At 41.8% G+C, this 285,773-nt stretch overlaps 10 protein-coding genes, 31 non-coding genes and 3 pseudogenes across 48 annotated transcripts; 35 read left to right on the top strand and 9 right to left on the bottom strand.

The window, feature by feature from the left end:
* The first annotated feature begins 266 nt into the window (after positions 1 to 266).
* On the top strand, positions 267 to 2,284 carry LOC146701521 (E3 SUMO-protein ligase ZBED1-like; annotated as a pseudogene).
* Positions 2,285 to 17,267: 14,983 nt separating this feature from the next.
* Positions 17,268 to 25,116, bottom strand: LOC146701520 (uncharacterized). Of its 2 annotated transcripts, none has more exons than XM_085467853.1 (4): positions 24,732 to 25,116; positions 22,158 to 22,263; positions 19,890 to 20,486; positions 17,268 to 19,033 (listed from the first exon to the last, which is right to left on the bottom strand). In XM_085467853.1, exons 2-4 carry the CDS (start codon positions 22,173 to 22,175, stop codon positions 18,455 to 18,457), a joined length of 1,194 nt encoding a protein of 397 aa, XP_085323979.1. In that variant the 5' UTR covers positions 22,176 to 22,263; positions 24,732 to 25,116; the 3' UTR covers positions 17,268 to 18,454. The 2 variants fall into 2 exon arrangements, with proteins under 2 accessions (XP_085323979.1, XP_085323978.1); XM_085467852.1 differs by lacking the exon at positions 24,732 to 25,116 and adding an exon at positions 24,110 to 24,158.
* A 1,581-nt stretch (positions 25,117 to 26,697) lies between these two features.
* On the bottom strand, positions 26,698 to 36,502 carry LOC146701519 (uncharacterized). Its single transcript, XM_085467855.1, has 4 exons — positions 35,493 to 36,502; positions 33,925 to 34,030; positions 31,649 to 32,245; positions 26,698 to 30,792 (listed from the first exon to the last, which is right to left on the bottom strand). The coding sequence occupies exons 2-4, from the start codon at positions 33,940 to 33,942 to the stop codon at positions 30,214 to 30,216; spliced, it is 1,194 nt and encodes a 397-aa protein (XP_085323981.1). The 5' UTR covers positions 33,943 to 34,030; positions 35,493 to 36,502; the 3' UTR covers positions 26,698 to 30,213.
* Positions 36,503 to 42,799: 6,297 nt separating this feature from the next.
* LOC146701518 (uncharacterized) lies at positions 42,800 to 71,414 on the bottom strand. Its single transcript, XM_085468878.1, has 5 exons — positions 71,396 to 71,414; positions 70,637 to 71,289; positions 57,816 to 58,412; positions 46,081 to 46,677; positions 42,800 to 44,612 (listed from the first exon to the last, which is right to left on the bottom strand). The coding sequence occupies exons 1-5, from the start codon at positions 71,412 to 71,414 to the stop codon at positions 43,941 to 43,943; spliced, it is 2,538 nt and encodes an 845-aa protein (XP_085325004.1). The 3' UTR covers positions 42,800 to 43,940.
* An 11,672-nt stretch (positions 71,415 to 83,086) lies between these two features.
* LOC146701517 (uncharacterized) lies at positions 83,087 to 106,112 on the top strand. Of its 2 annotated transcripts, XM_085467859.1 has the most exons (5): positions 83,087 to 83,366; positions 86,363 to 86,468; positions 89,489 to 90,085; positions 90,407 to 90,677; positions 103,863 to 106,112. In XM_085467859.1, exons 2-5 carry the CDS (start codon positions 86,451 to 86,453, stop codon positions 103,943 to 103,945), a joined length of 969 nt encoding a protein of 322 aa, XP_085323985.1. In that variant the 5' UTR covers positions 83,087 to 83,366; positions 86,363 to 86,450; the 3' UTR covers positions 103,946 to 106,112. The 2 variants fall into 2 exon arrangements, with proteins under 2 accessions (XP_085323985.1, XP_085323984.1); XM_085467858.1 differs by lacking the exon at positions 103,863 to 106,112 and having other exon boundaries at positions 90,407 to 91,858.
* On the bottom strand, positions 101,865 to 123,123 carry LOC146701516 (uncharacterized). Its single transcript, XM_085467845.1, has 6 exons — positions 122,867 to 123,123; positions 120,045 to 120,150; positions 110,720 to 111,313; positions 108,487 to 109,080; positions 106,241 to 106,834; positions 101,865 to 104,690 (listed from the first exon to the last, which is right to left on the bottom strand). Exons 2-6 carry the CDS (start codon positions 120,060 to 120,062, stop codon positions 104,169 to 104,171), a joined length of 2,322 nt encoding a protein of 773 aa, XP_085323971.1. The 5' UTR covers positions 120,063 to 120,150; positions 122,867 to 123,123; the 3' UTR covers positions 101,865 to 104,168.
* Positions 123,124 to 128,536: 5,413 nt separating this feature from the next.
* LOC146701515 (uncharacterized) lies at positions 128,537 to 136,277 on the bottom strand (annotated as a pseudogene). The gene is made up of 3 exons (XR_014922307.1): positions 136,262 to 136,277; positions 129,474 to 130,126; positions 128,537 to 129,157 (listed from the first exon to the last, which is right to left on the bottom strand). The product of XR_014922307.1 is annotated as an uncharacterized LOC146701515 (transcript).
* A 9,133-nt stretch (positions 136,278 to 145,410) lies between these two features.
* On the bottom strand, positions 145,411 to 160,238 carry LOC146701514 (uncharacterized). Of its 2 annotated transcripts, XM_085467865.1 has the most exons (5): positions 159,957 to 160,238; positions 157,336 to 157,441; positions 150,255 to 150,935; positions 146,772 to 147,126; positions 145,411 to 146,611 (listed from the first exon to the last, which is right to left on the bottom strand). In XM_085467865.1, exons 2-5 carry the CDS (start codon positions 157,351 to 157,353, stop codon positions 146,604 to 146,606), a joined length of 1,062 nt encoding a protein of 353 aa, XP_085323991.1. In that variant the 5' UTR covers positions 157,354 to 157,441; positions 159,957 to 160,238; the 3' UTR covers positions 145,411 to 146,603. The 2 variants fall into 2 exon arrangements, with proteins under 2 accessions (XP_085323991.1, XP_085323990.1); XM_085467864.1 differs by having other exon boundaries at positions 145,411 to 147,126.
* Positions 160,239 to 163,103: 2,865 nt separating this feature from the next.
* On the bottom strand, positions 163,104 to 171,244 carry LOC146701513 (CD276 antigen-like). Its single transcript, XM_085467863.1, has 6 exons — positions 171,187 to 171,244; positions 165,919 to 166,233; positions 165,578 to 165,844; positions 164,941 to 165,237; positions 163,796 to 163,896; positions 163,104 to 163,232 (listed from the first exon to the last, which is right to left on the bottom strand). The coding sequence occupies exons 1-6, from the start codon at positions 171,242 to 171,244 to the stop codon at positions 163,104 to 163,106; spliced, it is 1,167 nt and encodes a 388-aa protein (XP_085323989.1).
* Positions 171,245 to 176,359: 5,115 nt separating this feature from the next.
* On the top strand, positions 176,360 to 176,431 carry trnag-ucc (transfer RNA glycine (anticodon UCC)). Its single transcript has one exon. It is a non-coding gene; the product is annotated as a tRNA-Gly (tRNA).
* A 575-nt stretch (positions 176,432 to 177,006) lies between these two features.
* On the top strand, positions 177,007 to 177,088 carry trnas-aga (transfer RNA serine (anticodon AGA)). Its single transcript has one exon. It is a non-coding gene; the product is annotated as a tRNA-Ser (tRNA).
* Positions 177,089 to 178,255: 1,167 nt separating this feature from the next.
* trnag-ucc (transfer RNA glycine (anticodon UCC)) lies at positions 178,256 to 178,327 on the top strand. The gene has a single exon. It is a non-coding gene; the product is annotated as a tRNA-Gly (tRNA).
* A 575-nt stretch (positions 178,328 to 178,902) lies between these two features.
* On the top strand, positions 178,903 to 178,984 carry trnas-aga (transfer RNA serine (anticodon AGA)). Its single transcript has one exon. It is a non-coding gene; the product is annotated as a tRNA-Ser (tRNA).
* Positions 178,985 to 180,344: 1,360 nt separating this feature from the next.
* Positions 180,345 to 180,416, top strand: trnag-ucc (transfer RNA glycine (anticodon UCC)). Its single transcript has one exon. It is a non-coding gene; the product is annotated as a tRNA-Gly (tRNA).
* A 575-nt stretch (positions 180,417 to 180,991) lies between these two features.
* trnas-aga (transfer RNA serine (anticodon AGA)) lies at positions 180,992 to 181,073 on the top strand. The gene has a single exon. It is a non-coding gene; the product is annotated as a tRNA-Ser (tRNA).
* A 9,010-nt stretch (positions 181,074 to 190,083) lies between these two features.
* On the top strand, positions 190,084 to 190,165 carry trnas-aga (transfer RNA serine (anticodon AGA)). The gene has a single exon. It is a non-coding gene; the product is annotated as a tRNA-Ser (tRNA).
* A 1,360-nt stretch (positions 190,166 to 191,525) lies between these two features.
* On the top strand, positions 191,526 to 191,597 carry trnag-ucc (transfer RNA glycine (anticodon UCC)). The gene has a single exon. It is a non-coding gene; the product is annotated as a tRNA-Gly (tRNA).
* A 575-nt stretch (positions 191,598 to 192,172) lies between these two features.
* Positions 192,173 to 192,254, top strand: trnas-aga (transfer RNA serine (anticodon AGA)). The gene has a single exon. It is a non-coding gene; the product is annotated as a tRNA-Ser (tRNA).
* A 1,360-nt stretch (positions 192,255 to 193,614) lies between these two features.
* On the top strand, positions 193,615 to 193,686 carry trnag-ucc (transfer RNA glycine (anticodon UCC)). The gene has a single exon. It is a non-coding gene; the product is annotated as a tRNA-Gly (tRNA).
* A 575-nt stretch (positions 193,687 to 194,261) lies between these two features.
* trnas-aga (transfer RNA serine (anticodon AGA)) lies at positions 194,262 to 194,343 on the top strand. The gene has a single exon. It is a non-coding gene; the product is annotated as a tRNA-Ser (tRNA).
* A 1,360-nt stretch (positions 194,344 to 195,703) lies between these two features.
* Positions 195,704 to 195,775, top strand: trnag-ucc (transfer RNA glycine (anticodon UCC)). The gene has a single exon. It is a non-coding gene; the product is annotated as a tRNA-Gly (tRNA).
* Positions 195,776 to 196,350: 575 nt separating this feature from the next.
* trnas-aga (transfer RNA serine (anticodon AGA)) lies at positions 196,351 to 196,432 on the top strand. The gene has a single exon. It is a non-coding gene; the product is annotated as a tRNA-Ser (tRNA).
* A 1,360-nt stretch (positions 196,433 to 197,792) lies between these two features.
* On the top strand, positions 197,793 to 197,864 carry trnag-ucc (transfer RNA glycine (anticodon UCC)). Its single transcript has one exon. It is a non-coding gene; the product is annotated as a tRNA-Gly (tRNA).
* A 575-nt stretch (positions 197,865 to 198,439) lies between these two features.
* trnas-aga (transfer RNA serine (anticodon AGA)) lies at positions 198,440 to 198,521 on the top strand. Its single transcript has one exon. It is a non-coding gene; the product is annotated as a tRNA-Ser (tRNA).
* A 1,360-nt stretch (positions 198,522 to 199,881) lies between these two features.
* trnag-ucc (transfer RNA glycine (anticodon UCC)) lies at positions 199,882 to 199,953 on the top strand. The gene has a single exon. It is a non-coding gene; the product is annotated as a tRNA-Gly (tRNA).
* Positions 199,954 to 200,528: 575 nt separating this feature from the next.
* trnas-aga (transfer RNA serine (anticodon AGA)) lies at positions 200,529 to 200,610 on the top strand. The gene has a single exon. It is a non-coding gene; the product is annotated as a tRNA-Ser (tRNA).
* Positions 200,611 to 201,970: 1,360 nt separating this feature from the next.
* On the top strand, positions 201,971 to 202,042 carry trnag-ucc (transfer RNA glycine (anticodon UCC)). The gene has a single exon. It is a non-coding gene; the product is annotated as a tRNA-Gly (tRNA).
* A 575-nt stretch (positions 202,043 to 202,617) lies between these two features.
* On the top strand, positions 202,618 to 202,699 carry trnas-aga (transfer RNA serine (anticodon AGA)). The gene has a single exon. It is a non-coding gene; the product is annotated as a tRNA-Ser (tRNA).
* A 1,360-nt stretch (positions 202,700 to 204,059) lies between these two features.
* On the top strand, positions 204,060 to 204,131 carry trnag-ucc (transfer RNA glycine (anticodon UCC)). Its single transcript has one exon. It is a non-coding gene; the product is annotated as a tRNA-Gly (tRNA).
* Positions 204,132 to 204,706: 575 nt separating this feature from the next.
* On the top strand, positions 204,707 to 204,788 carry trnas-aga (transfer RNA serine (anticodon AGA)). The gene has a single exon. It is a non-coding gene; the product is annotated as a tRNA-Ser (tRNA).
* A 2,007-nt stretch (positions 204,789 to 206,795) lies between these two features.
* Positions 206,796 to 206,877, top strand: trnas-aga (transfer RNA serine (anticodon AGA)). The gene has a single exon. It is a non-coding gene; the product is annotated as a tRNA-Ser (tRNA).
* Positions 206,878 to 208,044: 1,167 nt separating this feature from the next.
* On the top strand, positions 208,045 to 208,116 carry trnag-ucc (transfer RNA glycine (anticodon UCC)). The gene has a single exon. It is a non-coding gene; the product is annotated as a tRNA-Gly (tRNA).
* Positions 208,117 to 208,691: 575 nt separating this feature from the next.
* On the top strand, positions 208,692 to 208,773 carry trnas-aga (transfer RNA serine (anticodon AGA)). Its single transcript has one exon. It is a non-coding gene; the product is annotated as a tRNA-Ser (tRNA).
* Positions 208,774 to 210,133: 1,360 nt separating this feature from the next.
* trnag-ucc (transfer RNA glycine (anticodon UCC)) lies at positions 210,134 to 210,205 on the top strand. Its single transcript has one exon. It is a non-coding gene; the product is annotated as a tRNA-Gly (tRNA).
* Positions 210,206 to 210,780: 575 nt separating this feature from the next.
* Positions 210,781 to 210,862, top strand: trnas-aga (transfer RNA serine (anticodon AGA)). Its single transcript has one exon. It is a non-coding gene; the product is annotated as a tRNA-Ser (tRNA).
* Positions 210,863 to 212,222: 1,360 nt separating this feature from the next.
* On the top strand, positions 212,223 to 212,294 carry trnag-ucc (transfer RNA glycine (anticodon UCC)). Its single transcript has one exon. It is a non-coding gene; the product is annotated as a tRNA-Gly (tRNA).
* A 575-nt stretch (positions 212,295 to 212,869) lies between these two features.
* trnas-aga (transfer RNA serine (anticodon AGA)) lies at positions 212,870 to 212,951 on the top strand. Its single transcript has one exon. It is a non-coding gene; the product is annotated as a tRNA-Ser (tRNA).
* A 1,360-nt stretch (positions 212,952 to 214,311) lies between these two features.
* On the top strand, positions 214,312 to 214,383 carry trnag-ucc (transfer RNA glycine (anticodon UCC)). The gene has a single exon. It is a non-coding gene; the product is annotated as a tRNA-Gly (tRNA).
* Positions 214,384 to 214,958: 575 nt separating this feature from the next.
* Positions 214,959 to 215,040, top strand: trnas-aga (transfer RNA serine (anticodon AGA)). Its single transcript has one exon. It is a non-coding gene; the product is annotated as a tRNA-Ser (tRNA).
* A 1,360-nt stretch (positions 215,041 to 216,400) lies between these two features.
* trnag-ucc (transfer RNA glycine (anticodon UCC)) lies at positions 216,401 to 216,472 on the top strand. Its single transcript has one exon. It is a non-coding gene; the product is annotated as a tRNA-Gly (tRNA).
* Positions 216,473 to 221,550: 5,078 nt separating this feature from the next.
* Positions 221,551 to 227,318, top strand: LOC146701481 (uncharacterized). 3 transcript variants are annotated; one of them, XM_085467848.1, is made up of 16 exons: positions 221,552 to 221,666; positions 222,097 to 222,175; positions 222,375 to 222,492; positions 222,594 to 222,662; positions 222,815 to 223,417; positions 223,636 to 223,868; positions 223,966 to 224,144; positions 224,240 to 224,333; positions 224,748 to 225,104; positions 225,200 to 225,317; positions 225,392 to 225,483; positions 225,585 to 225,699; positions 226,070 to 226,171; positions 226,373 to 226,540; positions 226,666 to 226,821; positions 227,056 to 227,318. In XM_085467848.1, the coding sequence occupies exons 5-16, from the start codon at positions 223,309 to 223,311 to the stop codon at positions 227,268 to 227,270; spliced, it is 1,938 nt and encodes a 645-aa protein (XP_085323974.1). In that variant the 5' UTR covers positions 221,552 to 221,666; positions 222,097 to 222,175; positions 222,375 to 222,492; positions 222,594 to 222,662; positions 222,815 to 223,308; the 3' UTR covers positions 227,271 to 227,318. The 3 variants fall into 3 exon arrangements, with proteins under 3 accessions (XP_085323973.1, XP_085323974.1, XP_085323972.1); XM_085467847.1 differs by having other exon boundaries at positions 221,551 to 222,175; XM_085467846.1 differs by lacking the exons at positions 221,552 to 221,666; positions 222,097 to 222,175 and having other exon boundaries at positions 222,316 to 222,492.
* Positions 227,319 to 229,988: 2,670 nt separating this feature from the next.
* On the bottom strand, positions 229,989 to 234,051 carry LOC146701480 (uncharacterized). Its single transcript, XM_085467799.1, has 6 exons — positions 233,990 to 234,051; positions 233,374 to 233,539; positions 231,616 to 232,407; positions 231,412 to 231,479; positions 230,858 to 230,901; positions 229,989 to 230,130 (listed from the first exon to the last, which is right to left on the bottom strand). Exons 2-6 carry the CDS (start codon positions 233,408 to 233,410, stop codon positions 230,079 to 230,081), a joined length of 993 nt encoding a protein of 330 aa, XP_085323925.1. The 5' UTR covers positions 233,411 to 233,539; positions 233,990 to 234,051; the 3' UTR covers positions 229,989 to 230,078.
* An 18,840-nt stretch (positions 234,052 to 252,891) lies between these two features.
* Positions 252,892 to 256,998, bottom strand: LOC146701479 (sialoadhesin-like; annotated as a pseudogene). The gene is made up of 6 exons (XR_014922185.1): positions 256,956 to 256,998; positions 255,812 to 256,180; positions 255,271 to 255,576; positions 254,914 to 255,195; positions 253,067 to 253,136; positions 252,892 to 252,970 (listed from the first exon to the last, which is right to left on the bottom strand). The product of XR_014922185.1 is annotated as a sialoadhesin-like (transcript).
* Positions 256,999 to 269,610: 12,612 nt separating this feature from the next.
* LOC146701478 (cell adhesion molecule 3-like) lies at positions 269,611 to 272,643 on the top strand. Its single transcript, XM_085467804.1, has 5 exons — positions 269,611 to 269,818; positions 270,940 to 271,245; positions 271,834 to 272,103; positions 272,181 to 272,262; positions 272,370 to 272,643. Exons 1-5 carry the CDS (start codon positions 269,668 to 269,670, stop codon positions 272,449 to 272,451), a joined length of 891 nt encoding a protein of 296 aa, XP_085323930.1. The 5' UTR covers positions 269,611 to 269,667; the 3' UTR covers positions 272,452 to 272,643.
* Positions 272,644 to 285,773: the final 13,130 nt, after the last annotated feature.

Raw genomic sequence — 285,773 nt, 5'->3', positions numbered from 1 at the left:
ATACAACGAAATATCGCGATATTTCGCGCAATGATACTGAATTGATATTTAAAATCAGTGTTATCGATTTTTTTAATTGAAAAATGACATGCATTTACTGTTTATTTCTTTTGTATGTTGGAATTCAAACTCCGGCCACTGGTTTGCAGTTTTCACCGCCTTTACTATAACGTAAAAACGAGGTCTCGCGATAACTGTAGAAGCGTCTAGTTTGCCAAAAGAACGAAGTAGAACAGTCAGTGGACGTGTGTGATGCTAGCTAACTGATGACTGAAGAGGAGAGGATACAGCCGTCCCCCGCAGCTTTCAAAGCTGATGTGTGGACTTATTTTGGCTTTAGGACAAAAGAAGGCAGTAAAGACTATGACAAGAGCTATGCAGTCTGTAAAATCTGCACCGCCAGAGTCAAATATTCTGGTAACACAACAAATTTACGAACACACGTGTCTAGACACCATAGCGACGTAGCGTCAAATGCTAATTTTAAAACGAAACGAGGTGATCCCTCTCAACGGACAATTGAAGAAGTTAATTTTTCGAAACTACCAGCAACTTCAACTCGTGCAACAAAAATAACGCAGTCAGTACTTGTTTTTATTTGCAAAGACATGCGCCCTCTGAGTGTTGTGGAGAATAAATGATTTCGTAATATGATTAAAACGCTGGAGCCCCGTTACGCTGTTCCTTCTCGACAACACATCACGGACATCGCTCTGCCAAAGTTGTACCAAGAAGTCAAAGCGACAGTGCTGGACTCTCTCAGCTCGGCTGAGACAGTTGCTCTGACATGTGATGCTTGGACTTCGAGAGCCACTGAATCGTACGTAACTGTTACAGCACATCACATAACGGACCAGTGGAACCTTCAGTCTCATGTACTACAAACCCGAGCCATGCATGACAGTCACACAGGTGAGCACATTGCAGCGTTACTAACTGACGCTGTGGCTGAATGGGGATTGAACGCAAAGGACCTTGTTGTTGTTACCGATAATGCACCAAACATGGCTCTCGCGGCTAGACTTGCAGGCATGACGCACATACAATGTTTTGCACACAGTCTGAATCTCGCCTCACAGAAAGCACTGAAAATACAATCCGTGGTGCGACTTCTCGGGAGGATCCGACATGTATCAGCCTTTTTCAGGCGCAGCACCACAGCCAGCAACCAGTTGAAGCAGAAACAGTGCCTCCTTCAGCTACCAGCTCACAGATTGATCACGGACATAATTACAAGATGGAACAGCTCCTATGATATGATAGAACGATTTTTAGAACAGCAACCAGCCATCTGTGCAGCTCTGCTTTCTGCAGAAGTTAGTAGGAGTGAAAAAGAAATTTTCACATTAAGTGAATCTGACATCACATGTGCAGAAGAAGTTGTCAGGGCACTCAAGCCTATGAAGGACGCCACCCTGGTGATGTCAGAGGAGAGTATGCCAACCCTGTCCATCATTGCTCCTCTTCATTCCAAGCTTGTGATGGGTGCACAAGAAAGTGTTGATGATACACCGACAGTAAGGAACATTAAGACTGCCAGAACAGAAGATCTGGGAAAGAGATATGTAAATGAGAGGGAGACACTATGGATGGCATCAACTGTTGATCCTCGGTTTAAGGACCTGCCCTTCCTGTCTGAAGCAGAGACCAGTGAGACCTATTCCAGACTTTTGGACACTGTGGTGACTGTGATAAAGAAGGAAGAAAATGTAAGTAAATAAATTAATTTATTTGGAAAAACTCAACTGAAGTTATAAGCAAGTGAATAAAGTAAAAAGCAAAAGAAAAAAGCATATTGATGACATTTGTCATCAAATATTAGTGAAAAACAGGGTGAATCTTGGATTTGAATTTTGACTTTCTGACATTAATACTATTTGAATTTAATGTTTTTCAGCAGCAAAAGAATGAGGAGACTGACAAACAAGTGGAGGAAGAGAATGCCACAGAGGAGGCTCATCACCCACATATCAAAGACAACTTTGACTCCATCCCTTGGCCACCCCTAAAGAGACAGAGGACCTCATGTGCACTGGTGGACTTGCTCGGAGCTACGTTTGCCTCTACTACTGACAATACTGCACCAAAATCAGAACATGATGTTGCTGCAGCTGAGATCAAGAGGTATAGAGATGAGACCCCTTTGCCTCTCACAGGAAATCCTCTCAGTTGGTGGAAGGACCATGAACAGGAATACCCTCAGCTATCCAAAGTAGCAAGGAGTTTCCTATGCATTCCTGGAACAAGTGTCTCTGCAGAGAGAGTTTTCTCCTCTGCAGGTTAAGGTCACATAAAAAGTGCTTTGTTTTGATGCTCCATAGAGCAGTTTTTGGATAAGTATTTTACAATCATAGTACTTAGAAAGACTTCAGTGTTACATGTTTACTTTTTTCATGTTAAAAAATACTTGATATTTCAGTACAGTAGTTTTTGTTTGTTTATTTGACATGACTTCTAATAAGGCAGATGTTAATTTCTCCATTCATTTTGAACTTAGAGTGTTTTTGTTTCAGATGTTTCATGTCAAGCATTAAACAGTTTGGACTGTTTACTGTGAGTTTTCCTAATTAAATTTAGTCCTACTAAACACAAATATCGTCTGGCTTTTAGTATTGCAATATATCGTATCGTCTACCCTGTATTATGATACATATTGTATCGCCAGATTCTTGCCAATACACACCCCTAGTGCACGGTGACTGTGGTGCTCATGTCAGAGTTAGATTACATCAAGTGTAGCAAAGATTCATTTAAACTGAAGCTCATGATGCTGACACAATGTATAATCACACTTGCACAGTCCAATCACTTTATAACCAGTTATAGTAGTTTCTCATAGGTAATACAGCAACAAGCTTCATGAATATTCATGTGTGTAACCAATAAAAACAACCTGCAGGGGGAAAGCAAGTTGAAGTGGGTTGGAGACAACTGCTTCCCCCTCGCGAGTGAAAACTTGAGCTCTGTGTGACCTCGTTCCTGAGTGAGTTTCTGTTTATCCAGCAGTATCAGGGCTAAAACTCTGACAAATGTCCATTTGATTATTAATAATGTTGATGAATAAACCTTCCTTATTTTAACATGTGCTGTGGTCTCTAAAAAACAACATAATATGCAACACAGTGATATAACAGGTTGGGAGGATGAGAGTTTTAGACGTGACTGATTATTTGGTGAAACTGTGATATTTTCCTCACCTCCTGTGTTGAGCTCATTGTTTCCTCTGTAGTGACTCAGCTGAGTCCAGATGGCTGAAAATGTTCCTCTGCTGCTCCGTCAGACTCTTCTCCTCCTGCTGATCAGCTGGGACACAAAACAGATCTTTGTTAGGCTCCACACTGCACTGAAGAGTCAAAGTGTCTCATATGTTCATCTGACAACAAAATGTACAAATTTCACTCTGATTGCTTGTAGAAATCTTGTGAGACGTGTTGTGCTGCAAAGTGAGGAAACTCTCTCACTCACTTATACTTCAGGAGGAACTTTGTGACATTGGCTCTAATATTCTAAGCAGCCCTTTACTATGACAGGGCCAGAAAGTCCTATTTGAAGGTTTGGGAGAAGGACCATGTTAAAGGTGGATTGGGGTTTATACACTTTGTTATGATACAGGTAAGGCTGTAAGAGCCTGAGAAGGTGTCCTGAATGAACCTCTAAAACCAGTTTTCAGCTAACGACTCTGCTTCAGTCTGGAAAACAGCAACTACAAGTTTAAAGACTCCATCAACAATTCACACCCAGCAACAGCCTGAACAGCTCCTCCTGTGGTTTCCACAAACAGGGACAGACCTGTTACTCCCCCACCCCACACTTTCAACTCCTTCAGCCCCCCAGTCCCACCACCTCCACCATTCCCCAAACTTTGATTCTGTTCATCTGGACGTAGCTTTTTGTGGGAGAAACATTTCGTCACTCATCCAAGTGACTTCTTCACTCTCAGCTGACCGCAGCTCTCCTCAATTTTCAACAGTGCATTTGCATAATGACTGAAACGAGCACCACTGAAGGAACAATGGGCTGGGAGGTCAGTTATTGAGCATTAATATGCAAATTCTCATGATCATTGATCAACAACCACTGATCAAAGCTCATTGATCAAATGCTGTGATTGCAGCGACTCCCCAACTCTCTGAATGGTACTCATGGCCATTGATCAGCGGTCTTTGATTATTGAGCTTTGATCAGTGGTTTCAGTGCTTTGCTTCCTGCTTTGACTGCAGCTGTGTTTGACACAGGAAGACATTTTTACATTCTTCACAATTATACTTTATTCTTTTTGGGGGAAGTGTAGCTTTAAACCTTCACATGATTCAAGTCAACCCAACAAATCAATCTGAACGATCACAGGTGGGAAAAACTTCTGTAGATAAAATAAAACCCAACATTCAATCCACAACATGATTAAAAACATGATTCTCCCAAATCACCAAGAGCTGCACATTAACCACCACAATATATTTTTATTCTCTGTGCTTTCAAATATGAACACTGTTTACTTTCATCTCTGTTTCATTAGTTTTTGTTAACATCTTCCTGTTCCAGAGGGTGATGGGAGTCAAAGAGGAGGTACTGGTCCGTAGTACATCGAAGTTTACCGGAAGCGCACACATACGGACCAGTACCTCCTCTTTGACTCCCATCACCCTCTGGAACACAAACTTGGAGTAATTAGGACCCTACACCACCGGGCAGAACAGGTTCCCTCTAAGCCTGAAGGTAGAGCTGGGCGATATAAGATTTTTTCATATCACAATATGTTTTTTTCATTTCAGGCGATAACGATATCTATCACGATATAAGCCAAATAACTATATTTGTAAGATTTAAATGTGCCGTTGCTCACAAGTAAAATGTGAAATAATCAGCAGCTTGTTTTTATTTAAAAATTTATTTCCCATAATAAGTTCAACAGGGTAGATGTACTTAAGGAACATGAGACTTTTTCAGATAAATAAAGGCAAATATTGAAAACTACACAAAAGGCAGCCGCTAAAGCGTTTAAGTTTCAAAATAGAACAAACGAAACAGACGACTAAATGGTCAATTCCACTTAGAAACAAAATATTAATTCTAAAAATAAATCTTAGTTTGTTTTACAGAAGAACAGACAAAACTGACTAACTTTTGTCAATATCAAATAAACTGAGAACTAAAAGGAAATTCTCAATCTCTCCTTGTTGTATAGCTGAGCTTTTCAAACAGTTTTAACAGTTACTTTAGTCTGACAAAAGCCGAATGACGAATTAGCGCTTCCAGTCAGAGACTGAGGCTACGTCCACACGTACACGGGTATTTTTGAAAACGGAGATTTTCCGTTTCCGTTTTAAAAAATAATCCCGTCCACACATAAAGGGAGAAATGAAGGAAAACGCTGCTATGAACATGCCAAAGCAGCAGGTAGCGCTAGATTCCTAACCGTGCAGAAATGTTGGCCAATCAGAAGTCTAGAAGCCTCGGTGGGAAAAAGTAAACAAAGCTGGGGCATAGAAGCAGAACCGAGTCGTATGTGTGGAGGGACAGTAACTGTGTGTATATGTAAGCATTTAAACACTGCAGAGAGTAGAATTAACAGTATTGTAGAAATTCATTTCACCGAAGTGAAAGTGGCCGGAGTTTTTAAAAATCTTCGTTTTCAGTGACCAAAAACGCCGTTTACGTGTGGACGAAAGGTGCAAACGCATGCTGAGCTAATGATTAGTTGGTGTTTTTCTCCAAACACTCTCTCACTCTTCTCTCAACTAGGGCTGGGACAACGCGTCGACGTAATCGATTACGTCGACGCAAAAAATACGTCGATGTAAAAAAATCTGCGTCGATGCGTCGTCACTTTCAAAAAAAGACATGGCGGCAGCGAGTAGCGGAATCATGAACGAGGCAGTTGCAGTCAACTTAAATCACTCCACCCGAACACGCAGTTCTACAGTAGGGGATATTTTAACAGAAAAGGAAGTGATTCAGTCGTTTGCCGGCTTTGTGAGGTGGAAATGGCCTATCATAAAAGCACGACGGCTATGCACCAGCACCTCAAATGACTGCATCAATGAAGCGAATGAATGGATGGATGGATGGATGGATGGATAGTTTTTACCCGTTACTTCATCCAGACCCCCCCACATAGACGTACACTCACTCATAGACACAGAGATAAACACTCAATCTCCGTAAATGCAAAACTCATTTAAGCTCCTTAGCAGTAACATATAGCAGCTGCTGTTTAGTTGTTATTGTTTTTTTGTTTGTGGCCCATGCTGGCAAAATGAGTCGGAATGCACGCAGGCTGATTATCAGAATCGGCGAAAGACAAAAATGTGAGACAGCGAATTGGCCGCAGGAGAAATGTTAACAAGGATAATACACCACCTGCTAAACGTAGCCGTCGTGGACACTATTACAACATTGTTAAAGTGCTTGCAAAAGCAAAATGACAATGAACTCTTGATTTGTCAAATTTAATGTGTTTCATCCTATTTGAACGCTGTTTTTATACATAATGCTTCTCCAGCTTGATCTTATAGGTCAAAGTTATGCCATCTAATGACTAGAAAGCAGTGCACCAGTAAAGGTGCCATCAGCTATGGCTGTTTAAACGTTATCTTTTCCAGCCATCATGATTACTGCATATCATATGTTCAACATTGGGGATTATTATTAACCTCTTACTGTTATGCTATGAAAGAACATGGCATAACAGTATGTGTGTGTATATCTATCTCTCTCTCTCTCTCTCTCTCTCTCTCTCTCTCTCTCTCAACCAGATCCATATCAAATTATTTTGATATTATGCTTTCCATATAATTATTTTGTAATTATTTGAATTCATCTGTGCGCTGTGTGTGATTTATGATTTCAGGAATAAACAGAAAAGTCTGGAGGACTACTGTCAGAGAAGAAGTACGCCATGCAACCCGCAGGAGGTGGCTGTACTTACTGAGAGCGTCTTATCTATAATTTTAAAAGACAAGAGACCACTTGCTGTGGGTGAGGGATTCAAAGAAATGCTGACCACTTTCCAACCAGGTTACACTCTGCCGTCTAAGCGTCATTTTACAAGCATGATGGAGAGAAAGTATGAAACTTCAGTGGAGAAACTAAGGAAAGAACTAAAAAAAAGGCCACATCCAAAATCTCCCTTACCACTGATGCTTGGACACAGAGTCCTACTTAGGGGTAACTTGTCATTTCATTATTTGTTCAAAGACGCCATTACTGCTGTTTGTATATTATAAATTTTTTGCTATGATTTCCTTTGTTATATTTGTTTTGCAAAACATTTACTTTTTTGTTAAAAACAGAGGATTGTAGTACAATGTTATTGTGGATTTTGTTTTGTGAATGAAGAGCACTTTTTGGCAGAAAGCAAAGTGAATGTTACATTTTGTTTGTTTAAAGACACCAGTGTTGCTATTTATTTGAAATGTTTTGTTAACTTTTCCGTAATTTTATATATGTTTGCACATTTAATTTCTTGTTAAATGCTATCTCTATTGTATTGATTGTACGACCTCTACAACTTTATTTTGCAAATTTTTTTTATTAAAACGTCTTCAAATGAATTAATTTGTGTTTTTCATTTATATACATAAATTAGTAAATGTGAAATTGCTATACAAGTCAAATAATGGGGGAAAAATCGTTAATCGAATCGAAATCGAATCGGATTGAAAAACGAATCGTTAGATTAATCGATGCATCGAAAAATTAATCGCTAGATTCATCGATTAGGAAAATAATCGTTTTGCCCAGCCCTACTCTCAACGTGTTCACAATAAACTGTGAACAGACACCGAGGAGAGCAGCAGAAGACCTCATTCAGGAGCTAAACTCAACATGAACTGAACTCACAGTAAAGTTAGCTCGGTGCTTACCTTTAGATGAGCCCACAAACCGAGAGAAACTCCGCGATGAAGCTGCAACTCTTTCCAAACACAGGAAACAGATCAGGGAGCAGAGACCCACGTGGTTCACGCTGATCTCAGCTACGATCCAGGAGACAAGGGTGGGCAGATCGATGCAGATATCGATCCAAACGTTGGTTTAGTTTGTTTTATCATCCAAATTCAACCTTTTACTTGCTTTAGATTAAAAAATAGCTCCGTCATCTCGGCAGGCGCTTCGTCTTCTTTGCATTGTTGATTGGCGGTTGTTAAAACAACAAAATTGTCCTTTACTGCCACCAACTGGTGTGGAGTGTGAACTGGCACGTCGACCCTCAAACTGGAATAAGGCCCGATAACCTTACAATAAGATCCAGTTTCAGTTTTGTGTTTATGTTTTGGATCAGTCGCCCTCTCACAGTGTAATATAGTTTCCTTTTTCTTTTCTTTTTTTTTTTTGCTGTCCCGTTTGGCTCTTTTGCCATCAGAATTATTGTCTAAAGGCAAAGAAAGATGCCCAACGGATTTACTTTACCAAATTGACCATCCCAGCCTTGCCATAATGGTCCATTTGATTCACCTTTTATTGTTTATTTTATTTTCACTTGCTGAATACGGGACGGACTTGACTGGGGGAAAGAAGGGGAGAAAGAAAGAGAAACAGCTGAGAAGAGGGACAGGGGAGAAGGGCAAAAAACAAAAACCAACACAATGGGCAGAAAAAAAAGAAAAAGAAAATGCATATATCGATCATCTGGATCACCTGTTGAGAAAGAAAAAAGAAAACAAGCAGAAGAGAACAAGAGTAATAGAATAAACAACATCACAATGATATATGGGAATATGACAGTAAATACTAAATATTAAACATTATTGTGCAGCACATAAGATCAACAGAACACAGTGTGCTTTGAGGTAGGAGCCAAAAAGGGTGTAGTTTGTGGGTGTGATCACCCGTGTGTACACCTGTGAGCATGGACGCGCTTGTTTTTTTAAAAGGTTCCTTCATGTAATGATCTGCTAGAGGGTGTGGGGGGGCCACAGCCCCGTCCTCCAGGGTATGAAGCAGGTATGGAGGAGATCAAAACTCCAGACATCCAGAGGCCCCCAGAACACAAGAGACCAAGGAAGACCAACAGAGGGGCAGCCGCGCCACTGTCCCAGAAAGAGCTGAGGAGAGTCCCAGATGAGGGCTCACTCAGCAGCCGCGGAGCAGAAGCCAGGGGGAGTTGCAGTGACGCGCCCGTGAGCTCCGCTGGCAGCCAGCTGTGCCTGAGTGACCGAGCCCCAGGTCGAGAGGCCGGGGGCACCCCACCTCCGAGGTGGCCCGAGCGAGCCCCAGGATCCAGGCCCCGATAAGCGGCCGCCAAGAAGTGAGCCGGTGTGTACCTGGAAGCCCATCCCCAGACACAACGAACCACCAACGCACCGATGTCTGAGGGAGTCCGCCACTGGCAGTGTAATATAGTTTCCTCTTCTCTTTGATCGCCCAGAGATGTGGTGCAGAATATGCCATGAAAATCATTTGTTTGAAGCCAGCTCACCACCTGCAACCAGAATACGTGCTTCTTTTGCAGTTCAGGCTACTTCTGACATTTCTGTGGAGGAACACCAAAGTAACTGCTGAACCCTCCGGGGTCCAAGTATAATTTGCCATTTTTGACTACTTTTGATTTTACCTCTACAATATTATTATTATTATTATTATTATTATTATTATAAAAACAGTTTATCTCGCCTTGTTTGGTATAATCTTTTCAGCACAACCTCAAATATCTGAAATTTGAGTTATTTTTTACATTTCGGCATACTATATTAGCACAAGTTATCTAAGTTCAAGCAAAAATTCAAACTCAGAGTAGAAAAAAGTTACATTTTTTCCTGTGAAACCCATAAAAATGTTTGAAGAATCATTTTCATAACTTGAAATGCAAATACAAAATTGTACATTTCTAAAAATTCTGCACGTTTTGCAAACAACAGTTATCTGGTACTATTCGCTTAAAAATGCAGCCAATGCCTCAGGTGTTTTTATATAACAATTTAAATGTATTTAAAGAACAAATAGGTGTTCTGCATCAAATAAGAAGGCACACAAATTATTTGTGCCAGTCCAAAAAAATAGTTTGTGTTCAGTATAAGACAGAAGAGAACACCACAGGCCTAAACCCTGCAGGTCTGACAGCAGGAGGTGGATCAGTCCAGTTTTTCATGTGGGAACAGCGTTTACACTGGAATCTGCCTCTGATGGCTTTGATGGAGCAAAGACGCTTGAAGAGCGTCTCTCAGCATGGGCCCGAAAAAAGTTCTGTCAGCTGAGGAAGGCGACGATATTAAGAAGCTGCTGGAGTTTATGACAGAGGAGATTTCTACTGTCAAACTGCAGCAGAAAGCCATCCTGGACCTGGTCGAGGAAGTTAAGGCTCTCCGCGTACAGAACGCAGAGAAGGATCGGCGGCTGGCGTACCCGGAGAACAGAGTGGTGGATTTGGAGCAGTACACCCAGATGAACAATGTCATCATTATGGGGCTTCACATCAAACCCTGGTCAAACGCCTGGGGGGGTCGCAGCTGACAATATAGGAGGGCCAGGAGAGAAAGATGTCAACTCCACGGAGCTTCAAGTGGTTACCTGTCTACGGTCCAAATGTGTGGAAGTGAATTATAACAACATTGAGGCTTGCCACCCTCTACCCCGAAAAAATGACGGTGACAAACCAGCCATCATTGTGAGATTTGCTAACAGAAAACACAAAACAGCACTGTTAAAACAAGGAAAGAAACTGAAAGGAGCCGATGTCTTCATGAATGAACATCTGATAAAAAGAAATGCGGACATTGCCAGGAAAGCACGTTACTTGAAGAAACAGGGAAAAATTCAGAGTACATGGACCACCAACTGTAGGAGCCATATGAGTGGTTCCCGTCTGAAGTGGGTTGGTTTAAATGGACTCACTATATTGGTGTATGGGTGTTGGGCGTGTCTCATGGGTGTGGTAGCCAATAATTGTGGTTGCACTCACCTGTTCACAGCACCTGATGTGATGAGCAGAAGGTAGGGTGAGCACGAGGCAAAACTTTCTGTTGACCGCAACATAGCGCAACATATCGCAACTTGAGCACAATTTGAATGATTTGATATATTTGACTGTAACTTGATGGTGTTTGTATAGCCATGCACTAATTGCTGCCATAGACCAGTTTGTAATTTTGACATAGTAGCTAGTGCATTTATTCGTAAGTTGCAGTTATTTGCTTGTGCAGTCTGTGCGTTTGTTTGATAGTTTTTCCCATGTGCTGATTTGTGGTTTGGACAGTTGCATGTGGAAATAAAGAAGCAAATGATACAGAAGTGTTTTGTGCATTAATTGTTGCGCGTCATCAGGGTCCTCGTGTTTAGTCTGCCGCGGCCATTGGTTGGAAGAGCCGCAACACCAACTGTAAAGTATTCAACTCAATGGAACACCGGAACAAGCCAAAGTGTTGGTCAACAGAAATATGGAGGAGCTGGACAAATACTGAGGTTCAACTTACACTGGAGGTATGAATACACATGTGACGTGACACACAACACAACACATGGCACAGTCTAAAAGAGCTTCATCTGCATCTGGCAACAATATCAATATAACTCATTGGAATTCTCTTTATGATAATCTGGAACTGAGAACATTTCGATACACAGACCATAATGTTCTAGACTTAGAAAAGGATATAGACCCGGAAAATAATTTCTTCTATAACATCAGCAATAACTGCTGCTACTTCACTGATGAACCGTTTAAACACACCATCAACATGGAAAATAAATGATCAATAATCCATTTTAATAGCAGAAGTCTGTGTGCCAACTTCAACAATATAAAGGAATATCTAAATGAGTTGACAAATCCATTTGGAATTATTGCCATTTCTGAAACATGGACCAATGCTGAGAAAGGACTGGACTTTGAACTGGTGGGATTTGATGTGAATTTTGTAAATAGAAGGAACAAAAGTGGAGGGGGAGTAGCTGTGCATGTGGATAAAAACCTAAATTACAAGGTGATGGAAAGTATGACAACTGCGATTGATAATTTATTAGATGGTATAACAATTGAAATTTATAAGGAAAGAGAGAAAAATCTAGAAAAAACTAGCTGTATATATAGAACACCTTTCTCTATTTAATGACTTCATAGAAGAAATATTCTCTAAAACAAATCAAAAATTTATGTTTATCTGTGGTGATTTTAATATTGACCTGTTGAATAAAAAAACAAACAAACATAAAATGACCAACGAATTTCTAAACACTATGTACAGTTTGAGTTTACATCCTAAAACAACCAGGCCTAGCAGAATTAAACCACATTGTGCCCCCTTACTTGACAATATTTTTTACTAACAATATGGAAAACAACGTTTTGAGCGGATTATTAATTAATTACATCAGTGATCAAAAATCTCACGGTTCAGATTGGATCATGGTTTTAAGTCACGGATGGGATCAATTTTCGGATCAGCAAAAGTAGAAAAAAAAGAAAAATTCAAGTATTTTTGCCTATTAAAAAACATTCAACTGAAGACTCATTCCACGCACTTATATAAAAACAAATTAAGGTGCAATATGGACATTATGGACCATGCTGGGCATCCTCTGTACACGGCCATAAACAACCATAGGAGTCTGTTCAGTGAGAGGTTGGTTCTCCCAAAGTCAAGGACCAGCAGACTTAAAAAGTCCTTTGTCCCACACGCCATCAAACTGTTTAACTCCTCGCTGGAGGGGAAACGGGGACAGAGGAGGGGGGAACAAGTAAGCTGTAGTGCCTTTTCACTGTGCAATAGTTTTTGTTAATAACCAACAGTGTAATAGACTCACAATATTTGAAATGTGCCGTTCCCTTGTATTCTTATTCCTATTTATTCTATTTATCCATTTTGTATTCTCTGTATTTATATATGTGGTATATTTCTGCTCACATTCTGCAACTTCTGTCGGTGCTGTGTTACAGGAAACTGAATTTCCCGGCAGAACCCACCCGAGGGATAAATAAAGTTTCATCTAATCTAATGTAATCTATAGGGCAGTACAGGCCATTGCCCTGGAGGTCCACCCATTTGTAGTTGGGAAGTAGCGTGGCTCAAGCATGTTCATCATAGTTTAAATCCCTTGTTTTGCACAACAGAATACGGCCTCCTGTCTTTTGTAATAGCTTTAGCCCGGTTGGATTGGGCAGCAAAGGGCTGCTTAAATGCCGCAACCTCCTCTGCTCCGGCACTTGGACTGCTAGCGCTGACCATAACTATCCGGTTGTTCAGTCTGACGTCACTAGCCGTGTCTGGGTCTAAACTCCGCTGCAGGTCCATATATCAAACGATCACATGGCATTACTGAGAGTTGAAAAACTGTCTAAAGTCTTTCATCTTTAATAAAATGATCAGCGTTCTGCTCTACCAGGTGTAACAATTGAGTTTAACATCCAGGCATCCATGAAAACGGAATTTATGACATTTAACGGAGTTAGAAGTTAGAAGCTAGCGAGCTAACTCCCTGCTATCTAAATACAATATAGCATGTCCTGACTGCGGGGTTTTGGAAACAAATTAAAACGTACAGCTCTGTTATCACTTCCAGCATAAATGAAGACAGAAAACTAACCAGCAGTGACGTTTGTAGGGTTACTGAAGTTGGGCTAGCGGGTATATAATGATGTGCTACATGACCGCTAGCGACACAGCTATGTTAGCATAATGTAAACAAGCTAACTTTTTTTCCCACTCGATAAAAGTTAACGTGAGTGTTCTCGGTGGTCAGGAACAAATGTAATCGCATGGCAGGATGCTGTAAAAGGACCAAACTTCAGCCAGGAGAACAACTGAGATAATCCATCCACAATGTGAGGTCATTCATATACTGCTGCATGGGCTGGGCTGTAGTTACATCCTAAGGTTTTAAAAACTGAGCTTAAATAAATGATTAGCGGTAATAAAAGCCGAGGGAGGTCAACAGGGATCACTGACTGTTTTAGGAGCTTTTTGAGATCAAATAGAAGAAAATACATAACATTAGACATGTTAACAACACAAAAGCCATATTAAACGCAGACTACTTTAGGCCCAGAAGTAGGATTCGTCACGTCATCACTGAACAACTGGATTGCTTGACAGACTGACCACGTGCACCATACACATACCTTTTTTCTTTTTCGAATCTTCAGATCACGTGCGTACCGAATCGTGGCGTGGGATTGGATTTCACATCAACCGTGATCCGTTGCACCTCTACTAACCTGTAAATTTAGTCTTTTCAAGAAAGCAATTTTTTCTTTTTTACACCATAAAAGCCTTATTTTTGTTGATTTCCTACTGCTAAGCAGAACACACATGAACTTTAAGGCCTGGATAAATTTGAAACTTTGTTGTCTACAATGGAAAATGGCTAAAAAATAAAAACAGGTATTCAGATCCTAATTTTATAAATTCTCTACTCAGCTTTGCTGCCTCCAATATCACTGAAATGCTGCTTGTTTCTTCACATTTTCCCAACATGCTTGCATTTAAATCGGTCCCGTCTTCTCTCTGTGTACCTGGCCTGTACCACCGCACTTGCTGTCTTTGGAGCGTCTGCCCCCCTTCCTCCTTTCTCATAATGACATGATCCCAGTTTGTCTTGTTAAAGTGAATTGTTAAATGTTGTCATTTTTATGCTTGCCATCTCTACATTGTTTCAACTCTGTGATAAAAGGAATTCCTTTGTCCCCCTCCCCAGCCTCTCAAGGTGCGGGGGGGGGGGGGGGCTGTAGTGTTTTATCACAGGCACATCCTTGTGAAGGTTTGTTTGATGTTTGGTAAGCTTCCTGCCCTTTGTATGGCTTCACTGTGTTGTGTATGGTGAACCAGTAAAGGAATTGAACCATATATTGGGTGTGGGGGAAGATTATGACTAAGGATGTTGTTAGAAAGTTGGAAGACACGCACGCACACACACACACACACGCATACAGATGTTTACACATTGTTGCAAAATCTCCCAATTCTTTTAATCTTTGGGCTGAAGGAAGGACAGTACTCGGTGTATTTATGCTCAATCAACAATCATTTATTTCCATACAATTCAACACTCATGAGCATTAGAACCATCATGATGGGGAGACATGCATGAAGAGGGTCACAGCAAATCTCAAAATAGTGACGGGTTACACAGCCTCTTATAGCTCCTAGCGGCCCCGACATACAGTGGGGCAAAAAAGTATTTAGTCAGCCACCGATTGTGCAAGTTCCCCCACCTAAAATGATGACAGAGGTCAGTAATTTGCACCAGAGGTACACTTCAACTGTGAGAGACAGAATGTGAAAAAAAAATCCATGAATCCACATGGTAGGATTTGTAAAGAATTTATTCGTAAATCAGGGTGGAAAATAAGTATTTGGTCAATAACAAAAATACAACTCAATACTTTGTAACATAACCTTTGTTGGCAATAACAGAGGTCAAACGTTTACTATAGGTCTTTACCAGGTTTGCACACACAGTAGCTGGTATTTTGGCCCATTCCTCCATGCAGATCTTCTCGAGAGCAGTGATGTTTTGGGGCTGTCGCTGGACTTTCAACTCCCGCCACAGATTTTCTATGGGGTTGAGGTCTGGAGACTGGCTAGGCCACTCCAGGACTTTCAAATGCTTCTTACGGAGCCACTCCTTTGTTGCCCGGGCGGTGTGTTTTGGATCATTGTCATGTTGGAAGACCCAGCCTCGTTTCATCTTCAAAGTTCTCACTGATGGAAGGAGGTTTTGGCTCAAAATCTCACGATACATGGCCCCATTCATTCTGTCCTTAACACGGATCAGTCGTCCTGTCCCCTTGGCAGAAAAACAGCCCCATAGCATGATGTTTCCACCCCCATGCTTCACAGTAGGTATGGTGTTCTTGGGATGCAACTCAGTATTCTTCTTCCTCCAAACACGACGAGTTGAGTTTATACCAAAAAGTTCTACTTTGGTTTCATCTGACCACATGACATTCTCCCAATCCTCTGCTGTATCATCCATGTGCTCTCTGGCAAACTTCAGACGGGCCTGGACATGCACTGGCTTCAGCAGCGGAACACGTCTGGCACTGCGGGATTTGATTCCCTGCCGTTGTAGTGTGTTACTGATGGTGACCTTTGTTACTTTGGTCCCAGCTCTCTGCAGGTCATTCACCAGGTCCCCCCGTGTGGTTCTGGGATCTTTGCTCACCGTTCTCATGATCATTTTGACCCCACGGGATGAGATCTTGCGTGGAGCCCCAGATCGAGGGAGATTATCAGTGGTCTTGTATGTCTTCCATTTTCTGATGATTGCTCCCACAGTTGATTTTTTCACACCAAGCTGCTTGCCTATTGTAGATTCACTCTTCCCAGTCTGGTGCAGGTCTACAATACTTTTCCTGGTGTCCTTCGAAAGCTCTTTGGTCTTGGCCATGGCGGAGTTTGGAGTCTGACTGTTTGAGGCTGTGGACAGGTGTCTTTTATACAGATGATGAGTTCAAACAGGTGCCATTCATACAGGTAACGAGTGGGGGACAGAAAAGCTTCTTACAGAAGACGTTACAGGTCTGTGAGAGCCAGAGATTTTCCTTGTTTGAGATGACCAAATACTTATTTTCCACCCTAATTTACGAATAAATTCTTTACAAATCCTATCATGTGGATTCATGGATTTTTTTTCACATTCTGTCTCTCACAGTTGAAGTGTACCTCTGGTGCAAATTACTGACCTCTGTCATCATTTTAAGTGGGGGAACTTGCACAATCGGTGGCTGACTAAATACTTTTTTGCCCCACTGTAGTCGTAAAAGCCTAAACATTCACATTCTTTCTCTCTTACGGCGCCTAAATTATGACCTCGGCTCCCTGTCTTTCTGCTCTCTGTAAGGTGGGGGTATGGAATGTGGTCTGTCTCTTCTGCCCTAGACACAAAGTCTCCTTCTTACAACCTTCTTTTTATGATTCAACAATAAAGCATGTCAAGAAAACAGTGCAAGACAGTCACAGCAGATCAAGGATACAGAGTGATGCACACTTATCTGATGAACTACAAAAATGATTATGTTCTTTTAACCCAAAAGTATAATGAGGACTAAACTACATACACAGCACACCATCTAAACTAAAGGATAATATATGTCCTACAGCTGTTATCATAATTCAACTACTTTGATTACATATATAAGGTAACATATGATAACAGAATAATATCACAACATACACACACATAGTGCCTTGTCTTAGAACCATGTGGGAGGTGCTTTGCTGTGATGTGTATTGTGTGAACTGTTTTCCAACAGTCACATATTTTCCCGGACCGGCATTTAAGGTGTTGAAGATAAATACAACAGAATAAAATGATATGACCAAGACAAAAACTGCGGTATTTTGTAAATGTAATAATAATAAACCTGTATTCACTAACTTTATTAGAAGGCTCCTCCTGAAATGCGCCAACAACACAGAGTAACATCCTCCTCTCTGCCCCTTAATGCTCTCTGGTCACTATGGTAACATGTAAATATTTGAAATTTATTCATAACACACGGGAGAAGTCCCAGGGAAACAGAGTTAATGATAAAAACCCTGAAAACCATACATTTCATCTTCGAGCCTCAACTCTCGCGAATTGGTACGAAACAAAAGACCTCCATGAAGACCACCTGGTATTATGAAGCATACCCAGTTTTACAAAGGGGATCCCATTTTCTTCACTTTTCTTCACCATTTTAGCATTTTTTTTTTGCTCCACTTTTTTTTGCAAATAAAACTGCATCAGCTTGACCACACAGCGATTAAAGTCTCACAGTTAGGAACCTTGCGATCAACTGATTTTAAGCAATTCTTCAGTGTGCGTGCTGTGCACAGAATGTGCACAAGAGAGTCTTCAACTGTAGCAAGTTGCCGGTGTTTTGGCACAACGCCACTGAAGATACCCACGTTGACAGCAGCCTCGTTTGTGCACGCAGCGACCAATGTTGTTGTCCAGTCATCCAAGCCTGTGTCCTCAAGAAGTCTCACAAGTCCATCCCTACGCGGTGCGGTCAGCACCCAGTTCAATCAGTCCAAGAAAGTCAGGGTTAAACTCTCCTTTGCTGGACACAGACACAATGTAAATGATTTCCTGCTCGACTTTTGTGATGTCCACAGATCCATCGGAAAGCATCCCCAAAGTCACTTATTCGAAAAAAGTATTTTCTTCGGCTCTGGCTCTGGTTGGTGTTTCTTAGGTGGTGGCGAAACACCAAAGAAGCTGCAGCAACACGTGTCAGGTTGAATGAGATGGTCAAGTACGCAAAGGCGCTTGGTAACATAAATGTCACTACGCATTCGTAATTTTTGACACACATACGCACCTGAGTAGCAGCTAGGTGCATCCCTGTCTATAACACAGTTTAACATGTTTATCTACTCATCAGCTGTTTAATTTTTCTCAGTACACAAGACGAACATGTTCATTCACAGCTGCCTCATCACATTTTTACATCTGAACTCTGTGGAGCCTGATCTCAAGGGTTTTAAGTCTGACCCTGAAACCAGTAGAGGATCTTTCTGTCTCTGCAGATTCACTGTGATGGGAGTGATTTCAGCCCTGAGTGATCACGCTGATGTTTGCACAGAGCCCATAATGAAGTGAATGTTTTGGCACATTGGTAACAGTGAAACAGTTTATTAGTAACGTGGGATCGTTTGTGTGTGGAGTATGAACTGAGATTCCTGAAGCTCTTGTCACACTGGTCACAGCTGTAGTTTCCTTCCATGTGTGTATGTTCATGATTGTTACGACTACTTGAATGTGAGAAGCTTTTGTCACAGTGTCTGCACTTGTATGGTTTCTCTCCTGTGTGGACTCGTTTGTGTGTTTTAAGGTTGACTGCAGTGGTGAAGGATGACCCACACTGATCACAGAGGTGCTTTTTAACCCCACTGTGAATCAGTTCATGACATTTTAAGTGATGTGATGTGGTGAAGCTTCTCCCACATTCTTTGCAGTATTTCAGTTTGTCTCCAGTGTGTTTACGTTGATGTCTTTTTAGGGTGTATTGATCACTGAAAGTTATTCCACAAAGGTCACAGACAAACTCTTTCCCACCACCACAGTAATGACAGGGTTGAGAACTGGATCCATCTGTGTCGCTCTGCTTCTAAACAAAGACACAAACACAGTGTAAGTCAGTCCTTCAACATTTTTATCCTGAACGTCGCCTGAAATAAAGAGCATCTCTGCAGACGTCCAATTACATTTTACTGTTTCAACACACTCAGTTTACTGGGCTGCAATAACTACAATACTACCACCATAATACTACAGTAATACTTATTTCATGTTACAGTAACATCTGAGTTACACTAAAGTACTACTTTGCTAATATTTGCAGGGTACCAACACAGTGCTAAACTACTAACTGCAGTAATACTCATTTAATACTGCATTAATAACACTGTAACTGTGCAGTTATAACACTCAGCTGCCTGGGACACAAGAAAAACACTACTACCCCCATGACACTGCAATTATAACATTAAATTAGTATTTTAACACTAATGTCTAAAAGTACTAAAGTTAAAAACAAGCAATGATACTACTGCTACAATACTACAATACCATTACGTAACGATACAACTTTGTTAACCATAAGAGAAGATTACAGAATGTTTTGGTTTTGTGCTTATTTTCATTTGTGTTTTATTTTATTACATGTGCTCCTAACAGAGGAATCAGGCTCTGTAAACAAAAGGCCTTTTATGCTGAAATAATAACAATATCATTATATACCAGGAAACTGCCTGAACATTAAATAACACCATCATATTAATTTTCAGGACTTTTAGTTTTTCATGATCGTGTAAACAAAAATCATAACTGACATGAAAATCTGAATAATCACTCAGAGCTGCTTTTCCATGCAGTAGAATTGCTAACATGCTAACACAGTTTAATGAGCAGAGTTGTTCCAAACAGTCAGGCTAAAATGACAAGATAACAATATAAATACATACCTCACAGTAACTGCACTTGTAGAGTCTCTTTCTGGTGTGGATCAGTTGGTGTTGCCTCAGGTAACATGGAGCTTTAAAAGTCTTCTCACACAGGTCACATTTATAAGGTCGTCCCTCAGTGTGGGTAAACATGTGTTGTTGTAACTGCCTGTTGGTTATAAACTGTCTGCCACACTGTTCACAACAGTACACAACATGTCTGGTGTGAATGCGTATGTGTGTATTTCGGGTCTCTATGTGGCTGAAAGTTTTTCCACAAAAGTCACAGCTGTATGCCTTAATTCCAGAGTGGATAACTAGATGCCTCTGTAAGTGGCCACTCTGAGTAAAAGCTGTGCCACACTGATCACAGCTGTACGCTTTAACTCCACTGTGGCTGAGTTGGTGTCTTTTTAGGGAACCCTTCCAGGAAAAAGACTTTCCACACAAGTCACAGCTGAACAGTCTCTCTCCAGTGTGGATGACCTGATGCTGTTTCAGGTGACACTTGGAAATAAAACCTATCCCACACTCGTCACAGGTGTGTTTTTTCTCTCTCTTTCTTCTGTGAGGTTTGTCGGCCTCCTGAGAGCGCTGACTTCTCGCTCCATGTTGGTCCTGCAGTGACAGAGATACAAACAGAGGCAGTGAGTGAAATGCAGTCGTGGAACAAACGCAACCTTCAAACTCCCTCCATTAACACTAGTTTTAAACCTGAAGGTGGAGTGTGGCACCAAACACCTTAAAGGTCTCTTATCCCCACCTACTGGTAGTTCTAACACATTACATCCAACCTGGTGTTAAAAATAATTCATGACTGTTCAAACACTAAAATCATGCCCATCCCTCCTGCTGTACACAGTTATTAATGCTAGCATGCTAACACACTCAGAAAAGTATAAATGTTTACCAAGTCTATACTTTTATGTTTCCTATTATATATTTCTATCATTTTGTCATTTTTCAATATTAATAATTACAATGTAACATTTAAAAGTTGATTCAGTGAAGGAAAATATTTTACTTTTGCTCCCTACATTAGAAAAAGAAAATTGTATTTTGTACTCCTTACATTTACAAAACAGATGTGTTACTTTTAAGGCATCTGAGGGGTTTATTTCATCACTGCAGGCATCAAACATCAAACCAACTTGAGAAACGGGAAAAGTAAGACATGAAAGACAATCCTGATCGTGTACTAATCACCAGGGTATGAAACATAAAAAGAGATGAAAGAGGCAAAACTGTGAGTCATAGTCAGGAGTTAAAGTGAGACGTTGTTCTTCTTTCTTTTTTGCACAGCACCTGAACAAACAGGTAATTTCAAATGCAGCGTTTCTATCAACAAACATCAGCAAACACACAAACTGTTTGTGTGCGGTTTGTCTCACAGTGTGTTGCTGGCTAAAGGTCCAGCTGCTGTACGTCACAGGGAGAGAAAAGAAAGAGAGCTAACTTCACTCAGAGATGGAGAAAGATAAGACACACAGGACAGGAGAGGAAGAAGAGAGGTTAGATTTAAAGGGAAGGACTGCTCAGTGGGATTTGATCAACTGGAGATTAAAGCTTACATGTAAGTCCTCATGTGTTGAAATCAGATATTGGGTCTGTACATGTGACATTATGTTTTTTCAGATAGTGAAAGATGCTGCAAAACAATCTGAGGCAGATTAACTGTGTTATTTAAAGACTGCATGAAGATCGTCTGCAGGTTAGTGCAGGATAAACAGGTTCGTTTGCTGAACTGTGATGGATTTAAAGTAAAGAACAGTGTGTGACTGGTGCACAGTGACTGTGGTGCTCATGTCACAGTTAGATTACATCAAGTGTAGCAGAGATTCATTTAAACTGAAGCTCATGATGCTGACAGAATGTATAATCACACTTGCACAGTCCAATCACTTTGTAACCAGTTATAGTAGTTTCTCATAGGTAATACTACAACAAGCTTTATGAATATTCATGTGTGTAACCAATAAAACAACCTGCAGGGGGAAAGCAAGTTGAAGTGGGTTGGAGACAATTGCTTCCCCCTCGCGAGTGAAAACTTGAGCTCTGTGTGACCTCGTTCCTGAGTGAGTTTCTGTTTATCCAGCAGTATCAGGGGTAAAACTCTGACAAATGTCCATTTGATTATTAATAATGTTGATGAATAAACCTTCCTTATTTTAACATGTGCTGTGGTCTCTAAAAAACAACATAATATGCAACACAGTGATATAACAGGTTGGGAGGATGAGAGTTTTAGACGTGACTGATTATTTGGTGAAACTGTGATATTTTCCTCACCTCCTGTGTTGAGCTCATTGTTTCCTCTGTAGTGACTCAGCTGAGTCCAGATGGCTGAAAATGTTCCTCTGCTGCTCCGTCAGACTCTTCTCCTCCTGCTGATCAGCTGGGACACAAAACAGATCTTTGTTAGGCTCCACACTGCACTGAAGAGTCAAAGTGTCTCATATGTTCATCTGACAACACAAAGTACAAATTTCACTCTGATTGCTTGTAGAAATCTTGTGAGACGTGTTGTGCTGCAAAGTGAGGAAACTCTCTCACTCACTTATACTTCAGGAGGAACTTTGTGACATTGGCTCTAATATTCTAAGCAGCCCTTTACTATGACAGGGCCAGAAAGTCCTATTTGAAGGTTTGGGAGAAGGACCATGTTAAAGGTGGATTGGGGTTTATACACTTTGTTATGATACAGGTAAGGCTGTAAGAGCCTGAGAAGGTGTCCTGAATGAACCTCTAAAACCAGTTTTCAGCTAACGACTCTGCTTCAGTCTGGAAAACAGCAACTACAAGTTTAAAGACTCCATCAACAATTCACACCCAGCAACAGCCTGAACAGCTCCTCCTGTGGTTTCCACAAACAGGGACAGACCTGTTACTCCCCCACCCCACACTTTCAACTCCTTCAGCCCCCCAGTTCCACCCCCCCACCCCCACCATTCATAATAACAGAGGCCCACACCTGATCACCACTTCACAAGTCTCTCCAGCCCCCATGGTGCCGCTCTCCAAACTCCACCATTCTCCAAAGTTTGATTCTGTTCATCTGGACGTAGCTTTTTGTGGGAGAAACGTTTCATCACTCATCCAAGTGCAGCCGACTGCAGGTTTCCCCAATCTTCAACAGTGCATTTGCATAATGACTGAAACGAGCACCACTGAAGGAACAATGGGCTGGGAGGTCAGTTATTGAGCATTAATATGCAAATTCTCATGATCATTGATCAACAACCACTGATCCCTTGCAGCGGGAATGGTACTCATTGCCATTGATCAGCAGTCTTTGATTAATGAGCTTTGATCAGTGGTTTCAGTGCTTTCCTTCCTGCTTTGACTGCAGCTGTGTTTGACACAGGAACGATTATACTTTATTCTTTTTGGGGGAAGTGCAGCTTTAAACCTTCACATGATTCAAGTCAACCCAACAAATCAATCTGGACGATCACAGGTGGGAAAAACTTCTGTAGATAAAATAAAACCCAACATTCACATGATTAAAAACACGACTTCACCAAATGACCAGGAGCTGCACATTAACCACCACAATATATTTTTATTCTCTGTGCTTTCAAATATGAACACTGTTTACTTTCATCTCTGTTTCATTAGTTTTTGTTAACATCTTCCTGTTCCAGAGGGTGATGGGAGTCAAAGAGGAGGTACTGGTCCGTAGTACATCGAAGTTTACCGGAAGCGCACACATACGGACCAGTACCTCCTCTTTGACTCCCATCACCCTCTGGAACACAAACTTGGAGTAATTAGGACCCTACACCACCGGGCAGAACAGGTTCCCTCTAAGCCTGAAGGTAGAGCTGGGCGATATAAGATTTTTTCATATCACGATATGTTTTTTTCATTTCAGGCGATAACGATATCTATCACGATATAAGCCAAATAACTATATTTGTAAGATTTAAATGTGCCGTTGCTCACAAGTAAAATGTGAAATAATCAGCAGCTTGTTTTTATTTAAATATTTATTTCCCATAATAAGTTCAACAGGGTAGATGTACTTAACACTGCCAGGCTTCTACCTTTCAACCTTTAAAAGCCGGAGAGCAGCCAAATGGCTGGTAGGCTTTTAGCTAAGCTTTAGCTTCAGCCAAGTGGAAGCTAAATTGGCTAGTCATTCATATGTATATTAGGTTGTTACCTGGGAATTCTGGAGGGAGGGGAGTGGGGGTGTGTGACTGAGGGGGTGGGGGAGCTGCTAAAAGCTGTGAACTTACTTCCTTTTGTGTTTCATCTTGAAGCATTCTCAATCATCCAGGGAAATAACTAATAACTAATAACAACAAATCTCCAAAAGTCACCAACTTGGAGTGTTTCAGTTTGCCATCTTAGGGAGAAATCAACACACAAGGGTGTATGTCCTTTGTTGCTGAGATTTATTGATGAAAACAGTACAAAAAAACCAACCATTTGCACACATATTTACAAATAATAATAAAAAGTGAGTGAATACATTTCAACATTTTCAGCAATGTCTTCAAGTAACTTAAAGGAGTCCAGACGCTTTTCTTTGCAAGCTCCTTTGACTGTGACCCTGATACTGCAGCAGATCGCTCTCATCCATTTCCTGTTATCACTTCAAATAGAAATGAGGCTGTAGAGGTTTGGTGCAGGCAGAAAAACAGCTGCAGGGACAATGAAAAGACTTTTCTGCTCCAACTTCTCCCAGCATGCTGAGCTAATGATTAGTTGGTGTTTTTCTCCAAACACTCTCTCACGCTTCTCTCAACGTGTTCACAATAAACTGTGAACAGACACCGAGGAGAGCAGCAGAAGACCTCATTCAGGAGCTAAACTCAACATGAATTGAACTCACAGTAAAGTTAGCTCGGTGCTTACCTTTAGATGAGCCCACAAACCGAGAGAAACTCCGCGATGAAGCTGCAACTCTTTCCAAACACAGGAAACAGATCAGGGAGCAGAGACCCACGTGGTTCACGCTGATCTCAGCTACGATCCAGGAGACAAGGGTGGGCAGATCGATGCAGATATCGATCCAAACGTTGGTTTAGTTTGTTTTATCATCCAAATTCAACCTTTTACTCGCTTTAGATTAAAAAATAGCTCCGTCATCCCGGAAGGCGCTTCGTCTTCTTTACATTGTTTATTGGCGGTTGTCAAACAACAAAATGGTGCTTTACTGCCACCAACTGGTGTGGAGTGTGAACTGGCACGTCGACCCTCAAACTGGAATAAGGCCCGATAACCTTACAATAAGATCCAGTTTCAGTTTTGTGTTTATGTTTTGGATCAGTCGCCCTCTCACAGTGTAATATAGTTTCCTTTTTCTTTTCTTTTTTTTTTCCTGTCCCGTTTGGCTCTTTTGCCATCAGAATTATTGTCTAAAGGCAAAGAAAGATGCCCAACGGATTTACTTTACCAAATTGACCATCCCAGCCTTGCCATAATGGTCCATTTGATTCACCTTTTATTGTTTATTTTATTTTCACTTACTGAATACGGGACAGACTTGACTGGGAGAAAGAAAGAGAAACAGCTGAGAAGAGGGACAGGGGAGAAGGGCAAAAAACAAAAACCAACAGAATGAGCAGAGAAAGAAAAAAAATGCATATATCAATCATCTGGATCACCTGTTGAGAAAGAAAAAAGAAAACAAGCAGAAGAGAACAAGAGTAATAGAATAAACAACATCACAATGATATATGGGAATATGACAGTAAATACTAAATATTAAACATTATTGTGCAGCACATAAGATCAACAGAACACAGTGTGCTTTGAGGTAGAAGCCAAAAAGGGTGTAGTTTGTGGGTGTGATCACCCGTGTGTACACCTGTGAGCATGGACGTGCTTGTTTTTTTAAAAGGTTCCTTCATGTAATGATCTGCTAGAGGGTGTGGGGGGGCCACAGCCCCGTCCTCCAGGGCATGAAGCAGGTATGGAGGAGATCAAAACTCCAGACATCCAGAGGCCCCCAGAACACAAGAGACCAAGGAAGACCAACAGAGGGGCAGCTGCGCCACTGTCCCAGAAAGAGCTGAGGAGAGTCCCAGATGAGGGCTCACTCAGCAGCCACGGAGCAGAAGCCAGGGGGAGTTGCAGTGACGCGCCCGTGAGCTCCGCCGGCAGCCAGCTGTGCCTGAGTGACCGAGCCCCACCTCCGAAGTGGCCCAAGCGAGCCCCAGGATCCAGGCCCCGATAAGCGGCCGCCAAGGAGTGAGCCGGTGTGTACCTGGACGCCCATCCCCAGACACAAAGAACCACCAACGCACTGATGTCTGAGGGAGTCCGCCACTGGCAGTGTAATGTAGTTTCCTCTTCTCTTTGATCGCCCAAAGACGTGGTGCAGAATATGCCATGAAAATCATTTGTTTGAAGCCAGCTCACCTCCTGCAACCAGAATACATGCTTCTTTTGCAGTTCAGACTACTTCTGACATTTCTGTGGAGGAACACCAAAGTAACTGCTAAACCCTCCTGGGTCCAAGTATAATTTGCCATTTTTGACTACTTTTGATTTTACCTCTACAATATTATTATTAATATTATTATTATTATTATTATTATTATTATTATTATTATTATTATTATTATAAAAACAGTTTATCTTGCCTTGTTTGGTATAATCTTTTCAGCACAACCTCAAATATCTGAAATTTGAGTTATTTTTTACATTTCGGCATACTATATTAGCACAAGTTATCTAAGTTCAAGCAAAAATTCAAACTCAGAGTAGAAAAAAGTTAAAAAAAATTTTTACTGTGAAACCCATAAAAATGTTTGAAGAATCATTTTCATAACTTGAAATGCAAATACAAAATTGTACATTTCTAAAAATTCTGCACATGTTTTGGAAACAACAGTTATCTGGTACTATTCGCTTAAAAATGCAGCCAATCCCTCAGGTGTTTTTATATAACAATTTAAATGTATTTACAGAACAAATAGGTGTTCTGCATCAAATAAGAAGGCACACAAATTATTTGTGCCAGTCCAAAAAAATAGTTTGTGTTCAGTATAAGACAGAAGAGAACACCACAGGCCTAAACCCTGCAGGTCTGACAGCAGGAGGTGGATCAGTCCAGTTTTTCATGTGGGAACAGCGTTTACACTGGAATCTGCCTCTGATGGCTTTGATGGAGCAAAGATGCTTGAAGAGCGTCTCTCAGCATGGGCCCGAAAAAAGTTCTGTCAGCTGAGGAAGGCGACGATATTAAGAAGCTGCTGGAGTTTATGACAGAGGAGATTTCTGCTGTCAAACTGCAGCAGAAAGCCATCCTGGACCTGGTCAAGGTGGTTGTAACTGTCCCTGAGACAGTTAAAATAAAGTTGATTATTTTATGTTTCTGTGATAGATTCATGCTTAATTTAGTTCATTTATTTATAAGATAAGATGATAAAAGTTTAACATTAATTAAAAAACATGTCTAAAAAATGTGATTACAAAATATGGGGTTGTTAAATATGTAAAGTGCTGTAAAGTTTGTATGAGGTAAAGTTTGTAATTGTCACATGACCAGAGTTTGGTTGAGAGCACAACCATGGCATTGTGGAGCTAGCATGGATACATGGCTACCGATGCATCTACAGCCTCAGCGTTAATGAAAACACAAAACAGCACTGTTAAAACAAGGAAAGAAACTGAAAGGAGCCGATGTCTTCATGAATGAACATCTGATAAAAAGAAATGCGGACATTGCCAGGAAAGCACGTTACTTGAAGAAACAGGGAAAAATTCAGAGTACATGGACCAGCAACTGTAAAGTATTCATTAAACTCAATGGAACACCGGAACAAGCCAAAGTGTTGGTCAACAGAAATATGGAGGAGCTGGACAAATACTGAGGTTCAACTTACACTGGAGGTATGAATACACATGTGACGTGACACACAACACAACACATGGCACAGTCTAAAAGAGCTTCATCTGCATCTGGCAACAATATCAATATAACTCATTGGAATTCTCTTTATGATAATCTGGAACTGAGAACATTTCGATACACAGACCATAATGTTCTAGACTTAGAAAAGGATATAGACCCGGAAAATAATTTCTTCTATAACATCAGCAATAACTGCTGCTACTTCACTGATGAACCGTTTAAACACACCATCAACATGGAAAATAAATGATCAATAATCCATTTTAATAGCAGAAGTCTGTGTGCCAACTTCAACAATATAAAGGAATATCTAAATGAGTTGACAAATCCATTTGGAATTATTGCCATTTCTGAAACATGGACCAATGCTGAGAAAGGACTGGACTTTGAACTGGTGGGATTTGATGTGAATTTTGTAAATAGAAGGAACAAAAGTGGAGGGGGAGTAGCTGTGCATGTGGATAAAAACCTAAATTACAAGGTGATGGAAAGTATGACAACTGCGATTGATAATTTATTAGATGGTATAACAATTGAAATTTATAAGGAAAGAGAGAAAAATCTAGAAAAAACTAGCTGTATATATAGAACACCTTTCTCTATTTAATGACTTCATAGAAGAAATATTCTCTAAAACAAATCAAAAATTTATGTTTATCTGTGGTGATTTTAATATTGACCTGTTGAATAAAAAAACAAACAAACATAAAATGACCAACGAATTTCTAAACACTATGTACAGTTTGAGTTTACATCCTAAAACAACCAGGCCTAGCAGAATTAAACCACATTGTGCCCCCTTACTTGACAATATTTTTTACTAACAATATGGAAAACAACGTTTTGAGCGGATTATTAATTAATTACATCAGTGATCAAAAATCTCACGGTTCAGATTGGATCATGGTTTTAAGTCACGGATGGGATCAATTTTCGGATCAGCAAAAGTAGAAAAAAAAAGAGAAATTCAAGTATTTTTGCCTATTAAAAAACATTCAACTGAAGACTCATTCCACGCACTTATATAAAAACAAATTAAGGTGCAATATGGACATTATGGACCATGCTGGGCATCCTCTGTACACGGCCATAAACAACCATAGGAGTCTGTTCAGTGAGAGGTTGGTTCTCCCAAAGTCAAGGACCAGCAGACTTAAAAAGTCCTTTGTCCCACACGCCATCAAACTGTTTAACTCCTCGCTGGAGGGGAAACGGGGACAGAGGAGGGGGGAACAAGTAAGCTGTAGTGCCTTTTCACTGTGCAATAATTTTTGTTAATAACCAACAGTGTAATAGACTCACAATATTTGAAATGTGCCGTTCCCTTGGACTGGTTCTTATATAGCGCTTTTGTACTCTTCTGAGCACTCAAAGCGCTTTACACAACTTGTGCATTCACACCCATTTGCACAAGCACATTGTTCTAGGTGCTTTCTAAGTAACATTCACACACATTCATACTCCGATGAATGCATCGGAGAGCAATTTGGGGTTAGTATCTTGCCCAAGGATATTTGGCATGCAGCCAGGGAAGCCAGGAATCGAACCACCAACCTTCCGATCAGTAGATGACCTGCTCTACCGCCTGAGCTACAGCCACCCCTTGTTTTCTTATTCCTATTTATTCTATTTATCCATTTTGTATTCTCTGTATTTATATATGTGGTATATTTCTGCTCACATTCTGCAACTTCTGTCGGTGCTGTGTTACAGGAAACTGAATTTCCCGGCGGAACCCACCCGAGGGATAAATAAAGTTTCATTTAATCTAATGTAATCTATAGGGCAGTACGGGCCGTTGCCCTGGAGGTCCACCCATTTGTAGTTGGGAATTAGCGTGGCTCAAGCATGTTCATCATAGTTTAAACCCCTTGTTTTGCACAACGGAATACGGCCTCTTGTCTTTTGTAATAGCTTTAGCCCGGTTGGATTGGGCAGCAAAGGGCTGCTTAAATGCCGCAACCTCCTCTGCTCCGGCACTTGGACTGCTACCGCTGACCATAACTATCCGGTTGTTCAGTCTGACGTCACTAGCCGTGTCTGGGTCTAAACGCTGCTGCAGGTCCATATATCAAACGATCACTATGGCATTACTGAGAGTTGAAAAACTGTCTAAAATCTTTCATCTTTAATAAAATGATGAAATGATGAAATGAAAACGGAATTTATGACATTTAACGGAGTTAGAAGTTAGCAGGGAGTTAGCTAAGGCGCTTGGTAACATAAATGTCACTACGCATTCGTAATTTTTGACACACATACGCACCTGAGTAGCAGCTAGGTGCATCCTGTCTATAACACAGTTTAACATGTTTATCTACTCATCAGCTGTTTAATTTTTCTCAGTATACAAGACGAACATGTTCATTCACAGCTGCCTCATCACATTTTTACATCTGAACTCTGTGGAGCCTGATCTCAAGGGTTTTAAGTCTGACCCTGAAACCAGTAGAGGATCTTTCTGTCTCTGCAGATTCACTGTGATGGGAGTGATTTCAGCCCTGAGTGATCACACTGATGTTTGCACAGAGCCCATAATGAAGTGAATGTTTTGGCACATTGGTAACAGTGAAACAGTTTATTAGTAACGTGGGATCGTTTGTGTTTGGAGTATGAACTGAGATTCCTGAAGCTCTTGTCACACTGGTCACAGCTGTAGTTTCCTTCCATGTGTGTATGTTCATGATTGTTACGACTACCTGAATGTGAGAAGCTTTTGTCACAGTGTCTGCACTTGTATGGTTTCTCTCCTGTGTGGACTCGTTTGTGTGTTTTAAGGTTGACTGCAGTGGTGAAGGATGACCCACACTGATCACAGAGGTGCTTTTTAACCCCACTGTGAATCAGTTCATGACATTTTAAGTGATGTGATGTGGTGAAGCTTCTCCCACATTCTTTGCAGTATTTCAGTTTGTCTCCAGTGTGTTTACGTTGATGTCTTTTTAGGGTGTATTGATCACTGAAAGTTATTCCACAAAGGTCACAGACAAACTCTTTCCCACCACCACAGTAATGACAGGGTTGAGAACTGGATCCATCTGTGTGGCTCTGCTTCTAAACAAAGACACAAAGACAGTGTAAGTCAGTCCTTCAACACTTTTATCCTGAACGTCGCCTGAAATAAAGAGCATCTCTGCAGACGTCCAATTACATTTTACTGTTTCAACACACTCAGTTTACTGGGCTGCAATAACTACAATACTACCATCATAATACTACAGTAATACTTATTTCATGTTACAGTAACATCTGAGTTACACTAAAGTACTACTATGCTAATATTTGCAGGGTACCAACACAGTGCTAAACTACTAACTGCAGTAATACTCATTTAATACTGCATTAATAACACTGTAACTGTGCAGTTATAACACTCAGCTCAATGGGACACAAGACAAACACTACTACCCCCATGACACTGCAATTATAATATTAAATTAGTATTTTAACACTAATGTCTAAAAGTACTAAAGTTAAAAACAAGCAATGATACTACTGCTACAATATTACAATACCATTACGTAACGATACAACTTTGTTAACCATAAGAGAAGATTACAGAATGTTTTGGTTTTGTGCTTATTTTCATTTGTGTTTTATTTTATTACATGTGCTCCTAACAGAGGAATCAGGCTCTGTAAACAAAAGGCCTTTTATGCTGAAATAATAACAATATCATTATATACCAGGAAACTGCCTGAACATTAAATAACACCATCATATTAATTTTCAGCACTTTTAGTTTTTCATGATCGTGTAAACAAAAATCACAACTGAAATGAAAATCTGAATAATCACTCAGAGCTGCTTTTCCATGCAGTAGAATTGCTAACATGCTAACACAGTTTAATGAGCAGAGTTGTTCCAAACAGTCAGGCTAAAATGACAAGATAACAATATAAATACATACCTCACAGTAACTGCACTTGTAGAGTCTCTTTCTGGTGTGGATCAGTTGGTGTTGCCTTAGGTGATGTGGAGCTTTAAAAGTCTTCTCACACAGGTCACATTTATAAGGTCGTCCCTCAGTGTGGGTAAACATGTGTTGTTGTAACTGCCTGTTGGTTATAAACTGTCTGCCACACTGTTCACAGCAGTACACAACATGTCTGGTGTGAATGCGTATGTGTGTATTTCGGGTCTCTATGTGGCTGAAAGTTTTTCCACAAAAGTCACAGCTGTATGCCTTAATTCCAGAGTGGGTAACTAGATGCCTCTGTAAGCTCCTACTGTGAGTAAAAGCTCTGCCACACTGATCACAGCTGTACGCTTTAACTCCACTGTGGCTGAGTTGGTGTGATTTTAGGGCACTCTTCCAGGAAAAAGACTTTCCACACAAGTCACAGCTGAACGCTTTAACTCCAGTGTGGATGACCTGATGACGTTTTAGTGACTCCTTCACAGTAAAACCCATCCCACACTCATCACAGGTGTGTTTTTTCTCTCTCTTTCTTCTGTGAGGTTTGTCGGCCTCCTGAGAGCGCTGACTTCTCGCTCCATGTTGGTCCTGCAGTGACAGAGATACAAACAGAGGCAGTGAGTGAAATGCAGTCGTGGAACAAACTCAACCTTCAAACTCCCTCCATTAACACTAGTTTTAAACCTGAAGGTGGAGTGTGGCACCAAACACCTTAAAGGTCTCTTATCCCCACCTGCTGGTAGTTCTACCACATTACATCCAACTTGGTGTTAAAAATAATTCATGACTGTTCAAACACTAAAATCATGCCCATCCCTCCTGCTGTACACAGTTATTAATGCTAGCATGCTAACACACTCAGAAAAGTATAAATGTTTACCAAGTCTATACTTTTTTATGTTTCCTGTTTCCTATTATATATTTCTATCATTTTGTCATTTTTCAATATTAATAATTACAATGTAACATTTAAAAGTTGATTCAGTGAAGGAAAATATTTTACTTTTGCTCCCTACATTAGAAAAAGAAAATTGTATTTTGTACTCCTTACATTTGCAAAACATGTGTTACTTTTAAGGCATCTGAGGGGTTTATTTCATCACTGCAGGCATCAAACATCAAACCAACTTGAGAAACGGGAAAAGTAAGACATGAAAGACAATCCTGATCGTGTACTAATCACCAGGGTATGAAACATAAAAAGAGATGAAAGAGGCAAAACTGTGAGTCATAGTCAGGAGTTAAAGTGAGACGTTGTTCTTCTTTCTTTTTTGCACAGCACCTGAACAAACAGGTAATTTCAAATGCAGCGTTTCTATCAACAAACATCAGCAAACACACAAACTGTTTGTGTGCGGTTTGTCTCACAGTGTGTTGCTGGCTAAAGGTCCAGCTGCTGTACGTCACAGGGAGAGAAAAGAAAGAGAGCTAACTTCACTCAGAGATGGAGAAAGATAAGACACACAGGACAGGAGAGGAAGAAGAGAGGTTAGATTTAAAGGGAAGGACTGCTCAGTGGGATTTGATCAACTGGAGATTAAAGCTTACATGTAAGTCCTCATGTGTTGAAATCAGATATTGGGTCTGTACATGTGACATTGTGTTTTTTCAGATAGTGAAAGATGCTGCAAAACAATCTGAGGCAGATTAACTGTGTTATTTAAAGACTGCATGAAGATCGTCTGCAGGTTAGTGCAGGATAAACAGGTTCGTTTGCTGAACTGTGATGGATTTAAAGTAAAGAACAGTGTGTGACTGGTGCACAGTGACTGTGGTGCTCATGTCACAGTTAGATTACATCAAGTGTAGCAGAGATTCATTTAAACTGAAGCTCATGATGCTGACACAATGTATAATCACACTTGCACAGTCCAATCACTTTATAACCAGTTATAGTAGTTTCTCATAGGTAATACTACAACAAGCTTTATGAATATTCATGTGTGTAACCAATAAAAACAACCTGCAGGGGGAAAGCAAGTTGAAGTGGGTTGGAGACAATTGCTTCCCCCTCGCGAGTGAAAACTTGAGCTCTGTGTGACCTCGTTCCTGAGTGAGTTTCTGTTTATCCAGCAGTATCAGGGGTAAAACTCTGACAAATGTCCATTTGATTATTAATAATGTTGATGAATAAACCTTCCTTATTTTAACATGTGCTGTGGTCTCTAAAAAACAACATAATATGCAACACAGTGATATAACAGGTTGGGAGGATGAGAGTTTTAGACGTGACTGATTATTTGGTGAAACTGTGATATTTTCCTCACCTCCTGTGTTGAGCTCATTGTTTCCTCTGTAGTGACTCAGCTGAGTCCAGATGGCTGAAAATGTTCCTCTGCTGCTCCGTCAGACTCTTCTCCTCCTGCTGATCAGCTGGGACACAAAACAGATCTTTGTTAGGCTCCACACTGCACTGAAGAGTCAAAGTGTCTCATATGTGCATCTGACAACACAAAGTACAAATTTCACTCTGATTGCTTGTAGAAATCTTGTGAGACGTGTTGTGCTGCAAAGTGAGGAAACTCTCTCACTCACTTATACTTCAGGAGGAACTTTGTGACATTGGCTCTAATATTCTAAGCAGCCCTTTACTATGACAGGGCCAGAAAGTCCTATTTGAAGGTTTGGGAGAAGGACCATGTTAAAGGTGGATTGGGGTTTATACACTTTGTTATGATACAGGTAAGGCTGTAAGAGCCTGAGAAGGTGTCCTGAATGAACCTCTAAAACCAGTTTTCAGCTAACGACTCTGCTTCAGTCTGGAAAACAGCAACTACAAGTTTAAAGACTCCATCAACAATTCACACCCAGCAACAGCCTGAACAGCTCCTCCTGTGGTTTCCACAAACAGGGACAGACCTGTTACTCCCCCACCCCACACTTTCCACACCTTCAGCCCCCCAGTCCCACCACCTCCACCATTCCCCAAACTTTGATTCTGTTCATCTTGACATAGCTTTTGCAGTAGGAAAAACGTTTCGGCCCTCATCTACGTGACTTCTTCAGTCTCAGCCGACTGCAGCTCTCCCCAATCTTCAACAGTGCATTTGCATAATGACTGAAACGAGCACCACTGAAGGAACAATGGGCTGGGAGGTCAGTTATTGAGCATTAATATGCAAATTCTCATGATCATTGATCAACAACCACTGATCAAATGCTGTGATTGCAGCGACTCCCCAACTCTCTGAATGGTACTCATGGCCATTGATCAGCGGTCTTTGATTAATGAGCTTTGATCAGTGGTTTCAGTGCTTTCCTTCCTGCTTTGACTGCAGCTGTGTTTGACACAGGAAGACATTTTTACATTCTTCACACTCTCCTGCACATTAACCACCACAATATATTTTATTCTCTGTGCTTTCAAATATGAACACTGTTTACTTTCATCTCTGTTTCATTAGTTTTTGTTAACATCTTCCTGTGCATCACTTTACAGCAGCCACACTCATTAAAATGAGACTTTGTAGGAGTTCACTTCCTCTCATGTGTTCATCCACAGCAGCTGGACAATAAAGTTTATTGTGACCCTGATACTGCAGCAGATCGCTCTCATCCATTTCCTGTTATCACTTCAAATAGAAACGAGGCTGTAGAGGTTTGGTGCAGGCAGAAAAACAGCTGCAGGGACAATGAAAAGACTTTTCTGCTCCAACTTCTCCCAGCATGCTGAGCTAATGATTAGTTGGTGTTTTTCTCCAAACACTCTCTCGCTCTTCCCTCAACGTGTTCACAATAAACTGTGAACAGACACCGAGGAGAGCAGCAGAAGACCTCATTCAGGAGCTAAACTCAACATGAACTGAACTCACAGTAAAGTTAGCTCGGTGCTTACCTTTAGATGAGCCCACAAACCGAGAGAAACTCCGCGATGAAGCTGCAACTCTTTCCAAACACAGGAAACAGATCAGGGAGCAGAGACCCACGTGGTTCACGCTGATCTCAGCTACGATCCAGGAGACAAGGGTGGGCAGATCGATGCAGATATCGATCCAAGCGTTGGTTTAGTTTGTTTTAGCATCCAAATTCACTATTTTCTTCGCTTTGGATGAAAAAATAGCTCCGTCTGTCATCCCGGAAGGCGCTTCGTCTTCTTTACATCGTTTATTGGCGGTTGTCAAACAACAAAATGGTGCTTTACCGCCACCAACTGGTGTGGAGTGTGAACTGGCACGTCGACCCTCAAATGCACACAAACAATTTACTCCCTTTTAAAAACTGGAATAAGGCCTGATAACTTTCACCTCTTGTTGAATATTGAAATATCTTTTGAATTGGTTAAATGTCAGAATAAAAAGAGGGAGCTGTCTATGTTAATCACTTTCATCAAATTTAGGAGTACATATACACTAAGTTTATTGTTAATTAATAAGAAAACTCCAGACGATTCCATTCTGAGTAAATTGGTGGCACAGCTGTGGATGCATATAAGGCAAAACACAGAGCCTGTTTCTTTGCCATGGGAAAATCAAGAGACGTCAACCAAAACACCAGGAAAAGAACTGTGGAGTTCCATAAGTGTGGCTCAATTTTGAATACAATTTGGTGCCATTTACAATTAAGAAATACAGATTAAATAAAGTTAACAAATGTTTTTTTATATTTATCAATCTAAAAAAATAAACATTTAGTCTGATTTGATGTTACAATTAAAAAAGTGTTTGTGTTTTGATCTGAAGAGTGTGTAAATATCTGATTTCAACTGTATATTTGATGATTGTCAGCACAAAGAGGGAGAGAGAGGAACAGAGAGGGAGATGGAGAATGAGGACAGAACAGAGATGAACAAGAGCAGGTGAGATACACATGTTAGTCAAATGGTTGTTTACCAAAAGTATCACCGTATCACAGGTACTCATGTATCTCGTACCTAGTGTTTCTTTTTAGGTTTGCTATTTTTAAAATTCTACATTTATTAAGTTATGCAGGCTTTTTTGCACAACAAGGCTAAATAATTATATACATTTTTCTCAATCTGAATATTGTACTTTGGTAGAATTTAAAAAATAAGTGTAGTGCAGGTCTATGATGATTTTTAGTGCTACTATCATCTAGTTCTGATTCTGGTTCTGTCTTGGTTACTGTTGTAGTCCTGTTTTAAATCCGGATCAGTTCTGGGTCTGGTTGAATTGGGGTTTAGTCCTTGTGTCTTGATGCAGCCCCGACTTTGTTTTAAAAAACTAGTTTAAGGTGTCCTGCATATGTGATATATTTTTCCCTATATGAAGTCATTCTTTTTGGAACAAAACTCAAAACAGAGCCTATTAATCTTTCAGTCATTTCTACCCCCCCCCCCCCCCCCCCAAAAAGAAAAAAAAAATCCCACATGCATACTACCCTTTAGGGCTAAGCCCTGGGTGTTTCAAATGTCTGGCTCCACCTCTGATGGGTAGATAAGGCCTTGTGAAGCGTTTCAGCACATTCCCCAAACTGTATCGATACTGTGTCGACACAGTGTTGCTGTTTTGCTCCATACTGACACCTGCTGGGTCTTAAATATCATTGCAGGCAACTGACTTGAGACTCACAAAAGACGCTGATTCAATGACGTAGTCATACGTGTATACACTGTAGGTATTGTACTTTCCATGCAATCATTTTATATCTTTTAGATTTCACATATTGTAGACATATTTAAAATATAGTGTGAAAGACATTAATTAAATTTTTTTTTAAAAAGTAGGGTTAGTATTAGTAGTATAAAAGTATTGTGAATGTAATATTACCCATTTTAATGTAATTGACTCAGAGTTTATTCTAAACTTTTATTCAGAAAAATAATTTTATCCAATGTTTTTGCATTCAGTCTATTGCGTTTAGTTGAGACCATTTCCCCAGCTTTGGAAAACACACGCTCACACTCCAATATCAACGAAATGTAACCAGATGCTGTTAATTGTTTCTTCACTTTTTCCCGACATGCTTGCATTTAAATCGGGCTCCTCTTCTCTCCGTGTACTTGGCCTGTAACACTGCACTTGCGTTCTTTGGAGCGTCTGCCCCCCCCTTCTTTCTTTCTCATAATGATATGATCCCAGTTTGTCTTTGCCTTTGTATGGCCGTACGGTGTTTCTATCAAAATAAAGTCTATGGGCATGGATTCTCAGCATGGCTGAAGATGCGGCTCCCATTTACCGATGTGCCATTAATAACTGACGTATGAATTTATCTTGCAGGTCGGATGTAATTGCATCGTGGGCCAGATATGGTCTGCGGGCCATAAGTTTGACATCCCTGGTGTAACAACCTGCTCTGTACAATGAGTCTAGTTTTCCTCGATCATCTTGTAGACTTGCTGTTCTTTACTTTGATAACTGAATAAATTATTCCTTCCTGCTCATGTGAATTCCTCCCCATCCATATAAAACAGTAAACTGATTTAAGGATGTTATAGAAAGTCAACAAGCTGTAGAAGTTGTGCTTTATAATAAATACACAGTATGTGACTGTTTTCAAGAGTCTTTTAACACAAACACTGACTTTCAAGGAATCACTGAGGCCAGTTTTCCTTTGAGGAAAAAAAAATCCATCTGACGCCACACTTGTTGGTATTGCCTGCATCAGTATTTTCTCTCTTCATTATAAGCTATTTGAGTTTGCATCACTGCAGTATTAGATAAAAACCTCAACAAGCAGACGACCCCCTATGAGCAAACACTTTGTGATGGTGGGAAGGAAAAGCAGAGAAAAGAGTCTGTTTCCCAAATCCAAACTGTAAGCTAGTTCGACAGGAGAGAGGCCTGATATCTGAAGGCTCTGCTCTCCTCCAAAAGTACAACTGCAGTCTGAGAGCGACGTGCTCTGTTGGGATCATACGGTACTACAGTATAAGGTCTTTAAGAAATGATGGGGCCTGATTATTCAGGACTTTATATTCAATTCTAGATTTAACATGGAGCCAGTGTGTTATGTTTCGGCTGTGTGCTGGCAGGAGAAGGACCCAGACTGACCAAAGCCAGAGCAAATGTCCAAAACCAAAAAAAAAAAAAAACCAAAAACATGGAGCTCATGAAATAGTGCAAAACAAAAGTCTACGAAAAGCACTGATGCTCAGGAAACAGTCCAAAAGCACCACTCAGGAGGACGACCCGGAGGACGGCCGCACACGAGACTATCCAGTTCAGGGGGGCCGAAGGCTCAACAGTCCATGACTGAACAGCTCAGGGGGCTGACCACGGAGCCAGCGGTGGCAACGAATCAGGTCAGGAGGCCGGCCACGGAGCCACCGGCCAAGAAGTCCAGTCAGCGGCCTGGAAGGTGGCCACTGAAGCCAAACCAGGCAGGGACGAAGTTTAGCAGGACTAGGCCAGGCAGGACCAGGCGAGGAAGCTACTGGTGGTGGTAGCGCTGCAGGTGAAGGCGTGGAAGCCGCAGGTGGTGGAGCAGCTGACAAGGAAGGTTGCTGGTGGGGCTCTCAGCCGGTCTGGAAACCAAAGCAGGGACCAGCTGGACCTCAACCTCCCTCACCCGAGGGACTGGTACAGGTGCAGGAGAAAGCTGGGCCCGAGCTGCCCTGAGTGCAGGGGCAGGAGGCAGAGAGTGGAGCTCAGGAACATTTTCACTGACAGTTTCTGTGTAAATGGGCTGGTGAGTAGCACACTCCAGGGATAAAGCCATACTAACAGTCTCATGAGATGCTGCCTGAACAGTGTTAATGGGATGGACACAAAAGCATGGTGAGCTGGGTCGAGGTTAAATGGTTCTGAAACACAAAACTCAACTTGATTCAATAGTTTCGCGGCACTGAGTCCAAGCTTCCTAGCCAGTTTTAATATGGCAGATGGCACTCTGTTGCTAGTCACATTTTCCATCTGAGGCACAGAAAAAATACAGTGAGGTACTGGTGGAGCAACACTGGGAGTCTCAGACACAGGAGCAGGATTATCGAGGTTCAGAGGAGTCAGTTGAAAAACCAAAGTGTTCATAGAAGGAGCGTGACTAACCATAGATGAAATGGTAGTTGGTCTGGTACCAGAATGTGAAGAATGTGGCAAACAGTCATTTTCACTCACAAAAGTTGTCTGCTCAGCTGCCGTGGAGCGACAGCGGTGTGAATGCTGCTTTCTCCTGGAAGAGGGAGGAGACGAGCCGTCCCATGAATCCTCCAGCGGACTCGGCTGAAAATCCTCCGGCTCTTCACAGAAGCGGCTGCTCATACAAGATCTACAGCAACACAGAAATATCCATACCTCCAGTAGTGCAAACTGTGTTGATGAACCCAACAGTAACAAAATAAGTTCTGAACTGAAATCGGACTACCTCTTAAAAAAACAAAAAAACCTATCACATGAAATGCAAATGGCTTGGGATGTGGCACAAATACCTAAAACTTTACACCACTGTATCTGAGGATTTATATGGTCGTTATAAGACACTATGCCCCTAATGCTGAAGGACTGGTTTATCTTCAGAAGGCTGGAAGATAAACACTCGCAGGAACACAGTGAGATGGACCGTCTGATACCGCAACAGGGCGGATAGTAAACTAATGTCGATAGCAAACAAAAAGCTTTATTTTTTTATTTTTCAAGTCTCCAACTGTAGCAAGTTGCCGGAGTTTTGGCACAACGCATTGGACATACCCACGTTGACAGCAGCCTCGTTTGTGCACGCAGCGACCAACTTTGTTGTCCAGTCATCCAAGCCTGTGTCCTCAAGAAGTCTCACAAGTCCATCCCTGTGCGGTGCGGTCAGCACCCAGTTCAATCAGTCCAAGAGAGTCAGAGGTAAACTCTCCATTGCTGGACACAGACACAATGTAAATGATGTCCACAGATCCATCGGAAAGCATCCCCCAAAATTCGGCAGACTGCAATTTGGCTCCTAACTCCCCGCTGATGGTGTGATGCTCTGCACGATCTGTGCCCCCTTCATGTGAATGATATGCATGTCTGACATTTACTCCTAGCCACCACAATAATAATATCCTCAGACTTCTATCAAAAGTAACTCAGTTACTTCAAGTTACTCGTTACTTTCAGAGTAACTAGTTACTAGGGAAAGTAACTTTGGTTTTACTCAGAATTCTCTTGTTAATGTGTTGCTTCCGTAACTGGATACCCAGCAAGAGTGCCAGTCTTCTAGCTTGCTTACTTGCCACAAGTGCATTGTGCCACCTACCAATACAGGGAGTGCAGAATTATTAGGCAATTTTTGAGGAATAATTTTATTATTGAACAACAACCATGTTCTCAATGAACCCAAAAAACTCATTAATATCAAAGCTGAATGTTTTTGGAAGTAGTTTTTAGTTTGTTTTTAGTTTTAGCTATTTTAGGGGGATATCTGTGTGTGCAGGTGACTATTACTGTGCATAATTATTAGGCAACTTAACAAAAATCAAATATATACCTATTTCAATTATTTATTTTTACCAGTGAAACCAATATAACACCTCCACATTCACAAATATACATTTCTGACATTCAAAAACAAAACAAAAACAAATCAGCGACCAATATAGCCACCTTTCTTTGCAAGGACACTCAAAAGCCTGCCATCCATGGATTCTGTCAGTGTTTTGAGCTGTTCACCATCAACATTGCGTGCAGCAGCAACCACAGCCTCCCAGACACTGTTCAGAGAGGTGTACTGTTTTCCCTCCTTGTAAATCTCACATTTGATGATGGACCACAGGTTCTCAATGGGGTTCAGATCAGGTGAACAAGGAGGCCATGTCATTAATTTTACTTCTTTTATACCCTTTCTTGCCAGCCACGCTGTGGAGTACTTGGACGCGTGTGATGGAGCATTGTCCTGCATGAAAATCATGTTTTTCTTGAAGGATGCAGACTTCTTCCTGTACCACTGCTTGAAGAAGGTGTCTTCCAGAAACTGGCAGTAGGACTGGGAGTTGAGCTTGACTCCATCCTCAACCCGAAAAGGCCTCACAAGCTCATCTTTGATGATACCAGCCCAAACCAGTACTCCACTTCCACCTTGCTGGCGTCTGAGTCGGACTGGAGCTCTCTGCCCTTTACCAATCCAGCCACGCGCCCATCCATCTGGCCCATCAAGACTCACTCTCATTTCATCCGTCCATAAAACCTTAGAAAAACCAGTCATGAGATATTTCTTGGCCCAGTCTTGACGTTTCAGCTTGTGTGTCTTGTTCAGTGGTGGTCGTCTTTCAGCCTTTCTTACCTTGGCCATGTCTCTGAGTATTGCACACCTTGTGCTTTTGGGCACTCCAGTGATGTTGCAGCTCCGAAATATGGCCAAACTGGTGGTAAGTGGCATCTTGGCAGCTGCACGCTTGACTTTTCTCAGTTCATGGGCAGTTATTTTGCGCCTTGGTTTTTCCACACGCTTCTTGCGACCCTGTTGACTATTTTGAATGAAACGTTTGATTGTTCGATGATCACGCTTCAGAAGCTTTGCAATTTTGAGACTGCTGCATCCCTCTGCAAGATATCTCACTATTTTTGACTTTTCTGAGCCTGTCAAGTCCTTCTTTTGACCCATTTTGCCAAAGGAAAGGACGTTGCCTAATAATTATGCACATCTGATATAGGGTGTTGATGTCATTAGACCACATCCCTTCTCATTAAAGAGATGCACATCACCTAATATGCTTAATTGGTAGTAGGCTTTCGAGCCTATACAGCTTGGAGTAAGACAACATGCATGAAGAGGATGATGTGGGCAAAATACTCATTTGCCTAATAATTCTGCACTCCCTGTAGAAAGGAAAAAATAATGTGCACATTTCCACGAGAGAAATCCCACGCCTGATTCTATCCTAGCCATTCTATCCTCGCTTTTTACATCCAACACAAAAACTGCAGTCGTGGTGCTTTCGATTGTACTCAGAACTCGGAAATTCTGCCTTCTGAATAGGAAGATGTAGGTAACAACAGACTGCAGATGAGCTGCATACAGGGCTGGACTGGGACAAAAAAATCGTCCCGGGCATTTTGACTAGAGACCGGCCCACCATTATAGGAAAAACCATAAAGCCTTTGAATGAAAATAAACACTGTTGTGACAGTGATGTACACTGTTCTGATGGTATATATGTATCAATCTATCAATTGTTTGTTGTAAGACTCAGATAATTATCTTTTTAAAAGTGAGACATTTTAAATGAGAATAAGAAAGTATTTCCTTGTGCCCCCCTCTCCCTTTTAATGGACCCCTGGCAACACTTTGCTAGACCCGCCCCTGCACAGTTACCAGCTGTCAGCTACTTAGAAAAGGATCCTGGTGTTATTTGTCTCTCAGAAACAGTTCATAACTTCCCTTCAACTCATTTATGTCACCTAAAAGGCAAACCTGTTTCTCCATCACCTGTTCAGCTCTGATTCAGTAAGGACATCTCCTTGTTTCATCTTCATGTTTCCCTCTCACCACATAACCAAACCGATATCATGACCAGCAGATTTACAGCTGTGGCTCCAGCAAACATCAGCTGATACTAGAAATTAATATTAAATAAATTCTAACAACAGCTGATCAAGCTTAAACGTGCTGCTGTTGTTTGGCGCGACATCCGCTGGTTTCCTCTTTCTGGCGCAAAGTGGGCGATAAACAAACAAGAGAGAAAAGCCGATCAGCTGATCATCACTTTCACGATTGAAGCAGAAACAGGAGAGAAGAAGAGGCAGCTGTGCAGCAAACACACAGTAACTCCAGCTTTGTGTCTTTTTCATTGTAGCTGAAGTCCGGGACAAACTGTGTTTCTTTTCACCTAAATACGAAACGCGTAATATTTTCTCTGAATACGAGACGATTCCGTTTTTTACGGGACGGTTGGCAACTCTAATAATTAACCTTATGAACAAAATAAAGTTCAACATCAGTAACATAGCACCCACCCAGCTGTATAGAAACTCCGTCATGCTAGCTAGCACGCAGTACGAAAAAGTCAGCATAACGAAAATAAACTCCAACTAAACTTGGTTCATATCTGACCCAGATGGACTGCAGGTCATAACTTCTTACCTGAAGTTCAGTTCACCTGACACTCTCGGACCAGCGGCCGCTTCGGGTCTCTCCTCTTGCCTCCCTTTTCCTTCATCCACCTGCTGGCTTCCACCACTTGCTAATGTTATTGAATCTGTAGAAGCTCCGCGATAGCCACCACACGAAGTAACGAATAACGACCCTATCTAAATCCCAGTAACGAGTAACGCGTTCCTGGTTTTGGCATAATAACTAGTTACTGTGCTCGTTACCACAATAATAACGTAGTTACTGTAACGCGTTACTTAATAACGCGTTAGTCCCAACACTGCTCATCACCTGTTTAATTTTTCTCAGTACACAAGAGGAACATGTTCATTCACAGCTGAACTCTGTGGAGCCTGATCTCAAGGGTTTTATGTCTGACCCTGAAACCGGAAGAGGATCTTTCTGTCTCTTTAGATTCACTGTGATCCAGTGATGGGAGTGATTTCAGCCCCGAGTGATCACGCTGATGTTTGCACAGAGCAGACAATGAGGTGAATGTTTTGGCACATTGGTAACAGTGAAACAGTTTATTAGTAACGTGGGATCGTTTGTGTTTGGAGTATGAACTGAGATTCCTGAAGCTCTTGTCACACTGGTCACAGCTGTAGTTTCCTTCCATGTGTGTACGTTCATGATTGTTACGATTACCTGATTGTAAAAAGCTTTTGTCACAGTGTCTGCACTTGTATGGTTTCTCTCCTGTGTGGACTCGTTCATGTCTTTTAAGGTTGATTGCAGTGGTGAAGGATGACCCACATTGTTCACAGAGGTTCTTTGTAACCTCACTGTGAATGAGTTCATGTTCTTTTAATCTACCTGATGTGGTGAAGCTTCTCCCACATTCTTTGCAATATTTCAGTTTGTCTCCAGTGTGTTTACGTTGATGTACTTTTAGGGTATGTTTTCGACTGAAAGTTATTCCACAAAGATCACAACGAAACTCTTCCCCACCACCACAGTGATGACAGGGTTGAGAACTGGATCCATCTGTGTCGCTCTGCTTCTAAACAAAGACACAAAGACAGTGTAAGTCAGTCCTTCAACACTTTTATCCTGAACATCGCCTGAAATAAAGAGCATCTCTGCAGACGTCCAATTACATTTGACTGTTTCAGTTAACACACTCAGTTGACTGGGCTGCAATAACTACAATACTACCACCATAATACTACAGTAATACTTATTTCATGTTACAGTAACATCTGAGTTACACTAAAGTACTACTATGCTAATATTTGCAGGGTACCAACACAGTGCTAAACTACTAATGTAACACTGCAGTAATACTCATTTAATACTGCATTAATAACACTGTAACTGTGCAGTTATAACACTCAGCTGACTGGGACACAAGACAAACACTGCTACCCCCATGACACTGCAATTATAATATTAAATAAGTATTTTAACACTAATGTCTAAAAGCACTAAAGCTATAAATAAGCAATGATACTACTGCTACAATAATACAATACCATTACGTAATGATACAACTTTGTTAACCATAAGAGAAGATTACTGAATGTTTGGTTTTGTGCTTATTTTCATTTGTGTTTTATTTTATTCCATGTACACCTGACAGAGGAACGAGCCGCTGTAAAGAAAGAAGAAAGAAAAGAAAGAAAAGAAAGAAAGAAAGTGTACTTTATTTAGTCCCCGTGGGGAAAATCCCTCTCTGCATTTAACCCATTCACTCAGTGAAGCAGTGGGCAGCCATTGGGCGCCCGGGGAGCAGTGTGTAGGGACGGTACCTTGCTCAGGGGTACCTCAGGGTAGCTGTTCAGGGGAATCGAACCCCCGACCTTCCGATCATGGGGCCACCACTCTACCTACTGAGCTATCCCTGCCCAAAATGCCCAAAAGGCCATTTATGCTGAAATAATAACAATATCATGATATACCAGGAAACTGCCTGAACATTAAATAACACCATCATATCAATTTTCACCACTTTTAGTTTTTCATGATCGTGTAAACAAAAACCATAACTGAAATGAAAATCTGAATCACTCAGAGCTGCTTTTCCATCCATCCATCCATCCATCCATTCACTACCGCTTTTCCTTTTCAGGGTCGCGGGGGGCGCTGGAGCCAATCCCAGCTGTCGTAGGGCGAAAGGCAGGGTACACCCTGGACAGGTCGCCAGTCTGTCACAGGGCCAACACACAAGGACAGACAACCATTCATTCACACCTAGTGACAATTTGGATTTTCCAATTAACCTATCCCCACAAACTGTATGTCTTTGGACGGTGGGAGGAAGCCGGAGTACCCGGAGGGAACCCACGCAAACACGGGGAGAACATGCAAACTCCACACAGAAAGACTGATGGTGGAATTGAACTTAGGACCTTCTTGCTGTGCGGCAACAGTGCTAACCACCGTGCCACCGTGCCGCTAACGCAGTTTAATGAGCAGAGTTGTTCCAAACAGTCAGGCTAAAATGACAAGATAACAATATAAATACATACCTCACAGTAACTGCACTTGTAGAGTCTCTTTCTGGTGTGGATCTGTTGGTGTCGTCTCAGGTAACGTGGAGATTTAAAAGTCTTCTCACACAGGTCACATTTATAAGGTCTCTCCTCAGTGTGGGTAAACATGTGTTGTTGTAAATCTGTGCCTGTTATAAACTGTTTATCACACTGATCACAGCAGTACACAACATGTCTGGTGTGAATGCGTAGGTGTGTATTCCGGCTGTCTATGTGGCGAAAAGTTTTTCCACAAATGTCACAGCTGTATGCCTTAATTCCAGAGTGGGTAACTAGATGCTTCTGTAGTTGGCTACTTTGAGTAAAAGCTCTGCCACACTGATCACAGCTGTACGCTTTAACTCCACTGTGGATGAGTTGGTGTTTTTTTAGAACATCCTTCCAAGAAAAAGTCTTTCCACACAACTCACAGCTGAACGGTCTCTCTCCAGTGTGGATGACCTGATGACGTTTTAGTGAACCCTTCACAGCAAAACCCATCCCACACTCGTCACAAGTGTATGTTTTCTCTCCCTTTCTTCTTTGAGGTTTGTCGGCCTCCTGAGAGCGCTGACTTCTCGCTCCATGTTGGTCCTGCAGTGACAGAGATACAAACAGAGGCAGTGAGTGAAATGCAGTCGTGGAACAAACTGAACCTGAACAATCATTATAATTTCCTTTATTTCCTTTATATTTGAAAATATAAAGGATATAATAAAGGCTTATCGTATTATTTTATTATATTATTTTACTGTATTATTTTTATGGATTGGATTTATATAGCGCTTTTTGAGGCACCCAAAGTTCTTTACAATGCCCTATTCCTTCACTCTCACATTCACACACTGGTGGAGGCAAGCCACAAGGCAAGCTTTTATTCATCAAAATAGATAGAAAAGACCAATGAGACCATCAAATAATTGAAATGCAGTCGTGGAACAAACTGAGCCGACTGTCTTCAGCACATCTCTGAGAAATGGTGTAGGTAACATATCCAAGGGGCACGTAGTTGGTTTCATGTGCATTATTATATCAGTGAGATGGGATAATGAAACCGGTTTAAATTCTGAAAAAAGGAATGAACATGTATGTGGTTCAGAGGGGTCTTGGGATGGGAGCGGGATATGTGCTCAGATATCATTAATTTTTTCAGTAAAGAATTTTTGAAAATCCTCAGACGTGTGTGGGGCAGTCTCAGATATGATTGATGTGGTGGGATGCAAGACAGAGTTGATTGTATTGAATAGAACTTTAGGATTACCAGACTTCTTGTTAATGATCATGGAGAAATAATTTGCTCTTTCTACCTTGATGGTGCGCTGATAGTTATTTAAGCAATCTCTAAACACTTGATAAGAAACGTGGAGCTTATCTTTCTTCCATTTTTGTTCTGCTTTCCTGCATTCCTGCCTGACGGCACGAGTGACCTTATTTAGCCAAGGCTGAGTTTAAAATTTTTGCAGTCTACTTTTTAAAGGAGCAATTGAGTCCATTATGTTGGTACAAGCACAATTAAAACATGCAAGAAGCTCATCAGGATTATTGCTATGAGGAGAACTTTCATCAAAGGTGGCTAAAGGAGATGCAGCGAAGGCAGCTGAGAATTGGGGAGCAGTTTCAGGTGTTATAGGGAGTATAAGAGAGGGGGCCTGGGTTTGTTTGGGGGATGAGTGAGGAATTGGAATATTAAACAAAATGAAATTATGGTCAGACGGACACACATCAATCACTTCAACGCCAATCACTGAGAGCCCAGATGACAAGATGAGGTCAAGAGTGTGGCCCTGCTTGTGTGTAGGGCCGTTGACAGACTGGGTCAGGTTAAATGAGTCCAAGAGTTGTAAAAACTCCCTAACCAGAGGTTTAGAGGGGCAACACATATGGATATTGAAGTCGCCAAGGATTAGAAGCCTATCAGTGGTTGGATAGAAAATCCGAAAATTCCTTAATGAAGTCTTTGTTAAGGTGAGGAGGCCTATAAGCTAGAGCACAGAGTACAGGAGAGGACAGATCCAGCAGTTGCATTTCAAAACTGGTGTAGACACTTCTGGGTAGCATTCTACATTTAAAGTGATCTCTGAAAACTGTTGCCAGGCTGCCTCCACGACCAGCAGGTCCTAGGTGTGTTGAGGAAGTTACAGTTTTCAGGAGTCAGTTCCACAAAAGCAGCTAGATCATCAGTAGGTAGCCAAGTTCGAGTAATAAAGAGAAAGTCCAAGCCATGAGAAACAACCAAGTCACGGTATATGAAAGTCTTGTTCACCACGGACCTTGCATTGACTAATGCCAATTTAAGTGGTGAAGAATCTGAGAATGAATGTGTGACAGCACCAGATGGTACAAATTCCAGATGCTGAATCGTATGGTTAAAAGGGGAATCATAGTTTCTCCATTTGTTCACACAGCCAAGTTAAAACCACGTTAGCCAGCATGCCACAGCCACGAATTACAGCCCAGTGCCAGAAAAGTGTCTTCATAGTTTTATTTTTGAAATACACCAATTTTTATATACTGCAGGAAAAAATAAATAAATATTATAATGCAAATTGCAAAAATTAAAACAAACTATTTCCAGCAGTGCAATATGAGTCCGAAGCATCCCAGAAACGACACAGAAAGTCATGAAGTCAAATATAACTTTTAAAAACAGCAGTATAGGCTCACAAGGCCCTGATGGTAAAAGGCTACATTTCCGCAAAACGACATCACTTCCGGTTTCAGGCAGGACATGGAGGACATGCGATAGTTCGCGCTGATGGAGTATGAAGTGTTACGAACAGCTGATCGGATCGGCAAAGCGTGTTTCTGGAATATTATGTCTTTGTTGCTGCAAGTGCTTTCTATGCAGGTTTTGCAAAGCTTTATGTGGAAGGAAACTGGGAGTTAGGACAAGCTGATGGCATAAGATGTAAGTACAACTCCTCCGGTTTTCAAAAAGTATTGCGCTAGCTTACGTGGTTGCAGTGCTACCGGGATTTAAAAACAGTTACACAAAACGGAGCGTGCCCGCTCTGACCGGCTTTAAAGGGTTAATAAACTGGAAATGTAAAGCTTACATGTAAGTCCTCATGTGTTGAAATCAGATATTGGGTCTGTACATGTGACATTATGTTTTTTCGTAAACTGAAAGATGCTGCAAAACAATCTGACGCAGAATATTTAGTGAAGTGATTGTATATATAATAATATGCAACACAGTCATATAACAGGTTGGGAGGATGAGAGTTTTAGACGTGACTGATTATTTGGTGAAACTGTGATATTTTCCTCACCTCCTGTGTTGAGCTCATTGTTTCCTCTGTAGTGACTCAGCTGAGTCCAGATGGCTGAAAATGTTCCTCTGCTGCTCCGTCAGACTCTTCTCCTCCTGCTGATCAGCTGGGACACAAAACAGATCTTTGTTAGGCTCCACACTGCACTGAAGAGTCAAAGTGTCTCATATGTTCATCTGACAACACAAAGTACAAATTTCACTCTGATTGCTTGTAGAAATCTTGTGAGACGTGTTGTGCTGCAAAGTGAGGAAACTCTCTCACTCACTTATACTTCAGGAGGAACTTTGTGACATTGGCTCTAATATTCTAAGCAGCCCTTTACTATGACAGGGCCAGAAAGTCCTATTTGAAGGTTTGGGAGAAGGACCATGTTAAAGGTGGATTGGGGTTTATACACTTTGTTATGATACAGGTAAGGCTGTAAGAGCCTGAGAAGGTGTCCTGAATAAACCTCTAAAACCAGTTTTCAGCTAACGACTCTGCTTCAGTCTGGAAAACAGCAACTACAAGTTTAAAGACTCCATCAACAATTCACACCCAGCAACAGCCTGAACAGCTCCTCCTGTGGTTTCCACAAACAGGGACAGACCTGTTACTCCCCCACCCCACAGTTTCAACTCCTTCAGCCCCCCAGTCCCACCACCTCCACCATTCCCCAACGACCACTGATCAAAGCTCATTGATCAAATGCTGTGATTGCAGCGACTCCCCAACTCTCTCTGAATGGTACTCATTGCCATTGATCAGCGGCCTTTGATTAATGAGCTTTGATCAGTGGTTTCAGTGCTTTCCTTCCTGCTTTGACTGCAGCTGTGTTTGACACAGGAAGACATTATTACATTTGTCACGATTATACTTTATTCTTTTTGGGGGAAGTGCAGCTTTAAACCTTCATATGATTCAAGTCAACCCAACAAATCAATCTGAACGATCACAGGTGGGAAAAACTTCTGTAGATAAAAAAAAAAAAAAAAAAAAATTCAATCCACAACGTGATTAAAAACATGATTTCTCCAAATCACCAGGAGCTGCACATTAACCACCACAATATATTTTATTCTCTGTGCTTTCAAATATGAACACTGTTTACTTTCATCTCTGTTTCATTAGTTTTTGTTAACATCTTCCTGTGCATCACTTTACAGCAGCCACACTCATTAAAACGAGACTTTGTAGGAGTTCACTTCCTCTCATGTGTTCATCCACAGCAGCTGGACAATAACGTTTATTGTGACCCTGATACTGCAGCAGATCGCTCTCATCCATTTCCTGTTATCACTTCAAATAGAAATGAGGCTGTAGAGGTTTGGTGCAGGCAGAAAAACAGCTGCAGGGACAATGAAAAGACTTTTCTGCTCCAACTTCTCCCAGCATGCTGAGCTAATGATTAGTTGGTGTTTTTCTCCAAACACTCTCTCACTCTTCTCTCAACGTGTTCACAATAAACTGTGAACAGACACCGAGGAGAGCAGCAGAAGACCTCATTCAGGAGCTAAACTCAACATGAACTGAACTCACAGTAAAGTTAGCTCGGTGCTTACCTTTAGATGAGCCCACAAACCGAGAGAAACTCCGCGATGAAGCTGGAACTCTTTCCAAACACAGGAAACAGATCAGGGAGCAGAGACCCACGTGGTTCACGCTGATCTCAGCTACGATCCAGGAGACAAGAGTGGGCAGATCGATGCAGATATCGATCCAAACGGTGGTACTACTTTATTCTCTTTGAATGAAAAAGCAGCTCTCTGTGCAAACACCTCTTCTCGTGGAGCGTCCTTACTTTGTCCCGCTTGTCACTACCCGATCCGTACCGGAAACCCGATCGGTACCCCGCATGCGCAAGTCTTACGTCACTTCCTCTCTTTGCCAACATTCAATATATTTGAATGATCGGATGACACTACATTATTCCTAAAAGATGAAAATCAAATCTCTATTGCTATTGAAACAATCTCCACATTTTCCAAAGTTTCTGGATTGTACTTGAATATTCCTAAATGTGAACTTATGGCGATAAAAGAATGTTCGAAAACAGCTTTGTGTAACATTCCAACAAAACAAGAAGTTTGTTATTTAAGATAAGATAAGATAAGATAAGATAAGATAAGATAACCTTTATTAGTCCCACACGTGGGAAATTTGTTTTGTCACAGCAGGAAGTGGACAGTGCAAAAGTTATGAGGCAAAAATTAGAATACAATAAGAATAAATACAGTACACAGCTGTACAGAATAGAATAAAATACTATATACAGTAGAATAAAATAAAATAAATATACAATAAGATAAAAATAGAATACAAATACAAATACTATATACAACTGAGTAAAAATACAACGATGACAGAAAGGATTATTTAGGTATCATAATAACCAAAAATCAGGAAAGTAGAATCACTCAAAATTTTTATCCTATTCTAGAGAAACTCAAACACAGATTTAATCAGTGGCTCTTAAGAGATTTGTCGTTAAAAGGCAGAATATTAATAACTAAAGCAGAAGGCATCTCTCGTCTTACATACGCTGCATTGGCATTGCACCTTGATAAAAAAACTTATAAAAGAGGTTGATAAGTTACTTTTCAACTTTATCTGGAAAAATAGGACACACTACATTAGAAAAACAGTTCTTATGAACTCCTATGTCAATGGAGGACTTAATGTGTTAGATTTTAACACTTTAAATAGCACATTCAAAATAAATTGGTTGAAGAATCTAATTACTAATCCTACTTCCATTTGGAATACTATACCTGTGTTCATGTTTTCTAAGTTAGGTGGCACTGAATTTTTCCTTACTTGTAATTTTGATATTGATAAAATCCCTTTAAAAATCTCTGCTTTTCATCGTCAAGCTTTTTTAGCATGGACTCTTATTTACAAGCATAACTTTAGTCCACACAGTCATTATATCTGGAATAACAAGGATGTTTTATTTAAAAGAAAATCTCTCTTCTTAGATAGTTGGTTTAGGAATAACATTATTTTAGTCAACCAATTATTTGATTCAAATGGTACGATTTTCTCCTATGAAGAATTTTGTTTACATTTCAATTTAGCTATAAATTGTCACGATTATACCAAAGTATTTGGCTCAATACCATCAGGGGTTTGTATGCTGTTTAAGAATCAACCTAATATCACTTCATTCCACAGGCCGTTGGCATCTCCCATACAAACTTTTGTTGGCAAGATTTGCTTTTCTAAGCAATCTAAAAACAGCAATAAATCGATTAGAGCTTTATTTCAGAGTACCATAACCACGCTACCATGTGTCATTTTTTTCTTGAACCAGCTGTCAGATGGTATTATGTGGAACGAAGTTTGGAAACTCCCTAATCAGTTTTTAATTACCAACAAAATTAAAGATATTTCTTATAAATTAATACACAGAATTTATCCTTCTAAAGATTATCTTCAAAGCAAATTCAAATTAGACATTGATACAAGCTGTAGCTTTTGTAAAACTTCCAAGGAATCTACTATACATCTTTTTTGGTTTTGTAACCTTGTACAAGATTTTTAGCAGAGTTTATGTGTTTTTATTTCAGAAAATATATTTAAAGGATTTGTACTGTTTTGGAAATATGTTTTGTTTGGTCTACACAAAAACCAAAGACAATTACACTTTGATAACAGATATATGATTAACTTGTTACTTTTAATGGCTAAATTTCATATTCACAAGTCCAAATGTTTAGGAAGACATCCCTCTTTTTATGTATTCTCCTTTGAACTTGTACAGAATCTTAACTCAATTAAGAACTCCACTAACCCAAAAGCTATAAAAACTATTGGTGTTTGTGAAAAAAGCAAGATCTTTCAATCACTTTATTCTTTGGCTTGATCAGTTACTTTCCCCCTAGCATATTTATATTGTTGTTTCTGAATACTGTTCGTGTATTTGTTTATCTATGCATACAATTCTTTTGTAAGTACAACACCATTATTGTAGTACTGTTTAATTCCGTTTTGTATTGTACTGATGTTTAAATAAAGGTTTGAGAAAAAAATATATATATATATAAAAAAAAAAAAAAAAACACCCAGCACGCCCCTGCGGGCGGTTTATCCTTCAAGCTCGGGTCCTCTACCAGAGGCCTGGGAGCTTGAGGGTCCTGCGCAGTATCTTAGCTGTTCCCAGGACTGCGCTCTTCTGGACAGAGATCTCCGATGTTATTCCCGGGATCTGCTGGAGCCACTCGCCTAGCTTGGGAGTCACCGCACCTAGTGTTCCGATTACCACGGGGACCACCGTTACCTTCACCCTCCACATCCTCTCGAGCTCTTCTCTGAGCCCTTGGTATTTCTCCAGCTTCTCGTGTTCCTTCTTCCTGATATTGCTGTCATTCAGAACCGCTACATCGATCACTATGGCCGTCTTCTTCTGTTTGTCTACCACCACTATGTCCGGTTGGTTAGCCACCACCATTTTGTCCGTCTGTATCTGGAAGTCCCACAGGATCTTAGCTCGGTCATTCTCCACCACCCTTGGGGGCATCTCCCATTTTGACCTCGGGACTTCCAGGTTATACTCGGCACAGATGTTCCTGTACACTATGCCGGCCACTTGGTTATGGCGTTCCATGTATGCCTTGCCTGCTAGCATCTTGCACCCTGCTGTTATGTGCTGGATTGTCTCTGGGGCATCTTTACACAGCCTGCACCTGAGGTCTTGCCTGGTGTGATAGACCCCAGCCTCTATGGATCTTGTGCTCAGAGCTTGTTTTTGTGCTGCCATGATTAGTGCCTCTGTGCTGTCTTTCAGTCCAGCCACTGGTAGGATTTCTGGATATCAGCCACCTCCTCTATCTGCCGGTGGTACATACCGTGCAGGGGCCTGTCTTTATGTCAGTGGCTTCTATCTCCTCCTTTGGCCAGCCTATTACCCCAGCAGGGTACCTGATCACGGGCAGGGCGTACGTGTTGATGGCCCGGATCTTGTTCTTACCGTTCAGCTCTGAACGGTAAGATGAGATATATAGATCTAGATAGATATAGATATATAGATCTATATAGATATCTATATATATCTATATAGATATCTATAGATCTATATAGATATCTATATCAAGCTGTTGAGAAATGCTAGGAGCTAACTGGGCGCTAACCGTATCATTCAAATATATCTATATCTATAGATATATATAGATATATATATAGATATATATAGATATAGATATATATAGATATATTTGAATGATACGGTTAGCACCCAGTTAGCTCCTAGCATTTCTCAACAGCTTTTTCATTGCTCAAAATAAGCGTCACACTCACAGGAGGCCGGTAAACCAGTTGAAACGGTGTGCAATTTATCAAGACTCAACCCCAGGTAGGCCAATTATGGATCTTCGGATCAACATTATGTCAGCAGCTGTTCTCAACTGTGAACTACGTTAAAAACAAACACCGTTCACGCCTCACAGATGACAGCTTACAGTCCTGTGTAAAGATGAAAGGGACTTGGTACAGCCCCGATTTGCAGATGCTGTGCGCAGAGGTTCAGGAGCAGAACCTCTCCGCTCAGGTGCGTCCGCCTGAGCGTTTATACCGCTGTCTGCTTTGGTCGCAAAGCCATCATGGATGTCTGTGGAGATCTGGCTTTTTTTAGATTCAGTTAAAATCAAGGCACTCGAAAAGATCCTCTGGAAAAGAGTAATATTCTTGAAACAGAGTTTAACACACAGAATTATAAGGACAGTAAGAAATTACACACAGAATATAGCGAGACAGTTAGCAGAAAGCAAAGTGAAGCGAACCCCATGGTGAAGAGCCTTTAAGCACAAACATAACAAATTTGCAAAGGGATAACAAACAGTCGTTATAATTAATCACACATTGAAATATCAGACAAATCAACAATACAGCTCTTCCAATTAGCTGCTCGTTAATATTATGCTGAACACAGTCCAAAAGATTCAACAAGTCACATCAGTCTCTACTGTCTGTCTACTGTTTACTATAATAGCCAAGAAGCTAAAAAAGGTAAACAGCAGTTTTCTCAATTCCTACTGAGTGTTATCGTTTCAGGACAATACCAGGTAAGCAGATGTGTCGTTTACTTTTGTGGGATTTTACACAACCCAGGAAAAATAATTAATACATAATAGGCTTGGAGTGAAGATATGAATCATAATCAAGCAGCCCGCCCCCTCCCCTTTCGACAGGTTGTGTGTGAGACTTCAGCACAGCATCAAGCAGGCGCACCGAGGGCCCTGACACACGTTAACGCTGTCATCAAGATTGACACAATTGACACAATTGCAATTTTTAACCCATCTGGAGCGCAGAATGCACGAACTTTGGACAAACTGTCCGAAATACATTGACAGAGACATTTCAGGGATTTCTGATTTCTGCGCTCCAGAACGGATTAACTGTGTAAAATTTTTAATCACGTAATCGTGATGTCAGCATTGACATTAAGTTTAACCCTCAAACCTCAAGAGAATCTTTCCTTCTCTTCAGATTCACTGTGATCCAGTGATGGGAGTGATTTCAGCCCTGAGTGATCACGCTGATGTTTGCACAGAGCAGACAATGAGGTGAATGTTTGGGCACATTGGTAACAGTGAAACAGTTTATTAGTAACGTGGGATCGTTTGTGTTCGGAGTATGAACTGAAATTCCTGAAGCTCTTGTCACACTGGTCACAGCTGTAGTTTCCTTCCATGTGTGCCCATTCATGAAAAATACGATTACCTGATTGTGAGAAGCTTTTGTCACAGTGTCTGCACTTGTATGGTTTCTCTCCTGTGTGGACTTGTTTGTGTGTTTTAAGCTGACCTGCAGTAATGAAGGATGACCCACACTGATCACAGAGGTGCTTTTTAACCCCACTGTGAATGAGTTCATGGCGTTTTAATCTACTTGATGTGGTGAAACTTTTCCCACATTCTTTACAGTATTTCAGTTTGTCTCCAGTGTGTCTACGTCGATGTACTTTTAAGGTGTATTGGTGACTGAAAGCTTTCCCACAAAGGTCACAACGAAAGTCTTTCCCACCACCACAGTGAGGACAGGGTTGAGAACTGGATCCATCTGTGTCGCTCTGCTTCTAAACAAAGACACAAAGACAGTGTAAGTCAGTCCTTCAACATTTTTATCATGAACGTCGCCTGAAATAAAGAGCATCTCTGCAGACGTCCAATTAAATTTTACTGTTTCAGTTAACACACTCAGTTTACTGGGCTGCAATAACTGAGAAGGCAGACCTCCATCTGTGGGGAAAGAGCGAGACACCTGCCTGTCCCCTGTGCTTTGGAAGAGGGACCCTAGAACACCTCCTTAGCAGCTGCCCAAGGGCCCTGGCCGATGGTCGGTATCGTTGGCGGCACGACCAGGTGCTCAGAGTAGTTGCTGAAAAGATTGCCTCAGCAATCAGCACCAGCAAGCATCATCATGCTCCGAGGAAGGCAATCTCTTTTATTAAGGCTGGTGCGCCCACATTTGACAACTGGCCTCCTCAACACAGCCTCTGATTGGCAGCTACAGGCTGACCTGGGTAAACAACTAAAGTTCCCTCAGAACATTGCAAAAACATCACTCCGGCCAGACATGATAATTATTTCTGAGGCCTCAAAACAGCTGATCATGCTGGAACTCACAGTGCCCTGGGAAGAGCGGATTGAGGAGGCCAATGAAAGGAAACGAGGAAAGTACCAGGAACTAGTGCAGGAGTGCAGGGGAAGGGGCTGGAAGACTTTCTATGAGCCCATAGAAGTGGGTTGTAGGGGCTTTGAGATGAGATGAGATGAGATGACCTTTATTAGTCCCACACGTGGGAAATTTGTTTTGTCACAGCAGGAAGTGGACAGTGCAAAAGTTATGAGGCAAAAATTAGAATACAATAAGAATAAATACAGTACACAGCTGTACAGAATAGAATAAAATAATATACTATATACAGTAGAATAAAATAGAATAAAAATATACAATAAGATAAAAATAGAATACGAATGCTATATACAACTGAGTAAAAATACAACGATGCCAGAAAGGATTATTGCACTTAGTGTTATTGCACATATAGGCCGGCTGGGCGTGGCTGGGGCAGCCAAGAAGAGGGCCATCCAGGCTGTGAGTGAAGCGGCAGAGAAAGCCACAAGGTGGCTGTGGATCAAGAGGGCTGATCCGTGGGTAGCTACTGGTACGCAAGTCGGGGCCTGATCACCCCCGGCTGGGTCGCCTGGGCGAGGGTGTATGACCCGAAACACCTGATGACCTTAGGATACATCACTGAAGATGAGTACCAGTGCATCCAGGAGATGTGTCTTTATAGCAATATTACCACCATAATACTACAGTAATATTAAAATCATAACTGACATGAAAATCTGAATAATCACTCAGAGCTGCTTTTCCATGCAGTAGAATTGCTAACATGCTAACACAGTTTAATGAGCAGAGTTGTTCCAAACAGTCAGGCTAAAATGACAAGATAACAATACAAATACATACCTCACAGTAACTGCACTTGTAGAGTCTCTTTCTGGTGTGGATCTGTTGGTGTAGGCTCAGGTTAAGTGGAGATTTAAAAGTCTTCTCACACAGGTCACATTTATAAGGTCTCTCCTCAGTGTGGGTAAACATGTGTTGTTGTAACTTCGCATGTGTTGTAAACTGTTTGCCACACTGATCACAGCAGTACACATCTTGTCTGGTGTGAATGCTTAGGTGTCTATTTCGATTCCCTATATGGCTGAAAGTTTTTCCACAGATGTCACAGCTGTATGCCTTAATTCCAGAGTGGGTAACTAGATGCCTCTGTAAGCTGCTACTGTGAGAAAAAGCTCTGCCACACTGATCACAGTTGTACGCTTTAACTCCACTGTGGATGAGTTGGTGTTTTTTTAGAACATCCTTCCAGGAAAAAGTCTTTCCACACAAGTCACAGCTGAACGGTCTCTCTCCAGTGTGGATGACCTGATGATGTTTTAGATTACCCTTCTCAGTAAAATCCTTCCCACACTCGTCACAGCTGTATGTTTTCTCTCCCTTTCTTGGTTGAGGTTTGTCGGCCTCCTGAGAGCGCTGACTTCTCACTCCATGTTGGTCCTGCAGTGACAGAGATACAGAGGCAGTGAGTGAAATGCAGTCGTGGAACAAACTCAACCTTGAAATTCCCAACATAGTATGGAGCCCTGCAAGGGACATGAGAGGAAAAAAAATAAAGATGAACTTTTGCGAGATTTTGCAAAAGCCTTCAAATGCAACCTGTGAAGGATGCAGTCTATTTTGCAAGATCTTGGAAAACGTTTGTTCATCTCAATATTTTTCTCCCATGTCCCTCGCGGGGCTCCGTAACATTAACACTAGTTTTAGACCTGAAGGTGGAGTGTGGCACCAAACACCTTAAAGGTCTCTTATCCCCACCTGCTGGTAGTTCTAACACATTACATCCAACCTGCTGTTAAAATAATTAATGACTGTTTAAACACTAAAATCATGCCCATCCCTGCTGCTTGTACACAAATATTAATGCCTCCATACTAACACACACAGAATAGTAATACACGTTTACCAAGTGAATACTTTTATACTTCCCATTTCCTATCATATATTTTTATGTTTTTTCTAATTTATTCAACCTTGTGTGCAATTTTTCTCTTTTTTTTCTTCTTTTCTTTTTTTCCCTTCTTTTTTCTCTTATTAGAATACAGAAAATGTTCAAGTAATTAGACGCAAATTCCACTAAAGGACGGATGGCAGTTGCTGTGACATTCTTGGAAAGGAAGAAAACTAAACCAGACAGAAGATAAAGTAAAAAAGCTAAAAAATGAAAAAGAGCCCCCAGAAGACATCAGCGCAGCTCAAAGGGGTCACAGCCCAATGGATCAGTGGTTGTATTTATTACAACAATCTCAAATGAGTTGCGTTAGAAACTCTACATTGGTAAATCATTCATTTAGAACAGTCATCGACAAACTGTTTGTGAATCAAGCCATTCTATGTAGGCAGCTACTGAAATAAGGATAAAAACAGGTCAGCGCCGTGAATGCTGCAGTGTTTTGTAACATAACTGTGTAGGCTGCTGACTCCCATTCTAAGACTCAATCTCTGTCTCTCCATTCACAAGAGAAACAGACAAGACAGACTGACAGTGGGAGGGAGATATGATTAAAGTGGAAATGAGACAAAAAAAGATCTGAGAGAGACTGAAGAGGACCGAGGACAACATAAAGGTCACCCACTCACAAAGGAGAGCAAGATGAAGAACATGCCCAGAATAGCAGCAGATAGGTCAGATGAAGAGAGAATCAAATAAAGTCATTAAACAATTCTTAAACGGGAATCACACGAAAGCAACCCAAATAACAACAACAAAAAAAGTCTGTTTTTCTCTTACAGGTCACCGCTGCAACTAATATGGCGTCCACCTACAAATCACGAGCAGCTAAGCAGCAGCTTTTTTTTTTTAGGGCTCCCTCTGGACACATATATCTTTAGTTGTTTGTCATCTGCCATTCAAAACACAAAAGACAAAACCAAGCTGCACAAGATCGTGAGTGCTGGTTACACAGAGGCTGATGAATATGGAAAATGAAGCATAATAGAAGCGGCTTCAAAGAGCAATATACTCCTCTGAGCAGTGAATGGTCAAGCAAGCATGTTGTTATTCAATCTGTCACAATGTTAGAGGGCTACAAAAAGGGAAGGACAGATGAGGTGATGTACACAACACAGAACTAATGGTGTTAAAAAACAAAACACTATTGGTTTAAAAAGTTGCTATTTCAATTTTAATAAAATCTTAATGTGTGTGTGTGAACACACACTTGGTAGCAATGAGGAGGGAAACTGCATTTTATAACCTGTGGAAAAAACCACAGGCTCTGGGTGGTGCAGTAATTATCACCACTCTCTCTGTGTCTGTGTATGTTCTCTCCGGGTACTACTCCTCCTTCCCATAGTCCAAAGACATGGGTGGAGATGGTTAATTAATGATTTTATTTTATTTTTTTGGCCTGTCCCGTTTGGCTCTTTTGCCATCAGAATTATTGTCTAAAGGCAAAGAAAGATGCCCAACGGATTTACTTTACCAAACTGACCATCCCAGCCTTGCCGTAATGGTCCATTTGATTCACCTTTTATTGTTTATTTTATTTTCACTTGCTGAATACGGGACAGACTTGACTGGGGGAAAGAAGGGGAGAAAGAAAGAGGGAAAGAGAAACAGCTGAGAAGAGGGACGGGGGAGAAGGGCAAAAGACAAAAACCAACAGAACGGGCAGAGAAAAAAATGCATATATCGATCACCTGGATCACCTGCTGAGAAAGAAAAAAGAAAGCAAGCAGAAGAGAACAAGAGTAATAGAATAAACAACATCACAATGATATATGGGAATATGACAGTAAATACTAAATATTAAACATTATTGTGCAGCACATAAGATCAACAGAACACAGTGTGCTTTGAGGTAGAAGCCAAAAAGGGTGTAGTTTGTGGGTGTGATCACCCGTGTGTACACCTGTGAGCATGGACGCGCTTGTTTTTTTAAAAGGTTCCTTCATGTAATAATCTGCTAGAGGGTGTGGGGGGGCCACAGCCCCATCCACCAGGGCATGAAGCAGGTATGGAGGAGATCAAAACTCCAGACATCCAGAGGCCCCCAGAACACAATAGACCAAGGAAGACCAACAGAGGGGCAGCTGCGCCACTGTCCCAGAAAGAGCTGAGGAGAGTCCCAGATGAGGGCTCACTCAGCAGCCGCGGAGCAGAAGCCAGGGGGAGTTGCAGTGACGCGCCCGTGAGCTCCGCCGGCAGCCAGCCGTGCCTGAGTGACCGAGCCCCAGGCCGAGAGGCCGGGGGCACCCCACCTCCGAAGTGGCCCGAGCGAGCCCCAGGCTCCAGGCCCCGATAAGCGTCTGCCAAGGAGTGAGCCGGTGTGTACCCGGACGCCCATCCCCAGACACAAAGAACCACCAACGCACCGATGTCTGAGGGAGTCCGCCACTGGCAGGGGAAGTGGTGGTGGGGGGAGATAGCCCTCCATACCTTGGAGGGCCTGAGATGTCCCCAGAGAGGTGGCGCCTGATACCCAACCTGACATATAGACATAGACATACAGGCACACACATATACAAACATCCATTTCCACCCATATGCAATTACCCAGCACTCAACCAACGTGCAATTTTTCTCAGTGTGTTGCTAGCTGCTGTTGTAGGTTCGGCTGCTGTACATCACAGAGAGAGAAAAGAAAGAGACCTAACGTCACTCAGAGATGGAGAAAGATAAGACACACAGGACAGGAGAGGAAGAAGAGAGGTTAGATTTAAAGGGAAGGACTGCTCAGTGGGATTTGATCAACTGGAGATTAAAGCTTACATGTAAGTCCTCATGTGTTGAAATCAGATATTGGGTCTGTACATGTGACATTATGTTTTTTTCATAAACTGAAAGATGCTGCAAAACAATCTGAGGCAGATTATTTAGTGAAGTGATTGTATATATAATAATATACGACACAGTCATATAACAGGTTGGGAGGATGAGAGTTTTAGACGTGACTGATTATTTGGTGAAACTGTGATATTTTCCTCACCTTCTGTGTTGAGCTCATTGTTTCCTCTGTAGTGACTCAGCTGAGTCCAGATGGCTGAAAATGTTCCTCTGCTGCTCCGTCAGACTCTTCTCCTCCTGCTGATCAGCTGGGACACAAAACAGATCTTTGTTAGGCTCCACACTGCACTGAAGAGTCAAAGTGTCTCATATGTCTCAAACTGTTCAGACTACTTCCATCAGGAAGGAGGTTCTGCAGCATCCGGTCCCGTACCAGCAGACTGAGAGACAGCTTTTTCCATCAGGCCATCAGACTGCTGAACACTTCATAGACACCTCAGCTTCACTACTGGAACTTCAACATTATGCACTCCATACTGTACAGTAACGCCACTGTTTTGCACATGTTTCACTCTGTATATTTTATTTTATATATTTTATTTATTGTTTACTCTATTTAATTTGTAAAATATGTGTACACACACACACACACACACACACACACACACACACACACACACACACACACACACACACACACACACACACACACACACGTAGAAAAATATTTAGTATACACATCCAGAAATACATATACTATTATATATTGTACATATATTTATTAGTTTCAGATGTAGCCATTCTTGTATTTTGCTTGTTTACATTATTGTATTTTGCACAACTCTGTTGCTTGTGAAGCTCGCACACAAGAATTTCACTCACATGTGCTGTACCAATGTACCTGCACATGTGATGTGACAATAAAAGTGATTTGATTTGATGTTCATCTGACAACACAAAGTACAAATTTCACTCTGATTGCTTGTAGAAATCTTGTGAGACGTGTTGTGCTGCAAAGTGAGGAAACTCTCTCACTCACTTATACTTCAGGAGGAACTTTGTGACATTGGCTCTAATATTCTAAGCAGCCCTTTACTATGACAGGGCCAGAAAGTCCTATTTGAAGGTTTGGGAGAAGGACCATGTTAAAGGTGGATTGGGGTTTATACACTTTGTTATGATACAGGTAAGGCTGTAAGAGCCTGAGAAGGTGTCCTGAATAAACCTCTAAAACCAGTTTTCAGCTAACGACTCTGCTTCAGTCTGGAAAACAGCAACTACAAGTTTAAAGACTCCATCAACAATTCACACCCAGCAACAGCCTGAACAGCTCCTCCTGTGGTTTCCACAAACAGGGACAGACCTGTTACTCCCCCACCCCACACTTTCAACTCCTTCAGCCCCCCAGTCCCACCACCTCCACCATTCCCCGACAACCAATGATTAAAGCCCATTGATCAAATGCTGTGATTGCAGCGACTCCCCAACTCTCTGAATGGTACTCATGGCCATTGATCAGCGGTCTTTGATTAATGAGCTTTGATCAGTGGTTTCAGTGCTTTCCTTCCTGCTTTGTCTGCAGCTGCGTTTGACACAGGAAGACATTTTTACATTCTTCACGATTATATTTTATTCTTTTTGGGGGAAGTGCAGCTTTAAACCTTCACATGATTCAAGTCAACCCAACAAATCAATCTGAACAATCACAGGTGGGAAAAACTTCTGTAGATAAAATAAAAACCAACATTCAATCCACAACATGATTAAAAACATGATTAATTTTTTTTTTCTACCAAATCACCAGGAGCTGCACATTAACCACCACAATATATTTTATTCTCTGTGCTTCAAATATGAACACTGTTTGCAGTGGTAATGATTAGTTGGTGTTTTTCTCCAAACACTCTCTCGCTCTTCTCTCAACGTGTTCACAATAAACTGTGAACAGACACCGAGGAGAGCAGCAGAAGACCTCATTCAGGAGCTAAACTCAACATGAACTGAACTCACAGTAAAGTTAGCTCGGTGCTTACCTTTAGATGAGCCCACAAACCGAGAGAAACTCCGCGATGAAGCTGGAACTCTTTCCAAACACAGGAAACAGATCAGGGAGCAGAGACCCACGTGGTTCACGCTGATCTCAGCTACGATCCAGGAGACAAGGGTGGGCAGATCGATGCAGATATCGATCCAAACGTTGGTACTACTGTAGTCTCTTTGAATTAAAAAGCAGCTCTCCTGTGTACCTCTGTCACTACCCAATCCGTACCGGAAACCGAATCGGTACCCCGCATGCGCGAAAGGTGTCTACTTCCGGTCAAAGCGTTTTACGATAGTTACGGGTCAGAGTATCTGTTAAGAATAATAAGTATCTCTTAAAATGTTTCCAATAATGAAACATTTCAATACAATGTAGACAAAAACGAAAAATTTAAAGATAGTTACGGATCAGGACTCCCCGATCCCTACCGCTCATGCGCAAGGGTTTTCTTCTTCCTCTGTTTGTTTATTGGCAGTTTACTCCCCAGTGTACGAGGACACTGCCACCTGCTGACCGAGCGAATAAACCCTATTGTTAACTGAATTAGCGTCATTACAAACGTGTGTTAAACTTGATTTAGTGATAGTCGAGTGTGTTTATGCTTGTCTGTGTGGAGAGGATTGTTGGAATAGTGATGATGATGTCCACTATCACTGTCAGTTGTCAGGAAACACTTCATCTGGCTGATGAATCTTCACGTGACATATTAAAAAGTCTGTATTATTAACTCTGTAATTAGGCGCCATTCTTCTTATTTTACGGCGCTGTTGTTCAATCGGGGAACGCTCTCTGTTGAGGAGAAAAGCATGAATTTGTTTGTATACGGATTATTTATTTTGTTTAAATGTCCCGATAGTCGAAAAGGAGGCAGAACTGTTGAGAAATGCTATGAGCTAACTGGGTGATAACCGTATCATTGAAATATATAGACGAGACGACGAGGCTCCAGTTACAGCAGTGCAAGTAAACAAACAATAAATATAAGAAGAGTAAGAAAATAAATATACACTTTAGGACAAGGGGTAAAAGGATCAATAACAATTTAAAATTTATATTTTGATGATTTAAAGTCTCACACACAACCCGTCAAAAGGGGAGGGAGACCTGCTGCTTCCAAATAGAGCACATTTCATTCATAATGTTGTCAATCCAAGCCCATCATGTATTCATGATTTGAATCGTGGGTTGTACAAAATCCCAGAAAAAAAACTATGAACTAAGGTGTAGGTCTATTAGGTTATGTTGTGGTGATTCTCGGGTTGAGGGATGGGTGTTCATACTGGAGTGCAAAATTAAATGCTAATGGAAGATGGACAAGAAAAGTTCAAAGCCATCAGGTGCTCAGTTTAGAAAAAGAGAAAAGAAGAGGAGGAGTAACGAGCAAAAGATACAGGTAAGCAAATGTGTCATTGGATAATGGCAGGTCATGTATCCTGAAATAATCAGAATACTTTATTAATCCCTAAGTAAATTATGTGGGTTACAGTTGCTCCAAGAAGAAATAAAAAAAAAAAAAGTAACAGTAACAGACTAAACTCCAAACAATACATTATGTTACAGATTTGACAAATTTAAGAAATAGCACTAATATACTCGCCCAGGGCAACAAACAGACTACGACCGCCCCTGCATATTAGTATATTCTGAAGTAATTTGTTTCCCCAAATACCTCAGACCATTCACGGACCATCGAAATTGTTTAAATATACTATGAGGGCAGTGTCCTGACATAGGCATTGCATATATCCCAATTAACATGATATCCTGAAAGCGATGTAAAACTTTCTATACATTGTAATAGGGATGGAATAGACTTCCCAGGCTGCGTCATAAGTAACAACATATCATCTGCATTTTGTAGATATTTATGTTGATTTTACCCATCGAAATCCCAAATATGTTTACGTTATTTCTTCGTTTTTGTGCAAAAGGCTCTATAGCAATTACAAACAGCCTGGGGCAAAGGGGACAGAAGAGATTAGATATAAATCCGTTTGTCAATACGTGTGCTGAAGGCGAATCATATAATGTTTTTATCCACCTAATAAAATTGTCACTAAAACCAAATTTTTCTTATGTCTTAAACAGATCTTCCCACTCGACACAATCAAAGGCTTTAGAAGCATCCAGCGATAAGGCTACGTAATTTGGTAAATTGACCAGCCGCCTAATATTATCTGAACCATACCGGTTCAGAACAAAACCAGATTGCGCTGCATGTATCTTTGTATGCAAAGGTATGGGACGGTAACCGCTTGGGTCTAGAGGATCTTTCACAGTTTTAGGGATAAAGGTTATAAGTCCAGAGTGCATTAACTGAGGTAATGAACCCACTTTAAACGCCTCATTATAAACATCGAACAGCATGGGGACTCAACATATCCTCCAATGCTCTATAGAAATCCAACGGTAACCCGTCTAATCCTGGAGCCTTATTAAGTGACATGCTGTTAATTGCGTGGGTAATCTCCTACTGTAATTGGAGCCTCTGTAATCTGCTGATCAGTAATAGAAAGCAGTGGCAGATTTAGATCAGTAAAGAATGCTTCAAATTCCTGTTCATCTAAACTACCTTGTGTAGAGTAAAGATTGTTGTAAAAGGCCCTGAATCCATCATTTATCTGTCTGGTAGAAGTTGAAATAATCCGTTTCGATTGTCATGTACCTGGGATGTGGTTCATACTGCCTTTTTAAGACCATATGCTAATAAATGGCTCGGCTTTTCTCCCATTTCCCAATATGCTTTATTTATACGAAATAAAGAATATTTTGTCTTTTTGTTATACAGGCCATTCAACTTATATTTAACATTATCAATTTTATTCAACTCCGTCTTTTGTATGAGAATGTACTACCGTTAACTCTGCCTCCGGGTCTTTAATTAAGGCCACATTTAAATGCCACCTGCAGCTTCGAGGTGTCTCCAAAATATTTCAAAGAAATAGGAAAAATTGGCACATGTTCTGAGATTACTATATTACCAATACTTGAATTTACAGAATTATTCGCTAAGGCTTCCGATATAAGAAAGTAGTCAATTCCAGTATAAACGTTATGAGGAGGAGAGTAGAAAGAATACTCACATTTCCTTCCTTTCTTTTTTTTTTTGCCCCGTCTCTGTCCTGCCAGGCCCTCATTGGCCTTTCACGGCCAAAAAGGGAGCCCTGATTAATTGCAGTACCCTGTGATCTGTCAGGGCATGTGTCCAATTAGGGATGAGGAGGAGGGAGAGGAGTCTCTCTGGGACAATTCAACAAAAAGTACAGTAAAAGCATCCAATAAAACCATAAGAACAAAACACTGTACATTATTAAAAGATGATGAAAAATGATAAAACACAGCAACCCATGCAAGAATGATTAAAACATAAAGTTACACCCATCTATTCCATCCTGTGACCTGACACTACTTCATGAAAGAAAAAATCTAAAATAAAGATAAAACACTTACAGTATTAAATACAAAAACAACTATTGTTCCTTTATTCACACGCCTGATTCAGAATTATTTTCACACCAGATATCTTTCCTGACTGAACCTAAAAGCAGTATTAAAAAGAAAACTGCATCACAGATGATTTAGAAAGACTGCTTTAGAGGTTAGTCACAGCTGAAGCTTCCTGCGATCAAATGGCTGCTGGCAAAGATGCATGTTGTGCTGCGGTTCGTGTTTCTGTGGAGCTGAAATGCATCAAGTGCCTTAGAAGCACAGAGATACTTGTTTAAATGTTTAATGCAAGTAAACCCACAATGTCTTATAATAGCACTGACATGACAGGATACTGTGTCTATCCTTTCTACTTCAACATTTAGTAACTAAAACTATTTTGTAATTAAAACCTTACCCACCAGGGGGCAGCGTTGTACCAGAAAGTTTTACTTTGGTTGCCAACCCTGCAATAATAAGAAAAGCAGCACATGTTCTGTACTGATTATATAAGCATTATATGCTCTCGAACACACCTTTAAGGTTAACTCTACCATGAGTGCCATGAGGAATTTGAGGGCCCATAGAAAAAAAATATCACTTTGGATTATGTAAAACTTTCTGTACACTTTGCATCCAGATAAAATCAGGGCACTCAAAAAGAACCTTTGAACAAAGGTTTAGAATTCTTGGAACTGAGTTTAATACACAGAATCATATGAACAGCAAGAAAATACATACAGAGTATAGCGAGACATTTACATGGCAGCAAGCAAAGCAAACCCTGTGGTGAAATGCATTTAAGCACAAACAGCAGAGAACCACAACACGACCGACACAAAAAATAGCAACCCGGGGAATATCAACCTCCTCCTGCCGTTGGGTACCCTTTCATCCTTTGTTCTCTCAAGGTCGATATGAAGTTTTTACCTCATAAGTAAAGTTTCAAATTCAAAAATGTCCTATAAACCCAATTATCAATGTGATATGCTCATCAATATTTTCCATCAGTTGTTAATCATGCTTGTACTTTGCTTCTTTTAATCTTACACTTATGTTCCATAGCTGTCTTTTTTCCACTAACTTTATGGCACTATTTCATAACTTTCTGAGTGCCAGTCCGAGAATCCATTATTTTTTAATTCTGTCCCTTTGTCAGTTTTATGGCCAAAGTGAGTCTGCAAAACGGCATTTGACAGTTAATCATTTTGACCATTTTTTAAGTGTGTGTGCCAGAAGTAGACTACTATCTATGATAAGAAAATGGTTTTCTCGCTTTCTGGCAGCTGAGGCAAGAAAAACAATCCCAGATGCATCCCCTGCAGGCCAGGTTTCTTTACCAAATAGGCTTTGGAAACACTGGACACAACATGAGGCAATAAAGATGAGCAGAGAGAAAGAGAAAGTTGAATTAGTTCCATGTTTGCACTTATCATTGTTGGCCATAGCACAATCAAAGGTTACTCATTGATCCCAATTATCTCATGTTATTGATCAACATGTGTTCATACAACAAGTCGTGCAAACACCATTAATATAATTGTAGATAATATTTGACCTAAATATGTTGGTCTTGTGGTTTTAAACATGTAGGTTAGATGCTTTTCACAGTGATTCCATTATATAAACACTTCAGAGTGTGTGTGTGTGTGTGTGTGTGTGTGTGTGTGTGTGTGTGTGTTGTATACGAGTAAATATGATTGCGTAGTATATCTGTGAGTATGTCCAGTCCAGTATATACATGTTACCAAAAAAACCAAAAACTAAAAGTTCATACCATTTCTTCCCGCTGTAAATAACACTGTTTTATTCAGGAAAAACCCAAACGTTTGCATTTTTTTTTTTAAATCATCACTCTGTTTTTACGTGGCCTATCATTTTAAAAACTGGTATAAAGTTTGAGTCCACACTTTCAACCTAAGTTGAAATAGAGACTCTGGGTCGCTGCACCTTTGTTGTTGCATCTTAAACTGGGCATGTGATTTTGACACGCCGACACGTCCGTCGACCCCTGGGGGTTAAAATGTAACTACTGGAACATTTTCATTCACAGTTGCCTCATCAGATTTTTACAGGAGATTTCACCTGAACTCTGTGGAGCCTGATCTCAAGAGTTTAAAGTCTGACACTGAAACCAGAAGAGGATCTTTCTGTCTCTTCAGATTCACAGTGATGGGAGTGATTTCAGCCCTGAGTGATCACGCTGATGTTTGCACAGAGCAGATAATGAAGTGAATGTTTGGGCACATTGGTAACAGTGAAACAGTTTTTTAGTAACGTGGGATCGTTTGTGTTCGGAGTATGAACTGAGATTACTGAAGCTTTTGTCACACTGGTCACAGCTGTAGTTTCCTTCCATGTGTGTACATTCATGCTTGTTACGATGACCTGATCGTGAGAAGCTTTTGTCACAGTGTCTGCACTTGTATGGTTTCTCTCCTGTGTGGACTCGTTTGTGTGTTTTAAGCTGACTTGAAGTAGTGAAGGATGACCCACACTGATCACAGAGGTGCTTTTTCACCCCACTGTGAATCAGTTCATGGTTTTTTAAGTCACCTGATGTGGTGAAGCTTCTCCCACATTCTTTGCAGTTTTTCAGTTTGTCTCCAGTGTGTTTACGTTGATGTTTTTTTAGGGAGACTTGCCAATTGAAAGTTTTTCCACAAAGGTCACAACGAAAGTCTTTCCCACCACCACAGTAATGACAGGGTTGAGAACTGGATCCATCTGTGTCGCTCTGCTTCTGAACAAAGACACAAACACAGTGTAAGTCAGTCCTTCAACACTTTCATCCTGAACGTCGCCTGAAATAAAGCATCTCTGCAGACGTCCAATTACATTTTACTGTTTCAGTTAACACACTCAGTTTACTGGGCTGCAATAACTACAATACTACCACCATAATACTACAGTAATACTTATTTCATGTTACAATAACATCTGACTTACTACCATAAAAATATTTGAAGGGTACCAACACAGTACTAAATTACTAATGTAACACTCCAACAATACTAATTTAATACTGCATTAATAACACTGTAACTGTGCAGTTAAAACACTCAGCTGACCAAGACAAGAAAAACACTACTACCCCCATGACACTGCAATTATAATACTAAATGAGTATTTTAACACTAATGTCTGAAAGTACTAAAGTTATGAGGAAGCAATGACACTAATGCTAAAATACTACAATACCATTACGTAACAATACAACTTTATAAACCATTTATGCAGAAATAATATCACTGCCTGAACATTAAATAACAGAATCATATCAGTGTTCAGCACATTTCGTTTTTCACAATAGTGTAAACAAAAATCATAACTGAAGTGAAAATCTGAATAATCACTCAGAGCTGCTTTTCCATGCAGTAGAATTGCTAACATGCTAACACAGTTTAATGAGCAGAGTTGTTCCAAACAGTCAGGCTAAAATGACAAGATAACAATATAAATACATACCTCACAGTAACTGCACTTGTAGAGTTTCTTTCTGTTGTGGATCTGTTGGTGTAGTTTCAGGTAATGTGGAGTTTTAAAAGTCTTTTCACACAGGTCACATTTACAAGGTCTCTCCTCAGTGTGGGTAAACATATGGCGTTGTAAGTGTATGTCTTTAGCAAAGTGTTTGCCACACTGACCACAGCAGTACACATCTTCTCTGGTGTGAATGCGTAGATGTGCATTTCGGCTTCCACTCTGGCTGAAAGTTTTTCCACAGATGTCACAGCTGTATGCCTTAATTCCAGAGTGGGTAACTAGGTGCCTCTGTAAGCCGTTACTGCGATTAAAAGCTCTGCCACACTGATCACAGCTGTACGCTTTAACTCCACTGTGGATGAGTTGGTGTGTTTTTAGGGAACCCACGGAGGAAAAAGACTTTCCACACAACTCACAGCTGAACGGTCTCTCTCCAGTGTGGATGACCTGATGACGTTTTAGGAATGCCTTAAAAGTAAAACCCATCCCACACTCGTCACAGGTGTGTTTTTTCTCTCTCTTTCTTCTGTGAGGTTTGTCGGCCTCCTGAGAGCGCTGACTTCTCGCTCCATGTTGGTCCTGCAGTGACAGAGATACAAACAGAGGCAGTGAGTGAAATGCAGTCGTGGAACAAACTCAACCTTCAAACTCCCTCCATTAACACTAGTTTTAAACCTGAAGGTGGAGTGTGGCACCAAACACCTTAAAGGTCTCTTATCCCCACCTGCTGGTAGTTCTAACACATTACATCCAAACTCATGTTAAAAATGACTGTTCAAAAACTCTAAGGCTATGTTCACACTGCAAGTCTTAATGCTCAATTCCGATGTTTTGATCAAATCAAAATTTTTTTGTCTGGTTGTTTACACTACAAATAAAATGTGACAGCAAACGTGCTCTAGTGTGAATGGTACACGGCCCTCAAATGGGCCGACATGCGCAAAAGAAGACGTCACACACAACATGCTCCGTTTAGACCCAGACCAGTATTGTTTGACTGATGGCCCTTAATGTAAAGACTTGTTTTGGACTTTACGTTTCCCAATTTTGCTTTAAGTCATAAAGTTATTTTGTTATTTACATATGGCCTATTAATTATCCTTATTGAAGCCCCTCTCTAAAACAGCAAAGGATAGTTGCAGATTTCTGTCAGAAGCTGCAGATTACACAGTACAAACAAAATGTTCACATTGTCTTCCCAGCAGTTTCATTAACATCTACACTGAATGGCCAGTAAGCGTTCGCGATGTCTTCTCGGGCGCTTCTCTGGCGTTGAGAATCGGCGTCTGTCTTGTGTCAGTGACGTAAAAGATGGATTTAATGCGACATGACCGTTCAAACAGCAGTCGCTTTCTACAACATCAGATATGTATCGGATTCAGTACCACATACGAAAGTGACCCAGATTGGACTTAAAAATATAGGATTTGTGTCATTCACACTGTCATAGCATGATCGGATATGGGTCGCATAGGGCCAAAAAAAGTCAGATTTGATGCGCTTTCGCCTGCAGTGTGAACGTAGCTTAAAACCATGTCCATCTCTCCTGCTTGTACACAAATATTAATGCCAGCATACTAACACACTCAGAATAGTAATAAATGTTTAGCAGCTCTATACTTTTTTATATTTCCTCTTTCCTATAATAAATATGTATAATTTTCTAATTTATTCCATTATAATAGAGAGTTTGCAGCTGTGAGATTCCGACTGTGCTTCCCTTGCAAAAGTTAAAACCGATCGATCTCCGTTTGTCTCCCTTTGTTCACGGAATAAGTCTCTGAGTCAGCAAGGGCTGCTAGCGAAAACCTAACAATTGTGAGCTGTGACTCCTTTCCCCACGCTGCCAAAACTGCAAAACACTTAGCTGTGTCTCTAATAAAAACTCTGTAACTTTGCTCTGCTTCACTTCAGCAGCATCAGGTAAAGTTCATATGGTTTTCTTTCGTTTTTGATGTACTGCAGAATATTTTTATAAAATCCCAGGCGAGGAAAATCACCTTCAGGTTTCTCTGTGTTTTATCGTCAGTTACTTTGACACAAAGGCATCTGTTGTGATGCTTACACCTTTGATAAAGTCTCACAACTGTCAGCTTTGTTTTTATAGATATAAAAAATGGAAATGTACTGATGCATGATCTGAATTATAATATTTCCGACTGTCTGAGGCAAAATTTTTGCAAACAACAAGTTATTCGCACCCATTTACTTTTTACCCTTTTTTAAAAATAACAATTTCAAACTATTTACAGAACAATCATGCCACACAAATTATTTGTGCCACTCCAAAAATAATTTCTGTCCACTATAAAGGAAACATCACAGCCTGATGCCTGCAGGTCTGACAGCAGCAGGTGTGTCACTCCTGTTTCTACCTGGAGACAGCAGTCGCCTCATTGTTCTGACACACAACACAAAACTATCCACAACACTACACACTAACTACACAAGGCAACACATTAACTACACACTCCAAACACGCTAAACGTCACAAATCTCTCACGACTCAAAACTCGCTCTCTCTCTTTTTCTGCTGCCTCTCTCTCTCTCTCTCTCTCTGTCACTCTTAAAACGTCCCTTTTTTTTGTTTGTTTTTTTGCTCATAAGCAGAGAGTGCTCGCTGCGCTGTCCTTAGACAGTAAACGTGACGAAACTATTCAGGAAAAAACGGCGCGTATATATTGTTTATAATGACTCTGGTTTTACGTGGCCTATCAACACAATTTAAAAACTGGTATATACCACCTTGTTGCTTTGTCTTTAAGTGGTCATGTGATTGGCTTACCACGACTACTTTATTCTTCCTCAGTCAAACACTAAGCACTCATGCGATTGTTACTTGTAATGCCGTTATTCCCATCACTGTTCCTCAAAGCATTTCAACACAGTCCTCTTTGGTGACATCTGCTGGCCAAAAATATGAAGAACAGCTTGAATCTACAAATTATAATGAAGAGCTCCATTATAATTGCTCACTCTACAGAGCTCAGCTATCAATAATGATAATAATAATAATAATAATAATAATAATAATAATAATAATAATAATAATAATGTACTTCCACAGCATGTCTTTTATCCTGTCTTCCCTGTTTCATCCCAGCCGGTCAGAACAGATGAAACTGTGATATTTTCCTCACCTCCTGTGTTGAGCTCATTGTTTCCTCTGTAGTGACTCAGCTGAGTCCAGATGGCTGAAAATGTTCCTCTGCTGCTCCGTCAGACTCTTCTCCTCCTGCTGATCAGCTGGGACACAAAACAGATCTTTGTTAGGCTCCACACTGCACTGAAGAGTCAAAGTGTCTCATATGTTCATCTGACAACACAAAGTACAAATTTCACTCTGATTGCTTGTAGAAATCTTGTGAGACGTGTTGTGCTGCAAAGTGAGGAAACTCTCTCACTCACTTATACTTCAGGAGGAACTTTGTGACATTGGCTCTAATATTCTAAGCAGCCCTTTACTATGACAGGGCCAGAAAGTCCTATTTGAAGGTTTGGGAGAAGGACCATGTTAAAGGTGGATTGGGGTTTATACACTTTGTTATGATACAGGTAAGGCTGTAAGAGCCTGAGAAGGTGTCCTGAATGAACCTCTAAAACCAGTTTTCAGCTAACGACTCTGCTTCAGTCTGGAAAACAGCAACTACAAGTTTAAAGACTCCATCAACAATTCACACCCAGCAACAGCCTGAACAGCTCCTCCTGTGGTTTCCACAAACAGGGACAGACCTCTTACTCCCCCACCCCACACTTTCCACACCTTCAGCCCCCCAGTCCCACCACCACCGCCATATCATACCGTTCACGGTGATACCAGTATAATGTTGGGCAACGATAAGGAAATGAAACATCACGATAGAATGTGGTTAAAACGCGCATGCGCAGTGGCTTTGTTTTCATACGCACATGGCGGAAAAAGCATGGCAGCGAATGAGAAGAGCGAAAGTGGATCATTAAATGAAACGGATGAACCAGAACTGGTTTGTAAAAATGCTGCAACTTCAGTGGTGTGAAACTGGTTTAGCTTTCGTCCGTCAGACACACAACAAAGCACTATTTTTGGTAGAGCATGCTAGCGGGCCGTCGTTATTACCATGTTGTTTGGAAAATACGGCGCACTTAAAATCAATCCTTTTATTTTCTGAAAATCGACAGTGCCCCTTATAATCCCGTGTGCCTTATGTATGAATTCTGGTTGTGTTTACTGACCTGAAAACAATTTTACGTACACGGCGCTCGAAAATCTGTAAAATGTTTCAGTACGACTTTGCTATGCTACGAACCCGCACCGCTTGATGGATTGTCGGAGCATTACGTGTAAATGACCTTTAAATTTGTAAATATTTTTACGTTTGTTTGAAAGGCACTTCGGTTTTATTTTGAAATCCATGCTTTTATTTTGAAACAGGAAACTGGCACAAAACCGTTAAAGGGCTGTTAGTAACGTTTCTTTTAGGATATGGTAAAATAGTGTGCCTTAAAGTGAAAAATATGTACGTTTACTTTGCCAATTAGTACCTGGCTGACAGTGGCACAAGGTTTGTTAATGTTTCCTTTAACGGAATAAGTTACATGCAATCAAAATGTCGTTTAATAGAGTTTATGTTGTTAACCTTGACCTTGACCTTTATGTGTAGTTGTAAGTTAGTGAGGTGATATAATGAATTGAGTGATGTAAATTTGATGTATATGCTATATGTGAGCAGGAGAAATTTGTTTCCTTTGATCTTATGGTATTAATATTGCTGGTTTTGTTTTGCTCCTAGCTCTTACGGTGTCTTCACTGAATGTTTCAATAAAAACATTTCCAATAAAACCTCTGTGAAGCATCAGTATAAGAGACCATCATTCAGCCAGGGATGCTACATTACGGCTATCGTAGGCAGGAGCCTCCCGGAGTGATACGTACTGTGCTTCAACATAATGTTACCGTATTGTGTGTGTATAACCTCCTTAACTTTTGTGGATGTTATACATCAGCGGTCTCCAACCTTTTTTGCGCCACGGACCGGTTTATGCCCGACAATATTTTCACGGACCGGCCTTTAAGGTGTCGCGGATAAATACAACAAAATAAAACTAGTACCGGTACCGAAAAAAATAAGATTTATTCATAACACACGTGAAAAGACCCAGGAAAACCAAGTTAACGATAAAAACGATAACAACATAACGCTGAAAACCGATAAAAACCCTGAAAACTATACATTTCACACCTGAGCCTCAACTCTCGCGGCCTGGTACCAAACGACTCACGGCCCGGGGGTTGGGGACCGCTGTTATACATGGTTATGCTGAGGATATGTCGGCCAGTTTCCACTGGAAATGCCTTTTTGTTAAACTGTCAGCAAGGAATTTGCACTGTTACATTTTTATATAACTTTAATGCACATAAAAAACAGCTGCTTGTTTAAGTGAAAATACATTGATGGGTTTTTTTTGCACTAATAAAGTTGTGGAGTTGTACCCCTAAACTCAAAAAGCTGTGGCTGGAAAAGAGTAAGGCGTTCAGAAGCGGAGACAGGGACTGCTACAGAGAGGCCAAGTACAGGTTCACTAAGGAAGTGGACATTGCCAAACATCAGCACTCTGAGAAGATGCAGCAGCAGATCTCAGAGAATGACTCGGCCTCTGTGTGGAAAGGTTTTAGGAATATCACAAACTACAAGCCTAAAACCCCCCACTCCACTGACGACTTGCTCTTAGCCAACACCCTTAACGACTTCTACTGTCGTTTTGACGAGCCATCAGGCAGCCTTCACACCTCCAACGACCCCAACAATAGAGGCACTTTGGACACTCATTCCCCCACCTCTCCCCCCTCCATAGAGCCATCACCACCTTCAAACTGTTCACCTGCAACACCCGCCCCCTCACCCCACACAAAAGAGGATTTCACACCACCTCCTCCGACCACAACTCTTCATATCCATGAAGCAGATGTGAGGAAGCAGTTTAGGAGTCTGAATGCTCGGAAAGCTCCCGGCCCAGACGGTGTGTCTCCTGCCACCCTCAGACACTGTGCAAACGAGCTGGCCCCAGTGTTTTCTGGCATCTTCAACTCCTCACTGCAGGCATGTCATGTGCCTGCCTGCTTCAAGTCCTCTACCATAATCCCTGTCCCCAAGAAACCTAGGATCACTGGACTAAATGACTACAGACCCGTGGCTCTGACATCTGTGGTCATGAAGTCATTTGAGCGCCTAGTTCTCTCCCATCTCAAGACCCTCACGGCCCCCCTCCTGGACCCCCTGCAGTTTGCATATAGAGCCAACAGGTCTGTAGACGACGCCATCAACATGGCCCTACACTTCATCCTGCAGCATCTGGACTCCCCAGGAACCTACGCCAGGATCCTGTTTGTGGACTTCAGCTCTGCCTTCAACACCATCCTTCCAGACCATCTCCGAGGCAAGCTTTCCCAGATGAATGTGCCTGATCCCATCTGCCGGTGGATCACTGACTTCCTGACGGACAGGAAGCAGCATGTGAGGCTGGGAAAGAATGTCTCGGACTCCCGGACCAGCAGCACCGGCTCCCCTCAGGGCTGTGTTCTTTCTCCTCTGCTCTTCTCCCTGTACACCAACTGCTGCACCTCCACCCACCAGTCTGTTAAGCTAATCAAGTTTGCAGATGACACCACCGTCATTGGGCTCATCTCTGACGGGGATGAGTCTGCCTACAGGAGGGAGGTTGAACGTCTGGTGTCCTGGTGCAGCCACAACAACCTGGTGCTGAATGCCCAGAAGACAGTGGAGATTATTGTGGACTTCAGGAAGCACACAGCTCCACTCCCCCCCATCATCCTGACTGACACCCCCATCACCTCTGTGGACTCATTCCGCTTCCTGGGTACCACCATCACCCAGGACCTGAAGTGGGAGCCCACCATCACCTCCGTCATCAAGAAAGCCCAGCAGAGGATGTACTTCCTGAGGCAGCTGAAGAAATTCAACCTGCCAACACAGACGATGATGCAATTCTACACTGCAATCATCGAGTCCATCCTCACCTCCTCCATCACCGTGTGGTACGCTGGAGCCACTATCAGGGACAAACAGAGACTGCAGCGTGTTGTGCGCTCTGCTGAGAAGGTGATTGGCTGCAGACTCCCATCTCTGCAGGACCTGTACACCTCCAGGACACTGCGGCGTGCAGCTTGGATCTCAGCTGACCCTTCTCACCCTGGACACAGTCTGTTTGACCTGCTCCCCTCAGGCAGGAGGCTCCGGTCCATTCGCACCAGAACCTCTCGCCACAAGAACAGTTTCTTCCCCTCTGCTGTGGGACACATGAACAATAACCACATGACTGTCCCCGCCACTAACACATGACCCTACGCTGTGTCACTGCATCATTTCATGTTTGGCACTGATCACCACCTGCACTCATGTATATATCTTTCTACGTAGCACTCATAATTCTTATTCTCATGTATATATCTCATGTATATCTCATGCACATATCTTTCTTTCTACATAGCACTTTAATTCTTATTGTCTGCACTGAAGCACCGCAGCAATTTCCTAATGTTGTAAACCTCAACATCTGGCAATAAACCCATTCTGATTCTGATTCTAAAGTATTTTGTCTAGTGTCAATTATATTGTTATCGCAAATTTTCAAATGTATATCGTGACGAATATTTTTGGTCATATCGCCCTGCTCTACTCCACCATGTAAACAGACTCTTTAACATACAGACCCCAACAAAGCAGCTGAACCAGACTCAGTGTCTCCATCATAAACCATACAGTGGATCACAATATGAAGCAGTTTAAGACGACTGTTGCTGTGAACTTTCACTATAGAAAGAAAACTGAACAGAACATCTGAATTCACTCGATGCTAAACATTCATTTCATAGAATGAAGAATTGCAATTACACTCAGATCTACCTGTGCTTTAATGATGGGGCCTTTAAACTCACACACTCAACAGTTTTAACCAGCTTCCCTTCCTGCTTTGACTGCAGCTGTGTTTGACACAGGAAGACATTATTACATTCTTCACACTCTCCTGCACATTAACCACCACAATATATTTTTATTCTCTGTGCTTTCAAATATGAACACTGTTTACTTTCATCTCTGTTTCATTAGTTTTTGTTAACATCTTCCTGTGCATCACTTTACAGCAGCCACACTCATTAAAATGAGACTTTGTAGGAGTTCACTTCCTCTCATGTGTTCATCCACAGCAGCTGGACAATAAAGTTTATTGTGACCCTGATACTGCAGCAGATCGCTCTCATCCATTTCCTGTTATCACTTCAAATAGAAATGAGGCTGTAGAGGTTTGGTGCAGGCAGAAAAACAGCTGCAGGGACAATGAAAAGACTTTTCTGCTGCAACTTCTCCCAGCATGCTGAGCTAATGATTAGTTGGTGTTTTTCTCCAAACACTCTCTCACTCTTCTCTCAACGTGTTCACAATAAACTGTGAACAGACCCCGAGGAGAGCAGCAGAAGACCTCATTCAGGAGCTAAACTCAACATGAACTGAACTCACAGTAAAGTTAGCTCGGTGCTTACCTTTAGATGAGCCCACAAACCGAGAGAAACTCCGCGATGAAGCTGCAACTCTTTCCAAACACAGGAAACAGATCAGGGAGCAGAGACCCACGTGGTTCACGCTGATCTCAGCTACGATCCAGGAGACAAGGGTGGGCAGATCGATGCAGATATCGATCCAAACGTTGGTGCTACTTTATTCTCTTTGAATAAAAAAACAGCTCTCTGTGCAAAAACCTCCTCTCGTGCAACATTCACACTTTGCTCCACCTCCTCCTTCTTCTTCTTCTTCTTCTTTACATCGTTTATTGTATTTGCGGTTGTCAAACAACAAAATGATGAATTACCGCCACCAACTGGTGTGGAGTGTGAACTGGAGCGTCGACCAGCAACAATTTACTCTCTTTTAAAAACTGGAATAAGGCCTGATCAATTTCACTTCTTAACTTTGCAGTAAATCAATAAGATCCAGTTTCATTTTTATGTTACTGAGGTTTTGGATCATTTACCTTCTCACAGTGTAATATAACATGTTCTACAGTTTCTTCTTCTCTTTTTTGAATGATTTGAATGGAGGTTATAATCCACCATCACTGAACTGAAATGAGTCTCTAAGTAGGAAGTCATCAGTTCAGTTTTTGATCAATTTGACTGTATTTTACTGTGCAGGCTGAGTTTGATTCGATGAGTTAGGTTTTCTTAGTGGTTATATTAATGTCATTAAATTGTTTTTTATTTTTTATTAATGCATGTATGTATTTCCTTTTATATATAGCACTAATTTACAATGGGAGTTTCCAAGTTGTGTTATTGCAGGGTAAATGTTATTTAGAGCTTTGTAAACATATTCTAATAATATCTTTAACAGGAGTGACTGATTTTAAAATAGGATTCTTTATGTCTGTGTAATATTTCATTAATCTCTTTTACTCTGTTATTTCTCTCTATACTCAACCTTGTTTTGGTTTTTCCCCTATAAAACACAGTTATACATCAAATATTATAAATCTTACTTTGACAAATATTTAGATCTTCACACATTTCAGGGTCCCAGTGTGGATTGACTGAAGTGTTTGTTTTTATCCCCACAACATCCTAAACACTTTACTGTTATGCATAAACAGAAACAAAAAAAAATCTAAAACATGATATATGCATTGCCGTCTTCAGCCTCTAGGGGGCATTTTTGTTCAGGAAGTACATTTTCCTCTGATAAGCAGCTAAAAGCACTTCTCTAACCAAAGACTGTAAACAGAAGACGCGAGAGTTCAGAAACAGTAAAACAGATTCACAGAAGCCACAATGATATTAAACATACAGCACTGACAGTGATGACAGACAACATTACAGGTCAGTTTCAAAAACAATAACACTAATACAGGGTTAAAGGTTATGAAGCTGATGAAAGATTTCATTACCTTTTAAAATACTAGACTTTGCTCAGTTGTATTCAAAACAACAGCTGCAGCAGCAGTACAGGCTGAAATGGGGGAAATGCCATTTCAAATAAGAAGAGAGCAACTGATATTGAATTACTGGGCAAGTTTACAAGGACATGGTCACGATCATCTGACAAAACCTGTTTTCCAACCATGCTGGGAAAAAGAGAAAACGCAATTGAAGAGCTTTGGGTGGACAGTGGGACAGAAAACAGCTGAACTTAATCTGGACAAGATAAACATACATCAAACAGTACCGTTGCCTACTATACCACCATGGATGCTCCCTGATGCAGTAGTAGATTTTACATTGTTAAACAAAAAGACCAAGGAGAAGGGTGTTATCTTAAATTCACATACAGTGCAGGAATATATTAATCAGTATATTCCTGCAACTGTGTAGATTTATGTCAAAATCTACACAGTTGCATCAAAGAATACAGCCAACCAAAGTGGGATAGCATTTATAGTTCCTGGATTTAATATCAAGGTGGGGAAAAGGATCAGTGACGATCATCATGATGATCTATGGGAATATAACAGTAAATATTAAATATTAAACATTATTGTGCAGCGCGTAAGATCGACAGCGCACGGTGTACTTTGAGGAGCCAAAAAGGGTGTAGTTTGTGTGTGTGAGCACCCGTGTGTACACCTGTGAGCATGAGCGTGCTTGTATTTAAAAGGTTCCTTCATGTAATGGTCTGCTAGAGGGTGTGGGGGGGGCACAGCCCCGTCCTCCAGGGCATGAAGCAGGTATGGAGGAGATCAAACTCCAGACATCCAGAGGCCCCCAGAACACAAGAGACCAAGGAAGACCAACAGAGGGGCAGCCGCGCCACTGTCCCACAAAGAGCTGAGGAGAGTCCCAGATGAGGGCTCACTCAGCAGCCGCGGAGCAGAAGCCAGGGGGGGTTGCAGAGACGTGCCCGTGAGCTCCCACCCTCATGCTCTCATATGCAATTACTCAACACTCACCCAACGTGGAGACAGACATAGAGAGACACTGTACACACGATCACACTCCCCAAGCATACTCTAAGAACCGGGTCCCCCTGGAGGGGGAAAATGCACCCAGACCCAGGTGGTGTTTCCCTGCGGTGGGGAGAAGCAGACTGCCGCAGCAGCAGGGAGGCCCCACATTCCAGACCCCAGTCGGATGGCCAACTCCTCCTCCTGGCCCCCCGCTCCAGCAGGCTGCAGAGAACGGGGTGTGTGAAGACTCCAAACCTCCCTCCGCCTGCTCATATGCAGTGTTGATGCATGTGTGTTCTAAGGTGCATTTAAAACCCAGAAGGGCATGGAGCTACCTGCCAGAGAGCAGCAGGTAAGCGCATAGCCCCTCCTGATAGCCCTCAATGTCTACGTGTATTTAAAATTGAGAGGTGGGACACGACGCCAGGGGGGAGGTTGTACACCCTGATGGTCTTTTGGAGTCCGTGTATCGTGCCCACCCCCAAGATCCTATATGTATGTGTAATGAGAGTGTGAGTAATGTGAATGTCTAAGTTGTGGGATAAAATTGAGGCAGAGGCAGCCAGAAGGGGACAGAGGGGGGGGTAGCCTCCCCTGCACCCTGGTGACACACCTTTACCCCAAGGCCCTGCATGTGTGGGTGATTGTGGTGGAGCAGGAAGATGGAGGCAGCTGGGTATGGGGAGGGAAGGAAGGGAGGGGCACGTGACCCCTCCCTGGGGCCAGCTCCCCCGCTGACCCCAGTAGGCACCCCCATACTCTGCAACCCGCCAGGGAAAGGGGGCCCAGGCCCATCCGGACCGGGGCCCAGTTCAACAACGTCGCTTGGCCCCACAGAGCCCGGGACAGTCCACCTAACCCCACCACAGAGAAAACTGCACCCACCCCATCATCCACTCATCTTCCAGACTACACAAGACAATCGACGCCCAGGCTGAGATCTTCCTCCACCTCTCCTGTATCTCCCCCTCCTGCATAATGAGTTCCTGAAGAGAGGAGAGCTCCTGCAAGATGTAACAACCTCCCCCACCAGTTGAATTGATGCACTAGTGGACCCTGCGCCAGGGCTGGGCCCCTATACATCCATCCGCCCACAACCCTGGCAACACACCAACCAGGACGCAAGCCCCCAAGGCCCAGCAAGGGCCCCAGCCCAGAGACGGAGCACCCCCAGAATCCCACGCCCCTCCCGGACCCAACCAGGGGCAGCCAGGCTACCAGGTCAGTAACCCACGTCCGTCAGCACAGACCTTCCCCCAGCCCCGTTGCACGCAGCCACGAGGAAACAGTCACCTGAGAGCCAACAGAGCCCTTAATATGCCATGACCACAACCCCGGGTTGAACCCTCCAAGGAAGATGCTCCAGGGGAAGAATTCGGGAGAATTTGAATATTTTATTTTATTTTATTTTGTCACATTCCACACCAGTTGGTGGCGGTAATGCACCATTTTGCTGTTTGCCAACCGCCAATAAACCCTATACAGAAGAATAAGAAGAAGGCGCTGTCGCGTCGTCCATGTTTTCTACAGTCATTGGGCGGAACAAAGTAAGAATGCTCCACGAGAGGCGTTTGCACAGAGAGCTGTTTTTTCATTCAAAGAGAATAAAGTAGCACCAACGCTTGGATCGATATCTGCATCGATCTGCCCACCCTTGTCTCCTGGATCGTAGCTGAGATCAGCGTAAACCACGTGGGTCTCTGCTCCCTGATCTGTTTCCTGTGTTTGGAAAGAGTTGCAGCTTCATCGCGGAGTTTCTCTCGGTTTGTGGGCTCATCTAAAGGTAAGCACCGAGCTAACTTTACTGTGAGTTCAGTTCATGTTGAGTTTAGCTCCTGAATGAGGTCTTCTGCTGCTCTCCTCGGTGTCTTTGAGAGAAGAGTGAGAGAGTGTTTGGAGAACACCAACTAATCATTAGCTCAGCATGCTGGGAGAAGTTGGAGCAGAAAAGTCTTTTCATTGTCCCTGCAGCTGTTTTTCTGCCTGCACCAAACCTCTACAGCCTCATTTCTATTTGAAGTGATAACAGGAAATGGATGAGAGCGATCTGCTGCAGTATCAGGGTCACAATAAACTTTATTGTCCAGCTGCTGTGGATGAACACATGAGAGGAAGTGAACTCCTACAAAGTCTCATTTTAATGAGTGTGGCTGCTGTAAAGTGATGCACAGGAAGATGTTAACAAAAACTAATGAAACAGAGATGAAAGTAAACAGTGTTCATATTTGAAAGCACAGAGAATAAAATATATTGTGGTGGTTAATGTGCAGGAGAGTGTGAAGAATGTAAAAATGTCTTCCTGTGTCAAACACAGCTGCAGTCAAAGCAGGAAGGAAAGCACTGAAACCACTGATCAAAGCTCAATAATCAAAGACCGCTGATCAATGGCAATGAGTACCATTCAGAGAGTTGGGGAGTCGCTGCAATCACAGCATTTGATGAATGAGCTTTGATCAGTGGTTGTTGATCAATGTTCATGAGAATTTGCATATTAATGCTCAATAACTGACCTCCCAGCCCATTGTTCCTTCAGTGGTGCTCGTTTCAGTCATTATGTAAATGTTCTGTTGAAGATTGAGGAAACCTGCAGTCAGCTGAAACTGAAGAAGTCACGTAGATGAGTGAGGAAATGTTTCTCCCACAAAAAGCTACGTCCAGATGAAAAGATGCAAACTTTGGAGAATGGTGGAGTTTGGAGAGCGGCACCATGGGGGCTGGAGAGACTTGTGAAGTGGTGATCAGGTGTGGGCCTCTGTTATTATGAATGGTTGGGGTGGGGGGTGGAACTGGGGGGCTGAAGGTGTGGAAAGTGTGGGGTGGGGGAGTAACAGGTCTGTCCCTGTTTGTGGAAACCACAGGAGGAGCTGTTCAGGCTGTTGCTGGTAGGGCTGAACGATTATGGAAAATAATCTAATTGCGATTTTTTTGCCCCAATATTGCGATATGCGATTATTTTTTAAGGTCTTTGTCTTCTGTATTATTAAACAAAGACAAGCAATACATCATATAGCATGGCCAATACTATATTACATTAATTTTAAACTGTTCTTTCCTGGAAGACAGACCTCTGTTATGATGACATGAGGTGATGCATGAATTGATGACTGACATTTTTATTTAACTTCTTCAATCACAACAGTATATTTGAACATACACAATAGTTTATTTTTAGCTTACAAACATCTGAGCATAAAGTGCTGACAAGGAACCCTGGTGTAAACATTAAAATGAAAGTCAGTACAATGTGCAGATTGCAGAAATATACATAAAAAAAATCAGTGGCTTTACCACACTCAGTTTTTCGACATCTGTGAACTACTAGACAGTCATTCAATTAAAAAATAATATTAAATAAATAAAACTAATAAATAAAAAATACACACATCTTACTGATCTCTGCAGTCAGTAACATTACACATAAAGTGCAAACGTAATAGCAATTGTATAAACACACACACAAACACGCCTTTAAAATTTAAAGGCGTGAAATTGGACGGTCTAGTTCTGATTAGCGTCACCACTGTCTCGGTGGAGTTTAATAAACTCGGCCGTCTGCTTCTTGCTATCTAAAATATAACCAGACACTGGTGTAAATTCTCGACTGTCTCATACTTCTGTTTAATAAGTTTTCTGTTTGACGTTTAGTCAGCTGTGTGAAAACCAAGGAGGAACCCACCCGGGGGATTAATAAAGTTTTATTTTATCTAATCTAATAACTTTAATCTCAGCCAAACTGATTTACTCACGAACAAACAAAACACTGAAAAAAGCCCAACAATAACATTTTTAGGTTGTCTAAGTGACTTATATATTACGTTTAACCCGAGCAGCGAAACTCCGCGGTGATCTGAAAATGATGTGCCGGGAGTTGTGCCGTTCTCGGCCGCATCAGTAACCCTCGAGCTCCCGGCTAGCTGTCGAGCTGGTGGGTAGCAGACGCCTCTGAAAACGTCGAAGCACTTTTGCAAATATGGGATATCTTGATAAACCGAGCAGATATTTGATGTTTACACAACTACTTTCTCGCCTGAAAATATGTTAAAAGTTTATTTTGTGACCCAGAAAGATTAGTATGAGTAATTTTAAAACTTAGTAGCGGCCGCCATTGCTGGAAACTGGAGTTTGGCTGGGCCGCGCTATGAATTCTGGGATATGGTAGTAATTTGGACAGCCTTCGGCACGTCGCTGTGACGTAATCGGTCTACAAATGCGGCCTCAGGAGGATGCAGCCCATGAATTTGGACATGTCCAGAGTATAATCGCAGCCTTTACGGTTAGAAAATTGCACTTGATCATGTCGCGATATTATCGCAAATGCGATATATCGTTCAGCCCTAGTTGCTGGGTGTGAATTGTTGATGGAGTCTTTAAACTTGTAGTTGCTGTTTTCCAGACTGAAGCAGAGTCGTTAGCTGAAAACTGGTTTTAGAGGTTCATTCAGGACACCTTCTCAGGCTCTTACAGCCTTACCTGTATCATAACAAAGTGTATAAACCCCAATCCACCTTTAACATGGTCCTTCTCCCAAACCTTCAAATAGGACTTTCTGGCCCTGTCATAGTAAAGGGCTGCTTAGAATATTAGAGCCAATGTCACAAAGTTCCTCCTGAAGTATAAGTGAGTGAGAGAGTTTCCTCACTTTGCAGCACAACACGTCTCACAAGATTTCTACAAGCAATCAGAGTGAAATTTGTACTTTGTGTTGTCAGATGAACATATGAGACACTTTGACTCTTCAGTGCAGTGTGGAGCCTAACAAAGATCTGTTTTGTGTCCCAGCTGATCAGCAGGAGGAGAAGAGTCTGACGGAGCAGCAGAGGAACATTTTCAGCCATCTGGACTCAGCTGAGTCACTACAGAGGAAACAATGAGCTCAACACAGGAGGTGAGGAAAATATCACAGTTTCACCAAATAATCAGTCACGTCTAAAACTCTCATCCTCCCAACCTGTTATATCACTGTGTTGTATATTATTATATATTTTTAAATTGTGTTTACAAACATTAAGAAGTCACAAGCAATTGTTTTTCTTTACTATTAAGTTAACTCTTTATTGTCATTGCACAGTCATACATAGTACAATAGTACAATGAAATTGGAAAACTGTCCTACATCTGCACTACATGTAACACAACACGACAAGATTTGACACATCACAACGCAGCACAAACAACACAACACAGTATAATAAAGAAGAACAAGTGTATTTGTATTGCACACTGTTATTATTGCACCTTGTTATAAATATAATAATATATATGATACTGATTTTACCGTTGTAAACCCCCCCCCCCCCTTTCCAAAAAAAAAAAAGTCCAGGTAGGTAGTCAGTCAGGCCAGCTGTTAGCGCTGTTTAGGGCTATCGCCCTGTTGTAAAAGCTGTCCTTGGGTCCATTTGTTCGGGACCTCAGCAGCCTGAACCTCCTGCCAGATGGTAGCAGCTTAAACAGCCCGTGTCCTGGGTGTGTACCGTCCCGTAGGATGCTGCGTGCCCTCTTGAGACGCGAGTGCTGTACAGGTCCTTCAGGGAGGGAAGAGGATGTCCAATGATTTTTTGGGCCATATTGATGACCCTCTGGAGTGCCTTTCTCTGTGCTGTGGTGCAGCTGGAGAACCACACACCGATGCAATATGTCAGCACACTTTCAATGGAGCAGCGGTAGAAGACGGTCAGCAGCTCCTTCTTCGGGTCCATTTTTCTGAGGATTCTCAGAAAGTGGAGACGCTGTTGGGCCTTCTTTAAAACTGCAGAGATGTAAGAGCTCCATTGGAGGTCTGTGTCTACGTGCACACCCAGAAACTTGAAACTGGAGACCCTTTCCACACACTCCCCGTTGATGCTGACAGGCTGCAGCTCAGACTTCCTCCTTCTGAAATCAACTGCCAGTTCTTTTGTCTTGGTGGTATTGAGGTCCAGGTTGTTATCTACACACCAATCTGAAAGCCTCTGAACTTCAGCTCTGATGAGCCCCACCACAGTGGTATCATCTGCAAACTTGATGACTGCGTTGTCTGGGTGGAAACTAACACAGTCATGTGTGTACAGAGTGTACAGTAGGGGACTCAGTACACAGCCTTGTGGAGAGCCAGTGTTAAGGCTGAGGGCTGAGGAACAGTAGTAAAAGTAGCTCCTCGAAGAACGTTTTTATCCAAAACTAACTGAATGTTGTACTATATTAATATAATAATAAAATAATATTAGTAGATCAAATACAAACTATTTCTTTCTAATAAAGGTTCTCTGTTTTATCAGTTAAGTAGAAAATGAAGGAAAATAAAACATATGTGTATTTTCTGTTGCCTACATTGTAGAGGGTGACTTTGCCTCTAAACAGGAACATGAGCAGGGAAGAGGTTAAAGTGGGATTGAGCAGGTGGGAACCCTAAAATCAGCTGTAGTGGCTCAGCGTGGGGAAAAGAATCACAGCTCACAATAATTTCTGTTGAGAGCTCCAGTAGATTTTCTTCAAGTACAGGCTGTGATCAGCTGACCTGCTGCTCTCTGTGGATGTACACAACTGAATTCAACCAGATGTCAGCAGATGTTTCATGAGCTGTCCTGGCTGGTTTCCATCCTCTACACTGACAGTACACTGTCTTTATATTAGACACTATACTGTTGGTATGAAGGTGGAACTCAGTGAATGAATGTCAGCATCATGAGCTTCAGTTTAAATGAATCTCTGCTACACTTGATGTAATCTAACTGTGACATGAGCACCACAGTCACTGTGCACCAGTCACACACTGTTCTTTACTTTAAATCCATCACAGTTCAGCAAACGAACCTGTTTATCCTGCACTAACCTGCAGAGGATCTTCATGCAGTCTTTAAATAACACAGTTAATCTGCCTCAGATTGTTTTGCAGCATCTTTCACAACCTGAAAAAACACAATGTCACATGTACAGACTCAATATCTGATTTCAACACATGAGGACTTACATGTAAACTTTAATCTCCAGTTGATCAAATCCCACTGAGCAGTCCTTCCCTTTAAATCTAACCTCTCTTCTTCCTCTCCTGTCCTGTGTGTCTTACTTTCTCCATCTCTGAGTGAAGTTAGCTCTCTTTCTTTTCTCTCCCTGTGATGTACAGCAGCTGGACCTTTAGCCAGCAACACACTGTGAGACAAACTGCACACAAACAGTTTGTGTGTTTGCTGATGTTTGTTGATAGAAACGCTGCATTTGAAATTACCTGTTTGTTCAGGCGCTGTGCAAAAAAGAAAGAAGAACAACGTCTCACTTTAACTCCTGACTATGACTCACAGTTTTGCCTCTTTCATCTCTTTTTATGTTTCAAACCCTGGTGATTAGTACACGATCAGGATTGTCTTTCATGTCTTACTTTTCCCGTTTCTCAAGTTGGTTTGATGTTTGATGCCTGCAGTGATGAAATAAACCCCTCAGATGCCTTAAAAGTAACACATGTTTTGTAAATGTAAGGAGTACAAAATACAATTTTCTTTTTCTAATGTAGGAGGCAAAAGTAAAATATTTTCCTTCACTGAATCAACTTTTAAATGTTACATTGTAATTATTAATATTGAAAAATGACAAAATGATAGAAATATATAATAGGAAACAGGAAACATAAAAGTATAGACTTGGTAAACATTTATACTTTTCTGAGTGTGTTAGCATGCTAGCATTAATAACTGTGTACAGCAGGAGGGATGGGCTTGATTTTAGTGTTTGAACAGTCATGAATTATTTTTAACAGCAGGTTGGATGTAATGTGTTAGAACTACCAGCAGGTGGGGATAAGAGACCTTTAAGGTGTTTGGTGCCACACTCCACCTTCAGGTTTAAAACTAGTGTTAATGGAGGGAGTTTGAAGGTTGAGTTTGTTCCACGACTGCATTTCACTCACTGCCTCTGTTTGTATCTCTGTCACTGCAGGACCAACATGGAGCGAGAAGTCAGCGCTCTCAGGAGGCCGACAAACCTCACAGAAGAAAGAGAGAGAAAACACACACCTGTGACGAGTGTGGGAAGGGTTTTACTGTGAAGGCTTCACTAAAATCACACCAACTCATCCACAGTGGAGTTAAAGCGTACAGCTGTGAGTTGTGTGGAAAGACTTTTTCTTGGAAGGATGTTCTAAAAAAACACCAACTCATCCACAGTGGAGTTAAAGCGTACAGCTGTGATCAGTGTGGCAGAGCTTTCACTCACAGTGCCAGCTTACAGAGGCATCTAGTTACCCACTCTGGAATTAAGGCATACAGCTGTGACATCTGTGGAAAAACTTTCAGCCAGAGTGGAAGCCGAAATGCACATCTACGCATTCACACCAGAGAAGATGTGTACTGCTGTGGTCAGTGTGGCAAACACTTTGCTAAAGACACACACTTACAACGCCACATGTTTACCCACACTGAGGAGAGACCTTATAAATGTGACCTGTGTGAAAAGACTTTTAAAGCTCCAGGTTACCTGAGACGACACCAACAGATTCACACCAGAAAGAGACTCTACAAGTGCAGTTACTGTGAGGTATGTATTTATATTGTTATCTTGTCATTTTAGCCTGACTGTTTGGAACAACTCTGCTCATTAAACTGTGTTAGCATGTTAGCAATTCTAATGCATGGAAAAGCAGCTCTGAGTGATTATTCAGATTTTCACTTCAGTTATGATTTTAGTATTACTGTAGTATTATGGTGGTAGTATTGTAGTTATTGCAGCCCAGTAAACTGTGTTAACTGAAACAGTAAAATGTAATTGGACGTCTGCAGAGATGCTCTTTATTTCAGGCGACGTTCATGATAAAAATGTTGAAGGACTGACTTACACTGTCTTTGTGTCTTTGTTTAGAAGCAGAGCGACACAGATGGATCCAGTTCTCAACCCTGTCATCGCTGTGGTGGCGGGAAAGACTTTCGTTGTGACCTTTGTGGAAAAGCTTTCAGTCGAAAAGACAGTCTAAAAGTACATCAGCGTAAACACACTGGAGACAAACTGAAAAACTGCAAAGAATGTGGGAGAAGCTTCCACACAATAACTGTCTTAAAGCGACATGAACTGATTCACAGCGGGGTTAAAAAGCACCTCTGTGATCAGTGTGGGTCATCTTTCATTACTGCAGGTGGGCTTAAAACACACAAACGAGTCCACACAGGAGAGAAACCATACAAGTGCAGACACTGTGACAAAAGCTTCTCACATTCAGGTAGTCGTAACAATCATGAACATACACACATGGAAGGAAACTACAGCTGTGACCAGTGTGACAAGAGCTTCAGGAATGTCATTTCATACTCCAAACACAAACGATCCCACGTTACTAAAAAACTGTTTCACTGTTACCAATGTGCCAAAACATTCACGTCATTGTCTGCTCTGTGCAAACATCAGTGTGATACAGCCACATAGAGAGCCAAAATAGACACCTACGCATTCACACCAGACATCTTGTGTACTGCTGTGGCAAACAGTTTACAACAGACTCAAGCTTGCAACAACACGTTTACCCACTGTTAGGTTTTGTATTGTTGATTGTCATTTATGCTTAGAAATATTTAACCATATATGCTTTGAGGTGTATAATCGATTGTGTAGTGATAGGATGTGTGATCTTTAGCAGGCTGTAAAGACTTGGTGTGTATTCCACACTGGAATGCACACCTACATCCTGGGAGCATGAGAAGAGGTCGTACCTTGTTTTATTGTTTTATGGTAGGATAAACGTGGCTGTGTTTGTTTTAGGCTAAGTGCCTTTTGTTTAGATGAACTGCTGGACTTCCAGACCAGCAGGTTTAGGGAAGTCATTTATGGGGTCACACTCTGACCCCACACACACACACACACACACACACACACACACACACGGTACTCTTTGTTTGTATGTAGACGTCGTATGTTAATGAACCTATGCATATTCATGTAACCTCAATAAAAGAGCAGTGTTACGAGGGAGCGGTCGAGAGCAACTGGGGTCAAGCGAAGGAACGGTGTTTGTCCGGTTCTCTCCCGTGCACGAGAAACATGAAGAACTTTGCCTACTTCGTGTTTTGCTTGCTGTGTAATTATATTGTCTTCAACGTTCCAGCGAGTAGGTTCAAGCTACAACCCTATCACCCACACTGAGGAGAAACCTTATGTGATGTAAACACATGATGTCAATGAAAATATCCACCTAGTTACATTTTAACCCTGAGGGGTCGACCACTTTTTTATGTGCGATACCGATATCATAAATTTGGATATCTGCTAATACCGATATGAATCCGATAGTGTGCTTTTTAATCAATAAAACTGTTTTTTAAATATCTTGCTGCTTTTTGTATAACTTCATACTCAAGTTAAAAAAAAAACAGTAAAGTTATTATTATTGTTATACCTGTATGCAAAAAATACACTGCACCCAAAATATTTCATAGTTCAGCAAAAATGATCAATATAATAAACTTCAACCTACTCCATCCTCCCTATTCATGTGAGTGAAGTTGGCCCCCCCACCTTCTTCAAATCCAACAAAAGTGTTATCAAACGTTTGCTGCTATCGTTTTAAAGATATTAATAAAAAATTCTACAGTTGCGACTGTGGTGCCAGTTTTTGAAACTCGGTATGACCCAGTGGATGACGATTTGGTTTTCGGTTGTGCTGTGGGCTGCGCACGACTTAGGAATTCTGAAATCCTACGTGATTTAAGGTCACATTTCACTGGGGTAGACGATGATGTCCGAAATGACGTGTGTCGGTTGATTGAAAATCATCCTAATCTTTTCTCGGACACTCCATCCTGTACCACCGTGTTGGAGCATGATATCGATGTGGGGGACCATCCTCCAATCAAACCGCATGCCTACCGGGTGAATCCAACTAAGCGTGCTCTTTTCCAGACAGAAGTCTTTTATCTGTTGGAAAATTCTCTTGCTGTCCCTAGCTCTAGTGCGTGGAGTTCCCCGTGTCTCCTAGTGCCTAAAGCGGATAAGACCCCACGGTTTTGTACGGATTTTCGGAAGGTGAACAGCGTGACCAAACCTGACTCCAATCCTCTTCCCAGAATGGAGGATTGTGTTGATAGGGTCGGTTCTGCGACGTTCGTTACTAAGCTGGACTTGTTAAAGGGCTATTGGCAAGTTCCCCTAACATCACGTGCGGCCGAAATCTCTGCTTTTGTTACTCCTGACCATTTTCTCCAGTACACTGTCATGCCTTTCGGGTTGCGCAACGCTCCCGCCACATTTCAACGGCTCATGAATATCGTGCTGGGCGGCGTCTGCAAGTGTGAAGTGTATTTAGATGACATTGTCGTCTATTCCGACACCTGGTCAGAGCATATGGAGACACTCACTGATGTGTTCCATCACTTGGAAAAGGCATCCCTCAACCTCGCCAAGTGTGATTTTGGTAAAGCCATGGTGACGTACTTAGGAAAGCAGGTGGGTTGGGGGCAAGTGCGCCCTATCTCGGCCAAAATCCAGGCCATCCTGGACTTTCCTGCCCCTCAGACTAGGCGTGAGCTTCGCCGTTTCCTCGGCATGGTGGGCTACTACCGGGGTTTCTGTCAAAACTTCGCGGAAGTGGTCGCACCCCTCACTAGCCTCACTAGTGTGTTGAAACCTTTTGTGTGGTCCTCTACGTGTCAGAGTGCGTTTCTAGCAGTTAAGACTCTCCTGTGCAGTGCGCCAGTGCTGGCTGCCCCTGATTTTGCACGCCCTTTTAAGTTGGAAGTGGACGCCAGTGCAAACGGGGCAGGTGCCGTGTTGCTACAGGAGGACCGTCATGGTGTGGATCACCCGATGGGCTATTTCTCAAAGAAATTTAATGTCCATCAGCGGGGGTACAGTACGATTGAGAAAGAGGCTCTCTCTCTGCTGTTCGCATTGCAGCATTTCGAGGTGTATGTCGGTGGCAGTCCCTGGCCTGTAATTGTTTATACCGACCACAATCCCTTGGTATTCCTAATGCGGATGCAGAACTCGAACCAAAGGCTGATGAGGTGGTCCCTCCTGGTGCAGGACTTCAATTTGGAAATCCGTCATAAAAAGGGCACTGAGAACGTGCTAGCGGACGCCTTATCCAAAACATCTATCAATCAGTGCGCCCCAGGGTGGCTGTAGCTACAATGTAGCTTGCCATCACCAGTGTGTGAGTGTGTGAATGGGTGGATGACTGGATATGTAAAGCGCTTTGGGGTCCTTAGGGACTAGTAAAGCGCTATATAAATACAGGCCATTTATCAAGGAGATGTCTTTGATTTTGGGAAGGAGGGTGTTACGGCTGTGGCCATGAGGACTGTGTGGGCTGTTTTCTGTCTGTGTTTTCTGTACTGTGCTTAAGACTTTTTCCAGGTCCCTCCCTGTTAGAGGAAAAATGATTCTATGTTTCTTTACCTTCTTTTAAATGTACAAAGATGCCCTTTGTCTGTGGTTAGATTGGTTTAGAAGTGTCGTTTTAGACTTTCCCAGCAAAGACATATTGTTTCTGGGACATATTGTTTTAGATTGTTTTATCTCTCCCAGCTCTCTGCTGACGAGACCAGCACCATATATGGAGTTGTTTTATTTTATCTGTTTATTATTTTCTTATCCTGTTCTCAGTCTCTGTGCTCTGTGCCTATAAAAAATGCCAAGCCACTGTCCATGGTGTGAGTTGTTCTTCGCAGCTCACCCGTGTACACGTTTGATAAAGAAAGTAACTTTGTCTCATTGTGTCTTTATTTCTCCTGGGTTTCTTGCAGAGTTTTCTCCCAACATTTCTTGGTCCTTCGGAGCCGGAGCACCTCCATCGTGTCCCATCTCCGTGACCAGTCCACGTTGCATGACTGTCGACAGCTCACACACTAGGTGTGTGATAAAAGTCCAAGAGCGTTAAATTCGGGTCTTGGCCAACGTCTTAGAAAGCAACCCACGGCGGTGGGGCCCGATCGAGGTGGACCAGATCCGGCAACACTGACTAGGTAGATACAGACACACTGACACAATCTTGCGTAAAAGCGTATTTTAAATTCAGGGAATTTAAAATAGTGGAAGTAGCTCGTCGACTGGTAGCTCCCCATTTTTGTGGGTTTACGGTTTGGAGCTCTGGGTAGCTCCCCAGCTGGGTCTAGACTGGGTCTAGAGAGTAAGTAGCTCGTCCACAGAAGGACTGGTAGCTCCCCTTACGATAAGGGTTCAGGTCGCGCAAATAGGTGTGAATGTGAATGTGTGTGTGTATTGTTTTAATTAACGGAGCAAGCTGAATTTTCGCGGTCCAATAAGAGACTGAGCTGCTCCTACTGTGTTTTTCTTTTACTGCTATTCACTGACGTGCTGGTGAGTTGAGAGAACGGTCGAGTTCCGTCTCGTAAAGTTCACACCGCTTTCGGAAATAGTCCGAAAGTCGAAGGGCGTGTGAGCAACCACTCTCGTCTCTAATACCAGCGAAGGTGATAGCAGCTGTATCGTGTATATATTACTTAAACAAAAATAAGTAAATACATAAATAAGATGGGTAATCAAGCAAGTGAAATTAAAACTCACTCCTGCTGACGAGCAGTGGTGAGAAAAGAAAAGTCCAGACGCCGGACAAAACAGTGTCTGTAAATTGAGAAATTTAAGAAAACAAAATATAAACAGTCAGAAGAACAGAACTCAACTGCCAGTTTAGTAAAACCAGAAGACGAGACACTGTGCAGTTCCCACAATCCTTTTAGTAAACCATCACCCATTCCTGCAGCCGCATCTGCAGCACCACCCATATCAGGAAGAACGTAATAATCCCTTATTAAGTGAAAAGTAGAGATCAAAGTAGTTTGAAGTAGTTTAAAAGGGTTGAAAACAGACCCCACTGAGTAGATATAAATATAAAAAGTACGAAATAAAGATAAACAAAGGGAAAATTACAGTAGAAATTATCTTTAGAGTATTTGAAATTAATAATAGCAAGGATAACAACCTGTAAAGTGATATTAACAATGAAACACAGTTGGCATGATGACCATGCCCACAATGTATAAAATGAATATAAAGCATATAATTCACACAAAAATATTTTAATAAAATAAATAAGGTATATTAAGGCTGTGTCATTGTTCAGCCAAGGACAGTGTGTGAAAAGGTAACTGTCTCCAGCTTGGGAAAATGGTGATACTGCAGATCACCTGAAGCCCTTGATGGATACAAAATAAAATATAAATAATACATTATAATAGAACTGCCTGGTCCGCCATGCAACAGAGAGAACAAATGTGACCGCAGTTTGGGTCTGATATGAGGCAAACAGAAGATCGGTCTAAAAAAGTAGGTGTGGCATCCAGTCGAACTGAGACGGCCAGAACTGAGGGTTGTTGAATGACCTTTATTATTTATTGCAGTGTATCAGACAACGAACAAACGTAAGAGCTAGAACAATTCGTATTTGTACAATATAACAATAGTCCTCTCTCCCTTTTCTCCGTTAGCATGAGTTTTCCGGTTTTTTTCTTCCTTCTTTTTATACATCAAGTTGTTTATCGTTACACCATTCTACTTCCAGTCACACAGGAAGTTGCCAAAGGTTTGTACGGTATGTTACGTGAATATGAGCTAGCTTTACATATCCGCTGTTACAGTAGGCACAAATGTGTTGAGAGGAAAAGCAAATCTGTGCAGATTGGATGAATTCTAAATTATCTGTTTGCTGAATAAGGTGATCCTAACTATCAAATTGGCTCAGTAGTAGTATAATGGTACACACTAATAAAATATTATAATATGCTATTGCTGTTATATAAGACAAAGATGATAATATTAACAATGACATAATATTAATATGAAGAGGCACCTTAGTCGGTTATGATGTAAGGTGGATAATTGTTAAACAGTAGTCTGCATCAAGCTTAAGGTTTGCTGAAACTCAGTGTAATGACATGTGAGATGAAGACAATACAGAGAATAACTAAACTTGCACTTGACCAGCTTGAAATCTATCATTCTAGAATGACACATTGCTGAGATATAGAGCACACCTATAATAACAACCAATAAGCAAAACCCTGTAGACAACAGCTAAAACTACAGGATTGAGAAGCTGAATTAAATATGTAGACACTGCTAAGCTGATGAGCATGTTACACATTTTCTTTTATTTTTATTTATTTGTGTCTTTTAGAGCAGAAGCTGCATGCTATTAAAAGCCAACATGTGCAGACTTCTGCCTTGTTCGGGTGGCAGCATTTTTTCTTTTTTCTTTTGTGTCCTGACACGTGTATGTTTTTTGTTTTTGTTTGATTATTTTGTTGGTTTTGGAAACGAATTTAAACGAACTTATATATATATATATATATATATATATATATATATATATATATATATATATATATATATATATATATATACATACACACACACACACACACACACACACACACACACACACACACACACACACACACACACACACACACACACACACACACACACACAGTGGGGCAAAAAAGTATTTAGTCAGCCACCGATTGTGCAAGTTCCCCCACTTAAAATGATGACAGAGGTCAGTAATTTGCACCAGAGGTACACTTCAACTGTGAGAGACAGAATGTGAAAAAAAAATCCATGAATTCACATGGTAGGATTTGTAAAGAATTTATTCGTAAATTAGGGTGGAAAATAAGTATTTGGTCACCTCAAACAAGGAAAATCTCTGGCTCTCACAGACCTGTAACGTCTTCTGTAAGAAGCTTTTCTGTCCCCCACTCGTTACCTGTATGAATGGCACCTGTTTGAACTCATCATCTGTATAAAAGACACCTGTCCACAGCCTCAAACAGTCAGACTCCAAACTCCACCATGGCCAAGACCAAAGAGCTTTCGAAGGACACCAGGAAAAGTATTGTAGACCTGCACCAGACTGGGAAGAGTGAATCTACAATAGGCAAGCAGCTTGGTGTGAAAAAATCAACTGTGGGAGCAATCATCAGAAAATGGAAGACATACAAGACCACTGATAATCTCCCTCGATCTGGGGCTCCACGCAAGATCTCGTCCCGTGGGGTCAAAATGATCATGAGAACGGTGAGCAAAGATCCCAGAACCACACGGGGGGACCTGGTGAATGACCTGCAGAGAGCTGGGACCAAAGTAACAAAGGTCACCATCAGTAACACACTACAACGGCAGGGAATCAAATCCCGCAGTGCCAGACGTGTTCCGCTGCTGAAGCCAGTGCATGTCCAGGCCCGTCTGAAGTTTGCCAGAGAGCACATGGATGATACAGCAGAGGATTGGGAGAATGTCATGTGGTCAGATGAAACCAAAGTAGAACTTTTTGGTATAAACTCAACTCGTCGTGTTTGGAGGAAGAAGAATACTGAGTTGCATCCCAAGAACACCATACCTACTGTGAAGCATGGGGCTGGAAACATCATGCTATGGGGCTGTTTTTCTGCCAAGGGGACAGGACGACTGATCCGTGTTAAGGACAGAATGAATGGGGCCATGTATCGTGAGATTTTGAGCCAAAACCTCCTTCCATCAGTGAGAACTTTGAAGATGAAACGAGGCTGGGTCTTCCAACATGACAATGATCCAAAACACACCGCCCGGGCAACAAAGGAGTGGCTCCGTAAGAAGCATTTGAAAGTCCTGGAGTGGCCTAGCCAGTCTCCAGACCTCAACCCCATAGAAAATCTGTGGCGGGAGTTGAAAGTCCGTGTTGCTCGGCGACAGCCCCAAAACATCACTGCTCTCGAGAAGATCTGCATGGAGGAATGGGCCAAAATACCAGCTACTGTGTGTGCAAACCTGGTAAAGACCTATAGTAAACGTTTGACCTCTGTTATTGTCAACAAAGGTTATGTTACAAAGTATTGAGTTGTATTTTAGTTATTGACCAAATACTTATTTTCCACCCTGATTTACGAATAAATTCTTTACAAATCCTACCATGTGAATTCATGGATTTTTTTTTTTTCACATTCTGTCTCTCACAGTTGAAGTGTACCTCTGGTGCAAATTACTGACCTCTGTCATCATTTTAGGTGGGGGAACTTGCACAATCGGTGGCTGACTAAATACTTTTTTGCCCCACTGTATAAATGGGAAACAACCCTAACTTCAAAGTTTGAAATGTGTGAGATGCATGAATTGTTTGAAAAACTAGAAATTATCTAAAAATGCCTTAAGTGAAAATGTAGTGTTGCATTTATAGAGAAGAGAAAAAAAAAGAAGAACCATTCTGTAACTTAAAAATAAGGCTGACGTGTTGACAATAGACTAAGAGACTCATTTGCAGGTGGCCACACAATTGTACAACAATTAACTGCCCATTTAGAACTAGTACATACAGCAAGTGGCCGCAGGTGCTTTATTAAATGCATATATGACCTGTCGTGTCCAGTAAATTTGCTAGGTAGAGACGCTCTGACAAAACTTAAGATAGGTGTAATACCAGAAAAGAATGGCATGACTGCTGAGTGCATGCTAAATGACACCCCACCAGAGCCAGATAGCACTAACACAGAAAACAGTAGCCGTGTGTGTCTCTCTCAAGGCTACGGTGTTCCACATTATTACTGGACTCTCGCTTTGCCAGAGCTAAAAGCACTACACGATGTGGCCCGTCAACACACACCCGCCACATCCACTTTCCAGAAACCGACAGAGTATCACAACACTCTGAGATCTAAACAAACTCCAGGCCCAGATCCACCTTATGATCAGCAACTGTGGAAGCTAGGGGAACAGCGTTTGACCTTACAGCACCGGTCGGAATGGTGTAGGTTACGCAGTGACCACAGACAGTAAGATAATAGAAGCAAAACCACTTCTTCATATTCTGCACAGAGCGCTGAGCTGATAGCTGTGATACGCGCATGTGAGATGCACAAAGACAAGCGAATAAACATACATACAGACAGCCAGTATGTTTTCTCTGCTGTGCATGATTTTGCAAAAATTTGGCAAAACAGAGGAATGATTACATCAACCGGAAAACCAGTTCAGCATGCCAACCTGTTACAACGCCTACTGACTGTAATACATTTACCACAACAACTCGCATTGTGTAAATGTGCGGCACACAAAACTGACGGCTCTTTCATTACTACAGGCAACAACTTTGCTGACAGAGAAGCAAAACAGGTGGCACAAATGACAAACATCACATTGATGGCAGTAAACACACATCAGATTCCACTGGATGTATTGAAAAATGAACAAAAAGCAGCAAGCACAGCCGAACAGACAAAATGGCTAAAACACGGTGCAGTTCTGACAAACGACTTAATGATGTGCTATGGCAAGCCAGTGTTGCCAAAATCTCTCCACAAAACAGCAGCATTAGTGACACATGGCTGTACGCATCTGTCAACGGGGGGTATGACCTGTATTGTCAACTCTCATTTCTACACTGTAAACTTTGAAACCTCAGCAAAACAATTTGTCAGAACGTGCATGATGTGTCAAAAATATAATGCTCAGGGAAACCTGAGACCAAAAAGAGGCCATTTTCCCACTCCACCTTATCCTTTTCACACAATTCATATGGATTTTATTGAGCTAAGCGAATGTCAAGGGTCGAAATACGCCCTAGTGGTTATAGATGTGTTCTCAAAGTGGCCGGAAATCTACCCAGTGAAAAAGGCAGATGCAATTTCAGTAGCAAAATGTCTGTGTAATCACTTCATACCCACATATGGCATCCCAGCTTTGATACGATCAGACAACGGCACTCATTTTGTAAATGATGTCATCACTAAGGTCTCTGAAGCACTTGGTTTCAGCATAAAACACCATTGTGCATATCACCCACAAGGTGCAGGCCTTGTAGAGAGAACTAACGGCACTATAAAACAAAGGCTCAGGAAGTGCATGGCAGAAACAGGAAGGCCGTGGCCTGAATGTTTGGGTTTAGTGAAAACGTGGATGCGTTTAACGCAGGGCTCCCAGAAACTAACTCCATTTGAAATCATTCATGGTAGGCCATTCCCACTGCCCATCACCAGTGAACCAATAGATAAATCAATCAATCCGAGAAACCACATTAGCAGAATGGATGTTTAAGCTGTTGGAAAACAAAGAGATCATTGTACATAATCAACAACCTGATGATGTCTCTCCAGTGTCTTGCAGATTACAGCCCGGTGACTGGGTTCTGATCAAAGTGCTCCAAAGGAAAAACTGGAGCTCACCGAGGTGGGAGGGACCATACCAAGTTCTTCTCACTACACCTACCGCTTGCAAAATAGCGGAACAACCATCTTGGATCCATCAGAGCCACTGCAGGAGAGTAAGTGAAGCCATCTAAACTGAACTGACGCGGGCTCGCCCAATTGTTGTGATCTTGCTCGGTGGAGGGAACAGCCTTTCTGGCCGAGAAGTCAACTCACAACAGGAGGGTGTGTCCTGCTGTCATGAGGTGGTGGCTCCTAATAACTGCAGTGGCCCTGACCCTGGCCGGGCTCCTCATCTTTGTTTCAGTGAGGGACAACAGACCAACTTACTGACCTGGCCCCAAGTCTCAGACCCACTGCCTGATGTCATTCTACTGAACAAACTGAGCGCAGCGCAACTGCCAGTATGTGTGATGAACAATGGATCGCGGGCAGTGGGGGAGCTGCCTACTCACCTATGTAAATACATATACACTGCTAATAAATGACGTGGTGATTAAAAATGACTTGTCAAGTGATCATGCACTGATTAACACATTAGTAGCTTATGCAGGTACAACATAAGGTTTTTATCCTTTTATTTTTGTAGTTTTAGTTTTATTATTTTTTTCTTGTTGTTATTTCCTTTACTGTACTTTTGTTCTTTTATTATTTTATTGTTTTATCCTTTTACCACATGATTTACATTTCTGCTATGCTGACATTTTGAAAATTAGAAAATTGCTAAGCGTAACTAATCAGTAACCTTTTCAGACAACTGTTTTGCACATTTAAAATAAGTTAAAACAGGAGGGAATATGTTAGAGGAAAAATGATTCTATGTTTCTTTACCTTCTTTTAAATGTACAAAGATGCCCTTTGTCTGTGGTTAGATTAGTTTAGAAGTGTCTTTTTAGACTTTCCCAGCAAAGACATATTGTTTCTGGGACATATTGTTTTAGATTGTTTTATCTCTCCCAGCTCTCTGCTGACGAGACTAGCACCATATATGGAGTTGTTTTATTTTATCTGTTTATTATTTTCTTATCCTGTTCTCACTGTCTCTGTGCTCTGTGCCTATAAAAAATGCCAAGCCACTGTCCATGGTGTGAGTTGTTCTCAGCAGCTCACCCGTGTACACGTTTAGCAAAGAAAGTAACTTTGTCTCATTGTGTCTTTATTTCTCCTGGGTTTTTTGCAGAGTTTTCTCCCGACACTCCCCTAATGAGGAGTCGTGAGCAACTGATTGGACCATGGAGCGGTTGACCACCTTCAAAAAGCCGCTCTGACAGCTCTGAGGAAGAGAGAGAGAGAGAGAGTGGAACGAGCGAGTAGCCTGACAGTCGTCACGGTCCTGACCCTGGTTTTCCCAGCCTGTGCTTATATTGTGTATTTGTGTGAGTGTGAATTGTGAAAGCCGCTCCTAGTGCATTAGCTGAGAGCTTAGGCACTCGTGGGCTGAAGCGGAAGGGGTGAGCTGCCTTTTCTTTTGGAATCGTTTTCTCCTGTTTTCTGGGTCAGGGAGCGAGGGATAGCTCTGTCATTTGTTTGTTCTATTTCTTTCCTAGGGTTTAGTTAGTCTTTTCTGGTGGGACTTAGTTGGTTTTGTTTATTATTTTGGCCTGGGCTCACCCTGGAGCTATGCTTCTTGTCCTTAAATAAAATCACCTTTTTTTACTCACAACTGGTTTGGATGTTTGGCTTGGGAACCAGGGCGGGGATTTGTCTCTCTCTCCTCCAACCTTATGTGCGTCCCTACACGCCTAGACTAGGGGCGTAACAATACAACATACCTCCTTTGGTTGGAACCGGTGCTACACTGGCAGGGCTAGAGGCCAGGACTCCACTCTTCGGGTTCTTGGGGGATATTGCTAACTCTGGGTCCGATAACAGGCACCACATCCGCAGTAGATGTGCTCAGTGTGAGGTCTTGCGGCAAGCTATCAATCACCAGGTGCTTCATCAGATGCTGTGAAGTACAGCCAGACTTTTGAGTGCTTCGCCTTGGGCATTTTTAATCTGTAGCTCTGTTGCAGGGTGTTTTGGTACCATTCTTTATTCATGGCTGTGTTTTGCGGCAAAATTGTGAGCAGACTCCCTTGGATGAGAAGCAATCCCAAAGTAAAGTAAAAGTAAAGTAAAGTGTGCGTGTTAGTCCCCATAGGGAAATAGTTCCTCTGCATTTAACCCATTCACCCAGTGAAGCAGTGGGCAGCCGCCAGTGCAGCGCCCGGGGAGCAGTGTGTAGGGACGGTACCTTGCTCAGGGGTACCTCAGGGTAGCCGTTCAGTGGAGTCGAACCCCCGACCTTCCGATCATGGGGCCACCACTCTACCTACTGAGCTATCCCTGCCCTAACATGAATGGTCTCAGGATGCTTTACTGTTGGCATGACACAGGACTGATGGTAGCGCTCACCTTTTCTTCTCCGCACAAGCCTCTTCCCCAGATGCTTCAAACAATCGGAAAGAGGCTTCATCTGAGAATATGACTGATAGGTTTATGCTGCAAACCTATTCGCTGGAACGTTAAGGACAACTTGCTACACAGCAAAAAGCAAGACACAAGGCACCAAAGTTCTTCGTGTTACTCATGCATGAGGGAGACCTGCCTGGAGCCAAGTGTCGTTCCACCACTTGATCTTCGTCAGACTCTCAGCCAGGTTCCCCATAGCACTCATTTTATTGTGGTCACATGAATATGCATAGGGTCATTAACATATAACATCTTACATAGGTATACATGTGAACAAAGAATACTGTGTGTGTGTGTGTGTGTGTGTGTGTGTGTGTGTGTGTGTGTCCATAAACGACTTCCCTTAACCTGCTGGTCTGGAAAATCCAACAGTTCATCTATATGTAAAAAAGCACTTAGACTAAAACAGACATAGCTACGTTAATCCTACCGTAAAACAATAAAACAAGGTACGACCTCTTCCCATGCTCCCTTTACAGCCTGCTAAAGATCACACATCCTATCACTACACAATTGATTATACACCTCTAAGCATATATGGTTAAATATTTCCTGTATACAAATGACAATAATAAAATCTAAACCCAACAATGACTTTGCCCCAGTCCTCAGCAGTCAATTCACCATGTTTACATGATTTTTGTTAAATTAAATCATGTTAACATGAAATAAACAGAAAAGGAAAATTGTGTTCTGACTTGTTTAGAAATATATTTTTCTTTTGTTTTTTTTATTCTTAGATTTTTTCGAGGTCCAGTCTGTGTCTCCAACAAATAGGACAAAGGATCACCTGCAGCTCAGACGGGATCTACCCTCAACCTGAGCTCACCTGGTCCACCAGCCCTTCATCCAGCATCACTAACAACAACACAACAGCCCATCAGACTGAGCAGCAGCTTTACAGCATCAGCAGTTCTCTGATACTTCCAAACAGTGACATGGATCTATATTACATCTGTGCAGTCAGCACTGGCAGAAACAGGAAGAGAGCAACCTTCAGAAAAAGAGATTATACATCAATCCATCCATCCAGTGGAACATTTTCATCAGATCTTTACAGGAGATTCGATCTGAACTCTGTGGAGCCTGATCTCAAGGGTTTTAAGTCTGACACTGAAACCAGAGGATCTTTCTGTCTCTTCAGATTCACTGTGATCCAGTGATGGGAGTGATTTCAGCCCTGAGTGATCACGCTGATGTTTGCACAGAGCAGATAATTTAGTGAATGTTTTGGCACATTGGTAACAGTGAAACAGTTTATTAGTAACGTGGGATCGTTTGTGTGATTTAAGCTGACTTGCAGTGGTGAAGGATGACCCACACTGATCACAGACGTGCTTTTTAACCCCACTGTGAATCAGTTCATGGCGTTTTAATCTACTTGATGTGGTGAAACTTTTCCCACATTCTTTACAGTATTTCAGTTTGTCTCCAGTGTGTCTACGTCGATGTACTTTTAAGGTGTATTGGTGACTGAAAGCTTTCCCACAAAGGTCACAACGAAAGTCTTTCCCACCACCACAGTGAGGACAGGGTTGAGAACTGGATCCATCTGTGTCGCTCTGCTTCTAAACAAAGACACAAAGACAGTCCTTCAACATTTTTATCCTGAACGTCGCCTGAAATAAAGAGCATCTCTGCAGACGTCCAATTACATTTTTACTGTTTCAGTTAACACAGATAAAAATATAAATACATACCTAGGGCTGGGCCATATTATACCGTTCACGGTAATACCGGTATAATGTTAGGCAACGATAGGAAAATGAAATATCGCGATAGAATGGGAGTAAAACGCGCATGCGCAGTGCCTTTGTTTTCATACGCACATGGCCGATTGTTGAGTGAAACAGATGAACCAGAATTGGTTTGTAAAAATGGTGCAACTTCAGTGATGTGGAACTGGTTTGGTGTTTGTCCGTCAGATACACGACAAAGCACATTTTTTTGCAGAACATGCAAGCGGCCGTCGGACTAAGATGCCCTTAAATCTGGGAGTAATCTGGGTCCTAAACTCCGTATGCTTCAGGTCAAACGAACACTGCAGCATCACTGAGAGAAAAACTGTCTAAATTCTTTCATCTTTAATAAAACGATCAGCATTGCTGCTTTACCAGGTGTAACTATGAAGTTTAACTTCCAGGCATCCATGAAAACAAAATGTATTACATTTAACGGAGTTAGAAGCTAGCAGGAAGCTAGCGGAAGTTAGCTCGCTAGTTTCGCTAGTTACCTAAGCATGATATAGCATGTTCTGACTGAGAGATTTCGGAAAAAAATCAAACGTACAGCTCTGCTATCACTTCCAACATAAATGAAGACAGGAAACTAAACAGCAGTGACGTTTGTTGTGTTACTGAAGTTGGGCTAGCTGGTATATAATGATGTGCTACGTGATCGCTAGCGACACAGCTATGTTAGCATAACATAAACAGTGAAGCTGGAGGACAAACACTAACACTTTTCCACTTATAAAAGTTAACGTTAAGGTTCCTCATGGTTAGAGACAAATGCAATCGCATGGCAGGATGCTGTAAACGGACCAAACTTCAGTCAGGAGAACAACTGAGATAATCCATCCACAATACGAGGTTAGTCATTAATATACTGCAACAACATGGGAATAGAGCAGCTGCCAGAGAATTCAACATTAATGAATCAATGGTACAGAAGTGGAGGAAGCAAGAAGAATGAGTTTAATAAAGTTTGATTTATCTGACTGCTTTGTTTCGCTTAATGTGCCTTATAATCCCGTGCACCTTATGGTCCGAAAAATACGTACTGCACACTGCAGTTTAATCTTTTTAACTTCAGTGGATATTATACATGGTTATGCTCAGGATATGTCAGCCCATTTCTACTGGAAATGCCTTTTGGTTAAACTTTCAGCAAGGAATTTGCATTTGCACTGTTACATTTTTATAAAGCTTTAATGTACATAAAAACCAGCTTCTTGTTTAAGTGAAAATAAATGATAGGTTGTCTTTTTGCGCTAGTAATGTTGTGGAGTTGTATTTTGTCTCGCATCAATTATATCGTCAGTTATATCGTTATCGCAAATTTTCAAATATATATCGTGATAAATATTTTTGGCCATATCGCCCTGCTCTATACATACCTCACAGTAACTGCACTTGTTGAGTCTCTTTCTGGTGTGGATCTGTTGGTGTCGTCTCAGGTAACCTGGAGCTTTAAAAGTCTTCTCACACAGGTCACATTTATAAGGTCGTCCCTCAGTGTGGGTAAACATGTGGCGTTGTAAGTGTGTGTCTTTAGCAAAGTGTTTGCCACACTGACCACAGCAGTACACATCATGTCTGGTGTGAATGCGTAGGTGTATATTTCGGCTACCTATCCGGCTGAAAGTTTGGCCACAGATGTCACAGCTGTATGCCTTAATTCCAGAGTGGGTAACTAGATGACTGTGTAAGTGGCCACTTTGAGTAAAAGCTCTGCCACACTGATCACAGCTGTACGCTTTAACTCCACTGTGGATGAGTTGGTGTTGTTTTAGAGCATTATTCCAGGAAAAAGACTTTCCACACAAGTCACAGCTGAACGGTCTCTCTCCAGTGTGGATGACCTGATGAAGTTTTAGGTCATACAGAGTAAACTCCTTCCCACACTCGTCACAGGTGTGTTTTTTCTCTCCCTTTCTTCTGTGAGGTTTGTCGGCCTCCTGAGAGCGCTGACTTCTCGCTCCATGTTGGTCCTGCAGTGACAGAGATACAAACAGAGGCAGTGAGTGAAATGTAGTCGTGGAACAAACTGAACCTTCAAACTCCCTCCATTAACACTCGTTTTAAACCTGAGGGTGGAGTGTGGCACCAAACACCTTAAAGGTCTCTTATCCCCACCTGCTGGTAGTAGGAACACATTACATCCAACCCGGTGTTAAAAATAATTAATGACTGTTCAAACGTTTCACTGTAGAAAACATTGGATTAATTTTTGATTAAAGGCAATTAAGTGCCATTCATTTTCAATCTATATTAATCACATTTTATTTGTATGAGCAAAAAAAAAAAAAAAAAAAAGGAAAATATACACACTTAATGTGTTTACTGCCTGATATCGGGCTACCGTTGTGGTGCTTTGAACGTGTTTTTTTTGCAGTGATAAACCAATATTAAGTCTGTTCGAACAACAATAATACCAATAATAATAATATTATTATTAATAGTAATCAGAATAATAAAAACAACAACAACAACAATAATAATAATAATAATAATAATAATAATAATAATAATAATAATAATAAAAACAATAATAATAATAATAATAATAATAATAATAATGATAATGTACTTCCACAGCATGTCTTTTATCCAAACCGCTCTCTGCAGATGGCCCCGCCCCTCTGTGAGCCTTATTCTGCTGGAGGTTTCTTCCTGTTAAAAGGGAGTTTTTCCTTCCCACTGTTGCCAACATGCTTGCTGAAAGGGGGTCATATAATTGTTGGGTTTTTCTCTGTATGTATTATTGTAGGATCCACATTACAATAAAAAGCACCTTGAGGCGACTGTTGTTGTGACTTGGTGCTGTATAAATAACACTGAATTGAACTGAAAATTTAATTAATATCTATGGGCTCAAAGTGTAGTCATTAATATTCTGTACTTGTAAATCAGTTTTGTATGTGTAAAAAGAATTTGTGTGTAGACTTAGCAAAAAACAAAACAACCAAAAAACGTTACAAGTACGAATTTTGACCCTATTTTTCTTCCTTTCGTCTGATTGGTCAATGTCATGTCAATCAGAAATGTAACAATCCAATCAGAGAACAGATGGGTTTGGCTGTCGGACGGGCGCTTTTTTTGAACAGGGCTGTAAAAACTACAATACCACCACCATAATACTACATTAATACTAAAATCATAACTGAATGCAGAGCGACTGAAAGCTCTGTTCCCCATAGTACTAAGGTGTGAGGACGGAACAGTAAGATGAATAGCAGATGATGATCTGAGAAGGCAGGAAACAGTGGTGATATGGAGCAGGTCACATAAATATGAAGGAGCAGATTTATGGATACACCTGTATGTAAGAAGTAACATTTTAAAATGTATCCTGGCTTCTATGGGCAACCAGTAAAGGTGCTGAAGAACTGGGGTAATATGAGCTCTTGACAGAGTGCAAGTTATGACCCGAGCTGCAGAATTTTGAAGAAGTTGGAGTTTATGAAGGGACCTTTTAGGGAGACCAAATAGGAGGGAATTACAGTAATTAATACGGGACGTAATAATCACTCAGAGCTGCTTTTCCATGCAGTAGAATTGCTAACATGCTAACACAGTTTAATGAGCAGAGTTGTTCCAAACAGTCAGGCTAAAATGACAAGATAACAATATAAATACATACCTCACAGTAACCGTGCTTGTGGAGTCTCTTTCTGGTGTGGATCTGTTGGTGTCGTCTCAGGTAATGTGGAGCTTTAAAAGTCTTCTCACACAGGTCACATTTATAAGGTCGTTCCTCAGTGTGGGTAAACATGTGTTGTTGTAAGTTTGCGTCTGTTGTGAACTCTTTGCCACACTGTTCACAGCAGTACACATCATGTCTGGTGTGAATGCGTACGTGTCTATTTCGATTCCGTATATGGCTGAAAGTTTTGCCACAGATGTCACAGCTGTACGCCTTAATTCCAGAGTGGGTAACTAGATGCCTCTGTAAGCTGCTACTGTGAGTAAAAGCTCTGCCACACTGATCACAGCTGTGCGGTTTAACTCCACTGTGGGTGAGTTGGTGTGATTTTAGGCCACTCTTCCAGGAAAAAGTCTTTCCACACAAGTCACAGCTGAACGGTCTCTCTCCAGTGTGGATGACCTGATGAAGTTTTAGGTCATACAGAGTAAACTCCTTCCCACACTCGTCACAGGTGTGTTTTTTCTCTCCCTTTCTTCTGTGAGGTTTGTCGGCCTCCTGAGAGCGCTGACTTCTCGCTCCATGTTGGTCCTGCAGTGACAGAGATACAAACAGAGGCAGTGAGTGAAATGTAGTCGTGGAACAAACTGAACCTTCAAACTCCCTCCATTAACACTCGTTTTAAACCTGAGGGTGGAGTGTGGCACCAAACACCTTAAAGGTCTCTTATCCCCACCTGCTGGTAGTAGGAACACATTACATCCAACCCGGTGTTAAAAATAATTAATGACTGTTCAAACGTTTCACTGTAGAAAACATTGGATTAATTTTTGATTAAAGGCAATTAAGTGCCATTCATTTTCAATCTATATTAATCACATTTTATTTGTATGAGCAAAAAAAAAAAAAAAAAAAGGAAAATATACACACTTAATGTGTTTACTGCCTGATATCGGGCTACCGTTGTGGTGCTTTGAACGTGTTTTTTTTGCAGTGATAAACCAATATTAAGTCTGTTCGAACAACAATAATACCAATAATAATAATATTATTATTAATAGTAATCAGAATAATAAAAACAACAACAATAATAATAATAATAATAATAATAATAATAATAATAATAATAAAAACAATAATAATAATAATAATAATAATAATAATAATGATAATGTACTTCCACAGCATGTCTTTTATCCAAACCGCTCTCTGCAGATGGCCCCGCCCCTCTGTGAGCCTTATTCTGCTGGAGGTTTCTTCCTGTTAAAAGGGAGTTTTTCCTTCCCACTGTTGCCAACATGCTTGCTGAAAGGGGGTCATATAATTGTTGGGTTTTTCTCTGTATGTATTATTGTAGGATCCACATTACAATAAAAAGCACCTTGAGGCGACTGTTGTTGTGACTTGGTGCTGTATAAATAACACTGAATTGAACTGAAAATTTAATTAATATCTATGGGCTCAAAGTGTAGTCATTAATATTCTGTACTTGTAAATCAGTTTTGTATGTGTAAAAAGAATTTGTGTGTAGACTTAGCAAAAAACAAAACAACCAAAAAACGTTACAAGTACGAATTTTGACCCTATTTTTCTTCCTTTCGTCTGATTGGTCAATGTCATGTCAATCAGAAATGTAACAATCCAATCAGAGAACAGATGGGTTTGGCTGTCGGACGGGCGCTTTTTTTGAACAGGGCTGTAAAAACTACAATACCACCACCATAATACTACATTAATACTAAAATCATAACTGAATGCAGAGCGACTGAAAGCTCTGTTCCCCATAGTACTAAGGTGTGAGGACGGAACAGTAAGATGAATAGCAGATGATGATCTGAGAAGGCAGGAAACAGTGGTGATATGGAGCAGGTCACATAAATATGAAGGAGCAGATTTATGGATACACCTGTATGTAAGAAGTAACATTTTAAAATGTATCCTGGCTTCTATGGGCAACCAGTAAAGGTGCTGAAGAACTGGGGTAATATGAGCTCTTGACAGAGTGCAAGTTATGACCCGAGCTGCAGAATTTTGAAGAAGTTGGAGTTTATGAAGGGACCTTTTAGGGAGACCAAATAGGAGGGAATTACAGTAATTAATACGGGACGTAATAATCACTCAGAGCTGCTTTTCCATGCAGTAGAATTGCTAACATGCTAACACAGTTTAATGAGCAGAGTTGTTCCAAACAGTCAGGCTAAAATGACAAGATAACAATATAAATACATACCTCACAGTAACCGTGCTTGTGGAGTCTCTTTCTGGTGTGGATCTGTTGGTGTCGTCTCAGGTAATGTGGAGCTTTAAAAGTCTTCTCACACAGGTCACATTTATAAGGTCGTTCCTCAGTGTGGGTAAACATGTGTTGTTGTAAGTTTGCGTCTGTTGTGAACTCTTTGCCACACTGTTCACAGCAGTACACATCATGTCTGGTGTGAATGCGTACGTGTCTATTTCGATTCCGTATATGGCTGAAAGTTTTGCCACAGATGTCACAGCTGTATGCCTTAATTCCAGAGTGGGTAACTAGATGCCTCTGTAAGCTGCTACTGTGAGTAAAAGCTCTGCCACACTGATCACAGCTGTGCGGTTTAACTCCACTGTGGGTGAGTTGGTGTGATTTTAGGCCACTCTTCCAGGAAAAAGTCTTTCCACACAAGTCACAGCTGAACGGTCTCTCTCCAGTGTGGATGACCTGATGAAGTTTTAGGTCATACAGAGTAAACTCCTTCCCACACTCGTCACAGGTGTGTTTTTTCTCTCCCTTTCTTCTGTGAGGTTTGTCGGCCTCCTGAGAGCGCTGACTTCTCGCTCCATGTTGGTCCTGCAGTGACAGAGATACAAACAGAGGCAGTGAGTGAAATGCAGTCGTGGAACAAACTCAACCTTCAAACTCCCTCCATTAACACTAGTTTTAAACCTGAAGGTGGAGTGTGGCACCAAACACCTAAAAGGTCTCTTATCCCCACCTACTGATAGTTCTGACACATTACATCCAACCTGGTCTTAAAAATAATTCATGACTTCCGGTCAGCATGCGACCCGAATAGACGCAGGAACGAGCTGCTCCGGTGAACCTAACTCCGCTTTGACCAGTTTCACCCCTTCAACTCGCTTTCACTCGTAACTACTTTTCTAGTGTTCTGAACACTTTTAACCCTTTCCAATGGCTTCTAAGAGTGCAAAAGCGAACAAAAAGGAGGACGCTAGCTTAACACTGGAGGCTATCACCACGCTGCTCCAGCAGCACCGAGATGAGTTGGCATCTGAATTTAAGACCTCATTTAACGCCCTCGATTCAAAACTGGACCAGGTACGACAATCCCAAGAGGAACAGGCCGAGAGTTTCATCCTTGGAGCTTGCAATTGAAGACCTGAGCCAACGTGTCGCTGACCTTGAAAACACGTGTGCCGCTCTTCGCGAAGACAACAACCAGCTAAAGAACAAAGTCACCGACCTGGAGAGCCGTAGCAGGCGTCAGAACATGTGGGCGCCCCACTCACTTCTTTTCCAACCTTCTCTATGAGTTGTTGGGCAAAGAAATACTTCAGTCTCCACCGGAGCTCGATAGAGCGCACCGCTCCCTCGCAGCGAAGCCGCCCGTGGGACGCCCACCTCGCCTGGTGATCATCCGCCTGCACCGATACCAGATCAAGGACCTCATCATCCGAGAAGCTAGGAGGAGAGGGAAATTCGACTACCGAGGCGTGCCTATCCGAATTGTGGAGGACTACAGCCCCGAGGTCCTCAATCAGCGGGCGCAGTACAAGGACATTATGTCGGAGCTCTACGGGCGAGGCCTGAGGCCGGCTCTCCTCTTCCCTTCCCAGCACGGCTTCGCATAACGCAGGCCAGCGGCGCCAGAAAGTTTTTCAGCTCCGTGGACAAGGCTCAACAGTACATTGAGAGGCTCCCAAAGGCTCCGGAAGCCCCGTGAAGAATTATTACCAATAAAACAATGGCACTAAATGCAGGTACCAAACATTCCATATAGGTATGGAGGCGCAGTCGGGATCCACGTAAGACGTCGCTTTTCCCCTCCGAGTGTAGCGATATAGTCTGAATGCTATAGTACTGAAATGCTGATTATTACTTTCATTTAACTCGATAATCTTTTTCTTTTTTTTCTTTGAAAAATAAGGAGACAACCTCATTGACTTCTACCCGTTGGCTAATGACGTAATACCTGTTGCACGGAGACGGGGAGTTTTGTTATCTACTCGTAGCCTTCTGTCTGTTCTTATTCAATAATTCAGTTATACCAGTAGTACTTATTGAACTACTGTTACACACCGGCCCGAGGCCGGGGTGCAACACAACGAAAAGATAAACCCTACACATAGTAACGACAAAATAAATCACACCATACCGCAAATAATGACCCTGGGTCATAACACTACATCATCTTTTTTGTGTTTGGTTGTTTGTTTACGTACTTGGACTCTGCTTTGAAACACTCCAGCAATTACATTTGGACTTGGTGGCTGATACAGTTTCAAAACTTAACAGTATTATAAGGGGTTTCAGCTTACTATGCTATGGCCACCGGAGCAGTGATTCGACTGCTTCAATGCCTAGGTTATTGGTATCATAGACAGGAGGAGTAACACTCTAAATATGCTAAGTTTGAAGAGCTCGCTGCTTGTTCTTGTTCTTTTTTTTTGGCAGCCATTTTCTGTTGTGGGGAGGGCTTGGGGAGGGTAAGGGTCACTGCTATGAACCTCATACACTGTTCTTTTTTTTTTTTTTTTAACTTGTTCTGAACTAATTTCCACCCATTGTAAAGTTATTCTGTTCTTATCATCTAAGGCCACTGTGCATATTTTCTTTGCTCTACAAATCAGATGAGTCTGCAATTGAACTTTCTAAGCTGGAATGTTAAAGGTCTAAATCATCCAGTCAAGAGACGGAGGGTTTTGTCACATGTTAAACACCATAACACTGACGTGGCTTTCCTGCAGGAGACCCACGTCAGGGCCTCTGATAATGTCCGTCTCTTCTCCCGTTGGAGGGGCCAGTGTTTTCACTCACTTTTCCAAGCTAGGGCACGTGGGGTCTCTATATTAGTCAGGCAGAACATTCCCTTTGAGGCCCACAATGTCATAGCAGACAAATATGGTAGATATGTCATAGTCAGTGGGAAACTGTATAACAGTCTTGTTGCTCTAGTAAATGTGTATGCTCCTAATACAGATGACGAAAATTTCTTTAAACTATTCTCCTCTTTACACGACTTAAATGTCTACTCTCTTTTTCTGGGGGGTGACTTTAACTGCTGGTTAGACCCAGCCCTGGATCGCTCATCCACTAAGAGTAATGTTTTAAGCAAATCTGCATCTGTCATTCATGCCTTTCTATCAGAATATGGAATGTGTGATGTTTGGCGTACTCTAAATCCTCATAAAAGAGATTACTCCTATTTTTCACATTTGCACCATACATATTCAAGAATTGATTACTTTATCATTGACACTAATTGTCTGCAGCAGGTCCATTCCTGTGCCTACCATAGCATAGTTATTTCAGATCACGCCCCTCTTACTTTGTCTCTGTCTCTTCCACATCCTCCTGTTAAAGCTGCACAATGGCGTTTCAACTCGACCCTCCTGTCGGATGAAAATTTTGTAAAGTTTATCCAGGATGAGATACGCTTTTACTTTGCCACCAACTCTTCCCCAGAGACTTCCAGCCTTGTCGTATGGGATGCCTTTAAGGCGTATATCAGAGGCCAGATTATTGCTTATTCGGCAAGAATTAAAAAACAGTCCACCCATGAAAGGAATAAGTTAATGCAACAAATTAAGGAGACTGATCAACAGTATGCTCTCAAACAGAGTCATGAAATATTTAAAAAGCGTGTAGAACTTAAAACAATACTTGACCTACTCACAACGTACTCGACTGAACGTTTACTCTTACATGACAAATCCAAATTTTATATGCATGGTGACAAACCTGAAAAATTACTGGCGAGCCTTCTAAAAGGTTCTCGGGCAAGGCAAAGTATTCTTAAAATTCGACAACAAGATGGCGACATAGTCACAGATCACGAAAAAAATCAATGAAGTGTTCAGGGATTTTTTCTCACAGCTTTACACCTCAGAGTCCCAAACTGACTGTAATGCAATTAATGAGTTCTTAGCTAAACTTGACATTCCTGAAATTCCACCAGAACTTAAAACAAGGCTGGATGAACCCATCTCCCAGTTAGAAGTTTCCTTGGCTATAGCTTCGATGCACTCTGGTAGGTGTCCGGGTCCGGATGGTTTTCCGTCAGAATTTTTCAAACACTTCTCTTCATTACTGTCCACGCAGCTTAGTGCAACCCTCACAGACTGCAAGGAACAAGGATCTCTTCCTCGATCATTCTATGAAGCCTGTATTACACTTATTAAAAAGAAAGGAAAAGATCCGTTGGAATGTGCCTCCTATAGACCCATTTCTCTACTGAACACAGATGCTAAAATATTAGCCAAGATACTTGCCCGTAGACTAGAAATAGTTCTTCCAAAAATTATTTCGAAAGACCAGACAGGCTTCAATAAAGGTCGTCATTCATATTTTAACATAAGGAGGCTATTTAACATAGTCTACTCCAGCTCTACAGACTCTGATGAATGTATGGTCTCGCTTGACGCTGAAAAGGCCTTTGATCGAGTTGAGTTCGATTATCTCTTTGCAGTCCTTGATAGATTTGGCTTTGGAGCGAAATTTACTTCATGGATTAAATTACTCTATTCTCAACCATCTGCTACAATACGAACTAACCTCCAATTGTCAAAACCTTTCAAACTTCACAGAGGCACACGCCAGGGATGTCCCCTCAGCCCCCTGCTTTTTGATCTGGCCATAGAACCCCTTGCCATTGCGTTCCGCAGTTGCAAAGAGGTACACGGCATTTGGAGAAACAATACAGAACATAAGGTCTCGCTCTATGCAGATGATCTCCTGCTCTTTATTTCTAAGCCCTTAGCCTCACTACCATCTGCATTGAATCTGCTTAGTCAATTTGGTCAGATTTCAGGGTATAAACTGAACTATGAACTGAATAAAAGTGAGCTCTTCCCGCTAAGTAGCAAAGCCAGTATGTTAGACTTCACCTGCTTGCCCTTCAGAGTTGAAAGGACAAAAATTACATATTTGGGAATCACAGTGACAAAAAAAACATAAAAACCTTTTCACAGAAAATGTGAGTGCATTGCTGAACCAAGTGAAGCGGTCCCTTACCCACTGGACACCACTCTCTATGTCTCTGGTAGGACGTATCACTTCGATTAAAATGACCAGTCTACCGAAATTTCTATACCTTTTCCAGGCTGTACCCATTTTCATTCCCAACACTTTTTTCAATAAGCTGGACTCTGTCATCTCATCTTATCTATGGCAGGGTAAACGCCCAAGGCTTAATAAGATGCATCTTCAAAAATCTAAAATTGAGGGTGGGTTTGCACTTCCCAACTTTCGTTTTTATTATTGGGCTGCTAACATACGATGTTTGGTGTTTTGGTATTTTTACCATAATCGGAGTGGTTGTCCTGACAGGGTCACTATGGCATTGCATAGTGACAACAGTATATCCTTAGCAGCTGCACTTTGTTCTCCACTCTCATCCTCTTCATTCAACTTCATTCCCAACCCTGTAGTGGTGCACTCATTAAAAATATGGGGCCAGTTTAGGAAATATTTTAAACTTTGTGACTTCTCCCTTCTCAGCCCCATTGCATCTAACCATTTCTTTAAACCTTCTACCCAGGATGGTGGGTTTGCGGAGTGGCACAGAAGTGGAATAACTTGCTTCAAGGACCTATTCATAGCCAACAAACTAGCATCATTTGAACAACTTGCTAATAAATATATTCTTCCACCATCACACTTTTTCAGATACTTGCAAGTCAGGCACTTTATTTGTTCCCAGATTTCAGGCTCAAGCCCTCCACCAGAGCCTACACTACTAGAAACTATCCTGCAACTCAATCCAACCAATAGAGGGCTGATTTCCTTGCTTCACAATAAAATGTTAAATTTGACACATACCTCTTCATCCAAGCTCAAGACACTGTGGGAAGAAGACTTCAACATGACAATCTCTGACGAAACATGGGCCTCTATACTCAAACATGTCAACACTACATCACTATGTGCCCGCCATTGTTTAATCCAGTTCAAAGTGGTGCATAGAGCCCATTTCTCAAAATCCAGATTATCCCGTATCTACCCTGAAATCTCTCCATATTGTGACAGATGCAAAACTGCTGAAGCTTCACTGGTCCACATGTACTGGTCTTGTCCCAATCTCACTCAGTTCTGGTCAGAGGTTTTTCGTACCCTGTCCAGAATTCTCAGTGTGACGCTGGCCCCCGGCCACCTTCTTGCTCTGTTTGGCATCAGTGGGAATGAGGTGCTTCTACCGGCCTCTAAAAAACAGGCATTATCATTCTGTTCCCTGTTGGCCAGGAGGGCAATTCTACTGAGGTGGCGGGATGCTGCCCCTCCCACTCACAAACAGTGGTTATATGACCTCATGGCCTGTCTAAAACTGGAAAAGATAAGACACTCACTTCAGAACTCCACTGGGAAATTTCAAGACATGTGGGGACCCTTCCTTGATGCTTTTCAAAATCTATAAGAATTTTTCAGCAAACTCTCTTAAGTCAGGTGTGGAAATACAGTGTGCGGGTGCAGGCAGTGACCTGGGTGGGAATGAATGGGATTGTTTTGCAGGGATTTTGTTACTTTGGGATATATTATACATTTGTTTATATTCTCTTTTTTCCCCCTCTTTCTTTCCCTTTTTTCTTTTTCTTTTATTTCACAGCCGAAGATACATTTTTGAACTCATTTCACAGCTTAAATGTACTACTTAACCCTAATGTACAGATCATCTGTAATCCTTCTTTTTTCTTTCTGTTTATATGTATAATGTATACATTGATGTTTATGTGTATAAAAGGAAACCTCTTAATAAAAAAGACATTGTTTAAAAAAATAATTCATGACTGTTCAAACACTTATATCATGCCCATCCCTCCTGCTGTACACAAATATTAATACTAGCATGCTAACACACTCAGAAAAGTAATGAATGCTTATCAGCTCTATACTTATTTTTATATTTCCTGTTGTTGTTTCCTATTAGATATTTATATAATTTTCTCATTTAAAAAAAATAAATAAATCCAATGTAACAGTTACTAGCTTGGTTTAGTGAAGGAAAATGTCAGAGTCTGATTGCAACCCGAGGGATTTTTTTTTATAAAACATACTGACGACATAGAAAAAAGAAAAAAACAAACAAACATCTGCTTAATTTACAAAACAGATGATTTATTTGTAAAAAAAAAAAAAAAAAAAAAAAAAGAAGTTTGGAATCATATATGATTGCGTTCCACTTCTAACATCTACACCACTTTGTATTGGTCTTTCACATGTGTCAACAGAAAATTGTACTTAGTAGTCAGTGTAATCTTTTAATGATATAAGTTTGCATATGGTAGAGTACTGCATGTTGACCTTTTGATGACTTGTTGTTCACTACAAGACTTGTTATAAATTTTCTTCCCACCAGGCAGAGGAGTCGTTCCTTCGACACACACACACGCACACGCACACACCAGGGCAGTCTCAGAGCCCTCACTCCCGTGCGAGTGCTCTGTGACTGCCCTTGCTGCAAGTAAAACTGTGTGTTTCTCCTCTCTGATTCTCAGCTGAAGAAATGTCTTCGAATACATGGAAAACGTGGTATTCCAATGAAATTGATTCATGTTTGTGGCTGTAATGTAACAAGATGTGAAAAAAAAGTCAAAGGGAGCCAAAAACTTTTGCAAGCCACTCGAAGTCCTCATGTGTTGAAATCAGACATTGGGTCTGTACTAGGGCTGCCAAACGATTATTTTGATAGTCGACTAGTCACCGATTATTTTTGCGATTAGTCGACTAATCAGATCATCATCCATTGGACATAAAACGTACACCTTATTGCACCAGCAGCATCTGCTCTTATATAACTATCATTAGCTTACAGCTTTAAGCGTTTCAGGTATGTGCTAACTAAAAATAAAGACATGATAGTTTATTAAAGTTTAATGAAATCTGCAGCTGGCATCCTTTTACATGCAGTGCTGCCATATTCTGTTTCAGTCCGTTATTACACTCTTAAATCCTACTACTTATTCCTGCGTCTTTTGTGATCTTACAAAGCTTCAAACGACACGTCGACTATTAAATTGGTCGTCAACGATTTTGATAGTTGACGTAATCGTGACTAGTCGACTAATCGTGGCAGCCTTAGTCTGTACATGGACATTATGTTTTTTCAGGTTGTGAAAGATGCTGCAAAATAATCTGAGGCAGATTAACTGTGTTATTTAAAGACTACATGAAGATCCTCTGCAGGTTAGTGCAGGATAAACAGGTTCGTTTGCTGAACTGTGATGGATTTAAAGTAAAGAACAGTGTGTGACTGGTGCACAGTGACTGTGGTGCTCATGTCACAGTTAGATTACATCAAGTGTAGCAGAGATTCATTTAAACTGAAGCTCATGATGCTGACATTCATTCACCGAGTTCCACCTTCATACCAACAGTATAGTGTCTAATATAAAGCCAGTGTACTGTCAGTGTAGAGGATGGAAACCAGCCAGGACAGCTCATGAAACATCTGCTGACATCTGGTTGAATTCAGTTGTGTACATCCACAGAGAGCAGCAGGTCAGCTGATCACAGCCTGTACTTGAAGAAAATCTACTGGAGCTCTCAACAGAAATTATTGTGAGCTGTGATTCTTTTCCCCACGCTGAGCCACTACAGCTGATTTTAGGGTTCCCACCTGCTCAATCCCACTTTAACCTCTTCCCTGCTCATGTTCCTGTTTAGAGGCAAAGTCACCCTCTACAGTGTAGGCAACAGAAAATACACATGTTTTATTTTCCTTCATTTTCTACTTAACTGATTCAAACAGAGAACCTTTATTAGAAAGAAATAGTTCTTATTTCATCTACTAATCTTATTTTATTATTACATTAATAAAGCACAAGGTTCAGTTAACTTTGGATAAAAACATGTGGTTAAAATGTTTTTCAAGGAGCTACTTTTACTTTCTTACTCTGATTACATTTACTAGCCTGTACTTTTTCCCTGTTACTTGAGAAAAGAAGGCTCTGTGAGCCTGGTTCTGCTGTTATAAGGTTCTTCCTGTTATAAGGGAGTTTTTCCTTCCCACTGTAACCAAAGTGCTTGCTCATAGGAGGTCATATGATTGTTGTATCCCCCCCCCCCCCGTATGTATTATTGTAGGGTCTGCCTACAATATAAACCACGTTCAGGCACCTATTGTTGTGATTTGGCACTGTATAAATAACATTGTATTGAGAATTGAATTGATAATAATACTACTAATATTAACGAAGGATAATTGATTGTGATTTCTTTGTGTTTGTAAACATAATTTAAAAATACATAATATACAATAATATACAACACAGTGATATAACAGGTTGGGAGGATGAGAGTTTTAGACGTGACTGATTATTTGGTGAAACTGTGATACTTTCCTCACCTCCTGTGTTGAGCTCATTGTTTCCTCTGTAGTGACTCAGCTGAGTCCAGATGGCTGAAAATGTTCCTCTGCTGCTCCGTCAGACTCTTCTCCTCCTGCTGATCAGCTGGGACACAAAACAGATCTTTGTTAGGCTCCACACTGCACTGAAGAGTCAAAGTGTCTCATATGTTCATCTGACAACACAAAGTACAAATTTCACTCTGATTGCTTGTAGAAATCTTGTGAGACGTGTTGTGCTGCAAAGTGAGGAAACTCTCTCACTCACTTATACTTCAGGAGGAACTTTGTGACATTGGCTCTAATATTCTAAGCAGCCCTTTACTATGACAGGGCCAGAAAGTCCTATTTGAAGGTTTGGGAGAAGGACCATGTTAAAGGTGGATTGGGGTTTATACACTTTGTTATGATACAGGTAAGGCTGTAAGAGCCTGAGAAGGTGTCCTGAATGAACCTCTAAAACCAGTTTTCAGCTAACGACTCTGCTTCAGTCTGGAAAACAGCAACTACAAGTTTAAAGACTCCATCAACAATAGAGATTGACAGACCATGTGACTTTCGCGCATTGCATGCCGGTAACTCGTGGCAAAACAATCCAAGTACCTGCATCAAATGCAAGCATTTGCAGCACCGCAAAACGTTCATTCTTCGGTTCCAATAAATTCTTGCTTTTTCTTTGCCCCCCAAAAAGGTATGTACAAAACGAAGGAGAACAATGCCGGTCCGTACAAAGACAGACTTGATGAAAAGTCAAAGAAAAGATACGAGGAAAAAAATCAAACCAGTGAAAGGGTTAGACCCTTACGACCACACAGAGGGACAAAATACGTTAGCGTGCTGTCCAACTTTCACCACGCTCATATTTATAATTATACGGTTCTTGGAGTGAGTGCATACACTCGTGAAGTTTAGTAACTTCAGGTCACTGCAACAAGCCCAGGTACAGTTTACCGACGGATGGGTACAGGACCTTGAAATGCACCGTGTAGAAAGTAAAGACCATCGTACATATTATAAGTTTACCAGTCTCACAAATCGTCGTCATAAATACACATTCGTTAACCGTTTTTTAATAGGACCTTTGGGCTCAATGGTAATTAATTAGTAGTACAAATAATTTCTGGTAGCATCACAGAAATGTAGCAGTGACAATAATATTGTATGCTGTAATCGTACTGGGCAATTAGTGATACAAAACAACTGTTTTATCCTGTGAATAAAAGTATATGTTTTTGTCAATGTACCATAATAACAGAAGCGAAACGCAATATTGTGTCAGGACAATTCACTATTTATGCACAATAAATAAAGGAGCATAGCGCGACAATTTCTGTTCAGCGCCAGACTTGCTTGTAACCTATATCACCAATTATGTTAAGAAAAATGACGCATTAACTACAACAGCAGACTGACCTTTGTGGGAATGCTTGGAGCAGACTAACATGTGAGCTGGAGTGTTCTGGGACGTTATATTTGACCTTTGAATGGCTGCAATCCAGGCCATCCGTCGCGTCTTTGTTACTTCGGAAACATGGCTCGAACAATTTCTCTTCAACGACGTAATCCGATAACAACCAATCTCTTTACCTGTCGGCTTTCCGTGGCTGTCATGCGACCGGCTATTGCAGTTAATAATACAACAGCTTCTTGCCATTTTTTGTGTTTCTTTTTATCGCTGTATAACTGATTTCAATTGAAAGCCTGCGTGCGCCACGAGTTCCCAGAATTCTTTGCGGTTTTACCCCTGAGTGACGTCACATTTTCAATCTCTATTCACATCCAGCAACAGCCTGAACAGCTCCTCCTGTGGTTTCCACAAACAGGGACAGACCTGTTACTCCCCCACCCCACACTTTCCACACCTTCAGCCCCCCAGTCCCACCACCTCCACCATTCCCCAAACTTTGATTCTGTTCATCTTGACGTAGCTTTTGCAGTAGGAAAAACGTTTCAGCCCTCATCTACGTGACTTCTTCAGTTTCAGCTGACTGCAGGTTTCCTCAATCTTCAACAGTGCATTTGCATAATGACTGAAACGAGCACCACTGAAGGAACAATGGGCTGGGAGGTCAGTTATTGAGCATTAATATGGAAATTCTTATGAACATTGATCAACAACCACTGATCAAAGCTCATTGATCAAATGCTGTGATTGCAGCGACTCCCCAACTCTCTGAATGGTACTCATTGCCATTGATCAGCGGTCTTTGATTAATGAGCTTTGATCAGTGGTTTCAGTGCTTTCCTTCCTGCTTTGACTGCAGCTGTGTTTGACACAGGAAGACATTTTTACATTCTTCACACTCTCCTGCACATTAACCACCACAATATATTTTTATTCTCTGTGCTTTCAAATATGAACACTGTTTACTTTCATCTCTGTTTCATTAGTTTTTGTTAACATCTTCCTGTGCATCACTTTACAGCAGCCACACTCATTAAAACGAGACTTTGTAGGAGTTCACTTCCTCTCATGTGTTCATCCACAGCAGCTGGACAATAAAGTTTATTGTGACCCTGATACTGCAGCAGATCGCTCTCATCCATTTCCTGTTATCACTTCAAATAGAAACGAGGCTGTAGAGGTTTGGTGCAGGCAGAAAAACAGCTGCAGGGACAATGAAAAGACTTTTCTGCTGCAACTTCTCCCAGCATGCTGAGCTAATGATTAGTTGGTGTTTTTCTCCAAACACTCTCTCACTCTTCTCTCAACGTGTTCACAATAAACTGTGAACAGACACCGAGGAGAGCAGCAGAAGACCTCATTCAGGAGCTAAACTCAACATGAACTGAACTCACAGTAAAGTTAGCTCGGTGCTTACCTTTAGATGAGCCCACAAACCGAGAGAAACTCCGCGATGAAGCTGCAACTCTTTCCAAACACAGGAAACAGATCAGGGAGCAGAGACCCACGTGGTTCACGCTGATCTCAGCTACGATCCAGGAGACAAGGGTGGGCAGATCGATGCAGATATCGATCCAAAAGTCGCTACTACTTTATTCTCTTTGAATGAAAATCCAGCTTTGTCTGCGCAAACCACAGGAGCACCTGGCTGCAACCACCGGGGAGCGCCATATTGCGACCTCCACACTAACTGGAAACACGCGACTTCCACAGTAACAGGAAACACGTAAATTCAGTTTAATCGATTTTTACAGCGAAAACTAAATTGTGTTTTTTTTTTTTACTAGTGATGCTGCTGATAAATAAATTTGGCTCTAAGTGTTTTTAATACTCTGAGTTTATTTAAAAAACATCACCATCCCTTCAGCTTGTTCATGGCCAAAAGTGTCCATGTGTTATTTTTTATCTTTTCGTTTTTTTGTTACTTTTTCTACATAAAGGCTTTTTCATAAATTTAAAATAGTCATTACTTTTTACATTTTTTATCCTTCAAAAGCCTCTTTCTAGTACAATGCACTTGTTTGAATACAAGTGCATACAATACAGGAGTACGCTGCTAATAAAGTTACACAATTACACAGTGAATGTGCGTTTATTATTGTCTTTACAAAATACCACAGTTTTTTTCTTTGTCTGTATCATTTTATTTTGTTGTATTTATCCGCGACATCTTAAATGCCGGTCCGTGAAATTTTTTTGTGACATTAAACCGGTCCGTGGTGCAAAAAAGGTTGGAGACCGCTGCTGTACAGTACAAAATGCGTTCAGGTTGTCGAATTCATATAAATCTTGGATCGCGAGCAGTGTAACCCTGAAGTGCTGTGGCCTACTGTATGTTTGTAAGTTTTCTCCTCAACACAACAATGCAGATGAAACGTTTTGCATGGTTTCATTTGGTAATACTGGACTTATGTTTCTATGAAGGTTTGAACTTTAAGAGTGTTTAAACAAAAGAGAAATGTGGGAAAAGGTTCGTGCCTGTCTGAGAAAAGTGTATAAAGTGTGTAGTGAGAGGTTTTACGGTCTTAAAACATCTATAATAATAGTAAAAAAATACAGTTTGCTACTTCGCAGCTTTCACCTATCACGGGTTATTTTTAGAAAGTCACTCCCGCGATAAACGAGGGACTGCTGTATTATTAATAGTAGAGTCTGGCACATCTAATTGATTAACATCAACATTATCATGCACTATTATTTTTGTTCATGGAGAGGAAAAAAATATAAAACTCTCTCTCAGCTTGTTGCCAAAAATGGCCACTTTTGTGTATGTTCACAAAATGCTGTAAAATGTATATTTATTAAAACATTTATCTACTTTTACCAACTCGACTCTTTAAATTAGCACCAGCCTTTTTCATCAAAACCAACATTTTATCTACATTTTTTTTTTTTTTTTACTTTTTAGATGCCAGTTAGGCTATATATAACTTTTCAGATAAAATGGTGATTAAGTCCTAATGGCATCCTTTTTTTTCATATGACCATCTGGGACAAGGCTGTCTTGCAATTGTTGAGGTAACTAGTGTGCGCCCTATTTTTCCAGGATAACTCTTCATTTGTAGGTTTTAGTAGACATTTTTATGGGACAAAGGCTTGTATTCCAACATTTGAGAGATTGTAGAAATGAGCAGTGATGCCCTTCTGCCATCTTTCCAGAACTATAAGTGATCTGGAAGCTGTTAGGCTTACTTACAGCAGTAGCACTTTCTGCTTTAAAATTACAATTCAGTGTTAATTTTACATAATATCACATGTAAATTTAGATTTTAAGTGTAATTTAACATAAATTTCCTGAATATTTACTGGACTTTCAGTTTGAATTAAGTGTGCTCCCTGTAGGATTTTGGGTTTCAATTTTTATATATTTTATTCCTTACTAGTTAAATTTACCCTTCATTTTAATTTTCATATTTATTTCCTATCCTATTCATAGTCTTTTTTTCTTTAGGTCATGAGCAGTTGTCTAAGCATTTCACTGCATATTGTACTGCGTACGACTGTGTATGTGACAAATAAAATTTGAATTTGATCTTCTTCCTTATCATCCCAGCAGGTCTCTGAGGTTATGTGACCAGGGCCTATGGGCAGAAATCTGTGCCATCAGAAACTGAATTTGAATAAGTTAAATTTGAATTTGAATTCCTCAGATTGAATCTGAATTGTAACTTGAATAAATGCTTTTGAAAACTGAATTTGAATTAGTCTAATTTGAAATTGAATTTATGGTTTGAAAATGATCATCACTAAATTGAAATTGCATTTTATATTTTGAAAATGAATTGATTTGCTTTGAAACTGCATTTTATCCTTTAAAAATTCAGCTCTCGAATAATTTCAGTTTCGTTTCTCACCATTCAGTTTCAGTTCTACAATTCAATTTCAGTTCCAAAATTCAGTTTTTTGGAACTTACATCCGGTTCCGGTTCAAGCGCAGATTAATAGAACAACGTTTTACTAGCGGACCGAAAGTGTTACTGACGGGAATCTACAGCATCTTGAGCTGAATTAAGACTTCAGAAGTCATTCGTCATGTCGAATGACCAGCGGATAAACTCTCAGGTTGGTAATAAATGTATTACATGTATAAGAACAAGCGTCATGTTAACAAATGATAGCCGTAAGGTAACTTTTATGCTTATTGTAGCTGTTAGCTAAAAACGCTAATTTAGCGTAGTTTTCCCTGAATTCAGCTTTGACAACAAATATGATCGACTGTTTCTAGTAGAATTCCAAAGTTGTCAACTTGTACCCTCTCAGAGCTCTGTATGCTTGCAGAGACCCCTACAGTAGGGAAACATGCAAAACGGTGTCCAAACCTTTGTATTTTAGCTTTATGTCTTGCACAGCATCCCAAAGAGTGTCAAAAGGACCCCCTGATGATCCTCTACCTAATCACATGAGCCAAGGTGTGAAAACGGGTGTGGGTCACAATCAGCCGAGGTTTTGGGTGATTAGGTAGAGGATGTACATGTCAGTTCCCTGAATTGTTTGTTGTGGAAAATTTAACAATAACCTTCAACACACCCAGTGAGCTTGATTTGAAGTGGGTTTAATAAACACATTGCAATGTGGAGAGAGCATCCCAGTGAAACATCAGGACCACCTCTGAATTGTGGCCACCGTCCTTACATCTTATATACAGAGACACAGACAAAGAACATTCCACAAACTCTTACATGTTGGCCCCTCTCACGGGGGGGCTATACCTCCTCCTCACAGAGAGAATTATGACCTTGTTTTCTGCTTAGCCTTCACCTAAGAATTTACATCCCTGATAAGCAGAAGGAGTCTCACTATCTGTTTAATGTCTCCCATTACATTGGCCTCACTGTGTTAACTTTCCACATGCATGTAAACTAGTGACAGGAGTGCTCTTACTATGGTACAGTGAGAAAGTGATATTACATAACTAATGTGATATGATAGAGCTGGGCGATAGAACGATAACGATATGTATCGCGATATAACTTTTTCTCGATAGAAAAATTAAACTATCGCGATAGACCTCGCCGCTCTTGTCCTCTTAAAAAAAAAACAAAAAAAACAAAAAACAAACAGCCAATCCAAATTAAGTAGCGCAGAGCCGAACCAATCACAGCCGCAGCGTCACGTCACGTAACTTGTTACGTACAGCACAAGTGCCAAGCCGCACATGTGTATTTGTTTGGGAAGCAGCCAGCGGGTAATGGAGGAAATGAGTGTGCCGACTAGAAAAATCAACCGAGCGTGACCGAAGAGAAAACCGATGATGGTTCCAATGCCGGAGAGATTGTCGAACGGAAGAGCCAAAGAAGTTCCGTAGTGTGAAGGTATTTCGGCTATTTCAAGTCTGACAAAAAACAGAGTAGCGTGCACTGTAAACTGTGCCGAAAGCAAGTCTGGAAATACAATAAACTGGTGCATGCACTACGTCCACACGTACCCGGGTATTTTTGAAAACGCAGATTTTTCTATGCGTCTGCACCTTTCGTCCACACGTAAACGGCGTTTTTGGTCACTGAAAACGAAGATTTTTAAAAACTCAGTTTTTGCATTTACGCGTTGGACTAGAAAAACGGAGAAAACGCAGCGTGAAAGGTGTGCACATTTTTTGACGTCACACTGTGCGCCACGTTATTGTGAATTTCTACAATACTGTTACTGTTAATTCTACTCTCTGCAGTGTTTAAATGCTTACATATACACACAGTTACTGTCCCTCCACACATACGACTCGGTTCTGCTTCTATGACCCAGCTTTGTTTACTTTTTCCCACCGAGGCTTCTAGACTTCTGATTGGCCAATATTTCTGCACGGTTAGGAATCTAGCGCCACCTGCTGCTTTGGCATGTTCATAGCAGCGTTTTCCTTCATTTCTGCCTTTATGTGTGGACGGGATTATTTTTTAAAACGAAAACGGAAAATCTCAGTTTTCAAAAATACCCGTGTACGTGTGGACGTAGCCTCAGTCTCTGACTGGAAGCGCTAATTCGTCATTCGGCTTTTGTCAGACTAAAGTAACTGTTAAAACTGTTTGAAAAGCTAAGCTATACAACAAGGAGAGATTGAGAATTTCCTTTTAGTTCTCAGTTTATTTGATATTGACAAAAGTTAGTCAGTTTTGTCTGTTCTTCTGTAAAACAAACTAAGATTTATTTTTAGAATTAATATTTTGTTTCTAAGTGGAATTGACAATTTAGTCTGTTTCGTTTGTTCTATTTTGAAACTTAAACGCTTTAGCGGCTGCCTTTTGTGTAGTTTGCAATATTTGCCTTTATTTATCTGAAAACGTCTCATGTTCCTTAAGTACATCTACCCTGTTGAACTTATTATGGGAAATAAATATTTAAATCAAAACAAGCTGCTGATTATTTCACATTTTACTTGTGAGCAACGGCACATTTAAATCTTACAAATTAGTTATTTGGCTTATATCGTGATAGATATCGTTATCGCCTGAAATGAAAAAAACATATCGTGATATGAAAAAAATCTTATATCGCCCAGCTCTAATATGTCATAAAAAGTCCACAACACTGTCATTGCATTCAGCAGTTGCCTCATTCTTCTGACAGTGACTGCTGGTGTCACTCCTAAAACTTCCCCATCTTCCTAAACAACCAAATGCCACATGTTGCCATATAGTTTTTTATTGATTGACGTGGTTCACTTTAACACAAATAGGGAAGGGGTGTTCTTTTTATTTATTCATTTCTTTGCCTGCAAGCGGAGAGTGTTTGCTAGTGCCTTCCTTAGAACATGCCGCTTATACCCTTTCTTCGTGCTCTAAATACAATGCTGTTTTATTTCTTTTTTTTGTTTTAAATTGCGTGTATTTTTTTTAAAACATAAATCTGGTTTTACATGGCCTGTCAACACAATTTAAAAACTGGTACATAGTTTGAAGTCCACACTTTCGACTCCAGTTGAAATGGAGACTCTGGGTTACTGCATCTTCTTGCTTTTAAATTGGTCATGTGATTTTGACATGCCGGTGACCCCTGAGGGTTAAAATGTTACTAGAGGAACATTTTTGTTCACAGCTGTCTCATCAGATTTTTACATCTGAACTCTGTGGAGCCCGATCTCAAGGATTTTAAGTTTGACCCTCAAACTAGAAAAGGATCTTTCTGTCTCTTCAGAGTTACTGTGATCCTGTGATGGGAGTGATTTCAGCCCTGAGTGATCACGTTGATGTTTGCACAGAGCAGATAATGAATTGAATGTTTTGGCACATTGGTAACAGTGAAACAGTTTATTAGTAACGTGGGATCGTTTGTGTTCGGAGTATGAACTGAGATTCCTGAAGCTCTTGTCACACTGGTCACAGCTGTAGTTTCCTTCCATGTGTGTACGTTCATGAATGTTACGATTACCTGAATGTGTGAAGCTTTTGTCACAGTGTCTGCACTTGTATGGTTTCTCTCCTGTGTGGACACGTTTGTGTTTTTTAAGCTGACCTGCAGTAATGAAAGATGACCCACACTGATCACAGACGTGCTTTTTAACCCCACTGTGAATCAGTTCATGTTCTTTTAAGTGATGTGATGTAGGGAAGCTTCTCCCACATTCTTTGCAGTTTTTCAGTTCTTCTCCAGTGTGTCTACGTTGATGTCTTTTTAGGGCGCATCGTTGACTGAAAGTTTTTCCACAAAAGCCACAATGAAACCCTTTCCCACATTGATGACAGGGTTGAGAACTAGATCCATCTGTGTCGCTCTGCTTCTAAACAAAGACACAAAGACAGTGTAAGTCAGTCCTTCAACATTTTTATCCTGAACGTCGCCTGAAATCTCTGCAGACACCTAGTTACATTTTACTGTATCAGTTAACACACTCAGTTTACTGGGCTGCAATAACTACAATACTACCACCATAATACTACAGTAATACTAAAATCATAACTGAAATGAAAATCTGAATAATCACTCAGAGCTGCTTTTCCATGCAGTAGAATTGCTAACATGCTAACACAGTTTAATGAGCAGAGTTGTTCCAAACAGTCAGGCTAAAATGACAAGATAACAATATAAATACATACCTCACAGTAACTGCACTTGTAGAGTCTCTTTCTGGTGTGGATCTGTTGGTGTCGTCTCAGGTCATGTGGAGATTTAAAAGTCTTCTCACACAGGTCACATTTATAAGGTCTCTCCTCAGTGTGGGTAAACATGTGTTGTTGTAACTTTGTATGTGTTATAAACGGTTTGCCACACTGTTCACAGCTGTACACATCATGTCCGGTGTGAATGCGTACGTGTCTATTTCGATTCCGTATCTGGCTGAAAGTTTTGCCACAGATGTCACAGCTGTATGCCTTAATTCCAGAGTGGGTAACTAGATGCTTCTGTAAGCTGCTACTGTGAGTAAAAGCTCTGCCACACTGATCACAGCTGTGTGCTTTAACTCCACTGTGGATGAGTTGGTGTTGTTTTAGGGAACGCTTCCAGGAAAAAGACTTTCCACACAAGTCACAGCTGAACGGTCTCTCTCCAGTGTGGATGACCTGATGCTGTTTTAGTGTAGACTTCCTAGCAAACTCCTTCCCACACTTGTCACAGGTGTGTTTTTTCTCTCTCTTTCTTCTGTGAGGTTTGTCGGCCTCCTGAGAGCGCTGACTTCTCGCTCCATGTTGGTCCTGCAGTGACAGAGATACAAACAGAGGCAGTGAGTGAAATGCAGTCGTGGAACAAACTCAACCTTCAAACTCCCTCCATTAACACTAGTTTTAAACCTGAAGGTGGAGTGTGGCACCAAACACCTTAAAGGTCTCTTATCCCCACCTGCTGGTAGTTCTAACACATTACATCCAACCTGGTGTTAAAAATAATTCATGACTGTTCAAACCAATGACTGTAGAAAACGTTGTCTCTATCGCTCACTAGTGTCTGGCTAGATCATAAGCCCCGCCTCCTCTATGTTAGCAGACGGGAGTGGGGTCAGACAAAAAATAAAGAAATCTGCTCAGATAACTTTTCAATCATTAACTATAGATTAAAATAGTAAAGCCCAATATTTATGCATGAAACCAGCTACAGCTGTTTGGTAGCTTACGTTAAAATAAAGTTTGTTTCAAATATTCTGGTTAAAAGAAACAGTCTGGATGATTCTTAATAAGCTATTGTTCACAGTTACATGGACATTACTCTGTACAGCTTACATGCTCTGAGAGAAATAATTTGAAGCTTTAATATTTCTTGTCCAATACCCAGGCAACCGCTGAAACACCAGTTATAATGCCTGCGTATGTTGGTGACCACAATGCAGCTGCAGACTGAACAAGGACTGAAACCTGCTCCATCTCATTTTTATCAATTTACATAGCACCTACAACTCAAAGGTAAACATATTTCAAAATCTGTTAGTATATAAGGCTTTGTCCTTATCTAATAAACAGCTCATATGTCAGCTGTCAGCAGAGCTGTAGAAAGGAAAATATGTAAGAGAAGAACTTCAGATCCCGAGTGTGTGAGGACAGAGAGGATCAGCTTTATTTCAGATTTGAGGGATAAACTTTATTTTTCAGTTTGTGATGGTTCTGTTGTCTTTGTGATTCCAGGAGCTGCCCTCAGATTCAGACCTCAGCACCACCCAGTGACAGCAGACAGATCATCCAACATGTTCACATGTTAACTGCAAAATTAATTGATGAAAACAGTACAAAAGTTAAAGTACCACATGATGTGCTGTCAGTGAAAGCTGCAGCTCTTTTATTGATACAAGTAGTGCTGTCAATAGATTAAAAATAATAACCTCATAAATAATCTAATAAATCGCTCAATTTTCTGTATTTAATTGCAATCATTGATCAATATGCCAGAATGCAATTACACTTTTTGAACTTTATAGTTAAGCATGTAACAGACATTCATGCAATATAATGAAATAAATAAAGAATATTTGCGTCAATCTTTTAACACAGGTTCTCTCCTGTGAAATACAACTTTTAAAAAGTCTATTTACTAATATGTAAGTATACATTAATATATAATATATATGAGTGCTGTCAAACAATTAAAATATTTAATCATATTCATCACAGGGTTACTGTGGATTCATTTATTCTTTATGTTTCCTTTTATATATTTCCATAAATTTCTAATTTCTTCAATGATAATAAACTCAATGTAACAGTTACTATTTTGGATTAATGAAGTAAAATATCTGTTTGTAACCTGAGGGTTTTTACTTTTACTCCTTACATTTAAAAAACAGATGAGTTACTTTTGATCTGAGGAATTTAAGGAGAGTTATTTCATCACTGCAGGCATCAAACATCAAACCAATATGAACCTAAACAGTAAGACATGAAAGACAATCCTGATCGTGTACTAATCACCAGGGTTTGAAACATAAAAAGAGATGAAAGAGGCAAAACTGTGAGTCATAGTCAGGAGTTAAAGTGAGACGTTGTTCTTCTTTCTTTTTTGCACAGCACCTGAACAAACAGGTAATTTCAAATGCAGCGTTTCTATCAACAAACATCAGCAAACACACAAACTGTTTGTGTGCAGTTTGTCTCACAGTGTGTTGCTGGCTAAAGGTCCAGCTGCTGCACATCACAGGGAGAGAAAAGAAAGAGAGCTAACTTCACTCAGATGGAGAAAGATAAGACACACAGGACAGGAGAGGAAGAAGAGAGGTTAGATTTAAAGGGAAGGACTGCTCAGTGGGATTTGATCAACTGGAGATTAAAGCTTACATGTAAGTCCTCATGTGTTGAAATCAGACATTGGGTCTGTACATGTGACATTGTGTTTTTTCAGGTTGTGAAAGATGCTGCAAAACAATCTGAGGCAGATTAACTGTGTTATTTAAAGACTGCATGAAGATCCTCTGCAGGTTAGTGCAGGATAAACAGGTTCGTTTGTATGGAACGCCAGGACTGCCATAATGAATTAATTAAATACACCATTAAATAATTAATTAAAATTGGAATTAATTAATTAAATAAATAGTTATGACACATGTAATTAATTAATTATTGACACATTTAATTAATTATTTAATGATATATTTATTTATTTCATTTTGGCAGTCCTGGCGCCTGGCTCTCATCATGAAATAATTTTATCTGTCAGCCTCACCCATCAAACTCAGGGGGCGGGGTTAACGCTGCCCATGCAGCTTCTCTAACATTTGATTGGTTGCCGTGCAAAGTAAGTCAAAACAGGTCGATCCTAGATTGTGATGGACCGCGTTGAAGAACAGGAGGAGCCCAGGAATTATTAGAAAAATATAGTTTCCATTTATTTAACCCCCAAAAATTATATTTACAAGACTAATAAATGTTGAGCTCATAAAAGAGGTCAAAGAAACAAAACTGAACTCATGCAACGACTGCAACCTTAACAAACCAAATGACTGCCCAAACGTACATAATTGACCTAAACATGAAATGACATACAAGGGTATATATAATGGCTGATCAGACAATTGTGACACATGAGGGGTAACAAACAAAACACAATCATAAATCACAAACGATGCAGTACAATCTAGTTTGTTAATAAACTAAACACTAAAGAAGAAAATCAAAAACCCCATTAAACCCTAAACTCAAATATTTAATTAAATACAAATACTTTGTTTTTAAAGTAAAGAAAACGCACATTCCCCCCTTCAGCAGGAAGTGGTGGTGTGGTCCAATTATCTTCCTTTGTATTTAATGGTTTCAAACCCTGGCTACCATCTTTTGTCCGGCAACTCCCAGGGATGATGGCAGGTAAGAAATAAAAAGACAAAGGTTAGTCAGAAAGCAAAGAAATGAAGTAGTATGAATACATAAGTAAACTAAATGTGCGCGCTTACAAATAGAACAAATGTATCCAAACCAATCAATGAAGTTATTGGAAACTAAAATGTATTACTATGTTCAAATGAAGAATGAAAATACAAAAGTTACCGACTTTAGAGTGTGGGCATGGGTTTGGCCATCACATAGATAATCGATTGCTTGTGTAGACTTGGGGCAGCCAGGTATCCCAGAATGCAGATCAAATCACAGGCAGCAATGGTGGTGGTGTAGTTTTAAAATACCCCGTTTTTCTGTCACCAGCTACACGTTTAACAGTGTTTTAGCCGCGAATGTCGCGCCGTATGTCTGGTCAGGTTGTCAACATAGAACATGTTTGCAAAAGTGCTCAGATGTTTTCAGAGATTTCACTAGCTCTGCTAACAGTTAGCATGCAGAGTGCACCCAGGGGGTTACGTTAACCGGTTTGTTTACATATTCCACTCTCCGTGTTCCACATGTTGCATTCGCAGATTCTCATTTTCACCGAACGATCGTCTCTTTCCGCCTGGTCTTGTGTCTCTGTGCTTCTGTAACATAAAGAACGAGCTGACATTTTTCTCACGAAACCAGCGATCAGCTCAACAGACCCTCAGTTTACCTGCATGCATCCTCCTCCTCATCTGTCAGCTGTTTAACACCTGCTGCTAATTCAAGAAACACGCCTAGTTACCTGGTGATAGTCACAGTTTAACTGGGCAGCCGGTGCTCGATATAACGCAATGTCAGCGCATTTTTCTGCACAAGATAAGTAAATATAGTGTTTTCCCCGAGCGCAGAGCTGCTGGAGCTTGTTTCCTTACAGAGCACTTTATAGGCGAACAGCTTCATCAGCGGCTGATGTCCAATCACCGGCACACAGCTTTCAAACCTCAGCTGAGTTTTAGCTCTCAGTGGTTAAACGCTGGACTTCATTCACTCAGGTTCTGTCTGTCGGGTCACGTTTACTTCGCTGTTTTATTTACAACTGAGCAAATCGGTTTGGCTGAGGTTAAAGTTACGTTTCATAACTGCATAGTTTCACAGACGTTTAATGGTTCACTGGCACATGTGTTAGACTGAACTATCATCTAAATATCATCTGTTTTTTAATAGTTATTCAACTGTATTCTAAGCACCAGCTGTCTGTTAGAATGTGATTTTTTTTTCTCTCTCTGTTGGCAGAGGTATAAAAATGCGCAGGAAAATCTGACGTGCATGGCGAACTTCACCGACGATATTTAGGGAGGAATAAACACACAAACATAAATGAACCATTTGCCTGTCTCCATAATTGAGAGCATTTTCTCTTCTTATGTCAACACTCTCTCTCTTTTTTTTTTTCTTTTTTTTTGCTTTTTCGGTCATGTTATGTTTACCTGTCAAAGGCTTGTTACAAACTATGAAACACATTGTGCAGACTTCTGGATGTTAGAAGAAAACTAATACTGCTCATGAATGAGACTAAAGGCAGGAAGGTGTCCTTTAAAACTAAACATGTTAATAGGACCTCCCTGTTTATATCATAGTTTATGATATAGCACGTGTATTTCAGTAATAGCCTGCTGAGGCCACTATACGTGCTGGCCTCATATCAAATGTGAAGGCAGACTGAGTCTATGTTTGACGTTTGTTTATATCTAATCTTCCTTTTCAAACATTTAAACAGCAGCGAGTCTGCAGCTGAGGGAATACAAACTCAAATTGTCGGAACAGGTTTGCTCGTTTCTTGGATTCATTTGGTGATTTATTAAATGTATAACTGTTATTCTAATCTGCTGCTGAGTCTCTTACACTTTTCTTTATGCTGTATATTTTCACGTCTCTGGAATAGTTGGCAGTTAGATAGTCAGCTGGGAAACTTTGTGTTAACTCATGGAGCTGAGGATATCGTGGATATGCTGACCTCGCTGCGTGGTGTACAGAGCGAGGTCAGCATGATTAATATTCACAATAAAAATATTAGCCGAACATCATGAAGTCTGTATGTGTTTCATAGTGTCGAACAACCTTTGTACAGTTAAAGCCAGCAGTTACTACATGACGGAAACACCAACGTTATCTCTTTTATGTGTTTATACACAGGTCACGCTGATTACTGAACAAAAACCCAAAGATCAGATGTTAAACAGATTTATTTGCTCTCTCTCCTCCTTAAACATGTTTTTAATGTTAGTTATAATTCAGAATTGGCGACTGAAACACGTAGGACACATAAGAACATCAGGAAATAAAACACCGATAAATATAAACTCAGTAAAAGAAGTCAGCGGGGGTTACTACAGTTGTGTACCGGGGCCTGCGCTTTGTCGGTGGGATTGCTTGCGAGGCGAGCGGGTCTATCCCACGCTTTGCCGTGAGACTGGGCAGACATCTCCGAAATCATCGAAGCACTTTTGCAAAGAGGCTGTATCTTGACAAACCGACCAGACACATGAAGATTAAACCACTACATTCTCGGCTAAAAAAAAATATTAAAACGGTATTTGGTGACACACAAACAGGGTTTTTCAAAGTTCAGTTCTGTTAGCTTCCACATGCCGGTTGTTGTGTGCTAGAAACAATGGCCACCAGGCCAAAGCAATGGTTTTGACTCGATCAGCGTTAACCCCGCCCCCTGAGTTTGATGGGTGAGGCTGACAGATAAAATTATTTCATGATGAGAGCCAGGCGTCAGGACTGCCAAAATGAAATAAATAAATATATCATTAAATAATTAATTAAATGTGTCAATAATTAATTAAATGTGTCAATAATTAATTAAAATGTGAAATACATAAATAATTAATTACATGTGTCATAACTATTTATTTAATTAATTAATTCCAATTTTAATTAATTATTGCCACATTTAATTAATTATTTAATGGTGTGTTTAATTAATTCATTATGGCAGTCCTGGCGTTCCATACATTTGCTGAACTGTGATGGATTTAAAGTAAAGAACAGTGTGTGACTGGTGCACAGTGACTGTGGTGCTCATGTCACAGTTAGATTACATCAAGTGTAGCAGAGATTCATTTAAACTGAAGCTCATGATGCTGACATTCATTCACCGAGTTCCACCTTCATACCAACAGTATAGTGTCTAATATAAAGACAGTGTACTGTCAGTGTAGAGGATGGAAATCAGCCAGGACAGCTCATGAAACATCTGCTGACATCTGGTTGAATTCAGTTGTGTACATCCACAGAGAGCAGCAGGTCAGCTGATCACAGCCTGTACTTTAAGAAAATCTACTGGAGCTCTCAACAGAAATTATTGTGAGCTGTGATTCTTTTCCCCACGCTGAGCCACTACAGCTGATTTTAGGGTTCCCACCTGCTCAATCCCACTTTAACCTCTTCCCTGCTCATGTTCCTGTTTAGAGGCAAAGTCACCCTCTACAGTGTAGGCAACAGAAAATACACATATGTTTTATTTTCCTTCATTTTCTACTTAACTGATTCAAACAGAGAACCTTTATTAAAAATAAATTGTTTGTACTTCATTTACTAATCTTATTTTATTATTACATTAATAAAGCACAAGGTTCAGTTAACTTTGGATAAAAACATGTGGTTAAAATGTTTTTCAAGGAGCTACTTTTACTTTCTTACTCTGATTACATTTCAGAGCCCGTACTTTTTCCCCTGTTACTTGAGAAAAGAAGGCTCAGTGAGCCTGGTTCTGCTGGAGGTTCCTTCCTGTTAAAAGGGAGTTTTTCCTTCCCACTGTCGCCAAAGTGCTTGCTCATAGGAGGTCATATGATTGTTGGATTCCCCCCCCCCCCCCCCCTGTATGTATTATTGTAGGGTCTGCCTACAATATAAACCACGTTCAGGCAACTATTGTTGTGATTTGGCACTGTATAAATAACATTGTATTGAGAATTGAATTGATAATAATACTACTAATATTAAAGAAGGATAATTGATTGTGATTTCTTTGTGTTTGTAAACATAATTTAAAAATACACAATAATATACAACACAGTGATATAACAGGTTGGGAGGATGAGAGTTTTAGACGTGACTGATTATTTGGTGAAACTGTGATATTTTCCTCACCTCCTGTGTTGAGCTCATTGTTTCCTCTGTAGTGACTCAGCTGAGTCCAGATGGCTGAAAATGTTCCTCTGCTGCTCCGTCAGACTCTTCTCCTCCTGCTGATCAGCTGGGACACAAAACAGATCTTTGTTAGGCTCCACACTGCACTGAAGAGTCAAAGTGTCTCATATGTTCATCTGACAACACAAAGTACAAATTTCACTCTGATTGCTTGTAGAAATCTTGTGAGACGTGTTGTGCTGCAAAGTGAGGAAACTCTCTCACTCACTTATACTTCAGGAGGAACTTTGTGACATTGGCTCTAATATTCTAAGCAGCCCTTTACTATGACAGGGCCAGAAAGTCCTATTTGAAGGTTTGGGAGAAGGACCATGTTAAAGGTGGATTGGGGTTTATACACTTTGTTATGATACAGGTAAGGCTGTAAGAGCCTGAGAAGGTGTCCTGAATGAACCTCTAAAACCAGTTTTCAGCTAACGACTCTGCTTCAGTCTGGAAAACAGCAACTACAAGTTTAAAGACTCCATCAACAATTCACACCCAGCAACAGCCTGAACAGCTCCTCCTGTGGTTTCCACAAACAGGGACAGACCTGTTACTCCCCCACCCCACACTTTCAACTCCTTCAGCCCCCCAGTTCCACCCACCACCCCCACCATTCATAATAACAGAGGCCCACACCTGATCACCACTTCACAAGTCTCTCCAGCCCCCATGGTGCCGCTCTCCAAACTCCACCATTCCCCAAACTTTGATTCTGTTCATCTGGACGTAGCTTTTTGTGGGAGAAACTTTTCGTGACTCATCCAAGTGACTTCTTCAGTTTCAGCCGACTGCAGGTTTCCTCAATCTTCAACAGTGCATTTGCATAATGACTGAAACTAGAACCACTGAAGGAACAATGGGCTGGGAGGTCAGTTATTGAGCATTAATATGCAAATTCTCATGATCATTGATCAACAACCACTGATCCCTTGCAGCGGGAATGGTACTCATTGCCATTGATCAGCAGTCTTTGATTAATGAGCTTTGATCAGTGGTTTCAGTGCTTTCCTTCCTGCTTTGACTGCAGCTGTGTTTGACACAGGAAGACATTTTTACATTCTTCACAATTATACTTTATTCTTTTTGGGGGAAGTGCAGCTTTAAACCTTCACATGATTCAAGTCAACCCAACAAATCAATCTGAACGATCACAGGTGGGACAAACTTCTGTAGATAAAATAAAACCCACATTCAATCCACAACGTGATTAAAAACATGATTTCTCCAAATCACCAAGAGCTGCACATTAACCACCACAATATATTTTATTCTCTGTGCTTTCAAATATGAACACTGTTTACTTTCATCTCTGTTTCATTAGTTTTTGTTAACATCTTCCTGTGCATCACTTTACAGCAGCCACACTCATTAAAACGAGACTTTGTAGGAGTTCACTTCCTCTCATGTGTTCATCCACAGCAGCTGGACAATAAAGTTTATTGTGACCCTGATACTGCAGCAGATCGCTCTCATCCATTTCCTGTTATCACTTCAAATAGAAATGAGGCTGTAGAGGTTTGGTGCAGGCAGAAAAACAGCTGCAGGGACAATGAAAAGACTTTTCTGCTCCAACTTCTCCCAGCATGCTGAGCTAATGATTAGTTGGTGTTTTTCTCCAAACACTCTCTCACTCTTCTCTCAACGTGTTCACAATAAACTGTGAACAGACACCGAGGAGAGCAGCAGAAGACCTCATTCAGGAGCTAAACTCAACATGAACTGAACTCACAGTAAAGTTAGCTCGGTGCTTACCTTTAGATGAGCCCACAAACCGAGAGAAACTCCGCGATGAAGCTGGAACTCTTTCCAAACACAGGAAACAGATCAGGGAGCAGAGACCCACGTGGTTCACGCTGATCTCAGCTACGATCCAGGAGACAAGGGTGGGCAGATCGATGCAGATATCGATCCAAACGTTGGTACTACTTTAGTCTCTTTGAATGGAAAAGCAGCTCTCTGTGCAAACGCCTCCTCTCGTGGAGCGTCCTCACTTTGCTCCGCCCCTTCTTCTTCTTCTTCTTAGAAATTGTATTTGTGGTTGTCAAACAACAAAATGGTGAATTACCGCCACCAACTGGTGTGGAGTGTGAACTGGAACGTCGACCAGCAACTATTTTCTCTTTTAAAAACTGGAATAAGGCCTGATAACTTTCACTTCTTGAGCCCTTTTGCAGTAAATCAATAAGATCCAGTTTCATTTTTATGTTACTGAGGTTTTGGATCAGTTACCTTCTCACAGTGTAATATAACATGTCCTACAGTTTTCTCTTTTTTGAATGATTTGAAAAGAGATTATAATCCACCATCACTGAACTGAAGAGATCTCTAAATAAGAATTTATCAATTCAGTTTTTGATCAATTTAAGTGCATTTTATTGTGCTGGCTGAGTTTGATTAGTTGATTTTAGATGATTTTTTATTAATGTATTTCCTTTTATATATAGCACTTAATCACAATAGGACAGAGGTCCCCAACTTTTTTTGTGCCACGGACCGGTTAATGCCTGACAATATTTTCACGGACCGGCCTTTAAGGTGTCGCGGATAAATACAACAAAATAAAACTAGTACCGGTACCGAAAAAAAGAAGATTTATTCATAACACACGTGAAAAGATCCAGGAAAAAACGATAAAAACGATAACAAAATAACGCTGAAAACCGATAAAAACCCTGAAAACCATACATTTCAGATCTGAGCCTCAACTCTCGCAGTCCGGTACCAAACGACTCACGGACCGGTACCGGTCCGAGGCCCGGGGGTTGGGGACCGCTGCAATAGGAGTTTCCAAGGTGTGTTATTGTAAGGTAAAGGTCATTTTCAGCTTTTTGAAAGTATTCTAATAATATCTCATCTTTTAACAGGAGTGACTGATTTTAAAAATGGGATTCTGTATGTCTGTGCAATGTTTCATCAGTCTCTGTTACTCTGTTATTTCTCTCCATACGCACACTTGTTTTGTTTTACATTGGGATTAAAGTTTCAGTTATTTGATATCTAATATGTCAGTTTTATCTGAGGTAGACGTCTCTGGCTGGACACGAACTTTGATGCTCAGCGTTTACGGTACAGAGCAGCTTTTCCTACACAATATACAAAATACTTCTCAAATCACATCTCATGGCTATATTAAGTTTTTTATGTTCTGTTTTGTCAAGATAGTGAAAACACACTAATGAAAACAAACAGCTGCTTATGTTGATTATGAGGTTAATATCCAGCTGTTGCACTAAATGAAAAACACTTAAAATGAGCAGTGTTACAATTTATGAAACTGATCAAAGATTTTATTACTAAAACATGCAGGAGTGGTTTTTAACTTAAAGGAGCCATAATAAGTCATGATACATTCATACAATATGCATAAGAGGGCAGACCATGTTTCATTCATACATCCTTCTACCAGTAATCTAGTTCATCAGTTTGTAGCTTCACATAACAAAAGTAATTTTTGTTACAGGTTTTTCAATCACGTTTGTTTTTGTGTGAAGACGAACTACACGTACCAGACCTTTCTTATCTGCAAAGGTTGTTATGATTTTTCAGAATACCCAAGACCTTCGAGGTTTTTACATTGGGATCTAACCATGACAACATCTCCAGGCACAAAACAACTTTTTATCCATTTCTGTCATTCTTGTAGCAGTGGTAAATATTCTCAAATCCACAGTTTCCTTAGAGGTCTGTAATGTACTGGATTTGTTCCCACCTTCTTTTCTGTCAAATAGAACACCTCCCACCTCTGCATGAGACGGTACAAGCACTGAGCAGCTCGTTCAGCAGTACTTTTACACCCACAGTGTAGGAAGGAGCGTTACTGCAGGTCATTCTTACCAGCAGCTGTCAGACTCTAACCAGGGGTGCACATAACTTTTTAGTGAGCTACTCAGGTGAGTCCCAGGACGGTTTTTAGTACGCATTGAAAACGCTCTATTGCAGATATGCTAGGAGCGACTTCTTAGAACGGGCTCATTGAAAGCAGCATAGTTAAGACCTTGGAGACGCTTACAGCTGCCCTGAAGACTCAGAATAACACCTCCGAGTGTATACTGGGTTACATCAAGGAGAGGCGTGCTCAAAATGACACCTTCTAGCAAAAGTTGGATCACATCGCAGAACAGCTCACTCACACTGCAGTTGTGAGTTCTCAGAATCGGCTATCTGAGCAAAAGAATGACAACACCACGGAACGGAAGTTTGATACCATCATGGGGAGGCTCTCCAACGGGAGATTGAGAGACCAGTGTCGGAGTGTTAAAGAACAGCTTTGAAATTCTCCTGAGCTTTTCGCATAAAAGAAAAATCAACATCATAATGCGGCTACCTCCTCGGCGCCAGCTGTGGGCTCAAGGCTGGAGCCGAACAAAAACACCCTGATAACGACTGTGTGTTGACTGTTCTTCCCACTCCATGCAAGGCCACCTGGGTTGGCTGGCAGACTGTTTACTTAGCCTGATAGGGCAGAGGACACTGTCTCAGCTGAACTCTGGACACACATACACTAACACTAATAAGCACTCACTCATTCCCTTTCCAAATGCCTTCGATGCTTGTCTTCTCCTGGAGAACACGGCGGGTCTGGGTCCACGCTGGAATAATAGCGCAGGGCAGGATGACTGCTGTGTTTCCTTCGGATTAGTCCTCACCCTCTACCCAACCCTGTGGCTTGTCATGTGTTCCATAATGTTGTACTGTGGACATTTATGTGCTCTCTGTGCAGAGGAGTTTTTTTGTTTCCTGTTCTCATGCTGTCCTCTATAGGAGCCCAGCACGAGTAGAGGTCTCTTTTTCCTCTTCTACTTTCCCATTGTCGTGTACTTTTTCCGTGTTTTTCTGTAACGCTGCCGATCTCCGACCTGTATTCCCATGTGATGTCTATGTTGTGTGTGTAAGTTTGGGGGGGGGGGGGGGGGGGGGGTTCTATTCCACTGCGGGGCAACCTGCATGTTGCCAATAAAGCCTTGATTGATTCATTCATTCATCCCTCTGGGCTCCACGCAGCAATACTACACATGAGGGAGGTATGCCCTCAGGTGTCGGTGCGTTGGTGGTTCTTGGTGGTTCTTCGTGTCCAGGGCTGGGCGCTCTGATATATACCAGATCACTCCCGGTGGCTGCTCAGCAGGGCCTGGGTCCGGGGCTTGGTCAGGCCTCTTCTGGGGAGTGCGGGGACCCTTAGGTTTACTCTGGGGCTCTGTTGGCTCTCAGGTGACTGTTTCCTCGCGGCTGCGTGCAGCGGGGCTAGGGGGAGGGTCTGTGCTGACGGACGTGGGTTACTGACCTGGTAGCCTGGCTGCCCCTGGGTGGGTCTGGGATGGGCGTGAGGTTCTGGGGGCGCTCCGTCTCTGGGCTGGGACCCGGACCGGGCCTCGGGGGCTTGGGTCCTGGTTGGTGTGTTGCCGGGGTTGTGGGCGGGTGGGTGCATGGGGGCCCAGCCCTGGAGCAGGGTGCCGCCGGTGCGTCGAGCCACCTGGGGGGCTCTTCAACTGGTGGGGGAGATTGTCACATCTTGCAGGAGCTTTCCTCTCCTCAGGAGCTCCCTCTGCAGGAGGGGGAGATACAGGAGAGGTGGAGGAAGATCTCAGCCTGGGTGTTTATTGTCTTATGTAGTCTGGAAGATGAGTGGATGGTGGGGTGGGTGCAGTTTTCTCTGTGGTGGGGTTGGGTGGACTGTCCCGGGCGGCGCTGCTGCACTGGGCCCCGGTCTGGATGGGCCTGGGCCCCCTTTCCCTGGCGGGTCGCGGAGTATGGGGGTGCCTACTGGGGTCAGCGGGGGAGCTGGCCCCAGGGAGGGGTCACTTGCCCCTCCCTTCCTTCCCTCCCCATCTCCAGCTGCCTCCCTCTTCCCGCTCCACCACAACCACCCACACATGCAGGGCCTTGGAGTAGGGGTATGTCACCAGGGTGCAGAGGAGGCTACCCCCCCCCCCCCCCCCCTCTGTCCCCTTCTGGCTGCCTCTGCCTCAATTTTATCCCACAACTTAGACATTCACATTACTCACACTCTCATTACACATACATATAGGATCTTGGGGGTGGGCACGATACACGGAGTCCAAAGTACCATCAGGGTGTACACCCCACCCCTGGCATCGTTGCCCACCTCTCAATTTTAAATACACGTAGACATTGAGGGCTAGCAGGAGGGACCATGCGCTTACCTGCTGCTCTCTGGCAGGTAGCTCCAAGCCCTCCTGGGTTTTAAATGCACCTTAGAACACACATGCATCAACACTACAATGAGCGGGTGGAGGGAGGTTTGGAGTCTTCTCTCACCCCCATTCTCTGCGACCTGCTGGAGCAGGGGGGCTAGGACTAGGAGGAGGAGTTGGCCGTCCGACTGCGGTCTGGAGTGTGGGGCCTTCCTGCTGCTGCGGAGTTGGGGCGGTCTGCCTCCCCCCACCGCAGGGAAAAGGGTAACACCACCTGGGTCTGGGTGCAGTTCCCCCCTCCAGGGGCGGGGGCACCTAGACCCGGTTTGTAGAGTACGCTTGGGGAGCGTGATCGTGTATACAGCATCTCTTTATGTCTGTCTCCACGTTGGTTGAGTGTGGAGTAAGTGCATATGAGAGCATGAGGGCGGGAATGGATGTTTGTGTCTGTGTGTGCCTGTATGTCTGTGTCTATATGTCAGGTTGGGTGTCAGGCGCCACCTCTCTGGGGACATCTCAGGCCCTCCAAGGTTTGGAGGCCTATCTCCCCCTACCACCACTTCCCCTGCCAGTGGCGGACCCCCTCAGACATCGGTGCGTTGGTGGTTCTTTGTGTCCGGGGATGGGCGTCCAGGTACACACCGGCTCACTCCTTGGCGGCCGCTTATCGGGGCCTGGAGCCTGGGGCTCGCTCGGGCCACTTCGGAGGTGGGGTGCCCCGGCCTCTCGGCCTGGGGCTCGGTCACTCAGGCACGGCTGGCTGCCGGCGGAGCTCACGGGCTCGTCACTGCAACTCCCCCTGGCTTCTGCTCCGCGGCTGCTGAGTGAGCCCTCATCTGGGACTCTCCTCAGCTCTTTCTGGGACAGTGGCGCAGCTGCCCCTCTGTTGGTCTTCCTTGGTCTCTTGTGTTCTGGGGGCCTCTGGATGTCTGGAGTTTTGATCTCCTCCACACCTGCTTCACGCCCTGGAGGACGGGGCTGTGGCCCCCCCACACCCTCTAGCAGATTATTACATGAAGGAACCTTTTAAAAAACAAAAAATCCATGCTCACAGGTGTACACACGGGTGATCACACCCACAAACTACACCCTTTTTGGCTCCTACCTCAAAGCACACTGTGTTCTGTTGATCTTATGTGCTGCACAATAATGTTTAACATTTAGTATTTACTGTCATATTCCCATATATCATTGTGATGTTGTTTATTCTATTACTCTTGTTCTCTTCTGCTTGCTTTCTTTTTTCTTTCTCAGCAGGTGATCCAGGTGATTGATATATGCATTTTTTTTTCTCTGCCCGTTCTGTTGGTTTTTGTCTTTTGCCCTTCTCCCCCGTCCCTCTTCTCAGCTGTTTCTCTTTCCTTCTTTCTTTCTCCCCTTCTTTCCCCCAGTCAAGTCTGTCCCGTATTCAGTAAGTGAAAATAAAATAAACAATAAAAGGTGAATCAAATGGACCATTACGGCAAGGCTGGGATGGTCAGTTTGGTAAAGTAAATCCGTTGGGCATCTTTCTTTGCTTTTAGACAACAATTCTGATGGCAAAAGAGCCAAACGGGACAGGCCAAAAAAAAAAACAAAACAAAACAAAAAAAAGGTTTACTCTGGCACAGCTGGATGCCGGCAGAGCTGGCGGGCATGCTACTGCAGCCCCTTCTGGCTTCTGTGGCCGCTGGGTGACCCCTCGTCTGGGAATCCTCAGCTCTTCCCAGAGGGTGGCACGGATGCCCCTCCAGTGGTCCTCCTTGGGCTCTCACACTCTGGGGCCTCTGGATGTCTGGGGCCTGGATCTTCTCCATGCCTGGAGAAACCTTTTGAAAACAAGCGCGTTGATCCACACAGGTGTTCACTGTTCATAGACAAACTAAATCTTTCTTGGCTGTTACATCAGGTTGACTGTCACTTCAGTCTTTACTCTGAAATACAGGAAGTGAAATCAAGGCTCAAACTGTTTCTTAATTTAACATTTTAAACTTTTATTTAATTGTTGCAGAATTTCACAACACCAACAACCTTAACAAGAAAACATCTGCAGAACACGTTTTTAAATACATTCAATAAAAACTTGATAACACGACAAAAGATTTCTTCATTCAACTGCTAGAACAAAGCGAACCACTCGACATGAACACTGAAGCAGAACAGTTTAGAAAGCGTAAAATGTGACGAGCAGAACATTTTCATTCATAGCTGCCTCATCAGAACAATGTTTGTCACAGTTGGATATTCAACTGCAATTTGAAGAATTCTCTCCTTCAGGTTGTTGACCATATCCTTAGGAAAGCAGAGGACTTAAGAGTTCTTACTGCACATGCTTTGTACATCCTTTACGGCAGAGTCACCCACAATCAGAGTTTCAGGCCTAGCCTTTAGCTTTCCCTGTGGTCTTCTACTTTTCAACAGATTTTCAGACCTTACTTCGCTGCTTTTAGATGGATGGTTGTCCGATATAGATCCAGGGTCCTTTGATAGTGGAGCAAATCTGTTCTGCAGTTTCACATTCAGTTGTTTTGGAGGTTTGTTGTTAACCATCCTATTCACGGTTGTCCAGTCCTGTTTCCTCCCGTATACAGGGGTAGAAGAGCTTCTCTGTCTCGTAGGAAGTGAAGGCCAGTCGGTTTCAGAGATTTCAGCTCGCTGTGCCCTGCCTGTGATACGTCCTCCCCCTTTCTTGAGACATGATTTGTGTCTTGGTTTTAAGACGCGCATAAGGGGGGGGATTATCGCTTGAGGATTTATTATAATGCGGTTAGCACCTTTCCAGGCTATTGAGGCTGTTCGGTGCCCAGACGCTGTAATCAGGCTTTAGCTGTGTCTAGGCCACAGACACACGGAGCGCTGAAGATACGGTAACTATAAAAATGTTGCTGTTTCTGTTAAGAACGCTTTAGTCCTAATGATCTATAAGTTTCCAGAAGCTATCGCAGGTAAGCTCATACGGAAAAAAGGGAAAAACCAGCATAAAAATCAATAAAAATCAATAAAAGAAGCAAAGCATTTAAAGAGCAAAGACAGGAAGCGTCCACACTCACAAAAGGGGGAGGAGGAGATTCTATCTGAACTCTGTGGAGCCTGATCTCAAGGGTTCTCAGTCTCTGTTCTTTCTCTCTCTTCTGATTCACTGTGATCCAGTGATGGGAATGATTTCAGCCCTTCATGATCCTGCAGATGTTTGCAGAGAGCAGAATATGAAGTGAATGTTTTAGCACACTGGTAACAGTGAAACCGTTCATTTGCCACATGAGATTCCTGAAGCTCTTGTCACACTGGTCACAGCTATAGTTCTTTTTTTAATGTGTAGCTTCATGAAGGTTACGATTACCTGAATGTGAGAAGCTTTTGTCACAGTGTCTGCACTTGTATGGTTTCTCTCCTGTGTGGACTCGCTTGTGCCTTTTAAGCTGACTTGTACTGATGAACGATGACCCACACTGATCACAGAGGTGCTTTTTAACCCCACTGTGAATGAGTTCATGGCGTTTTAATGTACTTGGAGTGGGGAAGCCTTTCCCACATTTGTTGCAGTAGTTCAGTTTGTGTCTAGTGTGTCTTCGCTGGTGTGTTTTGAGGCTTGTTTGCTGACTGAACATTTTTCCACAAAAGTCACAAAAAAATTCTTTCCCGCCACCACAGCAACGACAGAGTTGAGAACTGCATCCATCTGTGTCGCTCTGCTTCTAAACAAAGACACAAACACAGTGTCAGTCAGTCACTTCAACATTTTTATCCTCAACGTTGCCTGAAATAAAGAGCATCTCTGCAGATGTCCAATTACATTTTACTGTTTAGAGCGCAGGTGTCGAACTCCAGGCCTTAGATGTGTCCTTGATCCAAATCAGGGGAGTTTGACACCCCTGATTTGGATCATAGCACTTACCTTACTGAACTACTATAACTAAAATTATACAAAAAAGTATAAGCACGTCATATTCAAGAGGCACACGCGCTTAACTTAATGTTACCCCAAATTTGTATCCAGAACAGAATTTTGTTTGACTCACTAAATAAAGAATGAAGACTAATATAGTGCTTTAAAGCTGGCAGATGAACAGTGTTGGGCAAATTACTTTGAAAAAGTAATTAATTATAGTTACTAGTTACTTCTTCAAAAAAGTAACTGAGTTAGTAACTGAGTTACAATATTCTAAAAGTAATTAATTACTTGAAAAGTAACTATTGCATTACTTAAACAAACAAACAAACAAAAAAACGTTTAACCCTCTGGGGTCCAGGGTATAATTGGCCATTTTTTCTAACTTTTGATTTTACCTCCACATTTCACCTTGAAAAACTTTGCCTTGTTTGGTATCATCCTTTTCAGCACAACCTCACGTGTCTGAATTTACAGTTATGTTTTCATTTTGACTTACTGTATTAACACAACTGATCAAAAATCAGACAAAAAACATAAAATCAGAGTAGAAAAAGTGATTTTTTACTGTAACAACCACAAACATGTTTAATGAATCATATTTCATAACTTTAAATGCAAATATAAATTGTCAATTTTAAAATCATACGCACAAGTTTTGCAAACAACAAAGTTATTTGCATCCATTTACCTTTTATCTTGATTTTTTAAATAACCACTTCAAACTATTTACAGAACAATCAGCTGTTCTTCAATAAGATGCCACACAAATTATTTGTGCCACTCCAAAAATTTCTGTCCACTATAAAGGAAACATCACAGCCTGATACCTGCAGGTCTGACAGCAGGTGTATCACTCCTGTTTCTACCTGGAGACAGTAGTCACCTCATTGTTCTGACACACAACACAAAACTATCCACAACACTACACACTAACTACACAATTCAACACATTAACTACACACTCCAAACACGCTAAACATCACAAATCTCTCACGACTCAAAACTCACTCTCTCTTTTTCTGCTTGTAACGCCGTTATTCCCATCACTGCAGATGACACATTGGAAACTAAAGCAAAAGCTTCTTACTATTTTGTGTCACCTTGACATTTGACCTAGGACCTTGATGCATTACATACTAAAATTGTGTATTTTATTATCTTTACCATATAATTGGAGAAGTATTGGCTCAAGACTTTTGCCAAGCTGTAAAAACTTCCAGTCTCCCAATAGGATGAGTCCACAGGGGGAGCACCCTCAAGCACCCCAACCACAGACTCCAAGAAGGCTGAACACTTTAAACCACAGTTGTCGAAATCCAGGGCTCGATGGGTGGTGTCCTGCAGGTTTTAGATGTGTTCTTGATACAAGACAGCTGATTTCAATGGCTAAATTACTTCAACATGTCTTGAAGTGTTTACCGTAACAGTAAACACAGCCAGAATTCATACATAAAGTACACCGGATTATAAGACGCACTGGCGATTTTTGAGAAAATTAAAAAGAATTGTAAGTCTGACTTATAGTGCAGAAAATACGGTAATCACATAATTCATGTTATGGAAAACCTGCAGGGCACCAGCCCTCAAACCCTGGAGTTCGACACCCATGCTTGAAGCTGCCAATCGGCCCATAAGCACAGACGACTGTCGGGACCTATTCAGTGACAAAGGAATAGGGAACAAACCCTCTCATTCTGGAGAAACTCCACCATACCGGCAGCAACCCGAAGGGATACTAAGGTACCCAGCCAAGGCCGACACCTCACACAAAGGGCAAATCCAGACTGGTTCCAAGCCCAAGCCTCACGTTCAGATGAGCCTGACTGTATGTAGCTGGTACCTCTGAACCAAATGCAATAACTAAGGCTCCTTTATAACCAGAGAGGTGTTGTTCAATGTCCCAATCACTAGCCTGGGCAGCCGGGGATCAGTCCACCAGAGTGCACTAAACCCAAATGCAGTGTGGTGCCTCCTGCAGGTGGTGGGCCGTTCTTTGAGCTGTGGCCTGTTGGGTCCCAGCAACTAAGGCAGGGGTGGCCAACTCAAGGCCTCGAGAGCCGGTGTCCTGCAGGTTTTAGATGTGTCCTTGATCCATCACAGCTGATTTAAATGGCTAAATTACCTCCTCAACATTTCTTGAAGTTCTCCAGAGGCCTGGTAATGAACTAATCATTTGATTTAGGTGTGTTGACCCAGGGTGTTATCTAAAACCTGCAGGACACCAGCTCTCAAGACCTGGAGTTGGCCACCCCTGAACTAAGGCTTGGACGCCAGGTGCTAACCCTCAGGTACCCTCCCCAGGCCTCGGCCAGGGTGATGCCCCGGTAACCCTATCCCAGGGCAAGGTGAACTGTTCCCTAGATTTTTCTTTCACACAGGTTTTTTGAATCACTCTTTGCCTGTCCCTCAGTCAAGGACCAATTTGCCATGGGAGACTCTACCAACATAGCACCTGGGATCTCCAGGACACACAAAACCCTTCACCATGATAAGGTAGCAAATCATAGCGAAGGGTTTTCATATAAAAAAAAGAAAAGAAAGTGTGATGTACAGCTCTCTCCATGCCCTAGCATGTGATATAATACTCAATATAGTTTCTTGAAACTTTAACCCTAGGCACAAAGAATGAAGGTCAAGTTCAAATGCTTAGCCAACCTAGACGCTCATGTCCTCCAAGGCCTAGTATTGTGGATAATACAAATTGTGCACAATTTAAAGTTTTCACTGGTTTTCATGTTCGTTGTGACCATGACCCAATTTTTACAAAACTAAAACTTTTCAAGCAGTTATCAGTGTCTACCATCACACAAACTTTGAAAACGACATCATGAAAACTGTGGATGATACATTGGTGACAAAAAAATAACCTGAATTGATTAGATACTCTGTCGCATCGAAAGGAGAGGAGGAGAGGAGAATACAAATGCATACCTCACAGTAACTGCACTTGAAGAGTCTCTTTCTGGTGTGGATCTGTTGGTGTGCTTTCAGGGAATATGGAGCGTTAAAAGCTTTATCACACAGGTCACACTTATAGGGTCTCTCATCAGTGTGAGAAAATTTGTGGATTTGTAAATGTTTGTATGCTACAAATCGTTTGCCACACTGATCACAGCAGTACACATCCTGTCCCGTGTGAATCCGCTGGTGTTTGTTTCGATTCTCTATATGGCTGAAGGTTCTCCCACAGATGTCACAGCTGTATGCTTTAATTCCTGAGTGGGAAACTTGATGAATCCTTAAGTGGCTACCTTGAGTAAAACTTCTATCACACTGATCACAAGTGTATGCTTTAACTCCACTGTGGATGAGCTTATGCCTTTCTAAGCCTTGTTTCCATGTGAAACTTTTCCCACACTGATCACAGGTGTGTGCTTTAATTCCACTGTGGAGGCTTTGATGAGTTTTTAGGGCACTCTTTTGAGTAAAAGACTTTCCACACAAGTCACAATTGAATGCTTTAACACCACTGTGGATGAGTTGGTGTGTTTTTAAGTTTCCAGGCCGAGTAAAAGCCTTCCCACACTCGTCACAGGTGTATTTTTTCTCTCCCTTTCTTCTTTGAGGCTTGTCGGCCTCCTGAGTGCTCGGACCTCCTGCTCCATGTTGGTCCTGCAATGACAGAGATACAAACAGAGGCAATGAGTGAAATGCAGTCGTGGAACAAAATGAGCCGTAAATTAATACTAGTTTAAAATCCGAGGATGAAACAGCACGAAGGCTTGATAAAAAGAAATTATAATTACATTTGAATAAATCTAAACATATGTTATTTGGAAATAGTAGTTTAAATACAAATGCTAAGATTCATATAAAGGGTGTTGATATTGAAAGAGTCAGTGCGAATAAATTTCTGGGGGTAATAATAGATGAAAAACTTAACTGGAGAGCTCACGTAAGATATATTCATTACAAAGTATCACAAAGCATTGCAATAATAAACAAGCTAAAGCAGGTATTAGACAGAACATCAGCCTTGAGGCGACTTTTGTTGTGATTTGGCGCTATATAAATAAAATTGAATTGAATTGAATTGAATCACTTCATATTCGCTACTGTTCACCGGTTTCACCATACTTAAGCTATTGTGCAGAGGCCTGGGGCAACAACTATATAACCACACTACATTCACTTTTTACTCTTAAAAAAAAAAAAAGAAAAAAAAAAAGCAGCTCAAATCATCCACAATGCAGGTTACAGGAACATACAAACTCACTATTCTTGCAGTCTGAAATATTGAAAGTTGACGATCTAGTGAAATTCCAAACAGCACAAAGTCTATTCAAAGCAAAAAATAAAGAACTGCCACATAATATTCAGAGCATGTTTTTTTTGAAAGAAGGAAGTTATTATTTAAGGGTTTTTTGTAACTTCGAAACAGGGAAGGTACGTACTACAAGAAAAAGCTTTTGTGTTTCCGTGCATGGAGTGAAACTGTGGAACAGTTTGAATATGGAATTAAAGCCATGTCCGAACATAAACCAGTTCAAAAAGAGTTATAAAAATATGATCTTCTCGAACTATAAAGAAAGGGAAAAATATTGAAATTAAGTGAATGTCTCTATTTAAAAAAATGTCATGATGTGATATTAGAGTATATATTATATCAGAAATCTGTTCACTATTTAAGCTGACTAAATATTAACTGATAACTTATGGCAAAGGGGTGGGATTAAATAAGTGTGTACTTCTTCCCACTCCCTTTGAACATGTAAAGGAATCAGAATGGTAGCTATATTGAAATATATTGACTTTTATGTAGTATTTTTTCTCTCTCTTATTTTCTTTACTAAATGTACCTATATATTGTTTACATGTTTGAAATATAGTAACAACAACAACAATATGCAGTCATGTTAGCAACAAGGCTGCTTAATAGAAAAGAGAATTTCAAGCAGATCAATTTTTAGTTCCATTTATTTCAATTTTATTTACACAGCGCCAAATCACAACAACAGCCACCTCAAGGTGCTTTATATTGTAAGGTAGACCCTGCAGTAATACAACCCCCCCCCCCCCCCCCGAAAACCTAACAATCATATGACTCCCTATGGGCAAGCACGTTGGTGACAGGTGAAGGAAAAACTGTCTTTAAACAGGAAGAAACCTCCAGGAGAACCACCTGTGAGAGACAGGACGAAATGCATGCTGTGAAAGAGAGACAGAGATTGATAATAATTTATTTATTTATTGGAATATGACTCAATGCAGAGAAGTCTATTAACACATAGTGAATGAAAAAGGTGACTGAAGAAGAAAAACTTGATGCATCATGGGAATCCCCGGCAGCCTACGTCTATTGCAGCATAACTAGGAAAGTTTGAAGCCTAATCTTGAAAGTAGAGATAGTGTCTGTCTCCTGAATCCAAACTGGAAGCTGGTTCCACAGAAGAGGGGCCTGAAAACTGAAGGCTCTGCCTCCCATTCTACTTTTAAATACTCTAGGAACAACAAGTAGTATTTTTAGTATTTTAGTATTTTAGTATTTATTTATTTATTGTCATTGTCAGAGAACAATGAAATTGCATTTGGGGCTTCCGTACAACCCGTAAATAAAATAATGAAGAAAATAATAAATACCCCTTAAAACCCAAGTGTAAATATTTAACCCAGTGTGACTCCAGTGCAATAAGACAATCCTTAGCAACAACATGAGAACATGACAAGTAAACATGAGAACCTGACGGCCTGCAGAGCGAGAGCGAAGTGCTCTAATAGGGTGATATGGTACTACAAGGTCATTAAGATAAGATGGGGCCTGATTATTTAAGACCTTGTATGTGAGGAGCAGGATTTTGAATTCAATTCTGGATTTAACAGGAAGCCAATAAAGGGAAGCCAAAACAGGAGAAATATGCTCTCTCTTTCTAGTCCCTGTCAGGACTCTTGCTGCAGCATTTTGGATTAACTGAAGGCTTTTAAGGGAGTTTTAAGGACATCCTGATAATAATGAATTACAAAAGTGCAACAAAGAAGTAACAAATGCATGTACTAGTTTTTCAGTCTCACTCTGAGACAACATATTTCTAATTTTAGGAATATTGTACAAGTGGAAGAAGGCAGTCCTAGATATTTGTTTAATATGTAGAAATGTTTAGTATGTGGTAGTAGCACATGAAATCCCACCAAGTGCGAGTGCAAACCAAGACAAAACTTAATGGGCTGAAAATTGAAGCTGGCACAGAAGTGCCAAATCCTGCAGTTCTTCTAGAGGCCACTCGAGGGGTCTTAGACAATTATCTTAACATGACTGAATATAAAAAGGGCATCTTAGATAGGCAGAGTTTCTCAGAAGTAAAGCAAGCAGATGTTCTTCAAAATATCTGCATATACAAATTCTGAACATGACATCATCAAATATTTCAGTAATTATGACAAGTATGCTCAGTGTAAACATCCCATTTCCTTACTTGGAGATAATTGTGGCTGATGCTTCAAAATGTGGAGGTCAAATTCAAAGGGTCGCATCACAATGGATTAGTCCATCTTTTATATTGCTCAAAAAATTGAAAATATATATCTTAGATCAAAAATAGCCAATAAGCCATTTGATTTTTTTAAAAGTAACTCAATGAGTCCTTATACACAAATGTTAATATTAACTCAGAATGGCACTAAATATGTAGCAGGTCTATACTTTTAAGAGATAAGATAAGACTTGGCGACCGTGGCTCAGGGGGTTGGGAATCGTATCTGTAACCGGAAGGTCGCCGGTTCGATCCCTGGGCTCTCTGTCCTGGTCGTTGTGTCCTTGGGCAAGACACTTTACCCTACTTGCCTACTGGTGTTGGCCAGAGGGGCCGATGGCGCGATATGGCAGCCTCACTTCTGTCAGTCTGCCCCAGGGCAGCTGTGGCTACAACTGTAGCTGCCTCCACCAGTGTGTGAATGTGAGAGTGAATGAATAGTGGTATTGTAAAGCGCTTTGGGTGCCTTGAAAAGCGCTATATAAATCCAATCCATCATTATTATTATTATTATTATTATTATTGATCCCACAACGGGGAAATTTTTGCGTCACCTCAGCTCAGGTACAGATATCAGAAGGAAATACAAAAATACAATTGAGTACAATCAATGAAAAAAACTAAGATAATACACTATATACAATGGTAGCATACACAGTATGTAATTATGGATATAGTTGGAAATATGGAAGACAAACTATATAGCTTGGAAGGTCATGGAAGGTCCATTATGCATGAAGTGGTGACCGTGGATGTTCACAGTGTCCACTGACTCATGACATCGTGATTGAGGAGTTATAGAGTCTAACTGCTGTTGGGATGAATGATCTGCGAAAGCGCTCCTTCCTGCAGCAAGGGTGTTTCAGTCTCTGACTAAAGGAGCTGCTCAGCCCACTCACATACTCATGCAGTGGGTGATGTGGGTTGTTCATGATGGATGTCAGCTTTACTAACATCCTCCCCTCACCGACCATCTCCACAGACTCCAGGGGACATCCCAGCATGGAGCTAGACCTCCGCACCAGTTTGTCAATCCTGCTTCTGTCCCTGTCCGTGCATCCACTCCCCCAGCAGGCCACTGCATAGAAAAGGGCAGATGCTACCACAGTGTCATAGAATGTCCTTAACAGAGTCCTGCAGACTCCGAAGGACCTCAGTCTCCTCAACAGGTGGAGTCGACTCTGGCCCTTCTTATACAGGACGTCTGTATTTGTAGTCCAGTCCAGTTTATTGTTGAGGTGAACACCCAGTTACTTATAAGAGTCCACTATCTCAATGTCTTTCCCTTGGATGTTCACCGGTGTTGCAGGGGGGGGACTTCCTCCTGAAGTCTATGATCATCTCCTTTGTCTTGCTGGCGTTGATTTGGAGTACGTTGGTCTCACACCAGCCAACAAAGTCACTGATGACCCCCCTGTATTCCTGATTATTCCCGTCTGATACGCATCCAATGATGGCTGTATCATCTGAGAACTTCTGTATATGGCAATCGTCCGAATTATAACAGAAGTCTGAAGTGTAAAGGCTGAACAGGAAAGGTGAGAGAACCGTGCCCTGTGGTGCCCCCGTGCTGCAGATTACCACTTCGGACACACAGTCATGGAGCCTCACATACTGTGGTCTGTTGGTAAGGTAGTCGATGGTCCATGCAGTCAGCTGTTTGCCTACTCCGGCTCCCTCCAGCTTCCCTCTCAGAAGTGCGGGTTGGATGGTGTTGAAAGCACTGGAGAAGTCAAAAAACATGATCCTCACAGTGCTCCCCGCCTGCTCTAGGTGAGAGAGGGATCGGTGTACCAGGTAGATGACAGCGTCATCCACCCCAATTCCAGAACGGTAGGCGAACTTCCTTGCCTTCGTCCTCTTGAGCTGATTTCTCACCTGATCAGCTGTGAAGTAGATGTGAGGCTGGGCTGGAGTGGGGGGGTGGGGCTTGCTTTGTTGTGGATAGATGTGTGGATAGGGGTGAAGCAGGGTTGTGGTGAGAGGAGAGCTCAGGTGACAATGGCATTGCACCCGGAGGGGGGGGGTGGCAAATGGAGGGGGGTTAATGGAACCTGGGGGGTGGGAGAGGTGATAAGTGGGCCATATTCAAATGTCAAAGGAGCTTGCAAAGAAAAGTGTCTGGACTTCTTTAAGTTACTTGAAGACGTTTCACCTCTCATCCGAGAAGCTTCTTCAGTTCTAAGGTCAAATGGTGGAGAGTCCCAGATATAAACCTAGTGGGAGTGACCCCCCACAGAGGGACAAAAGGACCCCCTGATGATCCTCTAATCGCCTAGATTCAAGTCGTTAGCCCACCCCCGGCCAGCAGCCCCTCTCGCTCCTCCATTGTCCTGGAAATGTCCAGAGATTTGTTTCATGTTCCTTTAGACTTCTCTGACGTTTTTCTGTTGGAGTTGGTTTTCCATCTTCCTCCTGAAGCACTCCTTGCCTTCTCGGATCTTGTATTTAAGATCCTTTTGGACTTTCTTAAGTTCCTCCTTGTCTCCCGACCAGAAAGCACTCTTCTTCTTGTACAGCAGGGCCTTCAGTTCTCGGGTGACCCACGGTTTATTGTTTGAGAAACACTGTATCTTCTTGGTAGGCACAGTGTTCTCAACACAGAAATGTAGTCCACGATGCAGTGAGTGAGGGCGTCGATGTCCTCACCGTGAGGCTTGCAGAGTTCCTGCCAGTCTGTGCATTCAAAACAGTCTCTTAAGGCCTCAGTGCATTCCTCAGACCACACCCATATCACTTTCTTCGTGGGGGGGTTCCTCTTCACCATAGGAGTGTAGGTGGGGTGGAGAAGGACCAGGTTGTGGTCTTAGTGGCCAAGCGGGGGGAGGGGTGATGCACTGTAAGCCTGCTTTGTGTTGGCAAACAATAGATCCAGGGATTTGCTGTCCCTTGTATGGCAGTCAACGTACTGGAAGAAGTTTGGGAGAGTGACAGATAGTGAGGCATGATTGAAGTCCCCAGAAATAATAATGAGGGACTGCGGATGTGCCATCTGTAGCTGAGAGACAGTGGAGTGAATGTAATCACAGGCTGCTGTAGCGTCGGCCGAGGGTGGGATGTAAACAGTCAGCACAATAACGTGTGAAAATTCCCTGGCCAGGTGGTATGGCCGGACGCTAACTGCCAACAGTTCAATGTCTTTGGTACAGCTCTGTTCCTTCACAGTGATGTGCTCCGAGTTACACCATCTCTCATTGACATACATTGCTAGTCCCCCACCTCTCCTCTTACCACTCTCCATTGCATTCCGGTCCGCTCTAACCAGTTGAAAGCCATCCAGACTTATGACAGAGTCCGGTGTGTGGTCCGTGAGCCATGTCTCAGTGAACAGGAGGAGGCTGCTCTGCTTGAACTCCTACTTTCCATGTTTTCTTTTATTTGTTTGTAACATTTATTAGCACAGCGTGACAGTTCATGATTTAATTACTTTATCTGGTTTTAATTTTAATCTTGATTTTTAAAGACTTTGTTTCAGTGTCCTGTGACCTTTTATTTTGTCTTTTAACATCAGTTTAAAAAAAATGTAACAGCAATATTTTCCTCACCTTCTGTGTTGAGCTCATTGTTTCCTCTGTAGTGACTCAGCTGAGTCCAGACGGCTGAAAATGTTCCTCTGCTGCTCCGTCAGACTCTTCTCCTCCTGCTGATCAGCTGGGACACAAAGCAGATATTCGTTAGGCTCCACACTGCACTGAAGAGTCAAAGTGTCTCACATGTTAAAAGTACAAATTTTACTCTGTGACTCTTTGTAGAAATCATTGTACTGCAAAGTGGGGTAACTCTCTTATTAAGTAACACTTCAGGAGTAACTGTGACATTGGTTCTAAGCAGCCTTTTTACTATGACAGGGCCTTAAACTCATGTCTCAAAGGATGGATTTGGGTTTATACACTTTTGTGGGATATGACTAGTTCTGGCCTATTATGCTAGGGTAGGCATCTAAAACTCTCATTCTAATGTGCACTAAAATATGTATTTTTGAATAAAAACAACATTTATTATATGAATGTCTGTATTTGATCCCTGGAAGAAGAAAAAGGAAGCAGAGCAAACAAAGACCTGAGCAAAGCAACTTTTAGACCATTAATTTGTTCCAGCAGCTGCAGGATGAATAGAAGCAGTCAGTGCATGAATAAACATCTGCACATTGATTTCCTATTAGAGGAACAAAGTGAATGCAGACACTGACAGAGACAAACTCTTTCCAAACCCTCAGAACAAAAGCTGTCCATCTTTGTGTGACTGTCAAAATGCTTTTTACAAATCCTGCTTGAAAAGATCTTCCTCCCCTTGACTGCAGCTACAGCATCTACTCTTGACAATAGATTGCTGTTGCTGACCAATATTAGCCCCTTCCACTACCACCTACTTGGCTCAGCTCGATTCAACCTTCAGCATTCAGGTATTAGCTGGTACCAGGTAGTTAATTTTTTACCTAGTCGATGCGAACACTGTGGTCCAGAGGTGCAGATGCTTACCCTCAGTTCAGCAGCAAGTACCACCGTCTCAATGTTCTCCATTGTTCTGTTGTTTTTGATGTATACGAATTATGTCATGGGACTTTTCTCCGTGTTACTGTAACGGTCCTAAGTACACTGAGTTGGTACTCGACTGTAATGAGTTAAGAATTGAGTCGACTTGACTAGGAACTATTGGAAAAGAGGCATGTGTGGACCCAGTAGAGAAGCCACGGTGCCTTTAGGTGCATCGGAAACTCAAGCCAGAAAAGTTTTTTTAAAACAGTTTCAGGTTTCCTGGTTGACATAAAAACATTCTCATTACTTTCTTATAATTTTTTGTATCATTTTAAGTAATTAAGAGCTAACATTATATCAATATTAAAGTTATCAAAACAACCTCATTTTTATTACTAATTCAACAAAGTGTTTGTTAAACAGGGCCAAAACTAAGGTGACACAAAACATATGCATTGCTTTACAGGCATTTTTTAATATGTTTCTACTTATTATATTCTACCTCAAAAATATTACGTTGTAACCAGTATACTTCATCATATGCTTGCTCCAAATGTCTCTGTGAAAAAGACAAACTAATTTAACCTTGTGAATTTCTTTAATTATCAGATAAGTCATGCCCATTATGATATCTACATGGAATCATTTAGATTCCAGCAGCACCTTTTCATCAACATGTCACACAGACAGAGATTTTTAATTAGAACTGTAGTAAAGAAATGACCTGAGCATGTAACCACTATTAAAGTGATTACACAGGTACTTGAGGAGCTTTCATTTATTTATTTTTAAATTTGTAACATCTGTTAATGTAGAAGTGAATGGCACATGCTGACTTTAGGATTTAATAACTACATGTCTTCAGTTAAACCAGCTAATCATATAAAAACACACAAATATCGTGGAGGTTTAGTAATCATACCCAAAGTACAGGGCATGTATAATGCACAAGTCTTTGTTATATAATTATTACAAAAGGTTTCATTAATGCGATCAGAGAAAGGGTTAACAACAATCTGGTGGAGCTTGCTGATTAACACGTGGTTAAATATTCAGATCATAAGAATAAGTGGTTTTAATAAATACCTGGAGTGAACTCCTGTGGCTTTTGGAGTGTAGACTGCTGGGTATACGAGATGCACCTAAAGGCACCATGGATTCCTTACTTGTGCCCACTTGAACAGTAAATAAGGATGTTGCAGTGACCGAGTCACTGCTGCATGTCTTTATCTTTTTGTCCTGTGTGTTCTTGTTGGTATCTCCATGCTCCTCTTTTCTCTTTTGCAATCCTTTTACTGCCCAGCTGCTGTCTGCAGATCATTTTAGGAGTTCACTTCCTCTCATGTGTTCATCCACAGCAGCTGGATAATAAAGTTTATTGTGACCCTGATACTGCAGCAGATCGCTCTCATCCATTTCCTGTTATCACTTCAAATAGAAATGAGGCTGTAGAGGTTTGGTGCAGGCAGAAAAACAGCTGCAGGGACAATGAAAAGACTTTTCTGCTCCAACTTCTCCCAGCATGCTGAGCTAATGATTAGTTGGTGTTTTTCTCCAAACACTCTCTCGCTCTTCTCTCAACGTGTTCACAATAAACTGTGAACAGACACCGAGGAGAGCAGCAGAAGACCTCATTCAGGAGCTAAACTCAACATGAACTGAACTCACAGTAAAGTTAGCTCGGTGCTTACCTTTAGATGAGCCCACAAACCGAGAGAAACTCCGCGATGAAGCTGGAACTCTTTCCAAACACAGGAAACCGATCAGGGAGCAGAGACCCACGTGATTAACGCTGATCTCGGCTACGATCCAGGAGACAAGGGTAAGAGGATCGATCCAAATGTAGACGTTAACGTAGGTATGATATTGAATCGACGTTTTTTATAATTTCTTTCCTCTAGGTTCAGTACTTTGCCCCCGTTTCACGAAAAAGCTGCTCTGTCAGTGCAAACACTTCCCCTCCTGCAGCGACACTTTGCTCCGCCCCCTTCTTCCTGCTCCACATTGGTTTGTTGCTGCGCGGTCACGTGACTAGGCTTCCTTTAAAAAAAACAAAACGTGAGTTGCCGAGAGTGAGAAATGTAAAGGGGAGCGTATGGAGAGATCTTACGGCTTTAAATTAAAACACTGCAAGTAACAATGCGTGTACATGAGACTTTCTTACAAGGATATCCTGGCCAATAACAACAGCAAAATAATCAATGGAGCTGCATAAACACACTCACATAGGCGAACATCCAAATACACAGGAAAAACTAACAGAGATTATACTAAAATAGAGACGATAAAAATTAGATACCAAAGTAACCAAAACATAATTTTCAGTGTCATTAAAGAATTAATACCGTCATTATAATTATTTTCTTATTCCAGAAACAAGGGTAATAAACATTTGCTTCAACTATCTAAAAGTCTGAAGGACAATATAGAGACAATAGCTGCATTTTACAGCATAAAACAAAGTCCTTGTCATTGTTTAGCAAAATATTAGCAGAATAAACAATACTGTGCAGAAAAGTCAGAATGTATTTGCATTGACTCTTTATTTTGAACATGTGTATAACACGTATTAAAATAGTACGACAACAGAGAAGAAAGGGACAAACAAACAAAGCAAAACAAAAGAAAAACAAAGCAATAATAATCATAAACAACTTAGAAGCATAAACTCATTTAATCCCACCCCCTTTCCACTGTTTAGTAATTAACATGTATTTTTATTCACACACACGCATGTACGCACACACACACACACACACACACACACACTTTAGTGTTATACAGATACAGGGAAGCTTTAAATTTAATTCCCCCTTCAAATTGTATCCCTGTTCTTTTTTAGAATTTTTTTTTTTTTTTAGAATATTGGCAGGAAGTAGGTTGTTTATTGCTTTATACATAATTTGTGCAGTGAGAAAATAAACGTAAAGTCCTCATATGAGGATGTAGGATCTTAGGAGGCCACTACAACTAGATTTATGCACATAAATGTCTTCATTTTAGGGACTATGTTGTGCTATGAGCATGTACATGGCAATAGTGGGAAGGAAAAACTCCCTTTAAAGGAAGAAACTGTTAGTCACAGTTGAAGCGCCCTACTGTCAGATGGCTGCTGTTAAAGCTGCAAACTGTGCAGTAGTTTGGTGGTGGTGGTCAGAGGGCTCGGTGGTGCCAGTGTCCGGCAGCCTCGCCTCTGTCAGTGCGCCCCAGGGCGGCTGTGGCTACACTGTAGCTGCCATCACCAGTGTGTGAATGTGTGTGTGAATGGGTGGATGATTGTGTATAGTGTAAAGCGCTTTGGGGTCCTTAGGACCAAGTAAAGAGCTATACAAATACAGACCATTTATCATTTACCATTTTAGTTTGCGCTTTGGTGGAGCTGAAATGCATTAAGTGCCTTAGAAGCACAGAGATACTTGTTTTAATGTGTAATGCAATTAAACTCACAATGTCTTATAACAGCACTGAAATGACAGGATATACTGTGTCCATCCTTTCTTTCTCATTCAATAACTGAAAAACTATTTTGTAATTAAAACCTTACCCACGAGGGGGCAGCGCTGTTCCAGAAAGTTTTACTTTGGTTGCCAACCCTGCAATAATAAGAAAAGCAGCAAATATTCTGCCACGAGGAATTTGAGGCCCCATAAAAAATATCACTTTGGACCCCAGCACTTTAAATTTGCAAACCATGACAGCCTTAAAAATATTACATTAGACAGACATGGATCCATATTCTGCTTCGTTAAATCAGTGAGTCTTTCATCCTGTGTTCTGTTTTTCTTCCTGTCTCTTTAGGGAGTAATTCATTCCAACTGTGTTCCCACCTGTTGCCCATCCTCTCGTTATCCTTTGTCTTTGCCAGTTTCCCGAATCACCTGAACTGGTTCCTTTCAGTGTAGAAGTTTACTCTGAGCCCGTTTCAGGGCTCAGAGGGGGGCAGGGGGCAGGGATATCTCAGTAGGTAAAGTGGTCGCCCTATGATCGGAAGGTCAGCGGTTCGAATCCACTTAACGGCTACCCTGAGGTACCCCTGAGCAAGGTACCGTCCCTACACACTGCTCCCTGGGCGCCTGCTTAGTGGGCTGCCCACTGCTTCACTGAGTGAATGGGTCAAATGCAGAGAAAAACAAGTAATTTCCCCATGGGGATCAATAAAGTATCCATTATTATTATTATTATTATTATTTTCGGATGGCTGAAGTCCTCACCATGTCTGTAAGGGAGAGGCCAGCCAGCCTTCAGAGAAAGTTCATTTATGCTACTTGTCTCCGTCTTTGAGTCACTATTCAGAGCTATGACTATAGGCGAGGGTAGGGACATAGATGGACAGGTGAATCATGACTTCACTTTCATGCTTGACCCTCTCTTCACTAAACCGACAGATGCAGCGTCTGCATCACTTCATCCACGTCCACAATCTCCTGCTGCCCTCACGAGTGAAAAACACCCCGAGATACCTAAACTTCTCCACTTGGTGCAGCAACTTGTTCTTGACCCTGAGTGGACTTGTCACCTCTTTCCAGCTGAGGACCACAGTTTCAGACCTGGAGGAGATGTTAATTATCATTCTGCTGTGTCCACCTGATGTAACCAACATAACCTCATCATCTACAAAAACCAAAGATGAGCTTCTGAGGACACCAAAGTGTAAGACTTTCATGACATGGTTGAAGAAAAAGCCAAATTTACAGTGTGGCACCATCATGACTAGAGATCATCTTCTTAGTGCAGGTCTTTGGTTCTTTTGACACAGGGAACATGAGACTCCTGGGTTCTGGATCAGCTGGTTTGGGGACCTCTGGATACTGAGCCCCTGGATCAGTTGGATAAGGACACTATAGCTCTGGCTGCAAAGGTTCAGGCTCAGGATTTGCAGTCTCAGACATGGTCCTGGTGTTGGTAACACTCTGCGTTGACTGATGAAAAGAAGCAAAATCGCTGCAGTGAAAACAGGTATTGAGTTGCTGCAACGACAAACAGGAGCAGAGCTGCAGTAATGAATAACAAATCAATGACAAACATAAAATAGCTGTTAGATTATAGCATGGTCACAATCATTGTTGTACTGCTGAAATTTACCTTTCACTCTGTGAATCTAACTTAAATGTGTTTAGTAACAGTAGTTCAATAATCATCAACTCCAACATGAACAGCAAAGTTTCCCTCATGATGGCAGAATGATGCAGACAGACTAGCTCAGCGTTTCCCATCTCCTCAGTTACCTAATGTGTAAATATTGTGTAAGTTTCTCACTCTCCTTTGTCTCATTGTCCCTCACAGTTGTGTTCTCCATCAAAGTACATTTTCCCTGCTGAGCTGAAGTTTTAATTTTCCTCGTTTTGTTACTCATGTTATATTGTACTTTGTTTCAGTTTAATAGAGACACCTTTTTATTTTATTCACCTGTGTTTCCAAGTCCTGTGTTTGAGCCCCACTCCAACTACTCAGTCAGCCCATTCAGCTTTACCTTTTCAGTTTCGATGGTGCAAGCTAATAAATTATGAAAAATGCAATACAGGCCTCTTACCCTTCTCTGTGTGCTGCAGATTGCAGCAGTTGTCAATAGGCCGATCAGTACAATTCCAGACCCCAAAGCTGTGACAATGGCTACAAGGTTAATGTGACGTCCTGAAACAGAAGAGTCAATTTCTACTAATAAATTCCTCAAGGAATCCAGTTCAAATCCAGTATAAAACTTCGCATTTAAAATACAGTTTCTATATTTTTTCCTCTTTCTTTAAAACTTTGTAAATACAATCCAGTAATGATGCTGATATTCTACAGTTTCCAGTGCAGAAGACATTTTAAAATCAACAGAACTGTAAAATGCCCTCAAACGGTCATGGTCCCTGTGCGTTTTGTATTCTCTCTCCCTCCTCTCTGCCTGGATTTCCCCTTTCACTGTATATATTCTGCACTGATGTTGTAAATAAACTTTGGAAACGTCAACCTGCTCTGCGCTTGAGTCCCTGCTATCGACCCTGACACAAACTACCTTTGTTCATTAATTAGTTTTGTTAAAAAGCTTGTATACATTTGTATGTATGCACTTAAATGTTGAGTGTTGTTTTTGATTGAACAGACAATATCAGTAAAAATGTGACATTTGCTGCACAAAAAAGAATGGTTGAGATGCTCATAGGGCCCTATTACATTGTTTAACTGAAATACTCAGAAGCATAAAGAGGTTCAATCCAAAAAGAATTGCGAAAGACAGCTCTATTTTTAATAATCTTGAATTTCTCTTTATCAATGATCAGATTTCCTATTTTGAATATTGAAACATTATCATTTCAAAAAAAACTATTAATATTAATGCAATTTTTTTTTTTTATTGTTAATAGTCAAATAGAAGTTTGAAGGTGATATCTTTTCATTAAAAGGTTTTCCCTGCAGTGGGAACTTCCAAAAAACTCACTTAAGAAATAATAATAATAATAATAATAATAATAATAATAATAATAATAATAATAATAAAACAGATGAATCAAGTGGACCAATATGACATTGCCATATTTTCTCCACTTGAAAAACTAAATCTGTTGGGCATCTTTCCTGGCCTTCAGACAACAATTCTGATTGGTAAAGTACCACACGGGACAGGCAAAAACAAACAAACAAAAAGAACCCCCAGCACTTATTTTCTGACTTTTTAGGTTAACTTAATCTCACCTTTGATTATTCTCAGGTGGATGTGGGTAATGTGAGTCCCCTCAGCATTACTGAGCTTACAGGTGTACATCCCCTCCTGTTTTGTAGATAAGTCCTTTAGCATGAGACTGCCTGACTTGGACACATTCTTCACCTTCTCCCTCCACTCGTCTGACACAGAGTAGGTAAAGTTGGTCCCAGTCTGGTTCACGATGGTCTGAGTCTGGTTGAATTTCCAGACGAGGCTGAAGTTGGTGAGTGAAGCGTTTGGCGAGGTGCAGGTGATTGTTACACCAGTACTGGGACCACTGATATGAGCTGAAAGACAACGAAAACCACAGTAGATACTCCAACTACAAGGAAGCCCTAAGCAATCGGGTCCCCACCAATACTTTAACCCGAACATTCCCACACAATTCAGACCCAGTTACATGTATCCAAGGTAAACATCTGCATGCATATAATCACAGTGAATTTATTACAAGTGATGCCATGTCCTTAACTACACAGCTCTTCTCAGGCAATACTCGAGTTTGTTATTTTAAACCAAAAGCACAAGTGACGTCTTGTGTGTATGTCGTACTGGGCCTGAGTAGCTGATCCACCTACAGTTGCTCTGCACCAAAGTTTGAGAATCTCAGTTGGTTGAAATACTCACATAGTCTCTGCAGAGTGGCTCTCCTCCTGTTCCTGCGAGTGCTGATAGTGCAGATAAAGAGCAGGTCATAAACACCGGCTGAAAGCATCAGAGAACTGCTGATGTTGTAAAGCAGCTGCTCAGTCCTCTCAACTGTGGTGGTGTTAGTGAAGGTGATGTTGGATGGAGGGCTGGTGGACCAGGAGAGCTGAGGTTCAGGGTAGATCCCCTCTGAACGGCAGCTGATCCAGTTTTCAACCTGATCAAGACTGACTTCTTTAACTGGAGCTGAAATAAATGAAGATTACAAGCAGTGAGCAATCTTTATAAATGAGCTGATGTTTACTGCAATTTTCTCATACCATCTACTTTTAGGTTGACAAATGACTCCTGGTTTCCCATGATGGTGCTGGTGTGGCACTTATATCTGCCCTCATCCTGAACCTCCACACTTGTCAGCTGGAGTGAGGAATTTCCACTGGAGATCTGGTCCTTGAACACTGAAGTCCTGTTTCTGAAGCACTGGTCTTGGTGTCCAAACTGGTTTTTGCTGTGGTAGTACGAGTGGACACGAAGGTCTCTTGGTGTCTTAAACCAGTGGATGACGATTTCTTTCCCAATCTGGGAACTGCATGGTAAGATGCATCTCTCCATAAAATTACAGGATTCCTCAGTATCTGAAACAGACAAACACAAGAAAGGTTCAATTTGGGGAAAAAGCATGCTAGAAGAGCTTCTGCTCTGAGCAAATATATTGGCATGATGCGTCTTAAGAAATGAGACCAAGCATTTATTTATGACTTCATCTAAAAATAGATCTGCCCGTTTTATTTCAAATAAGCATCTTTCTAAATCAGTTTGATAAACGTCAGTAAACTAAACAGGAGAAGATGAATAAATCTTACATTTCTGTGCAAGGCACTTGAGGGTTGGCACACAGATAATGTACAAGAACTGAAGGGGATGCACAACCAGGATGCCTGAAGAAGGTGAGATCCCTGACTGCTAACATAGCTTATTGCAGTCAGACAGCAACAAAAACATGTAGAACTACAGGAAAAAGGTGCTAAATGAGACAAACTGGCAGAGCAACGTCAAAAGGGTCTGTAGCTTCAAATTTAAAATGCAGAAACAACATCCAAGCTATTTTGTATTATTTTGCAAGCAGAATTAACACACCAATTAGAAAATACGTTTAAATGTTTAAATGAAATCAGCTTTCTGAATCTAATAGTATTGCTGGTAAAATTTCACAAATATGTTCAGATCTTCACACTGACAAAGGAAATCCTTTCCTGGTTTGGGAGACATTTCTTTAAAATCTTTCTTTAAAAGGCAAAAGCCTGAACTCATTGTCTCTTCTGCTATAAAACAAAACAAAAACAAATGTAAAGTGAACTAAACTAACCTAACACATTTTGCACTTTGTGATTTTGCACACCTGTTGAATTACCTGAAGCAAATATTACTCAGCCAATCAAATCACATGATGGCTACTTTAAATGAGCAACAGCATTCAGGGAGAAAGGTGCTAGACAGGCTGGTCTGAGTGATTCATACAGAGCTGATCTACTGGGATCTTCCCACACAGCCATTACGAGGATTTACAGAGACCTGTCTGAAAATGAGGACATATCAGTGAGTGCACAGTCTCTGGGCGAAAATGCATTGTTGTTGTTGATGCCAGACGCCAGAGGAAAACGACCAGACTGCTTTGAGCTCATAGGACACCAACAGCAACTCAAATAACCACTTTTTTTTTTACATCCAAGATAGAAGACAATCTGTGAACACACAACCACAAGTGTAGTTCTGGTGGAAGGCAGTGTTAAAGACCTCTTTTTCTCTGCACTGTCAAAAGAGGAAACAAAATGGGTTCAATTTAGTTTTAGTCTTATTTATATGAGAAAACCTCCACAATCAGATGACCCTCCCCCATGAGCAAAAACTCCCCTTTTAACAGAAAGAAGCCTCCAGCAGAACCAGGCTCAGGGATGGGAAGCCATCTGCAGTGACTGATGGAGGAAGACAGGACAAAGACTGTGCAAGAGAGCCATGGATTAATAATGACTCATGTTTAAAAGCAAAATGATGTAGAAACACACAGTGAATAAAGAGAAGAGAGTGAAGAAAAAAAACTCAGTGCATCATGGTAATGTCTTAGCAGCCTGGACCTATTGCAGCCTAACTGAGGGAGGATTCGGAGTCACCTGATCCAGCCCCAACTATATGCTTTAGACTTAAAACTTTACTTTTTGCTAATCTTAATCAAGGATCAAGGAGACAGAGATAGTGTCTGTCTCCTTGATTCAAACTAGCCTTCTACTCCTGTCTTCTACTTTTAGATACTCAACGAAGAACATGTAAGCCTGCAGTGTTAGTACAAAGTGCTCTAATTGGGTAATATGGTACTATAAGATCTTTAAGATAAGATGGGGCCTGATTCAAGACCTTATAGGTGAGGAGAAATTTTACATGTGATTCCTGATTGACAGGGAGCCAATGAAAACAAGCTAAATATGCATTCTTTTTCCTAGTCGCTGTCAGTGCTCTTGCTACAGTATTCCAGATGAACTTTTAGAAGAACGTGACAATGAATTAGTCCTGCATAGAAGTAATAAATGCATAAACTAGTTTTTAGCATTACTCTAAGACAGGATGTTTGTAACTTTAAAGATAGATGTGGGACTGCTCTCTTTGACAAACGCAAGAAAAAAGAGTCCCATGTATTTGTTAAATGTGCGCATGAATTACATATTCTCCTCAAAAAGAACTCAAAGACTGCAACAATTTTGCTGGAGGCCAAGATAATGCCATCCAGAGTAAGCATCTGGTTAGACAAAGTGTTTCTGAAATACAATAGCCTCAGTTTTATCTGACTTCAGTGCGAGGACCTAATTTAGAAACAGTCAGTGTCACCGTGTCAAAAAGCTGCTGCCGTGGTTTGCCGAGTAAGCAAACTGCCATTTTAGTTGCTGAACTGTTGGGAATCATTTGAGCAGACTAATGAGTCTGAAAACTTGCAGCGTTTTGCACATGCTTTTCTCTGAAAACAGTGTGGCATACAAGCTAAAGCAGAGGAGACTGAAGATCAATATGTTTCTTTTAGTAAGGGTGAGCTTATCTGTTAGAAATTGTGTTGCTGAGGCATTTATCCAAAGCACAGCTGTGATATCCTGAAAACTGAAGTCTGTGTGTAACAGCTGACCTGTATGATGTAACATCAACCATTACTTTCCGCCTTTTAGTGTTAGACAGACATCTAAAGATAGTTTTGCTGTGGTGCAGAGTGCTAGGAAATTTGGTCCAAGGACTAAGCTCTTTGTGCAGCTGACCTCATTAAATATGTATGAAGGCTTTCTTTAGTGTTATCGATATATCTGAGGGCTTCTTTATTACGACTAGTCCACCTTCTAAACCTGAAATCTCTGACATAGCTCACTTGTACGGTGTGCAGAACTACACAAGATATACATAAAATATATAATTTACTGTCAGATCCTGACTCATCAATACACTGAAATCTAATAACCTGTCTTTTTATTTTGACCTCTTTCTTTAAGGATCACCACAGCAGCTCACCTGCCTCCATCTTATCCTAGCTTTGTCCTCTATTACCTGATATCCTTGATTCTAATCCTGTCCATCCTCATCACTCTCACTGAAAATCTCATTGGGAGATCTCTTTCTGTCACAAGTCACCCCTCCTCACACTCATCTCTACTCACTACACCCTGCCTGTGCTCTCTTCTTTCACCAAAATAATCTAACGTCCCACCTTGAACCAGTCTGTCACGCCTACTGCACACCTAACCACTGTCTCTCCGTCCTCATACATGTCTTACACCAGCCTCACATTTCTGTCACTCCTGACTTCCTCATGCAGTGCTGCACTTCCTTACTTAACACCCTATTACACACTTTGTCTAGATCCACAAAACACAATGCAAGTCTTTCTGGCCTTCTCTACACAAAGCAAAAATCACATCTGTTGTGCTCCCTCAGCATGAAGCCACACTGCTGCTCCTGGATTCTTTATTGTATACTGCAAGATTCAGACATTGATCTAAAACACTGCTGATCTTCCAGAATCAAATTACTTGCCGTATTTTGACACAGTTTTATGCATCATGGATCTGAGCGGTGTTGAAGAGCTGTAGGACTGCATTTGTGCTCGACACGGACTGATTTGTGGCTAACAATGTCAGAGACTGAGAATACTTGGGGTGGGGGGGGGGGGGGGGGGAAATCACATTAGGTTACATATTCACTCCATCTTGTGGTTCCCCTGAGGCGCTCTGAAAGGGAATGCAAATATATTTTTAATTAGGTTAATGGCAGAAATAACTGTGCCCATGGGCCAGATTTACTGATGCTCTGCACCACAACAAAACCTTATTTAGATGTTAACAAGCTTCTGTCAGAGTTTAAATGAGACATGCAGCATGTGTTTGTCAGACTTACTCTTTCACAACGCAAAGGTTTGGCGACAGAATATTATGAGAACAAGCCGCACAAAAGGGTTGCTGCACGCAGTTTAGTGTTAAATGTTACGATGAAAAAAGCAAGTGTTATTTTGGTTAAGAGATTTGTGATTGTTGGAGAGTTTGTATGACGCATAAACACCGTTTTAAATTTACAGGACTCCTCAGAATCTGAAAGTTTAAAACCGTAACACTTGAAAGGTCCAACTCAGGAAAAACAGCTTTTAGCTGAACGAGCTCGTTCTCTGACAGAGATACTGCAACATGACGAGACTTCAGAAATTCGCTCAAACGTTTATTTATGACTTCTTCCTCTGAAAATATGTTCAACCATTTTATTTCAAATATGCATTTTTTCCTTCATCAGTTTTACACACTAACATTTTTTAAAACTAGAAGAACAAGAACACATATCTCTGTGGTGAAGCTGGAGAAGACAAAAGAAACAAGGGATTTCTTTCTCTGAGGCATACTCATCATCAACATCAAGTCAGTGTGTCTCATAGAAACCCTGTCAGACACACAGGTGTGATTTTGAACTGCTGAAAATCATCAATTCATCGTATCATAAAGGAATTCTTTGCACCCAGAAACACTGAGACATAAGAAGTGGAATAAAAACAACCCGTTCTGATAGCAGCTGACACGGAGTCCAGCGGCAGTTATTCAGGTTAAATTATCAGCACCATTAGTTAACGTGGGCGGTTTTTTCAGAATCAGCAGCAAATGTCAAAAAGCTGACAGGGTGACCATGTACGCAGAGAACCCGGAGTTTCCACGGGAGCTGATAGGTTATGCCACAGAAACACGCTGGAATGAATCCAGGCAGATGGCCTTTATTTATTTATTTTTACATGTATTATTAATGTTACTCTGCATTATTTACAGATAACATTGACACGCATCTGCATGAGCTGTAGAAAAACCATTTCTCTTTCCTTCAGCGAGGCTTTTCGTTTTGTCAGATAATTTGAAACACCGGCAGTGTTAAAACTCCTAGACTGGACACCGGATAAATTACCGGGACAACCGGTAGACCGCGGAGTGGAGCCACCCGCATTGTCTGTGAAAGGCGACAGAGATCGTGTACGAAGTCAAAGCGAATGGACCTGGGCCATAAAACAAAAACAAGCAGAAATTTCTTACCTTCCATTGCGAGAGTCCACAAGCTCAGGAGGGACAGGGCAAGCAGACACCGCTTCATCGTCCCCTCCGCGTTAAAGCTTAAAATCGTTCAAAACTTTATTAAAATAAGAGGAATGTTCACGTTTCTCCATGCATGCATCGCAGCTCTCACAAGAGGTGCCCTGTAAAGTAACCATCCAGTATCCAATAAAAACGACTTCAATCAACTCCGTTAACAATATATCATATGGATACAAGCACGTCCAGGCCTATAAATATGACCCATCACCCGCACTCCCAGCAGTCCCGTGGATTTCTTGAAACCATGCAAGCCATTACGGTGCAGAAGGTCATTGGACTGACGGGGAGCGGCAGACTGCTCCTGTTGTAGTTCTCCCCTGACGACAGCATCCTGGTCAAAGGTCATTTTATTTGCATATTTGATTGAACAGCACTGATAAAACAGAAAATATTTATGCCAATATCGGGAGAAATGTGGATTTGCATATGCAGTGTGCAGATTGTGTCCACTGTGATTTTCTTACTGCACTTTAATGTAACCTCTTCACCCCACAATCGCCTTGATCTCTGCACGCACACAAACACGCAGACACGGAGGATATGACGATGCCATCTGTCTAAACTAATAGGAAGGTTACACCACGTTATAAGCTCTTACTTGCTGGTGTTAGTTGCAGATGTTTTTCCTTTCAGAAAGCATTTTATCTCATGACAGCAGGAACATTTCGACGGTCATTCATACATAAAAATAGATGACTTTCATATATTAAGACTAAAATGTCAGTTAGTGCAGTTTTTGACATGTCTGGTCAAATGCAGTACAGGCACAGCTAATGCAGATTCAGTTTTGCTTTTATCTGAAAATAAATCAAATTAAAAATCCTCTGAAATGATGACATAGTGAGTTTGGATATTACATTTGTGTTACTGGGGCGATTGCGGCTCAAGAGTTGGCAGTTCGTCTTGTAATCGGAAGGTTGCCGGTTTGAGCCCTGGCTTGGACAGTCTCTGTCGTTGTATCCTTGGGCAAGACCCGTTGACTACTGGTGGTGGTCAGAAGGCCTGGTGGCGCCAGTGTCCGGCAGCCTCGCCTCTGTCAGTGCGCCCCAGGGCGGCTGTGGCTACTATGTAGCTTACAGTCAGTGTGTGACTGGGTGGATGAGTGAATGTGTAAAGCGCTATACAAATACAGGCCATTTACCTAAACTGTGCTGTTTGTCAGGAACACTTGAGGCCAAAATAGATAACTGATTGTCACAGCTGGCAAGAGTTGGTAGTTATATACAGTCTGTATAAGCTTGGTTAATTTAACAAACATTTTTGAGGAGATAGTTGTTCCAGTAGTTTACAGTAGTTAGTTAGTGATTAGTAATCAGAGCCAGTGTGACTGAGCAGAGCGTGTGAGCGCGAGTGGATTTATGAATGTGAGTGGCTCAGACAGGGCCTGTCCTGGTCTGTTGGGTGGCCTGGCGAACCCTTCCTCTGCCCATAAAGATAAAACTTTATTGATCCCACCGCGGGGAAATTTGTGCGTTACCTCAGCTCAGGTAGAGATAGCAGAAGGAGAATACAAAAAATACAAATAAAATACAACAGATACAAAATAAGTAAAATAATACACTATATATTTTATATAGTGAGAGACAGTATGCAAATAGCAGACAAATCAACAATACATCTCTTCCAATTAATGGCTAATTATTATTATTATTATGTTAAACATGGTCCAAAACATTCAATAAGCCAGCGGTCCCCAATCCCCGGACCGGTTGTTTGGCACTGGGCCACAAGAGTTGAGGCTTGGGTGTGAAATGTGTAGTTTTCAGGGTTTTTATCAGTTTTCAGCGTTATTTTGTTATTGTTTTTAATTGTTAACTCGGTTTTTCTGGGTCTTTTCACGTGTGTTATGAACAAATCTTCTTTTTTCGGTACCAGTACTGGTTTTATTTTGTTGTATTTATCCGCGACACCAAAAAAGCCAGTCAATGAAAATATTGTCGGGCATAAACAGGTCTGTGGCGCAAAAAAGGTTGGGGACCACTGCAATAAGCCACATCAGTGTCAACCATCTGTCTACTGCTTACTACCATAGCCAAGTGGCTAACAAAGGTAAAATGAACCCCCAAAAGTTGATTCTGTTCATCCGGATGTAACATTTTCAGTGGGAGAAACATTTTGGCGGTCATTCAAGTCACTTGAATGACCGACGGCTGTCCCGGGCACTGTGGGGCCGGGCAGCGCTGCTGAACTGGGCCCCGGTCCGGATGGGCCTACAGAAAGTAAAAAAATGGTTGTTTTTTTTTAGCTGAAATAATAATAGATTACTTTTTAATAGACTAATTAATATAGACCAAGGGTGGCAAAAGTACAGACATTCTGCACTTAAAAGCACAGATAATTCTGTTTAAAATACGCTGATAAAAGGTCAAGTACTGATTCAACTTCTTTACTCAAGCAGAGATATTTGAAAGATCTACTTAGGTGAGAAACAAAGTATTTGTACTGCATTTCTTCCCACCTGTGAAATGCACAGAAAGATGTAAAAATATTTTTAACTCAGATTGTTGTATTGGACCGCTAAGGTTACAATAATATGACTGGATGTGCATGTTTTGAGTAGGTGGGTACTTTGTCCCTGGCCTTCTATAGGATTCAAGCTCTGAAGTCATTCAAGGTAAATTAGAAACAATGATGAAACAAGAACAATGAGGTAAACACCAATGTGAAATTAAAACGTTATTTATGTTTATAAAAAAGATGCACATAATATACAATGAAAAAGCATGATTGAAAATTAACAATGCAAAAACAGAATGTAATCAATTTACTAAATTTAGTAAAAACTGTAAAAAAAAAAAGTTTCAGTATTAGTTGAGAATGTGAAAGAGACTTTGAGTTAAACATGATTTATATTTCAGAGATTGTCACGGTTCTGGGTCGGTTTGACCCAGCATTTTAAGTTCTTATATTTTGGTTTATTTTTGAATGATGGATCGTATCGTTTCCCTGGTGCCTTGTTGATTATTATTATTATTATTATTATTATTAACCTATTTTCAGTGATTCTGGTTTAGGGGTTTGTCTCATGTTTAACATAGTTTGAGTTCCATGTGTTATATTCTGTCTGCCTCTTTGTGTCTGCGTCCTTGTGTGATGTTTTCCTGTTTCCTGTTTTATTGTGAAGGTCTGCGTCTCATTTGAGTGTATTCAGTTTTACCTCCCTTGTCTCGTCTCGTTAGCCTAATTTCCCCCAGCTGTGTCTCCCTCCTGTTGCCCATTCCCTGATTACTTCCCAGTGTAGATTCAACTCAATAGTTTAAAGTGGTTATAACTGCACCTGTAATAAAGGCTAATTGGGTGCCAATATGTTTAAACATCTAACTACAATATCAATACTGTAGATTATATTATTAATGCAATGGTAATGATGATTATTAACAATAGCAGCAAAATAATTTCCCTGCTCTCCACACAAGGGACCAGAGATGCAGGCAGCTTCTGAAGTGAGTGAGATTAAACCTTGAGACATTAAATGGAGATGCAGGGAGACGTAGAGAGGATGCAGGGAAACCACACAGACGAACCAGCAACACACACCAGAAAACAGGGCTGAAATACACACAGGGCAATCAGGGAATGGGAGACAGAGCTGACGGGTGTTGAGAATAATAGACTGCTTGGTATACATTGGAGTTAGAGACACTGTAGTTTGTGATTGCTTGCAACATTATAACATGGCAGTTAATGGGTGTAAGAATAAAAAATAGAAAATAGGCCTGGATTGGGAACAAAGAACTGTGGTGCAGGGCAGGAGGACAACCAACCCCCACGAGTAGCACGAGTTACTGAGGGCGAGGGCCGACAATTCCCAGTGGACACTACCTTAAAAGGAGATGGGGGTCAGGGTGTCAGCACCCCTGGCCACTGTACCAGTGTATTTCCATTGTGGGGGTGTTTACTGTAGGGGGAGGAGACCAGAGGTTATAACTAACTGTTGTGTGGAATTCTTTAGATCAGCCTTTAGAATAGGACTGCAGTCTGATCCAGGATCCAGTCTGAGTACCGCCAATGACTCATGCGTCTGACAAATGCTGATTGCTTTGCAAGAGGACTGGGATCGGGATTGGAGGCACAGCGGATTTCACCGGGAATGGGACAACAGCAGAAATAGCTTCAAACATTACTGCATGAAAAGCACAAGGAGTGGACACATTTCATTGTTTGGAACACTGCTTTTCACTACAGCTCTTTGCATGTAAAAACTTTGCTCTTCTCCACAGCTGGCTGACAGACACGCAAAAGCGCAAGCAAGAGTGGCCACAGACCCACTTTGTACACTCTCTCCATCTAATGATAGAGAGGAAGGATACATTCACTACTTCTAGCCTCCACTATTCAAATTCAGTATTTTCACAGTGTCCTAAAAGCTTCCTGAAAAGCCTTTACACTGTTTTCCAAAACGCTGCATCCAGAGCACAGTCAGGGACTGGAAGGACAGAGTAGATTTCCCCCATATGGACTTCTCTCTTCATTGGCTCCCAATTAAATCCCAAATAAAAATCCAAATACTTGCCCTCATACACAAGGTCTTGAATAATCACCACCAATTTTGTCTACAAGATCTCACAGTGCCATATCATCCCAACAGAGTGCTTTGCTCTCAGACTGCTGGCTTCCGAGGGGATTTTAAAGTGCAATGGAAGGCAGAGCCATCACTTTTCAGGCCCCTCTCTGTGGAACCAGCTCCCACTTTGTATTCGGGACACAGACACTTGCTCTCATTTTTGAATTAAGCGTAAAACCTTTTTGCCAAAGTCCAATAACTTGAAAGAGGAGCCAAAGACGTCCTCGTCCCAGATTCGTCCCAAGACAGATTCACACCTATTCTCACCTTGTCTGCTGTGACCTGAAGAACTCGCGTGACCATTGCGACTCTCAAGGTGCTAAAAATCACGCAAGAGTTTAAATGCGTGAGAGGCCACACTTGAGTAGCAAAGAAGCTTTGCTGATGAGATTAAATGTGCAGTTGCATGAAAGCACTAGTCTTTTTAGTGATCTACCTTTTGACCAGGTTAGAACCTGACAAGCGAGTAATCACAATGCCCACCTTGTTAATTGTCCTGAAAATCTGTATAAGCCGGACAATGAATCAGTGATGTTGTAGTCTTTCACAGCGATGGTGGTATAGTGGCGAGCATAGCTGCCTTCCAAGCAGTTGACCCGGGTTCGATTCCCGGCCATCGCAGTTGCCACTCGCAGTGCTGTTCAAGCATGTGGGCTGCGTGCTATTTTACACTAAAAACGTTCTCCGCTCTTTCTGCAAATGCTTACAATGTCAGGCCAGGTGTATTCTTCATCGGCCTCGCTGCTACCGTTTGCTGTGGAAAGACACTGTTCAAACAGGCTTTGAGTTCTCATCACTTCATACCTATACCTTCTTACATGAAACTGTGATTGGACACGCTACTTCTTCATAAAGACACCCAGTCCCACTTTAAATATTGTGCTGAATGTTTGGAATGAAGATAACATTTTACTAACCATGTACTGATCAGCTCTTTGCGGTGGCAAAATCATCAGCTGTGTGTGTTACTGTTCATGCAAACAAGCAAGCTAATGTCAGCCAGCTAGCTTCAACCGCAGCTGTGCTGCACCAATCTCACGGAACTGCAAAACCACAAGCTTTCGCACCAAAGTCATGCAGCTACCGCATTTACAATCCAGCGTGGCCGTTGTTGTGCACATCCTACTTGAAAGATGTGTGGCGTAGGACTTGGAAGACGTATGTCTTTCAAGTATGTAGTTCCACAGCCCAATGTGGTTGTTGTGGCCGAGCGGTCAAGGCGATGGACTAGAAATCCATTGGGGTCTCCCCGCACAGGTTCGAATCCTGTCGACAACGGTCAGCTGTTTTGCGGCAGTCCAGACGTTGATTTGAGAAGAAGGCATGGAGATCACCTGAGAAGGTGCCAGGAGAAAGAGCCAGGCCTTTGCTTGTGAAAATAGAGCACGCAGAAGCAATGGACCCAGCTATGTCCTGACAAAATTAGGCACATATTCAGTAAACATGGCATCCTTCAATTGGACTCTTAGCCACCCCACACGTGCCCCCGTGTAGTCGTCCAGGATCCAGTCTGAGTACCGCCAATGACTCATGCTTCTGACAAATGCTGATTGCTTTGCAAGAGGACTGGGATCGGGATTGGAGGCACAGCGGATTTCACCGGGAATGGGACAACAGCAGAAATAGCTTCAAACATTACTGCATGAAAAGCACAAGGAGTGGAAACATTTCATTGTTTGGAACACTGCTTTTCACTACAGCTCTTTGCATGTAAAAACTTTGCTCTTCTCCACAGCTGGCTGACGGACACGCAAAAGCGCAAGCAAGAGTGGCCACAGACCCACTATGCCGGCCTTTGTACACTTGGCTCCCAATTAAATCCCAAATAAAAATCCAAATACTTGCCCTCACACACAAGGTCTTGAATAATCACCACCAATTTTGTCTACAAGATCTCACAGTGCCATATCATCCCAACAGAGTGCTTTGCTCTCAGACTGCTGGCTTCCGAGGGGATTTTAAAGTGCAATGGAAGGCAGAGCCATCACTTTTCAGGCCCCTCTCTGTGGAACCAGCTCCCACTTTGTATTCGGGACACAGACACTTGCTCTCATTTTTGAATTAAGCGTAAAACCTTTTTGCCAAAGTCCAATAACTTGAAAGAGGAGCCAAAGACGTCCTCGTCCCAGATTCGTCCCAAGACAGATTCACACCTATTCTCACCTTGTCTGCTGTGACCTGAAGAACTCGCGTGACCATTGCGACTCTCAAGGTGCTAAAAATCACGCAAGAGTTTAAATGCGTGAGAGGCCACACTTGAGTAGCAAAGAAGCTTTGCTGATAAGATTAAATGTGCAGTTTCATGAAAGCACTAGTCTTTTTAGTGATCTACCTTTTGACCAGGTTAGAACCTGACAAGCGAGTAATCACAATGCCCACCTTGTTAATTGTCCTGAAAATCTGTATAAGCCGGACAATGAATCAGTGATGTTGTAGTCTTTCACAGCGATGGTGGTATAGTGGCGAGCATAGCTTCCTTCCAAGCAGTTGACCCGGGTTCGATTCCCGGCCATCGCAGTTGCCACTCGCAGTGCTGTTCAAGCATGTGGGCTGTGTACTATTTTACACTAAAAACATTCTCCGCTCTTTTTGCAAATGCTTACAATGTCAGGCCAGGTGCATTCTTCATCGGCCTCGCTGCTACCGTTTGCTGTGGAAAGACACTGTTCAAACAGGCTTTGAGTTCTCATCACTTCATACCTATACCTTCTTACATGAAACTGGGATTGGACATGCTACTTCTTCATAAAGACACCCAGTCCCACTTTAAATATTGTGCTGAATGTTTGGAATGAAGATAACATTTTACTAACCATGTACTGATCAGCTCTTTGCGGTGGCAAAATCATCAGCTGTGTGTGTTACTGTTCATGCAAACAAGCAAGCTAATGTCAGCCAGCTAGCTTCAACCGCAGCTGTGCTGCACCAATCTCACGGAACTGCAAAACCACAAGCTTTCGCACCAAAGTCATGCAGCTACCGCATTTACAATCCAGCGTGGCCGTTGTTGTGCACATCCTACTTGAAAGATGTGTGGCGTAGGACTTGGAAGACGTATGTCGTTCAAGTATGTAGCTCCACAGCCCAATGTGGTTGTTGTGGCCGAGCGGTCAAGGCGATGGACTAGAAATCCATTGGGGTCTCCCCGCACAGGTTCGAATCCTGTCGACAACGGTCAGCTGTTTTGCGGCAGTCCAGACGTTGATTTGAGAAGAAGGCATGGAGATCACCTGAGAAGGTGCCAGGAGAAAGAGCCAGGCCTTTGCTTGTGAAAATAGAGCACGCAGAAGCAATGGACCCAGCTATGTCCTGACAAAATTAGGCACATATTCAGTAAACATGGCATCCTTCAATTGGTCTCTTAGCCACCCCACACGTGCCCCCGTGTAGTCGTCCAGGATCCAGTCTGAGTACCGCCAATGACTCATGCTTCTGACAAATGCTGATTGCTTTGCAAGAGGACTGGGATCGGGATTGGAGGCACAGCGGATTTCACCGGGAATGGGACAACAGCAGAAATAGCTTCAAACATTACTGCATGAAAAGCACAAGGAGTGGAAACATTTCATTGTTTCGAACACTGCTTTTCACTACAGCTCTTTGCATGTAAAAACTTTGCTCTTCTCCACAGCTGGCTGACAGACACGCAAAAGCGCAAGCAAGAGTGGCCACAGACCCACTATGCCGGCCTTTGTACACTCTCTCCATCTAATGATAGAGAGGAAGGATACATTCACTACTTCTAGCCTCCACTATTCAAATTCAGTATTTTCACAGTGTCCTAAAAGCTTCCTGAAAAGCCTTTACACTGTTTTCCAAAACGCTGCATCCAGAGCACAGTCAGGGACTGGAAGGACAGAGTAGATTTCCCCCATATGGACTTCTCTCTTCATTGGCTCCCAATTAAATCCCAAATAAAAATCCAAATACTTGCCCTCACACACAAGGTCTTGAATAATCACCACCAATTTTGTCTACAAGATCTCACAGTGCCATATCATCCCAACAGAGTGCTTTGCTCTCAGACTGCTGGCTTCCGAGGGGATTTTAAAGTGCAATGGAAGGCAGAGCCATCACTTTTCAGGCCCCTCTCTGTGGAACCAGCTCCCACTTTGTATTCGGGACACAGACACTTGCTCTCATTTTTGAATTAAGCGTAAAACCTTTTTGCCAAAGTCCAATAACTTGAAAGAGGAGCCAAAGACGTCCTCGTCCCAGATTCGTCCCAAGACAGATTCACACCTATTCTCACCTTGTCTGCTGTGACCTGAAGAACTCGCGTGACCATTGCGACTCTCAAGGTGCTAAAAATCACGCAAGAGTTTAAATGCGTGAGAGGCCACACTTGAGTAGCAAAGAAGCTTTGCTGATGAGATTAAATGTGCAGTTTCATGAAAGCACTAGTGTTTTTAGTGATCTACCTTTTGACCAGGTTAGAACCTGACAAGCGAGTAATCACAATGCCCACCTTGTTAATTGTCCTGAAAATCTGTATAAGCCGGACAATGAATCAGTGATGTTGTAGTCTTTCACAGCGATGGTGGTATAGTGGCGAGCATAGCTTCCTTCCAAGCAGTTGACCCGGGTTCGATTCCCGGCCATCGCAGTTGCCACTCGCAGTGCTGTTCAAGCATGTGGGCTGTGTGCTATTTTACACTAAAAACATTCTCCGCTCTTTTTGCAAATGCTTACAATGTCAGGCCAGGTGCATTCTTCATCGGCCTCGCTGCTACCGTTTGCTGTGGAAAGACACTGTTCAAACAGGCTTTGAGTTCTCATCACTTCATACCTATACCTTCTTACATGAAACTGGGATTGGACATGCTACTTCTTCATAAAGACACCCAGTCCCACTTTAAATATTGTGCTGAATGTTTGGAATGAAGATAACATTTTACTAACCATGTACTGATCAGCTCTTTGCGGTGGCAAAATCATCAGCTGTGTGTGTTACTGTTCATGCAAACAAGCAAGCTAATGTCAGCCAGCTAGCTTCAACCGCAGCTGTGCTGCACCAATCTCACGGAACTGCAAAACCACAAGCTTTCGCACCAAAGTCATGCAGCTACCGCATTTACAATCCAGCGTGGCCGTTGTTGTGCACATCCTACTTGAAAGATGTGTGGCGTAGGACTTGGAAGACGTATGTCGTTCAAGTATGTAGCTCCACAGCCCAATGTGGTTGTTGTGGCCGAGCGGTCAAGGCGATGGACTAGAAATCCATTGGGGTCTCCCCGCACAGGTTCGAATCCTGTCGACAACGGTCAGCTGTTTTGCGCCAGTCCAGACGTTGATTTGAGAAGAAGGCATGGAGATCACCTGAGAAGGTGCCAGGAGAAAGAGCCAGGCCTTTGCTTGTGAAAATAGAGCACGCAGAAGCAATGGACCCAGCTATGTCCTGACAAAATTAGGCACATATTCAGTAAACATGGCATCCTTCAATTGGTCTCTTAGCCACCCCACACGTGCCCCCGTGTATTCGTCCAGGATGCAGTCTGAGTACCGCCAATGACTCAGGCTTCTGACAAATGCTGATTGCTTTGCAAGAGGACTGGGATCGGGATTGGAGGCACAGCGGATTTCACCGGGAATGGGACAACAGCAGAAATAGCTTCAAACATTACTGCATGAAAAGCACAAGGAGTGGAAACATTTCATTGTTTCGAACACTGCTTTTCACTACAGCTCTTTGCATGTGTGGGGATGAACAAAAAGTATTTGACCAGCATAATATAATCTGCAGTATGATCATTGCTTTAACAATGTAACAGATAGCTTTAAGAAGGCCTTAAGATGCTTATGCACACAGTTATTATGTTTAGTAGAGGTTCTTGATTAAAACATTTATTTAGTAAAAGTCATATCCATAGTTTCAGTTCGATTATTACATATACGAGAGTGGTTTCTGTCTCTCTGTCTGGTGAGGGGTCAGGAGCTAGTCGCGAGGTGAAACAGGGTGCAATTGTGGTTAGCACACAGACGCACACACACACACACTCAGTTAGAGAATCATTTATAGGTGAAAGTTTAATCATGTTTTGCTGATGTTGCAAAGAGCAGTTTGTCGCAGAACTGCTGCGAGCATCCGGCAGTGACAGGAAGCACCTGTTGTGAAGATAGGAGACAATTGTTCTTTTAAACTGTGTCAAAAGTCGTTGTGGTTTTGATTTGATCTATGTATAAAATGTGTCTGTGACGTATGAAGGGGCGTCAGTAAACAAACCCTGATGCTATAAAATATCTGTTCATGCTTTGATTAAGTCGAGGACTACTGGCTGTCTGCGTACAGAGTGTCTTCCCACGCGTGTATTCATTAAAATCATCGTTTGACTTCACCCGGCCGGATCGGTGTGGTTATTCTTCGATCAACTCTTGTACCCTTCCTCAATATTGAATCTTAACATTTGGGGGCTTCGTCCGGTGGTTGAGGAGGGAGAGTTGGAGGTTTAGACGGAGAAATCCGGGGTCTTAGGTGGTCTGACGGGCAGACATGAATTCCAGTGGTCTAAGTGAGTGGGCATAAGCCGGCTTATCCAAAAGGTAAGGCACTACCTGTTGAATTATTTCCAAAGTGTGCCAAATTGGAAATGATAAAATTTAAGTCTACTCACTGAAGTTACTGGTGGATGTCTGTTTTGATTTTGATGAGAATGTCATGACAGTACTGAGGATTTAAAGCAGTTGGACTGCTGGAAAGGATTTAATGCGGTTGGACCGCGGGAAGCAGTTGGACTGCTGGAAATGATTTTAGTATGTTAGGGAATTTGGTTATTTTTTGGTTATAAGGTTGGACCTGCTTCAGTCTTACACTTTGTTGGGTGTTTTACTGTTGTTCCAAAGTATTATAAATTACTCAAGAACGCCAGTTGGACTGGTAGGAAGCGCAGTGCTCAGAGGTAACGCTTGCCAATGTCAAGGACGCTTAGACATTGTCCTCGAAGAGGGATAGTCAGTTGGTCACTGTGGAGCTTGGGGCACTCCAGAATAACTAGGAGTTAGAGTCTCCTTACCGTTTGGAACGGTATCTGCGCTTTTTTGGGCAGCAAAGGTTGGACCTTGGGTGTTGGACACTTTTAAATTGAGTTAGGGATTTTAGAAATGAGGCCAGAAACAGTTAAAGTCTCGATACTGGTTAATTGGTCGCAAAAAACTCAGGGAGTTTATCCGCTGGGCGGTTATTTTAAATTTGTCTAAATTGTGTAGGCGCTAAAGCTGACAGATCTGACAGTAGTTGTAAATATAAGACGTCTTTGTAATATAAAAAGATCTGTGTGAAAGGAGTCTGAGGCAGTGCTGGAGCTATTTTTAGACGGTGTGTGTGTGAGTGAAAATGCAAATGAGTAAGCAGTGAACTGTTTAAGCCACAGTTGGTTTTACAAATACTGCTGCAAACATTGTTGAGTGTGTGTTTCAAATGCCATTTATGTTTATTAGAGGACTATAAATAAAGTTTTGAGTTGCCGTAGTGGATGTATAGTAATTGACTGAAGTTGGATGTAGATATATAAATATATTGAGTGCACTGTATATACTTAAGACTAACACATCACTTTCAGTAGTAACTTTTCTCCAGCATTAGTTGCTGGTGGGGTTTATTTTTTCAATTTCTTGTGTGTGCGGTGAGAATTAATGGAGGTTTCAATTTTTTGTTTGTTTGTTTTTTACTTGCTCTTTTTGATTATGACAAGCATGTCTAAAATACTCTTAGGAAAGTGTGTTGAGTTATATTCCTCAACTCTGGTCACACTTTAAGTGTGTGAATGCGGTGACTAGAAGCTTTGACATGATGAATAAAGGTGTGAGAGGTATTTCTTTGGTGATGTAAAGTAGGAGGTTTTAAAGTTTGAAAGTGTTTTTAATTTAAGAGATACATGAGTGATGTTATAAGAGTTTGAGTTTCTTTTTCTTTCAGTTTAAAACACATAAGTACATACACTTGGTACACCTGTTTACTCTTTGACTTTATTAAAACAAACGGTGTATTTGAGTTTGAATTTCAGTAATTGTATGTTGATATGGTAATTTAGTTTTATGTTAGGTGAAGGAGATGTCCATCTCTGCGTCTTGCAGGATCGAAAGTGAAAGTTGAAGGTTGTGATGTGAATGCTGTGAGTACTCGATTTGAATGATTCTGTGTGAGGTGTACACTATAACACTATGAAAGTTGATAGTAGAGTGAGTGCAAGGTGATGTGTGAACAGAGGAAGTCTGGGAGAGAAGTGTGTGCGTAGGCAAAATGCAGAGTGTGTGCGTGAAATAAGGGAGTATTGTTTTTACATCAAGGTTTAGTAGAACTAAAGTAGAACATTACAAACAAACAAAAGAAGGTAAAATGAAGAGAGAAAATAATGTGGTTCCCTGACCGGGAGAGAAAATAACTGACAATTACATTAATGAATAGAAAACACACATACACAAAGTGCCATATGTGAAATTATTCTAGGAAGGAGTCAGAAGTGAGATAGTTTAATATAAGATGCAATGAAGGAAGCAGCTTACACTCCTTTAATTTCCAGAGCCAGTGTGTTCCCTCCCCTGCCCACTTGGGCCCCGTATCAGGCGAGTATGGAAGGCTGGATAGCCCATGACGGGTAAGATCCCACCTCGAAACCCTGGGACAACCTAAGGCAGGCACAGTCACGATTATTCGCCTCACTCAGTCCCGGTGAGCTCCGACTCACTGGTGAGATGAAGTGAAGAGGATGGGACCTCAAGGGGTAAAGCCGCTGGGCTAAGGTGGAGGTGGAAAGTGGCAAGTGGAGCCCTACCTTCTGGCTGAGGACAAGGAATGCTGCTATTTAAGGTAGGAAATCAGAATTTGGGTTAGTAAATTTGGGGAGGAGAAAATTGACTGTTTAAAGGCAAAATTATGAAGGAGTCTGACACACTGCAAAAGCACCATATGCAAATTCACATACACAAACAGAAAATGCATTAACCTTATAAAGACAAGACAAGCTCATGGAGTTTAATGCAGAGATAGAGATTAAACCTGGCTAAGAACACAAACATATGCAATGAAGAACAGCTTGCTATTTTGTATGAATGATACAATGGTGTGAATGTTTAATAAAATACATTTGTGTTTGTAATTGAGGAATAGAAGAAGCCATATGACAAAGGGGGTTATGTTTTATGCTGAATTGAAGTATGTTACAGAGCATAAGGGGGTGATTTTTGTGTGCAAATTGTGTGGTTTTAATGAGACTTTTGGTGTATTGAGGAGGTGAAATTATGTGGTGGCAAGACTTGGGTGTTTAAGGTTGTTGTGGTGATGGGTTGATTCTGTCAGGTAGGTTGTTGTTGTTATTTTTGTTTTTAATAGAGGGAGTTTTAGGAAACATGGACATGTCTAAAATTGGGCCCATTATTTTGTAACAGTGCACTTAAAGAAAACCTGTCAGGTGATTTTGTTTTGTTTTTATGAGCTAACAATCAGCTCTATTTTTCATTTCTGTTTTAAGCAGGCCTGCAACAGTGAATAACGGCGCTGAAAATTCTCGGGAAGAGCAAATATAAGGCGGCTTTCCAGATTACAATTGGCTGAGGAGAGCTACCTGTGGGGACTGATCAAGGTCGTAAGTCCCTGTAAAAAGGATTTTATGCGAGTCAATCCAGTCCAAAAGCATAAAGATATATTTTCCTATGGAAAATATAAAATGACTGAGCTCATTTTGCTGAGGGTGGAGTATCTGATCGTGCGGGAAGCTCCACTATCAGCAAATACATGGTGTGACTGAATGTGAGTGAGGATGAATTAATGTGGACAAACAATTTGTTTTTACCAGAGAAAATTTCTGTTTTGTTTTGTTGACTGGGGTTAGATTATGGGATTATAGTATATTGTTGGGAGAATGCCAAATGCTAAAGGGGAAATATTTTTGATGTAACTCAGTTACCATTAATTGTAGAAACACATGACTGATAACTGTTCTGTTTTAAGTTTATTTTTATGACATACATTGGATCATGAGTGGGGAAAACTGAGCATTTTTAAGTTTTGTATAGTATCTTGACACATGAAATGTATCAAGATAAAGGGGGGTTTAGGGTTTAATAATTTAATTGTTTAATAATTTAGGATCATTTTAGGACCTTTTGGGTTTTTGATCATTTGGATATGGTAAAACTGAAACTGTTATTTTTAAGTTAAGGTTAAAGGATTAAAAGTGAACTTGTCACGGTTTGCGAGGCAAGCCGTGTGGAGTTGTAGAAAAGGACCCAAAAGGCGGCAGCTCTGGTGCAGGTGAATATTTATTTACAACGGTGGAAAAACAAGAAACCGGAAACCTAAACTGGGTAAGCTAATAACACAAACCAGAAACGAGGATGCAGGGAGGTCCGGGGAAATACACAAGAGACGCAGGGAGACCGAGGGAAACAACACAGACGAACCAGCAATTATCATAACAGAAGACACAACTTAAATACACCCAGAGAACACAGGGAGATTACACACAGGTGGGGAACACAGGTGACACTGATAAACATAACGAGACAGGGCAGGAGTGAATACAACATTACGCATACTGACGAGAGACTGTCAAAGTAAAACAGGAAGTACACAGAGGTTCAGACAGGAGGAGAGAAAGCACGGGGAGAACACAGACATAACAGGCTGGGGGAAACATGGAATAAACACAAAGAGAGACGAGAGCTCATAAATAGACAGAGGGGCACAAGGGGGTAAGAGTCACAAAGGGAAAAAACACTTAGGGAACACCACAATAGGACACCTGAGAAAACCTGGCCTAAATAAGGAGCGAAAATACAAGGAACCAAGAATACTGGGCCAGCATGGCCCAGGACCATGACAGAACTGAATCCTGTTTAGAAGATACAATGCCGGTTTTTCAAAGCTGTGAATAAATCTTAGAGGGAAAATTAGTGAGGGTTGAAGGAGGAGAACAGGTTTGATTTTTTTGATCTTTAGAAGAAGTGGTTATAATGTAGGCGTACACATACAGATATTACATAGGTTTATCTTTAGGATAAAGGGGGAGCTTCTACGTAGAAATGATTTTTATACATATTGCATTTTGTGCTTTTAAAGGAGTTGTGGCTCAAATTTGTCTCTGGAGGGTCACGAGCCTTTGGCTAGCGCTATGATTAGCCAATCTACTGTGAGGATAATATGAGTTCATGAAGGATTGCACACGCTTACAGACACAGAGTTAAGAAACACACATGACAGTATTGATTCCAGGCAAAAGGCCTTAAATTCATTTAGCTTTTAACTGAACTTAAAGAAGGACCAAAGAGGAAGGAAAGCATATATTTTGGTTAAGTCTGATAAACTAGAATTAGAAGATTAGAAGGTATGGTTACATTAAAGGAGCAAAATGAAATAAAAAGGCTATACCAAAATGGGTTATAACATAGGAAATGTGAGGTTAAAATGAAGTTAACACATAGGAGTTGTTTCAAGGCAGCATTTAGCTATGATGAAATGTATACAGGAGTAATTGCTTATATGCTTAAACTTAATTGATTAAAGTGGGTGTTTTCTTTTGGATCTTTTAGAGTAGAGGAACTTGCAGCAGCGACAATTTGTGCACAGGATGTTGATGATCAGATAAGGGAAAAATAGAGCGAGCAACCGGACGTGAAAGCAGGGCTTAAAGAGTTTTAAAGGGATGAGTAATGTTGAAGAATATATATAAATACAAGTCAATAAGTTAAGAAGATAATTAGGATCAGGCTTTTGATTAAAGAGTCCCAAATAGGATAAGTTAGGGAGATGCAGGAAAAGGTGTTTTGTTTCCTTTGCAGAAGATCGATCTCGGCGTCCACAGGAGGGGCGAGGATCCTGGAGATCTCGAGGCCTGCAGAGAGGGACCGAGAAAACCTAAGCTTACACATGGAGTGTTCTCGAAGGGGAGCTGGTGTTTATTACCGGACCAATTAGATGACATGAGGTTGTCTGATTTGCTGAGCGAGGACACAATGTATTGCGACCTCTGGTGTTCCAGAGGTCGAAAGGGGGATTGTGGGGATGAACAAAAAGTATTTGACCAGCATAATATAATCTGCAGTATGATCATTGCTTTAACAATGTAACAGATAGCTTTAAGAAGGCCTTAAGATGCTTATGCACACAGTTATTATGTTTAGTAGAGGTTCTTGATTAAAACATTTATTTAGTAAAAGTCATATCCATAGTTTCAGTTCGATTATTACATATACGAGAGTGGTTTCTGTCTCTCTGTCTGGTGAGGGGTCAGGAGCTAGTCGCGAGGTGAAACAGGGTGCAATTGTGGTTAGCACACAGACGCACACACACACACACTCAGTTAGAGAATCATTTATAGGTGAAAGTTTAATCATGTTTTGCTGATGTTGCAAAGAGCAGTTTGTCGCAGAACTGCTGCGAGCATCCGGCAGTGACAGGAAGCACCTGTTGTGAAGATAGGAGACAATTGTTCTTTTAAACTGTGTCAAAAGTCGTTGTGGTTTTGATTTGATCTATGTATAAAATGTGTCTGTGACGTATGAAGGGGCGTCAGTAAACAAACCCTGATGCTATAAAATATCTGTTCATGCTTTGATTAAGTCGAGGACTACTGGCTGTCTGCGTACAGAGTGTCTTCCCACGCGTGTATTCATTAAAATCATCGTTTGACTTCACCCGGCCGGATCGGTGTGGTTATTCTTCGATCACCTCTTGTAACCTTCCTCAATATTGAATCTTAACACATGTAAAAACTTTGCTCTTCTCCACAGCTGGCTGACAGACACGCAAAAGCGCAAGCAAGAGTGGCCACAGACCCACTATGCCGGCCTTTGTACACTCTCTCCATCTAATGATAGAGAGGAAGGATACATTCACTACTTCTAGCCTCCACTATTCAAATTCAGTATTTTCACAGTGTCCTAAAAGCTTCCTGAAAAGCCTTTACACTGTTTTCCAAAACGCTGCATCCAGAGCACAGTCAGGGACTGGAAGGACAGAGTAGATTTCCCCCATATGGACTTCTCTCTTCATTGGCTCCCAATTAAATCCCAAATAAAAATCCAAATACTTGCCCTCACACACAAGGTCTTGAATAATCACCACCAATTTTGTCTACAAGATCTCACAGTGCCATATCATCCCAACAGAGTGCTTTGCTCTCAGACTGCTGGCTTCCGAGGGGATTTAAAAGTGCAATGGAAGGCAGAGCCATCACTTTTCAGGCCCCTCTCTGTGGAACCAGCTCCCACTTTGTATTCGGGACACAGACACTTGCTCTCATTTTTGAATTAAGCGTAAAACCTTTTTGCCAAAGTCCAATAACTTGAAAGAGGAGCCAAAGACGTCCTCGTCCCAGATTCGTCCCAAGACAGATTCACACCTATTCTCACCTTGTCTGCTGTGACCTGAAGAACTCGCGTGACCATTGCGACTCTCAAGGTGCTAAAAATCACGCAAGAGTTTAAATGCGTGAGAGGCCACACTTGAGTAGCAAAGAAGCTTTGCTGATAAGATTAAATGTGCAGTTTCATGAAAGCACTAGTCTTTTTAGTGATCTACCTTTTGACCAGGTTAGAACCTGACAAGCGAGTAATCACAATGCCCACCTTGTTAATTGTCCTGAAAATCTGTATAAGCCGGACAATGAATCAGTGATGTTGTAGTCTTTCACAGCGATGGTGGTATAGTGGCGAGCATAGCTTCCTTCCAAGCAGTTGACCCGGGTTCGATTCCCAGCCATCGCAGTTGCCACTCGCAGTGCTGTTCAAGCATGTGGGCTGTGTACTATTTTACACTAAAAACATTCTCCGCTCTTTTTGCAAATGCTTACAATGTCAGGCCAGGTGCATTCTTCATCGGCCTCGCTGCTACCGTTTGCTGTGGAAAGACACTGTTCAAACAGGCTTTGAGTTCTCATCACTTCATACCTATACCTTCTTACATGAAACTGGGATTGGACATGCTACTTCTTCATAAAGACACCCAGTCCCACTTTAAATATTGTGCTGAATGTTTGGAATGAAGATAACATTTTACTAACCATGTACTGATCAGCTCTTTGCGGTGGCAAAATCATCAGCTGTGTGTGTTACTGTTCATGCAAACAAGCAAGCTAATGTCAGCCAGCTAGCTTCAACCGCAGCTGTGCTGCACCAATCTCACGGAACTGCAAAACCACAAGCTTTCGCACCAAAGTCATGCAGCTACCGCATTTACAATCCAGCGTGGCCGTTGTTGTGCACATCCTACTTGAAAGATGTGTGGCGTAGGACTTGGAAGACGTATGTCTTTCAAGTATGTAGCTCCACAGCCCAATGTGGTTGTTGTGGCCGAGCGGTCAAGGCGATGGACTAGAAATCCATTGGGGTCTCCCCGCACAGGTTCGAATCCTGTCGACAACGGTCAGCTGTTTTGCGGCAGTCCAGACGTTGATTTGAGAAGAAGGCATGGAGATCACCTGAGAAGGTGCCAGGAGAAAGAGCCAGGCCTTTGCTTGTGAAAATAGAGCACGCAGAAGCAATGGACCCAGCTATGTCCTGACAAAATTAGGCACATATTCAGTAAACATGGCATCCTTCAATTGGTCTCTTAGCCACCCCACACGTGCCCCCGTGTAGTCGTCCAGGATCCAGTCTGAGTACTGCCAATGACTCATGCGTCTGACAAATGCTGATTGCTTTGCAAGAGGACTGGGATCGGGATTGGAGGCACAGCGGATTTCACCGGGAATGGGACAACAGCAGAAATAGCTTCAAACATTACTGCATGAAAAGCACAAGGAGTGGAAACATTTCATTGTTTCGAACACTGCTTTTCACTACAGCTCTTTGCATGTAAAAACTGTGCTCTTGTCCACAGCTGGCTGACAGACACGCAAAAGCGCAAGCAAGAGTGGCCACAGACCCACTATGCCGGCCTTTGTACACTCTCTCCATCTAATGATAGAGAGGAAGGATACATTCACTACTTCTAGCCTCCACTATTCAAATTCAGTATTTTCACAGTGTCCTAAAAGCTTCCTGAAAAGCCTTTACACTGTTTTCCAAAACGCTGCATCCAGAGCACAGTCAGGGACTGGAAGGACAGAGTAGATTTCCCCCATATGGACTTCTCTCTTCATTGGCTCCCAATTAAATCCCAAATAAAAATCCAAATACTTGCCCTCACACACAAGGTCTTGAATAATCACCACCAATTTTGTCTACAAGATCTCACAGTGCCATATCATCCCAACAGAGTGCTTTGCTCTCAGACTGCTGGCTTCCGAGGGGATTTTAAAGTGCAATGGAAGGCAGAGCCATCACTTTTCAGGCCCCTCTCTGTGGAACCAGCTCCCACTTTGTATTCGGGACACAGACACTTGCTCTCATTTTTGAATTAAGCGTAAAACCTTTTTGCCAAAGTCCAATAACTTGAAAGAGGAGCCAAAGACGTCCTCGTCCCAGATTCGTCCCAAGACAGATTCACACCTATTCTCACCTTGTCTGCTGTGACCTGAAGAACTCGCGTGACCATTGCGACTCTCAAGGTGCTAAAAATCACGCAAGAGTTTAAATGCGTGAGAGGCCACACTTGAGTAGCAAAGAAGCTTTGCTGATAAGATTAAATGTGCAGTTTCATGAAAGCACTAGTCTTTTTAGTGATCTACCTTTTGACCAGGTTAGAACCTGACAAGCGAGTAATCACAATGCCCACCTTGTTAATTGTCCTGAAAATCTGTATAAGCCGGACAATGAATCAGTGATGTTGTAGTCTTTCACAGCGATGGTGGTATAGTGGCGAGCATAGCTTCCTTCCAAGCAGTTGACCCGGGTTCGATTCCCGGCCATCGCAGTTGCCACTCGCAGTGCTGTTCAAGCATGTGGGCTGTGTACTATTTTACACTAAAAACATTCTCCGCTCTTTTTGCAAATGCTTACAATGTCAGGCCAGGTGCATTCTTCATCGGCCTCGCTGCTACCGTTTGCTGTGGAAAGACACTGTTCAAACAGGCTTTGAGTTCTCATCACTTCATACCTATACCTTCTTACATGAAACTGGGATTGGACATGCTACTTCTTCATAAAGACACCCAGTCCCACTTTAAATATTGTGCTGAATGTTTGGAATGAAGATAACATTTTACTAACCATGTACTGATCAGCTCTTTGCGGTGGCAAAATCATCAGCTGTGTGTGTTACTGTTCATGCAAACAAGCAAGCTAATGTCAGCCAGCTAGCTTCAACCGCAGCTGTGCTGCACCAATCTCACGGAACTGCAAAACCACAAGCTTTCGCACCAAAGTCATGCAGCTACCGCATTTACAATCCAGCGTGGCCGTTGTTGTGCACATCCTACTTGAAAGATGTGTGGCGTAGGACTTGGAAGACGTATGTCTTTCAAGTATGTAGCTCCACAGCCCAATGTGGTTGTTGTGGCCGAGCGGTCAAGGCGATGGACTAGAAATCCATTGGGGTCTCCCCGCACAGGTTCGAATCCTGTCGACAACGGTCAGCTGTTTTGCGGCAGTCCAGACGTTGATTTGAGAAGAAGGCATGGAGATCACCTGAGAAGGTGCCAGGAGAAAGAGCCAGGCCTTTGCTTGTGAAAATAGAGCACGCAGAAGCAATGGACCCAGCTATGTCCTGACAAAATTAGGCACATATTCAGTAAACATGGCATCCTTCAATTGGTCTCTTAGCCACCCCACACGTGCCCCCGTGTAGTCGTCCAGGATCCAGTCTGAGTACCGCCAATGACTCATGCGTCTGACAAATGCTGATTGCTTTGCAAGAGGACTGGGATCGGGATTGGAGGCACAGCGGATTTCACCGGGAATGGGACAACAGCAGAAATAGCTTCAAACATTACTGCATGAAAAGCACAAGGAGTGGAAACATTTCATTGTTTCGAACACTGCTTTTCACTACAGCTCTTTGCATGTAAAAACTGTGCTCTTGTCCACAGCTGGCTGACAGACACGCAAAAGCGCAAGCAAGAGTGGCCACAGACCCACTATGCCGGCCTTTGTACACTCTCTCCATCTAATGATAGAGAGGAAGGATACATTCACTACTTCTAGCCTCCACTATTCAAATTCAGTATTTTCACAGTGTCCTAAAAGCTTCCTGAAAAGCCTTTACACTGTTTTCCAAAACGCTGCATCCAGAGCACAGTCAGGGACTGGAAGGACAGAGTAGATTTCCCCCATATGGACTTCTCTCTTCATTGGCTCCCAATTAAATCCCAAATAAAAATCCAAATACTTGCCCTCACACACAAGGTCTTGAATAATCACCACCAATTTTGTCTACAAGATCTCACAGTGCCATATCATCCCAACAGAGTGCTTTGCTCTCAGACTGCTGGCTTCCGAGGGGATTTTAAAGTGCAATGGAAGGCAGAGCCATCACTTTTCAGGCCCCTCTCTGTGGAACCAGCTCCCACTTTGTATTCGGGACACAGACACTTGCTCTCATTTTTGAATTAAGCGTAAAACCTTTTTGCCAAAGTCCAATAACTTGAAAGAGGAGCCAAAGACGTCCTCGTCCCAGATTCGTCCCAAGACAGATTCACACCTATTCTCACCTTGTCTGCTGTGACCTGAAGAACTCGCGTGACCATTGCGACTCTCAAGGTGCTAAAAATCACGCAAGAGTTTAAATGCGTGAGAGGCCACACTTGAGTAGCAAAGAAGCTTTGCTGATAAGATTAAATGTGCAGTTTCATGAAAGCACTAGTCTTTTTAGTGATCTACCTTTTGACCAGGTTAGAACCTGACAAGCGAGTAATCACAATGCCCACCTTGTTAATTGTCCTGAAAATCTGTATAAGCCGGACAATGAATCAGTGATGTTGTAGTCTTTCACAGCGATGGTGGTATAGTGGCGAGCATAGCTGCCTTCCAAGCAGTTGACCCGGGTTCGATTCCCGGCCATCGCAGTTGCCACTCGCAGTGCTGTTCAAGCATGTGGGCTGTGTACTATTTTACACTAAAAACATTCTCCGCTCTTTTTGCAAATGCTTACAATGTCAGGCCAGGTGCATTCTTCATCGGCCTCGCTGCTACCGTTTGCTGTGGAAAGACACTGTTCAAACAGGCTTTGAGTTCTCATCACTTCATACCTATACCTTCTTACATGAAACTGGGATTGGACATGCTACTTCTTCATAAAGACACCCAGTCCCACTTTAAATATTGTGCTGAATGTTTGGAATGAAGATAACATTTTACTAACCATGTACTGATCAGCTCTTTGCAGTGGCAAAATCATCAGCTGTGTGTGTTACTGTTCATGCAAACAAGCAAGCTAATGTCAGCCAGCTAGCTTCAACCGCAGCTGTGCTGCACCAATCTCACGGAACTGCAAAACCACAAGCTTTCGCACCAAAGTCATGCAGCTACCGCATTTACAATCCAGCGTGGCCGTTGTTGTGCACATCCTACTTGAAAGATGTGTGGCGTAGGACTTGGAAGACGTATGTCGTTCAAGTATGTAGCTCCACAGCCCAATGTGGTTGTTGTGGCCGAGCGGTCAAGGCGATGGACTAGAAATCCATTGGGGTCTCCCCGCACAGGTTCGAATCCTGTCGACAACGGCCAGCTGTTTTGCGCCAGTCCAGACGTTGATTTGAGAAGAAGGCATGGAGATCACCTGAGAAGGTGCCAGGAGAAAGAGCCAGGCCTTTGCTTGTGAAAATAGAGCACGCAGAAGCAATGGACCCAGCTATGTCCTGACAAAATTAGGCACATATTCAGTAAACATGGCATCCTTCAATTGGTCTCTTAGCCACCCCACACGTGCCCCCGTGTAGTCGTCCAGGATCCAGTCTGAGTACCGCCAATGACTCATGCTTCTGACAAATGCTGATTGCTTTGCAAGAGGACTGGGATCGGGATTGGAGGCACAGCGGATTTCACCGGGAATGGGACAACAGCAGAAATAGCTTCAAACATTACTGCATGAAAAGCACAAGGAGTGGAAACATTTCATTGTTTCGAACACTGCTTTTCACTACAGCTCTTTGCATGTAAAAACTTTGCTCTTCTCCACAGCTGGCTGACAGACACGCAAAAGCGCAAGCAAGAGTGGCCACAGACCCACTATGCCGGCCTTTGTACACTCTCTCCATCTAATGATAGAGAGGAAGGATACATTCACTACTTCTAGCCTCCACTATTCAAATTCAGTATTTTCACAGTGTCCTAAAAGCTTCCTGAAAAGCCTTTACACTGTTTTCCAAAACGCTGCATCCAGAGCACAGTCAGGGACTGGAAGGACAGAGTAGATTTCCCCCATATGGACTTCTCTCTTCATTGGCTCCCAATTAAATCCCAAATAAAAATCCAAATACTTGCCCTCACACACAAGGTCTTGAATAATCACCACCAATTTTGTCTACAAGATCTCACAGTGCCATATCATCCCAACAGAGTGCTTTGCTCTCAGACTGCTGGCTTCCGAGGGGATTTTAAAGTGCAATGGAAGGCAGAGCCATCACTTTTCAGGCCCCTCTCTGTGGAACCAGCTCCCACTTTGTATTCGGGACACAGACACTTGCTCTCATTTTTGAATTAAGCGTAAAACCTTTTTGCCAAAGTCCAATAACTTGAAAGAGGAGCCAAAGACGTCCTCGTCCCAGATTCGTCCCAAGACAGATTCACACCTATTCTCACCTTGTCTGCTGTGACCTGAAGAACTCGCGTGACCATTGCGACTCTCAAGGTGCTAAAAATCACGCAAGAGTTTAAATGCGTGAGAGGCCACACTTGAGTAGCAAAGAAGCTTTGCTGATAAGATTAAATGTGCAGTTTCATGAAAGCACTAGTGTTTTTAGTGATCTACCTTTTGACCAGGTTAGAACCTGACAAGCGAGTAATCACAATGCCCACCTTGTTAATTGTCCTGAAAATCTGTATAAGCCGGACAATGAATCAGTGATGTTGTAGTCTTTCACAGCGATGGTGGTATAGTGGCGAGCATAGCTTCCTTCCAAGCAGTTGACCCGGGTTCGATTCCCGGCCATCGCAGTTGCCACTCGCAGTGCTGTTCAAGCATGTGGGCTGTGTACTATTTTACACTAAAAACATTCTCCGCTCTTTTTGCAAATGCTTACAATGTCAGGCCAGGTGCATTCTTCATCGGCCTCGCTGCTACCGTTTGCTGTGGAAAGACACTGTTCAAACAGGCTTTGAGTTCTCATCACTTCATACCTATACCTTCTTACATGAAACTGGGATTGGACATGCTACTTCTTCATAAAGACACCCAGTCCCACTTTAAATATTGTGCTGAATGTTTGGAATGAAGATAACATTTTACTAACCATGTACTGATCAGCTCTTTGCAGTGGCAAAATCATCAGCTGTGTGTGTTACTGTTCATGCAAACAAGCAAGCTAATGTCAGCCAGCTAGCTTCAACCGCAGCTGTGCTGCACCAATCTCACGGAACTGCAAAACCACAAGCTTTCGCACCAAAGTCATGCAGCTACCGCATTTACAATCCAGCGTGGCCGTTGTTGTGCACATCCTACTTGAAAGATGTGTGGCGTAGGACTTGGAAGACGTATGTCGTTCAAGTATGTAGCTCCACAGCCCAATGTGGTTGTTGTGGCCGAGCGGTCAAGGCGATGGACTAGAAATCCATTGGGGTCTCCCCGCACAGGTTCGAATCCTGTCGACAACGGTCAGCTGTTTTGCGCCAGTCCAGACGTTGATTTGAGAAGAAGGCATGGAGATCACCTGAGAAGGTGCCAGGAGAAAGAGCCAGGCCTTTGCTTGTGAAAATAGAGCACGCAGAAGCAATGGACCCAGCTATGTCCTGACAAAATTAGGCACATATTCAGTAAACATGGCATCCTTCAATTGGTCTCTTAGCCACCCCACACGTTCCCCCGTGTAGTCGTCCAGGATCCAGTCTGAGTACCGCCAATGACTCATGCTTCTGACAAATGCTGATTGCTTTGCAAGAGGACTGGGATCGGGATTGGAGGCACAGCGGATTTCACCGGGAATGGGACAACAGCAGAAATAGCTTCAAACATTACTGCATGAAAAGCACAAGGAGTGGAAACATTTCATTGTTTCGAACACTGCTTTTCACTACAGCTCTTTGCATGTAAAAACTATGCTCTTCTCCACAGCTGGCTGACAGACACGCAAAAGCGCAAGCAAGAGTGGCCACAGACCCACTATGCCGGCCTTTGTACACTCTCTCCATCTAATGATAGAGAGGAAGGATACATTCACTACTTCTAGCCTCCACTATTCAAATTCAGTATTTTCACAGTGTCCTAAAAGCTTCCTGAAAAGCCTTTACACTGTTTTCCAAAACGCTGCATCCAGAGCACAGTCAGGGACTGGAAGGACAGAGTAGATTTCCCCCATATGGACTTCTCTCTTCATTGGCTCCCAATTAAATCCCAAATAAAAATCCAAATACTTGCCCTCACACACAAGGTCTTGAATAATCACCACCAATTTTGTCTACAAGATCTCACAGTGCCATATCATCCCAACAGAGTGCTTTGCTCTCAGACTGCTGGCTTCCGAGGGGATTTTAAAGTGCAATGGAAGGCAGAGCCATCACTTTTCAGGCCCCTCTCTGTGGAACCAGCTCCCACTTTGTATTCGGGACACAGACACTTGCTCTCATTTTTGAATTAAGCGTAAAACCTTTTTGCCAAAGTCCAATAACTTGAAAGAGGAGCCAAAGACGTCCTCGTCCCAGATTCGTCCCAAGACAGATTCACACCTATTCTCACCTTGTCTGCTGTGACCTGAAGAACTCGCGTGACCATTGCGACTCTCAAGGTGCTAAAAATCACGCAAGAGTTTAAATGCGTGAGAGGCCACACTTGAGTAGCAAAGAAGCTTTGCTGATAAGATTAAATGTGCAGTTTCATGAAAGCACTAGTCTTTTTAGTGATCTACCTTTTGACCAGGTTAGAACCTGACAAGCGAGTAATCACAATGCCCACCTTGTTAATTGTCCTGAAAATCTGTATAAGCCGGACAATGAATCAGTGATGTTGTAGTCTTTCACAGCGATGGTGGTATAGTGGCGAGCATAGCTTCCTTCCAAGCAGTTGACCCGGGTTCGATTCCCGGCCATCGCAGTTGCCACTCGCAGTGCTGTTCAAGCATGTGGGCTGTGTACTATTTTACACTAAAAACATTCTCCGCTCTTTTTGCAAATGCTTACAATGTCAGGCCAGGTGCATTCTTCATCGGCCTCGCTGCTACCGTTTGCTGTGGAAAGACACTGTTCAAACAGGCTTTGAGTTCTCATCACTTCATACCTATACCTTCTTACATGAAACTGGGATTGGACATGCTACTTCTTCATAAAGACACCCAGTCCCACTTTAAATATTGTGCTGAATGTTTGGAATGAAGATAACATTTTACTAACCATGTACTGATCAGCTCTTTGCGGTGGCAAAATCATCAGCTGTGTGTGTTACTGTTCATGCAAACAAGCAAGCTAATGTCAGCCAGCTAGCTTCAACCGCAGCTGTGCTGCACCAATCTCACGGAACTGCAAAACCACAAGCTTTCGCACCAAAGTCATGCAGCTACCGCATTTACAATCCAGCGTGGCCGTTGTTGTGCACATCCTACTTGAAAGATGTGTGGCGTAGGACTTGGAAGACGTATGTCTTTCAAGTATGTAGCTCCACAGCCCAATGTGGTTGTTGTGGCCGAGCGGTCAAGGCGATGGACTAGAAATCCATTGGGGTCTCCCCGCACAGGTTCGAATCCTGTCGACAACGGTCAGCTGTTTTGCGGCAGTCCAGACGTTGATTTGAGAAGAAGGCATGGAGATCACCTGAGAAGGTGCCAGGAGAAAGAGCCAGGCCTTTGCTTGTGAAAATAGAGCACGCAGAAGCAATGGACCCAGCTATGTCCTGACAAAATTAGGCACATATTCAGTAAACATGGCATCCTTCAATTGGTCTCTTAGCCACCCCACACGTGCCCCCGTGTAGTCGTCCAGGATCCAGTCTGAGTACCGCCAATGACTCATGCGTCTGACAAATGCTGATTGCTTTGCAAGAGGACTGGGATCGGGATTGGAGGCACAGCGGATTTCACCGGGAATGGGACAACAGCAGAAATAGCTTCAAACATTACTGCATGAAAAGCACAAGGAGTGGAAACATTTCATTGTTTCGAACACTGCTTTTCACTACAGCTCTTTGCATGTAAAAACTGTGCTCTTGTCCACAGCTGGCTGACAGACACGCAAAAGCGCAAGCAAGAGTGGCCACAGACCCACTATGCCGGCCTTTGTACACTCTCTCCATCTAATGATAGAGAGGAAGGATACATTCACTACTTCTAGCCTCCACTATTCAAATTCAGTATTTTCACAGTGTCCTAAAAGCTTCCTGAAAAGCCTTTACACTGTTTTCCAAAACGCTGCATCCAGAGCACAGTCAGGGACTGGAAGGACAGAGTAGATTTCCCCCATATGGACTTCTCTCTTCATTGGCTCCCAATTAAATCCCAAATAAAAATCCAAATACTTGCCCTCACACACAAGGTCTTGAATAATCACCACCAATTTTGTCTACAAGATCTCACAGTGCCATATCATCCCAACAGAGTGCTTTGCTCTCAGACTGCTGGCTTCCGAGGGGATTTTAAAGTGCAATGGAAGGCAGAGCCATCACTTTTCAGGCCCCTCTCTGTGGAACCAGCTCCCACTTTGTATTCGGGACACAGACACTTGCTCTCATTTTTGAATTAAGCGTAAAACCTTTTTGCCAAAGTCCAATAACTTGAAAGAGGAGCCAAAGACGTCCTCGTCCCAGATTCGTCCCAAGACAGATTCACACCTATTCTCACCTTGTCTGCTGTGACCTGAAGAACTCGCGTGACCATTGCGACTCTCAAGGTGCTAAAAATCACGCAAGAGTTTAAATGCGTGAGAGGCCACACTTGAGTAGCAAAGAAGCTTTGCTGATAAGATTAAATGTGCAGTTTCATGAAAGCACTAGTGTTTTTAGTGATCTACCTTTTGACCAGGTTAGAACCTGACAAGCGAGTAATCACAATGCCCACCTTGTTAATTGTCCTGAAAATCTGTATAAGCCGGACAATGAATCAGTGATGTTGTAGTCTTTCACAGCGATGGTGGTATAGTGGCGAGCATAGCTGCCTTCCAAGCAGTTGACCCGGGTTCGATTCCCGGCCATCGCAGTTGCCACTCGCAGTGCTGTTCAAGCATGTGGGCTGTGTACTATTTTACACTAAAAACATTCTCCGCTCTTTTTGCAAATGCTTACAATGTCAGGCCAGGTGCATTCTTCATCGGCCTCGCTGCTACCGTTTGCTGTGGAAAGACACTGTTCAAACAGGCTTTGAGTTCTCATCACTTCATACCTATACCTTCTTACATGAAACTGGGATTGGACATGCTACTTCTTCATAAAGACACCCAGTCCCACTTTAAATATTGTGCTGAATGTTTGGAATGAAGATAACATTTTACTAACCATGTACTGATCAGCTCTTTGCAGTGGCAAAATCATCAGCTGTGTGTGTTACTGTTCATGCAAACAAGCAAGCTAATGTCAGCCAGCTAGCTTCAACCGCAGCTGTGCTGCACCAATCTCACGGAACTGCAAAACCACAAGCTTTCGCACCAAAGTCATGCAGCTACCGCATTTACAATCCAGCGTGGCCGTTGTTGTGCACATCCTACTTGAAAGATGTGTGGCGTAGGACTTGGAAGACGTATGTCGTTCAAGTATGTAGCTCCACAGCCCAATGTGGTTGTTGTGGCCGAGCGGTCAAGGCGATGGACTAGAAATCCATTGGGGTCTCCCCGCACAGGTTCGAATCCTGTCGACAACGGCCAGCTGTTTTGCGCCAGTCCAGACGTTGATTTGAGAAGAAGGCATGGAGATCACCTGAGAAGGTGCCAGGAGAAAGAGCCAGGCCTTTGCTTGTGAAAATAGAGCACGCAGAAGCAATGGACCCAGCTATGTCCTGACAAAATTAGGCACATATTCAGTAAACATGGCATCCTTCAATTGGTCTCTTAGCCACCCCACACGTGCCCCCGTGTAGTCGTCCAGGATCCAGTCTGAGTACCGCCAATGACTCATGCTTCTGACAAATGCTGATTGCTTTGCAAGAGGACTGGGATCGGGATTGGAGGCACAGCGGATTTCACCGGGAATGGGACAACAGCAGAAATAGCTTCAAACATTACTGCATGAAAAGCACAAGGAGTGGAAACATTTCATTGTTTCGAACACTGCTTTTCACTACAGCTCTTTGCATGTAAAAACTTTGCTCTTCTCCACAGCTGGCTGACAGACACGCAAAAGCGCAAGCAAGAGTGGCCACAGACCCACTATGCCGGCCTTTGTACACTCTCTCCATCTAATGATAGAGAGGAAGGATACATTCACTACTTCTAGCCTCCACTATTCAAATTCAGTATTTTCACAGTGTCCTAAAAGCTTCCTGAAAAGCCTTTACACTGTTTTCCAAAACGCTGCATCCAGAGCACAGTCAGGGACTGGAAGGACAGAGTAGATTTCCCCCATATGGACTTCTCTCTTCATTGGCTCCCAATTAAATCCCAAATAAAAATCCAAATACTTGCCCTCACACACAAGGTCTTGAATAATCACCACCAATTTTGTCTACAAGATCTCACAGTGCCATATCATCCCAACAGAGTGCTTTGCTCTCAGACTGCTGGCTTCCGAGGGGATTTTAAAGTGCAATGGAAGGCAGAGCCATCACTTTTCAGGCCCCTCTCTGTGGAACCAGCTCCCACTTTGTATTCGGGACACAGACACTTGCTCTCATTTTTGAATTAAGCGTAAAACCTTTTTGCCAAAGTCCAATAACTTGAAAGAGGAGCCAAAGACGTCCTCGTCCCAGATTCGTCCCAAGACAGATTCACACCTATTCTCACCTTGTCTGCTGTGACCTGAAGAACTCGCGTGACCATTGCGACTCTCAAGGTGCTAAAAATCACGCAAGAGTTTAAATGCGTGAGAGGCCACACTTGAGTAGCAAAGAAGCTTTGCTGATAAGATTAAATGTGCAGTTTCATGAAAGCACTAGTGTTTTTAGTGATCTACCTTTTGACCAGGTTAGAACCTGACAAGCGAGTAATCACAATGCCCACCTTGTTAATTGTCCTGAAAATCTGTATAAGCCGGACAATGAATCAGTGATGTTGTAGTCTTTCACAGCGATGGTGGTATAGTGGCGAGCATAGCTGCCTTCCAAGCAGTTGACCCGGGTTCGATTCCCGGCCATCGCAGTTGCCACTCGCAGTGCTGTTCAAGCATGTGGGCTGTGTACTATTTTACACTAAAAACATTCTCCGCTCTTTTTGCAAATGCTTACAATGTCAGGCCAGGTGCATTCTTCATCGGCCTCGCTGCTACCGTTTGCTGTGGAAAGACACTGTTCAAACAGGCTTTGAGTTCTCATCACTTCATACCTATACCTTCTTACATGAAACTGGGATTGGACATGCTACTTCTTCATAAAGACACCCAGTCCCACTTTAAATATTGTGCTGAATGTTTGGAATGAAGATAACATTTTACTAACCATGTACTGATCAGCTCTTTGCAGTGGCAAAATCATCAGCTGTGTGTGTTACTGTTCATGCAAACAAGCAAGCTAATGTCAGCCAGCTAGCTTCAACCGCAGCTGTGCTGCACCAATCTCACGGAACTGCAAAACCACAAGCTTTCGCACCAAAGTCATGCAGCTACCGCATTTACAATCCAGCGTGGCCGTTGTTGTGCACATCCTACTTGAAAGATGTGTGGCGTAGGACTTGGAAGACGTATGTCGTTCAAGTATGTAGCTCCACAGCCCAATGTGGTTGTTGTGGCCGAGCGGTCAAGGCGATGGACTAGAAATCCATTGGGGTCTCCCCGCACAGGTTCGAATCCTGTCGACAACGGTCAGCTGTTTTGCGGCAGTCCAGACGTTGATTTGAGAAGAAGGCATGGAGATCACCTGAGAAGGTGCCAGGAGAAAGAGCCAGGCCTTTGCTTGTGAAAATAGAGCACGCAGAAGCAATGGACCTAGCTATGTCCTGACAAAATTAGGCACATATTCAGTAAACATGGCATCCTTCAATTGGTCTCTTAGCCACCCCACACGTTCCCCCGTGTAGTCGTCCAGGATCCAGTCTGAGTACCGCCAATGACTCATGCTTCTGACAAATGCTGATTGCTTTGCAAGAGGACTGGGATCGGGATTGGAGGCACAGCGGATTTCACCGGGAATGGGACAACAGCAGAAATAGCTTCAAACATTACTGCATGAAAAGCACAAGGAGTGGAAACATTTCATTGTTTCGAACACTGCTTTTCACTACAGCTCTTTGCATGTAAAAACTATGCTCTTCTCCACAGCTGGCTGACAGACACGCAAAAGCGCAAGCAAGAGTGGCCACAGACCCACTATGCCGGCCTTTGTACACTCTCTCCATCTAATGATAGAGAGGAAGGATACATTCACTACTTCTAGCCTCCACTATTCAAATTCAGTATTTTCACAGTGTCCTAAAAGCTTCCTGAAAAGCCTTTACACTGTTTTCCAAAACGCTGCATCCAGAGCACAGTCAGGGACTGGAAGGACAGAGTAGATTTCCCCCATATGGACTTCTCTCTTCATTGGCTCCCAATTAAATCCCAAATAAAAATCCAAATACTTGCCCTCACACACAAGGTCTTGAATAATCACCACCAATTTTGTCTACAAGATCTCACAGTGCCATATCATCCCAACAGAGTGCTTTGCTCTCAGACTGCTGGCTTCCGAGGGGATTTTAAAGTGCAATGGAAGGCAGAGCCATCACTTTTCAGGCCCCTCTCTGTGGAACCAGCTCCCACTTTGTATTCGGGACACAGACACTTGCTCTCATTTTTGAATTAAGCGTAAAACCTTTTTGCCAAAGTCCAATAACTTGAAAGAGGAGCCAAAGACGTCCTCGTCCCAGATTCGTCCCAAGACAGATTCACACCTATTCTCACCTTGTCTGCTGTGACCTGAAGAACTCGCGTGACCATTGCGACTCTCAAGGTGCTAAAAATCACGCAAGAGTTTAAATGCGTGAGAGGCCACACTTGAGTAGCAAAGAAGCTTTGCTGATAAGATTAAATGTGCAGTTTCATGAAAGCACTAGTGTTTTTAGTGATCTACCTTTTGACCAGGTTAGAACCTGACAAGCGAGTAATCACAATGCCCACCTTGTTAATTGTCCTGAAAATCTGTATAAGCCGCAAAATCAATCAGTGATGTTGTAGTCTTTCACAGCGATGGTGGTATAGTGGCGAGCATAGCTGCCTTCCAAGCAGTTGACCCGGGTTCGATTCCCGGCCATCGCAGTTGCCACTCGCAGTGCTGTTCAAGCATGTGGGCTGTGTACTATTTTACACTAAAAACATTCTCCGCTCTTTTTGCAAATGCTTACAATGTCAGGCCAGGTGCATTCTTCATCGGCCTCGCTGCTACCGTTTGCTGTGGAAAGACACTGTTCAAACAGGCTTTGAGTTCTCATCACTTCATACCTATACCTTCTTACATGAAACTGGGATTGGACATGCTACTTCTTCATAAAGACACCCAGTCCCACTTTAAATATTGTGCTGAATGTTTGGAATGAAGATAACATTTTACTAACCATGTACTGATCAGCTCTTTGCAGTGGCAAAATCATCAGCTGTGTGTGTTACTGTTCATGCAAACAAGCAAGCTAATGTCAGCCAGCTAGCTTCAACCGCAGCTGTGCTGCACCAATCTCACGGAACTGCAAAACCACAAGCTTTCGCACCAAAGTCATGCAGCTACCGCATTTACAATCCAGCGTGGCCGTTGTTGTGCACATCCTACTTGAAAGATGTGTGGCGTAGGACTTGGAAGACGTATGTCGTTCAAGTATGTAGCTCCACAGCCCAATGTGGTTGTTGTGGCCGAGCGGTCAAGGCGATGGACTAGAAATCCATTGGGGTCTCCCCGCACAGGTTCGAATCCTGTCGACAACGGCCAGCTGTTTTGCGCCAGTCCAGACGTTGATTTGAGAAGAAGGCATGGAGATCACCTGAGAAGGTGCCAGGAGAAAGAGCCAGGCCTTTGCTTGTGAAAATAGAGCACGCAGAAGCAATGGACCCAGCTATGTCCTGACAAAATTAGGCACATATTCAGTAAACATGGCATCCTTCAATTGGTCTCTTAGCCACCCCACACGTGCCCCCGTGTAGTCGTCCAGGATCCAGTCTGAGTACCGCCAATGACTCATGCGTCTGACAAATGCTGATTGCTTTGCAAGAGGACTGGGATCGGGATTGGAGGCACAGCGGATTTCACCGGGAATGGGACAACAGCAGAAATAGCTTCAAACATTACTGCATGAAAAGCACAAGGAGTGGAAACATTTCATTGTTTCGAACACTGCTTTTCACTACAGCTCTTTGCATGTAAAAACTTTGCTCTTGTCCACAGCTGGCTGACAGACACGCAAAAGCGCAAGCAAGAGTGGCCACAGACCCACTATGCCGGCCTTTGTACACTCTCTCCATCTAATGATAGAGAGGAAGGATACATTCACTACTTCTAGCCTCCACTATTCAAATTCAGTATTTTCACAGTGTCCTAAAAGCTTCCTGAAAAGCCTTTACACTGTTTTCCAAAACGCTGCATCCAGAGCACAGTCAGGGACTGGAAGGACAGAGTAGATTTCCCCCATATGGACTTCTCTCTTCATTGGCTCCCAATTAAATCCCAAATAAAAATCCAAATACTTGCCCTCACACACAAGGTCTTGAATAATCACCACCAATTTTGTCTACAAGATCTCACAGTGCCATATCATCCCAACAGAGTGCTTTGCTCTCAGACTGCTGGCTTCCGAGGGGATTTTAAAGTGCAATGGAAGGCAGAGCCATCACTTTTCAGGCCCCTCTCTGTGGAACCAGCTCCCACTTTGTATTCGGGACACAGACACTTGCTCTCATTTTTGAATTAAGCGTAAAACCTTTTTGCCAAAGTCCAATAACTTGAAAGAGGAGCCAAAGACGTCCTCGTCCCAGATTCGTCCCAAGACAGATTCACACCTATTCTCACCTTGTCTGCTGTGACCTGAAGAACTCGCGTGACCATTGCGACTCTCAAGGTGCTAAAAATCACGCAAGAGTTTAAATGCGTGAGAGGCCACACTTGAGTAGCAAAGAAGCTTTGCTGATGAGATTAAATGTGCAGTTGCATGAAAGCACTAGTCTTTTTAGTGATCTACCTTTTGACCAGGTTAGAACCTGACAAGCGAGTAATCACAATGCCCACCTTGTTAATTGTCCTGAAAATCTGTATAAGCCGGACAATGAATCAGTGATGTTGTAGTCTTTCATAGCGATGGTGGTATAGTGGCGAGCATAGCTTCCTTCCAAGCAGTTGATCTGGGTTCGATTCCCGGCCATCGCAGTTGCCACTCGCAGTGCTGTTCAAGCATGTGGGCTGTGTACTATTTTACACTAAAAACATTCTCCGCTCTTTTTGCAAATGCTTACAATGTCAGGCCAGGTGCATTCTTCATCGGCCTCGCTGCTACCGTTTGCTGTGGAAAGACACTGTTCAAACAGGCTTTGAGTTCTCATCACTTCATACCTATACCTTCTTACATGAAACTGGGATTGGACACGCTACTTCTTCATAAAGACACCCAGTCCCACTTTAAATATTGTGCTGAATGTTTGGAATGAAGATAACATTTTACTAACCATGTACTGATCAGCTCTTTGCGGTGGCAAAATCATCAGCTGTGTGTGTTACTGTTCATGCAAACAAGCAAGCTAATGTCAGCCAGCTAGCTTCAACCGCAGCTGTGCTGCACCAATCTCACGGAACTGCAAAACCACAAGCTTTCGCACCAAAGTCATGCAGCTACCGCATTTACAATCCAGCGTGGCCGTTGTTGTGCACATCCTACTTGAAAGATGTGTGGCGTAGGACTTGGAAGACGTATGTCTTTCAAGTATGTAGCTCCACAGCCCAATGTGGTTGTTGTGGCCGAGCGGTCAAGGCGATGGACTAGAAATCCATTGGGGTCTCCCCGCACAGGTTCGAATCCTGTCGACAACGGTCAGCTGTTTTGCGGCAGTCCAGACGTTGATTTGAGAAGAAGGCATGGAGATCACCTGAGAAGGTGCCAGGAGAAAGAGCCAGGCCTTTGCTTGTGAAAATAGAGCACGCAGAAGCAATGGACCCAGCTATGTCCTGACAAAATTAGGCACATATTCAGTAAACATGGCATCCTTCAATTGGACTCTTAGCCACCCCACACGTGCCCCCGTGTAGTCGTCCAGGATCCAGTCTGAGTACCGCCAATGACTCATGCGTCTGACAAATGCTGATTGCTTTGCATAAGGACTGGGATCGGGATTGGAGGCACAGCGGATTTCACCGGGAATGGGACAACAGCAGAAATAGCTTCAAACATTACTGCATGAAAAGCACAAGGAGTGGAAACATTTCATTGTTTGGAACACTGCTTTTCACTACAGCTCTTTGCATGTAAAAACTTTGCTCTTCTCCACAGCTGGCTGACGGACACGCAAAAGCGCAAGCAAGAGTGGCCACAGACCCACTATGCCGGCCTTTGTACACTTGGCTCCCAATTAAATCCCAAATAAAAATCCAAATACTTGCCCTCACACACAAGGTCTTGAATAATCACCACCAATTTTGTCTACAAGATCTCACAGTGCCATATCATCCCAACAGAGTGCTTTGCTCTCAGACTGCTGGCTTCCGAGGGGATTTCAAAGTGCAATGGAAGGCAGAGCCATCACTTTTCAGGCCCCTCTCTGTGGAACCAGCTCCCACTTTGTATTCGGGACACAGACACTTGCTCTCATTTTTGAATTAAGCGTAAAACCTTTTTGCCAAAGTCCAATAACTTGAAAGAGGAGCCAAAGACGTCCTCGTCCCAGATTCGTCCCAAGACAGATTCACACCTATTCTCACCTTGTCTGCTGTGACCTGAAGAACTCGCGTGACCATTGCGACTCTCAAGGTGCTAAAAATCACGCAAGAGTTTAAATGCGTGAGAGGCCACACTTGAGTAGCTAAGAAGCTTTGCTGATGAGATTAAATGTGCAGTTGCATGAAAGCACTAGTCTTTTTAGTGATCTACCTTTTGACCAGTTTAGAACCTGACAAGCGAGTAATCACAATGCCCACCTTGTTAATTGTCCTGAAAATCTGTATAAGCCGGACAATGAATCAGTGATGTTGTAGTCTTTCACAGCGATGGTGGTATAGTGGCGAGCATAGCTGCCTTCCAAGCAGTTGACCTGGGTTCGATTCCCGGCCATCGCAGTTGCCACTCGCAGTGCTGTTCAAGCATGTGGGGTGCGTTCTGTTTTACACTAAAAACGTTCTCCGCTCTTTCTGCAAATGCTTACAATGTCAGGCCAGGTGCATTCTTCATCGGCCTCGCTGCTACCGTTTGCTGTGGAAAGACACTGTTCACACAGGCTTTGAGTTCTCATCACTTCATACCTATACCTTCTTACATGAAACTGGGATTGGACACGCTACTTCTTCATAAAGACACCCAGTCCCACTTTAAATATTGTGCTGAATGTTTGGAATGAAGATAACATTTTACTAACCATGTACTGATCAGCTCTTTGCGGTGGCAAAATCATCAGCTGTGTGTGTTACTGTTCATGCAAACAAGCAAGCTAATGTCAGCCAGCTAGCTTCAACCGCAGCTGTGCTGCACCAATCTCACGGAACTGCAAAACCACAAGCTTTCGCACCAAAGTCATGCAGCTACCGCATTTACAATCCAGCGTGGCCGTTGTTGTGCACATCCTACTTGAAAGATGTGTGGCGTAGAACTTGGAAGACGTATGTCGTTCAAGTATGTAGCTCCACAGCCCAATGTGGTTGTTGTGGCCGAGCGGTCAAGGCGATGGACTAGAAATCCATTGGGGTCTCCCCGCACAGGTTCGAATCCTGTCGACAACGGTCAGCTGTTTTGCGCCAGTCCAGACGTTGATTTGAGAAGAAGGCATGGAGATCACCTGAGAAGGTGCCAGGAGAAAGAGCCAGGCCTTTGCTTGTGAAAATAGAGCACGCAGAAGCAATGGACCCAGCTATGTCCTGACAAAATTAGGCACATATTCAGTAAACATGGCATCCTTCAATTGGTCTCTTAGCCACCCCACACGTGCCCCCGTGTAGTCGTCCAGGATCCAGTCTGAGTACCGCCAATGACTCATGCTTCTGACAAATGCTGATTGCTTTGCAAGAGGACTGGGATCGGGATTGGAGGCACAGCGGATTTCACCGGGAATAGGACAACAGCAGAAATAGCTTCAAACATTACTGCATGAAAAGCACAAGGAGTGGAAACATTTCATTGTTTCGAACACTGCTTTTCACTACAGCTCTTTGCATGTAAAAACTTTGCTCTTCTCCACAGCTGGCTGACAGACACGCAAAAGCGCAAGCAAGAGTGGCCACAGACCCACTATGCCGGCCTTTGTACACTCTCTCCATCTAATGATAGAGAGGAAGGATACATTCACTACTTCTAGCCTCCACTATTCAAATTCAGTATTTTCACAGTGTCCTAAAAGCTTCCTGAAAAGCCTTTACACTGTTTTCCAAAACGCTGCATCCAGAGCACAGTCAGGGACTGGAAGGACAGAGTAGATTTCCCCCATATGGACTTCTCTCTTCATTGGCTCCCAATTAAATCCCAAATAAAAATCCAAATACTTGCCCTCACACACAAGGTCTTGAATAATCACCACCAATTTTGTCTACAAGATCTCACAGTGCCATATCATCCCAACAGAGTGCTTTGCTCTCAGACTGCTGGCTTCCGAGGGGATTTTAAAGTGCAATGGAAGGCAGAGCCATCACTTTTCAGGCCCCTCTCTGTGGAACCAGCTCCCACTTTGTATTCGGGACACAGACACTTGCTCTCATTTTTGAATTAAGCGTAAAACCTTTTTGCCAAAGTCCAATAACTTGAAAGAGGAGCCAAAGACGTCCTCGTCCCAGATTCGTCCCAAGACAGATTCACACCTATTCTCACCTTGTCTGCTGTGACCTGAAGAACTCGCGTGACCATTGCGACTCTCAAGGTGCTAAAAATCACGCAAGAGTTTAAATGCGTGAGAGGCCACACTTGAGTAGCAAAGAAGCTTTGCTGATAAGATTAAATGTGCAGTTTCATGAAAGCACTAGTCTTTTTAGTGATCTACCTTTTGACCAGGTTAGAACCTGACAAGCGAGTAATCACAATGCCCACCTTGTTAATTGTCCTGAAAATCTGTATAAGCCGGACAATGAATCAGTGATGTTGTAGTCTTTCACAGCGATGGTGGTATAGTGGCGAGCATAGCTTCCTTCCAAGCAGTTGACCCGGGTTCGATTCCCGGCCATCGCAGTTGCCACTCGCAGTGCTGTTCAAGCATGTGGGCTGTGTACTATTTTACACTAAAAACATTCTCCGCTCTTTTTGCAAATGCTTACAATGTCAGGCCAGGTGCATTCTTCATCGGCCTCGCTGCTACCGTTTGCTGTGGAAAGACACTGTTCAAACAGGCTTTGAGTTCTCATCACTTCATACCTATACCTTCTTACATGAAACTGGGATTGGACACGCTACTTCTTCATAAAGACACCCAGTCCCACTTTAAATATTGTGCTGAATGTTTGGAATGAAGATAACATTTTACTAACCATGTACTGATCAGCTCTTTGCGGTGGCAAAATCATCAGCTGTGTGTGTTACTGTTCATGCAAACAAGCAAGCTAATGTCAGCCAGCTAGCTTCAACCGCAGCTGTGCTGCACCAATCTCACGGAACTGCAAAACCACAAGCTTTCGCACCAAAGTCATGCAGCTACCGCATTTACAATCCAGCGTGGCCGTTGTTGTGCACATCCTACTTGAAAGATGTGTGGCGTAGGACTTGGAAGACGTATGTCTTTCAAGTATGTAGCTCCACAGCCCAATGTGGTTGTTGTGGCCGAGCGGTCAAGGCGATGGACTAGAAATCCATTGGGGTCTCCCCGCACAGGTTCGAATCCTGTCGACAACGGTCAGCTGTTTTGCGGCAGTCCAGACGTTGATTTGAGAAGAAGGCATGGAGATCACCTGAGAAGGTGCCAGGAGAAAGAGCCAGGCCTTTGCTTGTGAAAATAGAGCACGCAGAAGCAATGGACCCAGCTATGTCCTGACAAAATTAGGCACATATTCAGTAAACATGGCATCCTTCAATTGGTCTCTTAGCCACCCCACACGTGCCCCCGTGTAGTCGTCCAGGATCCAGTCTGAGTACCGCCAATGACTCATGCTTCTGACAAATGCTGATTGCTTTGCAAGAGGACTGGGATCGGGATTGGAGGCACAGCGGATTTCACCGGGAATGGGACAACAGCAGAAATAGCTTCAAACATTACTGCATGAAAAGCACAAGGAGTGGAAACATTTCATTGTTTCGAACACTGCTTTTCACTACAGCTCTTTGCATGTAAAAACTTTGCTCTTCTCCACAGCTGGCTGACAGACACGCAAAAGCGCAAGCAAGAGTGGCCACAGACCCACTATGCCGGCCTTTGTACACTCTCTCCATCTAATGATAGAGAGGAAGGATACATTCACTACTTCTAGCCTCCACTATTCAAATTCAGTATTTTCACAGTGTCCTAAAAGCTTCCTGAAAAGCCTTTACACTGTTTTCCAAAACGCTGCATCCAGAGCACAGTCAGGGACTGGAAGGACAGAGTAGATTTCCCCCATATGGACTTCTCTCTTCATTGGCTCCCAATTAAATCCCAAATAAAAATCCAAATACTTGCCCTCACACACAAGGTCTTGAATAATCACCACCAATTTTGTCTACAAGATCTCACAGTGCCATATCATCCCAACAGAGTGCTTTGCTCTCAGACTGCTGGCTTCCGAGGGGATTTTAAAGTGCAATGGAAGGCAGAGCCATCACTTTTCAGGCCCCTCTCTGTGGAACCAGCTCCCACTTTGTATTCGGGACACAGACACTTGCTCTCATTTTTGAATTAAGCGTAAAACCTTTTTGCCAAAGTCCAATAACTTGAAAGAGGAGCCAAAGACGTCCTCGTCCCAGATTCGTCCCAAGACAGATTCACACCTATTCTCACCTTGTCTGCTGTGACCTGAAGAACTCGCGTGACCATTGCGACTCTCAAGGTGCTAAAAATCACGCAAGAGTTTAAATGCGTGAGAGGCCACACTTGAGTAGCAAAGAAGCTTTGCTGATAAGATTAAATGTGCAGTTTCATGAAAGCACTAGTGTTTTTAGTGATCTACCTTTTGACCAGGTTAGAACCTGACAAGCGAGTAATCACAATGCCCACCTTGTTAATTGTCCTGAAAATCTGTATAAGCCGGACAATGAATCAGTGATGTTGTAGTCTTTCACAGCGATGGTGGTATAGTGGCGAGCATAGCTGCCTTCCAAGCAGTTGACCCGGGTTCGATTCCCGGCCATCGCAGTTGCCACTCGCAGTGCTGTTCAAGCATGTGGGCTGTGTACTATTTTACACTAAAAACATTCTCCGCTCTTTTTGCAAATGCTTACAATGTCAGGCCAGGTGCATTCTTCATCGGCCTCGCTGCTACCGTTTGCTGTGGAAAGACACTGTTCAAACAGGCTTTGAGTTCTCATCACTTCATACCTATACCTTCTTACATGAAACTGGGATTGGACATGCTACTTCTTCATAAAGACACCCAGTCCCACTTTAAATATTGTGCTGAATGTTTGGAATGAAGATAACATTTTACTAACCATGTACTGATCAGCTCTTTGCAGTGGCAAAATCATCAGCTGTGTGTGTTACTGTTCATGCAAACAAGCAAGCTAATGTCAGCCAGCTAGCTTCAACCGCAGCTGTGCTGCACCAATCTCACGGAACTGCAAAACCACAAGCTTTCGCACCAAAGTCATGCAGCTACCGCATTTACAATCCAGCGTGGCCGTTGTTGTGCACATCCTACTTGAAAGATGTGTGGCGTAGGACTTGGAAGACGTATGTCGTTCAAGTATGTAGCTCCACAGCCCAATGTGGTTGTTGTGGCCGAGCGGTCAAGGCGATGGACTAGAAATCCATTGGGGTCTCCCCGCACAGGTTCGAATCCTGTCGACAACGGTCAGCTGTTTTGCGCCAGTCCAGACGTTGATTTGAGAAGAAGGCATGGAGATCACCTGAGAAGGTGCCAGGAGAAAGAGCCAGGCCTTTGCTTGTGAAAATAGAGCACGCAGAAGCAATGGACCCAGCTATGTCCTGACAAAATTAGGCACATATTCAGTAAACATGGCATCCTTCAATTGGTCTCTTAGCCACCCCACACGTTCCCCCGTGTAGTCGTCCAGGATCCAGTCTGAGTACCGCCAATGACTCATGCTTCTGACAAATGCTGATTGCTTTGCAAGAGGACTGGGATCGGGATTGGAGGCACAGCGGATTTCACCGGGAATGGGACAACAGCAGAAATAGCTTCAAACATTACTGCATGAAAAGCACAAGGAGTGGAAACATTTCATTGTTTCGAACACTGCTTTTCACTACAGCTCTTTGCATGTAAAAACTATGCTCTTCTCCACAGCTGGCTGACAGACACGCAAAAGCGCAAGCAAGAGTGGCCACAGACCCACTATGCCGGCCTTTGTACACTCTCTCCATCTAATGATAGAGAGGAAGGATACATTCACTACTTCTAGCCTCCACTATTCAAATTCAGTATTTTCACAGTGTCCTAAAAGCTTCCTGAAAAGCCTTTACACTGTTTTCCAAAACGCTGCATCCAGAGCACAGTCAGGGACTGGAAGGACAGAGTAGATTTCCCCCATATGGACTTCTCTCTTCATTGGCTCCCAATTAAATCCCAAATAAAAATCCAAATACTTGCCCTCACACACAAGGTCTTGAATAATCACCACCAATTTTGTCTACAAGATCTCACAGTGCCATATCATCCCAACAGAGTGCTTTGCTCTCAGACTGCTGGCTTCCGAGGGGATTTTAAAGTGCAATGGAAGGCAGAGCCATCACTTTTCAGGCCCCTCTCTGTGGAACCAGCTCCCACTTTGTATTCGGGACACAGACACTTGCTCTCATTTTTGAATTAAGCGTAAAACCTTTTTGCCAAAGTCCAATAACTTGAAAGAGGAGCCAAAGACGTCCTCGTCCCAGATTCGTCCCAAGACAGATTCACACCTATTCTCACCTTGTCTGCTGTGACCTGAAGAACTCGCGTGACCATTGCGACTCTCAAGGTGCTAAAAATCACGCAAGAGTTTAAATGCGTGAGAGGCCACACTTGAGTAGCAAAGAAGCTTTGCTGATAAGATTAAATGTGCAGTTTCATGAAAGCACTAGTGTTTTTAGTGATCTACCTTTTGACCAGGTTAGAACCTGACAAGCGAGTAATCACAATGCCCACCTTGTTAATTGTCCTGAAAATCTGTATAAGCCGGACAATGAATCAGTGATGTTGTAGTCTTTCACAGCGATGGTGGTATAGTGGCGAGCATAGCTGCCTTCCAAGCAGTTGACCCGGGTTCGATTCCCGGCCATCGCAGTTGCCACTCGCAGTGCTGTTCAAGCATGTGGGCTGTGTACTATTTTACACTAAAAACATTCTCCGCTCTTTTTGCAAATGCTTACAATGTCAGGCCAGGTGCATTCTTCATCGGCCTCGCTGCTACCGTTTGCTGTGGAAAGACACTGTTCAAACAGGCTTTGAGTTCTCATCACTTCATACCTATACCTTCTTACATGAAACTGGGATTGGACACGCTACTTCTTCATAAAGACACCCAGTCCCACTTTAAATATTGTGCTGAATGTTTGGAATGAAGATAACATTTTACTAACCATGTACTGATCAGCTCTTTGCGGTGGCAAAATCATCAGCTGTGTGTGTTACTGTTCATGCAAACAAGCAAGCTAATGTCAGCCAGCTAGCTTCAACCGCAGCTGTGCTGCACCAATCTCACGGAACTGCAAAACCACAAGCTTTCGCACCAAAGTCATGCAGCTACCGCATTTACAATCCAGCGTGGCCGTTGTTGTGCACATCCTACTTGAAAGATGTGTGGCGTAGGACTTGGAAGACGTATGTCTTTCAAGTATGTAGCTCCACAGCCCAATGTGGTTGTTGTGGCCGAGCGGTCAAGGCGATGGACTAGAAATCCATTGGGGTCTCCCCGCAGAGGTTCGAATCCTGTCGACAACGGTCAGCTGTTTTGCGGCAGTCCAGACGTTGATTTGAGAAGAAGGCATGGAGATCACCTGAGAAGGTGCCAGGAGAAAGAGCCAGGCCTTTGCTTGTGAAAATAGAGCACGCAGAAGCAATGGACCCAGCTATGTCCTGACAAAATTAGGCACATATTCAGTAAACATGGCATCCTTCAATTGGTCTCTTAGCCACCCCACACGTGCCCCCGTGTAGTCGTCCAGGATCCAGTCTGAGTACCGCCAATGACTCATGCGTCTGACAAATGCTGATTGCTTTGCAAGAGGACTGGGATCGGGATTGGAGGCACAGCGGATTTCACCGGGAATGGGACAACAGCAGAAATAGCTTCAAACATTACTGCATGAAAAGCACAAGGAGTGGAAACATTTCATTGTTTCGAACACTGCTTTTCACTACAGCTCTTTGCATGTAAAAACTGTGCTCTTGTCCACAGCTGGCTGACAGACACGCAAAAGCGCAAGCAAGAGTGGCCACAGACCCACTATGCCGGCCTTTGTACACTCTCTCCATCTAATGATAGAGAGGAAGGATACATTCACTACTTCTAGCCTCCACTATTCAAATTCAGTATTTTCACAGTGTCCTAAAAGCTTCCTGAAAAGCCTTTACACTGTTTTCCAAAACGCTGCATCCAGAGCACAGTCAGGGACTGGAAGGACAGAGTAGATTTCCCCCATATGGACTTCTCTCTTCATTGGCTCCCAATTAAATCCCAAATAAAAATCCAAATACTTGCCCTCACACACAAGGTCTTGAATAATCACCACCAATTTTGTCTACAAGATCTCACAGTGCCATATCATCCCAACAGAGTCCTTTGCTCTCAGACTGCTGGCTTCCGAGGGGATTTTAAAGTGCAATGGAAGGCAGAGCCATCACTTTTCAGGCCCCTCTCTGTGGAACCAGCTCCCACTTTGTATTCGGGACACAGACACTTGCTCTCATTTTTGAATTAAGCGTAAAACCTTTTTGCCAAAGTCCAATAACTTGAAAGAGGAGCCAAAGACGTCCTCGTCCCAGATTCGTCCCAAGACAGATTCACACCTATTCTCACCTTGTCTGCTGTGACCTGAAGAACTCGCGTGACCATTGCGACTCTCAAGGTGCTAAAAATCACGCAAGAGTTTAAATGCGTGAGAGGCCACACTTGAGTAGCAAAGAAGCTTTGCTGATGAGATTAAATGTGCAGTTGCATGAAAGCACTAGTCTTTTTAGTGATCTACCTTTTGACCAGTTTAGAACCTGACAAGCGAGTAATCACAATGCCCACCTTGTTAATTGTCCTGAAAATCTGTATAAGCCGGACAATGAATCAGTGATGTTGTAGTCTTTCACAGCGATGGTGGTATAGTGGCGAGCATAGCTGCCTTCCAAGCAGTTGACCTGGGTTCGATTCCCGGCCATCGCAGTTGCCACTCGCAGTGCTGTTCAAGCATGTGGGGTGCGTACTGTTTTACACTAAAAACGTTCTCCGCTCTTTCTGCAAATGCTTACAATGTCAGGCCAGGTGCATTCTTCATCGGCCTCGCTGCTACCGTTTGCTGTGGAAAGACACTGTTCACACAGGCTTTGAGTTCTCATCACTTCATACCTATACCTTCTTACATGAAACTGGGATTGGACACGCTACTTCTTCATAAAGACACCCAGTCCCACTTTAAATATTGTGCTGAATGTTTGGAATGAAGATAACATTTTACTAACCATGTACTGATCAGCTCTTTGCGGTGGCAAAATCATCAGCTGTGTGTGTTACTGTTCATGCAAACAAGCAAGCTAATGTCAGCCAGCTAGCTTCAACCGCAGCTGTGCTGCACCAATCTCACGGAACTGCAAAACCACAAGCTTTCACACCAAAGTCATGCAGCTACCGCATTTACAATCCAGCGTGGCCGTTGTTGTGCACATCCTACTTGAAAGATGTGTGGCGTAGGACTTGGAAGACGTATGTCTTTCAAGTATGTAGTTCCACAGCCCAATGTGGTTGTTGTGGCCGAGCGGTCAAGGCGATTGTCGGGGGTAGACATTTGTTCAAACACAAGTAAGAGAAATGAGACAACTGCAGACCGACTCAGAGTGTAATTAGAAAACGTGCGCACGGGTGAATGTCTCTGAGAAGACAAAACACACCGAGCACAGGCTCGCTTGCTTTATTTATAAGGCAAAAATGGGTTACATAGTACTTCCTCTTTTAACTGTCAGGGAAGAGGTTAAACATTAAATCAACTTATCTGATCTTTCACACACTGGGATAAGAATACAGAAGTATATCATGCTTTATCTGACATCACAGACACTGAGGTAAGGAATGCATCAGTTTTCCTTTAACAATAGACTTGGTTAGGTGATTCTTCAACAATAGGCTTGTTTATGTGAAAATATATGAACACACAAAATATAAGGCATACTTGGTTAGAATATAAGGCACACTTGATTATATTGTATTATAGAGATTTGGTTATAATGTATAATGTAGAAAATCTCTAACATTTCCCTCCTGATGTTAATATATTTCACAGGTTTATATCAATGCATAGTCACTTGTTAAATCACATTTTCAACTTGCATGTCATTCAGTGTAGTATCTAAACATCAGCTCCTAATAAGAATAGAAATTCTCCACTCTGTCCTCTATGTTTAGCATATCATACTGGCGAAAGGGATCCTCAACATTTCTCTGGATCAAGACATAATTTCCTAAAGTATGGTTAAACATATTCATCACCATGCGTTTCAGACAAGGGATAATGCAAGCAGCAAAAATGCAAAATAGAAACATCATAGTACATAGGGCCAACAGGCCTTTAATCAGCAAAGATTTCCAGGAGCCGTTCAGCAACCAGTCCCACCAGCCTTGCTCATTGGTTACGTAGTCCTGTTGCTGAGCGTCTCTTAGTTGTTTCAGAACATTTAAAGCATTTGTCATGTTTAATGAGTGTATGTTGTCAGGTATGTAAGTACAACATGTCTTGTTAAACAATATGCAGAGACCTCCTTTCTCTGCAAGAACAATGTCCAAAGCTACTCTGTGTTGCATGACAGTGATGCGGATTGCATCAATTTCTTCATTCTGTGATTTGTCAATGCGGGCAGAAGCGTTCAAAAACAGTCCAAAGCGATAGTCTAAAGTCTCTATTCGTAGTGCGTGCTTTCCTACTCCTGTCCAAGGAAACAGAGCGTGGATTACCTTCTCGCCGGTGTTCCAGAGTTTGAAGTTCTCTGGCACGTCTGTTGATTTAGGTTGACTGTCCCATACCCTACTCCTCCATAGGTTGCGTTGCAGTTGCTGGTATGGCCCAGGGGGTGGCGTCCTTGCCCTGCCGCTTGGTAGAAGCACAGAGGATGCCACTTCTCTGTATGGGTCATAAAAACAGGGAAAGGGACAGAAGCATTTCTGTTTTTTACTGTCATATCTACCCAGAATTTGTCGTCACAGGTTCCATCCTTCAGGCCTTTTGCACCTGGGAGTGAAGCTTTCATGCCGATTGCAAAGTGTTGTCTTCCAATGCTGGCAAAACTTGCTGCACATTCACTTTGCCAGTGACTGTCCATTATGCGACCATATATGGTGGGGTAGACTGAAGTTGAAGGCATGTGAGAACAGACATAACATTCTTTTTCTTCTATGGTGTTCTATAGGTATCGGTACCAGGCATTGTTCATCCAAGGGTGGATGTGATCTTGGGTCATCTCAGTTAGATGGGAATTGTCATGGGTCCACCTCTTGAGACGGGGAATAGTTGGTGTTATTCTGTGGGCTCTTCCAGGTATCAGCCAGAAGAGCATCACCCCTAAGATGACGCCGGCCACCAGACAGATCAGGCGGCACATGAACCGTTTCCGTTGAAAGTGACAAGCACTTAAGCATAACAGCTTTGGGGCTGGGGCTGGTGGCTCTTCTTCTCCTAGATTCATCATGCTGGCTCTCTGCATTCCAGGCGTCCCCGGTGTTGTCATTGGTTCCTCTCTTTGGTGGGATGGGGTCACTCTTTATTATGTGTTTGTTCTTCAGGGCGACCAGGCACACCCGGGCTCCAAGTGAGGAGACCACTGGCGAGAAGGTAAAGGGCGGGGTATACCCAATCGGCCCTTTCCTTCACCAGGGGATCACTTGAGAGTCGGGGGAACCGGCGTCTTATTGTGGTGCAAACACTCTCTTCACGTGACTTTGATGGATCCACGAAGGTCTTTCAGCGATTTTGCAAGCTGTTGGTGTAGTAAGCAGCACCTGATGGGGACCCTCCCACCGTGGAGAACTCCAATTTTTTCGCTGGAGGACTTTAATCAGAATCCAATCACCGGGGTTCAACCTGCAAGAGACTGGAGATAGATCACTCGGCAGTTGATTGCTTAGTATCACTTCTTTATTCTCAAACAGTTTTGTCATCCATTCTGCCATTGTTGTTTCGGCAATAGATTTATTAATTGGCTCACTAGTTATGGGGAGAGGGAAGGGTCTGCCATGTACAACTTCAAATGGCGTTAGACCACCTGCTCCTTGAGTTACTCTCATCCATAACTTAAGCTTAGACATTCAGGCCATGGTTTTTTAGTTTCTTCCATACATTTCCTCAATCTTTGTTTAATTGTGCCGTTAGTTCTCTCGACTAATCCTGCACTTTGTGGATGATAAGAACAATGATGTTTTATGCTGAAGCCTAAAGCTTCAGAAACTTTACTTATTACTTCATTTACAAAATGTGTACCATTATCTGATCTTATCAGAGACGGAATGCCATATGTTGGAATGAAATGGTTGCACAAACATTTTGCTACTGAAATTGCATCTGCTTTTTTCACTGGGTATATTTCTGGCCACTTGGAAAATACATCTATTATCACAAGTGCATACTTGGAGGATTGAGATTCATTTAGTTCTATAAAATCCATGTGGATAGTATGGAATGGGTGTGGCGGTGTAGGGAACCGGCCTCGTTTTAGTCTTAAATTGCCTTGAGCATTGTGTTTTTGGCAAATCATACATGTTCTAATAAACTCTTTTGCTGAACTTTCAAAATTTTTTGTATAGAATTGTTTATTGAGAATAGAAACCATCCCTCCTGATGACACATGAGTCCTCGAGTGTGTCACCAAAGCAGCAGTTTTATGCAAAGATTTTGGAAGGACTGGTTTGCCATTACACATCATGAGGTTGTCTTTTAATTCTGCTCCATCTCTCAACCAAGAATTTTGTTCACTTGAGGCATTTTTAAATACCTTCTAGTTTTTCAATGAATGAATGAATGAATGAATGAATGAATACATACATACATACATACATACATACATACATACATACATACATAGCATTGTTCATAGCTCACAGTTCTAAAACTGGGTATTTGTAAGTCATATGCATTTGTAAATCATATGCCTAATCACTATGTGTCACCATAATCCACAAGTATTGGCACAAATTTGTTTCCAAACCAACAAAATAATCAAAAAACAAAAACAAACAAAAACATACATGAGTCAGGATACAAAAAGACAAAGAAAAATGCTGCCAGAAACAGAGCAGAAGTGTGAGGGGAAACTGAGCTCACAGACAGCTGCATGTGTTCGCTTTTAATAGCATGCAGCCTCTGTTCTAAAAAAACCATAAATAAAAAATAAAAGAAAATGTGTAACATGCTTATCAACTTAGCGGTGTCCACACATTTAATTCAGCTTCATAATCCTGCAGGTTTAGTCTTATCTTACAGGGTTTGGCTTATTAGTTGTTATTATAGATGTGCTCTGTATCTCAGTAATATTTATCTAGGATAAATGACAGGTTTTCAAGCAGGTTAAGTGCCTCTATGCACCTAATTGGTTTAGATATTGCTTTTTCTCTGAACAGGTTTGTGCCTAGTTTTAGACTGGTCTTCTGTTTGCCTCATCTCAGATCCAACCTTCAGATTATTATATTTTATTTTGTATCCATCAGGGACTGTGAGTGAGCTGCAGTCTCACCCACCCTCCAGGCAACCCGTTCTCACTCCCGACGCGTAAAATAATGACGATTTGTCACGTCCCTTAACTTCTCATGCTGACGCCTAAGGTACCCTTCCACGTTTTTATGTGACGCTGTGGGTTGTCAATTCATTCCAATATGAACCCGCTCGCGGCGATCAGAGACGCTTCGAGCAGAGGCTCCAGCCATCCATTTACTCCAATAATAACCCCGTCACGGCGAAACATGACGCTGTGAAGCACAATCTAACTGGAGAACCGGGGACCCTCTCCGCGAACGGGTTTTTCTCCCTAATTTAATGCTTTCTTTTAATGACATCGTTAACATTTCTCAACAAAAACACGAAAGTATCACTGATAATTCAACAATAAAATCGCTTCATGTTGTGGCCATCACACAGTGTTTTCCAAACTGATTCACGATCTGAAAGTGCGCAGATTTAAGGTACATAATCCTTTGTTAGGTTTATTATTTTCATTTCACACGTAAAACACATTTATAGATTCATTCACCACTCCTGTAGTTTTGGACGCGCTCGGCTCCAGCCAATCAGACGCAACCTGTGTAAGCAAAGGCTGATGGGAGAACGGAGAGACCCATTTATAAGAATAAGAAAATGAGGCGGAACTGATTGATTCTAATGCAGGTATGTAAAAAATACATATATTTAAAGTAATACCTTGATGTGTGTTTCAAAGTTTGTTTTTTCATAAAAGCTTCAAACAAACAGAGGTGACTGATCTCGGAAACGGTGTAATGTATTTAAAAATGGCTACAGCTACCGTCAGCATGCTTGCTAGGTAACGACTACACGTGTCTACTGCAGCATTAGCCATTTAATCCAACGATGATGGATTAAATCTATTACAAACGTTAAAGGACTTGTGTGCTGCAAAATACCCTCACATGGTGCGTAAAGCAGTTTTTGCGCTAAGAGTTCTGCTAGCTCTTTACAAACTGATGATGCTAACGTTAATTGCTAACATTAACCGGAGCGCCAAGACTGAAAATCATTTGAATTGCGTTAGTTATGTGTTTATGTCACTGAGTTCTGCAAAAATCTCTTTCCTCTTTAGCTTGAAAATGAGTGATTCAGAGGATCCCGAGCTGGAGGAAGAGCTTCAGGCTGCTGACGAACTCCTTCAAGATATGCAGGTAACATTTTTAGTGGAAACAGTTGTTAAAGAGGGAACACGCTTGTCTAATATTTTGTACGGAGTAAACGTTATGTTATTTGAATTTTTTTTTTAAGTTTATGTCAAATTAAGTTGGTTAACTTAACATGTTTTATAATCTTTGCTTTAATCATAGACTGTATTTTAGGTGTTCCCTTTTTTCCTTGTTAATTGCGTAGAATGATGCACAGAGTGAACCTCAGCCAAGACCAGTGCGCTGGAAAAAACGTGACAGACAGGGAGCTTTTATTCCTCAAAGACCATCAACCAGTCGAAGTACTAGTTGCATGCCACGTGGTCAGTGTTCACACAACCATTGATTTTATCTCACAACTTGTTTTCACCAAAGAATTTCAGTAAGTAAATATTCTTCATTCCCCCCCCCCCCCCCCCCCCAGTGTCCAGAGAGCAGCATCAATGTCCACGTGAAGAACCTAGTTATGTTGCCAGTGTCAACCCAACAAAAGGTACTTTACCTTCTTGTATATATTGTGATTTCTGTTTACTTTTATATTTGTTGTTATAGTTGAGTTATGCAGGGCTTTTGTGCAGTCCTAAGAAACATACTGCCTAGAGTGTTTTTCAGAGTTTCTTCCTTTCTTTATTTTTTTTCTGTTAGTGTATGGAACTGAGGTGCTTCGTCAGGAGCTCCTTCAGTTGTTGGAGGATGGAGAAGAGGACGCAGCCATGACTTGTGAGACGTCGTCTGAGTCAGCTGCTACTCACTGGGCGATCAGAAATATGGTGTCCTCGCAAAAGTGGAAAGAGGCCAGGCCTTGTCTTATAGACAATATGTTAGCTACTCTGGATCCACAGTCACACCGTGTGTGTCAGTGTGGCAAACAAGTAGTTGTGAGGTGTCTGGACTGCCTGCCTCTTCCATTCCTTTGTGCTGACTGTGATATTGCAGTTCACACACGCTTTGTCCTGCACAACAGAGAGGCAGTAACAGGAGGGTTTTTGCAGCCTTCATCAGAGTTTCACAAGCCAATAGGTACAGTTTTTAAGTCTTATGCATTTCTTGCTATGTATGAGTATGAGTGGGTGCTGTTATTGTATATTTATTGTGTATCAGTTAATTTCTAATTCTTTTTATATATATTGTGTGTTTTAATGTTAGTTCGGCTGTTGCCTGTGCAAAGGCCAGACCATGTGTGTGACTGCCCAGCAGGTAACGTTGAGGTTTCACCCGGCGCAATTGTGGCTCTTGTAACCATAAATGGTAAGTTGCCCTTTTGTCACACACTACATACACAATAGATGTGTTTGGAGGTTTTATTGCAAATTGTGCATTGCTATCTTGGTTTTAATTACCCTCGGCCCGCAGTATATGTGGGCACCTGTCAAAGGTCATTTGGATTTACCAGACCGATTTGAAAACAACATGAAAAAAATGAATGCTTTGAGCCATGACTGAATTTATCCTTATCCTTTCTAAAGGCCGTTATAACCTTGCACTGCCAGTGGTGAGCTGCACCAGCTGTGGCCTAATGTGGTCCCCCTCAGTTAAGGACATCCTGGGTAGTGGATATTGGCCTGGCACCTTAAATTTCTGCACCCTGTTTTCAATGGATGTCTTTCAGTCTTTCTATGACATTAAGAAGGCTGCACCAGGGATGTCACTTAAGGCATTTGTCAAAATGCTGGATGAACGAACAGCCCATTTTGGAAGGGTGAGTTTCTAAATTTGCTAAGTTTAAGGAAATTGTGCAAATCAATGTTTATGATGACTGTCCTTGAATATTCTGTTGTATGTCCTCTATGTAAAAGAATGGCCGAATATCAGCTGATGCCTTCAGTAAAAGTTTCTTGGAGTGGAGTGCTGTAAAGTTTGAGGTGGACAAGATGTGCAAGGAGCCATGCTTTAGCTGCCCTGCCTGCACTCCAGACATGCTTGCCGTCTCAGTTGATGGAAACCGCAAGCTTTATCGCTTTCAGTCTAATGCAAGGTACGTTATGCATTGTGTACATAAGTCAAATATGGATTTGTAGAAAAATGTATTTTAATGTTTCTTTTCAAACAACTGTCACTGTGTTCGTTCAGCACTTCAGAGCAGGGGAACTTTGAAGGTGTCTTCATTGAAAAAGATGAGGAAGTTGCTGAGTTTGTGAAATACATCCAGAGACACACAAATCATGTAAGATACACATATATATATTAGTGCTGTTAGCGTTAATCTTGTTAAAATGACGTTAATGCCGTAATCATATACGTGTGTGTGTGTGTGTGTGTGTGTGTGTGTGTGTGTGTGTGTGTGTGTGTGTGTGGACATATATGGATGGGTCGATATTTTTTTTATTTTTCTCTTGGTGTTGTCGTAATACTATTTACTTTATTTTATCTTAATGTTTACTTAATTTTGTCACCATGTGTATTTAAAAAAAACAACATGATTTTTATTTTGTGTTATCAGTGCTGTCCTGGGGAGATCTGAGGTCTTGTGTGACTCGAGGCTAATTCAGCTAATTGTTATGCGTTTGTTTTAAAAAGTTTGTCCCTGATAGGGCTTAATCATGTCATGTCTTTTATGTTAAAATCTTTGAGTGTATAGGTCCCGGGGAAAGGGTTGTGCGGATCTTCATCTTGGACTGCAGCAAAGGAGTCGTCCAAAAAGTCCACTGGGAAGTTGGATGAGGAGGGCATGGAAATAGCTGTTTGTCGCCACGGAGTCCTCTTAGCTGCATTGAACATGTTTCGAGGGGAGATCTTTGCTTACCCCCTTTTTCTCCAGAGGAAGTTGGCAGCTAGCATCCCAGGACATATTACGTTCCTTTGCTCCGATGTGGCCTGTAAATATTTCCCCTATTTAACCAAGGTGGCTCAGCAGTGCCCTGAGCTGAGGAACCTCTTGTCAATGCGTCCTTTTCTCTCTGTCATGCATGCAAAGGCTCACACTTGGAAATGCGAGGTATACTGCAGCTTGTAGTTTTGGATTAGTTTGAGACATTTTGTTATAAGGTTGAATGAATTCAGCAGTCATGTATTGTGACCTCCTTTCTATAGATCAAATGGGGAGGTGCGTTTCAGGATGGGGCCGGTTCAACAGTTGGAGAAGAGGTGGAACAAGTAAACAGTTTCCTGTCTAGGGCGGCCATCACAACGAAGTACATGTCTAAAGCAGGTGTGTGTCCGTGTCTGAGATTCCACTCAGTCTCCTGCTCATTAATTCTAATTTGTATACTAACTGAAATGCAGGGCGAACAGACATGCTGACCCTCCTGGCTTTGGGGTGGAACAAAAGGAAAGTGGAACAACTGGGCCGCACTTTGAGCCAGCGATATCTAAAGGTCATTTTTTCAACACCCATTTTAATGTGTGTGGTAATGGGGGGAAAACACCAGTACTCTTTTAATGTCAATATGAATGACATTTATGAATGCATTCTTAGATCATAAGGATCCTTAGAGAACAAGTGGAGAGCCTGAATGCGACCAGAAATGAGCTGGGTGTGGATGACGACACACTGCAGCAATGGGTGGCCGATGTGCAGAAATGGGCTGAAGGTGAGTCTCAATATAATGCACTCATGTATAACAATAGGACCCACCATGGCCTCATTAAAGAACTTAGAGTTAAGATCTTTCTGACAGTGTCAACAAACAATGAAAAATAAGCCTTGGAAAAGCAAATTTATGGCAGAGTTGTTGCGTTTCATCAAATTGGATAGAACCTGGGTTGAAATGATGTCGTACTAGTTGGTTTTATAAACCTGAACACCAACATACTTGTTATCTCATGATTATCATGAGATGGCAGCACATGAAGGCTCCAGATGTCTTATAATGAATGTCATCAAGTCAGTGATTACAGAGTCCACTGTAGTTTGGTGACTGTTACTCATCCTGTATTCTGATTAATATTCCTCTCACTTAGAAAGTGATCAAACTGATGGCAGCCTTGGAGCGTTGCAGGCACGAATAGAGGAGCTTGTCGTCATCATCAGAGTGCGAACACAAAGTCTTTACAGACAAAATGGTACGTCCCAGTTTCTTTGAAACGGACCGTTTGATGCTCAGTTTGTACAGCTTGTGCAGCTACTTTGTAAACAGAATCAAATCAGATCCAGGTTTGTTTAAGCTGGATGTGATTTGTTCTAGCAAACAAATTGATGAGTGTAGATTAAAATGAAACTATATACATTATGTGAAGGTGTGAATTTTTTATGATTATTTACAGATAGCAACAAGAGGCGACACAGAATTCGCAAGGTCATCTTAGTTGAGAAGAAACGCTTGGCGGCTGCTGTTGACGACTACAACAAGCTCGCAGAACCAACAAAGCAAATCGTATCCAGTGATGCCCTCATGCAGACCGATATTTGGCCCTGGCAGAGCACAAGTGAACGTAAGCTCTTGATTTATAAATATCCTTTTTAAACAAGCTCCCAGTATCTGAGCAGTAGTTGAATGTTTTGTTCTTGAATCATAATATGCTGCTATGTTTTCCCATCTGATGTTGTTAAACTGTAGCTGCTGCTGACCTCCGGACAAAGAGAAAGGTCTTTGAGAAGGTGATGGCTGTGAGGCGCCTGAGAGAGGAGGAGATGATCCTTTGCAGGGAGATGCGGCATCACTGGACAGTGTTGCGAATGCGTTCTGTGGTGTTGGGGACAATCTCCTCAGACTGTAAGCACTTTATTTATTTATTAATTTTTTGATGAATCGATTGAAAATAAGAGCAGATGCTAAAGTCTTACTGGATCTTTTACCTATATCTAGATTGCTAGCTAACACTGCCTTCTCCCTTTTAAAAAAATGTTTAATTACAGCATCCTAATTCATTGTGTTTATGAGGTGATGTTTTTTTGTTGTTTGTTTTTTTTACTTTTCTCATATTTATTTGTTTTGTTCTTTTTACAGCCTCCTTTGTTGGCTTGTCGGAGGATGCACAGAAGGGACTCTGTAGCCTGGTTTTAAAAAAACAAAGTGAACTGAAAGCTGAAATGCTCAAAGTAAAGGACATGTACAAGAGAATCCTCAGCCACCAACCACTCCTGGAAATGGACTCGGAGGAGGAGGAGGACATTCCAGACGATGCCACTGAGAGTGATTTGAGCACTTCTGATGAAGACTGATTGTGTCATCATTGATGTTATGTTTGGTAAAATAAAAAGTTAATCACATCTCTGTTCAATGTGATTTTTCAACAGACATTTTACATTTTGAGAAGAAAAATGGAATTTCCTTGGTGCAGTTGTTTACCCTGAATCATTATTTCCCATCTAATTTAATGACTAGTGTACATGTTCAGATACGATAACATAATTTAATTTATGGGATGCTTTCTGGGCTGCTCAAATAATCACAAAATTTAAAAGCACCAGGCAGCACACTCACAAGTAAATTTTTTGTTCAGTGTTTTGTCGAAGAAATCAACAAGTACAACTGAGATGTTTGCTGTAGTGGTGTGTTTGTTAAGAAGCATGCCAGCACACTGGTGAACTGACAGTCCCAGAATGCACCCGAGCCATTGACTCGCCCCAGAGCAAATGAAATTGCTTATCTAGAAAGACAACCGTTATCAAAAAAGAAGTAAAAGAGTAGGAAACAAATGGTAAGGGAAGGTACTGTGGGGTAGGAAAGAAAGGCCAGAGCTGTGCAAAATGACCTCCAGCAGGCCACAAATGTGCACGTCCGCTCAAACGGTCAGAAATGGACTCCATGAGGGTGGTATGAGGGCCCGACGTCCACAGGTGGGGTTGTGCTTACAGCCCAACACAGTGCCGTATGTTTGGCATTTGCCAGACAACACAAAGATTGGCAACTTTGCCACTGGCGCCCTGTGCTCCTCACAGATGAAAGCAGGTTCACACTGAGCACTTGTGACAGTCTGGAGACGCCGTGGAGAACCTTCTGCTTCCTGCAACATCCTCCAGCATGAGTTTGGCAGTGGGTCAGTTTTGGTGTGGGGTGGCATTTCTTTGGGGAGCAGCACAGCCCTCCATGTGTTCGGCAGAGGTAGCCTGACTGCCATTAGGTACTGAGATGAGATCCTCAGACCCCTTGTGAGACCATATGCTGGTGCGGTTGGCCCCGGGTTCCTCCTAATGCAAGACAATCCTAGACCTCATGTGGCTGGAGTGTGTCAGCAGTTCCTGCAAGACGAAGGCATTGATGCTGTGGACTGGCCCGCCCATTCCCCAGAACTGAATCCAATTGAGGACATCTGGGACATTATGTCTCGCTCCATCCACCAACTGCACCACAAAATGTCCAGGAGTGGGCAGATGCTTTAGTCCTGGAGTCTGGGAGGAGATCCATCAGGAGAGCATCTGCCACTTCATCAGGAGTATGCCCAGGTGTTGTAGGGAGGTCATACAGGCATGTGGAGGCCACACAGACTAGTGAGCCTCATTTTGACATGTTTTGAGGACATTACATAAAACCAGATTAATGATTCTGTATTGCATTGATCAAGGAACCAACCCAATAGGAGCTAAAGGAATCCTCTTGACATTACTTCACTCAGTAAGTTTATACTATGTTTAATGTGCATTTTCTTCATCAGTTTAGAACATAACATGTTAGCACTCCCTGGTCCTTTTTGGAGACAGATCCTGAGACAGCAGGCAGCTATGGAGAACTCGTGTCAGCTGTGGTAATTAAGGAATACTTTGATTTAATATTGATTTCATGACAACTATCCTCTGGCACATATTCCTGGATATATATAATGACATAAGTAAACTCCCATTTTAGAATCATTGCCTTCTTTGATCTGACTTATTGCCTCAGACTTTGGCCCTGTGTCCCCAAAAGTATAGAAAATCCATGACACTGAGTAAGAGGCCTTTATCATGTTATAAGTGAGAGAGTTTGGTGTAACAGTGGTTGAACATGCCAAATCAATCCACAACATACTGCCATTCCCCAGCTGTAACCTGCATATGCATCAAACCAAAATCCAGTATCATAGCCACAAAAAAGACATAAAGATTAGGTTAAAAGGGTTGTCTCATTTTGCCAGATAGCTTCATCCCAAAAAAGATAAACATTCTTCAAAAACAAAAGTTTGTGAATATTTGCTGTATTGCCAGGCCTAAAACAACCTGTTAAACTTATCAAATTATTGTCATAGATACAAACCTATTGATTGAAACAGAATAATCCATTGAAGCCTCCATCATCATCATCCACAATCACTGTTACTGTTCAGATTATTTTATCTCTGTTTTCCTCTAGAATGTTTTGAAAATCAGCATTTGATCAACAGACTTTTTAAAAGTTTATTTTGATCCTATTGTTTACGTGTGTAATTGCATTTTTATTGAAATTATGACAGGAAAACCCTCAAATTGTATCTTTGATATCTAATAATAATATTAACAATAATGTTACATATGTAATATGTACACAATAATATTGTGCAAACAAACAAGAAAAATAGCAAAAAATGTCATTTTTTTTTTAATACCCTGTATATAAAGACCACATATGACCACAACTCCAAATGTGCAATTGTCACTGCATCTAAACATGACATATCACAAAAAAGTAGAAACATATAATATACAATATGTTCTGAAGCTGGTACTGGTGCAGTTAACTTTGTTTTAGGCTCCCATACACAGTAGGTGTTACTTACTATACGTGCAGTGCAGTATTACTTTACCTTGTAATATGTTATAATAAGCAAGTCACTTCTATATTTATGATGATGTAGACAATAATGTTGGCTGATATGTAAAACTATGAGATGTCGAGTGCAGGGAAGATATTATTGATCGATCAGATTCATGAATATGTTAGGTACTTAAGCCACAATTAGAGAGTGAAACAGAGACTGACACTGGTTGAAATGTATAGTAAATATTTTATTTTGAACTTTTATGCTGAACTACAAACTGTGAACTGTGCGATCTCTGCGACCTGTGGTGCCTGGTTTACTGTGTGTAAAACTGCGCAGGTTCCCATGTGTCATCCCACACTTTGCCACTGTCAGGAGAAAAACATAAACAACAACGACAACCACACACAAAATAGGACAATTTAGGTTGTGACATATGACAATTTTTTAGGATGAAATATCTTCTATATTCATGTCATGCTTTATACACCTTCATTGTAATATAAATTAATCAAATCAAGTCAGAGAGTATTAATATATGTAGTAGATGTCAAGCAGGACCACAGCAGCAGCCACGATCCATTGGAACCTGCTGGATGAGAGAGCACAGAAACTCCAGGGAAGAAGTTTAGTTAGTAACATGCATGAACTGCATTACTGAGACATGTATGTTTACAGATGGTGGTGAGGGAGAGGGGGAGAGTTTTCAGTAAAAGGAGACGTGACTGCATCTTCAACCAATACTGAGCCTGCATAACCCTGAAAGAGACAGAGAGAGAGGGGGGGGACACTAACCCCCAGCAGTCTGGTCCTATTACAGCATAACTAAGGGCTGAGCTGAACCAGCCCTAACTATAAGCTCTATAAAGAAGTAAAGTCTTATGCCTACTCTTAAAAGTGTTGACCATGTCCACCTCCAAAACTCATAATGGACTTTGGAGGTGGACAGCTATCAAGCTCCTCACAGAAGAGGAGCTCGATAGCTAAAAGCTCCCAATTTACTTTAGTCCAAATACATGAATTCAAATTGAGTTGATAACTATTTATCAACAATATGAATGTCTGTTCCCGTCCAACAAAGTTGTTACTACATACCATGTTGAGCAAGGCTTCCACTTGACTTTAACTTCTTCTTTTTCCTGAAAAACATGATATAAACAAACAATTAATTAAGAAAGACATGCAAGTTGCATACAAAAAGGAGCTTATAAACATTTGTGTACTATTGAATGGCTCAATATATTATACAATTAGTTTACAAAAACATAAGAACCACTACAATGCTTGTACTGCCAGCATCGAGTGCATGTCAGCAAAGCAACACTGCTTACATTGTGGCTCACAAGAAAAACTAACTGAAGCAGATGTTACTGAATGGGAAGGAGCACCTCCACATCAATCACTCCTTCTGAGCATGATGTCAGGAGGACTTTAAAGAACGTAAACATCAGGAAGGCAGCATGACCAGGTCGTATCAGGTGGTCTGTTCTTATTTAATGTCCTATTTGGAGTGAAATCCTGACTCAGTGGCTGAATTAGTGTAGATTCATCAAATACAAAAGCTTATGGATATTCAGTCAGGCACAGTTCAAATCCGGGAAGTCCAAAGACGCAAACAAATCTGCACAACAGCAGGCTAAATTACTTACATTTACAACTCTCCTGTCTACTATCTCTTCATATTTGAAAATCTTCTGTGTACGGTGTTTTCGGCATTCTGAAAAATAACAAATGAAATATTTACATGAGTTCTGTAAAACTGGAAAAAATGCAAAAATTAAGAAAAAGAAATCTTAACAAACTTAACGAACATGTCATGTGTTTCGTACATTTACAATACCATAACGTCTAACCTTTCCTTGTCCTTTTTTTGTTTGGGACATCCGAGGTGTACACCGTAGAAATTGAGGGAGATGCAGGATGTGGAGATGGAGAGGAGGATGCAGGAGAAAGCAGAGATGGAGAGGAGGATGCAGGAGGAAGCAGAGATGGAGAGGAGGATGCAGGAGAAAGCAGAGATGGAGAGGAGGATGCAGGAGGAAGCAGAGATGGAGAGGAGGATGCAGGAGGAAGCAGAGATGGAGAGGAGGATGCAGGAGGAAGCAGAGACAGAGAGGAATATGCAGGAGGAAGCAGAGATGGAGAGGAGGATGCAGGAGGAAGCAGAGATGGAGAGGAGGATGCAGGAGGAAGCAGAGATGGAGAGGAGGATGCAGGAGGAAGCAGAGATGGAGAGGAGGATGCAGGAGGAAGCAGAGATGGAGAGGAGGATGCAGGAGGAAGCAGAGACGGAGAGGAATATGCAGGAGGAAGCAGAGATGGAGAGGAGGATGCAGGAGGAAGCAGAGATGGAGAGGAGGATGCAGGAGGAAGCAGAGACAGAGAGGAATATGCAGGAGGAAGCAGAGATGGAGAGGAGGATGCAGGAGGAAGCAGAGATGGAGAGGAGGATGCAGGAGGAAGCAAAGATGAAGAGGAGGATGCAGGAGGCTGACAGAGGGAAGATGTTGGTACAGGCTCTAAATGAAGAATAAATTCCTCGTTTAGAGCCTCTGGGTCTGGGACTGGTCCAGCATCGACACTGTCAGCAGAGGATGGTCCAGCTGCTGGTGTAGAACTTTTAGCAGGAGGTGAAGCTTGTAATTCTGAAAAATTTTAAATATTAAACATTCATTAAAATGGGTTGAAAAAATGTACAGTACACATAAACACATAATAAGTAGTGATTTGCATGTTTTCAGTTAAGTTTTTACTAAAGATACAACTGGTAAATATTGGCATCAAATAAGTCATCTCGCACACTCACTGACCCAAATAATTCAGTACAAGTGCCCTCTAGGGTAGTGTGACATCTGTAGTGCTTTTCTACATTGTACATTAAAAAATTAATGAGTGTGACTATAAATCCAGATAGATAATGACTTTTTCCTCTGATGACACTACTTTCCTGACTTTGTAGTGAATAACATTTGACACTTCAAGCTAGTACTGTGACTTAGGAGTTTTGTACAATGGTGATGCTAACTACCTCAGGGAGGTAATCAGGTAACCTCTTAAGAAGTATATAAGTTATTTAAGAATCTTGGTGTTCATATTGGTAACATTATATAACATTTGTTATACTAGAAAGTCTCGAAGAGAATTATCAGGTCTGGTTTTTGTGAAGATTTTTAAAATTACATTTGTATATACATGAGTGTGAAAGACCATACTATACACACACACATACAAAATTGTTCAGGTGGGTAACACCAGAGGTTCAGTATGGCTAGCTTTGGTGATGTGACCGACACATGGGGAGGTAATAAGGCAGATATAACACTATTTTCATGTTAGCAACAGGACACGTAGGGCAGCTGTCACCTCACAGCAAGAAGGTTACTGGTCTGAACCTTGGCTGAATAATAGAATAGAACAGAATAGAGTAGAGTAGAACAGAATAGCTGGTGACTGTTAACTATCCTCATCCTCACCATCTTGTTTGTCTCTATGTACCCCGTGATGATCTGCCTTCTTATCTAGGGTGTACCATGAGTATCACCCAAAGACAGCTAGGATAGGCTACCTGATAAGGACACCTGGTTACAGATAATGGACAAAGCATATCTTACTTCTCAGAAGGTGTTCATAAAGCTTCCTCATCTTCATGAGGATGTCACGTGCAGCACCTTCCGCTGGTTCGATCTGAGTGATCACGTCCCCTACTATACGGCCCTTACGGTCAAACTGTCCAAGAAACAGAATTGGTTGGTAGCCCAGGGCATGTAGCTTTGAAACCTGCAAGAACAACAAAGAAAAACATGCAGCCAGTCTTTCATGTAAGCAAATTGATGTATAACAAACCTTTAAGTTTCACATCTTTGTTGTTTTATTGTTGTCGATAGTTAAAAAGTATTTATGGTGACCAAACCTGTAAATGTATGATAAAATCCATCTTGAAATGTTTTGTCTCTCAGTTAATAGCCGATTAAATTAAAAATCAGAAGTAGCTTGAATAAAAATAGTTTTTAACAAGTTTTTTCTAGTTGGATGTCTTTAGTGTGATGATGTTATTCTGATGTGAATAACTTTTTTATTTATGCTCTTTTATAAATTAATATTTTATGTGTATATACATGTCTTGTTAGTTTCTTACTTCATGATATACAAGAAAACATTGACAACTGTGATTAATAAAGAATTGTCTACCAGACCAACCACTTATTAGATCAGAACTTTTAAACTTACTGACAACTGGGCTGAATTAACCACCCTGCTCGCATTTCTGTTTTTTAAAACAGAGGCAGCCCAGTTACTGTTTTTAAACTGTTCTTGTTTTTTTTTTTCAATCCCTCCTTTAGGTTCAGGCTGCCCAGGCATCCACTGCATGTCTTCCTGTTGCAGGTGTTTGGGGCCTGACAGGAAGGGCATGGTTTGGTTTTTGGCTTTGTCATTTCTGCAAATGAAAATGGAACATGTAGGGATTATTTCAGGTCTGTTTTGGTGAAACGATTACAAAAATAATTTATGACCAAAGAAATAACTTATATTACGAGGCAGTATTACACCATATTTAGAAAAAAATCAATTACGAGATTAAAGTCGTTAATATTGAGTTAATTACGTGAATAGGGTTAAAAAAAAACCCTGAATTGATTACAGAAAAGATACATTGCTAAAATAGAGCAGTACTAACATTAGCTGGGTGGCCAAGCAAGTGTCTTACACATGAGAATACATCACTAAAAAATTTAAATAAACTTTTGCAGAAGTAGTTCTCTTGGTACACAGACTGCTCTGTGAAAACATTTCAAGTTTAATATCAGTTTAATATCACTGAAATTAATATTTCAGTGAACATGCAAATTACCCACAGTTTATCACAACTTACTTAGCTAGGATCTGCCTCGTGTCCAGTCGAAAACTTCGCTGCAGGACCGTGAGTTGAAAGATACATTTACTACGACTCCCAAGATGCATTGCAGTAAAAACCATCCAATCGCCTTGCTTAAGATCTGTTGACGTGTCGCTAAAGGCGCGCTGTAGATAAATATTGCAATTTGTAAAAAATAAAATACTACAATTTGCATTTTTTAATTACATAATTAAACACTGGGCCAGTTTAATTTCGTATTATCGCTGGTTATTATTTTAGAGTAAATAAAGGAATAACGGGTAGCACCAAGCTGTTGTCATCTTCATTTCCATAGCGACGGCGGTTGAGGATTATGGGTAGTGTGCAGTTACGGGATTAGTGCGTCTGCGTAAATTGGTCTGATTGGCTGGAGCCGAGCGCATCCAAAACTAGCAGGAGTGGTGAATGAATCTATAAATGTGTTTTACGTGTGAAATGAAAATAATAAACCTAACGAAGGATTATGTACGTTAAATCTGCGCACTTTCAGATCGTGAATCGGTTTGGAAAACACTGTGTGATGGCCACAACATGAAGCGATTTTATTGTTGAATTATCAGTGATACTTTCGTGTTTTTGTTGAGAAATGTTAACGATGTCATTAAAAGAAAGCATTACATTAGGGAGAAAAACCCGTTCGCGGAGAGGGTACCCGGTTCTCCAGTTAGATTGTGCTTCACGGCGTCATGTTTCGCCGTGACGGGGTTATTATTGGAGTAAATGGATGGCTGGAGCCTCTGCTCGAAGCGTCTCTGATCGCCGCGAGCGGGTTCATATTGGAATGAATTGACAACCCACAGCGTCACATAAAAACGTGGAAGGGTACCTTAGGCGTCAGCATGAGAAGTTAAGGGACGTGACAAATCGTCATTATTTTACGCGTCGGGAGTGAGAACGGGTTGCTCCAGGATGGAAACATTTATCTTTTCACACACTTTCCTTGGCTGAACAATGACACAGCCTTAATCTACCTTATGCATCTCTTTTCTTTTTTATTATAGAAAAGGTCTTCATATGAATGATTTCCTTTTATTTATTTCATACAATCTGGGCATGATGGGTCATAAATGCACTGATTTTTGCAGCCACAGCCACTATCTCTATGTGACATAAAAGGGGATCGGTTAGATGCTGTTTTGTCACATGTCCTGAGGCTGATTTCACAATTATAGTGTTTTTTGAGAATGTTACATTTGGGACTTCTACAGTTAAAACAGATCTACACGCTCCTGTGTCCCAAAACATTTTTTAACGGCACACCTTTCACATATATTACAACTGTTGGCTTGTCTTCTGAACCTAACAGTAGTTGTTCTACATTGTAAACCTCCGCTTCATCTGTTTCACTTCCTTCCTCCCGTGCTAGTCATTCATCACTTTCCTGTTCCTGAATTACACTCCTGCAGTCTCGAGCAAAGTGCCCGTTTTTTTTCCACAATTACAGCATTTAATCTCTCTTTTGTCCCTTCTTTGTCCTGCTTTTTACTTTCTTTTGATTTTTTTCCTCATATAGCTCTTTTTGCAAAGCGGTTTTTAAAGCATTTATTGACTCTGGGTTGCATTTGCCTTGCCAGGCTGGACAAGAAATTTTATGTGGATTTCTCCACCTATTTGCACTGACTCTTCCTGCGTTTTGACAGTTTTTTTTCAAGCTTTTCTTCATCTGCTGTTAATTTTACTTTAGTTTTAGAATTACCCATTTTGAACTAATTACGTCAGAACTGTGACACCTTCTTTGGCATGAAAAAGTGGGAATGGGTTTTCAATAACAGCCTTCTACTCTCCCGCTATCCGAGAGAGCGGTTATTGATTTTACGTGATGAAGCACAACCCTTTTTCCACTTTAACCAATACGTGAGTGTACACAGGAAAACAGTTTGAGAAGTGGTTCGACCGCTTATTGGGTCGTAAAAACAACTCACTCCTCTATTTCAACACAAACAAAGCGCGTTTTTATAATTTTTATTGAGATTTTCCGTAGGCCTATTTCATGTAACACCTTCAACCTGTTCCGTTGCAGCCACTCCCAGAGCGACCGGAACTCGTTCCGTTACAGCTGCTACCCAGAGCAACCGGAACTTTTAATAGCGACTTCTAGAATTTCGCTCTTGCCTGTTGTCTTTAAGTCCCTCTTGGACTAAGATCTGTCGGCGCTAACCAGGTTTACACTATTTTAAAGGAAAATCTCAATATCAACGTATTTTAGCGCTTGATGGAATGCAGTGTTTCATATTCACCTTACTGTGGCGCTGCGTTTTTTGATCCGGTGCTCATCGGGTCCTGGAGCCGTGAAGGCCGAACGCTGACCGGAGATCGAATTCACGTGTCCGGGTTTTTCGTTTTACTGATCAGATTTCTTCCAGCGCAGGCGTCACGACGTCAGGACCCGATGGAGACCGTCTGTGGAAAACTAGACGTTAAAAATAACAGTCAGTTATCCGGCTCGAAGGACCAATTAAATGTCAGGGGTAGACATTTGTTCAAACACAAGTAAGAAATGAGACTACTGCAGACCAACTCAGTGTAATTAGAAAACGTGCGCACGGGTGAATGTCTCTGAGAAGACACCCACACGGGTGAATGTCTCTGAGAAGACAAAACACACCGAGCACAGGCTCGCTTGCTTTATTTATAAGGCAAAAATGGGTTACATAGTACTTCCTCTTTTAACTGTCAGGGAAGAGGTTAAACATTAAATCAGCTTATCTGATCTTTCACACACTGGGATAAGAATACAGAAGTATATCATGCTTTATCTGACATCACAGACACTGAAGGAAAAGAATGCATCATTATATCATGCTGTCAAACATCTCAGACACTGAGGTAAGGAATGCATCAGTTTTCCTTTAACAATAGACTTGGTTAGGTGATTCTTCAACAATAGGCTTGGTTATGTGAAAATATATGAACACACAAAATATAAGGCATACTTGGTTAAAATATAAGGCTTACTTGATTATATTGTATTATAGAGATTTGGTTATAATGTATAATGAAGAAAATCTCTAACACACCTGCTTGAACTCATAGTAGAAGAATCTGGGCGATGCACTGGTCTGCCTGCAGTCCAGGCCTTTAACCACCTGGAAACATTTGGCACATTTTGGAACCAAAAATATGACAAACTGAACACTGTTGAACCCTATGACACAAGAAAGGGACAACAATCTTTTCCAAAAAGTTTCACAAATGCTCTCCTCTGTTCCCCGAGTTTTACTGACTGCTGTTAAAAGAACAGGAAATGCTGAATGTGTCTGTTTTTTGGGGGGAACAATCAAACTCAGTATGACCTTTTTCTGTCTCTGAAAATAGTATATTTCCTCTCTTTAACCATTTGATATGTGTTCTATGTTCTGCTGTGAATAAAATATAAACTTATGAGATTTTGTTACGCCCCAGTCTAGGGGTACAGGAACGTAACATAAGAGTTAAAAAAAAGAAGTGACCCCGCCCTGGGCCCCAAAGCCACACAGAGAAAAAACAATTTCTTAGTGAACAGTGGTTTATTGTGCCTAAACTGAAGCGTGACTTCTGGGGTGAACAAAGGGCAAAATAACAAACAAAACCAGCTTAATCAGTCAAGAAGGTGCTACCTGAACCCTACATGATGAAAAGAACAAACAAAACACAAATGCTACGCCTAACTCCCTAACTGAATAAACAGAAGGAAATAATACAGAAAACAACAAGGCAGCTCACCACTTTGGCTTCAGTGACTATTTACAAGTGCTATTTACAAGTGAAGGCTAATTTACACACTATATTCAAAGCTCTGTAAGTCACGGGAATCACAAATATTACAGCGTTTGGAGGCCAGGGTCAGGTCTGCTGCTGCTGTCAGTGGCTGCCCCAACTGCTAGTGAGGGATTTTGAAAGCAACCACATGATCAGGGGACCAATCGGCAGCCGTCAGCTTATCCAATCAGGGACCTGCAGAGACTTAAAGACACAGACAGAACAAGAAACGGCTACCAAGACACATTATGGCCAGGGCCGTAACAGATTTGCAAATCATTTAATTCTGTTTTCAATTTACATCTTACAGTATCCCCAGAGTTTTTTTTTAGAACTGGGTTTGTAGAAAATTGCTACATTGTATAAATTGCACCCATGAATTTAGATTATTATATATTGTTTCAAAAAGATCCTGACTTCAGTACCATATTTGTTATAGTTTACTTTTATTTATTATTGCATATCTGTAGATGTTGTCAATAAGACATTGACAAATCCTAGCAAACTGTAGCTGAAGCAAAGGTAGTTTTAGGAACTGAAATGCTCACTTTTATATGAAAACATGATTTACATGAAAAACACTTACCGTATAAAAGAAAAAAAAATGGAACATAGACTGACATGTAACATATAACAACTTATGTAATGTAGAGTTAAATATACGAGTGGCAGAAGGTGCACTCTGATGAACTATGCAGAAGGACAATCTGAAAAAGACAGGAGACTGCAAGTTGGTGGCAGGTGAGAATGCAGCTAGGCAGCATCAGTAGTCTGTAGGATGACTTTTACATGAAGAAAAGAAATCAGGTGAAGGCAAAATTTAAATAGTGTAAGTTCAAAAAAGAATAATGTTGCACAGAGTTCAGGCGTTTTAGTTGACTGAGCTAAATCTGGTAAATTACTTAAGAAACATAAAATGCAATTAAACTTCCTGTTTTTCAATTTTACTCTATTGGCAAAGCATTGAGGATTTCTGTGACTGTCTTCAGTAAGAACTGTTTGTTCTAATATTATCAAAATCAAGTGAATGAGCCTTTTCCTCCAGTTTTTTTTTTTTCATTTCACGATAGGTGTGAGTCTGTCTCTTCAGGAAGCAGCCTAAACAGCAGAAAATGAAGATGCTCATTATGATGAAACTGAGTTTTTGAAGCAGAAACCTGGACCTTGTTTAGACTGAGTGCAGGACAGCACGCAGCAGCAGGATGTGATGTTTTAACAGTTCAAAATGTGCAAGGCTAAAAAAAGCCAGTGCAGAAGAAATGAGTGTGGACATGTATTGCACAGATGTTGTACAGAGAAATGTTGTTTTGTAGTTCATCTCAGGTAACCTGATAAGAATCAGGATGTTTGTGTCCGATCCATATATAGTTAGATAATGGCAGTGAACTAAAAAAACAAAACAAAAAAACCCTCTTTTAAATGAGGCATTAAAGTGATGTCACACTAGCAGTTTACTTCCTGTGAAATATTTTTGTTGTGTGCTTCCTATCTGTGTGTATTTTTGTTATGGAACATATTACATGTTTTAAATTCTGCTAAAATGAAGATGAAGCACACTTGTTATTTTTAATAACAAGCTTTGCACGTAATTGAAACATAAAATTCTCTTTTTGCATTTATTGACCTAAAATGTTGTGTGTTGGGCTGAGAGGCAACAGTAGTGACAACTTCACAATACTTGTGCATCCAAAGCTTACAGATACAATGTGATACTCGTACTGAGTGATGTGTATTCTGTAAAATGTTATGCACATTTCGAATAACCAACGTTAATAAAAAAGTGCTTGGGCTTGAGTAATTGCAGACTTAAGACCTTTCTGACTTCATCTATCACAGGACAGTATTATTCTTGCATTTTTTTATAATTAGCCCATAATTTCATGTCTATAGCAGCTTTGCAACTAAAACTAATTGACCTAAAGCACCTGTACTATGTATTCTCCCTGCATCTTGTGGTGGTGTAGCTTGTAAATATTAACTGATGATACAATGTGACATTCATACTTGAAGTTAGTAATTATATTCTGTAACCTTAGGTTTTGAATGAGGGAAGTTAGAAAACTTATTCTCAGAGTGACGGAGTCATTTTAGACTTTCAAGAAACAGTATTGACTGACTTCCTCTTTTACAGGATATAAACAGAAAGAACAAAATGCGAATTTCTGAGGTCAGATGGCCCAGGATGTGAGTGGTCGTTAAGGCGTCTGGGGAGGGAACTCAAAACTGGATTATAGATGGCAGACAGTTGGTGTCATAAACCACCGCCTCTTTCTTTGCAAGCTCCTTTGACTACGATGACCTGGATGACTGAGAACCTTCACAGACATTCTGGACATTAGTTTTGTAAATAAACTTGTGAACTCTTTCTCCAAAGAGCTCGAGTCTGTGCCTGAATCCATTCACACAATTCACAAATGTACATAAAGTAAAAAAAACAAAACAAAACATAACATACTTACAGCCATGAAATAACACATAAGGATAGAGTTGGGTTCAAAGAGACTGTTCAATCAAGACGGCACATGTGAGAATTACTTTCTGATCCTGGCTCTGCCAAGTCCTGATTGGTTACTGCAACTATGACCCGAAAAATACAATAGCACCACCTGCTGGTGAGTTTTAATCTCTGGCAGCACACAGCTGGTTAGGTAATATTAAGAAATATTTTATTTCTTAGCTTTGCTGTATGTTCAGTTCTACAAAGATAGAATCTTAACTTAATTTAGAAAGAAAACCAAAAACCCGAGGACAGAGCCAGCTCTTCATGCAGTTTTTTTTGTATACCTGATATCCCTATGTTGGTTTTGTCCCTGCATTATAATGTGATTGGTCAGTGGAATGTTGATTTAACTGATTAGTTCTGGAAAGTGAGTTAAGAAACACAAATTGTGGCAAAGCATTAAAGTTTTGGTTAGTCTTCAGTAAAAGCATGTTATTTTTATAGTATCATAATGAAGTGGATAAAGGTATTCCTCCAAATCTTCATTATACTTTAAATTTGGTCTGTTTGATTTAATAGAATCTTCAATATTTTAGGATTTGGGGGTAAATTTATAGTTTATCATTAACAGTGGAAAGTAACTATATTATTTGGATTGTTGAAGTGATTGTTAGGAAAAACTTCTTCTTTTGCCTGTTACACTGATATACCAAATTTGCCTGCATAAATACATCATGGCGCATGTGTGGTCATTCAGTCAGTTGAGAATTGATGATCGTAAACTGAGTTATATGTGAAGCTGTTTCAACTCACACAAACTGACACATTTATTCTTAATGACAAAAAATATCCCGTTGAAAATCACTGAAAATGCCATTTTTGATCACACATTTATCTTAATCTCATCTAATATATTCCTTTATATTAAAATTTTATTTTGGTATACTTGCTCTTAATTTTTATATTCGTCCACGAGGAGGAGCGTTTACCATTCAAGCATGCAAATGTTGACACTTTTTACTGTGATGTTGAATAATGGTGTGTGTGTGTGCTCATCCTACTTCTCCCTCCTACAATAGACTGGGGAGCACTGGCTTGACCTGAGATACATGTAGGATGAATTCACATGGACATAGGGAACTTTAATCTGACTGCTTATTACGGCCCCAAGTTCATAGGGACCAATGTAGCGTGGGGATAGCCTGTGGAAGAGAGATTTTAGGGGAATGTCCTTGACAGATAGCCATTCATGTTGTCCTGCAGTGTGCCTGGGAGCTAATGTACACTGTTAACCTTTGCTGTATTTTTCACAGTAAAATACCACAAAATGCCCAGTAACTTACCTGAAAACATTTCTACAGTTAATTACTGTAATTTGCTTTGCATTATGGGTATATTAAGGTTATTTACATTTACTTACTGTATTTTTTAAAATTGCGGTAGTAGTTATACCTACCGTTAACACATTAGCAGTAGTGCTACTGTATTATGTGATTTGAATGGTTCATCATACTGTTTGTGTATTTTTACTCTTTCAGTGGTTGGTTGCAATAGTGCATTACATTTTAACTCTTTCACTGCCAACCATTTCCAGATTTTCCTCCAACCTATGCCATTTGTCAGTATGATACCAGTGAAAGTATTATGGTTTTGACTTTTTAGGGGACTTGCCTGTGTGTAAGGTTCAAGAATTCTGATCATCTAATCTGCTGCATGCAGTTGTATGCACATGCACAGCTGCTGCAAGTGTGTGCTTGCCACTGCGTTGCCAAAGGCGAACTTCAGTCAGTGGAGAATATTGTAATAATTTGGCGGAGGCTTCTCAGTCGAGCAGTAACTGAATTGCTCATTTACTGAACGTGCAACATGTACAGAACTCTTCTGGGAACTACTCAACCCAACTTAGTGAAACACACACTGAATGCTTGCTGGCCCCGCCCACCCAACCACCTCTACCAACCACCACTCCATATCCTGACTGACATGACCTGTGATCCAGTGATTGACAGGAGAGGAAAGACAGGCCAACTTTGTTAACTCTTCGTTACGATATGCTCGAGAGGACAAAAGATTTTGCACCTGTTATTGTTGGACCTCTGTGTGGAAACTGTAAACGGGACGTCATAAGGTAATGCAAAGGACTCTCCTACCTAACATACTCGTTTATTAATTCTTAAGAGCATATATATTTTTTGTGTGTGTGGGAGGGAGGGGGGGCTTAAAATCGGTGTTAGCTTGGTCGAAATAGCACATTAGCTGAATTATTCTGGAAAAAATAGGTTGTGTGTGTTTTTTTTCTTTTCTTATTTAAATATATATTTAGATATATATTTTCCACGGGGAGGGGCGAAGAACACAGGCGCAACCACAGTCTTTGTCTTTTTCCCGCCGAGTGTGGTGCATTGTCCTCCTGCGCTTCTGTTCTATGACTATTGAGAAGCTGGCCACGCTAACAGTGGGACATTTAGCTTCAGCTAAAGCAGCAGGTAAAAATACACATTTAATGAGAATAAAGAAAGACAACTTTTTTTTTGGAAATTTAGAGACTGCTAAAACAATCTTATCCAGTTTTGAGCTTGCTCATGTAGGTTAGCCTGCTTTATTGAATTTTGAATATATGTTTACAGTAAAGTGGTTGAACTGTAAAACATCACAACAGTAAAGATACTGTAGATCAGTAATTACAGTAACTTACTGGCAATAGTGTTGCCAGTAAGTTGCTGTAAAAATACAATAAAATGTCTAACAGTGTATGTAATCAGTGTGCATAAAAACACTAATGGTCAACTGCTTTTGGCAGTGCCTCCCAAGTCATTCAAAAGGAGAGAGACCAATGGAGGATGAGGTGACACAAGAATTTCACTCACATGTGCTGTACCAATGTACCTGCACATGTGATGTGACAATAAAAGTGATTTGATTTGATTTGAGTGAACTGTGATGTCAGAGATTTACAGTTAACAAACAGTCAGGTGAATAAACAACAATGAGACACTTGTGTAGGTTAACGTGCTGCACGGGTGAAAAGCTCAGAGCAAATCACACCGAACTGCAGTATTCGTTTATTTTTATAGGTTACATTGTCAATATGCAAATATAATCACATTTCCTGTCACGCAGGTCCTGATGTCTGTCTGCATGCAAGCTGTGTGTGTGTGTGTGTGTCACAGAGTATGTGTGTTGCAGGTCAATTTCTAAGAATAATATAATGCAAGTCAACTTCTGCGGATATGTATTTCTGTGCTGGTCTCTTGTCAGTGTCACAGGCTCAGAAAACTGTGTCTGGTGAAATATGTATAACATAACTTTTGAAGCATAAGCAAATAAAACAATAAAAACTCCCTGACATGTGAGCATACTCTACCCAGGGGAGATATCAGGGCCAGGTTGCCAGTGTGACAAAGTGGTCAATGAGGTTATTTGAAAAAGTAAAACATGACAACGCAACCTCGGGGAATTTCACCCCCATGAAATACAGTGTTTTTAAAACCAGAAAACGATTACACACGTTCAAAGATGCACAACAGAGGCAGACTGGCTCTATTATTAATATATCTTCAATTATATTTGTAAAAATAAAAACAAGGAATAAAACAACAAAAGTTGACTGTGGTACAGCCCATTCTGTGATAGTTTGCTAAATTAAATAAAACTATATATTGAACTGGACTTACCAGGAGCTGAGGACCAAACGAAACTCACATGTAAAATCAAGTCTACACCCCAGGTGCTGTACAACAACGGAAGTGTGGAAAACGATTCACCACCGGAGGTCCCACAGCTACTGGTATGTCCTCAGTTCACTGCAATAAAAACAAAAACAAAACTCATTAAAGGTCACAAAAACCTTAAAGTACACCGAACACCAGCATTGCACACACTGACAAAGGACTATGTATATTTCAAAATTTAATTAAAAAAAGAAACCACTTAAACGCACGCACACAAACAGACACACACACACACACACACACAACCAGCACAATCCACGGGCAAAGGATCACTCCAGACAGGCTACGTGGGCACAAGTATGAACAATATTACAAAGTAAAACTGTAGATAAAACAGTTTTACTGTCTTGTCTGGAGAAGACCAGACAAGACAGTAAAACTGTTTTATCTACAGTTTTACTGTCTTGTCTGGAGAAGACCAGACAAGACAGGAGTTCTTCTAGGAGCTCAGTTAGGATTTTTTGTTTAGAAGGTTAGGTAAGTGAATTGTCTTTTGGTTGGTTTTCATTTGACAATGACAGAAAGGATCACAGATTTACCAGAGGAGACAGGTAAGGCAGTGACGAAATCAAAGGCAATATGCAACCACGGCTTGAACCCCAAGCAATCACACCAAAATGTGATTTGTGCTAGAGAAGTGTAGTTGGATGATAACAAAGAGAAAGTAGTCAGAACTGAGGGGATTGCACTACTAGAAGGAAAAATTGCACACAAATGAATCCAGGCGATCGATACCTATAACCTACCACTCATCAAAAACCAGGTGGCCAAACGAGGAGACATAAGCCACTGGTATCAAGACAAGAAAGCTCCTTATAATGCATGCAGGGTTTCACCAAGTCCAGCACCCTGAGACTGTACACTAAGTGGAAGGAAGGGGTCTGAGGACTGGTGAGTGTCAGAACCACCATCCAGGATGAAAATACAAACATCCATGAATACATCAGGAAGATGGCCACAGCTGACCTACTTAGTGAATACCTCAGGCAGCAGAAACCTGAGAAAGAAATGGTGCAGGAAGAGGAACCATCATGAAAGGCACCTGCCTTTCCAAGTATTCATATTTACATATATAGATCTCATTCATAGTTAATCTCTTTTTTACTCTAAAGTTGTATTTTTTGTCTCCCATTTTAAACTTCAGCATGTTTATATAATTCCAGACACCACCCACAAAGCAGCAAAAAGAGACCGCATTAGAAAAACATTTTGAAGATGACGACAGCAAGCCTTTGTCCTTACAGCAACAGCAACACCAGCCCCTCATCTGTAGCACATAGAATGGATCAAGAATCCAACTGTATAGAAGGCTTCTTCCTATTCCAACCAAGGACAGCACCACCCTCTGGTAGAGGATGAAGAAGGCCACATATTAATAATAATATTAATGCAGTGAGGTGTATAGACAGAAAGTGAAAGAGAAAGATCACTGAAGTAGAAATACTCAATGCATCATGGGAATGCCACAGCAGCCTACACCTATTGTATCAAAGTTAGAGGAGGATTCAGGGTCACCTGATCCAGCCCTAACTATATGCTTTAGCACAAAGAGAAGTTTTAAGCCTAATATTAAAAGTAGAGATAATGTCTGTCTCCTGAATCCAAACTGGGAGCTGGTTCCACAAAAGAGGGGGCTGAAAGCTGAAGGACAAATAAAATGTGATGTCATCTGGATACCAGTTAAAATGTATCAAGTTTCAAGTTTTATTGTCATATACAAATAAACAGTGTAGCCACATTTACCCGTAATGAAATTCTTTGGTTCGTGCTCCTCAGCTTTACGTGAATATATAGAAGTGTGCAGTTATAGAAAAAAAACCGGATCGGCTACATCTTCCTCATGCAGCGCTGTCTGTCTGCTGATCCTGCATCGCTGGCAATTCAGACCTGGTGATGCGCTGTGCTGATCTCCCCACTCTTTGCAGAGCTTTGCAGTGCGGAGCGTTACAGCTGCACACCTGGTGGTGATGCAGCCAGTCAGAATACTTTCAATGGTGCATCAGTAGAAGTTTTTAAGTATTCTGGAGTTCATGCCGAATCTTCTCAGGCGCCGCAGGAAGAAGAACTGCTGTCTTGCTGCTTTTGTGATAACACCAACATGGTGTGACCAACTCAGATTCTCGCTGTTGTTGATACCTAGGAATCTAAAGCAGCTGACTCTCTCCACCTCTGCTCTTTCGATGTGGATGGAGGTGTGACCTCCTCTCTGAAGTCTCCTGTAATCCTCGATGCGCTCCTTGGTTTTGTTGTCGCAGCACCATGGTATCAGGGCTGTAGCAGAATTCCATCTTTTCTTTGTTTTCTTTCTTTGTTTTCTTTCTTTTCACCTGTCCCCTGCATTGCTTTCCTGAGTGCATACTGGGATGTTTTGTATTCACCTGGGTCTCTGGGTTTAAAGGCGGTAGTTCACGCTCTGAGTGCTGCACGGACCTCTCCTTTAACCCACGGCTTCTGGTTGGGGTAAGTTCGTACATTTGCCTGTGGTATGACGTCATTGATGCATTTTCATTTGTAAATAAAGTCTGTTACATACTCAGCATAATTGTTGATGTTGTTGTCAGCGGCAGTCCGGAAGACTTCCCAGTCTGTGATGCTGAAGCAGTGACGTGGGGCGCTGTCTGATTGGTCGGTCCAGTATTGAACCGAACGCGACATGGCTGATCACTTTTCAGCTTGCAGCAGAACCGAGGAGTGATCTGATTTGCCGAAGGTCAAACATGGTCCAAAATGTCCCCACTATGCCTTCTGATGATACTGCCTAAAGGAAGCATGTATAATGTAAACAGAATTGGTCCTAACACAGAACTCTCTGTGGATGTGATATTGATAATGGAATCGGAGTGTGCAGAGATGCCCCTGACACAATCCAGCACATAACAGCAGGGTACAAGATGCGACAGAGGCATCAGGATCACACTGGAAGATGGGCAGGAAGGGAGTAACCTGATGATTAAGTGCCGGCCATTCTGGCTACCGAGGGAATTTACAGCAGTGATTATTACGGCTGTTTACATTCCCCCACAAGCCGACACTGACCGTGCACTCAGGGAACTGTACAGCGCGATCAGCAGCGAGGAAACCGCACACCCAGAGGCAGCGTTTATCACAGCCGGAGACTTTAATAAGGGAAACCTGAAGAAAGTCTCACCAAAACTCCATCAACACATCCTTTTCAACACACGTGGAAACCGGCAACTCGACCACTGTTACACCTCTTTCCGGGATGCGTACAAAGCCCTCCCCCGCGCCCCATTCGGCCAATCAGATCACTGCTCCATCCTGCTCCTGCCCGCCTACAGGCAGAAGCTGAAACAGGAAGCTCCAACCCGGAGGGCGGTGCACTGTTGGACGGACCAATCGGAGTCTGCGCTGCGGGACTGTTTTGATCACGCGGACTGGGAAATGTTTCACGTGGCCGCCAGAGACATTGATGAATACACAGACTCAGTCTGTGGATTTATCAGGAAATGCGTGGAAGATGTCGTCCCATCCAGAACAGTCAAATCCTTCCCAAATCAAAAACCCTGGATTAACGGAGATGTTCGCGCGGCACTGGCGGCACGGAACACCGCCTTTGCCTCCGCGAACACATCGGACTACAAACACGCACATTACCAACTCCGGAAGACGATCAAAGCAGCCAAACGTGAGTACAGGGACAGGGTGGAACAACAGTTTGACAACCCTCGGAGTATGTGGCAGGGACTAAACACGATCACAGACTTTAGAGGGAAAACCAGCACACCGCAGACCACGGCCTCTCTGTGTGAGGATCTAAACGTATTCTACGCTAGATTCGACACAGCGAACACCATGAGACCGGACAGTGTGCGCACCGCGGATGACGTCAGTGCGCACACTGTGTCTGAGGAGGATGTGCGGAAGTGCTTCAGGAAGGTGAACGCACGCAAAGCTACTGGTCCGGACGGGATTCCCGGCCGCGTCCTCAGGTCATGCGTGGCTCAGCTGGCTGGAGTGTTCACGCACATCTTCAACCTTTCCCTCTCTCTGTCTGTAGTCCCAGCCTGCTTCAAAATGGCCACCATCGTCCCTGTACCCAAATCCTCCACCATCTCCTCATTGAACGACTGGCGACCTGTAGCCCTGACCCCCATCGTAAGCAAATGCTTCGAGAAGCTGGTCAGGGACTTCATCTGCTCTGCACTACCCGACTCACTGGACCCTCTACAGTTCGCATACCGCCACAACAGGTCCACTGATGATGCCATAGCCCTGACACTACATACTGCCCTGTCACACCTGGAGAAGAGAGACACGTATGTGAGGATGCTGTTTGTAGATTACAGCTCAGCATTCAATACCATCGTTCCCTCGAAGCTGGACAGGAAACTGCAGGATCTAGGACTGAGCAGCTCCCTCTGCAGCTGGATCCTTAGCTTCCTGTCTGACAGACGCCAGGTGGTCAGACTGGGCAGCATCACCTCATCCCCCATCACACTGAACACTGGTGCTCCACAGGGGTGTGTACTGAGCCCTCTCCTGTACTCACTCTACACCTACGACTGCACAGCCACTAACAGCTCCAACATCATTGTGAAGTTTGCGGACGACACTACAGTGGTGGGTCTTATCACCAACAGTGATGAGACGGCTTACAGGGAGGAGGTCAGCGCCCTGACCCACTGGTGTCAAGACAACCATCTCACCCTCAACGTCGCAAAGACAAAGGAGTTGATAGTGGACTTCCGGAGGTGCAGAGAAGTACACACCCCCATCACCATCAACGGCGCTGCTGTGGAGAGAGTGAGCAGCTTCCGGTTCCTTGGCGTACATCTGGCTGAGGATCTTACAAACAAAACAGTGAAGAAGGCGCAGCAGCGCCTCTTCTTTCTCAGGAGACTGAAAAGATTCGGCATGAGCCCCCGCATCCTCAGGACCTTCTATCACTGTGCCATTGAGAGCATCCTCACTGGATGCATCACCACCTGGTATGGCAACAGCACCGCCTACAACTGCAAAGCTCTCCAGCGAGTAGTGCGGTGCTCTGAACGGATAATTGGAGGTGAGCTTCCCTCCCTCCAAGACATCTACAGGAAGCGGTGCCTGAGGAAAGCGGGGAGGATCATCAAGGACTCCAGTCACCCCAGCCATAAACTGTTCAGACTGCTTCCATCAGGAAGGAGGTTCTGCAGCATCCGGTCCCGTACCAGCAGACTGAGAGACAGCTTTTTCCATCAGGCCATCAGACTGCTGAACACTTCATAGACACCTCAGCTTCACTACTGGAACTTTAACATTATGCACTCCACACTGTATATAAATGCCACTTGTTTTGCACATATTCAACTCTGTATATTTTATATATTTTATTATTATTATTATTTTATTTTATTTTTTTACTATTTAATTTGTAAAAATGTGTATACACACACACACACACACACACACACACACACACACACACACACACACACACACACACACGTAGGAAAATATTTAGTATACACATCCAGAAATGCATACACTATTATATATTGTACATATATTTATTAGTTTCAGGTTGGCCATTCTTGTATTTTGCTCGTTTGTGTTGTTGTGTTTGCACATCTCTGTTGCTTGTGGGGCTCGCACACAAGAATTTCACTCGCATGTGCTGTGCCAGTGTGCCTGCACATGTGATGTGACAATAAAAAGTGATTTGATTTGATTTGATTTGAGTAAGTCGGAGACCAGTGGCCACCAACTTGCAGTCTCCTATCTTTTTTAGATTGCACCTTCTGCATAAGATATAGTCCTCCAATGTGCACCATTGGCAAAAGGAAACAAATTGGAAAACAAAGTGGTGCCAAAAAACAAAACCCCACATGCACCACGACGCAACCTCCAGCATTAGTCATTTTCAGTGGCTAGCACAACTGTCGCCACTAGGTGGTGTAGGCTACTTGGATGGTAATCACTATGTTGTTGTCTCCCCTCTCAGGACTTTGACTGGACCCATTCATCTACTTCCTAATATAGAATCATGATTAACAAACTGCTGTTGTAGTCCTCCATTTCTTAAGCATTTCAATTTAGAAACAGGAAATGAAAACTTGACTCTGACCTCAAATCCTTTAGATTTATTTCTAAAAGAAGTTGTAAGATGTAAGATGATTGTAAGATGATCCCATGTCTTGGAATAACTACCCAGAGAGCTCACCTGAAAAAAAGCCACAGTTATATTTATGATTATTAACATCTGTGAGTTCAAAACAGTTGAAAAATAAAAAGTATAATAACTATAAGTATTTGTGAGTAAAACTAAAACTGTAAAAATCAAAATCTTAAGATCAGGAAATAAGATCCCCACATGTCAGTGAAGTAAAAGAAAAACAATTAAATAAAAGTTTGAGTGAAATGAAACCAGCTTTTGAACAGCTAAGATAAATCATGCAAACTAGTTTTTATCTTGTCAGAAAGAACATATAGACATGCACTGACTATCACACTGCATAATGCAGTCAGTTTTGTTCTTTCTCCTTTTATCCTGCAAAAGAGGAAGTCAGTCATTACTGTTTAAAATTATTTGCCACCCTCAATGTTCTAACTTGACTCAATCAAAAGCCTCAAAAGCTCAACCTTACAGAACATACATAACAATATGAACTACAGTGTGCTAGGACTTGTTAGTATGTTATTGACTTCTGTCCCAGCTACTGTGCTGACGTTAAGATGCTGTTCTGCTTGTAAAATGTAGCAACTTTCTACAAACCCAGTTCAGAAAAAGTTGACACTGTGTGAAATTGAAATTAAAAATACTGACGGCCGCCAGTGCTTCACTTCATTCTCATAATAAATACACATAGGGTATCATTTTCAAAAACCCCACATTACCTTATTCTCGATTTATTACACTCACAAGATTTTTAGAAAACGTGACATCTCTTTACTTTACCTTGGTCACCAGGATTCGTGCTCATCTGAGATTTTTAGCAGATGCACCTATGGTACGAATTTGAAATCCTGTCAGCCTTTTATGGCTCAGGGGTAAAAACAGAATCCAAAGATGTGAAGTCTCAAACGTTTCCAAATATGCAGGGCTTTGGACTAAATAATGAAAACAAGCCAGATGCAGCATCTGTGTTTTCCAAAATAATTTTTCTGACTTCCACTTTTCCTCAGTCCATTTTAAATAAACTTTTGTTAGGACTAAAACGATCAAATAAAGCTGTTTTTATGATTTTATATAAACATTGCATGTGATCATTAAAGTGTTGGCACTCTGTGTTTTTGAGTCGGATGCTTCATTCAACAAGGTTGTCTTTATGAGTTTTATTTGCCTTTGCAAAGAAGTCAAATGACAGTACAGAGAACATGACGGCACTTTATGTTTTTACAAAGAGCTACAGTAATACTAGAATATATACAGAATCAAAGTATCTACCTGCCAAAGATTACATGATGACAGAAAGAGATAATATGAAGCCTTTCATTCAGTAAAGTCAGCTTGACACACAAGCAGAAGAATCTTATAATACATCTTATGGAGAAATGATGAACATAGACTCTCTTGCATATTTATATCAGGGAGTTCTTTTCTCAAGGTGCATAACATAGGAAGGAGAATATTTAAATCAAGTACACAAACGATTCAAACATTTTTATGGTTTACAATTTCCTGCTAATTGTTACGACATAGCTATGCTGTAAATTTCCCACTGAAGCAAAAATCCCCAGTTAATATTTAAACTTGCGCTAAGTTACGTGGCTCTTGGCAAACTGGACATTTCATATTGAAATGAATTGACGGTGCTTGTGAAACTAACCACACCTATCCTATCAGCACCATTTGGAGATCGCGCCCACACAATATTTTGGTCAGATATAATGCAGAAACTACAGTATTATACCGGTAACACAACTTCGGCTCTTTGCAAGTACCTGCACAGACAGTATGCTAACACGAAGTTAGCCAAGAATCCAGAGTCATGTTAAAGCTGAGTAAATGCTGAACCTTGCCCAGCACCGTGATAAAGGGGGGTGGGGCGTGGGGTGGGGGACGTCCTTTTCAGTGAAGCTACCCACTTTTTGAACATTTGAACCTGGGTGTACTTAAGCAATATACTGCATTACCTTTAAGAAAAGTTCTGTGTAATGTGTAATAACTTTTCTACTTTTTTGAGTATTGATCCCAACACTGATCACAACAAATGAATCAATTCCCATCCTTAGGGAAGGCAGCAGTGGTTTGAGGAGAGATAATTCTGTAATAACATCCCTATAGTCAAAGTAAAATGGTCATACACAGCTGTTGAACATCAAACTATAAACAAATATGTTACATTTTAATGGTTTAGCAGGTAGCATTTATCATCCTGCAGTCACTTTAGTTGATGTGTTGTGATGTTACTCTGCTCATCTGACAGCTCTATGTCTGTTTGTTGGAGCATCTTGATTTGAACCAGCTGAAGGATAAAAACAAATGAGAAACAATTAATCCTTTTTGTTTTATTAGAGGCGAGTCGTTTCAAATGAGTTTGTCATAGAAACATTTGTCTCACCACTCAAAGATGCTCAGTGTGGTCAAAAGCATTATGATTCCCACAGTCTTCGTTATAGTGTAGACACCAACCAGGTTTCCAGCTGTAATGAAAAAAAGAGTGATGAAAAATAGCGGCAGAATAAATGTTAAAGAGTAACTGAGGTCTGTTAAAGTGAATCAAAGTCAAGAAAACTTTAATTTATGAAACAAACAGTGCAAACAACTGCTGAAGAAGCATTGTTTTGTTTTTAAAATTTCACAGCTGAAAAACAACATGTTGAAAGATGAAGCACAATCTATAAACAAAAAACCATACCGACGCTCACATAAGGCACACTTCTTTTTGTCTCTTGTATAGGTATAACACAAAAAAGTTTGAAAGAAGGAAAAGAAATTATATTAACACTTTGAAATTGGATTCATTAAAGAAAAATAAAATAAAAATCTGTGACTGACTTTACCTTCACAGTAAGTAAGAGTTGAGAGAGCAATGTCTGCTGATGTCTGATTACCCAGATCATTAGTAGCCACACAGTAATAAACTCCTCCATCTGTTACATTGAAGCTGTAAATCTCTCCTTCAGATACTTTCACAGCTCCATCTCTGCTCTTCTTGAACCAGGTGAAGCTGCTGACTGGAGGTTTGGCTCTGCTGAAGCAGGTCAGGTTCACCCAGCTGCCTGCTGACACCAAACCTGATGGACTGATGGATGCTGAGGTGTTTTTGGAAGCATCTGGAGAAAAAGAAATATCCATAGATCAAACTCTGACTGACACACAAAGATGATCAGTGTGCTCACAAGAATTGTGATTCCCACAGTCTTCACTACAGTGTAGACACCAACCAGTTCTGTAATGCAAGAAGATTTCAGAGAAAAGAAATCTGCATGAAATGACAGAATAAATGTTTAACAGTAAATTGTCTGCTGACTGTGTGGAGAGAGGAGGAGACACGCAAAATGAAAACGTGATTGGCTGATTAAAGAACCAAAAACCAAAGGCAAAGCCAATTCAATGATAAACAAAAACCTAAACTGGGAAGACTAGAAAGAAAACATTAAATATCTTAAACGTGAAAACTTGGCATGGATACATTAATAACTAGAAACATGACAACAACATAACAGATGACCGGGGACAAGGAATGAATGACAGCAGACCACATGAATACACACAAGGGTCATGATGGAAAAGAGAACACATGGGGAACACAGCTGGGATGAATGAACATAACGACAAGACAGGAGGAAGTAAACTGAACACACAGAACATGGGATGTAAGCCCGTCAAAGTAAAACAGGAAACACGCAGACTAAGACAAACAGGCTTAACATGACGAACCAACAAGGAAAACGTATACTATAAACCCAGACGTAGGGAAATGGAAACTGGAGATGAGACATGGACATAACTAAGCAACAAACAGGACTTGATGGCTAGGGAGAACACATGACAGATGGAAATGAACACAAGGGGAAACATGTAAACAGAGGGAAGAGAGAGAGGAAGAGACGGGGACACGAAGGAAAACAAGGACATCACTGAGACACATAAAGGACAAAAGGGACTTAAACACGGGGGACATGACAAACTTGCACACTGAAGAAATGATACTAACCAACATAGTGGGAGAGACACTGACATGGGAGGAAACAGGGAAACTGAAACTAAATTGTAAATTATACAAAATGGAACATAATAATACAAAAAGGGCAGGCAACTCAAATTGTTTTTAATGTTTAAAGGCTGAACAACCACACAGTGATGGATGAAGCTGATTTTTATAAAGTGAAATTCACTCTCTTATCAATTGTGAAGTATATCACAAAGAAAACTTGAAAAAATGACAATGCATTTTTTTTGAGAATAACTGGTGAGTAACTTTACCTCCAACAGTCATATGAATCTCTGTTGATGTCTGATTACCCAGATCATTAGTGGCCACACAGTAATAAACTCCTCCATCTGTTACATTGAAGCTGTAAATCTCTCCTTCAGATACTTTCACAGCTCCATCTCTGCTCTTCTTGAACCAGGTGAAGCTGCTGACTGGAGGTTTGGCTCTGCTGGAGCAGGTCAGCTTCACCCAGCTGCCTGCTGACACCAAACCTGATGGACTGATGGATGCGGAGGTGTCTTTAGGAGCATCTGGAGAAAAAAAAATGAAGTCCCACGAATCATGATATGTTGACAGGATCCAACAACAAACTCTGATTGTCTTACATGAAACACTGAGAGTCTCTTCTGTCTCTGCTGTCTTGGTGTCTTTTCCTTGGTTCACAGGATATCTGGCAGAGCAGCTGATCTTCTTTCCATCATGTGTGTCTGACAGAGTGATGTTCTGCTGGATTTTAGTTGTAAAGCTTCCATCTGTGTTTTCCTCTATTTTGTTGTGAGAGTCTTGTTGGAGATTCCAGGTGAGTTGAGGAGGGGAGTGTGGACAGGGAGTGAGAGCTGAGCAGGTTATAGTGACAGACTCCTTCTCCTTCAGATCACCTGGGATTGTAATACTGGGCCTCCAAGGAGAATCTGTGGTTTCACAACACAAACATCAATACTACAGAGCACACATCAGCTTTTAAAATCTTTAAAACTTGTCCTGTGAAATTTTACTATTAAATTCAGACGTTTAGAAATGTCATCAAGTCCTCAGAATAATAACAGTGCATAGACTGAAATAAGAAATTATAAACATTCTCTTAGTGTCAGGCTGTTAGGACAATTTTTCATGGTATAAAATCTAAAACATTTTTCTTTTTTTTACCTCTGACTGTTATTTGAAGTGGGTTACAGTCTGCTGTCGCCTTGAATCTTTCACTCTCTACTCTGAAGAAGTATGTGTCTGTGTATGTGGTGGTTAAATTAGAAAACAGAGTGGTGCAGTCTCTCTGACTCAGGTTCCCAGTAATACTCCTTGGATAACCTGCACCATTACTGTTGTAGATGACGTTGGTTGGATTTCTGGCATCAATTTTAATCCACACTCCAAAGGTTTTTCCTGTGCTGATAAATGTCTGTGCTTCTTTGGGTTTGAAGCTACATGGGATTTGCAAACAAGATCCACTCAGTGCTTCCATCGTCTTTGGTGCAGTTATGGAGAGTGCTGTTTTATCAGAACAACCAGCCAAAGCACCTATAAATAAAATTTAATGATTAACCTGTTCAGACATTAATATTATGCAATTAATTACATTATTTTTCATTCTCACATTTCTGAGCAAATTTTTCTCTTTTTTAATTTTTTTTAATTTAGAATTTAAAAAAATCAAAAATATAATTTTTTTAATAGAGAAAATAAAACACAACATATATATAAAACAATTCAAAAATATGAGATACATAATTTCAGAGGTTCTTACGAATTCAGGATGCCTTGGCAAAATGTAATGTTTCCATTTGTCACAAATCTCAACAAATGTATCAACCTGTTAGAAAAAATAATTTTTTCCATTTTGAACAACCTCATGCCAGTCATTTAGTGATGGGATTTTTTTCCACTTAGCCATCTCTTAGTGATAGTCTTACGGGCAGCCAAGCTCAAAGTGCCATATAACAGCTTGGTCACTTTATCCACGTTTACTGAGTATAAACATCCAAACAAGAGTTCATTCCAGTTAAAAATAATCTGTAACTAAGAGTGTATCGAAACCCAAAAATTGTTTTTCAGTGGGCAGGACCAAAACAAATGGAGGCGCTTTCTGAGCAAATTATTCTCTTTTTTAAAATTAGTGAGATAACAACAAACTTTTTTATTCCTCTGTCGTTAACATTTTGTACATAAAACATTTTAATCTAAAGTCAGGATATAAAGAGTTTGAAAAAGTAATGCTATGCTTGCTTGGTATCTAAATAATGTTCACTTTGTAAAATAACTTCAGTGTTTTTGAATGACTGAACAAACAGCTCACCTGAAACAAACAGGACAGTCAGTAGCATGCCAACCGTCATCATGTTCACAGAGCTCTATTGCCTGAATATCTAACGAGAAAAAAAATGAAACACCGTTAATGATTATTATCTATGGTGCTGTAACATTATACTTATTTTGTATTTTAAGATTCACGGTAAACTTTTATCTGCACATTTTCTTCTGTTATAAACATTTAAAATATAAAGTTGTAGTGACACAAAGCTGTTTATTTAAAACTGGAACATCAGTAAAAAAAAGTTATATATTCACTTGTCAGCACATCAAAAAAAGGAAAAAAAGTTATAGCACAGAAAATTATTGAATAAAATCAATAAAATGTTACCAAAGAAGCCCAAGTGTATTCCTATCATTTTACAGTTTTTGCAAAATTACAGTGAACCGTGTCAGCCAATGTTGAAGAAAAGGAAGTACAGAAAGATGCTGTTTAAGAAAGTGCATTAAAATCAGTTTGTCACAAAGCTGCTAGGTGTCACATGATGCCCTAAAAACTGTTTAGAAATATTATTTCTAAACAGTTCTAAACATATTATTTATTTTATGCATCAGTTCATTGATTACAATAGAAAGTTACTCAAATTACTTTTACAGTGTGTAAACCAGGGTGGTCAAAATGTTGAAATATAATCAGAATAAGTGCATCCTTAAGTAAAAACAACTGACTGCTCTTTTGTATCCGAGTGTTTACTCTTGGGATGCTCGTAATTTGATTCACAATTTTAAACAGTACATATAATTGTTTATATGTTTTTATGGTCAAACAATTCAGTAAACTACAGAACACATACATTCATACAATCTGCTTAAAACAGGCTGTGAATAGAAAAAAACAAGCTGTGAAACAGTGGCACACCGAGCTGATTTGAAGCTAAAACTCCAAACATAAACTGTTTTTATTCTTTCAGCTCTGTGCTGTTTAAGGGTTTGAGAGTAGAGTATAAATATCCAAGCAAAATTCAAACATAGGCTTAGTCTATGTTCCAATTTCATCAACAAGTATAGTCCTGTTTTAGGATCATATTTTAATGCTTATAGAACAATAAAAATGTAAAATTGTTCATTGCCAATTGAAAGAAAAAACCCCTCATAGAATAAAGCTATGTCTTAGAATTTATTACTGATGGTCAATAGAAAAACACACAGAATTTATACACAACTGAAAGAATTTTACCCCATTTTACACCCTCTTAATTCCCCCACAGACACCTGAGGAATCTTCTAGAAATGTGTTTTCAGTATTGTGATATACGCCACTAAGAAGTGAACGATATTGCAGTACAAGAAAACCCAGGTTTTACCCTGAAGTTACCTGGGCAAGGCAAAATCCTGCTTTTTAGTATAGGCCTCTCATGTTATTCTACCTTAAAAGATAAATAAGCAAATCTTTCGGACTTCAAAATCTCATGGAAGCACTAATTACTTGGGAGCTGGAAGCACTGAAGTGAATTTGTAATGTGCCCTGGTTTCCCCTTGCACCACCATAAAAACAGTGGTGGAAAACAGACTACCCAAGGAAGAGAGAAAGGAGTAAGGATGTTTTCTGTTAGAGAAGCACATTAACAGAAGATGCACAAGAAAACACAAGCTGAATGCAGTCTACATAGCATGTCAATGTTTCCTTGGGCAAGATACTGAAGGCTGAGTTGCTTCTGCATGCATGCATGCATATATATGTCTGTGTGTGTAAATGCTGAATAGAAAGCACTTAAAAATAGAAAAAAAGCTTGTGTGAAGGGGTGAATGAGCTGTGTTGTAAAAAGCACTTAGTGCTCAAATATGGTAGAAAAGTTCTATAGAAGAAAAATATTTCTTCTGTTATTTTAAAGCGAACTATGAGAATTATGATATGCAGCATCACACTGGCTTAGGGATATGTTAGGAGCTTCATGTAAGTTACATCTACATAGACAGGACTGGCAAAAAGTTTAAAAATAACTTACCTTTTAGCTTCTTTATCAGTTCCTCAACACAAGTATTAAAATTAAATTTTTGTGTAACCACATTTGCGCTCTTTCATCAACATATGGTTAATTGTGACTCCAGAAGACAAACAATGAGCAGAACACTCACGCAGAGAGCTAAAATTTTGCTTGGAGGACTCAACCAACTTCCTCCCTGACCAACTTCCCCAAAATACAAAGTCTCATTGTCACAAGCGCATACATTTACATATATATTTTAGCACATCAGCACTGGCTGCATCAGCACTTAAAATAATCACAAAGTGTGACAAAGGCCTCAGTAGCAACATATTTTGGTTGTTGAGGAGCACCACCAGGCGTGTGATTTTTTGATGTGAGTATAGTTATTAAAGACAGCACTTATTTTGTATCTGAGCTCAATAAATGATATTTCATTTTTAATGAAGCAACAAGTCTAAATTTTGATTGTATGCTATTAATTAATAGGATAGACTGGAAATAAGCTATTTCTGTTAAATCTCACCTTCTACTTCTGCAACTGTCACGGGCTGCGACGGCAGACCATGGAGTTGTAGGGAAAGAAGGGCCCAAACGCGAGACTCTAGTGAAAGACAGTGGATTTATTTATGGACAGAAACGACAACTATATACAATCCAAGCACTGTGACTCCTGTGGCGATTCCTCTAAGAATCCCACACAGTGCACGTGTCCATAGCAGTGAAAAGGTGACAACTCCAAAAACCCGATTCCACTCCGTGATTTCCCCTCGTGACGACGTTCCTGACTCCCGACTCCTGGTGACACAAAAACACACACAGCTCAGCAGGCAGCCTTTAGTAGTGAAGCCGATCTCAACACACTACTCTACGGAGGTACTTAACAGGTTCGACTTATAATTCCGCGCCGACTGGGGCTCCGCCACCTTCTTAAATAAGGCGCCCCTCATGAAGCCATCAGCTGCAGCTGGTGAGGGCTAATGGGCGGCAGGTGCGGCAGTCCCCAGTGCGGGAACACTTCCGGGTCGCAGTCCCCTCATCAACCCCAAAACATCCGGGAGCACACAGGGAGAAAGGACAAAAAGGGAGAGAAAACCACCATAACATATGGAAAAACATATACAAGAAATACATGAGCTCTGGGTCATCAGACCCAGACCATGACAGCAATGTTTATGTTGATAGATGTAAATGACAAATCATGTATAATCTTAGTGGTAAAATACAAAATTATTATAAAAATCACTCCATCTAGGAGTTTTGTTTAGAAACATAACAGTACGCACAAATAATCTATTCATTTATTCCCCCCCCCCCCCCCAAACAGATCTCAGTGAATAGAAATAGTGGGTTGTTGTCGGATCATTTAAAAGCATAACAAAATCAGTAAACTATTTTTGTAACTTAACTTAAAAACTAAACGTAAAAACCTAACTTGCATTTTTTTTGTATTTCTATATATGCCATGGTGATTTGTCAAATCAAATACTTTTCAAAATATTTTTTGTCTTTTTTGAATTTTTCTGTTGATGATGAAACCCTTTCAACAGGCTTTTGGTACTCTGGTACAGTTTTTTTAAATATGTTTCTTTTGACATTTTACAGAAATGTCGGGACAATAGACTTACTGAAGTAAGAATTTAGCATTTAAAATAAGGATGCTTGCATTTCGACAGTGTTTTTCATTTATGTTCTTATTCAGCCCTCAGTTTGTTCTCAGGGTGGTTTAGTCACGGCTTTATATACATACAAACTCAGACCTCTCACTGATATAACATTACAAACATTCTTGGAAACTGCAACTGAAAATCCTGTAAAATAAATAATTATATAACAATAGTTATTCAATAATTATTGTCAAGAAGCCTGAGATCCCTTGGCTTAGCTTCAACAGAAATTAGGCAAAATACCTGAAATCCAGCCTTTGTGGTTGTAATGTAGCATAGACTGACAGAGTTTTAGAACTTTTGCTGGTAGTTATTTCTGCTGTAATCAAATCAGAAATGTAATCAAAATACAATCATAAATCAGTAACTCTCTCTAATGTACAATGTCTCTGTGCAGATGAGACCTTGATCTCTGTATGTGTGTGTGAGGAGTTTGCCTAAAAAACTGTCTGTGTGTGTAGATAGTGAAGCAGGCAGAAAGACAGAGAACAGTGAAGGTTTTCGATTTTATTATGCATTAACAACCAGAGGAAGTAATTTTCAAAGATTCCCTAAGATTTTCTCTGAATACGGGACGATTCCGTCTTTTTACAGGACGGTTGGCAACTCTACTAACTAACCTTATGAATTAAATAAAGTTCACTATCAGTACCATAGCACCCACCCAGCTGTATAGAAACTCCGTCATGCTAGCTAGTACAAGTTATTGTAACTGACGGTAAAAACTCAGCACAACGAAAATAAACTCCACCTAAACTTGGTTTATATCTGACCCAGATAGACTGCAGGTCATAACTTCTTACCTGAAATTCAGTTCACCTGACACTCGGACCGGCGGCCGCCTCGGGTCTCTCCTCCTCCTGCCTCCCCTTTACCTCATCTACCTGCTGGTCTCTTGTGGCAGCTCCGCCATAGCCACCACCAAACAACTGAGTTATTTTACACATTTGGCAGCATCTGGCCAATCCATCACCTTTCATTGTTTATACTGTTATAAAAATTTTTTTTTAAAAAAATCATCGGCCCATAAAAACCACTGGCCAGCGGGCCCGATGGCCAGTCCAGCTATGACTGAGGCTTAAAGTGTGATATTCAGAGGAAGCCAAACATGGGCTGCAGTCTGGGGACAGGTCAGTGAGTGATGGTAAAAGGGCTGAAACAGAGGACAGTAGCATCAGTAGTATCAGTGTGAAGTCTTAAATGTGTTGCAGGAAATATCCGAAGTGATTAACTTGCAATGGCTTACTTGTTTGCAGGTAGAGGCACATGTGGGGAGGAGGTTGGTTTGGGTGAGTTTAAGGTGTTCCAATCCGTGAGAGCAGGGAGGCAGGTGTAACAGAGTTAGAAAACAGCTTAATAAATATCCTCAAAATTGATGTGCTTTCTGAATAGTTGAAGCCACCTGGTGGACAAATACCACAACTGCATTGTTAAGGTTCTAAATCACTGCACAGTACATGCCTCAGCAAAGGAAAATAATCCCAAGCTGGAGGTAGGTGCACGTGAGTGATGCTGTTTTCAGTTTTGTATGTTCATTAGTAAAAACAATTTCATAGCAGTAATTGGTAATATTAGTATTTTTATTAAGAGCAGTACTAGCATGTACCCTGAAAGTTACAGTCATTTTGGTTTATTAATAGTAACTTTATTCACAAGTAGTATTTTTGGTGATCATGGTAAGCTAATACTAGTTAGCTTGTTGGGTGCTTTCTGCTTTCTAGTGTTAATGTTTTCTATGAGATTGTAACTGTTCTAATCCTTGTTATCAGGACTGAATGTTGCAGTTTCATAACACTGTTGATGTCGACTCTGTGCTGTTTCCTCTGTATCAGTTACCAGAATAAGTTCCAAGTTCCAAGTTCAACTTTATTGTCACTTCAACCATATACAGTTTAAAAATACACAGTGAGGCGAAACAACGTTCCTCCAGGAACCAAGGTGCTACAAGACAAGTTAGTGCAAAAAAAAAAAATATATATAATATATCTAGTAATAATATTGTGCAAAAGAGCATTTACAGGTTGGTGTGTGCGATGGTTTGGTGGTGTAGGTCAGTGTGTTTGCGCTTTGTGTTGGTTAGTCAGTCCAGTCTCAATGTTTTGAGGTATTTGAGTTAAGCTGAGTGATAATGTTAGTGTGTGTGTATGTGTGTGTGTGCGTGTTTATCAGTCAGTCCCTTTTTGCTGAGGAGACGGATGGCTTGTGGAAAAAAGTTGTTGCACAGTCTGGATGTGCGTGCCCGAATTCTTCGGTACCTTTTTCCAGATGGCAGGAGTGTAAAGAGTGTGTGAGAGGGGTGTGTCCGATCAGCCACAATGCTGGTGGCTTTGCGAATGCAGCGTGTGGTGTAGATGTCCTCAATAGAGGGTAGAGAGACCCCGATGATCTTCTCTGCTGTTCCCACTATCCGCTGTAGGGTCTTGCGGTCTGATATGGCACAGCTCCCAAACCAGACAGTGATGCAGCCGCTCAGGATGCTCTCAATAGTTCCTCTATAGAAGGTGGTCAGGATCGGTGGTGGAAGCCGGGCCTTTCTCAGTCTTCTCAGAAAGAAGAGACGCTGTTGGGCTTTCTTGTGCAGGGAGCTGGTGTTGAGGGACCAGCCGAGGTCCTTCTCCAGGTGTACACCCAGGAATTTGGTGCTGTCAACGATCTCCACAGAGGAGCCGTTGATGCTCAGCGGTGAGTGGTCGCCTCGTGTCCTCCTAAAGTCAACAACCATCTCTTTTGTCTTGTCAACATTCAGAGACAGGTTGTTGTCCTTACACCAGTCCGTTAGTCTCTGCACTTCCTCTCTGTACGCTGACTCGTCGTTCTTGCTAATGAGACCCACCACGGTCGTGTCATCAGCGAATTTAATGATGTGATTTGAACTGTGTGTTGCTACACAGTCATGAGTCAGCAGTGTGAACAGCAGAGGACTGAGCACACAGCCTTGTGGGGCCCCAGTGCTCAGTGTGGTGGTGCTGGAGGTGCAGTTCCCGATCCGTACTGACTGAGGCCTTCCGGTCAGAAAGTCCAGGATCCAGTTGCAGAGGGAGGTGTTCAGGCCTAACAGGCTCAGCTTTCCGATCAGTTGTTGGGGGATGATCGTGTTAAATGCTGAGCTGAAATCTATGTACAGCATTCGGACGTGTGAGTCCTTCTTGTCCAAGTGTGTCAGGGCAAGATGGAGTGCAGTGGAGATGGCGTCGTCCGTTGAGCGGTTATGGCGGTATGCAAATTGCATTGGGTCCAGTGAGGGGGGCAGCAGGGTCTTGATGTGTCTCATGACGAGCCGTTCGAAGCACTTCATGATGGTGGGTGTAAGTGCGATAGGGCGGTAGTCATTGAGACAGGACACAGAAGACTTCTTGGGCACGGGGACGATGGTGGTGGCCTTGAAGCACGTGGGGACAACGGCACTGCTCAGAGAGATGTTGAAGATGTCGGTGAGAACATTTGCCAGCTGATCAGCACATTCTCTGAGCACTCTGCCTGGGATGTTGTCTGGTCCAGCAGCTTTACGTGGATTGACTCTGCGTAGAGTTTTCCTCACCTCAGCTGTAGTGAGACACAGGACCTGGTCGTTCGGAGGAGGGGTGGTCTAAAGAGGGAACCCAGAGTAAGAGCAAGTCCAGTGTCACAGTGCCGTCCTTTCTACATGGGCATTTCACACCACATGCAAAATACATTTCACTGTGAGCGTCAGCAGTGTCTGAAGATATATTGGCACAAGGCTCATGTCTCTGCAGCCCATGGTTTGGGAGATATGAGGAGGGGAAAATGCCTCCCGTTACAGAATTTCAGCTCTGATTTTCATGAAGTCTCTGTAGACTTTGAATTGGGAGTTTTCCGACCTTGTGTTGCTATGAGGCAATTTGCGAGAGAACTGCAACTGAACCTCCAACAATAATGCAATGACATTTTCTGAAAGCCAAAAACAATACCTTCGTTTTGATGTATAATTTGTGTGGATGGAGCGAAAATTGAGTGAGTATTTGTTCAGACATGAACAACAGATTCAAACTTTTCAACGCGTGCTCTGTTCAGAGTGCCCTTAGCAATGATAGCAACCCATGTTCTGTCCTCATGATTCATGCAAAAGTTAAAAATTCATTGTAGGACAATGGTAAGAGATATGAAAGGGCTGAGTTATAGAGTGATAGATCAAGAATGGGAGAACATTTTAAAGTTGGAATGGTGTTTGTGGGTGAAATCATCTGGAAGTAGTTCAACAGAACAGCTCACCTCTGTTGTTCACCTGAAGAACAACAGAATTATCCTTCCAAGATATCTTCATGATACATTATCCTACATGTTTACTCAAAACAGGACCACTTTTACATAGCTGGTGCATGCGCTATGAGGCGAAACGCAACTTCTTTAAAAAACACTTGAAGAGTTTCAAAAATGTAACTAAAACATTGACAATAAAACATCAAAGTTATATTGCTTTCAGTTGGGAGACATGTGACCTCAAGAGACTGACCACTGGCCCAGGTAAAATGCTTTCTTTAAATGCAGTGGACTGGGGCTGTACAATAGCAGAGACTCTTCAGTTACCAATCAACACCAAGGTGTTAAATGTTAGATGGGCAAAACACCATTGAAATACTTATTGTGCAGATTTGATTGTTTGTATAAATAAAAGTCTATTGTGAAATGCTGGTGTTTCACAAGATCTACCATGTTGTTGTGAAGGATGAGAAGTTATTGTTGATTATGTTTGCACTGCAAACAGTGTCTCAATGAGCATTGTGAGATGAATTATCATCAATTTGCCAATACTGAACAATTCAAATGACCATTATCTCAGTGTTACTTACGTTCCACAATGATTAGTTAACACAACAAAACACACCTTTAAGCATTTAATGTCATTTTAAAGTGGATTTTTGGAGACATGGAACGTAAATGTGCCTGTCAAAGAGATTTTTCATAGTCCATGTTTTAGGTATATTTTTTCATTTCTAAAAAATGATTTATATATCGCAGTTCAGAGGGCTTTATACTGAACTTAGAGGTGTCATGTTTAAAATTTTCAGAAGGAATTCAGGAGAAAATATCTGTCGTTTAAAAAGATTTAATTTGCTTCAGCAGTTGAAATGACAAGTTTTACAGTACTGTACCTTTGGGTGAACCAGGGAACTGCATCAAAGAAAAGATGACACTGAATCAGGCAGTGCAGGTTTTATACTGCGACAATCACAAAGATTATTATGGCTATCTTCTCCCAACACAAACGTGGCAGTCTGCTGCGAATCCTCCTCGTTCAGTCCGACCTCACCTCGTATCTGCTCCTCCTCAGAAAGACAGAAAAGAAAAACAACCCCTGCGCAGCCTTGGCTATCTGTTGATTTCTAAGGCCCATTTCCGGACATCTTGTTCGGACTTCCTGAGACTATTCTAACCATTATCAGTATATGTGTAAGCATGCAGCAAAAAGGACCCTCAAACGCTGTACGCCCACTCTTCAATATTTCACCCCAGTCATAGCACCGGATGAAGTTTATTACCCTCAAAACAGAGCGCCAACTCGTTTATGAGCAAAATTGCATTGCGTATAAATAAAATAAAAAAACAGCTTTATCTAATAATTTAATAAAAAACAAAAATCAATAATTTTCAACCCTAATAGAGGATTAAACAAAGTATTGATGTTATCGCACATCCAGTACCAGCATTAGTACTCAATATTTAGATTGATGACCTCACCTCTAGTAGACACTGTTTTTGTAAGCTGTGTGAGATGACAGACAGAATATTTACTAATGTGCCTTTTTTATATTTGGTTGGTGTTTTATTTTGTTTCTTCTCAAAAAAATTAAAATGCAGACCATATACTGTACAAAAAAGCTAACAATGGTAGGTAAGGTAACAATGAAGTGACCATATTTGGATGAGAGGGCGAAGTGTTAATGCTACCAAACATGGTTAGTGAGCAGCATCCATAAACTGTAAGGATGCAACACACAGAGACATCTGCTAATACAAAGTGTTGTACTAACCAGTTGAATTTCACTTTTCAAAACTGTGGCAAAAAGTTCTTGGTTGCTCTAAAGTGGAGAACAAACTTTAGGAGACTAAATAATGTGCCAGATTGTTAGTGATGGGAGACAAATTTGAATCTCTAACACATTCGAAATTGATTTTGTATGAAAAAAAAACACAACATGCTTTTTGTGAACATGCAGAAAGCGATGTTAGCACATAGTAGGGCTGGTTTACCAGGATTACCATGATTGAGATTCAGCACAGAAATAAAATAAACTGATGAATGCCACAAGAATACTTGGAATCACAAGAAAATAAGTTCAGTGAGTCATCAAGTTTATCTTTCTGTTACTTAATGGAGGTTCTGGAGTGGTGTGACAGGTTGTGCTGTGTGTACATACTGCAGACAGATTGGATTCCAGGGAAAGAATTGAAGCTCAGTCATGCCAATAGGACTCTTTGCAAACAAACAGAAGTTTTCACTGTATAAACATTACAAATAAAACAACACCAAAAACAACAAAACATAAATAACAGAAAGAACAAGCCAAGATATTTTTTATGCATCTTTCCTTTTTCCAAGTATCATCGCGCTGTAGCAAGCCAGCTACAGCGACTGGTTTCAGGTCTCCCCTGTCTACCGAATTCACTTTACCCGCTAATACAGGACTTTCTCCTCAACACCCTGTACCTTCATCCTCCAACTGCAATCGCTTACCTGCCCGGCCCACTGGAGGATTCGCTGCCCAGCCTTTGAGGAGGAAGGAACATCTATGCTGCCGATGCTCCTCACCACAGCCAGATTCCAGGACTTCAGAGCAGCCGGTTGTGGTGAGTAACGGTGACATTTTTTCCACACCTGTTGAAATATTGGCTGTTTCTTCTGGGGCAGTGTTTTGTGTAACAAAGACCGTTTCCATTCTGTCCTCCCAGACTATGTGCTTTGCTCACCCATGTCGAGCCACCTAAAACATTTACTTCACGATAATATTATGCTATTGCTTTTCTCATTTTTAATATGATTATTTTACAGTGCATTACAAGTATGTTGCTTCTGATGTCAGCATCATTTGTATTAGCAAAAGTTGTATATTAATACTGAGAATGACTAAAACATTACTGCAAGGTTAAGCTTTGAGGCTTTGACAAATACAAGCTAAAGATATGTTTAAGGATATCATCTGACTTCATTCACAGGAAATAAGCAGGAAGGACAAAACTGACTTCATTATGCAGTGCAGTGCAGTCAGTGGATGTCTCTATATGTTCTTCCTGAAATTTGCTACAGGCTGCTTCAGTTTACTCATAAGACCATCAGCAGACTTAATGTGGGGTAAGCAAACATTTTACAGCTTTTTATTCTTAAGTTTTAAACTAAAACTTATTTTGTTATTCTTCTTTATTTATTTAATTACATTTTTATTTAAAGCTTTATTTAACCAGGAAATAAAATAACTCTTCATATTAAAAATCTCTGTTACAAGAATCTACACAAAGAACATTTTATTGTCAATGTGTATAAATTGACAGAATCGGTTGTTTATTGCCTTTTATTTCATTAAAACAGCTAGGTTATTTTGCTCGCTAAAAAGGGAACAAGCTTGTGCCTGCATGTGAACATGCTAACACTTTTTCTTAATCAGCATGTCCTGTTTCTAAACTTCCTCCTAACAACGATGGTGCATGTTTTACTGTAAAAATAGTATAAACCTGTTGTGTAATGCTGTGGGAGGCAGGCAGGATAGGACCAAAAATGCAGAACACAAAGCAGGGCTGAACTCAGAAACTTTATTGCTGGATTAATCAAACATGTAGAAACTAGGAAATGATAAGGAACCTAAACTGGGAAATACAACAGGTGGAAACACCGCTGGAATGAGTCTGACTAATGAAACAGGGGAGGCAAAACCAAATATAATCCACACGGGACAAGAGACTAACACAATAAATCCAGAAACAGAGAGAGACCAGTCATAGGAAAACATGGGAAACACACTGACATCCAAACTGGCAAAATACAGGGAACAGAGGGAGGAGACAGAGACAAGACAAGGAAGAGAGTGAGGGACCAAGAGAGAACAGAGGTACCAGACAGACACACAGAGACAAGACTTACTTTACATAGAAACACAGGATGGCAAAGACTAAACTAACCAACATAATAACAAATGCTGACTGACGACAAATACAAAATATAGAACTATAATACAAGGATAACAAAACAGAAAACTCCTAAACATTCCCAAAATTAAAAAACTCTGGGTCACAGTGACAAATCTTACACTAACACTCCACACTTCTGTAAGGCACATTTTACTTTTTTTTTTCACCGCAACTAAATGATGCATCAAATAATTTATTTAGTGTTTTAATTTGACATGAACTCTGAGATATGTTTTTATTGCATTTCAGTTATTTTCGCATAGTTCCACAGGTGTACTTAAAAATTACAAAAATGACACAAACCACTGATACGGATGAAAAATGTGATTGCACAGAATGAGTTTGTATTGAAAAGTTGGTTTAAAGACAACATTGTGTAAAAGCTCCACATGTGAAATGATTCAAAACAATGATTTTATTTCTTTTTTATCTGTTTATCTGATTCTTGCCGTTGCTTTTTTATTTGTAAACACAGGGAAGGAGTTTCTGTCTGTGAACATTTTGACTGTCGGTGTGCTACTGATTGGTCTCTTTCTTTCAGGTGAGCTGATTGTTCAGCTATTCAAAGGCATTGTTGAAAAGATTTTTTAATTTAACCTCATTTTGAAACAAAATGGAAGACCTTTGAAAACAGAGTCAACTGTTCATGTCCTGACGAAAACTGTAACACTTACATATAAACATTGAACTGCAAACATGAAAAGAACAGCATTTTGTTAACCATGACACTGTACTTACAGCTGCTTTGCCTGATTGTCATGATGGAGCAGACCTCTTCATAACGGCTCCAAAGAAGCTGGAAGCACTGAGTGGATCTTGTTTGCATATTTCATGTAGCTTCAGACCCAAAGAAGGACAGACATTTATCAGCACAAGAAAAACCTTTGGAGTGTGGATTAAAAGTTATCATAGAGTTACCAGAAACAATGTGATCTTCAACAGTAGTGGAGCAGTTAGCATCTATCCAATGAGTATTACTGGGAACCTGAGTCAGAGAGACTGCACCACTCTGTTTTCTAATTTAACCACAAACTACACAGACACATACTTCTTCAGAGTAGAGAGTGAACCATTCAAGGCAACAGCTCATTGTGATTCTCTTCAAATAACAATCAGAGGTAAAGAATTTTGAATTCATTTCTAACATAAAAATATATGCCTTCATTCTGAAAGTTGCAGTAACCCTACAGTCACAATGACTGTTCTGATTTATTTCATTTAAAAAAATGTGTGAAATTTTCAGAAAGATTTTTTTTTAAAGCCCAGAACCCAAATACAGGGATTTACAAACCATGTACAAACAACATATCAAGGGTTAAAACTGGGAAATTAGATTGTTTTATAAGTAAAATAGAAAGAAAGAACATCGAATTTTTCTGAGTCTGAGACAAACATAATTTTCATTGTTGCATAATATACAAAATCATTTTTAAGACCAGAACCTGACCTTAAAAATGATTAAGCACACGGACTCTTTCCCTACGAATAAAGAACCCGTTTGGTTCTTTAGTCATCGGGATTATTGTCTGAAGGCCAAGAAAGATGCCCAACAGATTTAATTTACCGAGTGGATCATCACAGTCTTGCTGTACTGGTCCATCTGATTGACCTTTTGTTATTATCATTTATTTATTTTATTTTATTTTCAGCTGTTACTTGTTTAGGAGATCTTACATACAAACCTAGAGAAAGCAGTAGTGTTTGTGCATCTTTAGAATACAAATCAGCACTTGTTTTGACCACTGGTTGTCACTTATAGAATTTATAGAAATCCCTGTACACAATCTTCAATCTTTGCATGTTTTCTGTTGAGAACTTTTTTTTAACATTGTTTAACTATTTACCTCAACACTCTTTGAGAATGATAAATCCCTCACATGTTCAGTTCTGAAAACCAAAAAAAAAAAGAAAGAAATTTTGACATTACACAATATTTCTAGTATTTTCTCACCCTCGCCTCAACTTTGTTTTTAAATAGATTGTTTAATAATGTCTATGTTATTCAAAACTAATCCAATGTCTCACATTTTATCCTTAAATGTGTTGTTCTTGTACCATTTTTGATTCGTTATAATTATTCATTGAGTTGTACATAGGTGCATTCAGTGGATTACATACTAAGTCTCAACTGCTTTATAGATGGGTTTGTTAAACTGCTATTTAGTGCATATGAGTAAACCTGCAAATGCACACCAATTAAACTCTTTTTTTAAACTATGTTTGTGATGTGAAACCACAGATTCTCCTTGGAGGCCCGATATTACAATCCCAGGTGATCTGAAGGAGAAGGAGTCTGTCACTATAACCTGCTCAGCTCTCACTCCCTGTCCACACTCCCCTCCTCAACTCACCTGGAATCTCCAACAAGACTCTCACAACAAAATAGAGGAAAACACAGATGGAAGCTTTACAACTAAAATCCAGCAGAACATCACTCTGTCAGACACACATGATGGAAAGAAGATCAGCTGCTCTGCCAGATATCCTGTGAACCAAGGAAACGACACCAAGACAGCAGAGACAGAAGAGACTCTCAGTGTTTCATGTAAGACAATCAGAGTTTGTTATTTGAACCTGTCAGCTCATCATGATTCGTGGGATATAATTTTTAAGTAGTTTTTATAAGGCTGTCCTTATAAAAACTACTTAATGAAATTTTAAAAATGAAGAAAAAAGAAATACTTAATTTATCCTGAAATGATTGTGTTACAGCAGTCAAAATGTGAAACTAATTCTATGAATACAAATTTATATGTGATAATGTAGGGAGTCTAAATTTAGCGCTGCTGGTGGTAAAGATTTTCTGCATCTGTCCTTGTGGCAGCAGAGTTAAAAAGATTTTAACTCTGCTGCAAGTTTTCAACTCCATGTGCAGTGGGGTGAAAGTACCTCTGTGTTGGATGTAAAGTGACTAGTGCACAATGACTATGGTGCTCATGGTCAGAGTTAAGCAGCATAAAGGGTTGTAGAGATAAATGTGAAGCTAAGTTGATGATGGTTATATAGTGTATACTATAAAGAAATCATAAAAAGTGTCAGTATGAGGCGCAGAGAAATCATACCATAGCAATGAACGAGAGCCAACTGAATACTATAGTGAAAAATAGTTATCTAACTCGCTTTTTTTTCTTAGATGCTCCTAAAGACACCTCAGCATCCATCAGTCCATCAGGTTTGGTGTCAGCAGGCAGCTGGGTGAACCTGACCTGCTCCAGCAGAGCCAAACCTCCAGTCAGCAACTTCACCTGGTTCAAGAAGAGCAGAGATGGAGCTGTGAAAGTATCTGAAGGAGAGATTTACAGCTTCAATGTAACAGATGGAGGAGTTTATTACTGTGTGGCCACTAATGATCTGGGTAATCAGACATCAGCAGAGAGTCATGTGACTGTTACTTACAATGAAGGTAAAGTAGGTTAGTTAGTTATTTTCATTTTGTCACTTCATACATACATTTAACACTAAAATCTGGTTTGATTTCAGCTGGCATACTGGTTGGTGTCTACACTATAGTGAAGATTGTGGGAATCATAATGCTTGTGAGCACACTGGGCATGTTTGAGTGGTGAGAAAAATGTTTCTGTGATACACTCAATTGAACTTACAGAATAACTGTTCTGTAGTAAAACAAAAGGGATTTGTTTTTCATTGATTTCTTTGTTTTTCCTTCAGCTGGTTCAGCTCAAGATGCTCCAACAATCCAGAGACAGAAAGCTGTCAGATGAGCAGAGTCACATCACAACACATCAACTAAAGTTTCTGCAGGAGGACAAACTCCACCTTAAAATGTCACTAAATTACTCCAGAGTGCACCCTGGACATCTCGCCAATCTGATGCAGGGCTAACACATGCTGCCCTCTATTCACATCACTAATACTGTATTAAATAACTTGCTGCCCCCTTTGTGGAATTTTGCCCATCCAATTATAAATGCTTGAAAGTGAATGCCATCCTGTATTAAATAAGACATGGAAATAGCAATTGAGATATCTGTGTAGGTTCTCAGTCTTTTATTTCATGGAAGTCTAAGTCACTTGGAAAGCAAGCGACAAGAATTCTTCGTCTCTTGAAGACATTGCATCTCTAATCTAAGATGCTTCTTCAGTTCTAAAACCACATGGTTGAAGGTCCCAGTTATTTAAACCCTAGTGAGGGTTGTACCTGAAGAGGATCCTTGTACCAGTATTAATTATATGCCTCATCACATGAGCCAAGGTGAGAAAAAAGGTGTGGGTCATTACCACCAAACCAGAGGTTTTCAGTGAAACCATTGTGAAACCTTGTCTTACTCTATCATGTGACGCAAAATGTGAGTAGAGGTGAGATACCTGGGAAGGGATCTGAAAACTACACTGTAAGTGACAGTTGGTGTCGTAAGCCACCACCTCTGTTAAATAATGATCATTTACAGTGGATAATGGCCTCTATTTGTCCTCTTTCAAACCATTCGTATTCTGGTCCAAAATGGGAACATTTGCACCTTTATCCTTTAGATGCAGATGTACAGTTGAGTTTTGTCCTGTTGAGGTGGACCTGAGTAGCTCCTCTATGTTGTGTCATGTATTTATGGAGTGGCTGTTTGGTTTCTCCAATGTAGAGGTCAGAGCACTCCTCGTTGCACTGTATAGCATACACTATGTTGCTTAGTTTGTGAGTTTTAAATGACCCTCACGAACTTGCAACACCAGGGAGAAAACATTCCCCCTAAGCCAGAAGGCAAAGAAAAAGAACACACTCATTTAAAAAAAAAACAACATAAAATAAACCTGTGGTTATTACAACTGTGCTTTCATCAAATCAGCAAAGATGCACAGGAAAGAAGGTCAGACACCAACTAGGGGTAATCACAAGGACAAACTGAACATTTTCATATGTATGTCTTATGTAGCAGGTTTATCAGAGGGACACAGGAGAATTTTCTCCAAGCAAGGCATCCAAATCCACTTCAAATCGAGCCACAACCTAAGTTAAAAAATAGTTAAACTGCCAAACTCACCTCAAATTAACAGCTAGATCGTTCAAATTTGGACAAAATATGATCTTCCAGCATTGTGTATGTGACTAGTGCACAATGACTTTGGTGCTCATGGTCAGAGTTAAGTTACACAAGGGGTAGTAGAGATAAATTTGAAATTAAGAAAATGATGGTTGTGTGGTGTATACTATAGCGTAAACATAAAAAGTACACTGTCAGTGTAGAGGATGGAAATCAGCCAGAACAACTATGCAAATCCACAAAAGCAGCAGTTCAGCTGATCACAGCTTGTACATTAAGACAGTCTAGAAATCTTGTACTGTACTTTTTCACTTTTACTTGAGTAAAGAACTTCAATCAGTACTTCAGCTTTTACTGGAGTATTTTTTAACACTAGTATCTATGCTAGTCTAATTTATTTAATTATTGTAAAAAAAAAACCCAACCTTTTCAAAACACATAAATAAAGACAAAAATGTGTGAAATGTAAGAAAAAACTATATAAAATGATTTATTAATTAAATACAAAGGAGTTTGTCAAGGGAATTAAAACGAATTGACTATGTGCACGTTAGCATATGCTACTTCCGGTGCGGAAACTCCTGTGGGGAGCTTTGTTTCCGGTGTCCTATTCGCGCCTTGTTTACGGTCCAAAACAAGTTAAGCAAATGAATGAATCAAGCGGCGATTTACATTTCTATAGATGTCTTGGGCATTTACCCAATATATCTGTAAATGATGTTCATCGACTTGTCGATATTTTTCCCCCGCACCTCAGAGCAAAAAGAGAAAAGGGAGTCAAATGTTATATTTCTCAGTATCTGTAAACAGTGGTCCCTCGTTTATCGCGGGTGTTATGTTCGAAAAACAACCAGCGATAGGTGAAATCAAGTAGCCAATTTTATTTTTTGACAGTGCAAAATGTTTCGTCGACATCCAGTACTGCACTTCAGAGTCACACTGCTAGCGATCGATGCAGCGATTCTGTACTGTACAGGAGACACGTCACGGAGGAGATCGTCAGCAGCGATCAGGACGCAGGACAATGTGATGTAAAAAAAAAAAAAAGCATGCAAACTTGCACTAAAAAATCTGCGAAACAGTGAGGTGAAAGGTGAACCGCGTTATAGCGAGGGGCCGCTGTAATTTTGAAGGTAAGTCACAACATACCCTTCGTAAATACTAATGTATAGAAACCCTTACCAGCAATCATTAATTTTTTGTGTGGCTTTTTTTCACGGTTTGTTAACATGCTGTGTAGGTGTGTACTTGACTAGCTGATATCGACATAACGGGGAAACATCTGGTTTGACTTTTTTTCACCTGTAGTTTTAATGCGGAACATTTGCCTGTTTAAATCATAAGACCAGTCACTATACAGAGATGTGCTTCTGAATGTGGACAATGTGTCTTCTGCTGCAGCAATGCAGTTCTGCTTGTGTTGAGTGATGTAAACAACTGATCGATCTAAACTCTTTAAACGTCAAAATTGATCATTCGATTTTTTATGACACAACAGTGGTGAGTGTTCCCACCTTCTGCTCTTTGTAACTTAACGCGATCTTTCCGTTTTCGAGTTTTGGACATGATTTTGGAGTATATCTTCGCAGTAGCGATTGACCGCAAAGTAAAGCTACCGGAAATGTACAACCCTACATCCGGTCTCAAACCAGGAAGTTAGCATTTTCTCGTGCACAGGGTCTATTAAAATTGATGTCATTATGTACAGAGGCGGAGCCAGACATTTGAAACACCCGGGGCTTAGCCCTAAAGGATAGTATGCATGTGGGAATTTTTTTTTTTTTTGGGGGGGGGTAAAAATGACTGAAAGATTAATAGGCTCTGTTTTGAGTTTTGTTCAAAAAAGAATGACTTCATATAGGGGAAAATATATATCACATATGCAGGACACCTTAAACTAGTTTTTTAATTAAGCAGCAAGGCAGAACAAAATCGGGGCTGTATCAAGACACAGGGACTAAACCCCAATTCAACCAGACCCAGAACTGATCCGGAATTAAAACAGGACTACAACAGTTCAAAATCAGGACTACTGAGGACTTAACAAAGACAGAACCAGAATCAGAACTAGATGATAGCACTAAAAATCCTCATAGACCTGCAGAGGAACAGCTACACCATACAGCCCACAGCAGCAGTACCATCATCACTCTGGAGGAGCATGAAGTGAGGCGCACCCTGCGGGCTGTTAACCCGAGGAAGGCAGCCGGCCCAGATGGCGTACCAGGACGTGTGCTGAGAGACTGCGCAGACCAGCTTGCCTATATTTTCACCAGGATTTTTAACCAATCCCTTGAACAGTCAAACGTCCCACCCTGCCTCAAGACCTCCACCATAATACCCTTGCCCAAGAAATCTCATATCTCTAGCCTAAATGACTATAGACCAGTGGCACTAACCCCGGTGGTGATGAAGTGCTTTGAGAAACTTGTGCGTTACCACATTACAGCAGCCCTACCCAGCAGCCTTGACCCACACCAGTTTGCCTACAGAGCAAACCGATCGACAGAGGACGCCATAGCAACAGCACTCAATGTAGCATTAACACATCTGGAGAGGCAAGGAAGCTATGTGCGTATGCTCTTTGTGGATTATAGCTCGGCATTTAACACCATTCTTCCATACAAACTGGACGCCAAGCTAAAAGACCTAGGGCTTCCTCACAGCACCTGTAAGTGGATCAATAGCTTCCTCACCGACCGCAGACAGAGAGTGAGAGTGGGATGTTACACATCTCCAGCCCTAAATCTAAGCACTGGGTCGCCACAGGGCTGCGTGCTTAGTCCACTGCTCTACTCGCTTTATACACACGACTGCGCCCCCGCCCACCAGAGCAACGCCATTGTAAAGTTCGCAGATGACACTACTGTGGTGGGGCTCATATCTGGGGGAGATGAGTCTGCCTACAGAGATGAGGTGGAGCGGCTGTCTTCATGGTGCAAGGATAACAACCTTCTCCTAAACACGAAAAAGACCAAAGAACTCATAATTGACTACAGAAGACACAAGACAGAAATCCAACCACTAATCATCAGCGACGACTGTGTGGAGAGGGTGGCAGACTTCCGCTTCTTGGGAGTCAGCATTGAGGGAAACCTATCCTGGAGTGTGAATACCTCTGAGCTACTGAAAAAGACACAACAGAGACTGTACTTTCTGAGAGTGCTTAGGAAGAACAACATCACACAGAGACTGCTGGTGTCTTTCTACAGAGCCTCCATCGAAAGCATACTAACGTACTGCATAGGCATATGGTACGCTAGCTGCACAGTGGCTCAGAGGAAAGCACTCCAGGGAGTAATCAACGCTGCCCAAAGGACAATCGGCTGCCCTCTCCTCAAACTGAAAGACCTACACAGTTCCCGCTGCCTCAAAAGAGCCCATAACATCATAAAGGACACCTCACACCCTGGACACTCCATGTTCGAACTGCTGCCTTCAGGTAAACGGTATAGAACAACATACACAAGGACTAACAGACTCAAACACAGTTTCTATCCAATTGCAATATCATGTCTCAATGCTACTAAAAGTAGATGACTTTCATTGCCCCTGTTGTCATTTGTGCCCTTGATGTTGGAATGCTTTCAGACATGTTTTGTTGGATGCGCTAACAAATTGATTGAGTGATTGATTGTTTGAGTGATATATCAACTAGGTCGTATGTTGAGTGTCTGTATGGGGCCTTAGGCCTGGATTGCTTGGGTGTATCTACGGTATGAGAATACTGTATTTTATATGTATTACTATCTTTTATATCCTATCATTATAGTTTTTAAGTATTTAATTATAGTTTTTAAGTATTTATCTTTTGTGATGTTGCACTGACCAGAGACATCTTTCAATTTCATTGTACCTGTGACAATGACAATAAAGAATATTCATTATTCATTCACTACACTTATTTTTTTAATTCTACTAAAGTCCACTATTTAGATTTAGAAAAGTTTATATAATTATTTAGCCTTGTTGTGCAAACAAGCCTGCAAAACTTAATAAATATAGAATTTGAAAAATAGCAAACCTAAAAAGAAACACTAGGTACGAGATACATGAGGACCTATGATACGGTGATACTTTTGGTAAACAACCATTTGACTAACATGTGTGTCTCACCTGCTCTTGTTCATCTCTGTTCTGTCCTCATTCTCCATCTCCCTCTCTGTTCCTCTCTCTCCCTCTCTGTTCCTCTCTCTCCCTCTTTGTGCTGACAATCATCAAATATACAGTTGAAACCAGATATTTACACACTCTTCAGATCAAAACACAAACACTTTTTTAATTGTAACATCAAATCAGACTAAATGTTTATTTTTTTAGATTGATAAATATAAAAAACATATTTGTTAACTTTAAGAGTAAAGAGAGAAACTATCTGTATTTCTTAATTGCAAATGGCACCAAATTGTATTCAAAACTGAGCCACACTTATTGTCATGGTCCTGAGTCTGAGGACTCTGTTTTGTGTTTCCTTATGCTTTTGTTCATTCCGAGTGTGTATTCTGTTGTGATTTTGCCATTTGTTAGGTTTCTGTTCTTTGCCTGCCTGCTCCCACTTCTCTGTGTTCCCTCTGTCTGTCCATGGTGTTATTGTGTCTGCTCATGAGTCTGCCTGTCATGTTCAGTGTCCTGTCTGATTCTCTGTGTCTGTTAGTTTCCTGTTTTATTCTGAAAGTTCATGTCTCATGTCAGTGTGTTCAGTTTTACCTCTCCCCTGTCTCGTTAGCCTTATTGCTCCCAGCTGTGTCTCCCTCCTGTGGCCCATTCCCTGATTACTCCCCGTGTATTTAAGCCCTGTGTTTTCCTGTGCTCTCTGTCGCGTCGTCTGTTTAACTCCGTGTCCGTCGGCATCATTCTATGTAACCTGGTGTTTAGTCTGCGTCTCTCCGCCATCTTTCATTGTGTATTTTGTTCCTCCCCCTGTGCGTGTTTGGTTTAAGTTGAGTTCTTTAGTTTTCCCCAGTTTAGGTTGGTTTACTCCCCGCTCTGCTCCTCCTGTTTTTGTCACCTTATCACCTCTGCAAATAAATATTCACTCGCACCCCAGTCAGTGCCTGCATCTTGGATCCTTTACTCAATTCATCACACGACTGCTGTGCAGCCGTGACAGTACGACGCGACCACAAGATGGATCCAGCGGCCCTGACCGGGGAGAGCGACCTCACACGGGCCCTACGCCTGGTGGACTGGGTAACCCACACCTCCAATGCACGAGCGAAGGTTGTGGGGATAAATGCCGTTGAAGCAATCCTGGCCGGAAATCCCTATCTCCACCAGGTCCGGGGATTTACAGACTTACTCACTGAGCTGCATAAAGCCCGGGAAGCGGTGCAAGCTCGGGAAGTAGCGGATTGCGCCCAGCAACAATGGACTACGACCGCCACAAAGCATCCGTCTCAGAGTCACCCACCGGAGGTTTCACGGCCCGACCCCCCAGAGGTTTTTCCCTGCCTGTCGGAGCCGTCAACGGTTGGGAGGAAACATTCGCACCACCGGCGCTTCACCCCACAGCCGGATTCAGGGACTCCTGTGCGACCAGCTGTGGTGAGTTTTAAGGACGCTGGTGCTTCTGGGACTGTGTTTTCTGGGGCTGTTCATAGTGAAAGTAGAGACAGTACACGGCGTTTACCTACCTTCGTGGTAACTGACCTCTCACAAGTTGGCATTTTCAAAACATCCATAACAGTAACTGACTGTGTTTCATCCACTCCACCACCAACTCCAGTCTCACTTCAACCAGTACATCAGCCTTTAGCCAGTTCATTAGCCCAGCCTGCATCTATGCCATTAGCCCGATCACCCGTTCCCTCCATACTGGAGGCTGTGTCTGTGCCACCCATTTTGAATCCCGTTCCTAGCACCCATTTTAAGCGGAGAGACAAACCCATTAAAACCACTCTAGTTTCTCAGAAACTGGCTAATTTAGAGACTGTTACTCGCCCCAGGGCCTCCCCAGAGGCTGGGTCTCAGCCCCCAGCAGACTCGGGACCCCTGGCGGTTAAGAAGCCAGCTGGGGACGGCACCCGGCCGTCGCTGCCTGAGCAGACTCAATGCTCTGTGCAGCTGCCGTCTGCCATGTGTTTGCCAGAGGCCCGTGCGCCTGCTGGTTCTGTTGCATCCCTGCCAGAGGCCCGTGCACCTGCTGGTTCTGTTGCGTCCCTGCCAGAGGCCCGTGTGCCTGCTGGTTCTGTTGCGTCCCTGCCAGAGGCCCGTGTGCCTGCTGGTTCTGTTGCGTTCCTGCCAGAGGCCCGTGTGCCTGCTGGTTCTGTTCTGTGTGTGCCAGGGGCTCCAGTGCCCACTGGGTCTGAGACTGTTTTTGCTGGGGGGCCCGAGGAGCCCGTCCAGCCTTCTGCCTCGTCAGCTGGGGGGCCCGAGGAGCCCGTCCAGCCATCAGCTGCAGTCTCATCATCAGCTGCAGTCTCATCACCAGCTGCAGTCTCATCACCAGCTGCAGTCTCATCACCAGCTGCAGTCTCATCACCCTCGCCTGCTGCGGCCTCAGAGTCTTCGGCCTCGCCTGGTCCGGTTTCAGCATCTGCTTTGGCTTCATCCTCGTCGCCTGGTCCAGCGTCTGCTTTGGCTTCATCCGGTCCAGCCTCTGCATCCTCATCATCCTCGTCTGGTCCAGCCTCTGCATCCTCGTCTGGTCCAGCCTCTGCATCCTCGTCTGGTCCAGCCTCTGCATCCTCGTCTGGTCCAGCCTCTGCATCATCCTCGTCTGGTCCAGCCTCTGCTTCATCCTCGTCTGGTCCAGCCACTGCTTCATCCTCGTCTGGTCCAGCCACTGCTTCATCCTCGTCTGGTCCAGCCACTGCTTCATCCTCGTCTGGTCCAGCCACTGCTTCATCCTCGTCTGGTCCAGCCTCTGCTTCATCCTCGTCTGGTCCAGCCTCTGCTTCATCCTCGTCTGGTCCAGCCTCTGCTTCATCCTCGTCGCCTGGTCCAGCCTCTGCTTCATCCTCGTCGCCTGGTCCAGCCTCTGCTTCATCCTCGTCGCCTGGTCCAGCCTCCGTGTCTTCATCCTCGTCGCCTGGTCCAGCCTCCGTGTCTTCATCCTCGTCGCCTGGTCCAGCCTCCGTGTCTTCATCCTCGTCGCCTGGTCCAGCTCCAGCATCCTCATCAGCGTCGCCTGGTCCGGCTCCAGCATCCTCATCAGCGTCGCCTGGTCCGGCTCCAGCATCCTCATCAGCGTCGCCTGGTCCGGCTCCAGCATCCTCATCAGCGTCGCCTGGTCCGGCTTCTGCTTCAGCGTCCTCATCAGCTTCGCCTGGTCCGGCTTCTGCTTCAGCGTCCTCATCAGCTTCGTCTGGTCCAGCCTCCGCCTCCGCCTCGGGCTGCAGGGGCCACGCAGCCTTCAGGTCCCCTACTACCACCTCCACATCGTCGGTCATCTGCCAGGCCGCTTGTTGGGCATCTCCGCCACCGTGGACGCCCTCCTGAACGCCCTCCTGAACGCCCTCCTGAACGCCGCCACTACCTTCCACGTGGCCGGCCTCCGGACTTGTTTCCACGCCGCTGTTGCCGTCCGCATGGTCAGCCCCCAGAGCTGTTTCCACGCCGCTGTTGCCGTCTGCACGGTCGGCCCCCAGAACTGTTTCCACACCACTGCCTACTGCGTGGCCGGCCTCCGGACCTGCCCCACTGCCGCTGCCTTTCACACGGTCGGCCCCCGGAACTGAACTGTTTTGGCCTCCGGGTCGGCCCCCTGACCTTGTCCGTCTGGGCCTTTTCGGACTTCATTCCGAGTGTGTATTCTGTTGTGATTTTGCCATTTGTTAGGTTTCTGTTCTTTGCCTGCCTGCTCCCACTTCTCTGTGTTCCCTCTGTCTGTCCATGGTGTTATTGTGTCTGCTCATGAGTCTGCCTGTCATGTTCAGTGTCCTGTCTGATTCTGTGTCTGTTAGTTTCCTGTTTTATTCTGAAAGTTCATGTCTCATGTCAGTGTGTTCAGTTTTACCTCTCCCCTGTCTCGTTAGCCTTATTGCTCCCAGCTGTGTCTCCCTCCTGTGGCCCATTCCCTGATTACTCCCCGTGTATTTAAGCCCTGTGTTTTCCTGTGCTCTCTGTCGCGTCGTCTGTTTAACTCCGTGTCCGTCGGCATCATTCTGTGTAACCTGGTGTTTAGTCTGCGTCTCTCCGCCATCTTTCATTGTGTATTTTGTTCCTCCCCCTGTGCGTGTTTGGTTTAAGTTGAGTTCTTTAGTTTTCCCCAGTTTAGGTTGGTTTACTCCCCGCTCTGCTCCTCCTGTTTTTGTCACCTTATCACCTCTGCAAATAAATATTCACTCGCACCCCAGTCAGTGCCTGCATCTTGGATCCTTTACTCAATTCACCACACGACTGCTGTGCAGCCGTGACACTTATGGAGCTCCACAGTTCTTCTCCTGGTGTTTTGGTTGACATCTCTTGATTTTCCCATGTCAAAGAAACAGGCTCTGTGTTTTTCCTTATATGCAGCTCTGTCTCTCTTTATTCTGACATTTAACTAATTCAAAATATATTTCAATATTTATCTAAAACAAAAGTTTACTCTAAATTGATGTTGTACAGTAAAAATGTTTTCTCCCTAAAGTGTATGTAAATATCTGGTTACAAATGTGAATATCCTGCTGTGTACTGAAATCCCTCTTGTTTTGCATAGAAATATACTGAACAACATACAAAGCATAATATATAAAATAACATTTACCTGAGTTTTTTCTTTGAAAGAACCCTCTAATGTCCATTCTTATATTTCAGTACATAACTGAAACCGATTTAGTCGGGGAGGGTAAGAACTGAAAATATGAAATAAACACACGTAAGATAAGACTCTCTAAAAAAAATAGCATTTATTCGGCTTTTCATTTCGCCATTTGTTGATTCACTTGAAGAGCAAGTAACGTAATATTGGTGAAGTGATCAGTTTGATATCAATCTTTCGTGATGCACCGTCATATTTACATTATTTGTATGGTACGAATGATTTGCTTTGGTACCTGGTCAAACTTAAGCTCTCCTTAGTATGGCTGGCTCCGTTTCTCCAACAGCGCACTGACAGGCAGCAGCTGCCCCGCCCCCTCGCTCAGTCGCCTAGTGCCTGAGCTCGGATCATACCAATATCAGGGGGGATTCATGCACAGTCGTAAATTCCCACAGTGTGCACAATGTGCTTCGAATATTGTGTGTACTTCTTGTTTTATACAGTGTCAGCCAGGCATCTAACTATGAAAAAATTACACTCCAAAAGACCCCGGGCTTCTGACAAAACAACCCGGGCTTAAGCCCAGTAAGCCACCCCCACGCTCCGCCCCTGATTATGTACAAAGATTTTGTAATAGATTATATAACTAGAACACACACACACTTTTGTACTGTACAGTAAAAATGGAAAATCTAAATCTCATTCTTTGAAAGTCTTAAAGTTTATTCAATTTTGATTAAACATGTTTCTAAAGTAGCCTTAGGCTAACGCTAATGCTAAAGCTAACTACTAATAGGAAATGACACACAGAGAGCATAATGGGAACCAGGAAACAGATTCCCTTTCTCAATTTTCACTTGCCAAGAATGTGAGTATGGACTCGCGATTTGTACAATTGGAACACCAGTGTACTTGATGATGTCACAGGTCGGAGTTTTTACTGCCGTCCCGTAATTTAACTGGTATTATGTTATGAAGCTTAACTTTAAACTCAGCCAAACCAGTTTACTCAGAAACAAATAAAACACTGAAACAAACCAAACATTAAGATTTAGAAGTTATCTCAGTGACTTATATATCATGTTTAACCTCAGTAGCAAAATCTCTCTATTAATAAAACTAGTGTAGATGTATGCCTGAAAAAAAACAAACAGGTAAGATCTTAGAACGTTTTTATTTTTATTTTAGTAGACACTCCAAATTTACAACAGACAGCTGCTGGGGTTTGGAAGAGAACTGAACAAATATTTAAAATATAATCCGATCATTTTTGAAGCAGCCTTCAGAATCTCCATGTATTAACATGTATTATTGTTCCCGGTGAAAATGTTTCCTCCTGAATTAAAATATTTTTAATGTTAGAATTAATTCTGAGTCAGCTAATCTCAGCCAAAATGATTTACTCAGGAACAACAACAAACACACATAAGCCAAACATTAACATTTAGAAGTTATCTAAGTTATTTATATATCATGTTTAACCCTGAGTAGTGAAAGGCCGCGGGGGGTTTGAAAATGATGTGCCGGGAGTCCGCTGTTCTAACCAGGCTCTAGTGATCCTCAACCTCCCGGTCTGCTATCAAGCTGGTGGGTGACAGACGTCCCCGAAAACGTCGGAGCACTTTTGGAAATATGTGATGTCTTGATAAATTGAGGAGATATTTGATGTTTATACAGCTACAATTTCGCCTGAAAATATCTTAAAAGTTTATTTCTCCATTAGCAGTTCACTGGCAGAGAAGAAGGGAGCTATGGAGGGCCTGTGTACCTGGAGCACTGCCCCCCAGTACATCCTAAACACACCGATATTTTGTTTTCAAACTCCACTGCAGTTTATTTCACACATCAAACCTTTTGTAAACACATACAAGTAAACTACAATAACTTACATGTAGCAATAAAATAAACTGCTACCTCTTTTAAATAACAAAACATCTTTATGGTGTAATTATTTTACACGTAGTTGTTATTTTTGTTTTTTAACTGTGTAATAATATTCAACATTGCTATCAGTACATTTTTCAAAAAATGCCTCTCTGTGCAAAATGGGTTTAAAAACACAAACAGCTGTGGGATGCTGTTTGTCCGTGATTTGGACAGCCCTGCGCGTGCTCTCGATGCACGGTGTAGAATAAGGAGGGGATGTTTTTCTCATTATCATTTAATATTTTAATATGGCATTATTAGTTCATCAGAAGTATATAACCAGCTTTGCATTAAACATAAATTGAAGTCTTTGACCTTACATTATCCTTTGCATTACAGTGATTGTTATAACTTTAGTTTGATCTTTTCTTACAGGTACCAGAATAATAACATGATTTTCCATTGCAGATGTAACCATGATCATTCCATACATATTGCAGTTCGTTGCTTATTCTAGAGTTGTGCTCAAGGTAATTAAAGGTTAAAAGCTACAGCCAGCGCGAGTCTGGCTGATCTATGGAGGGCAAAGGCTTTGAGCTTGGAAGGCCGCACGCGCTTACACAGCACTTATAAGATGTTATTCTTGGTGATTTTGTGCTTAGTCATGTTTTAATATGTTTTAAGTAGAAGTAGCTGATCCAGCAATATTCATTTAATATTATATACTTGATTTAGAGCAATACACACTGATGGTCTTAACAAATGAAAGAGTCCTTGTAGCTGCCATGTTGTGTCTTAGCAGGGTACAGACGGGTCCAGGAGACGGGGGCAGTCAGCGTCTGCCCTCGCGAAGGAGACAATGTTATTCTTTGTGTTAAATAAAATTGTCAACATTGATTGTATTACACCTGTCACTACGCATGAGGGGGCGTTCTAATACCCTGATTTCATAAAACTATGGTGATGTGTTTTTTGAGACGAGATCTGAGGCTGTCTGCATACAGTGTCCATCTCCCACGTGTGTGATCATTAAATCATCGTTTGACTCAACCCGACCGGACCAGTGTTGTTATTGTGGGTTTTTCCTCTGGTGTCCATCCCCAATATTTTGAACCTTAACAACGGGAAACAAATTCTGCCGGGGATATCTAACTTGGCACCGCCATTGTGCAGGTGAAGTCAAAGACAAGATATACTTGATTATATTTTCTTGCTTCGTCTTCTGCTTTGCGTTAATGTGGGAGCCCCATCAAAAAACCTGTCCGTTATGCTAGCAATGTCCAAGCATTCTTTTTTTTTTATTATTCACAGTGTGTTGTTGGTCCTTCAGCCAGCTATTTGATGTTTTTTAATGCTTCTCCTGTTCCTGATAAACTCCAGAACAAGGCAGATGGGTCTGTTCTGGCCCTTGTGTCAAGAAACCTCCATTCAACCTATGAATGCTAAAAAGCTACATGCTGTTTGGTTTTTGGAGGACAGCACAGGAGCACGTTCGTGCAGACTGAAAATCCTTCTCTGTAGGCAAATACT

The sequence above is a fragment of the Copadichromis virginalis genome, linkage group LG9 (assembly GCF_057382275.1).
Source record: "Copadichromis virginalis isolate Kocher_CV1m ecotype Utaka linkage group LG9, C_Virginalis_male_GT1.1, whole genome shotgun sequence".
Classification (NCBI taxonomy): Eukaryota; Metazoa; Chordata; class Actinopteri; order Cichliformes; family Cichlidae; genus Copadichromis; species Copadichromis virginalis.
The sequence above is the reverse complement of the archived record's forward strand: the minus strand, read 5'-3'. Positions and strand labels throughout refer to the sequence as shown.

Bases quoted from the DNA above. Each gene is read 5' to 3' on its own strand.
- LOC146701518 (XM_085468878.1), bottom strand. The intron at 58,413-70,636 runs GTATGTATTTAT...CTGTCACTGCAG, and splicing joins ACAAGTGCAGTTACTGTGAG to GACCAACATGGAGTGAGAAG. The intron at 46,678-57,815 runs GTATGTATTTGT...CTGTCACTGCAG, and splicing joins ACAAGTGCAGTTACTGTGAG to GACCAACATGGAGCGAGAAG.
- LOC146701478 (XM_085467804.1), top strand. From the start codon at position 269,668: ATGAGTATTACTGGGAACCTGAGTCAGAGAGACTGCACCACTCTGTTT. The intron at 272,104-272,180 runs GTAAAGTAGGTT...GTTTGATTTCAG, and splicing joins GACTGTTACTTACAATGAAG to CTGGCATACTGGTTGGTGTC. The intron at 272,263-272,369 runs GTGAGAAAAATG...TTTTTCCTTCAG, and splicing joins ACACTGGGCATGTTTGAGTG to CTGGTTCAGCTCAAGATGCT.
- LOC146701517 (XM_085467858.1), top strand. The intron at 90,086-90,406 runs GTATGTATTTAT...GTCTTTGTTTAG, and splicing joins ACAAGTGCAGTTACTGTGAG to AAGCAGAGCGACACAGATGG.
- LOC146701513 (XM_085467863.1), bottom strand. From the start codon at position 171,244: ATGAAGCGGTGTCTGCTTGCCCTGTCCCTCCTGAGCTTGTGGACTCTC. The intron at 165,238-165,577 runs GTGAGTATTTCA...GTTGTCTTTCAG, and splicing joins AGCCACTCTGCAGAGACTAT to CTCATATCAGTGGTCCCAGT. The intron at 163,233-163,795 runs GTAAGAGGCCTG...TTGTCGTTGCAG, and splicing joins TCTGCAGCACACAGAGAAGG to CAACTCAATACCTGTTTTCA.
- LOC146701480 (XM_085467799.1), bottom strand. From the start codon at position 233,410: ATGAAGATGAGGAAGCTTTATGAACACCTTCTGAGAA. The intron at 232,408-233,373 runs GTAAGATATGCT...AAAATTTTTCAG, and splicing joins TTATGAACACCTTCTGAGAA to AATTACAAGCTTCACCTCCT. The intron at 230,902-231,411 runs GTAAGTAATTTA...CATGTTTTTCAG, and splicing joins TAGACAGGAGAGTTGTAAAT to GAAAAAGAAGAAGTTAAAGT.
- LOC146701520 (XM_085467853.1), bottom strand. The intron at 19,034-19,889 runs GTATGTATTTAT...GTCTTTGTTTAG, and splicing joins ACAAGTGCAGTTACTGTGAG to AAGCAGAGCGACACAGATGG.
- LOC146701516 (XM_085467845.1), bottom strand. The intron at 106,835-108,486 runs GTATGTATTTAT...CTGTCACTGCAG, and splicing joins ACAAGCACGGTTACTGTGAG to GACCAACATGGAGCGAGAAG. The intron at 104,691-106,240 runs GTATGTATAGAG...GTCTTTGTTTAG, and splicing joins ACAAGTGCAGTTACTGTGAG to AAGCAGAGCGACACAGATGG.
- LOC146701514 (XM_085467864.1), bottom strand. The intron at 147,127-150,254 runs GTATGCATTTGT...GTCTTTGTTTAG, and splicing joins TCAAGTGCAGTTACTGTGAG to AAGCAGAGCGACACAGATGG.
- LOC146701481 (XM_085467847.1), top strand. From the start codon at position 223,309: ATGTTAGTTCGGCTGTTGCCTGTGCAAAGGCCAGACCATGTGTGTGAC. The intron at 223,869-223,965 runs GTGAGTTTCTAA...TCTATGTAAAAG, and splicing joins GAACAGCCCATTTTGGAAGG to AATGGCCGAATATCAGCTGA. The intron at 226,172-226,372 runs GTACGTCCCAGT...GATTATTTACAG, and splicing joins AAGTCTTTACAGACAAAATG to ATAGCAACAAGAGGCGACAC.
- LOC146701519 (XM_085467855.1), bottom strand. The intron at 30,793-31,648 runs GTATGTATTTAT...GTCTTTGTTTAG, and splicing joins ACAAGTGCAGTTACTGTGAG to AAGCAGAGCCACACAGATGG.